General features: G+C 42.7%; 1 protein-coding gene and 1 pseudogene across 1 annotated transcript; both read left to right on the top strand.

Annotated features, from left to right (window-relative positions):
* The first annotated feature begins 95,106 nt into the window (after window positions 1–95,106).
* On the top strand, window positions 95,107–274,300 carry LOC126298992 (melanopsin-like). Its single transcript, XM_049990619.1, has 4 exons — window positions 95,107–95,194; window positions 249,501–249,931; window positions 263,099–263,299; window positions 272,325–274,300. The coding sequence occupies exons 2-4, from the start codon at window positions 249,507–249,509 to the stop codon at window positions 272,764–272,766; spliced, it is 1,068 nt and encodes a 355-aa protein (XP_049846576.1). The 5' UTR covers window positions 95,107–95,194; window positions 249,501–249,506; the 3' UTR covers window positions 272,767–274,300.
* Window positions 265,699–265,816, top strand: LOC126299799 (5S ribosomal RNA; annotated as a pseudogene).
* Window positions 274,301–288,358: the final 14,058 nt, after the last annotated feature.

Genomic DNA, 288,358 nt, shown 5'->3' with positions numbered 1-288,358 from the left:
TTGGTTTCGATGGCCAAGTAATTAAATAAAATTTAAGTTGAATAACAGTGAAACAGTAGATTCCTACTTCACCTAATTAGTTATGAACAACAACACAGCTCGTGAGATATTATTTTATACCTCCCGCGACCACGAACAAACCGCTCCACACTCTCAAGTCCCTTTCACGACTGTCGCGTACAGCACTTCCCGTGTCCTGCGCCATACTCTTCCCAACTCCCTACCATTCACTTCGGTAATCGCCTCGCGCTGTGATTGGCTAGAGTGCTCCTTCCATGTGTCCAAACCAATGTACACTCACAAACGTATTGAAACACATTCGAAATACTGGATTTAGATTTGTTGTTGTTGTTGTGGTATTCAGTCCTGACACTGATTTGATGCTGCTCTCCATGCTACTCTATCCTGTGCAAGCTTCTTCATCTCCCAATACGTACTGCAGCCTACATCCTTCTGAATCTGTTTAGTGTATTCATCTCTTGGTATCCCTCTACGATTTTTACCCTCCACGCTGCCCTCCAGTACTAAATTGGTGATCCCTTGATGCCTCAGAACATGTACTACCAACCGATCCCTTCTTCTTGTCAAGTTGTGCCACAAACTTCTCTTCTCCCCAATCCTATTCAATACTTCCTCATTAGTTGCGAGATCTAAACATCTAATCTTCAGCATTCATCTGCAGCACCACATTTCAAAGGCTTCTATTCTCTTCTTCTCCAAATTATTTATCGTCCATGTTTCACTTCCAAATTGTGTGGAGTGTAGAGTCTGAGGGAGCACCGGGAAAGAGACAACACATCACAGACGGCAGAGAGAGCACCCAGCGCCCTCTGGGCATAAATACTGGACAAGAAGCGACTACTGGCACAGGAACCACCCGCGCCCCTCCTAAGGGCAAAAAGGCGAAACAGACCGATGTCGCCGTCGATGACGAAGGGGTTCAACTCGTCAAACGGTCTGCCAGGAAGGCTCAACACTCCTCAACGCCGCCGGTTCAGACGACAAACGCCTGTGACGAGCTCGCTGACGGTGTGGAGATGCCTGCTCAGAAGAGAGAACCCAGACCGCCGGCCATTGTGGTCCAACAAATGAAGGACTACGACGGCCTCTACAGGAAGCTACTTCGCCTTGTCGGCCAAGATAACGTCATTATCAAGCTGGCTGGCGCTAACCTATATAAGGTCACTTTAAAAACGGCAGAAGATTACAGAAAGGTTACGGCTACGTTCGGGGAACACGAGAAGCCGTTCTACACTTACCCATCTGGAACGGACAAGACACTCAAGATCGTCTTTCGGGGCCTCCCTCGAAACTACAACCTGGATCACGTCTGGCGACAACTGGAGGATATGGGCTATGGATTTGGTCTCCGGGCGATAACCCGCCTACCCTCTCGCCACACCCGAAAGGAGACTCTGCTGGTCCTCGTGGTCACCTGTGATATCCCACACAACCGCGCACTGTGGCAGGTCACGAAGATCGCGGCGACGCCTGTCTCCACGGAGAAACTGCGCTCGAAGAAGGGCGAACTGCAATGCTACAACTATCAAATGGTTGGGCATGTGGCACTGTTCAGCACGCTGCCCCCACGCTGTGTTAAGTGTGCGGTGGAGCTCACCAGTCGAGACTGCACACGGCAGTGGACAGATGGACCGCCCAAATGCGCTGGATATGGTGGGGCACATGTGGCCTCCTACTGCGGCTGTTCCAGCTTCCGACGGGCTGCGGCACGGAGCCGTGCTCAACGACCTGGCTCCATAAAGCGGCCTGCACCAGTCCGACCCGGCGTCAGTTTTGCTGCTGCTACTACCTGTGGCTCCTAACCGCAGGCCTCCGTATCTGCGCCGAAGCCGGCCACTGTTGCACCAGCTAGCAACACCGAGATGGACCGCCATCCACGGGCCGCAGCGCGACCATCAGCGCGGCGCTCTGCACAGCAGCAGGGCGAAAACCAGGGTCAAGACGACCACTCCCAACAGGGACGACAGGCTGATGTCGTGGCGACCCCGGCTCACCACTCACGAGCTGCTACTGTCCCTTCCCAGGCGGCCGATTCCAGCATGGCTGAAATGAAGCTCCTCTTGCAAGAACTTCGGGAGCTTCTCAAAGATATCCCGTGGCAACTCATTGCGACTGTCAGTGCAGCTGTTCAGGCAATCTCCACCGGACCACTGGCCTCCCAGCATGGCCCGTAGTCAACGAGGCGTCACTGTCTGCGTGGTGAATGCCCAGGGCATCCGTACACAAGATGGCGAATTTCGACAGCTGCTGCGGGATGAGGCCGTCGACATTTGCCTGGTTTCCGAGAATTTTCTCATGCCTGGTGCCCATGTCCGGGCTGCAAACTACGTGTGTTACCGGACAGACAGACCAACGCATGGCGGTGGCACCGCGGTCTACGTCCGGACTTCCCTGGTGCACCATCAAGTTCCTCTTCCGCAGCTACAAGCGATGGAGGCCACTGCTGTAGCTGTCGACACCTCGCAATGGCGCATCACGTTTGTTGCTGTCTACCGTCCGCCTGGCCGACAGTTACTCCTCCAGCACGTTGAAGCTTTGCTGGAATTACCTGGAAAGGACTTTGCTGGTGGTGACTTTAACGCTAAGCACACCGTGTCACCAACAACCACGGACACAAACTTCTCCGAGCGGCCCAGCGGTGGAACGCCGTCATCCTTGGACCTCACGAACCCACCCATCTTCCCGACAATGGTGGACCTCCGGACGTGCTCGACGTTGCGGTGGCCACGGGGGTGCTCTATGTTATATCCGCCAGCACCCGCACTGCCTTATCTTCAGACCACATCCCAGATATATTTGACATCAACGTCGATGCCCAGACAGTGACACGGAGAGGCATCCCTACCAGGGACACCAACTGGAACCGGCATCAGGAGCTGTTGGAAGAGGGTCTCCGTGACACACCTGATGCAGACGATGTTAGGGTTGATGGCTGTGCCCGATTCCTCCACGACCGTACTCTACAAGCGGTGCTCTGGGCCACACCGCGGCCGCGATCTAACACACCTGACCAATCCCGGCAACTACCACCGGATGTCATGGAGGCGATAACTGCCAAAAACCGCCTCTTTCGTGAATGGCAGCTGACGCGCAACGCAGCGACGAAGAGGGCGCTCAACAGGGGGACATAAAAGTTACTGTTGCAAACCACCGCCATTAGGAATGGTCCAACTGCCTGGCCACTCTTCGGGTACCGCCTGGAAAGCCACACAGCTCTTCCTCCGCCGGCGTCAGAAGATTCCGCCGTTACAAGATGGTCGAAACATCGTCAGCACCCCAGTGGACAAAACTAACGCTATTGCTGACGTTTTTGAACAAATTTCCAGCCCATCATGGACCCCATCGATCCGGATCACGTTCTCCTGTTTGCTAAACGTCTCCCAGTGTTCATCGCTGCCCCTACGGGTGACGAACGTATCGAAGAGGTGGATGCTGATGAAGTCTCCGATCAACTTCGACGGCTCAACAAACGCAAGGCAGGAGGCCCTGACCAGCTTACGAATGAAATGCTGCGACGGATGCCACCAACAAGTGCTGAACACCTGGCTCGCCTTTTCAACAGCATCCTCCGCACTGGCTACTATCCTCAGGAGTGGAAATACGCTGAGGTCGTCCCCATCCGAAAGCCTGGGAAGGACCCTCGTCTCCCGAGCAGCTACAGGTCCATCAGCTTGCTACCAGCAGTCAGCAAAGTCTTTGAAAGTCTGTATCTCTGCCGCCTCCTGCGTCACATCAGGGAAGAACGTCTCCTACCGGACGAACAATGTGGTTTTCGCCCTGGACACGCAACAGCGCACCAACTGCTTCAACTCGTTGAAGAGGCCCTTGATGCCATCGAAGGCCGGGAATCTTTCGGAGCCATCTTCCTGGATGTTTCACGGGCGTTTGATTCTGTATGGCATGAGGCGCTTCTCTTCAAGCTCCTGGACCTCGGTGTGCCCCTGCCGCATATCCGTCTCTTAAAATCTTACGTCGCCGACAGAAGCTTTCACGTACTCACGGAGGAGGACCTGTCGACGCGCCGCCGGGCCAGGGCTGGAGTTCCCCAAGTCTCCGTCCTCCTCCCCATACTGTACATCCTGTATACCGCAGACATGCCGCGAATGGACAGGGTCCACCTCGCCCTCTACGTGGATGATACGGCGATGTACACGCGCAGTATGAATGCAGCTCTGCTCCAACGACGCATGCAGGCAGCGGCTGACACACTTAGTCAGTGGGGCAGGGGGAGGCACCTCAGCTTCAATGGGGCTAAGACGCAAGCCCTCCTAATCACCAAGAAGCATATCCCAGCCGACATACTGCAGATCACCATCAGGGGAACCGCCGTACCTTCGGGCAATACCGCTAAGTACCTCAGTGTGACGCTGGATAGAGGGCTCACATGGAGATACCATATCGACGACATCGTCAAAAAGGTCAGGGTTAGAATGACTCAACTCTACCCCTTTCTAAATCCGACACCTGCGCTCCCGCCAGAGCTGGGTGTTGCGCTCTATCTTACACTCATACGCCCGCTTATCGACTACGCCGCTGTGGTTTGGGGCAATGCTGCAGCGACCCATGTCGACCGACTCCAGCGCCTTCAGAACCGGATTCTACGTCTGGCATTGCACCTCAGTCTGGACTTCCCGTCGGACGACCTTAACCGAATCTCCAACGTCCCTACAGTTCGAGACAGGTTTCGTTAGGCTGCACGGATCTTTTACGAGAAGAACGTGCAGTCCGAAAATCCGCTCCTTCGAGCACTGGGCCACCGGGTGCAGCGTCTTAACGCAACCAGATGGCCCCACCTGCTTCGCAACCACTGAGTTGCCAACACGTCCAGAACACCGTCCCAGCAGACTGACAGGACATCACACGCTCCGTCAGTTTGGAGGAATAGCCTTCTGGCTTAGACTCCACCGACTCACAGGTGCTCATCTGTCCCTGTCAGGCAGCAGCAGCAGTAATACGGCAGTCGTAGGTAGCACCTGAAGAGGGCAACGAGTTACGTGGCCGAAATATTGTGCCAGAGCAACACAAACGTCCGGCAGTAGACCCGATTATTCCGCATGTCAAGATGTCGCCGGGAAAGCCTGAAGAGTAACATGCCAATAATTTATACCAATTTAGGTTTACACTAATAGCTTTCTAAAGACATGTCAAACGGCGAAATCGGATGAAGCGTTAGGATTTTGGAAATTCGTTGCTGAGTGTTACTTGTATAATTTACCGTCTGATACTGAACTTTAAACTAATAAAGATATTGAAAATCTTATTACTCCGTCAGAATTGTCATGAAAATAAGTGTAATGTACATGTTTCTTTTTGAGATATCATGATTCATCTGGATACCATTAATTTCTGTGTGAACTGTGAAATATCTGCCATGATGGTTTCACAAAGTCTCCCATCTTTGGCACTCCTGGTATAGACATCTCCTTCATCGGCGAAAAGCACCGTCCTCGTCACAGTGTCAACATGGAATTCCCAGCCACGCGATCGGGCTGGACCCCTCTTGCTTTGGTCAAATTCCGGCACCACGTGGTCAACCTGCCGAGAGGCCCGCGCCAACCGAGCGGCCCGTGCGGCCACGCCAACCCCAAACTTTGAATATTTTCAGGGCGCCACAATTCACCCATCACCTCAGAAGATAAAGAAGAAAGAACTGTCTGTGACAGACTAGTATCCAAAAAAGGTTTTTTTTTAAATGTATTTAAAAATTTGTGAATCTGAAGATTTTTAGGTGTTAGCAATAGATTTTTATTAACGGTTTTATGTTGACATGTCAATAATATTTTCTTATATTGCCTATTTTTTCAACATGTTGAAGTTAAGAAAACATAACATTAACATTTCTGGACGATTAAGATTCTAGTGTAATGTTTCCATTAAAGTATGGGATGGATAAACATGAAGGGGTTTAGCTATTCCATGACGACAGTTTCGATTTTGTAAGGTAATTAGAATGATTAGAAATTTAATACGTCTGTAAAAGCCAAATTTGAAAATTTTGTAAACTCTTAATGTGTAGAGTTAAGACTTTTGGGGAATATAGCCATGTCAATGTATATGATTATGTCTGTAAAGTCATGGATATGGTTGAGTTATACATCATAAAGATGAATTGTTAGAAATGAACATATCTTCAGTTACGATTAATATGAGAGCTAGAGAACAGTAACGTTTATTATAAAAGGGAAGCATAATGCTAATGAAGTTTCCTTCAATTTCAATATACTCCATCATCATTTAACATAATTCAGGTAAACAAAATAAACCCTATCAGTCTCCCAAAAGGAGAATTAAAATTTGGAATTAAAGTTGAAATTAAAAATATAGTCAACTATGTTGAAAGAAAAAATTTCTTAGTGAAGTTAAATATTATTGTATAAAAAAAAATAAAATTAGAGTCAATGTTGAATTCTTAAAGAGAAAAATTAAAATCACTTAATAGATCTAATCCGTAGACATGAAATCAGGTATGATATAAAATAATGAGACTGAATTGAACCGCTGTTTAAGTTATACAAAATATTAAAACAGAAGTTGGTTCAGTAAATGTGTCAATTGCTGTAGTCAGTATCCCGGGTTCGATTCCCGGCGGGGACAGGGATTTTCTCTGCCTCGTGATGACTGGGTGTTGTGTGATGCCCTTAGGTTAGTTAGGTTTAAGTAGTTCTAAGTTCTAGGGGACTGATGACCATAGATGTTAAATCCCACAGTGCTCAGAGCCATTTGAACCATTTGTAGTCAGTAGTTGCAACCAATTTTGCACTGACTTCAATCAATTTCTCAACCATTGACTGACCCACCACAAAACTGAATGCGGAAGGAGGAGGATTGTAAAGTGGCAGAATAAATGAATGTCAAATTCGCACCTTGCATGAGAGCTTTATACATCGCAAAGGGAAGATGAATTGACGCCCCCAGGGGCTCAGCATTCACTTGCTGAGTACGGGCTTGGCGACCCCGGGGTCCTGAGCTGGGGACTGGTCAGCGCCGCCAGTCTCCTGTCACCGTAACCACCGGACATGCTTCAGCGACCACCGTATGTCGCGGCGGTGGAATGTTATGTGCTGCGGGGAATGGTTATCTTGGCTTGACCGCCTGGATTGCGAGGAAGGCCAACCTCTATAAAAACCCCTCAGTCTTTCGGTGTGCTCCGCGCCTAGAAGATACATGGCTGTTGGGGTGGAACAGTCGCAAGAGGGCAACCTCTGGGGCACCTGCCGCACCCCAGCTGTATAAGGCTTACTCAGGCACGCGGGGCTCTGTCTGAACGGACCTTTAGTTCCTTATCTGCTCGTGGGACCGCAATGGACCCTTCGACGTCTACATTTCCCCCTACCAGTGGCTTGGGTGGGCCACTGGTAGGAAAACACACCCCATCGAAAAGTGGCTACGCGCTGCGAGTCCTCCAGCGCCTGGTGTTGCTAGAGATTTACCAGACTGTCGTAACGGAGCACATGCTGATAATCAGAATGTGTTTTTGATCATTAAACGGAAAGAGGGTAGCTTTGAGAGGGTTTGTCCCTTTTACATCCACAAGGGTCTTGAGGGAATTGCAGGGACACTGAAATCTGTTAAGCGACTGCACAATGGGACTCTGTTAGTTGAGACTTCTAGTTCCCGTCAAGTCGCTTCCCTTCGGAAAGCAACCTGTCTAGGAGAGTACGCTATCGAGACCGAGCTCCACTCCACTTTGAATTATAGTAAGGCTGTTGTGACGTGTAGGGACTTGGTGGATCTGAGTGGGCTGACGAAGGTATTGTTAATGTGCAGCATATTATGAAACGAGTCGATTGGGACCTCGTCAAATGTGACTCGTTTATTCTCACGTTCAGTTGCCCGAGACTCCCAGAGCATGTTAAAGCGGGGTTCTTACATTTGCCAGTACGCCCATATTTCCTCAACCCAATGCGCTGTTTTAAATGTCAGCGCTTTGGGCATACTACGTTGGGTTGCAATGGGATAGCCACTTGTGGTAAATTTGGTCAGTCTGCCCTTGACGGAGCCGATTGTTCATCGCCTGTCAACTGCGTGAATTTCTCTGGGAGTCACCCTGTCTGGAGCCAGATCTGCCCCATCTATCTCGAAGAACGGAAGGTACAGGAGATTAAAACATCTAAGCGCATCCCCTATGGTGAGGCCAAGAAGCTTTTTAAGGCCATGCAACCTCCTGTGTTTTCAACATCTTTCGTTTCCGCTCTGAAAAAACTGGTACAAATGGCCACTGTTGCTATGCAAACGGAGGTTGCTAGTGTTGGCACTAATACCTGCGCTTGCCAGTGCACTTCTGCTGCTGCGGTGTTTTGCAATCTGCGGCTCTCCCCGCTACGTCGAACAAGGCCGTGGTGGCTGACATTGAGGTACTTCCTGCATCTCCCATATGGCGCCTTCTGCCCAGGCGAGTAAAGCTCCAACTCTTGACAAGGCTCTGCATTCAAAGCCCCACAAGACAAAGACGCATAAGGTGAAGGTTTTGCCACCTGAGGAGACTAGTCAGGGTTGGTCCGATGACGAGGTCATCGTACTGTCTGACATCTCCCGTGGGTCGTCATCGGAGCTGATGGACATTGATGTCGACCGGGGGCGATCTTCTCGCTCCAGGAATAAATCTCCCGCCAGTAAGGGCTCTCCTCCAAAGCACAGAGGCAGGGTGAAAGTTCAGCCACCCTGATCACTGGATCCCATATTACAGTGGAACCTGAATGGGTTCAGGACGCATGTGGCCGAATTACAACTCCTTGTACGAAAGTGCCCTTTGTGCTTATGTCTCCAAGAGACACATTTTCGGGCCACTGATGCTTCTTCTTTACGGGCTATACCGTATATCGATAAGATGACCTGACGGGGGAATGGGCAAAGGGTGGTGTTGCTGTTTTTGTCCGTGACATGCATCCCTCATCTGAGCTCACTCTCGTCACCGACTTGCAAGCAGTTGCAGTTGACATTATTGTGGGTCGGAGGCTCACAGTCTGTTCAGTTTATTTACCGCCTCAGGATGCAATAGACTCTGAGGTTCTCACAGACCTTATAAGCCAACTCCCCCGCCCATTTCTTCTTCTGGGGGACTTCAATGCCCATAATGTCTTATGGGGCTCTCCGACTACTTGCCCTAGGGGTCGCATTCTGGAAAGCCTCATGATGTCTGAAGAACTGTGCATCCTCAACTCTGGTGCTCCCACTCATTTCAGTACTATTTCCGGGTCGTCATCGGCTATTGACCTTTCCTTTTGCTCTCCAGCACTCGCGGATTCTGCTCTGTGGGAGGCTGCTGCTGACCTCCATTCTAGTGACCACTTCCCCATTTGGATTCGCCTCGTGGATGAGGCTGTGGCATTACCAGTGCCGCCCCGGTGGCACCTGTGCAGAGCTGACTGGACACTTTTCAGCCAACTGGCTGTTTTGGAACACCGTGCCAGCGTCCACGAATGGGTAGACCATGTTACAGCCGTGATCTCCCATGCTGCTGAATTGTCAATCCCACGGTCATCTGGTCATCCCAAGAGGCGTCCTGTCCCTTGGTGGACCACTGAGTGCCGCTCAGCCATCCGAGCCCGCCGTGCAGCTCTGCGCCGCTTCAAGTGCTGTCCCTCAGCTGACAATCTTGCGGCCTTTCGGGTGGCATGGGCCAAAGCGCGGCGAGTGATTAAAGAGAACAAACGACGGTCATGGCAATCGTTCTTGAGCTCCATCTCGCGCTCCACTAGTTCTACGAAAGTATGGGAAGCCATCAGGAGGATTTCCGGGAAACTCAGCCAACTACCTGTCACGACATTGCTGCATCAGGGATGTCTCCTCACGGCGTCGAGAGACATTGCCAGACACTGGCCATGCATTTTGCGGAATCTACCGCCACTATTAACTGTGATCCAGATTTCTGCCGCTACCGCACTGCCATCGAGAGGGGTCACTTGGACTTCCGATCTCCAAAATCTGAACCCTACAACTGCCCCTTCGCTATGTGGGAACTGGATTCGTCGCTGTCAGTGGCTCGTGATACTGCGCCTGGTCATGATCAAATCCGGTACAGCATGCTGCGGCACTTGTTGCTGCCATCCAAGGAAGTTTTCCTGAGCTGTTTTAATATGATATGATTATCCGGCACGTACCCTGACTCGTGGAGGGAGGCGATTTTAATTCCCCTCCTCAAACCAGGGAAAGAACGTACGCATCCCAGTATTTATCGCAGTATTGCTCTGACGAGCTGTGTTGGGAAGACGTTGGAAAGCATGGTCAACCGACGCCTGGTTTGGCTGCTCGAGACTAGGCAGCTCCTTAGCCCCTCTCAGTGTGGCTTTCGGAGATGTCGTTCCACTATAGACAACTTGACCCTGCATGAGGTGTCCATCCAGCAGGCCTTCCTACGTAACCAGCATTGTCTAGGTGTCTTCTTTGACATTAATAAGGCGTATGACACTACTTGGCGCCGCCTTAATCTCAATCAACTCCGTGAGTGGGGCTTTCGTGGCCGTCTCCCCATCTTCATTCGGTCCTTTCTTTCTCACCGCCTCTTTCGGTATCGGGTTGGTAATGTGCTATTTGATTTGTGCGTGCAGGAGAATGGTGTTCCTCAGGGCAGAGTTTTAACTGTCACCATCTTTGCCGTCGCTATTGACAGTATCACGTCCACTATCCGGAGTCCTGCCCAATGCTCCTTGTTCGTGGACGATTTTGCTGTTTTCTGTTCCTCCTCCAGTCTTGTCACTGGTAATCGGCAGTTGCAGCTTACGATAAAGCGCTTAGAGGCATGGACTGCAAAGACGGGTTTTACCTTTCCTGCACGGAAATCTGTGTGTGTTCATTTTAATCGTTCTCGGCGTCCTTTTACCTCCCCTGAATTGCGTCTGATGGACACCGTTCTTCCTTTTAGAGACACTGTGAGGTTCCTGGGCCTCACTTTTGATTCCAAGTTGTCGTGGTTGCCTCACCTTAAAGACCTCAAGGTTCGGGCCCTGAAGGCACTGAATATTTTGAAGTGTCTGAGCCATCGGTCCTGGGGAACAGATCGGCCGCGTCTGCTGCAGTTTTTATAGGGCTTTCGTCCGATCGCGTCTTGATCGTGTATGGGTCAGCAGGGCCTTCGTATCTGAAGATTCTTGACGCAGTACACCATGAGGGTATCAGGCTGGCCACTAGTGCCTTCCGTACCAGTCCCATCCCCAGCTTGTGTGCTGAGGCAGGGGAACCGCCGCTCGCCATACGGCGGAAACTCCTCATGTTGCGACAGGTGTGTCATTTCCTTGCCTGTCCTACCTCCCCTGCGTACCCTACCGTTGCCCGACCGCCTATGGAACGTCTCTTTTCCAGTCGTCCCAGGGCAACGAGACCATTTGGGATTCGTGCCAAGCATTTATTTGAGTCCCTTGGTGTGGAGCGTGTGGCCCCCCAACGGCAAGGTTTTACTCGCCTGCCTCCCTGGTTGCTCCAGAGGCCCAGCATCCTTCTAGACTTGTCGGAGTACCGGAGGAGCTGCACTCCAGTGTTTGTTTTTACCTCCTAATTTTACGATATTTTAAACCAGCATCCGGACCATGTACCTGTATTTACGGATGGCTCTTAACTGGGGGACACTGTTGGTTGTGCTTTTGTTTTCCCTGATCGAGGCGTCAAGTTATGGCTTCGTGCGGCGTTTACCATCTTTTATGCCGAATTGTTTGCAATCTTGCGGGCATTGGAGCAGATGAGATGTGTTCCCAGTCTTAAGTTCCTCATCTGTTCTGACTCCCTGAGTGCCCTTCAGACCATGCAACACTTGTACCCAGCGGATACGGTCGTCCAGAACATCCATGATGCCCTACTCCACCTGTAACGGCACGGGAAGGTGGTTTCTTTCTGCTGGGTGCCGGGGCACGTGGGTATTAAGGATAACGAACTGGCGGATGTGGCTGCCAAAGATGCATGTTCCCTCCCTCACGTTGTTGAATATGCCGTCCCCCTCCATCCTGTTACCTCCCTTTTGCGTTTTCGTGTTATGCGTCAGTGGGAAGAGGAGTGGCTGCCAGTTGGTGACAACAAGCTGCGTCTGGTAAAGGCCACTACGCGAACATGGCGTACGTCCTACCAGTCATGCAGGCGGGATGAGGTTCTCCTCACTCGTCTCCGCATCGGGCACAGTCCCTTAACGCATGGTTTTTTTACTCCGGCGGGAGGACCCCCCAATCTGCAGTGCTTGTGGCGTCCAGATTACTGTCCGCTACATTTTGCTTCACTGTCTTTTATTCTCTGACCAGAGGGCGGTGGTTTCTTTGCCACCGGATTTGCCCTCTATTTTGCAAGACGACGCAACGACTGTGGTTAAGGTCTCACGGTTTTGTGTCCTGTCCGATTTGTTGCCTCGGATTTTAGGGAGAGGGTTTTAATGTGCTGCTGGGTGACTGGCTCACCCAGGCTTTAGGTAAGACGTCAGCCAGTCACTATTACCTCCTTGTTTCCCTTCGGTTTCTGTTCTCTTTTCCTGGTGTTTCCTTTCCTTTTTTAGTGTGTTCCTTCTCCTCTTGTTTTGCCTCTGTATGTGGGGATTTGGAACTGCGTCAGGTCTGTTTCTCTTAGCTGTTCTCCTTGTTCGCTGTTCGTCTTAGTCCCTTCACTGCATGTGTTGCTGTTTTTATGCGTTTGGGCGCTGATGACCACGCTGTTTAGCGCCCGTAAACCTCAAACACACACACACACGTGAATTGACACCTAACTTAATTCGGTGGTAATTTTGCCTATCAGTATGTAATGCTAAAGGGAATGACACTCAATCGACGGAAATTCCCATGCCTTTCCTATAATGCATGTTTGAGCGGAAGGTGAAACAAGCAGCGAGAGGCGTTTCAGTTGGAATTCAGATGGACGAGGGCAGAGGAAAGGGCACCCTACAAGGGGTACCACAGAAACCATTTAAAGGGGTGTCCCAGGCGGAAAGTCAACGACCGACAAGGTGACTCAGCGGGGGAGAGCGAGTATAACGGCCCATCTGAGGGAGGACAGGAAAGAAAGCTTGTAGTAAACTGCGTTTTGGAATTCCAAATGGATACGAAACAAGACCTTTGATGCATTTTCGATCACGTGTCCAGCAAGTAGTACACACGGGAAAGAGTCAATGTACGCATTTAGGCATCTGGAACGGGCACAAAGCGTCCAATTGGCGGAAACGCGCTAGTAAGGAGAAAAGAGCCAAAGTTTCGACGCAGTTTAATGGTAGAGTCCTTGCGATTGGTAGAGAGAGTTTCCACAAAGTAAGAGGAACGCTCCTATTGATCGAAAAAGTCCATGACGTGAAGAACGAAAGTACCCAGGTGAGGAGACAGTTCAGCTATGAGTAAGACAAGACCTAAATTTTCGGGCACATTTCTCTGAACTGGCGTCAAGTGAAGAAAGGGGCGCATAACGCTCTGTACGACGCACAGCAGTAATTTGTGTGAACACTGCGTTCACAGCGGCTGATATCCAGTTAGAAATTAGCTGTACCATCGTTTTGCTGCAGCTCTGGAGAAACGAACCAGCCAATTAGTTAATTGCTCTTCTAACAACTGAGAGGGCATTGTAATATGTACGCTGCTCCAACCATGCACTTGTATATCACCATATTCTAAGACTAGGGATGACTACATATTCTCTCCCATAACGAGAAACATTGCGAAAGTTTTTGTTGGAAAATTCAGCAAAGGTGTAATCAGTTTTATAGGAATTTCAGTGGAAGAGAGCGGCCCATCAGACGACAGCTCATCGCAGCTTAGGGTAAATACGGTGTGCAGAAGCGTGAACTTGTTGGTTCACCAGCTTGCGTCCACTGTAAGCTCGAGCGAAATTGGGTAATTTTCTGCTCAATTTGTCACATAACTAACCATGCACCATAGACCTGATTGTAATACTAAAAATAGTAGCCAACTTTGAACGAGAATCGGGCGATTTTCGTACTACTGACCAACATCGTAACGTTAAGTGTAGGAACAATTTTGAAAAATATTTATAGTTAAACTTTAATATTGTCGTGCTTAGGATAATTTAACCTCCTGAGAATTAACATTTAATATTATTTTGTTTAAGATTGTTGTTGTTGTTGTCTTCAGTCCTGAGACTGGTTTGATGCAGCTCTCCATGCTACTCTATCCTGTGCAAGCCTCTTCATCTCCCAGTACCCACTGCAACCTACATCCTTCTGAATCTGCCTAGTGTAGTCATCTCTTGGTCTCCCTCTACGATTTTTACCCTCCACGCTGCCCTCCAGTACTAAATTGGTGATCCCTTGATGCCTCAGAAAATGTCCTAACAACCGAGCCCTTCTTCTGGTCAAGTTGTGCAACAAACTTCTCTTCTCCCCAATCCTATTCAATACTTCCTCATTAGTTATGTGATCTACCCATATAATCTTCAGCATTCTTCTGTAGCACCACATTTCGAAAGCTTCTATTCTCTTCTTGCCCTAACTATTTATCGTCCACGTTTCACTTCCATAAATGGCTACACTCCATACAAATACTTTAAGAAATGTCTTTCTGACGCTTAAATCTTTCTCTTCATCAGAAACGCTTTCCTTGCCATAGCCAGTCTACATTTTATATCCTCTCTACTTCGACCATCATCAGTTATTTTGCTCCCCAAATAGCAAAACTCCTTTACTACTTTAAGTGTCTCATTTCCTAATCTAATACCCTCAACATCATCCTGCTTAATTCGACTACATTCCATTATCCTCGTTTTGGTTTTGTTGATGTTCATCTTATATCCTCCTTTCAAGACACTATCCATTCCGTTCAACTGCTCTTTCAAAGTCCTTTGCTGTCCCTGACAGAATTACAATGTCATCGGCGAACCTCAAAGTTTTTATTTCTTCTCCATGGATTTTAATACCTACTCCGAACTTTTCTTTTGTTTCCTTCACTGCTTGCTCAATATACAGATTGAATAAAATCGGGGAGAGCCTACAACCCTGTCTCACTCCCTTCCCAACCACTGCCTCCCATTCATGTCCTTCGACTCTTGTAACTGCCATCTGGTTTCTGTACAAATTGTAAATAGCCTTTCGCTCCCTGTATTTTACCCCTGCCACCTTCAGAATTTGAAAGAGAGTATTCCAGTCTACATTGTCAAAAGCTTTCTCTAAGTCTACAAATGCTAGAAACGTAGGTTCGCCCTTCCTTAATCTAGCTTCTAAGATAAGTCGTAGGGTCAGTATTGCCTCACGTGTTCCAACATTTCTACGGAAGCCTAACTGATCTTCCCCGAGGTCGAGATTCTACTAGTTTTTCCATTCGTCTGTAAAGAATTCGCGTTAGTATTTTGCAGCTGTGACTTATTAAACTGATAGTTTAATCTCTCAACACATCTGTCAACACCTGCTTTCTTTGGGATTGGAATTATTATATTCTTCTTAAAGTCTGAGGGTATTTCACCTGTCTCATACATCTTGCTCACCAGATGGTAGAGTTTTGTCAGCACTGGCTCTCCCAAGGCCGTCAGTAGTTCCAATGGAATGTTGTCTACTCCGGGGGCTTTGTTTAGACTCAGGTCTTTCAGTGCTCTGTCAAACTTTTCACGCAGTATCGTATCTCCCATCTTCATCTACATCCTCTTCCATTTCGATAATTTTGTCCTCAAGTACATCGCCCTTGTATAGACGCTCTATATACTCCTTCCATCTTTCTGCTTTCCCTTCTTTGCTTAGAACTGGGTTTCCATCTGAGCTCTTGATGTTCATACAAGTGGTTCTCTTATCTCCAAAGGTCTCTTTAATTTTCCTATAGTCAGTATCTATCTTACCCCTAGTGAGATAAGCCTCTACATCATTACATTTGTCCTCTAGCCATCCCTGCTTAGCCATTTTGCACTTCCTGTCGATCTCATTTTTGAGACATCTGTATTCCTTTTTGCCTGCTTCTTTTACTGCATTTTTATATTTTCTCCTTTCATCAAATAAATTCAATATTTCTTCTGTTACCCAAGGATTTCTACTAGCCCTCGTCTTTTTACCTAGTTGATCCTCTGCTGCCTTCACTGCTTCATCCCTCAATGCTACCCATTCTTCTTCTACTGTATTTCTTTCGCCAATTCCTGTCAATTGCTCCCTTATGCTCTCCCTGAAACTCTGTACAACCTCTGGTTCTTTCAGTTTATCCAGGTCCCATCTCCTTAAATTTCCACCTTTTTGCAGTTTCTTCAGTTTTAATCTACAGGTCATAACCAATAGATTGTGGTCAGAGTCCACATCTGCCCCTGGAAATGTCTTACAATTTAAAACCTGGTTCCTAAATCTCTGTCTTACCATTATATTATCTACCTGAAACCTGTCAGTATCTCCAGGCTTCTTCCATGTATACAGCCTTCTTTTATGATTCTTGAACCAAGTGTTACCTATGATTAAGTTGTGCTCTGTGCAAAATCCTACCAGGCGGCTTCTTCTTTCATTTCTTGGCCCCAGTCCATATTCACCTACTATGTTTTCTTCTCTCCCTTTTCCTACTACCGAATTCCGGTCACCCATGACTATTAAATTTTCGTCTCCCTTCACTGTCTGGATAATTTCTTTGATTTGATCATACACTTCATCAATTTGTTCGTCATCTGCAGAGCTAGTTGGCATATAAACTTGTGTAAGTAGGCTGTTTAGGTTTTTTTATTGGTAACGCCGCCGCCACGTAGCGCTCTGTATAAAAATCACTGGCTGTGCCGTGTGCAGTCTGTGTTTAGTCTGCATTGTTGTCTGCCATTGTAGTGTTGGGCAGGGGCAGCTGGATGCTAACAGCGCGTAGCGTTGGGCAGTTGGAGGTGAGCCGCCAGCAGTGGTGGACGTGGGGAGAGAGATGGCGGAGTTTTAAAATTTGTAAGAATTGGTGTCACGAACTGATTTATATATTATGACTATTAAGGTAAATACATTGTCTGTTCTGTATTAAAATCTTTCATTTGCTAACTATGCCTGTCAGTAGTTAGTGCCTTCAGTAGTTTGAATATTTTATTTAGCTGGCAGTAGTGGTGCTCACTGTATTGCAGTAGCTCGAGTAACGAAGATTTTTGTGAGGTAAGTGATTTGTGAAAGGTATAGGTTAATGTTAGTCAGGGCCATTCTTTCGTAGGGATTTTTGAAAGTCAGATTGCGTTGCGCTAAAAATATTGTGTGTCAGTTTAAGCGCAGTCGTGTATAAATTTTTCCAAGGGGACGTTTCACTTGTACTACTTTAGTAGGTGTGGGCTTCGTATCTATCTTGGCCACAATAATGCATTCACTATGCGGTTTGTAGTAGCTTACCCGCATTCCTAATTTCCTATTCATTATTAAATCTACTCCTGCATTACCACTATTTGATTTTGTGTTTATAACCCTGTAGTCACCTGACCAGAAGTTTTGTTCCTCCTGCCACCGAACGTCACTAATTCCCACTATATCTAGCTCTAACCTATCCATTTCCCTTTTTAAATTTTCTAACCTACCTGACCGATTAAGGGATCTGACATTCCACGCTCCGATCCGTAGAATGCCAGTTTTCTTTCTCCTGATGACGACATTCTCTTGATTAGTCCCCGCCCGAATATCCGAATGGGGGACTATTTTACCTCCGGAATATTTTACCCAAGAGGACGCCATCATCATTTAATCATACAGTAAAGCTGCATGCCCTCGGAAAAATTACGGCCGGAGTTTCCCCTTGCTTTCAGCCGTTCGCAGTACCAGCACAGCAAGGCCGTTTTGGTTATTGTTACAAGGCCAGATCAGTCAATCATCCAGACTGTTGCCCCTTCAACTACTGAAAAGGCTGCTGCCCCTCTTCAGGAACCACACGTTTGTCTGGCCTCTCAACAGATACCCCTCCGTTGTGGTTGAACCTACGGTACGGCTATCTGTATCGCTAAGGCACGCAAGCCTCCCCACCAACGGCAAGGTCCATCGTTCATGGGGGGGGGGGGGGGGGGTTTAGGATTATTTCACTTTTTTATGTTGACGAGATGCATTATCCTGACAACTGTTTTCCGTTGTCACATTGAAAACTGTGGAAAAGCGTGTATTTTTGTGCTAATATTGTGACATTAAACATTTCCACTACACCATTGTCTTCAATCCTACAATAAGTACACAAAAAATATTGCACCTTACATAGGCAATAATCGAAAACATGCGGTTTTCATCCAGTTTGAAGTGGCAAATAAACCGATAACTTTTTAACCAAATACACTCTCGCAAACGAATAGCAGCCATAGGAGATAGCTCACAAAACACTTTCCAGAATACTGATGAACTGTGTGAGACCCATTCCAGATAGGACTAATATAGGGTACAGATTGCATACAAAAAGGACAGTACGAATAGTCACAAGCTTGTCTCACTCGTGGGACAGCGTTTCAGAGAAGCTGAAAAAATTTAAATAGCGAACGCTTGTGACAGACGCCAAGTACGCCGTATGCTTACGAAGTTTCCAGAGCCAGGTTTAGTGAAGTATCTACAAATACTCTACAACACCCTACTTACCGCTCCAATAGATTTCGCGAAGCAAGATTACACCAAATTAAGGGGCACACGGGTGTATAGGCCAATAAGCTTCCAGCGCTCCGTACGCCGATGGAACGCGAAGACGACCTAATCGCTGGTGCAACGGGAGGTAATCTATGACATGTGTTTCACAGTGGTTTGCAGAATACAGATGTAGCTGTAGGCCCGGAAATAGAAAGTCGATAATTACATAAGTTATTACACGTACTTCTAACGTTCATACGTATGCTATACGAGAATTTTGAGTAGAGGATTTTATATCGGAAACTTTAGAATAACAATTACGTTATTGTGGGATATCCTATTCGGTAAATTTAAATAGCCGATATTTGTAAAAGACTTCAAAAATTCTCGTGCCACCTTCATACATTGCGTGTATAGAATAAAAAAGTTTACAAAATGTGCTAAGGCACACAGACGTTGGTTACTTCCTCAATATGCAGAAGGAATAGGACAGAAAATCGCTAATACTGGTAGGAAGTACCCTTTGCCACACATTGCACGTTGGCTTGTGGTGTATGCATGTAGAAACAGAAAAATATTAAGCGTATCTGTAAATCCAAGGAACACCAACAATCGCATGTTGGTTTGATTCGTGGAAAAGTGTAAAATACAGAAATGAAATACCTGAATTAGCAGATACTCAAACAAAAAACATGTTATTTCGTAACTATCATCATTCAGAAACTTAATAAACAGTTACAGGACCACAGTTATCAGGACCACAGAACGTCCTACATACGCCTGCATAGCCGTTTCCTGCAACGTAAGCGATTACAGCTGTTCAGTCTTGCTTCACCTCCGCATATGCAACATCTTAGCAGACACACTTCGTGACTCGTGCTGTGTATTCCGGTCAGAGCACTACAGTGAGTAATAACTGACCAAACAGTTACGTGCGATGATTTCTTTCTCAGGCTCGTATTTCCCAAAGTAGCTTTCATTTGAAGCGCCTGTATAACTTTGGGACTAACCTTCTAGAAACCCAATATCCCAAAAATCTTTATTCATCAACTGAAACCAATGAATTCATTACATTAAACAGCTATTCAGCTTGATGATTTCTACTTTATCTTTCCTAATTCATGTCACTAAAAACATAAATAATCTCATTCATTTTTCATTTGCCACTCCTAGTACTGAGCATCCATTTCAGGATAATACACAGCCTGTAATTCTAAGAACGGATCGGTAGATGACAGTGCCACCTTTGCACAGCATACCGTTAGTTGAAGACTTTCTATTTTGCTGCCCGCATCTCGTGGTCGTGCTGTAGCATTCTCGTTTCCCACGCGCGGGTTCCCGGGTTCGATTCCCGGCGGGGTCAGGAATTTTCTCGGCCTCGTGATGGCTGGGTGTTTTGTGATGTCCTTAGGTTAGTTAGGTTTAAGTAGTTCTAAGTTCTAGGGGAGTGATGACCATAGATGTTAAGTCCCATAGTGCTCAGAGCCATTTTTTCTATTTTGCTAATGAAGAGATATAAGAACCAAGGGGGAAGCTAAAAACCATATACGAAATACTGTATTCAACTGAATGTACTTAAATCAAGCAAACGATTCCAGTAAATTTATATTTAACTGAGAACTATGAATGAAAAAAGTGAACTTAAATGTTTAAATGTAAATGACAGTGCATGATATGAGTTCCTGCAAATGGTCTATTTAATCAAATGTTTTACTCCGTTCAATTATTGGTTAAGTGGCCCTACTTAAAGTACACTTTATTGTAAACCATTTTATTAAATTGCATTTCACGATTTAGTGTAACCATTTAAGGGTTGATGATAGATTTTATAGTCACTCTTTGTATTCAGTAAGGTGCCACATAAACGAATGTAAATTCGCTTTTCTCTGAAATTGAAAGAGCTGTACCTTTACCGGGACCAAGAAGGAATTCCCGACTGGAGTAGCCACTGGGTTCTTATCAGTGCATCGTTTCCATACTCAGAAAAGGTCCATTGTATATATAGCAGCCCACTACAGCATTCATCATTATGTATCATTTGGTAACAGCGACTCACACGAAATCTTTGGATTCCAGTTTAGTTTAGAAAGCCATCAGATGGTTTCGCAGATATATACTTTATTAATTGTTAATATGTTTTTATCTTATGTTTAAAGGCACGAGATTAGTGACTGCGATAGACACCGACATCGTAATTCATTATAAATATCACCTGACAAAGAAGTTGACCCACTATCAACACTTCTTAAGTGTCGTAAACCTGAGGATGTACTTAGCACCAAGCACAATATATTGCTGCTTCGTCAAGTACTGTCGTCGTTCAGGACCTTGGGGCGCTTACATGTAATTTTCCACATAAAGCAGCATATGACACATATTGCTCAGTTCATCCTTCTTTTAGTCTGTATTTCATGCAGGATCATTTTTAGTACCATGCTGATGACTGGTTTCATCAGATTGAGAAGCTTTGCTTTTTTCCCTGTCATGTTCCTAGGCTCGTTTCAGGCTGCACTGTCGTTTACAGGCTCATTGTCGCAAACTGTAGTCACATGCTTTGCTTTACACTCCCTATCGACTTCTTCATGACCCACAACCAATTCTAGAGGAGGCGTATCCAAATAGTAAGTGTACAAGATTTTTATTTTTTTCAGAAAAAGTGCGTACAAAAAAATTATAGTGCTCGAAAAATAATTATAGGACATTGCTGACACACTAGTTGTGCCTGTTCAGTGCATGTGGTGAGTCGTGGCCTCTAATGCCTTCGTTGAAGAATCTCCCACCAGCTCCTTCCTCCACTTCAGCTCTTTCTGCACCTTCTCGTCGGCTGAAATTTTAATTCCCCTCGTCTATGCTTCCAGGAAGTTGAAAAGCTGATAATCTGAAGGCACCAGGTCATTGGAATGTGGAGGGTGGTTTAAAATATCCTCATCAAATGAGTCCAAGAGCGCGTTGGTGGATAAGGCGGTGTCAGGATGGGCGTTGTCGTACATCTCCCTCTTTTTCTAAAAATATTCCTTTTGAGTTTTTTAGGGTCTCACAATATCGTTGTACATTGATGCTCTCCTCCTGAGATAGAAATTAGACGAAAATGTGGCCTTTTCGGTCCCAAAACACTGAGGCCATGATTTATTTACCAGAAATTGCGGTTTTGTTCTCTTTTTTGTTGCGTAACTGGAACGACATCTCTGTGACGACTGTCGTTTTGTCTCATCCTTGTACCGAGCCATCCACGTTTCATCTACAGTCACCATAGAGCTAAAAGATCCTCACCTTCAAATTCCAATCTCTCAAGAAACTCGTCGTTGCTGTTGACCCTATTCATTCAGCACTGTCGCATACTTTCCGGTATCCCAGCGATTCAGGAGTTCTAGGGAGTTGTGGAAACATCGCAAATATATCCTTCACTCTGAATGGGCGATCTCCATGAACAGTTCCATCGATTTTTGCACCAGTTCTACAGTCAAAATGAAAGTTCTTCCACTCCTCTGCTCATCGTAAGTGTTTGTTCTACCTTCACTAAACTTCCTACATAACTTAAACCGACTCGCTTTGTTCATACTACCTTCGCAGTAAACCGTTTTGATGCATGAAAAAAATTTGATTGGTGTTATTCCTTCCGCCAGTAGAAAGTCGGTCACAGCACGTGGTTCGCATTTGGCGAGATTGCTTACCTACATCTTTCACGCAACTGGACACTACAACATGAGATTATGTAATACTTTGTTCTCGAGATTCTCTCTCTGCTCAGTCGATCCCTCATACCGCTTAGTGTTTCCATCCATCAAAAAGGAAAAATCCCCATTCTGTTATGGTCACAGCACACTTAATTGCTGAATATGCCTCGTGTATAACTAGAAATTCAGTCCCTGTAGTTGAACATGATAACTCCAGAAAATAGTTTAACACGAAGTAGAAACAAGAAACGCATAACAATTAACTATTAACGTCATCTGCGTACCCATGTTGTATCTCAAAGCTTGCCGTATCTAAGAAATTATACGGGACCTCGTTGCAAACACTTACGTATTTACTACGATGAACGAAATGGTTCAAATGGCTCTAATCACTATGGGACTTAACATCTGAGGACATCAGTCACCTAGACTTAGAACTTCTTAAACCTAACTAACCTAAGGGTAAGGTGTCAGGCAAATCTCACACCTTCCATGAAAACCCTGACATGATAAGCAAATCCAGTAGTATGTCACATAGCTCCGAATAAATCATGACATTAAATTAACCAAAGTAATACGAGTAACGAGTGAGCAAATGGAATACCACAGACTAACACAAGAATGCCTAAATGCATGTCATACCTTCCCACCGTGAGACAGACGCAGTTCCGAGGGGAGAAACGAGAACAGAACCCGAAAGCAGAACCTTGTTAAGCTGGAAGTCCCTACGATAAGGGACGGACTCCAACGTTTCCAGCTAACCGCTAGGACCACCCCAGCCGCAAGTTTCAGCGTGAGACTTTTTCGCGTCTCTGATACATTGCTCCACCACGAAAAGTATAACATTTCTCACTGGATAGACAGAATTTTTGTAGGTGGAGCTTAAGGTTAGCATTGAGACCCCGATTGGTCAGATGAAAACACAGCCAGATAGTTTTTTTTTAACCAACTTCGGTAAATTGTTGTAAGGAGAAGTCAGGAGAGAGTTGCTTCCGAGACGGCGAGGTGAGCGGAGATGTGCTGTCCGCCAGCCCCTGACGAACAATGACAAGGTAATGAACGCACGCGATGCCACATAACAGCGCATAAAGCTTCATTCAGAACTGCAGACGTCTCATCTGCTACACCCCCTTTCTGCGTAATACTAGTGTCGATCGTCAATTAAAGCTCATGGTGTTCACATTTGCCACTTGAAGTAAAAATCTGAAACGCGATGATTTTTCTGTTATATAGTTATTGAGAAGCTACATCAGCCACTGTAATTTACGACAAGTTAGATAAGTAATTAAAGATAATTGAGGGTCACTGTAGACCATTTTGATAGTTTTCTCTTTTGTGAAACTTAATTTAAACCTAGATTATATATGTGATATGGCACAGGTCATCCTTCGATCCATTGTAGAACTTGGAAACCCATTCAGGGAATATTCGTTCACATTTTCATTGATCGCAGTTGGTTTTTACCATCCTGTATTAAAACATTTCCTTTTATCAATAGCGAAATTTATAAACAATGTTTTGTGAGTAGAATAAAATTTCCATTGCTAAACTTAACTGCTTTTTCGAAGTTATTTAACCAGCTAACTAAAAATAGGAAAGCTTAGAACCCCTTCGACTAAATTTAGTTAGTATTAAGATTCTTTTATAGGGAGTGCAGTGGATCTGACTCTGAAATCATTAAGTATTTGGTTATATCATCGCTAGTCTCACTGAACTCTTCTGAACTCTACATGTCGTGTGTGGTCTGACGTCTCCTTACCAGCAACAGGTCCCATGTTCAAACTAGTCAATTCCCTAAAAAAACACGCTCAGAGCGTCGTTGCGCGGAAGTGGTAGGGAGACATGATATAGAACAACAGACACCACGCAGAATGTTAGAAAGGTCATCATACACATCCATGCCCGAGGCAGGATTCGAACCTGCGAGCGTAGCAGCAGCGCGATTCCGGACTGCAGCGCCTAGAACTGCTCGGCCACAGCGGGTGGCTACGTTGAACGGATGGATTATTCTTCCAGAGCGATACATAAAATTTCTCGTCATAGCAGTCTCAGAACCGTAATGAATGCTTAATTCTTGGATCAGAGAAAAAATCATATGACATTTAGTTTTCTGTGGCTTTCAAAGTATTGATAAAAAGGAAATGACACTTTGTCGTGGGAGAAATCCACCATTTCTTGTTGATGGCATGTCATGGTGCCTCATGTAGCAGTGTCTGTGAAGAAAGTTCCACAAATACTTTATCGGTGATACACCGGCTGAACGTGAAGTCTGAGTGGGGTCTTGATGACCTTGTGCATAATGTGACAGTCCAGGGGCCGTTTTCTTTCTGGAATATTGCACCCCGCCAGTAATGTAGTGAAGATTTACGTCATTCGGTTTAATGTTCAGCGTGCATTGTTGAATGATGAGACACGAAGCACTGTGGTTCATATTTGGAAGATAATGGAACACACAAAAGCTCGAACGATAATACTGGAGCATTTAGCTTGCGTAGCGCTTCCGGATGCACTCTTACTGTATAAGGATATTGAAATATAAATCGTAGAAGGAAATGACATGTTACTGTCACGCCTCTATTTACATCTGTTGATGCTACAATAGTGGGTGAGACGTAGAGAAGTATTCTTGTAGGAGAGATATTCAAGTTTGTTTATATATTTGTTCTGAGTTTATTAATGCTGCTGGACCACCTGTTACTACCTACTTCTATCCCTTTAATTTCCTCAATCTCTCACATAGTATTGACTGCTGCCAAGATATCCGAAATGGAGTCAATGAACGTGGGGAGGATTAATATAAAGAAATTATTTATTTCTGAATTTAAAGAATTTTCAGCAACCTCCAAGCGTTAAATTTTGTAGTATACAACAACTGCGCTACTTGTGAAGCTTATGTTTTCTATTGAACAAGTTCACATAGCTCTTAAGGCATGCATTTTGGAACCAATGGGTAATGGGTATTTTTACTCGTCCTGGTCCGTAGAAATTCTACCAAAATATGGAAAGCACAGTACAATGGATATACAGTATTTGACAGTATTTAAGATGAAAAAGTGCTCATAGATCTTAAGGTATGTATTTTAGAGACGACGTCTACTGACTCTTTTTCTTGTTTTGGTGTAAGGAACCTGTAAAGAGAAATTAGTTACATCCTGTATACTTGTTGTTACGTTCATTCCGAAGTGCGGTTTGATGTAGCTCTCCATATTTACCTATCCTGTACTAGTCTCTTCATCTCTTCGTAACTACTATAGCCTCTTAACGCTTTTGGAGGTGTCCTATGAAACGATTTCTTCTTTAAGTTAGTTTATACTTTAAATTTCTTTTCTCTCTGACTGCATTCAGTATCTATTCATTAGTATGTATCCATTTAATCTTCAGGATTTCTCTGGAGAGCCACATAGCGGAAGCTTGTATTTTCCTCTTTTGTGTAATGCTTATAGTCCAAGTTTTCCAGCCATGCAAGGCTACCCCCCTGACAGATATTTTTTAAAAGAATATTTTCTACACATAAATTTATATTCGATGTTAACTCATTTTGGAAGTGAGTGTTTCCCTAATGCTAGTCTGCTTTTTGTACCCTTTTCCTCTACCGTTACAGTTATTTTGCTGCCCATACAGTAAAACTCGTCCACTCCTTTCCGTGCCTCGTCACCTAATCTACTTCCCATACCATAACGGGATTTAATTCGACTTCATCTCAGGATCAATGTTTTACTTTTGTTGATGTTTATCCTAAAATTTATTTTCGAGGCGCTATAGATTTCGTTGTACTGTACTTAAAAGTATATTAATGTAAAAGGTAGAATTAGAATATCATCGGTAAACACTAAATTTTATATTTTATCTCCATGAACTTCAATTCCTTTTACAAATTTTTCCTTGATTCCTTTATTATTTGCTCGATGTATGGATTGAATGTCGTGATTAATGGGATACTAATCTGTCTCTGTCGTTCCCCACTCATCTAATGCATTTCTCTCATGTTCTTCGACTCTTACAACTGCCGTCCGGTTTCTGTTCAAGTTTTAGGTAATCTTTCACTCTCTGTATTTTATTTCTACCAACTTTATAATTTCAGAGAGTTCTAGATCTATCATCAAAACTTTCTCTATAGCGAATTCCAAAACAACGTATATATTTTTGGAAGCGAATATCTCTTTAATTAAAGAAGAAAAAACCAAAATATTTGTGGTGTCAAATACATTAACGTGTTATACGCTCGAAATGACCACCTTCCACCTCATTGCATCCTCGAAAAAGGAGTAGAACATAGCGACCTGCTAACTATACTGTTTATAATGGAATAGTATTGCAGACTTGTTCAATTTGCCCTCTTAGTTCATCCACTGTTTATGGTTTTAAGAAGTACACTGTGTTCTTCACATACCTCAATGATAGAAGTATAAATGAGTTAAATCTGCTGATGGAGCTGGATACTTTACTCCTTTTCGTCCTATCCATCTCGAAGACAATATGTCACTGACAAAATCCCCCATATCAACTTGAAAATGAGATGACGTTCCATCTTGTTGCAATGATTAATGTTCATTGCCGAAAACCTTGTTAATACAGGGTGATCTCTTTTGCAGCATTTCTAGGATCTCTTCAAAGAAGTACGGTCTCATTAATCCTCTTGACGCCAAACCAAGCTGATGCTCTTTGTCGAGTAGTACGTCTTTCTTCACTTACTTTTGCGTTTTCATGCACAAAATTATGGTGATTAATCTTCCGTTAATTATACAAGTCGCTATATTCGACTAAATATTTAGACCTTGCTAATGCTCATATTTGCTCGCATCTCGTGGTCGTGCGGTAGCGTTCTCGCTTCCAACGCCCGGGTTCCCGGGTTCGATACCCGGCGAGGTCAGGGATTTTCTCTGCCTCGTGATGGCTGGGTCTTGTCTGATGTCCTTAGGTTAGTTAGGTTTAAGTAGTTCTAAGTTCTAGGGGACTGATGATCATAGATGTTAAATGCCATAGTGCTCAGAGCCATTTGAGTCACTTTTTTTTTGTTTTTTTTTTTTTTTGCTCATATTCTTCAGGCATGTATCTGAACCACTCACAGATTTCAATTAACCTATCGAGCTCATCCTCAAGCAGGATATGAAGAAGTGTTGAAAAGTAAAGCTTGTACCTCTCTGCGTTCACAAAACTGTGTGAGTACTGATTCTGCTGATGCCAGTATCGAGAGCGTTGCCTGAATCACTGTATCAACACTTCCGTTATCGATTGAACGCCACCACCTTCCACTTCGTCCTTTCTTCACATTATGCGCCATTCCATCCACTTCAACCTTTTCTTGAAGTCTTTTATTTATTAACCATGAAGGTGGTGGTACTCTAAATGCAACTTTCCGACATCGTCGAAACTCAATCACAATCCTTGTTTTCCAGAAACCCTTTAGCGCCCACTTCAGTTCTTCGAACGATAATACCGTGTTTAATTCCAGTCCTGGAAGTGCTGATAAAATTTTCGCTGCCTTCTGAATTATTACTCAGAAAAAAAATACTTTTGTCTGTGTCAATTAAGGAGTGATTCAGCTTCGAAGAGTGTATACGTTATTTTGTGACACCTTGTATGTCTGCAGATGTTTTGATAATATGTTTGCCTACTGTCGGTCATCCTTTAAGATAAATTGTAGTATCAGTATCGCTCCGGATTTTATTACAGTTTTCCAACACACTAACTAATCGTCGCCATGCTCGGCTTCTACCATTCTCTCCATTCTTCTGTAAATAATTTGTGTAGGTACTTTGCAGTCATATACTTACAGATGCATAGACAACAGCATTGTTGCCTATTCTGTTACAACATACGTTCGTTTTCCTCTATTTTGTGCAACAATATTTTGTCCTAACCAATACATTATGAAATTTGGTTGCTTGAGTTAAAAAAATGTTGCTTCCTAATTAATATCTTACTGCCTTTCCAGTTCTTGCATTTTTTAACTTTCATCTAAAGTCACTGTATGTACCGCAACTTCCGAATACTGAATAACTATGCCAAGACTTAATAGCAAGGCTTCAGTCAGATTGTAGACGAATTTTTTTTGTCGAAAATGGAAAAGAATGAAAGGTGATCTGGCCCCGTGAGAAGTACCCCGCTCACTTAAGAGCGCTGCAAATCTTGCGCAAACTTGCCATGCCTGAAACCTGTTTTAAACAGCCAGTAATGAGGATCCCCATCCATCTTATCTGCATACGGCGAATGAGAGAGCTTACACACGCTGCCCTGATGCCGGTGACGGTTCGTCTCGTGCGGCTCAGGTCAAGTGTCTACTTGTAGTCCTTGGGAAGCGAGACGGATATCCCGAGGCGATACAGCCGAGCGTGTCTTTTCCTCACTCGGCATGTTTAACGCTCTTCTGTTATGCTCCCAGCCAGCAAATACTGTTCCTTACAGTTTATTATTATGCACGTGCTGGTAATCTGAAACAGATTTTGTTTCAATATAGGCGATGGGTTTGTGTTAAACAGTCGATCCACCAATGACCTTCAAGACAACAGACGAGCATTTGGGAGTATTGTCGTGTAAGTAACGAACAAACGTCTGGTATGTCAAGCTGTACACACTTTGATAAAGAGAAAAGGGAATAGAGACTTATAAAAACAGATATTTCACTTTTATTATTGTGTCGTAAATTCTGATAGTATTGAGATAATTATCAGGTTACCATTGTAGATGAATGACTGTCAAATTCTTTTCAAGATATTACTGTGCTTTCCTGTCAGGAAGGCTAGTTGACGGAAGGTCATCGAATAAAACAGAAGTAAGATATGGTGTTCCCGAAGGATATTTTATAGGCCCTCCACTGTTCCTAAACAATATAAAGGATTTAGGTGATAATCTGATCAGTGCTCTTAAACTGTTTGCAGATGATGCTATCATTTACAGTCTAGTGAAGACATCAGAAGATCAACACCAACTGGAAAATGATTTAGACAGCTATCTGTGCACTGCGAAAAGTCTGAATTAACCATAAACAATGAAGAATGTGAGGTGATCCACACGAGGCCTAAAAGGAATCCTTAAAATTTCGGTGTCAGTTCAACTAAATTATTAGGAATTAAAATTACGAATTTTATAAATTCTAACAATCACAAAGATAATATTGTGCGGAAGGCCTACCAAAGACAGTAATTTGTTGACAGAACATTCGTACTGCCTACACTACTCTTGTCCGTCCTCTGCTAGAGTACTGCTTTGCAATATGGGATTTTTACCAGATATAACTAACGGAGGACATCGAAAATGTTCAAAGGAGGGAAACTCGCTCTGAATTATCAAGAAATAGCGGAGAGCGTGTCACGGATATGAAACGCGAGTTAGTATGGCAAGCTTTAGAACGAAGGCGTTTCTCATTGTGTTGAGCAAGGAATTTCAGTTTCCAACGTTCTCCTCCGAATACGAAAATATTTTGTGAACACCCACCTAAGCAGAGAGAAATGATCACTGTAATAAAACAGAAATCAGAACTCGCATGGAAAGATTTAAGTTTTCTCACGGGCTGTTAGAAAAAGGAACGGCGGAGAAATAGTGTGAAAGTGTTTCGACGAACCCTCTGCCAGGAATTTACGTGTTAACTCCAGAATAGTCATCTACATGTAGGTGTAATTGTGTACACTGCAAATGAAGTGGAATTTGAATTCGGAAAAGCAAATAGCATGCAGCAGTGTATGAATGTTTAGGGACATTCGTTCTGTTTAAAGGTCCCCCACTATGTTGTTATTAAATTACTTACGATAATATATTTTAGTCCAGTTAATTTGTCGCATGTAGTATGGTTGACGTTTGGATTAGTCTCACCTACATTTTTATCTTATTAGAAGTGAATTGAAAATCTTTCATGGTGCGCAAATGTGCAGGCAGAGGACACTACCCCATGTAAATGGAAACGGGAGGATAATAATGTTACTGAACATGTTTTACATTGATAAAACGAAAAGTGCACAGTGATGTAAATATTAATTCTAGTTGTTACCAAAACAGTTCTTTGACACCCATAATAAAAATAAATTATGTAATCAGCGAAATTACATTGTCCAGTCACATTAATGTGGCCACCTACCTAGAATCTGAATAATCACCTTTGCAACGCGGATCGCTGCGTGCACCAAGAGAGTCAGGGAGGTTGTGGAGAGGGATTTGGAGCCATGCCGACTCCTGTACCGTCGCCTGCTTAATTAGATTTCCCGGTTGAGGATCCATGGCGCGAGAAACCCGATTGAGGTTGGTCTCACTGTTTCTCGACTGCGTTTTAATTCGAGTTTCGTGGCCAAGAGAGTATGGAGAACACATCCTGTGCTCTTCGGACCATGCACTTGCACTGCCGACAGTGTGACATATTGCATTGTACTGATGGTAGATGCCATAGTCTCAAGGAAAAACAAACTGCATGTTGAGTGGACCTGTCCCTCAAGGGGGGAATCAAAATTTTGTCGATCCACTATGGGTTCTAGAATGAAGATGTCACCCAGGAAATGCCACGAAAACGTTCACTAGTTGATAAAGGTCCTTCCTGCAGCGTGGACTCTTCAGGAGATTGTTTCAGGGTGCTTCCTTTCAAACGTTTCACGGCGTACACGGTCAAGACCAACCACTCGACGGCGAATAATAATGGAATTCATCCGAAAGGAGCATATTTCGTCACTAAGTTGACGTCCGGTTGCAGTACTGCCATGCTAATTTTAGCCTTCGTCGCCTGTGAACAGCAGTCATCCTGTGTGCAAGAACCAGGCGCCTCCTCTGGAAGCCAATACTCAGCAACGTTCCCTTGAAGCGGAACTGTTACTTCAGCTCCGCCGGCCTGGGTGGCCGAGCGGTTCTAGGCGCTACAGTCTGGAACCACGCGACCGCTACGGTTGCAGGTTCAAATCCTGCCTCGGGCATGGATGTGTGTGATGTCTTGAGGTTTGTTAGGTTTACGTAGTTCTAAAGTTGTAGGTGTCTGGTGACCTAAGAAGTTAAGTCCCATAATGCTCAATTTACTTCTTTCACATGATCCTAACCTGATATCGTTAAATAGTATCCTAATGATCATGATCGTTTTATATTAATACACTACACCTGTTGCATAGAAAGGAGAATAAGTTTGTGCTTATTTACTACGTCACACTCCTTTTCCTTGCATCCAGTTCCATCCCTGTGTGTTTGTGTATGTATGAAGGTGTGATGGTGAGAATGAGACAGGAAAACTTACAGGTAACCGTAGACAGTGCGAATATACTAAGGTAGCACGAACGTAGTGTAGGTGGGCAAATTCACGAAAGGAATATAAACAGAGTCGTCAGTTTAGGCGATGTCAGGTTGATCACAAACAATGAGAACCTCCCCCCTCCATCGAGTATGAATGAGGAACCGTTGTCACTGTGGTTCCGCCGTACTGCAGTAGTTGGAAAGGGTGGAGAAGTGTGTGGACGTGCCGTAGAGAAGCCTGAGGGAAAGATACAAATAATGTGCTGGTTATTGACAGTAAACGCTAGTAAGTTATCTTTCAGCAACAGTGAAAACAGGGAAAATGCAGTGGATTTCTTAATGGTTGTTATTTTCGTAGACAGGATGGTGAAAAGTTGCTTTAGTCGCACCCATCCAGATCCAGTGTGAACCATCAGATAGGGACCAAACTGCTGAGGTCATCGGTCCCTAGGCTTACACTTACTTTACTTAACTTAAACTAACTTACTCTAAGGACAACATGCACAGCCATGCCCGAGAGAGCACTCGAAGCTTTCGACGGGGGATCGAGATCGAGGGAGGGGGGGAGAGGGAGGGGGCGAAACGTGGCAAGACGACCCAGACCGCACAGCTACCCCACGGGGCGAAGATATCTGTCGTTGTAGGTGGTAGTGAAGCTATAGTAACCTCCACTGTTGTGAAAGTAATGGCACCGTCTGCAGTAGATGCTGATCTGATGCATATGATGGGTTTCCTGAGGATGCTGCCAGTAACACGCCTACAATAGAAATTTTCGTGGCTGTCGTCATTTACTCCTATGAAGTACTCAATAAGTCTCTGTATTGTCTGCAGTTCAGTTGCGTTTCTCGGTTAAGTGACGTACTTTCCTTCCGGTTTCCTTACCCGTGGTGTTGAATTAAGAAACTCATCTCCTCCACCAGGTTTCTGAAAAGGTGATGAGGAAGTGTCCCAACGGGTTTTACAGATTTTTCCCAGCTGTAGTTGATGATCCACGGCATTATATACTACTAAGACCTACATAATTAAATTTCCTGTCATCTGGTGACTTTCGAAACTCTCCTAGTTGTTTCAGGGGTTTTGAAATAAAACTCTCCTCTTATTTGAACCGGCTGTCCGCCCCTTGTAGCTGACTGGTCAGCACGACGGAATGTCATTGTTAACGGCCCGGGTTCGATTCCCGATTGGATCGGGGATTCTCTCCGCTTAGGAATTGGGTGTTGTGTTGTTTTTATCATCATCATGTCAACCTCATCGACACAAAAATCGCCTAAGTGGCGTCAGCTCGAAAGATTTGCACCGTCGAACGGTCTACCCGACGGGACGCCCTAGCCACACGGCATTTCCATTTGAACCCGCTTTGCTGTGTTATCACAAGTGAGTCTAATTCATACGCTAGCCTGTTCAGGCAGACTATTAAAAAAGTTGCCAGGGCATGAAGATAGCGCTGCAACTGTTACGGTATTTACAGTGTTCTCAGAGTAGCTATGACCATTCCCTTCTTCCACGTTTAAGAAATACGACTAGTTTTAACACAGTAGTTCATGAGCTACAATGTCTAGCAATTCAGTCTAGAACCATTTTAAATATTACAGAGTATCATAACTATTTTAAAGAAAAGAACTGATGATCACCACGTACTAACGGTAATGAAGTAAAGGATTTACTATAAAAATGTGATATTTTGTGAGATTCCAGGATGCGTTAACAACACTTCACGACGATGATGTACCTGCGAGAGTAATTACTGTGCACGTTTTCTTTGTCTTTCATTCCAATTCAATTGGCTGATTACATTCCTGAATTCGTTTTCAACATATTATGACCAGATATATACTGTCAGCACAAGGGTGTATTTAAGATACTGTTTATTTAGAAAAAGCACTATAGATTCACGAAGACATTAATCGTAGATTTTTGCTGTTAAATGGCGGTGAACGAAACACTTTTATGCAGAGAGTCTTCAAAGAATGGTCAAAGATACCACCCTTGTTAGGGGTTGCAGTTATCTACCGCGGTCCGTACTAGTATCCCTGCACCCGCGAATCGAGACTAGCGCCGCTAGCGCCGCACCGCGGCTTGCAACAAGTCTCTAGCGTGCGCTCGGCCACTCCTGCTAGGGACGTCACGTAGGAAAGTAGTATAGCCTTCAACTGATACAAAGCAACCTCTAACAAGGCGCTTAGTTAAAATATGGTCTATGTCATGCCTCTATAGCTCTCTGTCCGTAATTAGATTTCTCCAAACTATGAAGACTCCGGTACCACCAGTTAAGTACAATATATTGTTTTTTGCCAACGACTTCTAATTATTTTAGTCGTTACAGACCAAGACCATGCAGCCATCCCCACATCGACTTCACTGACAAACCACCTGTATATCCAAAGAAGAGATTTGTATGTTTCTATTTAGCAATGGCCACCAGTCATTCACATTAGTGACGATTCGTTCGTCGTCATCATAACACATATTTTAAGACATGTGAGCAGTTGTTCAGTAACCGGCCGCTGTGGCCGAGTGGTTCTAGGCGCTTCAGTCTGGAACTGCGCGACCGCTACGGCCGCAGGTTCGAATCCTGCCTCGGGCATGGATGTGTTGACGTCCTTAGGTTAGTTATGTTTAAGCAGTTCGAAGTTCTAGGGGACAGATCACCTGAACTGTTAAGTCCCATAGTGCTCAGAGCCAGTTGTTCAGTAGAAAAGATGTTTGACAACAACCAAACTAAACAATTACTAATAGCTATTAAGTTATGCGCTTTATATCCTATCCTTACTGGACTTTTTTCTTTCTTTTTGTCCATACTACCACCCCTCAAAATAAGGAAAGATATGAGGTTTCAGTTTGTTGCACAGTATCGAAGATAAAGAGCTCATAGCTCCTACTGTTATGTACTGAAGACACCATGTTTACTTGACATTTTTGCTTCGAAAGTTCGTTCCTGTCATATACCTGAATATTGGCTATTCCTCCTATGAAACCCTGTGTAGTTTGCCTAAGTAAGTTTAGACGAATGATGGCGACGATTACTTACAGGGTCGATCTTCAGCCGAGTTAGCGCTGAGTTCCTGATCACCTAAATGTCCACGACACACTAAACGCGACACTTGCATCTTTACCCATGGAGAACGCGAATTACGTGATGGCTAATTCGAGTGCTGCTGAGGAGCAGCTTAGTACGACTGTTGTCGTAACTTTATCTACTTAATTTTGTTGAGAAAATAAATCTGCATAACAATTGAATTTCATTGAGAGATCAAGCTCAGAAATCTGTTTGGATGCAGCAGCAGCAGCGGCTCCCTCACGAGCAAGAAAGAATGCCAGCATTGAAGAGTAACATCTCCTTCTAGGAAGCGCATCTCACTGTGTGGGGTAGCATTGTATCCCCGTTTATATAAACTACAATTTGAGGAAATCCTTGGCTACAGATAGGAAAAAAAACATATAATTAAATGTTAATTAAGGACAGTAATCTCTACGGTCGCAGGTTTGAATCCTACCTCGGGCATGGATGTGTGTGATGTCCTTAGGTTAGTTAGGTTTAAGTAGTTCTAACTTCTAGTGGACTGATGAGCACAGCAGTTAAGTCCCATAGTGCTCAGAGCCATTTTTTAAGGACAGTGATGGTTGATAATGAGGAATAAAGGACACGTTTACACGTAAATCGCCAATGTTAATGCAATGACATCTGGCATAAGCATTTTTTTTGGGAGTGACACCGCCAACCGGGGTCAATTGAAGGTTTCCTATGGCGTGTAATATTACGTTATTAATTTTGAGCACGTCAAATTGTCAATCGTTGCTAACACCTGCTTTAGGGCTTAACACTATGTGTAGCAGTACATCATTTCAAAATTAATTTCATTTCAAAATAAATAGTATCCAATGTCTGACTTTAGCTTGATTTACACTAGCACTGTTTTGCAAAAAATGAAGTAATGACAATAGTTCTCACAGAAAATGAAGGAAAGGACGTCCCCATTTAATACTTTTGTAGATTTTACAGCCCGCAACTTGTTGGAAACGCGCAGTTTCCAATCTAGTGCTACCTAATACAGTGTAAATAAAAAAAGAAATCAATCACAGCAGTGCGTGTCTCTCATCTAGCCTTAACTCTGTTATATCTACAGAGGTTCTCCAAAAGCCACCCTACTGTTGCCAATATCTCTGACTACCTCTCCTCGCCCCCTCCCCAGTCACTCCACTACGCATTCCTGCTACCTTCGAGAAAAATTCGCAGGATGAACGAGCGTCGGGTAGCCTTCGCATCAGCTTCAATTTCTCCTGCTTTCCCGCCAAGGTCTTTTCGCGAGAAGTGTGTAGGAGGATGTAATATGTTGTGTCACTCTTCTTCGAACGCACGCCCTCAGACTTTAACAGTAGACTTCTCCGAACTGCACAGCACCGCTCTTGCAACGTTGCCACCGAAATTGAATGATTACGTACTTGGCGCCTCGCCCTTAACAGCCGAACCATTGGCGAAGAGAGTTGATTTATTTGCATCTTCTTTATGTCTTCCATTGATCATAACTTCCAAGGGTCGCAAACTGACGAACAGGACTCAAGAATCAGTCAAAGAGGGTTCTGTGAGGTACCGCCTTCGTAGGCGAAATACACTTCCTACCGATTCCTCCACTGTGTCTCGGTGGCTATGTGGGGTTATGTTTTATGTTTAAGACAGTTGTATTACAACAAAGTGATTGTACACAATGCACAGCCTTAGCTAGTGAAATACTAAAATCTGAGTTGCTGGTACCTTTCGAGGTGAAACATTTTCAATCCTCTTTGGAAACAACCATATTGCCAACCCACTTATACTCATAATTCCTTTCCTCACAATCAAAACATGCCAACGGAAAGCTATTTTATGACCTGGGAGTCAATGCAGATTATCTGCCAATCAATGCAGACATGATACGTGACAATTTTAATTAAGTTCAATGGTATTATGTAGAATCAGGCTACTTTCAAACAGATGCAAAACTTAGGGTAATAGCCAGCCGCTGTGGCCGAGCGGTTCTGTGCGCTTCAGTCCGGAACAGCGCTGCTGCTACGGTCGCAGGTTCTAATCCTGCCTCGGGCATGGATGTGTGTGATGTCCTTAGGTTAGTTAAGTTTAAGTAGTTCTAAGTCTAGGGGACTGATAATTTCAGATGTTAAGTCCCATAGTGCTTAGAGCCACTTTTCAACTTAGGGTAATTGGGTGGAGGATTGGGGAGGTGGCACTTTTCTCATCCCTGGAATCCGATAAGGCACACGTGTCTGAGTGTATGGGTTCGCGTTTGGAGAAACTGGGATTCCCAACAATGGAACTCTGTTATATCTGCCAGTTCTGGACATACGTCAACATCCGCCGTGTGGCACAGCGACGGAACGCTTAATGACACAGGGAAAGGTGGATCTTGGAGTAGCCACTCATATAACGTAAATGGTACAAACCTATAAATATATGTAGTCGATAGCGGGGTATCTCAGCTGAAACTGCCATGAAATGAGCGTGAGAAGCTGCCTAAAACTACACTTAGGCTGGGCTGTGCACCAGGCATTGTCGCTAACACGTCGTGCAGATTCGATCCGGGTCTGCCTGCTTTCCTGTCTCACAAGCTAGGGCGCTATGTGTTCTACTAAACGAGCAGGTATTACTGGTATCTACAACATTCACAATTACAGCAAAGGCATTGTTTGCAGTAGTGACTTTATATATATGAATCCCATGGAAGTTCTAGAAAAAACGTCGGTGTAAACGAGGTGAAGAACGTACTTCAGCGGGTAAATCTGAATTAGAAATATTCTACCCTAATACACACATTTAAAAGATCGACAGTACGTGAATATATACACGCTGGCTTCTTCAAATATAGAATGGGTTAACATGTCGCAAACCCAATAGGTTGGCAATGAAAAAGATTTGGGAACACAGTCCCAGCATGCACGGAAAGGCAACCTGTGGTAGACGTGGTTTGGACAGTCTTCATCCTGACTCACCGTAGGCTATACCTCCATGTACGGTAAATTGCTTGGGATGACGTCTTGTGTTCGTGAAAGGAATGCGTTGTCTATTCACAGCAACATAAGATTCAGGAACGGCTACCACACACGGAGGCCAAAAACGCTTTTCAAGGCCACTCAGGTATGAGCGATCACAACCCCGATCTCTATCCTCGTGAAGTAACCAGTCACCATGTTAGGGGCCTCAACGCAAACGTCCTGTGCAGAAGCTTATAACGGTGCCTGTAAAGGTGCTGCTTCAGTCGTTATCATGACTTATAAACCAGCGTTGAGTAGCAAAGCATACCAGGTGTGTTCCACTCAGAAGAAGAAAGTCTGGAAATAAGACACTTCCATTCACTTTTCCGCCACCCTCCCCTTTGTAGGGGACAACAATGAGCAGAAAAACAGACCTAATAACCAAGATTAAAAATCCTCGAATCGGTGGAGTTACAGTAACGTCTAACGAAGAAGAGCGTCCGATGACATACAGATGTGTTTCGACGATCCACAAAGTCCATCAGGCCCTAGTCCAAACGTATTCAACTCCCCTCCAAGGCTTCAGGAATCGCCGTGGGTAAAAATAGCTTCAGTTCTTAATTGTAATGTTAATGGTTATAACGCACATTTAGAGGATTGAGAAATGCTATTAAAGAAAAAGTTTTTGCAAGCGTTTGTAGGCCGGTGATAATCCTGTGCCATATGGATTTAGTCCTCACTGGATGTATGACCTATGCAATGAACAGGGAAAGAGTAGTGTGACTGTGTGCATCAGACAAAAATACCACTCTTCGTCCAACACCCTCGTCTCTGAGGAACAAGCGGTTGTAGCAGCAGTACACGCTCCATCTGGACTGATAATATGCTACGTGTACATCCCTGCGCAGGAAACTCTTGTCAGCACAGCACGTTCAGATCTCCTGAGACAACTCACGAGCCCATTTCTTTTATTAGGTATCATCAATACACACAATGTGCTGGGTGGCTCTTCTGCGATCATCCCCAAGGGTGAGCCTGCTACTGTCAGATCACATGGGACTGACGCAGTTCTCCACAGCAATGGGGTCTTTCTCGGCCATAAGTGACACCCTATGCTCTTATACCCTCGTTGATACTGTTTAGCGGGAAGGGTCAATGTTCTACATGGAAGTGAGCACTTGTCTCATGTGGCTTCACCTAGCAGTGTCTAAAGCAGCCGAAAGAAGGCGGCCTAATTAGAAGATCAGCAGGGTGTATTCGATGTGCACAGCTAAATGGCTGCATTCAAGCACAATGTCAACATTCAAGACTGGGCGTATCACACGGCAAATACTAGCCACCATACTGATGATTCCTCAGTTCCTACATCATCTAGCCACCCCACAAGAAATGCTATCCCTTGGTGGAACGGGGAATATCAGTTAGCAACTAGAGACTGGTAACATGAATGGTATAGAGTACAGAATGGAAAATATTGCAACCATCCATAACATTTATGAAATGATTTTATTTTACCATTACTAGTTTCGCCCCGAGTCCATCGTCAGATCGTAACGTTGACTTCTTTGCATGTTTTACACTTGTGTCCTAAAAAATAATGAAGTTTTGGTGATTGAGAAGTCAATGCTACCATCTGACGATGGAATCAGGCCCGAAAATAGTTATAGTACAATAAAATCGTTTCCAAAACTTGTGGTTAGTTGCAGTATTTCCTACAGTGTATTTTATGAAAAAAGCTGATGTGTTCTCTAACCGAAATGGATAAAATAATGAATGATGTAGGCTTGGGAAAAGCACCCAGAGATATAATATAGGCTGAGGCACATATAAGAAGAGTTCTTGGGTCTCTCCTCATATTGCTGTGGTCCTTCCTCGCTGAACCGTACTTACGGTATCGAGCCGGAGAAAAGAACTCCGCCTAAATCGCTCAACAGAATGATGTTCCCCAAGGTAGCGCTCTGAGTGTTACACTTTTAACACAGCAAACAACAGCATCTTTTCCGCAATAAGGAGCTAAAATATTGTGGACAACTTTTAGGTATTTTGTTCTTTCTATAGTCTCAAAAATAAAACAAGTGAACTTCAATTCACCCTTTGGAGCCCAGAGGTTTGGGACACTACAACTGGTTTTAATTTCCCTACAGAATAAAACTGTTTCAGTGTGATTTACTTGTTGATTCTCACTCTAAACTTACCAGAACCGGCATTCTGCGTTTAATAAACTCAGGTAGCTTTTGGGCCTCACCTTCGATCAGACATTAATATGACTTCCACACCGTCATGATATGATGTGTAGTTCTATGAATACACTAAACACCAACGTATGAATGAGAAGAACTGCGCTGAAGATTGGTTCAGCTCGTTCACGTATTGTGAAACTTCTGTCCACACTCGACTTGACCGTGGTTGAATAGTGTACTTCCTGTTTAAAGATAATGAATGAAATCTGTCATGCGGGTATTTGATTGATCAAAGGTACCAACAGGACCAGTCACATATTCAGCGTCAGCGAGTACCTCGAGCATGTAGTGGTTTTTAGGGACAGATTGAAGTAGAAGTAAAATGTCTGGTACTCCACTATCTTCCCTCATTGCATCACGAGAAATCACCTACCAGGCCACTTTTCAGTGTAGTTGCAGAGCTGTGGGTTATCAAGAAAGCACTGCAACAGGTGAGATTTCTAGATGGAGGGAAATTCCTTGTCTGCTCAGACTCTCTTAATGCTCTGTAGACTATTTAGTAAGTTTACCCAGAAGGTAACATAGTTCAAGAGGTCAGGGACTTTATTCTTCCCCTAAAAAGGCCTAAAAAGGAGTGGAAATGTGCAGGGTACCTGGAAATATTTCGACTGAGCGAATCGTGGTAGCTGACGTAGCAGGGAAAGCATTCTGCCAGGTATACACGACAGTTCTCTAAAACGTTCATCAACAGGCTGTAGTGTCATGGGTAATAGAGATGATGATGTTTGAATGAGAGAGATACACTGGTAGTACATATAACAAGCTGTTGTCAGTCAAACCTACCATGACGCACTTCCATCCAGCCTCGAAGGTGAGACAAAGCCGTCCAGTCTTGCTTTCGTAGCTGACAATATCCAACGATACATGCCACCTTCTGCAGCGCTAAGATTCAAAGGGATGCAGTTTTTGTCGAGTGACAATCACAGTGCATCCTTTTTTAACACCTTTTGTTTTATGTGCTAATAAAGGGGAAACCTTTGGCCTACCTAGCGACTTATTCTCTTTTTTTTTTTTACAATGAAACGACGACACGTGAATTGTTGAATTTGGTGTGGTGTCAGAGGTCCTTCCCAGTTCGGTGGGTTTCAGTGTGTTTTTCGATGCTATAAACTGTTTCATAGTTATTTTTATTGAATTACAGTGTTGGCATACTGTCAAACGTATGTCTGGCATTACAATATTTGTAGTGTAGCTACGTGGTCTTTCTTTTAATTTTAACAATACTGCCTAGAGGCACTGTTATACAGGGGTAGGTCACTAATCGCCTCACATTTCAGCGACTAAAAGGAAAATAACAAAGTAACTAATAGTAACTGAAACGTCTGTAGAGAATTGAAAAAATAATTTTAATTTATGTGTTGAAAGTTTTCCTATGCGAGCTTTTCATACTGGCATATGAAGTCGAAGAGATGGAGACCACTGAACATCAGTAATCGCACACGTAAAACGGTCTACTGCCAAGGAAATCGAGACTACTGCTATGTGATCAATCAAAAAGAATGACAAAGATCACATATGATATTCTTTAACCCTGTAAAGATGAAGGAACTCATCCACGCACGAACGTGAAACACGCTGGCGGATCCCATAAAAGATAAGACATTTTTCGTGACCGCTGCATGTTACAGAATCGAAACCTGACTACTAAAATACCTTCCGGGACTATTTTAATTTGTTCTCGCTGGTAGACTCCCCTGCAATCATTATAACTGCATCACTGGCATCAGCAACCGATATATGAAATAAAGAGTAGTGCTGTCCTTACATGTTCGTACTGGGACGTGCAATGAACTTCATTTAGACATTGCCTCTAAATTAAGTCAATTTCTGACCTTGGACATTAAAATAAAAGAGACAAGCCATACAGTTAATTAAGACGCTTTAAACGAAATAAACGTTTCAGTTGAATGACAACTGGGGTTGTCAGAGAAACTAATGCATGTAACACTGACAGATTTTACATAATATTTACATATTCAGTAGTTCAGCTCTAATGTTTACACGGTGTGATTTAACTTAGTGATTAATGTGAACAAATGCAAACAATACATGAATGCGTCAACAACAAAATCTTAATGTCGCCAGAACACGTGGAGGACCATGAGGTATCATTCAGTCGCAGGTGGCGAACCACCGAAATTGCTCAACGATCGATTCACTATTCTGAAGTAACACACGTTTTCCTATAAACATTCGCTGTAAGAATGAAGTCCTCTTACGACTCAAACATGCAAATCTACTAGACAAAGACTGAGTGAAACAGTACTCATTTATCACGGGACGCATAAAATCCGCTTTCACAAGACCTCTAACTCTCTAAAATATTTAAAACCGGCATTGGATTCTATACACGAATTCACAACTAGTACGAATATGGAAAGCAGTACCCCTGGATTCAAGACAAAGACAACGTCAGTCCACACAGACAGCTCGGTAAAAGCTCTAAACCAGAATAACAGTGCAGGTTCTAGTGCAGATAGCAATCTTATGTCAAGGTTATACCTATTCTCCCAGGGTATTATTCCATACGGTACTTACACTGCGGGGTGACTTGATACCCTGCCCACCCCTCTGGGCCACTTGTGTCTGATACATTCAAGGTAAAGGTACAATCTGATACGCCGATTCTGCATCTAGGACAACTGTGAGGCATGAAAGTGGTGGGAAATAAAAGTCACCCATCCCCTGAGCCGGTTGTGGAATAGAAATCTTAGATGAGGTTAACCTCCCCCACTGGCTTAATCCAGTAGGATGGTTTGAAAAAGAAGGAAAATCCTCACCCCATCTACATTGATCTAGACCAATAGGAATACATAGAAAAGGATGGAAACCCGCTTGCCCCTTGTTATTATTATTTCAATTACGTGTGTTTCGTCCTTCGAGATTGGTGTTGACCAGCAGGTATGTTTCTTGGAGAGCCCAATTTCTCCATCACCAGCACAGCAGCTGATACTTTCATTATGGATCAGAAAAGACAGCTGGCGTATGTACCCAGGCAGCAGTGTTATAGTAACCGGCTGACTGATATACAACAGTTGTAACTGGACGCTGAGTTTCCATTACCAGCATCATCAGTACTACTCATCAGACGTCTACGATGATATACTTCACTTATTAAGGTGATGTTATACACTATAACATACCATCTAAATTTGAGCGGTAGTAAACGTTTGGGTATAGGTTTCTCTTCAAATTGTGGGCTCAGCACAGCGTTAACGATCTAAAATCTCCATTTAGTGGTATGACTGTAATGCTATGAATGGCGAATATTATGTCTGAACGTCTCAGATATACATGTCTGTCAATGGTCAGACACCTCCGGTGTTGCTAGATTACCAAACAGGATGTGCTGGCAACAACCTGAGAACAGGTTTACCATTCATAACGACTTGAATACTGAGGAGTGTACTTACATTTGGTTATCAATGTACAGAAAAAATTAATGCGTTGTAGCTCCACCATTCAAAGTGCTGTAATTCAGTGCCTCGTTTCTTGTATTCTGGAAATTTAGGAAATCTATGGCACACACACACACACACACACAAACACAACACGAACAGGATTTACCCGTCAGAACAATCTCAGAGGACGTTTCTGCAAAGATAAGCAGTACGTATGGTACATAATCGGTGCCTGTTTTAGTTAACAATTTGCTCACATATTTGTGTATAAATTTACTCCCTACAGTGTTCGTCTTAATTACCAAAAAGATAATAAATTATTGTCTCTAATCTGCAGTGTATTAATTTAACTGTCATATGAGGAACTTACACCTGTAATATTAATGTGTGATCTCATAGTGGGTTTAAAACTATTACATTCTCTGTAAGCACTCCAATGGATGAACATCTCTCATGTCAATTTACAAATAGTTGTGACTTTCGCTGATTTTCTCGTATTTTTCAATATGATTAGCCAAAGTCACATTTAAATATAGGACTAAGCAATTACCACTCTGCAACAAATGAAATACACCTACTCAATAATTCTACGCCTAACTTGTCCCAGGATTATTACACAGTGTCTTCAAAACGTGTTTCATGTAAGCGCTCCAATTTATAACCAAATCGCAATGCAATTTAGATTTCTTTTAGTTTTTATTTGGTTTCTCTCCACGGTATCCCAAAGACACATGTAAATCTAAACTTAATGTTGAACAATCATCCAACAGCATTACGTAACTACTGCTAGGTATCAAGTCTATTAACAACTCGTTCCAGCATTAATGTTAGTGTGCATCATCATAGCGTGTTAGAAACAATGACATTATCTGTAAGTACCCCACCATATGACCATCTGCCATGGTTATTTACAAGTTATTAGATTTTTGATTGATTTAGCTCCACAGTATTCCAAAGATGCACATGAAAATGACACTGCACAATTACCACAGTGCCACATCTGAACAAATACATAAATAGCCCACATTACACAATCAGCGCTGTGTAGTATTTCAACAAATACACTCATGTCCCATATTAACCAAATAACACATTTTGACAAATGCCGGTCGCGGTGGTCTCGCGGTTCTAGCCGCGCAGTCCGGGACCGTGCGACTGCTACGGTCGCAGGTTCGAATCCTGCCTCGGGCATGGATGTGTGTGATGTCCTTAGGTTACTTAGGTTTAGTAGTTCTAAGTTCTAGGGGACTTATGACCACAGCAGTTGAGTCCCATAGTGCTCAGAGCCATTTGAACCATTTGAACCAGTTTGACAAGTAGGCGAAGACGGGGCAAGATGGGGAAGCTAACTTTAAACCCTTACAAAACAGACAAAAATAAACAAATTCAAGTACGTTTGATTATCATTTGTTTACTTAACCATTGAATTACAATAGTATCCAAAGAAACCTGCAAACTTGTTACATTTAGTTCGAAATATCTCGATTTGAAACATAAACTACCAATTCCCCTTCTTGCCCCATATGCGGGGTAAGATGAGGAACTAGCATGAATTCATCTCTAAAGCTTAAATAAGGACTGGAATAACGAAATTACGTGACGATAAGGTTTAGAAACATGGTCCTGCCAATTGTAGGATTAGGTATTACGTTTTATTTAGGCCTCTTACTTTCACATAGTACACAAGTGCGGAGGCTTTCTATGCCTGCCCAAGTGTCGTGGGTCCAGCGTCCGCATCTAATACACAGTATCCAGCCTCCTTCACTCTCTTCCTCGTTGTAATTCGACCTCAGTTTATTATCCCTTGAGCATGAAGGGGTGGGTAAGACGTCAGTAACGATCGTCACTTTTTCGTTGTCATTACGTCCTTTTGGTGATGTCCCAGGTTTATTAAACGTCTTTGAGAAGAGTTTTAGTTTACATGCAGCACCTTTCGGGACTCCTTTTCGTTTAATTTCTTCAGATAGTTCACTCCTATATGGAGATTCGGTTAAAACAACGGGTTTTCCACAACTGTTAGATGGTATCTTTTTGGTTTTTCTATCCACCTTTGGAATAGCTAACACAATTACAGGGCTGGTAACGTGAAAGTTAGACGAAACAGAGGCTTGATCGTCAGTTGTTAATTGTTCAGGTGTTTTACGTCTTGACAACATCTCTGGTTTTTGGTCTTCCGTTTCTGTAACTTCAGATGTGTGAGCTTGATGAGTGTCTGTAGTTGAACAGGTAAGGTAATCACTTTCTTGAAACACTTTTCTGTTTGCAGGCGAAATGCCTGTTTTGCGAAGCCCGTTCACTGCCGTGGACATTGTAGCTGAATGAATGAAGGCTTTGCCGAATAAACTTGCGATGTCATGTAGCGTAAAAACTTTTCCAGCATTGGTGCGAAGCTACTATCTTACTTCATCTTCGTAAAATGTACTGAGAGGTTTTATAAATGCCACGTACAATGATTGAAGACGGTGTGAGCAGTGTGGTGGCAAACACAGCAAGACAACCCCATTTTTGCGGACCACATCTATCAGTCCTAAATTCTTGGTGTGCGTTTTGTGGCCATCCAATATGAGAAGTATTGGTCTTTCCTTTGACACTCCAGTAAATGCAATAAACTTTTTAAACGAAGTCAAAAATAGTTCATTCGTCATCCAGCCAGTTTCTTGGACTTCTGCACAGGCACCAGGGGGCAGGCCAGTCTCAAACTCTTGTTGCATTCATTTTCGAGGATAAATTAACATAGGTGGTATGTAGCACCCCGAGGCTGAAACACAGATTTCTGCAGTCACAATCTGGCCTCTTTCTGCTGAAGTAACTGCTGCCACCTGTCAGCACCCTTTCAGAGCAACCACCTATGTGTGACCTTTTGGAATGACTGTTAAACCAGTCTCATCGCAATTGAAGGACCCCATATGACCTTCTATAGCAGCATTTACAGCGCCTTCCTGCCTCGTGATGACTGGGTGTGGTGTGATGTCCTTAGGTTAGTTAGGTTTAAGTAGTTCTAAGTTCGTTCCTGTCATATACCTGAATATTGACTATTCCTCCTATGGAACCCTGTGTAGTTTGCCTAAGCAAGTTTATACGAATGATGGTGACGATTACTTACCCGGTCGATCTTCAGCCGAGTTAGCGCTCTGTTCCTGATCACCTAAATGTTCAAGACACACTAAACGCGACACTTGCACCTTTACCCATGGAGAACGCGAATTACGTGATGGCTAATTAGAGTGCTGCTGCGGAGCAGCTTACTGCGACTGAGCCGAGTTAGCGCTCAGTTCCTGATCACCTAAATGTTCACGACACACTAAACGCGACACTTGCACCTTTACCCATGGAGAACGCGAATTACGTGATGGCTAATTAGAGTGCTGCTTCGGAGCAGCTTACTGCGACTGTTGTCGTAACTTTATCTACTTCATTTTGTTGAGAAAATAAATCTGCATAACAATTGAATTTCATTGAGAGATCAAGCTAAGAAATCTGTTTGGATGCAGCAGCAGCAGCAGCGGCTCCCTCACGAGCTAGAAAGAATGCCAGCATTGAAGAGTAACATCTCCTTCTAGGAAGCGCATCTCACTGTGTGGGGTAGCATTGTATCCCCGTTTCTGTAAACTACAATTTGAGGAAATCCTTGGCTACAGATGGGAAAAAACATATAATTAAATGTTAATTAAGGACAGTGATCGCTACGGTCGCAGGTTCGAATCCTGCCTCGGGCGTGGATGTGTGTGATGTCGTTAGGTTAGTTAGGTTTAAGTAGTTCTAAGTTCTAGGGGACTGATGCCCTCAGAAGTTAAGTCCCATAGTGCTCAGAGCTATTTTTTGAGTTCATTGAAACCTTAGTACGCTGGAATGCACGGAGACGGTGCTGAAGATGTGGCTGGCTTTGTGTTTATTGTTATTGCAACAGAAGCTTGTGCGTTAATGAGCTGCTGGAGTGCTGTCATCAACTGCGACATCTGGTGGCTTATTTTTTCGTGAAAACTGTTAAAGACATGAAACATTAGTGGCACATCTTGGTCACTCCCCTGAAATATTACGAGTATGTCACCAACGTAACTAGCATAAAAACAAATAATATTACCCAACACAGGATTATCTTTGAAAAAATGTTCCTTCTAAAGCATTCACAAAGATGTCAGCTAAGATACCATCTAAGGGGCAACCCGTGGCTAATTCGAATGGTTGCTCGTACTTTTGCCTTCAAACTGAAAGTAATTATAATCGAATACAACCAGCAGTAGTGACATAAGTTTGGTCAGTTGCGACTTACTTAAAGTTTTGTGTTGTAGAATAATGTTTTCTATAATTTTAAGGGTGATACCTACCGTAACATTAGTTCAGAAACTTACAACGTCGAACACTAGTGAGATACTCCTTTCTTGTCTTGTTGGGATTTTACGTATTTTGATGATTGTTGTTGGCTGTTTTTAATGTGTATGTGTGGTTGAAATTATTCTCTTACGTTTTTTGTTCATGACGACAGATGGTTTCTATTTACTACAATAATTTGTTCATTTTCGCTATTATGTATCTTAGTGTTTAATTTGTGCGATATTCTTGCTTATAAAACTAGTGCCCTCTCTCGTTGGATATGTTCCTCAGCACAAGCTTCACCTGCTTGACACTAGGACACAGGCAAATTGGTGTTCATATTTTCTATTGTAGTCCGGTGTTTTAAAGGGTTCTCATATGTTTCATTTGTTAAGACAGAGGGTTTCATTTAGCACAACCTTTAAAATTTTATTTCGCGTGAGCATGTATCCCGGGTTTTATTGTGCGCTAGTGTCTCGCGCATACCGCAAGTGCCGTCTCTCAGTGAAACTGTCTGCTCTAGTGTTTCCACTCCATCTTCACGCTAGTCCACAGGCTCAGTACTGACAGTATGCCGTGTTCGCATCGACCGTTTCTTCATAAGTATGCTGTACGGATGGAGGTGATATTTTAATTTTAACTACTGACGACGCCTTTGGGCACGATTGCTTTATCCATCGCCACTGTAGGATGTGATTTTAGTAAGTGACTAAACGTTTTTGTGCTTGTAATATTTTGGTAAGTTTCATGGTTACTTATAGCTATAAGTGGTTTGTTTCTTTCTTCTATCTCAGTGATGTTGGTAAGTTTTCTTGTTAATGATGATGTCTTCCTGTTCACGTATATTTTTGCTTCTGATGAAGGTATCTTTATATAAACCAAAACCGTGGTCAAGGATTTCAATAAATCTATATCTTGCAACTGTTTGGCTGTTATCATTTACCGTGAATGTCTTAGATCTTTTGCCTTGTTCATTATCATGTGAAGAAAGTAGTGACCATCGATTACAGCAGCCATAACGCTTACTATTACAGCTTTCCAAAACGTAAGCGCTGATCACATATATGTTGAAATATTCAAGAACATACTTCCACTTGGAGAACTTTAAGGTTACCAGGGCTCCAACATTTTAACGACTATATTTACTTGAACTTGTCTTCTTAGTCAAAAATGTACACCACTTACAGAAGGTACTCTTTACGATAGTATACCAACCAAAAGTATTTCTGCATCCTTCTTAGGCTGAACTTACGAAATGGTAATTTTGCAAAGTGAGGAGGAATTTGTAATTCGTGTCGGGCGCAAAAATATTTTGAAAATGATGTAGCTTCATGTGGTCATCAACGTTTTCGATATTTGATAGCAAACAATCTCTTACGTCTTACAGCTTGGTGGTGGGTTGTCACAACTTGATGTATCAGTACAGATGATGATTTCGCTTCAGAACCCGACAAACATGATTTAGTATTAGCAACAATGCTTCCTTTGCACGAAAGCAGCAGCGGCGGCAACTATGGTGAATCAATCATTTCGCAGACCAGAGATGACGGAGTTCTTTCTAGTCTTGGTGTTTTGTTCAAACACTTCAAAATTTGTCCACGTTTTGTTGTCTGATGTGTTGACTAAGTTTTAAATATCAAGATTTCACTATACTAGTAGCTTCCACGACGCTGGTTTTCACAACACTGTCTATCAACACTTTCACAATCGGTGACGCAGAAAATCGTGTACGAAGCAAACTAGAACATTTCTTGGTCAACGTGTGCTCCGACGTGTGTCAACCAACTCTATATTGTTTATTGTTGCTGTATTCATTATTGTTCATTACGGTTACTCTAATGTACTCAGATTGAGCTTGTAAACTTTGTATTTAGTTCACTATTGATGTTAAAATGACTTGTGTTACTAAAAGAAAACTGAAACATATAATACTATCATGTAATAAAGCACATTCTTTAAATAAATAAGCTATAATGCTTTAAGAATATCTGTTTCTCGTTAACCAGTCACTAGGTACAACCACGCTAGCTATCATGAAATTGCAATTAAATCAATACCATTAGCTTCTAACAGGCGTTGCTAGACATCAACGGGGACAGTTGAAAATGTGTGCTCCGACCAGGACTCGAACCTGTGATCTTCTACTTACAAGGCAGACGCCCTATCCATATTTTTTTATCTCATTTTGTTCGATATTGTTCATTGCATTTGTTCGGTGCGGATATCCCATGACGCGCTCTCAAGTTCAGTGTTCAGCCATTGACTCAGTTTTTTTTTTATTATAGCTAACCTGACTGAACACGCTAAGCTACCGTGCCGGCATCCATATGAGCCACGCGAGGGCACAGAAGATAGTGCGACTGCAGGGACTTATCGCCGCCACGTTCCCCGTGACACACACATTCTCAACTTATAGTCCACACACTACATTCGTAGTACCCTGCCATTATACCCGTTACTTGCGGCAGACAATCCATAGATTCCCGTAAGAGTTCAGGCAATTCGTGTTCATCCGCACTGAAGAAAGTCATCAGCTTGTTAGCCTTAACGAAATGAAGATAGCATCTGTTCTTTCGGACATGCCCGAAAGAACAGATGCCATGTTCATACCGCTAGTTATCGGTGATTGTCCTTTGTGTGGAGATTCTTTCAGAATTAGTCTGTCACTGGCACCTTGTAGCATCTTACAATCTGCTTCTTCACATACGAAAGCAGAGGTGTTGTTAACCCATCTTTTCTATCCATAGTATTACGATATTGTGTGCAGGTGCCTAAGAAAAACATATCTATAATTTCGCATTTCGAGGGGGGCTAAAGCACTGAAGACCCGCTCCTCCTTAAATACGCCACAGGTTTCCACTTAAAACAGATGCTACGGAGTACAAGGATAAACTGAAAGTAAATATGTAAACATGCATACCTTCTTCATCACTATTCAGTAAATAATAATACGATGTACCATCATCTTCTGACTAGTAATATGAAACTACAGGTTGTGACAGATATTCCTCAGATGAAAACTACAGCGTCTTACCCTCAGATTAATGAGCCAAAATCCTATTTATGGCATTTACAATGTCCTGTTCTGTTCTTAGAGATTTAGACATAATACATGTGTATATTGCAAGTGCCATTTATGCTACTAACAGTGTATTTTATGGAACAAAAGCAGTAACTGCGTGAGATCTGTGTACACATTCGAACGTGTTTCAACTTCATCTCCATCCCCTCCACTGCTGGGGAACGGCAGCGTCATGAGGTAATAACGTAAATGTGAGTAATGGCATTGTTGACCAAACACAGTGCAAAAATAAATATGAAGTTATACGAGATATAAAATTACTATAAGTGCTGCAGCACTGGGGTCGTAACTCACCCGTTCATGGTTCTAAGTCAATCTGGATTTTTCGACAAAAAGTAAAATTAAGCGTGATAGTTAATTACAATATTTGATAAAAAATCATAGAAATTCACGAATCTAGGCAGTAATACAAATTAGTAACAAATGAAAGAATTAAGGGAGGGGTCATAAGTGACAATGTAGTAGTTCTAGGGCACACTCAGATATCACACATCAATAATGCCGGTAATAGTTTCTTGTAGACTTGGTACACACCCGCGTTTTATTTTTTGCGTTGCATTAATTTTTAGAGTATTATTTAGGCGCATCTTTGGTTAATGAGAGCGAAAAGTATGAGAAAATAGGTAAAAAATGCAGCAATTGTAAACCGCCATGGTAGCTGGGGGTACATTTAGGGTTACAGAAAATTATATTGTCTCCAACACACCATAATGTTACATGTTGTTCATGCAGATGTTAGTTCCTCATGTTGCAAGTTTAAATAATACACTGCAGACAATTTCAGCTAACATTGTAGGGAACCCATGTATATACAAATACGCGCGTAATTCCTTAGCTACATTCAGTAGCAATGATGCACCATACATTCTGCATACATGAGCGCAACGGTCGTTGAAATTTATAGCGAAAACGTCCTTTGAGATACTCTGGCCAAGTGTGCTCTTTGAGTGGGTGCCATAGATACCCTTTTGTGCCGTCTCTTTGTTACTGTAGGCTTTTACCATGGAAAGCAAGGAGAGGATGTTGTTTGGTGGCCGGTTTCCATTTTCTATAACACCACTGCACACATTTATTAACAGAACTCTTTATTACCTAGATCAAGAACTTACTTATCTGTAATCTAGTCGTTGTGGTACATGTGATATTCCATGTTAGCCTCACTGATGGTGAAGTACACATCCCGCTATGCGCAGTACTCTGGTCCCTATATGCTGCCTCAGACCGAGGCTTTGATTGTGACTGCAAGTGACTGGGCCGCAGCGGACGTAAAACAATGACTCGCCACACACCGTCAGGTGGCTTGCAGGGTTTGGCTGTAGATGTAGACTCTGTCACTGAGTGGGCCCTCCGGTCCGTGGGAGCGATCTAAATACTAGAAGTTGAGAGCACGCTGGCGGCGAGTTTCTTGCGAATTTGTGTTAGGACTCCTAACTCATAGTCTTGTTTGCTCCGGCGCCTACCATCGATCTTGTAGCAACCTCTTTGCTGGCCTGTGCGCTGGTGACAGCTTAGGCCAGCATACTAAAAATCCATATGCATACTCACGAAACCTGAATTCTCAGTCACAGCACACTGGATGGTTGAGCTAGCACACATTAAATTTCCTGATGATGATTCTTGAGTGCATGTGCACTACTCAGTATTCTACTTGTTATATTGTTATAAATTTCAACTGTCCTCAGGTTGCTGCCAGCATGACCTGTGTAGTAATCTCATAACAAATAAGGCATTTGATCATTGAACGTAGCATGTATAATACACGCCATTCATAGTGTGAAAGCATTACATTATTGCGGATTTTCAATAATTACCACTACGGTGAATCAACACTCTGAGGAGAAACCTACAGGTAAATGTTTACTGCCACTCGAATTTAAATTTATGATATAGTGATTAACATCACCTTAATGGGTGAGATATTTCATGTCAGCGGTCCCACGAGTATTTCTGACGATACTGAAAACGGGAACTGTTCAATTTCCAGGAACGATTGTTGTACATCAAATAGCCGCTCATTGTGATCCTGCTGCTGGGGTACGTACACCAGCAGTCTTTCCAGACCCCGTAATCAAGGTATCAGCTGCTGTGCCAGGGGTGCAGACAATAGAGCGACGAACACATGCATACGCCGACCAACATTGTAGCTAGTGCGGCATCAGTGGAGCGTTGAGCTGTAGGAAAAAGAAAATAAATATCCTAAGTAAAACCACGTGGTACATCAATAAATAAACGGTCATCTGTAGAATGAAAATCGTACTTCCAGAAACATATAGAATATTATTAAATGGATATTCCTTTGTACAAGGATAAAAAATCGTTATTATATTAAAAAAACACGTAGAATATTAATAACTGATTAATAATGAGAGATATGAATTGACTAAAGCTAGGTGTACACGTGAGATTTTATCACTCTCATAGAGCTTTTGCGAGTAACACGCGTCCTGTAAACAGCGGCAAAGGTCAGCTCGCCGCCAGTGTTCGAGAGTGGTGCAATATCTAGACAATCGCACCTGTGCATTGAGAGCTCTCGTGCACGCGGAAACCTCAAACTCTCGAGAACTACTAGACGTAGGTCTCAGATAAGAAAAAATACGCCGGCATTGTCGGTAGAGTTGAGAATACTCGCAGAGTGTTGAGTAGCCATATTGCAACGCTAGAATTGTGCCGTAGTTCACAGTCTGTACAATACCACATCTTGATAATACATTTTGTCGTACTAATGCACATATTAAGGAAAATTTCCCATGAAACTGCGTATTTGAGGCATAATATGTGACCGCGGCATATTTCTGAGTGAATAAATCGCCCGTTTTACCTTCTAAACGAACAGCACGAACAGTTAGCCTGTTTATAAAACTGAGGACTCAAACAATGATACATACCTAATAAATACATACCTAAATTTCAAAGATATATTATTCAACCTGAAGCACCAAAGAAACTGGTATAGGCAAGCGTATTTAGATACAGAGATGTGTAAAATGGCGCTACGTTCGGCACCCCCTGTATCAGACAAAAAGTTTCTGGCGCAGTTGTTCGATCATTTACTGCTGCTACAATGGCAGGTTATCAACACTTAAGTGAGTTTGAACGTGGTGTTACAGTCGGCGCGCGAACGATAGGACACAGCATCTCTGAGGTAGCGATGAAGTGGGGGTTTCCCGTACGACCATATCACGAGTGTACCATGAATGTCAGGAATCTGGAAAAAACATCAGATCACCGAATCGCTGTGGCCGGAAAAAGATCCTGCAAGAACGGGACCAACGACGGCTTAAGAGAATCGTTCAACGTGACAGAGGTGCAACACTTCCGCAAACTGCTGCAAATTTCAGTGTTGGGCCATCAACAAGTGTCAGCGAGTGAACCATTCAACGAAACGTCATCGATATGGGCCTTCTGAGCCGAAGGCCTACTCGTGTGCCCTTGATTATTGCACGACACAAAGCTTTACGCCTCGCGTGTGCTTGTTAACACCGACAATGGACTGTTGATGACTTAAAACATTTCGCCAGGTCGGTCGAGTGTCGTTTCAAATTGTATGGAGCCATGGATCCATGGACCCTACATGTCAGCGGGGGACTATTCAAGCTGGTGGAGGCCCTGAAATGTTGTGGGGTGTTTGCAGTTGGAATGATATGGAACCCGTGATACGTTGAGATACCACTCTGACAGGAGACACGTACGTAAGCATCCTGTCTGATCTTCTGCATCCATTCATGTTATTGTAAATTCCGACGGGCTTGTGTAATTCCAGCAGGACAATGCGAAACACCACATGTCCGGAATTGCCAGACATGAACATGATTGAGCATATCTTTGATGCCTTGCGACGTGCTGTTCAGAAGAGACCTTCACCCCATCGTACTCTTACGGATTTATGGACGGGCGTGCTGTAATCATGGTGTCAGTTCCCTGCAACACTACTTCAGACATTAGTCGAGTCCATGCCACATCGTGCTGCAGCACTTCTGCATGCTCGCGGGGCCACTGTTCGATATTGGGCTGGTGAACTAATTGTTTTGGTTCTTCAGTGTAGACTTAACACACAAAAATGAAAAAAAAAAATGTCACTTAAAACACCCGATCGCATGTTGATTTGAAAATGCACTACATCAACAAATCAATCACCGTCTGTCTAACCATGTACAGGAGCTGACGTGACAATATAGGCTACTGTCCCGGTGAATATGTACTATAAATTACTGTTGGCGATGTCTCGGCAAAAAAAGTAATTAGGGCAGCTGCCAGGAAGTGGACTTTGGTCGAAGTTGTGCATTCAGTTACTTTGTACAAGGAAAGGCTTGCGTTACCAAATGTAAAGTCATTAGACTACCAGAAAGGTGAAAAGAAATGGCTACAGATTTTAACACCTTCACAGAATCAATTTACCAGATACTTATAATTCAAGGTATCAGGCGAAGTATTTTTGTAACATAGATTAACTATCACATAGAGACAAGCGATGTTATGTTTGAAATTAAAGTTTTGGAACTCGGAAAACTGACATTTAGCTTCAATTAATACAGATGTATTTATATATTTATATGATGTGGTATATTTCTTTGTTATATTATTATAATGAGCGTTGAAGAGTAGACGTGCAGGAATATAGGGGCTTCCTAAATCAATACAATTAAAAACTTTCAGATAAATGTATTTATTGAAATGCTTCATCAGCCCCCTGGTATAGTAGGCTTTTAAACGACTATAACAATAAAGATGAAAATGTTATTGTATCAAAATAATTACTTTACCAAATGTTAAAGAGAACAAATGTAGTTGATGCTAGAAATATTAGTGTCATGAGTTGTTTGTCATTAACAGCCGGCCGCTGTGGCCGATCGGTTCTGGGCGCTTCAGTCTGGAACCGCGCGACCGTTACGATCGCAGGTTCGAATCCTGCCTCGGGTATGTATGTGTGTGTTGTCCTTAGGTTAGTTGGGTTTAAGTAGTTCTATGTTTTAAGGGCTTGATGCCCTCAGATGTTACGTCCCATAGTGCTCAGAACCATTTGAACCATTTGTCATTAACAGCTCCTAGATAGGCAATTTCGGATCCACTTATTAAGAGCCTCTCTTTTATCTCCACAGCTGTCATTCTCGTAAAATGTCGATGTTGTCGTGGATTTTCCATCACAAGCTCTACAATTAGATTCTTGCAAGCGCCAAAATAATACCGCTACTTGAACCTCTCTCTTATTAAGCACGAACACTGTCGTTTAGTTTTCTTGGCAACAAAAGTATTACAAATGCAGCCGCAACCAGCAAACACTTCCTTCACGCACAAAACTGCGACAGAAAAATCTTGCTAAGATTGATCATGCAGATCTCACAGACACTCTCACCCTACTGTGTGTAAACGCTTTCGATACCTGATCAGCGAATATTTACCGCTTGTGTTAACAGTGCTGCGACTAGCATCTGAAAGTACGAAACTGTTTGAGAGCAAAGTAAACTCTAACGTGCATACCAGCACTAAAACCATTTTATCGAATGTGACAGTCCTCTTCTTCTTTTTATTCTGACCAGCGTCAGCGGCTGACCTCTGCTGATGCTGTCCCTTCATAATACTCTTATTAAGGTGTACGGAACACGAGTGACGAAACCCATGTAACTACGTAACTGAAATAATAACAAAAATAGGCGAGGAGATTTCACGCCTTTTTAATGTTTTCCTGTAGATTTAAGTCAGTTTAGGTGAGTGGAAGGGGATTCACCCCTTTTTTAAGCCATGCTATTGACTTAAATAAGTTAGGGAACGGGACCTCGTCTAATCTGTTCCAGATCGTGCGTAGTGAATGGGTGACGTTCATTTTCCCGTACTTTTATGTCACGTAATTACCCAAGAACCAACTTTTGACTACAGTGCACACAACGGTGTCCAAAATTAAAGCAACAAACCATTGTTTTCCCTTCCTGTGCCTGAGTTTAGCCTTGACTCAGTGCTGTTACGACAGCTTGTCTGAAATCTACTGAATGTTCTTTAGCCTTAGACTTTACTGTAAGTAAAAGAAAATATTAGAATTAGATTCGCTTTATGTAGCTAGGTTTGTTGCAATCTCCCCGTTCCAAAAATTATTTATGAAACCCTTGAAACACTGTTTACGGCGTCCATGCTTACCTACACTCAGCAATAACTACAAGTAACCCAGGCTCGATCAGGTTTGTTTTTGCTTCGTGTATAGGTAAACATGACTACCAACCTACTAGTTCAACTACAAAATATTTTTGAGTGATACTCCAGCAGCTATGCAGAGCTGAGGAAGTTGCTCAGGGTCGGCTAGCGCGGATAGCTGCATTGAGCGAGACTTCGGACTGAAGACCATAACAGCAACAACAGTAACAGTACAATGCAATTGTTATACATTCTTTGTGGCAGGGCAAGTCACAAATCCTGAACGACGCCGTGACAGCTTTGGCATTACTCTCACGTACTTCGTGCGACAACATGTGATGATAGTGTTTAAAAATCACAGATGGGAACATGAGTTAATACGAATGATTGGCAGGATGCGTGCTCAGAGAGCATAAGGTTTACGGCGACTGCTCGTGAAGAACAGGAAATTTTCCTTTTGCTGTTGTCTAGCGTGAATTATCAGTAGTTAAAACCTATTCATTACCCTGAGTCGTTCGTTTAGCAGGAAACCGCAGACGCCAAAGACAACTTCCGTGAGCATAAACCTGTTGATGACAGTGGTGGCGTCGAATACAACGGATCATAACAGTAGATAGGCGGACCACATTGTAACAGATTGCTAAATGCTGGACAACCAGAACCTGTTGTCCACATTGCTGCGAGAGCATCTTACTTGCTCTGGGGCACGGGAGACGGCGTATCGTAATCGTACCTATGCTTTCCACATGTAAAAGGTCATCTTTACCAAACAGCCGCCACTGAATGCCTGAAGTTTCAAAAATGTCGCGTAGACTAGAAAGACAGTGTACTACAGTGTTCAGAAGCATTCGAACTACACGAATTGCGTTTCGCCTGATCTGCGTGCAACATACATAACGTATTCTTCTAGGAGGACTTCCACCCCTTTGCGATAGAGACGGCTGATAGTACAAAATGCTAACCACAAGTGACCAGTAGAGGAAACTCCTCTGTATGTTAATCAGATCAAAAGTAAGTTAACAGCACAATATTACACATATTAGAAGTAACTTTATTAAAGATGAGACATTACTTGACGCTTATAAACTCAGCTTTATTGCAGTAACCTGAATATAAAATGTATTACCAAATTCATTGAATCAAAACTAACTTTACTCATCTGGTAGGGACTACCGGCCAACAATGCCGTAGGATTATTTCATTTCACTAAATTTATCACATAAATCATTCTGTAATCTTTAGTCAAAAAGAAACAAGATAACTTCAGACAGCGTACCTGCAATTTCAACCTATTCGTGATTCATGATATGCTACTTGTAAACATTATATGACGTGACGAACTGTTTTTTCCAGGTTTTTATTCAAATTCAACACCTACAGTCACTGCTTACTAACAAAGCGTTCGTGTCAGGCCGAGACTCCATCACGATAACAATCGTGATTGATGACAACTCATAAAAAGTGGTGAATTATCATTTTTCAACTTGTCCTAATTAATAAACCTGAACATGAAAATAAATGAACATCTGTGTAGTGAACTGGGAATAATATCAAGAGCTTTATCTTCCCGTTAAATAGCCATCTATAATTTCACTCACCAGCAACAAAGTGTACACATATTGAAAACTGAAATGCCATGATATACCTTTCTGGGACGAGAATTCGAACCCAGCAGCTAAATGGATAGTTCAGTACAACCACATGTTAAGTATCGAATTTATCAACAGTAGCGACGGAACATGAAATGACGTCACAAAGTAATTTCTCCCGAGCAGGATTCGAACTCGGCACCTTCCGCCGTTGTTTTCTACCAATGAATAGACGCTAAATATCGATTGTTTGTTCAGCGGTAGGAGATATGCACATGCCTGACCAGAAAGTGCAACCAGCACCTAACGTTATTGCTGACAACACAAGAAGAGTCTTTAAGAATGAAAACAATCTTCCACCAGTACTTCGGTGTGCCTATGCTAGCCAGATCTTCAGTGAAACGATAAATATTTTTCTGCCGGCATAAGAATTCAGATACTGGCCTTTCGTGGAGAACTATATCAGTTTCCTATCTTGGAGAAAACAACGTAATGATAGAACGTTCCGAGACGGTTAAATATAGTGAGATCAGAACTGGAATACAATTTTAGCTCAAAAATTTCTCAAAGTCTCTAGTTCAAATAAAATAAGAGCTCTGTGGCCTTAAATGACTATTGGTTCATAAAATAAAATAAATTTTTTAGTGTAAGCGCGCTCATTGGAGACAGAGTTTCTGTTAGTCATGACTTCGATCTCTGTCATGGCCCAACCTAAACTGTCTTTCACCCAGCCGGCAGCAAATGGATGCGACTTTTGATGTTTATTCTGAACTACGATGCAACCTGACCATCTTTACTTGGCATCACCGTATGTGGAGAAGTTCCGTTCGTACTTGTAAGAATGGACGCTTGAAGGGTGAACTGAGCCCGTACCTTGCAGATATCAATCTAGAACCAATCCAATACACCATTCCAACACACATTTATATCCCTCATGACAGTGTTGTAACGGAAGATGCACAACAAAGTATGAAGGATCTGACCTCATGGAAGTGTATTCCTCACTGTTCAGTTCAAATGGTTCAAATGGCTCTGAGAACTAAGGCACTTAACATCTGAAGTCATCAGTCCCCTAGACTTAGAACTACTGAAATCTGACTAACCTACGGCCATCACATACATCCATGCCCGGCGGAGAATTCGAATCTGCGACCGTAGCAACAGCACGGTTCCGGACTGAAGAGCCTAGAACCGTTCGGTGCATTCCACCAGCTGCCCTACGAATGGCGATTATTGAGGAAACAACCGGTTTTCGGTTACACTGGGTTTTCCACTCCATTTCAAACTGACTGTTAAAACCCCTTAAAACTACTTATTTCTGAAATAAGCGATTTAATTTTTTTATTCCTATTGTTGCTTGCAATAAACATAGAAATCTAAGAAAGACTGGAAGGTGATAAGTGGTTTAGTACTAAAAAAAATCACCAGAATTCTCCTACAAATTCTAATTTTTTGAAACTTAGGTCAAAAATAATTTTGTCATCGGGTATCATAAAATTACTTGGGCATTACAAATAGTTCATGTTAAAGGGTGAAAACTGTATTGGAGATATCTTTTCTTCGAATTAGTTTGTCTATTTTCAAGGGCTACAAGTAGATAAATGCATTTATATATGCACATATAGCAGATTAGCTACTTTCTATTTTTATTATGTGCTACGAACGGGTTATTTTTAAGATTTTGTTTATTACTGTGACCATAATTTCCTTCCTTTTTTATTATTTCACAGAAATGACGGACAAACCCTTAAACTTTAAAGCAAATTAAGCATTGTACCTCACTGCTATCTCATTTCATAACAATACACACATCGAAAAACATTCTGCATCACCCTGCTTCCCTGAACTCCTGAAGGTAGACGTTGACTGTGGATATTCTATAAAAGAAAACAGTCAATTTGACTGTTCAGATATGCCCCTAAATCTGCCCCAAGATTTGAACAACCATGAACGAGCAGCGCCTATGAGACGGAGAGCGTCTTACAGCTGATCAGCTCCAGCCATTCCACCAGGAAGAAGGTGCACGGCTCGTGTTGCCTGTAGTTCAAAAAATGGTTCAAATGGGTCTGAGCACTAGAACTTAGAACTACTTAAACCTAACTAACCAAAGCATATCACACACATCCATGCCCGAGGCTAGATTCGAACCTGCGACCATTGCAGTCACGCGGTTCCGGACTGAAGTGCCTAGAACCGCACGGCCACCGAGGCTGGCTGCCTGTAGTTCAACCATGCTTAGACGGTCAACACCACGGTTCGATCGCGTCCGTATTGTTACCTTGTGCCAGGACGAGCTTTCAACAAGGGAATTGTCCAGGCATCTCGGAGTGAAGCAAAACGATGTTTTTTGGACATGGAGGAGATACAGAGAGACAGAAGCTGTAGATGACATGCCTTGCTTAGGCCACCCAAGGGCTAGTACTGCAATGGATAACCATCACCTACGGATTAGGCCTCGGAGGAACTATGAAAGAAACACCATCATGTGGAATAACGCTTTTCGTGCAGCTACAGGACGTCATTTTACAACTTAAACTGTGCGCAATAAGCTGCATGATGTGCAACTTCTCTCCCGACGTCCATGGCGAGGTCCATCTTTGCAACCACGACACCATGTAGCGCGGTAGAGATGGGCCCAGTAACATTGGCATCACGTTCTCTTCACCGATAAGTGTCGCACATGCCTTAATCCAGAAAAACATCGGAGACGTCTTTGGAGGCAACCTGGTCAGGCTGGACGCCTTAGACACACTGTCCAGTGAATGCACCAAGGTGGAGAATCCCTGCTGTTTCGGGGTGGCATTATGTGGGGCCGACAAGCACCACTGGTAGTCATTGAAGATGCCGTAACGGCTGTACGATACGTGAATCCCATCCTCAGACCGATAGTGCAACCATATCGGTAGCATACTGGCAGGGCATTCGACTTCACTGACAACAATTCGCGTCCCTATCGTGCACATCTTGTGAACGACTTCCTTCTGGATAATGACATCGCTCGACTAGAGTGGCCAGCATGTTCTCCAGACATGAACCCTATGGAACATGCCTTGGATAAACTGAAAAGGGCTGTTTATGGACGACGTGACCCACCAACCACTCTGAGGAATCCATGCCGAATCGCCGTTCAGGAGTGGGACAAGCTGGACCAACAGTGCCTTGATGAACTTGTGGATAGTATGCCACGATGAATACAGGCATGCATCAGTGCAAGAGAACGTGCCATTGGGTATTAGAGGTAGCGGTGCATACAGCAGTCTGGACCACCAACTCTGAAGGTCTCGCTGTATGGTGGTACAATATGCAATGTGTGGTTTTCAAGAGCAATAAAAAGGGCGGAAATCATCTTTATGTTGATCTTTATTCCAATTTTCTGTACAGGTTCCGTAACTCTCGGAACCGAGGTGACGTCAAACTTTTTTGATGTGTGTACATCTAGACCAGGATTAGTGCCATTGAACAATAAATGGCGACAACAGCGAGAAATTATCGTATGGATCAGGTGGGGGGAAATCTTGCATACCGCACGTTCACGCGTACTTTACGCCACGTCATACAGACACGGCAACTGGACATTACTGTTGTGGTGTCACCGCCAGACACCACACTTGCTAGGTGGTAGACTTTAAATCGGTAGTATACGTCGGACCCGCTTGCCGCCACTATCAGTGATTGCAGACCGAGCGCCGCCACACGGCAGGTCTAGAGAGACTTCCTAACACTCGCCCCAGTTGTACAGCCGACTTTACTAGCGATGGTTCACTGACTTCTACGCTCTCATTTGCCGAGACTATAGTTACCATAGCCTTCAGCTACGTTATTTGCTACGACCTAGCAAAGCGCCATTATCAGTACTATTGATATTGTAAACCATGTATCGTCAAGAGCGACGTTCGTCATTAATGGATTTAAGTTAAGTGTTCCATCAGCTACGTCCGTTTTTCTCAATTCTAATTCCCTTGTCATGTTCCAGACCTCACGCCAGCCTGTGTGAGCTAAAACGCGTGCATTTCGGCCTCCTTTAGTAACCCTGTGTTGGCTCTCCTGCCAACCACAACATTGGCGACGAGAGTAAAAGTGTTCTTATCGATATTGCCCTGATTTACTTGTGTAATGGCTTCGCCACAATCTCCAGATATACTGTCCGAATTTTATCGCTTACAGAATCAGTAGACGCAAGCCTTACTGGACGCCCTTGGACAGCTCGTCCAGGGTCAACGTGCGATGCTAAACGATGCGGCAACAGCCGCTTCACCGCTAACGCAGCCACAACACGCTGTTGCACCTACTTTTCGACCTTTCGGTGCTGCACTGGAAAGCTGGGCGGAGTGGTCACGCCAAATTGGATTCCATCTCGCCGCCTACTGAATTCAAGGTAACGAGCGGCAGCCTTTTTTGTTATCGTCAGTAGGGGTGACCACGTACCGTGTGATAGTCAAATTATTTCCCCGACGCGACGTAATAACTCTGTCCTACGAAGAAATTTTGTCTGCATTGGATGCATATTTCAAAGAATCAGTCAATGTAGTTGCCAAACGGTGTACCTTCTTTCGTACAAAACGTACGGCAGGTCAGACTAATCGGGAGAGGGTTGCAACCTTGCAAGGCCTTACTAGGGATTGTGCTTTTGAGTGTCAATGTGGACTCCCTTATTCAGATATTATGGTACGTGATGCAGTTGCACAGAACGTTTCTGATGTTCGTATAAGGGAACAGATTTTGAAACTAGTAAATCCCTCACTTCAACAAGTGATGGACATATTGGATCGGCAGGACACACTTGACTTTGCTCAGGAATCATTTGAAACTTCGCCAGCAGTGTGTCAGGTTAACGGACCCGCCGGGCGAGCTGCACGGAACAGTAAACAGTCCTCGCGCCCGGCCGCGCCGCTGCCGCCAGGGTCTCAGCCACGTGCGATGCGCCAGCAAGCAAATGCAGTGATCAAATCAAGCCCGCGGTGTGCTTCTAAACATTTGCGTGAGAATTGCCCGTCACGCCAAGCTATTTGATTTTATTGTAATAAAAAAGGACATGTTCAGAGTGTTTGCCACAAAAAGCTCAGATCGGAAGCTCGAACCTGTTCCAGGCCCTTTGCTTCGCCCCGGAATCGGAATCGAACCAAGGATATTCAGGCTCGCGAAACTTCGCCCATGGACATTCATGTAGTTCATTCCACTCCGTGCAGTGCCACTCTCTCTAACAGTGACTGTGTTCGTCCCAAAAATAGTGTGCGTCGACATCGCCGGAACTCCCGTCAAGTCGCAAGTGATTATGTGCCAGTGTCAGTTCACGTTGCACGAGACAGTCGCTCTTGTCGTCAGCAGGACAATAAACTTTTTGTGGACATGGACATTAACGGCCAAGTGATACCATTCCAGCTCGATACCGGTGCTGCAGTTTAACTGATCAATCGAGAAACTTACAAACTGCTGGGCACACCTCCGTTGCGTGCGGCAAATGTTAAATTAAGTAGTTATTCAGGACAAAAGATCCCTGTGTTAGGACAGTGCAGCCTTCTTGCAACATACAAAGGACAAACAAAACTTGTTTCATTTTACGTCCTTCGTTCTTCTTCTGCAGTGAACTTGTTTGGTTTCGATTTATTTCAGTTGTTTAACTTGTCTATAGTAAATCAGGTCCTATCAGTGAACCAGGCTGTGCCTTCAGACAGTGTTTCTCGTCTATGTGAGGAATTTGTAGACATTTTTGTACCGGGCCTCGGTTGCGCTAAGAACTATACAGCACATTTGGAACTGAAAGTAACCGCGCAACCGAAATTTTTCCGAGCGCGCAGTGTTCCCCACGCATTGCGTGATGAGGTCGCAAAAACCTTACACGATTTGGAACACAAGGTGTGATTGAACGTGTGCAGGCTTCTCTCTGAGCATCACCCTTAGTGATTTTGCCAAAATCTTCCGGTAAATTTATACTTTGTGTGGACTTCAAGACAACAGTAAATCCACAACTAGTGATTCCAACTTTTCCTTTACCCCGCCCGGAAGATCTTTTTGACAAACTGTGCCCGGGTAAATATTTTTCGAAGTTGGACCTAGCAGATGTGTACTTGCAAATACCGGTGGACGAAGAATCCGAGCGCGTTTTGGTGGTTAACACCCATCTTGGTTTGTATCTATTCAAACGACTGCCATTCGGGTGTGCATCCGCCCCTGCATTGTTTCAGCAATATCTACAAACTGTTCGTGCGTCGGTCCCAACTGCAGCAAATTATGTGGACGATATTGCGATCTCTGGAAAGACGGAAGAATATTTCGCCAGTTGACATCGGCGTTGCTTTCCCATATTTGCCTTACGCCATTCGATCCCCAGAAGCCATTTTTGCTGATGGTGGATGCATCGGATTTCGGGATCCGTGCTGTGCTTGCGCACAAAGATGGATCGCACGATCGCCCTATTGCCTTTGCGTCCAAATTGCTTTCGTCTGCGCAAAGAAATTATTCACAGATCGAGAAAGAAGCATTGGCTCTCGTATTTGGTGTTACAAAGTTTCATGATTTCTTGTATGGTCGTCACTTTACCATAATCATAGACCACAAACCTTTGACATCGCTTTTTCATCCGACCAAGCCTGTACCTGGTCTATTTTCCTCCCGCAGTACCACTACGATATTTTGTATCGGTCCACTGCTTATCACGGAAACGCCGATGCGTTTTCCCGCTTGCCTGTTGCTGGGGATAGGGCATTCGATTTCTCCGAACTTGCTTGCATGTTCATTGATGCGGAAACCTATGATGTGGTCGCATTGTTACCGATTGATTTTCGTCGCGTAGGTACAGCCACAGCTGCCGACCCTGTCCTTGCTCCAGTTCTGCGTTTTGTTGCTACGCAATGGCCCTTGTCAAACTCACGGATCGGGGACCCTTTGGTTCGCCGATTTTTTGCTCACAAAGAGAGACTTTTTTTTACGACGTGGTGTTTTGCTGATGCGTTCTGATAATGATCAGTACAGGGTCGTGGTACCACGTTCGTTACAGTCCTCTGTCCTACAGCTTCTCCACCAAGGACATTGGGGTATAGTGAGAACGAAACAACTTGCTCGTCAGCACTGTACTTGGCTCGGAATCTATGCCGCGATTACGAATATCTGCTCTTTTTGCATGGTGTGTGCCGAACAACAATCAGCACCACCGCGTAAATTCTTTGCATGGCCCAAAAGCCACTTCCCCTTGGCAACGCTTACACATCGATTTTGCTGGTCCATTCTGGAATGCTCGATGGTTGGTTGTGGTAGATTCATTCAGTAATTTTCCTTTTGTTATCCGGATGTCTACCACGACGTCATCTGCCACCATCCAAGCGTTATCTGCTATCTTTTGCATTGAAGGTCTTCCACAGACTATTGTTTCCGACAATGGCCCACAATTCATGTCCGCAGAATTTCAGTCATTCTGCAAGGCCAATGGTATTTAACATCTGACGTCCGCGACGTTTTCGCCACAGTCAAACGGTGCCGCTGAACGATTGGTCAGGACTTTTCACGTCACAGATGTTGAAATTGAAAGAGTCGCATTCCCGGGAGGACGCGTTATTGCTCTTTTTGTCCTCGTATTGCTCTCAGCCCCGAGATGGTCGCTCGCCGGCTGAGTTGCTCCACGGTCGTAATCATCGAACCTTGATGTCTTCACTACATCCGCCCCATCAGGTTCCTGTACAGCGGCAGACACCTGCTTTTGCTCCAGGCGACGTTGTCTACTATCACCACTACCGAGGTTCACGGCGTTGGCTCGAAGGGCGCATTCTTCGCTGCCTCGGAAGCGCTATATATCTGGTTTTGGGGGCCTCTGGTGAGGTGCGTCGGCATCTCAGTCAGCTGCGCCTCTGTCGTCGCACGGGATCTGCCGCTCGCCGTCTGCTTTCACCGACGGTGCTTTCCGGTCAGCGCCCCGGGGACCCATCTACTGGCTCGCTTCAGCTCCAGGTGTTACCGACGCTGCCTTCCATTTTGCCCCATGGCGACGCGCCGCCGCCTCCGCCTGTTCTTCCGCCGGCGACGCCCGCAGTGGATGAGTCGATGCAACCGCCGGGCGCCTCCCTGAGTCACGCGCCGCCGATCGCTTCCCGTGACCAGTTGTCCTCCGACATGGAGCTCTTGCCCGCTCCGGACCATATGTCGTCTTCGCCCGTCGGGTGCCCCGGCCCGATGGAGGTCGACCCTTCGGCCCCTCCTGTCTCTCTACGGGCGCATACACCGCATGTTGGCGTGCACCCAGGAGCAGGTTTTCAGGCGTTTCCTACCTCCCCGCGGTCCGAATGGCAGGGTGTGGGTGGCACAGCCTCGCCTGTTGCTAGGCTCCCCACCTCGTCGCATACGTCAACATGCGGTCCTCCCCACGGCGGGCGGAAGCCTTATGCCACAACCGTACGCCGATTTGCGGGGAAGGAATGTGGTGTCACCGCCAGACACCACACTTGCTAGGTGGTAGCCTTTAAATCGGCCGCAGTCCGGTAGTATACGTCGGACCCGCTTGTCGCCACTATCAGTGATTGCAGACCGAGCGCCGCCACACGGCAGGTTTAGAGAGACTTCCTAACACTCGCCCCAGTTGTACAGCCGACTTTGCTAGCAATGGTTCACTGACTTCTACGCTCTCATTTGCCGAGACTATAGTTACCATAGTCTTCAGCTACGTTATTTGCTACGACCTAGCAAGGCGCCATTATCAGCACTATTGATATTGTAAACCATGTATCGTCAAGAGCGACGTTCGTCATTAATGGATTTAAGTTAAGTATTCCACCAGCTACGTCCGTTTTTCTCAATTCTAATTCCCTTGTCATGTTCCAGACCTCACGCCAGCCTGCGTGAGCTAAAACGCTTACATTTCGGCCTCCTTTAGTAACCCTGTGTTGGCTCTCCTGCCAACCACAACAATTGTCTCAGCAATACTGTAACATTTCTTATGTCAAGTGCTCGTTGCTCGTTTCTGTAGGTGTTGTTATTAAAATAGCACCGATCACTTTTTCCATTTTCTACAATAAAGCTATATTTCAAAAAAGGCTTATATAAAAACTAAAAATTTTGGCACTGATGCTACGGGCAATTGATATTCTGTTTCTTTGTATGGTTACCAGAAAAAAATTAAAAAACACCTGTTATAACCGAGACGAAAGAAATACAGAAGAATACTGGTTACTCAGAACTAAAGTATCGGTATCGATTTTAACGGGGCGGTTTTTCCCATCCCTAAGCTCCATCCATGTTTGATATGCTCAATGCCTCCACAAATAATTCAATGGTATAATGTGCCACAGTGAAACCATCTCCAAAATCTTTATATGTACGGTTTTAACTGCTAATGAGTTACAGTTACCTTTTTACACTATGGTTAAATAGAGCTTGCAAATTAGACATGGTAAAGCAGCACAAGGTCTCTGTTAACTGGTTAATTACCAATAAGCATCCGACATGGAAGTTATCCAAGTCTCCTATCAGTGGTATGTAGAGATGCTTCTTGTCAACATAGACACTACTTGTAGGCTTTTGGAAATTTTCACTATTTCAAAGAACTTCTTTGTTCGATAAAAGCCACTGCAGTACTCATAGTTAAAAGGTAATTCGATTATGAATTTCATTATTACTGTTTTTTTCATTGAGCTGATGTTGTTACAGGTGTGGTTTCATAAATTATTTAGTGTTTTTTGTCTATTTAGGGTCTGTAGCCCGAAAACGGTTAGTTATGTAGTCCTTTATGTATATAGGGAATACTTTTCAGATGAATATCGGACATCACCAATTATTAACTGACTACACAAAAAGTAAAGAAACTGACGAAAACGTTGCTGGATTAGAGAAATCGTGATGTACTATTTTACTTGCTTGCAGTCAGCAATGACGCTTCTTAAACGCTAAAAGTGATGGTAATTGCCAGTTAAATACCCGATGATGTTAATGTTTTTCGTTAAATGTCATGGTCATTCTCTACAAATGATTTGGTTTAAGTAACCAATGTCAAGTAGTACAAGAAACAAAAGCAAAGTAGGTACCATTTTCGTTGCAATAAACTCAAAATATAGCTTTCGAAATGGTTCACATTTTCCAGGAAATAGTTTAAATTTAGTACCCACTTCCACAACCAAAAAACATATTACACTGTTATTAACTACACATCTGACACAGCGACCTTCTACGTAGTCGTCAATCAGAAATTCTAGCTCTGTGGAACACCAGTTTCAATTTCTGATTTAACGACAACTGTTTACAGTGCCCTCTCCAGCCGGGAAACAGGCGGTTCAAATGTATATGAATTTCTGAGGGACCAAACTGCTGAGGTCATCGTTCCGTAGACTTACACACTACTTAAACTAACTTATGCTAAGAACAACACACGCACACCCCTGCCCGAGGGAGGACTCGAGCCTGCGGCTGGAGGGGCCGCGCAATCTGTGACATCGCCCCTCTAACCGCGCGGACACTCACCGCAGCCAGGGAGTTCATACACTGGGTCCATACCTACAGTGTAACAGTCATTTAGAGATTTTGGATTGGAGACTTTAATAAATTCGGGGCTTCCAGCTCTGTATATCCCTGTCCTAAACATTCCCTGTGTTATTTCAGGCAGAGGTCAATGAAATATATTAACGCCAGTGGTATGTTCGCACTGCCGGCTTCATTGTTCACCCACTTAATTTTGAAACCACTGAGATAAAACCACATAACCTTTCAACGTGAAAGGTTTGATTTCGTCCTCCTTTCCTTTCAACGAGCGAAATGTGGGAAAATGCGGCCAGTAACCGATTCAAAAAAATGGTTCAAATGGCTCTAAGCACTATCGGACGTAACATCTGAGGTCATCAGCCCCCTAGACTTAGAACTACTTAAACTTAACTAACCTAAGGACATCACACACATCCACGCCCGAAGCAGGAATCGAACCTGCGACCGCAGCAGCAATGCACTTCCGGACTAAAGCGCCTAGAAACGCTCGGTCACAGCGGCCGGCCGTAACCGTCTTCTTAAGAATATCTGTTTTAACGTTCATTGTAGATGAAGGATATCAGTTTCTTGTAAAAATGGCTCAAGTAACAACTATCACCAATTTCCCGAACAAGAAAAATGTGTTGTCCAAACAGTAATGAGATTTAAAAACAAAGTCTCCACAGTCTGAGCGAGGTCGATCTTTTCATTTGATGGCACTGCCTAAGTATTTTACTAATACGTTTCTGCAGCTGTCTAAGTATTAGTTGAAGCAATAGCTAAGGGTACGGGCAGTTCAAACTATAAAATGCTTTCCAACAGAAAACTGAGTTCATCATCAAGCAAGACGTATTTATATCACGTAAATTTCTCGAGACTTTGCGTCCTTGGTTTCCTGCAGTATGCCATGGAAGTTATATACACCGATCACTAAAATATTCTGAATACTTTGAACGCCACGATTGATGTTCTTTCCCTAAAATGATTACACTTACAACGTATTAAAATTTATAGAAGCGATTAAATTCGAATACACTGCCTACAGACTCGTAATTTACCAATTTAACAACGACGCCATTGAAGCAGTCGATTTCACTGATATTTCTGAATGGCATGATATGGTCTGTGAGGCCATACCTTTGGTTAATCACATCCAATAGCCGGGGAAACATAACATGGATCACTATGTGAATCTCAAAGTCCCTTCTAAATATGTCTCTTCGTGATCATTTGAAACAGTATAGTCACATGCAAAAACACCGAGCCATCCGGCTGCCTCCACAGCCGATAAGACTCAACCGATTCCTTAAGTGGCCAACATGGCCGCTCCGTAGGATGCGAAAGTTGGTAGTGGGGATGTTATCATCTCCAAGAGCCATCGACTGTCGCGCCTGCTAGTAGTCAAGTGCTAATCGGAGCATAAAAGGACGACAAAGTCGACTAACTGTATGGCACTTTGCATGTATGTTAAAACAGTGTATGTAACGGAAGTCCAATCATAATTCCCCATTATGACTCCTCTAAAGTGGCAGTCCACTATAAAAACATTTTCGTGACAGATTTCTAGGCCGAGTGTCAATTTCTGAAAATTTTCGTGTTTGAGAGTCCTTCCGCAACGCAGCAGGCGTCCTCTGTATACAGAAGCAGTCGCAGCCTCCTCCTTATACACCGTAACCTCCAACAACCCCTCGACGAGATAGCACAGTAGTGTCATCGTTGGAAAATAAAGACCAATCCCACCGACTGCCAGGCGATGTATTTCGCCCCTAAGAGCTAGCTCCCTGATCGTCAACTCACCACAGAAGGCAGAGAATTAATTTGGAGGAAATCAGTATTTTACCTGAACCTCGAAATAGACCGACAGCTAACATAGAAAAGGAACCTCACGACCGCAGCAAACAAATGCTGCACAATCTTCTGTAGTTTATATCCCCTGCTGAAAGGGAACGGATTAACCACTGAATTCATCTTCTTCTCTGGCGCCAGTTCATACTTCAGGTCATCTTGTATGACTCGGTGGTGTGCTCTATGGCGTCAGACAGCACTAACCCGAGTACATCGTCTCCAGAGCAAAGTTTTCCGTATCATCTCAGGCCCTCGCAGATACGTCCCCAATACACACATAAGAGACTTTTTAGGCCAACCCACCATTTACACACTCGTTCAGGACAAATCCACAAAATTTTACGAAACACCACAAATTTCGCCTCACTTTCTCATTCAAAATTTAGGACACGAACCACCAGAAGCTTCTCACAAATGCCTAAAATTAATCCTTACACTACACGCCTCTTTAGGGACCAATAACACACACACATAAAACACCGAACACAAGCTTACACACTGAAACCACGCACACAACTCCAATCCCTCATCTTCACGAACACCCCTAGCGCATTTTGAAGTCAGATGGGCGCAGCCCAGTGGTACTTCATACGCTACAAAAACAACCAAAGCCTCGTCAGCGGGTGCGGGTGCTGCCGCTTTAGCCAGCCCCCCTAGCCGTCCATGTCTTCCCTCTGTGTTGCAGTGACTCATTCCGACCTCAACCTATGATACTGCTCTCGATTTGGCTATTATAAGACTCTTCATTGTAGCTGAGTGAGTTTGCGTGGTAAGAGACTGTCTAATACCGAATGAAAGCAACGCAGTGTTTCTTTGATGGAAACACAGACATGTTTCCTAACTGAATTCCATGAATGAAGTTACGAACAACGCAAGTTTATTGAAACTGACGCAACAGGTATTCTGCTAAAATACATCAGAACTACTTATTTAGGAGGTAACAAATTTGGGGGGATTCAGAACATGATTACTGCTCATGCAAATGTTTCAACATACTGCTGGAGAATTTGCTCTTGTAATACTAACATATGGCTTGAAAATGTTTTCTTCATTTAACCTACCGCCATGATTAAAATTTACCAGAAAAGAAAACTGGACTATACACTTACTATAACTATCTAACAACCAGAAGTTGTTATAGTGAAAGGTAAACGTAAACTGTGTGTCCCAGCTACAATTGAAAAATGAGGCAATTTGTCATTATTGTCTTCAGCCACTAGAGACCATATTCATATTTGTACAGTTTGGCTTCATTCGAATCAATCACATTTGCCACCTTGATGGCTGCCGTAACAATAAAATAGAAAAGGTCAATACATCTGCCGTTATAAAAAGAAATTAACAGAAAATCCAACTTACTCATACGTCAGGAAGCAATACTGTACTGTGCACTTTTGATATGAGCAATCAAATGCCGTATACAGGCAGCCTTTCAGGACACTCGTCATAATGGAAAATATGACGGTGGAAGTAGACACATGAAGCTACTTGAGAAACATTTCAGTCGACATCATATAATAATCAAATTTCCTATTCACAAACAAAATTTATCTTGCCTGGTGCAGAAACGAAACTGAAGATGTAAAGAAGCTTTCAACTCTGCAATTTAATAGGTTTTTCATCTCCAGATTTACCATAGTTAAATGCTATTGAGAGTGTTGATTGCTTCGATAACTACTGTTTGCGCTGATGATATCCCATATGACGAACAAAACACAAACGACGGTCATTAGTGATCCCTTACAGTCTTTATAAAAGCCTTCTTGTGAAATAACACAATATTTTAAAAGGAGACACGCTTGCAGCAACAAGGTAGTGAATCGAGGCTATGTGATGGCTTATTACGTAGAGCTCCTCTTAACATTTCATTACTGAATTTCGATCTGCCTATTTAAAAATAGCCAACGGCCTTGCCGCATTGGTAACACCGGTTCCCGTCAGATCATCGAAGGTAGGTGCTGTCGGCGTGGACTAGCACTGGATGAGTGCCCATCCGGTCTGTCGAGTGCTCTTGGAAAGCGGGGTGCAGTCAGCCCTTGTGGGGCAAACTGAGGAGCTACTTTATTGAGAAGTAGCGGCTCCGGAGAGCCGGGAGAGCGGTGTGCTGACCACATGGCCCTCCATATCCGCAGCCAGTGACGCCTGTGACGGGAGGATGACACAGCAGCCGATCGGTACCGTACAACTGGGGCGAGTGCTAGGGAGTCTCTCTAGACTGGACCTGCCGTGTGGCGGCGCTCCGTATGCAATCACTGATAGTGACGACAAGCGGGTCCGACGTATAATAACGGACCGCGGCAGATTTGAAGGCTACCACATAGCAAGTGTGGTGTCTGGCGGTGTCACCCCAGCCTGTTCGATACGAGAGTTTTTTTTCATTTGCAAATCGAGTAAAGAAAACAAAAAATCTTAAATACTAAAGCATTTCTGCAGAGAGACACTAGCCGACATCTAAAGTCTCAGAAGTATCAAAGGTCGATTGTGTTTCCTCTAATCCGCCACGACACAATTGCAGCATACATTCTCTCATTATTTCCATGTTGATCTTGGCTTCAACTACTGAATTTAACAGCTCAGTGTCGCATCTTAAATGGGGATCATTCAGAATATTTTATCAGGATGACATAAAGCATCAAATTAATGTAGACAGATACCTCAGCCCACATCCGGAATTAAGTGCAAGATTAGACTGTTGACAAACTTTTCATGCTGCACTGTCAATTCCATTCTCCACTAGTGTTCATTTTCCAACTGTACCACTGGCTCTGAGGCTCCCGCATATTGCTCAGCCCTAAATTAAGTTGATAGGTGGTCACGCGCCTGGAGACTGCAAAGTGTCTGCAAGAATTTCCCACGGTGCTTCAATGCCATTTCAGTAGTGGCTACAAGACTGAACTATAGACAGGAATAAAAATCTCGGTGACTACAGCGGCTGAAAGCTACATCAAAACTGAGGATAAAGAGAGTTTTTAGGCAGGCCTGACAGGCAGCGGTGGTTACAACCGTTGGATACAGTGTTGATCGTACTATAAATTGACATGCTCGTTCAAAAGCCGCGTTTCAAATTTTCCACTAATTATCTTCAGCTGTAGCGCCTGAAAGTCGCTATCTGAATTTGTCAGGGTATTCATACGGCAATAATCGACGTGAAACTACGATCTCTTTAAGGTACTGGTTGAAAAATTATGAAGATCACTATTTACCGTGGTACTGAAATGTGTGTAGACGTCGGTCTCGGGGAAGATCAGTTCTGGTTCCAGAGAAATGTAGGAGCAGCTAACTCTGAAGTGTATCATGAATAACAGACTGAAGAAAGGCAGTCTACATTTATAGCACTTGTAATTTTAGAGAGTGATTTTGACAATGTTGACTGGCACCCATTATATGAAACTGCGAAGATTGGAGGGGTAAATTACAGGAAATGAAATACACTCCTGGAAGTTGAAATAAGAACACCGTGAATTCATTGTCCCAGAAAGGGGAAACTTTATTGACACATTCCTGGGGTCAGATACATCACATGATCACACTGACAGAACCACAGGTACATAGACACAGGCAACAGAGCATGCACAATGTCGGCACTAGTACGGTGTATATCCACCTTTCGCAGCAATGCAGGCTGCTATTCTCCCATGGAGACGATCGTAGAGATGCTGGATGTAGTCTTGTGGAAAGGCTTGCCATGCCATTTCCACCTGGCGCCTCAGTTGGACCAGCGTTCGTGCTGGACGTGCAGACCGCGTGAGACGACGCTTCATCCAGTCCCAAACATACTCAATGGGGGACATATCCGGAGATCTTGCTGGCCAGGGTAGTTGACTTACACCTTCTAGAGCACGTTGGGTGGCACGGGATACATGCGGACGTGCATTGTCCTGTTGGAACAGCAAGTTCCCTTGCCGGTCTAGGAATGGTAGAACAATGGGTTCGATGACGGTTTGGATGTGCCGTGCACTATTCAGTGTCCCCTCGACGATCATCAGAGGTGTACAGCCAGTGTAGGAGATCGCTACCCACACCATGATGCCGGGTGTTGGCACTGTGTGCCTCGGTCGTATGCAGTCCTGATTGTGGCGCTCACCTGCACGGCGCCAAACACGCATAAGAACATCATTGGCACCAAGGCAGAAGCGACTCTCATCGCTGAAGACGACACGTGTCCATTCGTCCCTCCATTCACGCCTGTCCCGACACCACTGGAGGCGGGTTGCATGATGTTGGGACGTGAGCGGAAGACGGCCTAACGGTGTGCGGGACCGTAGCCCAGCTTCATGGAGACGGTTGCGAATGGTCCTCGCCGATACCCCAGGAGCAACAGTGTCCCTAATTTGCTGGGAAGTGGCGGTGCGGTCCCCTACGGCACTGCGTAGGATCCTACGGTCTTGGCGTGCATCCGTGCGTCGCTGCTGTCCGGTCCCAGGTCGACGGGCACGTGCACCTTCCGCCGACCACTGGCGACAACATCGATGTACTGTGGAGACCTCACGCCCCACGTGTTGAGCAATTCGGCGGTACGTCCACCCGGCCTCCCGCATGCCCACTATACGCCCTCGCTCAAAGTCCGTCAACTGCACATACGGTTCACGTCCACGCTGTCGCGGCATGCTACCAGTGTTGAAGACTGCGATGGAGCTCCGTATGCCACGGCAAACTGGCTGACACTGACGGCGGCGGTGCACAAATGCTGCGCAGCTAACGCCATTCGACGGCCATCACCGCGGTTCCTGGTGTGTCCGCTGTGCCGTGCGTGTGATCATTGCTTGTACAGCCCTCTCGCAGTGTCCGGAGCAAGTATGGTGGGTCTGACACACCGGTATCAATGTGTTCTTTTTTCCATTTCCAGGAGTGTATATCTACACCTTGTACAGAAACCAGATTGTGGTTATAAGAAACAAAGGGCATGAAATAGAAGGAGTAGCTGAGAAAGGACTAAGGCAAGGTTTCCTCTCCTCGATGTTATCCAATCTGTACAGTGGGCAAGCAGTAAATGTAAACAAGGAAAAATTTGCAAAGCGAGTTAAAGTTCAGGGAGAAGCTATAAAAACTTTGTGGTTTACCGCAGACACTGCGATTATGGCTGAGACTGCATAGCAGTAGTAACATTAGCTAAACGGAATGAATTGTGTCTTGAAAAGAGGTTATAAGACGAACATCAACAAAAATAAAATAATGGTAATGGAATGTAGTGGAATTAAATTAGGGAATAGTACGAGTATCACAGTAGGAAATGAGTCTCCAAATGTTGTAGAACAGTTTTACTATTTGGTAGCCCACATAACTGACGTTGATGGAAGTAGAGAGGATATAAAATGCAAATCGGCAATAGCAGAAAGAGTATTTCCGAAAAAGAGAAATTCCTTAATTTTGCATCTAAATTTAAGTGTTATGAATTCATTTCGGAATGTATTAGTCTGGAGAGCAGCCTTGTGTGGAAGTGAAATATAAACTATAAGAAGTTCATACAAAAGGAGAATAGAAGCTTTTGATATATGATGCTACAGAAGGACTTTTAAAATTAGATGTGTCAATTTCAGGAAAAAGTAATTTGTGGTTCAACGTGGTTAAAACATGGAAGCGGTTGACAGGACATCCAGAGTCATCAAGGAATAGCCAGTTTGGTAATGGAATGAAACGTGGGAGGTGAAAACCGTAGAAGGGTGCTATGGCTTGAGCAGAGTGAGCTGGTTCGAATGGATGTGGACTAGCGCCGAGATCCTCGTCAAACCATTCTTCAGATTGCAGATCAAGACAACAAGAAGAACAGCTCAAGATTAAAGATCTACGTGATCAGCGGAGCAGTGAAAGAATCTTAGAGTACAATGGTTCTTCGAGAAGCTATATCTTGTGAGAAATGAATGACTGAATATTGGAAAAAAATGAAATTATTAGATTACTGGTTTCTGCTATTGATATCTGCAGAAAAGATGTTACTTTACGAAGTCCGTCTCAAGATTTGGCTGCGTTGTCAACTCCAACATGTTAAGACAAGCTTCTCCACTGCCGCCGCAATTTATTCGCGCAGAGGTCCTTCACATTGACCAAATGTCTTACATCTACATCTACTTTTAAATATATGTGTCTACTCTGCAGTTCACATAAGTGTTTTCAGAGGGTTCATCGAAACATTTTCAGACTAAATCTCAACCGTACCACTGTCGAATAGCGTGCGCGAAAAGCAACAGTTAAACCTTCCCTTGCTGGCTATGATTTTTTTATAATTTTTTGCGATCATAATTTCTGCCTACGTAGGATGGCGCCAACAAAATATTTTCTCGTTCTGACAATTGCTACCCCGCACTTGGTGTAGTACTGAAGGCACGCACTCCCATGTTTCGCGATAATACAAAACGAGCTGTACTTCTTTGAACTTCTTCAAAGTCAGTCGTGTCTTGTAAGTATCTAACACGGCCCAGAAATACTCTAGTAAATAGTATCTCCAGCAGAACTATAGCACCTTCTGTTCTGCAAATAAAACCCAGTATTTTTATTTGCCTTCCTGACGAATTTATATATGTCACAATTCTAGTTTAAGCTGTTCGTAATTGTAATCCATAGGAATTTAGTTGAACTGGCAGCCCTTAGGTCTGTATGATTCATAGTGCAGCCGAAATTTAACGGATTTCTTTTAGTACTCATGTGGATGATCTTTCACTTTCCATTACCTGGAACCAACTACCACTTTTCACACCTTCCTGACTAAATCATTTCGTATTTGGTTTTGATCTCCTGATGACTTTACTTGGTGCTGAATAATAACATCATCTCAAATTGTCTACTAAATATTTTCTACAAATCAGGAAAGTTAGAGGGCCTATAACACATCACTGGAGAACCCCAGATGTCATTTCTCTTTTATTCGATTAATACGTCTTGTGACCATTGTGACACATAATCCTGAAGCCAGTCGTACATCAAGACGATTCTCCATCGGCACGCAATTTGATTAGAAGCCGCGTGTGGGAAACGATGTCAAAAACCTTCTGTAAATCTAGAAATATGGTATCAATGATCACATGTCTATAGTTCATAGTGCTTCGTGTGAATAGAGACCTAGTTGTGTTTCAAGAGAACGATATTATCTGAATTGGTGCTGCCTATATATCAGTATATCTTTTCCTTCGAGGTATTCACAGTGTTCTCACTCACACCAAACGACGACAGAAACACGTGTGAGGTAAAGTCTTCACCAAAATACACTACCAGAATATACTAATCGCCGCTCTTCCGATAGGCAGTCAAATGAACAGCGAATAAAGCATTTCTCCGATGGGGAGCTTTACTGCCTTTCGGTACACTTGGTGGTAGTGGTAAGCTCCTATGTGACCAAACAGCTGAGGCCATCGGTACCTGTAGTTAGCACTACTTAATTTAATTTAAACTAACTTAGGCTAAGGACAACACACATACCCATGCCCGAGGGAGGACTCGAACCTCCGAAGGGGGAGAGTCGCGAAAACCGTGGCAAGACGCCCAAGACCCCGCGGCTACCCCGCGCGGCTCGTTACGCTTCCCACGTTTCTAACCCTAAGAGGACTATATCCTCAAGCACAGTAAATAAGGAAGAGACTGGCATGTATGTTGTCCATGAGACGGGAGAATGCCACGTCTTTCACTGAAGACATGGCGTGGGTCATGCTCAGAATGATTCTTGGTTATTCAACTCACGACTGCTGTAGATGTTAACATTCAGATAAATACAGTCAGCCGCGCGGAATTGCAGTCGATTTGAGGCGTCCTGTCACGGTGCGCCCCCCCCCCCCCCCCCCCTCCCCGCCGGAGGTTCGAGTCCTCCCTCGGGCATGGGTGTGTGTGTGTTGTCCATAGCGTAAGTTAGTTTAAGTTAGATTAAGTAGTATGTAAGCTTAGGGACCGACGGCCTAAGCAGTTTCGTCCCGTAAGATCTTATCACAAATATACAAAAATACAGTTAATCCTCACGACTGTAAGAGTGAAGGACTTAGCTCAAAAAATGGTTCAACTGGCTCTGAGCACTATGGGACTTAACATCTGTGGTCATCAGTCCCCTAGAACTTAGAACTACTTAAACCTAAGAATAGCACACACATCCATGCCCGAGGCAGGATTCGAACCTGCGACCGTAGCGGTCACGCAGTTCCACACTGAAGCGCCTAGATCCGCACTAGATCCGTGGACTTAGTGCATTTCTGTATAAAGTTCCGGTTCTCACGCGACAAAACAGTTAGTGAATTTCATTGTTGTAGATATAAGGGAGAACACTTCCTAATTCACTAAGTATGCTTTTAGCATATAAATTGAAATTAGTGTTTATATCAAAATACTTCTTTCGTCACCTGCCTCGTAATTACACCTCGATTATTCCTATATGAAAATTATGATAGTTTTAAACGACGACTTTTAGGAGTAAAAACTGACGGCCTTTAGTCGAAAAGTCGAAAGGCGGCTCTTGAATGAGCATGTCAATTCGTAGTGCGCTCAACCCGGAAGGAAATGGCTGTAGCCACTGTGGCGTAACAGGCCTACCTAAATAAAACGCTCCCGCTCTTAATTGCAGGTAGCCATTTTCATATTCGTTGAGATCGATATCCCTGTCTAAAATTTAGCCTTGAAGTCTAGCTGCTCAAACGAGACTGACACTGCGTCGGAAAATGATGCAGATTCTTTGCACTCTCCTGGCGCGTGACTACTTATCAAATTAATTTCGGGCTGACCTGCACCTGCTCTCCAGTACGTGGGACTCCCAGAACCACTCGAGCATTTTGGGTACGGTAACTAATATAAAATGGAACTGACAACACTGCCAGGAAAGCTTAGCAACACCGTCATCTTCCACTTACTTCCCGATGTACACAACGCTATCCGTCTTCATGCACTTCATACCTCCTTGTCATTTTCATGACATATTCTGAATGACTTCTGTTTAAGACGTGACACTGACAAGTTAACTTTATTGTCTGAACCAAAGAGAGACGATCGCCGCTTAAGCTACGACTGCTCTCTCTCTTCGAGTGGTGAGCCGTACGAATTAGGCACCATGGAAGTATGTCAAAAGGAATGCTACAGCTGTGTCTCGTTGGGTTAGCGGTAACACAGTCTGCTAGTGCTGCTATGGAGGCTGTGGATGTAGGTTGGTATCTCACTGAAGAAAAGTTTTTAAGACATTTTTCGTTTCCTTTACTCGATTCGCAAGACGACAGAATGAAGTTTAGTGAAAATGTTTTATGTGAATATCTTAAGAGAAGCTATTCATCATAGGCCATCTCACGGCCTCGATTAAATGCCTTGCACTGCTGGTGCAAGTGTCTTCTTTGAAAACACCGATTTACTTAGTAAGAAAGTTTCTGAAAACACTTCAAGTGGCCATTAATGACTATGATTTGAGCTTCGTTCGTCATTTATGTACTCATCGTCCCAGGAAATAGTTGCAGAAGCCATCAACACACTGTGGTAAATCTGGTGATGAATAACGTATGAAACAGGAGAATTGACCAGTTGTTGGTATCAATATTTCTGTTTGTGTATCAGGAGAGATAATTTTCTTCGTTACTTCAAAATTGGATTACTGTGTGATTTCGAATGATTTACCAAATTTCCTTATGAGTTTGCAGTGAAGCGCCAGAGAAACTGGTGTAGGAATGCGTATTCAAATAGAGGCAGGTTATCAAGAGTTAAGTGGAGCCTGAACGATCCATCTCCTCCATGATAATTTTAGCAAATGGAAGGAACATTTTTTCTAAAACCATTAAACTTATTGCTCTGAAATTTGGAATTCATGTTCAGTGAATATTTCTCTACAAAGTTATAACGACATGTTAAGAAATATTTATTGTTTTTTGTTTTACAACTTTTTTAAACAGATACTTATTTTTTCCTCTAAAATTTAGCACTTTTTCTTCTATAACTGTTTAATTATATAGTATTTTTTACAATTTGTTATAAAAATGAAGGAAAAGGAGTAAATAATATTGTGTACAAATTTCACTGATATACTATTAGAAGTTTTGAGAAAATGCTCCTCAAAGATTAAAATTTTAAGATTAGGTAAAATGGCTTCCCAAGTTTTTGTAATACATTCCTGCTCCATATGATGGATTATTGGCATCCTCCTCTTTTTCCAGTGTTAGTTTCCTTTTCCTCCCCCCATGAACCATGGATCTTGCCGTTGGTGTGGAGTCTTGCGTGCCTCAGCGATACAGATAGCCGTACCGTAGGTTCAACCACAACGGAGGGGTATCTGTTGAGAGGCCAGACAAACGTGTGGTTCCTGAAGAGGGGCAGCAGCCTTTTCAGTAGTTGCAGGGGCAACAGTCTGGATGATTGACTGATCTGGCCTTGTAACAATAACCAAAACGGCCTTGCTGTGCTGGTACTGCGAACGACTGAAAGCAAGGGAAAACTAAGGCCGAAATTTTTCCCGAGGGCATGCAGCTTTACTGTATGATTAAATGATGATGGCGTCCTCTTGGGTAAAATATTCCGGAGGTAAAATAGTCCCCCATTCGGATCTCCGGGCGGGGACTACTCAAGAGGATGTCGTTACCAGGAGAAAGAAAACTGGCATTCTACGGATCGGAGCGTGGAATGTCAGATCCCTTAATCGGGCAAGTAGGTTAGAAAATTTAAAAAGGGAAATGGATTGGTTAAAGTTAGATATAGTGGGAATTAGTGAAGTTCGGTGGCAGGAGGAACAAGACTTCTGGTCAGGTGACTACAAGGTTATAAACACAAAATCAAATAGGGGTAATGCAGGGATAGGTTTAATAATGAATAGGAAATTAGGAATGCGGGTAAGCTACTACATACAGCATAGTGAACGCATTATTGTGGCCAAGATAGATACGAAGCCCACACCTACTACAGTAGTACACGTTTATATGCCAACTACCTCTGCAGATGACGAAAAAATTGATGAAATTTATGATCAAATCAAAGAAATTATTTACATAGTGAAGGGAGACGAAAATTTAATAGTCATGGGTGACTGGAATTCGGTAGTAGGAAAAGGGAGAGAAGAAAACATAGTAGGTGAATATGGACTGGGGCAAAGAAATGAAAGAAGAAGCCGCCTGGTAGAATTTTGCACAGAGCACAACTTAATCATAGGTAACACTTGGTTCAAGAATCATAAAAGGAGGCTGCATACATGGAAGAAGCTTGGAGATACTGACAGAAATTTAGGAACCAGGTTTTAAATTGTAAGACATTTCCAGGGGCAGATGTGGACTCTGACCACAATCTATTGGTTATGACCTGTAGATTAAAACTGAAGAAACTGCAAAAAGGTGAAAATTTAAGGAGATGGGACCTGGATAAACTGAAAGAACCAGAGGTTGTACAGAGTCTCAGGGAGAGCATAAGGGAGCAATTGACAGGAATGGGGGAAAGAAATACAGTAGAAGAAGAATGGGTAGCATTGAGTGTTGAAGTAGTGAAGGCATCAGAGGATCAAGTAGGTAAAAAGACGAGGGCTAGTAGAAATCCTTGGTTAAGAGAAGAAATATTGAATTTAATTGATGAAATTAGAAAATATAAAAATGCAGTAACACAAGCAGGCAAAAAGGAATACAGACGTCTCAAAAATGAGATCCACAGGAAGTGCAAAATGGCTAAGCAGGGATGATTAGAGGACAAATGTAAGGATGTAAAGGTTTATCTCACTAGGGGTAAGACAGATACTGCCTACAGGAAAATTAAAGAGACCTTTGGAGATAAGAGAACTACCTGTATGAACATCAAGAGCTCAAATGGAAACCCAGTTCTAAGCTAAGAAGGGAAAGCAGAAAGGTGGAAGGACTAAATAGAGCGTGTATACAAGGGCGATCTACTTGAGGACAATATTATGGAAATGTAAGAGGATGTAGAAGAAGATGAAATGGGATATACGATACTGCGTGAAGAGTTTGACAGAGCACTGAAAGACCTGAGTGGAAACAAGGCCCCCGGAGTAGACAACATTCCATTGGAACTACTGACAGCCTTGGGAGAGCCAGTCCTGACAAAACTCTACCATCTGGTGAGAAAGATGTATGAGACAGGTGAAATACCCTCAGACTTCAAGACGAATATAATAATCTCAATCCCAAAGAAAGCAGGTGTTGATAGGTGTGAAAATTACCGACCTATCAGTTTAATAAGTCACAGCTGCAAAATACTAACGCAAATACTTTACAGACGAATGGATAAACTAGTAGAATCCGACCTCGGGGAAGATCTGTTTGGGTTCCGTAGAAATGTTGGAACACGTGAGGCAATACTGGCCCTACGACTTATCTTAGGAGCTAGATTAACGAAGGGTAAACCTACGTTTCTAGCATTTGTAGACTTAGAGAAAGCTTTTGACAATTTTGACTGGAATACTCTCTTTCAAATTCTGAAGGTAGCAGGGGTGAAATACAGTGAGCGAAAGGCTATTTACAATTTGTACAGGAACCAGACGGCAGTTATTAGAGTCGAGGGACATGAAAGGGAAGCAGTGGTTGGGAAGGGAGTGAGACAGGGTTGTAGCCTCTCCCCGATGTTATTCAATCTGTATATTGAGCAAGCAGTGAAGGAAACAAAAGAAAAGCTCGGAGTAGGTATTAAAATCCATGGAGAAGAAATAAAAACTCTGAGGTTGGACGATGACATTGTAGTTCTGTCAGAGACAGCAAAGGACTTGGAAGAGCAGTTGAACGGAATGGATAGTGTCTTGAAAGGAGGATATAAAATGGACAACAAAAGCAAAACGAGGATAATGGAATGTAGTCGAATTAAGTCGGGTGATGTTGAAGGTATTAGATTAGGAAATGAGACACTTAAAGTAGTAAAGGAGTTTTGCTATTTGGGGAGCAAAATAACTGATGATGGTGGAAGTAGAGAGGATATAAAATGTAGACTGGCAATGGCAAGGAAAGCATTTCTGAAGAAGAGAAATTTGTTAACATCGAGTATAGATTTAAGTGTCAGGAGACATTTCTGAAAGTATTTGTATGGAGTGCAGCCATGTATGGAAGTGGAACATGGACGATAAATAGTTTGGACAAGAAGAGAATAGAAGCTTTCGAAATGTGGTGCTACAGAAGAATGCTGAAGGTTATATGGGTAGATCACATAACTAATGAGGAAGTATTGAATAGGATTGGGGAGAAGAGAAATTTGTGGCACAACTTGACCAGAAGAAGGGTTCGGTTGGTAGGACATGTTCTGAGACATCAAGGGATCACCAATTTAGTATTGGAGGGCAGCGTGGAGGGTAAAAATCGTAGAGGGACACCAAGAGATGACTACACTACGCAGATTCAGAAGGATGTAGGTTGCAGTGGGTACTGGGAGATGAAGAGGCTTGCACAGGATTGAGTAGCATGGAGAGCTGCATCAAACCAGTCTCAGGACTGAAGACCACAACAACAACAGCAACAGTTTCCTTTTCACCGGTCTTTTCTCCGATTTTGCTGCATGTTGTAGGCATTTGTCTCATCTTCCCGCACTTGTTAGTCTTTCTTCATCAAATAGGCGCATTGTGGAAATGGTGTTGTGTCCTGGTTGGAAACCTAAACGTTTCAGCGCATCACATTTAATAACGTTTCCTTCATTGTATGTTGCCACTACATCAAACACTCCAAAATGCAATATTTTTATCTGTACAAACACCGTTTTGGGAATCCTAATACAAATTAAATTATTTACACTTTCATTTAAATTTTGTGTTTTCCCATGTAAACACTTTTCCAATAAACTTGGCTGTGATAAATCTCTGAATATGAGCTTAATTACATCATTTACCGCATTTGGCAAACTGTTTTTATGGGAATATTCCTTTTCTGATTGGTACTTACACACCCATAATACCTCTGCAATGTATCAATTGCTTCATATGTCAGTATTCCTCTTCCTCCAAGGGTCTTAGCATTACTAAGCTTTTGGGATCCTAATGTCTGCTTTAGTTTGCGCAAGTGAGCCCCCATGCGCTTCAGCACATGTCCAGTGCACTCCTGTTTTTTAATGTGAATTTCATTGCCGTATTGTTTGAGTTCCTCTACAGCTTTATATCCCTTAGAATCACCATATCGTAGACAGTTAGTGACTGGTACATTATACCACTCTTGTGATCTGGAAAAACTGCTTTCATTCCCTCTGCTTCCATCGCTCCACACGCGCCGTGAAAATTTGCTTTACAACTTTCTCTATGTTCGTGCATGGTATTGCCCTTACATCTACAATGTTTTGAGAGAATAGTAACATCAGTTACTTTGCAACTGTCTCCACTGGTAGCTGTCACAACTCCATTTAGAGATTTATAACTTCAACGTTGCAATGACTCATTTAAAGCAACAGTTAAACCTCTACAGTTCCCATTATCTATCACAGATTCTTCAACTGCTTTCTTCATTGTTACTTGAGCAATATCATCAGCAGATAATCCCACCAATAATAAAATAAAATCCAAACTTTGTTGGTGGTTTTGGAAAGTTCATAATTCCACATAACATTGTCCCTGCAGCACTGCCCTTGCCAATGCAACGCAAGCCATACACTAGCCTAACATTTCTATCATACGTCTTCTTTCCACTATTACCACTACGAGGAATACTGTTAGAATTAGAAAACTAAACATCTACAGCACATTTGTTATACTTCAATAATGTTCTACATGCCAAACCAATTTGTGAAATTATTTTCAATTGCAGTCCTCTTTCTTTACAAACTTGGGATAATTCGTCATGTTTCAAAATATTAGAGAGCAAGGAAATGTTAATTATTTAATTCACATCATTACTGTCACTTTCATAGTTTTCAAATTTTTCTTGGCTGTCACGAAGTTTCTTGCTGGAAGAAGTTCTGTCACATTCATTTGGAGTAGTCAGTGAAGCAGTCTGAGCAGCGTCTGCCTTCGAAACAACAAAAGATTTCTTCTTCCACTTATTGTGCCTTTTCTTAAACACTCGGTTGTTGAACCGGGGCATATTGATATCCACAAACCAAATACGTAAAACAGGTACGAGCAAAATTCGTCAAATACGCAAAATTGAACAGCTAGACAACACAAAGCAAACTCCACGAGTCAGCACACACGGTATAGCGTTTATGTTTACCAATATGAACAGTCACTTGTCACAGAGCTACACAACGTTGGAAAACAAAACACTGTCATATTCCGCAAAGATACCATGCTTGGAGCCAGCGAGCGGCGCCGTCAGAGGTGACACACCAAGTCGCTACAACCGTTTACGCGAAGCTTCAACTTTGCAGCGATAAAAAACACACTTAGAATTCACTTAGAAGGGTGAAACTTGATTTGTTTTATTCAGAAAACTCCAAATAATATTATAATTAAAAAACTAAAAAATGTTAATTTTGTCTTTCTCATGGTCCCTTAACTGAGTTTGAACGTGGTGTTATAGTCGGCGCACGAGCAATAGGACACAGCATCTCCGAAGTAGCGTGAAGTGGGTATTTTTCCATACGATCATACCATGTGTGTACCGTGAATATCAGGAATCTGGTAAAACATCGCTGCGGCCGGAAAGAGATCCTGCAACAACGGGAGAACCGAGGACTGAAGATAATCATTCAACGTGACAGAAGTGCAACCCTTCCGCAAGCTGCTGCAAATTTCAATGCTGGGCCATCAAGAAGTGTCAGCGGGACAACTATTCAACGAGACATCATCGATCTAGGCTTTCGAAGCCGAAGGCCCACTCGAATACCCTTGATGAATGCACAACACAAAGCCTTACGGCTCGTCAGGGCTAGTCAACACCAACACTGGACTGTTGATGACTGGAAACATACTGCCTGGTCAGAGAGTCTCGTTTTAAATTGTATCGAGCGGATGGACGTGTACGGGTATGGAAACTACCTCAACAATTCATGGACCCTGAATGTCAGTAGGGGACTGTTCAGGCTGGTGGAGGCTCTGCAGTGGTGTGGGGCATGTGCAGTTGGAGTGATATGGGACCCCTGATACGTAAGCAAGCACCCTGCCTAACCTCCTGCACCCATTCATATCCATTGTACATTCCGACGGACTCGAACAATTCCAGTAGGACAATGTGATGTCCGGAATTGCTACCGAGTGGCTCCAAGAACATTCTTCAGAGTTTAAACACTTCCACTGGTCACTAAACACACCAGTCATGAACAATATTGATAATATGTTGAACACCTTGCAGCGTGCTGTGCATAAGTGATCTCCACCCCCTCGTACTGTTACGGATTTATGGATAGCCCTGCAGGATTCATGGTAGCAATTAACTCCAGCACCACTTCAGACCTTAGTGGAGTCCATGTCACGTCGTGTTGCGACACTTCTGCATGGTTGCATGAGCCCTACATAGCATTAGGCAGGTTTACCAGTTTCTTTGGCTCTTCAGTGTCACTTAAACCACCATGGTTTCACATTATGACGAGTTTCCTGAAATGCTACCTGTATATGACAGCTGACAATACGTATCTAATTGCACAGTATATTATTTCTTCCTGGCATTTGAGTAAATTGTTTTTTTTTTCAGTTACTTTTTATTTATGTATTGTCCTTTTCTATTTTAGTGATATTGGAGCCATCATGGCGATAAATATTACTGATTCTCTTGAAGTAAACTAGTATAGATATGAAGATGACCTCTAGCAGCCGAAAATGGTTATGACCACTTGTATCATTACTAACTATGACTGAAACAAGTAAATTACCTATACCTTTCATTACAACAAAATTCGTTTGCAAGGTATATGTCGTAAATGCACAATTCAATCATATTTTCTGGTGCATTTTAATGATGGCGGTACATGATATGAATCAAAGATTCTCAGGCTTTGCTGCATGAGCAATTGTTCCATAAGAAAGTTTGCCACTACTATGTCAAAACCTTATGACATTTGGATTAACAGCAATTCAGTTCTGAACTCCTCACAAAGAAGGCGTTTCCAAAGTAAGTAGCTCCGATAACGTTTAGTAGGATTCATATTGAGTCAGTTTCAATGGTCTTGTATTGTCCATAAATGTTTCATGTAATACAGTGAGACTGACTGATTACGTTTTCATCGAAGACGAACTGCATTGAGCCGGCAGCTGTGGCCGAGCGGTTCTAGGCGCTTCAGTCTGGAACCGCGCTGCTGCTCTGGTCGCTGGTTCGAATCCTGCCTCGGGTATGGATGTGTGTGATGTCCTTAGGTTAGTTATGTTTAAGTAGTTCTAAGTTTAGGAGACTGATGACTTCAGATGTTACGTCCCACAGTGCTTAAAGCCATTTGAACCATTTTTTGAACTGCATTGCATTCGCTTTCTATATGGTTAGTCTCTTTTCCATGGAAACTTACACAGCTACTATGAATGGCCTTATACCAGCCAAAACCTAAGCAGCAACATACGCAGCACATCTCAGTCAGGGAACATCTGGCCAGCAAGAGGACGTGTGGCCGCAACCAGTGGCTGCGCCCGCTGTACTGGGAGCGGACTTCGCCATTTTGGGGGTGCCAAAATATGGAATTATGATTGGACTTCCAATGCATATGAAGTTTTAGCATGCACGTGAAATGCAGTACAGAGAGTGGACTTTGACGAGTTCTTACGTGTCGTTTACCACACGATCACAAGCAGACTTGAGGGTCTATGGTTTCAGCAGATGATAACACCTTCGCTACCAACTTCCGTATCATATGGGGTGGCCAATTTGTGCTGAATGAGAGAAAAAAATTTGTAAATTGTAAATTTGTGGTAAGTTCCTATGGGACCAAACTGCTGTGGTCATCGGTCCCTTGGCTTACACACTACTTATTCTGACTTAAACTAATTTACACTAACGACAACACACACACCCATGCCCGAGGGACTACTCGAACCTCCGACGAGCCAGACACAGAGCTATGAGAATTGTTACGTTGGCCACTTACGGAATCGGTTCAGTCTTAATGGCTGTGGAGGCTGCCGGATGGCTTTGGTGTTTCTTTTCTTTTTTTTCAGTGACGGTATTATATGCAATGCAAAGGAAGAGGCTCACTTTAGAAATTTAGATTCACACAGTGGTTCATTTTCTGTTTCTCCGGCTATTTGACGTGATTAAACTAAGTTATGATCTCACAGACCGTATCATACCATTTCAAAATAACTGTGGAGCCGACTGCTAAAATGGCATAGTGTTTAAATTCGTAAATTTCTAGCTTGTAGGTAGTGTGTTCGAATTCTTTCACTGCTACAAAATTTTATACTTTGTAAGTTTTGTGTATACTGCTTCCAATGCTCGCTGGAGGAAGGCAAGAACAAATAGTCCCCGTTAACTTACGTGACTTAAATAGTTGAGGATGAACTCAGCCTTCGTTGATAATTATTTTGTAGTTTTAACAACTCTGTAGCCTTAGCTGTTGAACACACTGATTCAACTAATGCTTTCGACAGCTACAGAAACGCAAAGTGTGATGCCTCGTAGGTAAAGTACTTATGCAGTGGTATCAGACGAAAAGATCTACATGGCTCAGAGTTTGCAGCCTATATTTTTAAACCTCTTACTGTCTGGGCAATGACCTTTCCTTGTTCGGAAAATTTACGGTAGTTGTTGCTTAAGATTTTCTTGAAAGAAACTAAACTCCTTCAGCGTCAACGAACGTTAGAACATGTTCTCAACAGTACTAAACAGCAGTTTTTGAATCGGTTACTTGCTGGATTTTCCCACAATTCGCTGCAGAAAGAAAAAAAGTTGACTAACAAAAAAAAAGTCTGCGAGAAAGAAAGAAGGATTGTATCAAACTTTTCACGCTGCAAGGTTATGTAATTTTATTTCAGTGATTACAAAATCTAGGGAACGAACAATGTAGATGGCCGTGTGAATACACTGCTGGTTGTATATGATATTTCATTAATTTGGGCCTAATCTGACGTAGGGCCAGCTTAGACAATACATATACAGAGCTGGAACCTCGACAGGATTAAATTCGGAAATTAAAAAGTACGGAAGTACTTTAACGAAAGACATTAACATCGTCTGTCTTTTGAATTGGCATTTGCCATAATTTATAGCTGTTTAGAAGTAACATCGCAGAGCCCAAGTTAATAAAGTAGTGCAACGTGATTTCTCTTCTCAAGTAAAGTTTTCGTCTATTAATTTACTTTCGTGTAATCAATGAATAATTGGAGGTGTCAGATATTAACTTGAAAAGTATTCCCTACGTATGCAAAGAACTAAATAAGTGCCCGCTCCTTGGGAACAGATTCTAAAAATAACCGAAAATCATTACATGTTTTCTGCAAGCACACCTGTAACAGCAACAGCTGAATAAAAAAAGGCACAGTATTAATGATGGTAATAATTAAATAATATATTAACTACATAATGTACAGTGGGATTTATCGAACTAAGAAATTGTTTGAAACAGAGAAAATTTCCAAATGGCTCCGAACAGGGGCTATGATGGTAAGAAGCGTCTCTACATACCACTGATGTGAGACTTGAATAACTTCTATGCGGAACCTTACTGATAATTAACCAGTTAAAAGAGAACTTGTGTTTCATTACGGTGTAAGCTGGAACTCTTTCCAGTCTTAGTATCAGAAATTAACTGTAACCGACTAGCCGTTGAAACCACACACATACAGATTTTGGCGGCTATTTCATTATGGTGCAAATACAATTTTAATTGTGAGATTTGTGAAGAAACTGACCATTTGGAAAATGTGCAATGAATGGCCAAGGGAGATGGTGAATTTCGACCGATTCGAATAAATTTACAGGAGAACCAGAAAATGAAGGCACCGAACAGTCGGGAAATCACTTCCAGGGAATCAGTTATGTCACATTGTTGTGCATCTTCCGTTATAACACACTAACGTAGGTTACAAATGTGTGTTGCAGTGTTGTTTTTAGTTGGTTCCAGACTGATATCTTCAAGGTACAGGCTCAATTGTCCCTCCAGCCTTTCATTCTTAATAGGCACAAACGGAGGTCTTACACCTCTGGTAATGCCAGGAAAAGAAATTCGGCAGCATCGTAATTCAGAATCCGCATTAAATATCAAGTCAATTTGCTACCAACGGGAACAAAGGCAGTTTAGGTTGGACCAACACAGAGGCAGAAGTTGGGAGGATTGGAAAGTGTGTCTCCAGTAAGCTGTTCTACACCAGAAATTTTATTTTATTTTATTTTATGAGCCAGTTGTCATGTAAGGTTACCAATCTCTTAGTTTCATTTAACTTGTGACGTTGAACATATTGTTGATGCTTTGCTGGAATTTGGGTCTCCTCTTTCACGTTATTTGACCCTCTCAGGGCGGCAGAGTTACATCAATTCGTTGTTTTCATCAAGATTTATAGTTGCTCTATGTCTCCGTGAGAGGCATGTATCTTTGTTCGAATCCCGTTCCAGCACAAACATATTCACCATTTAATTTCAAGCACTAACTTGCTCACGCCGAACTACTGATGAAAAATAATTTTCAGTTTTAACTTCTCATTTTTTTAATCAGAACTAACGATACATGCTGGTTTCAAGTCACAGGCAGAGAATGAACTTCTAATTACAGTATTTCGAGTTCAGATTTTCATCATGCCATTTCAAGTACCAACATTCTACTCGAAGTTCCCGGTGAAAAACAATTATATCGCAAGCGTCTCTTCGGTTGTGCCCAACAACAGCGGCATGAGATGGTTTCGATGCCTAGTCAGTTGAGAAATTTCAATCAAGTGATAACAAGTTGAAATGTGCTACTGCTTGGTGCTGGAGAAAAAGTAATTTGTTTATTAACATATCTTCGTTACGATGTTTGTACTGTTGGAGTTACATTTGCACAAATATTTCGTCACTTTATTTCAAATCAAGCATGCGTACATATCGCTAATAGTGAAGAAACAAACATCTATTCATGGGTGTTCAACGACGGAGGAAAGTGACGAACTGGAATCCCGATTAAGCAAAGGATAGTTGTATTGTCATTTCAGCCTCTAACGTCTCGCTACTGGTGGAAAAATTCGGTATCTAACATTTGATATTATTCAGTTAATAATCCTATTATGCCCTGGGTTCGTATCCCCGTCACAAAACTTTACATCAAGGCTTTTAAAATTGAAACAAGTGGACAGTTCGTTACTTGTGAATGAAACTATATTAAAGGTCTTCCGAGTGTCTTGATAGCATTCCTGTTTCAGTAAAGTTTTAATTTACTGTAATGTTCAGATCTGGTAACTGATATTGATTGAACCACTGATATTCCACGTCTTATTATGCCCAGTCAGCAATGAAAATCATTGCCGTGAACGTGGCTCTTTCAGAAATGAAAGGTTTTCTTAGTTACCAATGTCTACAGGTGTTGGTTATGAATTCAGATCCAGTACTAATAAATGTTCTCATTGCATTTAAAGTTCGAACAGGTCTAAAAATTACACATAAGGCACCATGAGTAGATGGAAATTATGATGATCGCTTTTTCCCGGTTTTTATATGTCATTTCAGTAACCAGATAATGCAAAACTACCCGCCATAGGAACGACGTTCAGCAAGTGGCAGAAAACGTTTTAGACAGCAAAAATTCCTCTTTCTGTCATATAATTTCGAAAGTCCGGATATTCTCTCAAGATAGTTTATTTCATTTTGATTATAGATCACAGAACGATTTGTGTGATTAAGTAAGTTTCATATCCAAATGAGTATGGCAACAATTCTGAAGCAATAAAGCTGAGTTCACAAGCGTCAATGACTGTCTCACCTCTAACAACGAATCTCTAATAACGTGTTTTCTAATGTTTGTAACACTGTGGTATTAATTTACATCTAGACTGATTACGATAAAGAGCAGTTTTCTTTACTGGTTGCCTGTGGGAACCATTTTGTGTAGTCAAAAGACTATACCGACAAGAGATCTGAAGGCCTGCAAGAAGGATACAGTGTGTAGGCTGCATGCAAATCTGGCGAAACGCAATTCCGGTCGTTTGGATAGCTCTGAACATAAGGTGGTGACCGCACACACGCCGTGCGATGGGGACCCAAATATCTGCTGTCCGATGGCGAGTATCTATTTGTTCGCCCACACATGGCCACTATTTTTATCAGAACAGTGCAGCACCGAGCTGTCAGAATTGTGTTAGCGGCACTCTACAAACATCGCGGAACTTTCATTAAGTGATTTGGGGACATAAAATAAATCCTCCATGTGAATACACGGAAGAGAATTGGAACCCCCTACTTCCACAGTACGAATTCAGTGTCTTATTAGTGAACCCTCCCGATCAATACACAAAGCTGATAAATGTCACCAGTTTAACTGCTCATGACTGTATGTACACGGTCAGAATATTTCTGATTATTTGCCTCGGCCACTGTTGTCAATCATACGTCTTGCGATTCAGTTTTACCCAATCCTGCAACTTTCCCTATGAACCGTACATGAAGTAACCTCTCAGTTGATGGTTACTCTTACGAGAACACGCCAAGTGCCGTAACCTGATTTATCAGAAACTTTACTCAGCGGAAGATACGCGACCATTTCTTAGAAAATAACCAGCACAAATTTCGATGTAATTTAGATACGTCTTAGTGCGCTATACGCTCATACCTTGCAGTGGGCTACTGACTAGCGGCACGTTTTTTTTTTTCACTTTTGGGTCCAGTGTTTGAGACCTGATAACTGTTTTTATTTTATTTTTTTTCTATTATCTACCCAGGTCTGTGGAAGTCTACTACATTAATGTTTCTTACAAATTTAAGGAATACAAGACGCTACATTAACTGCTAAATTACTGCTGGGTATCACAATGAGTGTTACATACACTACTGGCCATTAAAATTGCTACACCAAGAATAAATGCAGATGATAAACGGGTATTCATTGGACAAATATATTATACTAGAACTGACATGTGATTACATTTTGCTGCAATTTGGGTGCATAGATCCTGAGAAATCAGTGCCCAGAACAACCACTTCTGGCCGTAATAATGGCCCTGATACGCCTGGGCATTGGGTCAAACAGAGCTTGGATGCGTTGGGTACAAGTACAGCTGCCCATGCAGCACGATACCACAGTTGATCAACAGTAGTGACTCCGTATTGTGAAGAGCCAGTTGCTGGCCACCATTGACCAGACGTTTTCAATTGGTGAGGGATCTGGAGAATGGTCTGACCAGGGCAGCAGTCGAACATTTCCTGTATCCAGAAAGGCCCGTACAGGACCTGCAACATGCGGTCGTGCATTATCCTGCTGAAATGTAGGGTTTCGGAGGGATCGAATGAAGGGTAGAGCACGGGATTTAACGTCCACTGTTCAAAGTGCCGTCAATGCGAACAAGAGACGAATGAGACGTGTAACCAATGGCACCCCATACCATCAGGCCGCGTGATACGCCAGTATGGCGATGACGAATACACGCTTCCAATGTGCCTTCACCGCGATGTCGTCAAACACGGATGCGACCGTTATCAAAGTCGGAAACGTGATGGTACGCATTTCTCCTCTTTATACGAGGCATCACAACAACGTTTCATCCGGCAACGCCGGTCAACTGCTGTTTGTGTATGAGAAATCGGTTCGAAACTTTCCTCATGTCAGCACGTTGTAGGTGTCGCCACCGGCGCCAACCTTTTGTGAATGCTCTGAAAAGCTTATCATTTGCATATCACAGCATCTTCTTCCTGTTGGTTAAATTTCGCGTCTCTAGCAGGTCATCTTCGTGGTGTAGCAATTTTAATGGCCAATAGTGTAATTTTTAAATAAAATATGTGTGTATAAGGTATTTCTAGGGCTTACAGACTTTGTAAATTCTCCTATTCTCTTATTTATTCCTATATCAGTTCTTAATTCTTATACTTTATTGTTACGTTTATGCTTCAGGGAGATTTGCTGCATTCCTTTGGCTGATACCTATCGTAGAAATATTGGAAACAGGAATTCCGAACACGAACATGATACGAAGGTATGTTTGCCACAGTTACACTTCGTCGTAAGAATCTCACTCGGAGAAGAACCGTTGTCAACATTGCTGAAGGTTTCACGCGTGTTGGAAATAATTTCGTGGCAAACCACACATAAAGGATCATTTTTCCAAAAACTGGTACCTGCAGTTGATTATATATCAAGATACACTAAAGGAATTCCACCGAGAACAATTTCCAACTACTTTTTCATTCATTTTTTAAATTCATTCGCCAGACTTGCAATTAATTGACGAATATACGTTGCTAAGCATTCTTGTAGTAATCTTCTCCGGACATGGGTAGATAAATGAAAAAAGATGAAAATAATAATCGTGTTTTGAGCACGGGGCGCAGAAGTGTGAAACCGTGACGGTAGCCCAGGCGCAACCGCTTAGGTTGAACTACCTGTTCGCTTAAAGGCACATAATCTACCTCAAAAGCTTTGATCGTCGTTTTATCAAACACCGTCCAATATCTATTGGTAAACTGAGACACTTGTTTGCTTATTTTGACGTCTCTTCCAGTGAACGGAGTTTCTGGGATATCGGGTTATGGCACTTGGAGTGTTCTCACCTCAGAGTACAGATATGCCTCACTGACTTTACGGACAACTTGTCGGAGAAGGCTAAACTGAGGTGAAGAAGGCCGCTCGAAGGTCTCATTAAAATGAGGGTCACGAAACGGGCACAAAATGTGACAGTCGACCCAGAAGTTGGAATGAAGGAGTGAATACCGTTGTTGAGATTAGTACATCGGTCGGAAGCCAGTGAACTTTGTGTGACAGTACACGTGGTCGGGTATTTCAATGCTTGTAGCTGGCTCGTTTGTAGGAGATGAGGACGCATAGTGAGTGCAGCGGCGGCGGCGAGTGCTGACCTTGTGCGGCGGCGCCCCCCCCCCCCCCCCCCCCCCCCACCTCCGCAGCCGGCAGGCGCTCGTTGCCGCCTAGGCCAGTGCTCCGCCGCTGGCGCCGACGTTCGCAGCCGCAGCGCGGAGCCACCATGCGCCTCCCACCAGCCACTGCGCGCTCCCTGAACGTCGGCCGGTACGTATCAGCTGTCACTGCCACACGGCTCAACGCAAAGCGCACTTACCGGCGTTACTAGGCTAGATACCTAATCGTGAGACTAGACGCCACTGCTTATGCGGAAATGTGCCAAAAGGGTAGAGAGCAATATGAGGTAAAAAGAACGAACATGTATATTTCTTGAAGATGCATAGCAGAAGTATCGTGATACAAGTTTACTATTACTATGAGGAGAGGGAGAAGAATGAGGAAAGTTGGCAATTAATTGGGCATGATGTAAATTTGAGTTATACATTATCTTTCTACTGTGAAATGGGCGAAACTGTATCCTCTGATATATGGAAAAAGCTGCAGCAGAAAATGGGCTCGGAAGTAGCTCGCCAATGTGTCTGACGTACAGCCGAGCCAATGAGATAATAAATATTGTCACTGTGGACTGCGGACCTGGCAGCTATGTCGACTTACAGTAATCTGTTTCTAAACAATAATCATAATGGAGACTGTGTCAGACAGTTCTATTTTCATATCATCATCTTGCATTTTTCCCAGATCAGGTTGAACATATCTCAATAGACGCGTCTGCGAAAAACTTCGGGTATCAATACCAAACCTCCTAAAAATATTCGTTCCTGGTCCCAGGAGGTTTAGAACGTACTAAATTGTCAATTTGAGATACATGTGGAAAGGTCATTTTTCCATTACACATTTACTGAAATTGCTAGTGTTAAACATTCAGCACACTTTTCATGAAAAACCTGGGAATAAATGCACAGAATACTGAATAAAAATTGGTTCCATACGTCACTTTATAATGGTTGTGTAACAAACAATAAATTCGATTACTAGTAGGAGAAAAAACATTACATATTCACTAACCTACCAAACAGAAACACACATCAGCGAGTAGTTGAATCAGAAACACCCACCCAGTTGTCCTCCTTGTTGACTTGAAGACAACAGATCCAAGTTGTGGCACGACTTAACGATATACGGTAGTCGTTGATGAGTCACGTCCTCAAAGATCTTTCCATAAAATTTTTGTCAGGTGACTTTGGGGTCCAACCACGGGTCCTCATATCCATGGAGCATTCTTCATACTCTTCTAACATAATTCGAGAGTGATGGAGCTATGCATCGCTTCGCTGGAGATACAGATCACCTATAGGGTGCTGGATGCACAGGATCCTACACCAGATTCGAACATAGTTTCCCGGTGAAAGACGATTAAAGGGCTTTGTTTGACCACTCGCTGATGGACCACTCGCTCAAGAGGCATTCGACGTACTCTTTACAACCCACAAGGCGACTCCATTCCATGTGCCTTGACGTACGGTAACCACACGTACAAATGTGGGCAGTTCTATACTTCGCAAGTGGAGTATAGAGTGGCTTTGTATGTTTCGGCTGCTCACTTATTCTGTCGCCTAGCACTGAACACTTATCTTCCGTGATGTGGCCCCCGGCTATACTTGTCGGCGACCTCTGTCTTGAACACACTGCCTGCCTAAGGCACTGCAACTGTCTTTTAATCAAGTACTCCGGATACACACATTCAGTATTGGTGTGTCGAAATTCCGCTGCATGCTTGACCTAGAGACAAGATATTCGATGTGCGGATGTGACTGCGCTGACATGGTACATCATGCTTATCCTGTACTTGAATGTCAGGCCGACGGCCAGAAGAAGTTGTGACGACATCAGGGACACGTGGCGCACCGAACTATTCCATTAGCTGCGGCAATACGAGCGCTCTCACAGCAGTGGTTACGTCTAGTTCTACTGCTCACCAGTGGATTCGTCAGTGCCACATAATTTCATATTAAATATCAACATTACATTAAATGTGAAACCCTAGTTTCGTGCAAAAGTTTCAACTGAGAAAATAATGTTTTGAATGTGATCAAAGACAATTTTGAACACTAATTGCTTGTAGTAAATCAGTCGAGACGACAGATCACTGATGTTACCATGATTCAAACTACACACCAAATTTAGCAGCACACGTGACTATACGTTTGAATAGTGGAAACGTCTCTATCGAACGTTACGTATGATCAGCTGAACTTGTTGCGAATAGACGAATATCAATCCCTTGTTTGATGAGATCACGGGTTGAAATTGAACTGTAACAGAATCCCTGAGGAATTCTGGGAGTTGTCAACTGGAGTTTATAACTTTACGTACCATCGACTTGCATAAATAGACTGTGGAAGTTCGCAGAAGAAAATAAACCAACTCAATTCATATTCTGGAAAATTTTCCGTAATAAATGGGTTACAGCAACAATGCAAGAAAAGTGACGGCACAGATAGGAAACCTGTGGCGATTGTTAATGAAAGGAACCAGAAACAAAACTAGTACTTATTCCCACACTACTTCTTTCAAAAATCACCTCCATAACTATGTCATAGTGATCACTGTGCTGTCTAGGCCTACCACAAACACTCCAGTATCCCAGGAAACTCACTCACACACTTAGAGGCTGCATGTTGGCAACTCTTTTGGAGTGCTGTTTTCTTAACTCTTGAGATCACTGCAGAGAATACCTTACTGAAGTATTTTCTTTTGACCGACATTACATGTTAATGCCCTTTGTGATCTCACTCGCTTCTTAACTTTGATTGGCAGGGCTACTTTTAGGAAGGCGAGTGTACAACAGAATCGAAATTAATGTGCCTCAACGAAGCGTTACGGGATCTCTATTGTTTTCATATACGAAACGACTTATCAGATGGGGTCATGATTATCCTCAAATTGTTCAAAAATGTTCAAATGTGTGTGAAATCCTATGGGACTTAACTGATAAGGTTATCAGTCCCTAAGCTTACACACTACTTAACCTAAATTATTCTAACGCCAAACACACACACCCATGCCCGAGGGAGGACTCGAACCTCCGCCGGGACCAGCCGCACAGTCCATGACTGCAGCGCCTGAGACCGCTCAGCTAATCCCGTGTGGCCTAAAATTCTTCGTTGACGAAACTATTTTTTATGAAGCAGTTTCCTCTCAAGATGTTTGTAAGTAAGTGCATAACGACTTTGAAAAAATTATCAGTTGGCGCAACGAATGTCGACCCCCTTTAAATGTTGATAAACACAAGATAGTGGCCGCAACAAAGGGAGAAAAGTTGGCTGGACTCGATTAGGGGCTCAGTAGCAAGCATCCGAATTTACAGAAAGGCGCTGCTAGAGTCGTACATGTCAGTACAGCCTGAACGGAAGTGCAGCGGGGGACATGATCAGGAAAGTTAAATGGATATCTTTGAGGTAAAAGCTGCGCTGTTTCAACAAAACCCACCTGTATGTCTGTAGTAACCTCGTATACAAGGTAAACACAGCAACTATTCTGTAGTAATTAGTGTGCGTACCGAGGGATATAGGATGCTATTTTTCTCTCGCATCGTACGCAAATGGAACAGAATGAAAAGTTGCTAGAATCGATTCTAAGTACCAGCCACCATGCTCAGTACACTGATTGCCAAGTACATATATGAATTCAATTGTAGATGAGGATACTCTATGCGAAATTAAAATTAATAAATACTGATGAGCCTTAACTGTATGAACAGCCTTTTTTCTTAGGAAGGAGATCGCCTGGTTCACGTAGAGGGGTGGGTATCCCAGTGCGAAATGTTTTCGGAATGCGGTAGGGTAAAACAGTATCATCAGTTGACCCAGTTTCGAAGGACTTTGAAAAGCTGCTGAATTAAGGTACTTTGAGGCACAGCAGGTCAGGATGTCTGGGCTCTGGCAACAAGCGTTATGGAAACGGCGAAGCTCTTGGGCTGTTTACGTCCTGCTAGCATTAGTATCTACTGGAAGTGTACAAATGACAGTTAAAGCTGCAAGTTTGACCATGGTCGGCGATGGCGTGTTAGCACGGTAAAACAATTTCGACGACAAACTTCAAGAAAACTTTCAAATGTGTAAAGCGAGGTGATCTTCAGTGTTTCTACCGGTTTGTATACTTTTAAGTCCAAACGATGTCGTAAGTTACCATTGCAGTGGACACTAGAATGTTGTGAGGATACAGTGGGAAAATGAAACCCAGTGGAGCAATTTTTTTTAATGTATTGGAGTGAGTGACCGGTTTCGACTCTTTCTTAGAATCATCTTCAGACTCTGTAAAGATATATTGCCAAAGTAGTGTAGCCGTTATAAAAGCATATAAAAGATATATATAAATAAGATAAATAATAATAAATTATACCCACAGCGGAGGATGGACACTGCCAGACGAGTTTTGTCGGCCCTCGACGATTGTGTAACTGCTGACTGCATTTTTTCCCCTTTATTGTATTTCGATTCCCCCCAAAGAGGGGGGACGCAGCAGCTTATTACGCTGCTTTGCAGCCTACATACTTTTTAAAACGTAAGAAGAAGTTAAAAAACCATAAAAACAGGCGATAAAACGGGGACTTAAAGTGTAAAACGGCGGAAAATTATGGAACGCTAAAACATAAGGAAACGGTCGGCAAATCTAATAAAAGACACAGGATGCAGACAGGTAACATAGTAGATAGACAATTAAAAACATGGCGACAGTCTGGATTCTGTTCGCAAGAGTTATAAAATCACACCCAGCGACAGTTTGATGGCCGTTTGCAACACTTCGAAAAAGACTATACACTGAACACAGTCCACTAAAATGTTGGCACAAAGGACACACCATAGCCTATGGCAGATGGGGGTGGGGGGGGGGGGGGATGGACCTGGACAGATGAGGGGGAAAACAAGGAGGGAGGAGAGGAGAAACAAAATGTAGGGACCAAAGGAGGGAAAGGACTCATAAGGGGGGGGGGAGGGAGGTCAGACGTGAGAGGGAATGGTAAAATGCAGAGGAGGGAAATGCAAAAGGACTCAGAGGAGAGAAGGGGGACAGAGACAGGGTTGTTGTTGTTGTGGTCTTCAGTCCTGAGACTGGTTTGATGCAGCTCTCCATGCTACCCTATCCTGAGCAAGACTCTTTATCTCCCAGTACCTTCTGCAACCTACATCCTTCTGAATCTGCTTAGTGTATTCATCTCTTGGTCACCCTCTACGATTTTTACCCTCCACACTGCATTCCAATACTAAATTGGTGATCCTTTGATGCCTCAGAACATGTCCTACCAACCGATCCCTTCTTCTGGTCAAGCTGTAACACAAACTTCTTTTCTCCCCAATCCTATTCAATACTTCCTCATTAGTTATGTGATCTACCCATATAATCTTCAGCATTCTTGTGTAGCACCACATTTCGAAAGCTTCTATTCTCTTCTTGTCCAAACTATTTACCGTCCATGTTTCACTTCCATACATGGCTACACTCCATACTAATACTTTCAGAAATGACTTCCTGACACTTAAATCTATACTCGATGTTAACAAATTTCTCTTCTTCAGAAACGCTTTCCTTCCCATTGCCAGTCTACAATTTATATCCTCTCTACTTGGACCATCATCAGTTATTTTGCTCCCCAAATAGCAAAACTCCTTTACTACTTTAAGTGATTATTCGGTAATTTTCACAGAGACAGGGTAGGTGGGAAATAAAGAGTATGGAAGGGGGGGGGGGGAGAGGGAGCCCAAAAAAAGGATGGAGGAAAGTAGGGGGGTGAGGATCATAATTGATAGGAGGGATAAATGGAGGGAGAGAGGGCATCATCCGGGAGAGGGGAGTTGATGGAAGCTACCTTGGGGAAAGGAGATGAAGGGTGTAGAGATGGAGGGTTGGGGGAACACAACAGTGAATACGTGGCAGGCGGCGGGGATGGGAGAGGAGAGGAGCAACCAAGGGGTGAGGGGGATCAAGGCAGCGGGAGGTGTAGAGTATGCGGATATGATCGAAGAATAGGAGCTGATGGGGTAAAGGAATGAGGTCATAGATGATCCTCGTGGGGGACGGGAGGCATATATGGAAGGCGAGGTGGAGTGCATGACGCTCAAGAATCTGAAGGGAGTTATAGAATTTGGGGGGGGGGGGGCAGATATCCAGGTCGGACTGGCATAACAGGGGATGGGACGGAGAAAGGATTTGTAGGTATGGAGGATGGTAGAGGGGTGCAACCCCCATGTCCAGGGAGAGAGGAGTTTGAAGAGTTGGAGGCAGTTGTGGGCTTAGGATTAGATAATGCGGAGATGAGAGATCCAGGTGAGGTGACGGTCAATGGTGAGGCCAAGGTAGGTTAGGGTGGGGTGGGGGGTGTGGCGGATAGGACGGGCGCAGACGGTAAGGGAGATATCCAGTAGCCGGAAAGAGCAGATTGTACGACCTACAATGATTACCTGGGTCTTCGAAGGATTGATTTTCAGGAGCCACTGGTTACACCATGCAGCAAAAAGGTCAAGGTGATTCTGGAGAAGGCGTTGGGACCGTTGGAGGGTAGGAGCGAGGGCGAGGAATACGTTGTCATCGGCAGATTGCAAGAGGTACACTGGAGGGGGAGGGTTGGGGCATATCTGCCGTGTATAGGAGGTAGACCTGACTGCATAGAGGGAACAGATATTAATACGGCTGGACATACCCACTGTTCTGAGTATGACATCACATGAAGCTCATCAGAAAACACCATCATGATTAGACAACTTAATACATAACTGAAGGAACAGTTAAAGTTATAATACCTCATAATGTCAATTATTGATTATTATTCGTCAGTGAATTTTATTTATACTATTAAAATGGTTCATTAGTATGAAATAGAGTATACTGCCCTCTAAACTCAGAACTACAAATCTGCACCAAAGATTGTCGTTGCCCCAGCGCTGACGTGAATATTCGGGGGTTACCATGGAAATGGCGTCCTGTTCCACTGCGGATATGCTGTCAAAGACTGTACTAGCGGGAGTTACGCCGTATGTTACAGTTATGTGCCGTAGAAAAAGGGTTAATTTTGCTTTCTTCTGATGTCAGCGCCATGAAAATAACCGTACTATGGTGGAACCATACAAATATTTCTATAATAACAGTGGAACAATGTTACTAAAGTACGTAAATAGTTGCCGTAGAAACGGCGTCCTAGCCCGGTGAGGCAGGCATCAGATGATCAGAGATTATAGTGTACTGCGAAAGATATCGCAACGGTTGACATTTCGACCACGAAAACAGTGTTTCCATAGATAAATCGGCAGTTGTTATAGAAATAGCGTCTTATTTTCACTGTGACAATATATGGTGCTGTAACAAAGTTATAATTGGCGGAATGTGACGCCTTTGTCAATATATCATAGTATTCGTCATTGTAACAAAATTATACGTCATAAAAGGATAAAATTAAAGGGTTATAATCAGCTTAAAAATCTCTTCACAAGAATTTCTCTATATGAGGTTATAGTATTGGCAATAGGATGCTGTAAAAGTGTATGGTGATTGGTGGGAACAGGTGCCTGATACCGCTATGGCAAAGTACAAAGCGTACATCAAAAAATGTTTATGGACGCTTTGTACTTTTCCATAGCGGTATCAGGCATCTGTTCCCACCAATCACGATACACTTTTACAGAATCCAGTTGCCAATATTATAACCTGACATAGAGAATTTCTTGTGAAGAGATTTTTAAGCAGTTTATAACCCTTTCATTTAATTCTTTTATGACGTATAATTTTGTTACAATGACGAATACTATGCTATGTTGACAAAGGCGTCAAATTCCGCCAATTATAACTTTGTTACAGCACTATATATTATCGCAGTGAAAATAAGACGATATTTCTATAACAAGTGCCGATTTATCTATGCAAACACTGTTTTCGTGCTCCAAATGTCAGCCGTTGTGATATCTTTCGCAGTACACAATAATTTCGCCCGTCCGGTCGGCCGTAGGGTCTAACGCACGGCTTTCCGGGCGGGAAAGAGCGCCTGGTCCACGGCACGAATCCGCCCGGCGGATTTTTGTCGAGTTCCGGTGTACCGGCCAGTCTGTGGATGGTTTTTAGGCGGTTTTCGATCTGCCTCGGCGAATGCGTGCTGGTTCCCCTTATTCCGCTTTAGTTATACTATGTCGGCGATTGCTGGGCAAACAAGTTCTGCACGTACGCGAACACCACCATTACTCTACCACGAAAAAACATAGGGATTACACTCGTCTGGTGTGGTACGTTGCCTGGGGGGGGGGGGGGGGGCACCGGGGACCGAACCGCACAATAACCCTGAATTCGGTGAGGGGTGGCGGATGGGTGAAGTGGACAGCGGTAGTCGTCTTGGGGTTGTGGACCACTGCGGCTGCGGCTGGGACGGAGCCTCTCAGTCGTTTTTAGGTCCCCGGTTAACATACGATACAATACAATACAATACACAATAATCTCTGATCATCTGATGCCTGCCTCACCGAGCTAGGACGCCGTTTCTACGGCAACTATCGATGCACTGTAGTACAACGGTTCCGCTGTTATTATAGAAATATTAGTGTGGTTCCGCCATAGTACAGTTATTTTCATGACGCTGACATCAGAAGAGAGCAAAATTAACTGTTTTTCTATGGCACATAACCGTAACATACTACGTAACTCCCCATAGCACAGTCTTCGACAGCACGTCCACAGCGGAACAGGACGCCATTTCCATTGTAACTCTCGATTATCCACGTCAACGCTGGGGCAACGACAATCGTTGGTGCAGATTTTTAGTTCTGCCTTTACAGGGCAGCATACTCTATCTCATACCAATACACCATTTTAATAGCATAATTGATATTAACTGACGAATAATGATCAATATTTGACATTATGATGTATTATAACTGTAAATGTTCGTTAATAGTTATGTATTAAGTTATCTAATCATGAACGTGTTGTCTGATGGGTTTCATATGATGTCATACTCGGCACGGTGGGTGTGTCCAGCCCTATTAATACCTGTTCCCTCTATACAGTCAGCAGTTACACAAGCGTCGAGGGTCGACGAAACTCATTTGGCAGTATACATCCCCCGCTCTGGGTATAATTTATTACTCTTTATCTCATTTTTATATATTTTTATATATATTTTTATATGCTTATGATAACGTCTACACTACTTTGGTAATATATATTTACAGAGTCTGAAGATGACTATATGAAAGACTCGAAACAGATCTCTCACTCCAATAAATGAATAAAAAATTGCGATCAAGACTATTTTGATTTTAACAAATTTTAAGATCGCTGATATGTTTGCAAACATTCCAAAAACTTAACATCACAGTCATGTTGTTTCCGCACACAGCGTTTTCTACAAGAACGTCTACGTGAAAGATGCACAGACAGACTTAATAAGAGTGTGATGATCGCAATATTACGTTACGAGGCACGGAAATCTGAACATCTCTGGAACCCGCTGTTGTTGCCGAAGACAATCTAAATGTTGTTTATACATCCATTACTGCTCACAGTTTGCTTAACTATCGGAAATTGTCCTAAAAGGCAGTTATAGCTTTCATCATATAAAATATATTAATTAAAATAATTTGAACATAATGAACGGAGATGATATCCGTCCAGAAACACTGGACGTCCATTGTAATGGTTACGTCGTGACAAATGAAAATGTGTGTCGGATCTCCTGCGTATCACAAGCAGTCGTTATAACCGTTCACGTGACAAGAGTGCCCTGCAGTTATTGCCGAAAATGACAACCAGAGGTCGTTGCACGGCGTCTGTGACAGTAGGACCACTAGCGGAACGTACTTGATGGAGCGACCCGGGTGTATCACGGACCAAGGGATGGGATACTAACTATAATGAAAAACTAAAACCAGTAAATGACTACTTGCTCAGGTATAGGTGGCTGTAGCGTTCGAAAATAATAGTTGAGAAAAATCCTTGATATTTAAGTTCTGAGTCGATCCTGGAAGATTAATATTGTCAAAGTGACTTTTTGCGACAACCACTGACTCGAATTTCGTTTTTTAAAAAATTTTCATTTGTTACAATTCATTAATTACAACTGAATCTTTCTACAGTGATTCGAGTAACATAAAGATAAGTTCCATTTGATATGAACACTATAGAATATGCCTGGGCTGCCATTAAAAACCATTTCTAAATTGACAAGCGATATTAATATCATCTGCTTTAATCATGCATGATTATATGGTTCCATCCTCTTCTTGCCACATATCAATGACTTTGCCAGGGAAGATATTAAACCGTAGCTATTTTTTGTGTCGACCAAAATGTCGTCTACACTTTTCATTTATTTTACACAAAAATCAGTAACTTACTTTAGACATATCCTTTATGAATATGACTGTTGCGTGGCCGGGAAAGGTCACGACTGAAAGTGGGTTTCTGTGTTAGTGTCCTAAAGAGATAAAAGAGAATTGTTTAATAAATATCAGTTACTTTCCTCTACGGACAGACTGATGTTTCCAGCAAGTTAGCAGAAGGAAGTAACTATTTTCGGGATAATCACCGTATGTCTACATTAACTGTTAAAAATTTCCATTGCGTACGACAGTTTACTGCTGCGAATACTGGTTGATCATTGTTTTGAAATGAACTTTTTCTCGAGGTGAGTGCTGTCCGGGTAATGCTAATGGCATTCGACGCCTACCCCGTCGTTGGCAACGCTGTGAGTCGGCATTGGTGGTCTATTTTGAAGCACAGTAGTTAATTTTTATTCATTTTTGTTCCATTGGTATTCGCGTGCAATAAATGTACAAAGATGTCCAATTCATGTATTTCATTTCACCCTTTACCGTGGCTTCCTGTAGTGTATTTTGTGTTGGCATTGAGATATACGCAGCCGCATCAGTTCAATATACATTGTGGAATTCTTGTGATGTCGCGTTATTGCAAGATACACCGTAATTACCATGACTTATGGAATAACCCTCGTACAACAGACGGCTAATGGGTAGGTCTGAGAGATAAAATACACAATAATATAAGTCCCAGTAGAAATCCTTGAACAGACAGTAGGTACTGAATGTAATTGACGATCGGATAGAATATAAAAATGTAACAAATGAAACTGGCTAAAGGTACACAAATATCTGAGAATGAGATTGACTGGATGTGCAAAACTGCTAGCTGGAGCAGTAATGCAAAGTAGTTGAAACATCCATGAATAGCGGAAAGATAGGTGAAACATACAAAATTATTGAACTGACCTTTAGAGAAAGGGGAAGCACATGTAGGATTATTAGGAAATCAGATAGCAAGTCAGTAGTAGGCAACGAAAGAAAGTTGAAATGCGAAGCGAGTATATAGGAGAGCTGTAGAATCTCAACCAATTTTACATCATTGTAGAAGAGGAAGACAAAGTAGCTGAGGATGAAATGGGGGATGCGACATTGCGAGAAGAATTCGACAAAGCACTAAAAGATCTAAGTGAAAACAAACCCTTCACTGTACATGCCCTTCAGAATTATTGTGGCATTTGGGAGAGTAGGACATGATAAAAAATGCTCGATTTGATGATCAAGTTATAATATCTTATCAAAACAATCTGGAGACCCATCAGTGGAAACTAATATAGTATTTGTGGAAACTAATATAGGATTTGTCCATCCTCCACCATTTTGACGGCTTGGCCTTTGCTGCAGGCGCTTTCAACGAGGTTTGTCAATGTCTGCGAAGACGTGTTAGCCCGTTCTTCCACAACAGCCGAAATCGGAGAAGGTAGCAACGTGAGACTCAAGTGTCCGGAGGGAAGCCGACGTTCTAACTCATCCCATAGGTCTTCTACTGTGTCCAGATCGGGACTCAGGGCACACCGTTAATTTCAGAAATGTTATTATCCACAAATTATTACCTCACAGATTCTGCATTGGCATGCTGATATAAACAGTAATCGTCTCCGAAATGTTCTTCAGTTCTACAGAATACACATTGCTGTACTATGTGTTGGTATCCTTGAGCATTTAGCGTTTTATTAAGCACAGTAATGGGACAATACGTAACCACGAATAACATCACATGCCGTGATGTCTATACCTCTACTGCATCGTTGACACTATACATGTTGATAAGCAAATTTTTCAGGAATTCGCGAATCCCAAAGCCTTCCGTCAGATTGTCACAGGGTAAAACGTGTTTCATCACACAAAATAATTCGTTGCCAATAATCTACTGTCTAATAGTGTCGCTCTTTATACCCCCTGAAATGTCACTTAGTGTTCACTACAGAAAAGTGTGACTTACGAGGAACTGCTCGACCACTGAAATCAATTCTTTTAGTGCCCTACGCACAGAACGTGTGATAAGTGAACTGCTGATAGTACTTTGGAAATCTCTTTCTCTCTCTCCTTCTCTCTCCTTCGCACACACACATGCACTCACACACACGAGAAAAATCACGTAAGATGACAGACTGAAAACGTACAGTAAAAGGAAAAATCAGGCGAAAGGAGTAAAAGAATAGAAGAGGTAACTGTTGGCTGAACGATCGCTCAGCCAAGAAGAATTAGCGAGCCACTTCGTAAACACCGAAATTCGTTTCTGGTCTCTCATCTCAGTACAACATGCAATCAGAAAAAGTGTGGCTACAGTGGTTTGCTCAGCACAGACAGCACTGAGTGGGTTATCATTTCTCCGGAGTAGGAAGAGATTGTCAGAGACGGGCCATGATATGCGTATAAAAGGCAGGTCGTTCATGATATGGCATGCACAAGTTATGAATAGGATGGCAGGTAAGTAACATGAATGGCTAACTGTAGAGGTGGGGAGAGAATCAAGAACTGTGGATGTAATTTTTTCTTAACTTCTTTAACAGCTCATGGAGTTTACTAGTATAAAGCAAAAATGAACATCTAACAGCATGTGACATATGAACACCATATCAGGAGCGAGCAGTGATACACGACAGTAAAGGCAATGAATCAAAGAAAATTCGCATTCTTGATCACAACTTAATATTGTTGAAAACATTATCGGTTTGGATCTCACAGCAATCATTAGATGAAATTGAAACAAAGCAAAAGTTTCTCGGAATTCTTGAAACAAAAACCAAACTTGCATTACACATACACAGAAAACGTGTCATGAAAAAACTGCGGCGCTGAGGATGCGTGGTCTTAAGGTGAACAGTAGACCAGAATTCGTGATACTTCAGTAATGGATAAAAACTACAAATATTGGTGCTTGTTTCGCTGGTGGAATGATCTGTAACAGAATCTATCATGCAAATATTTTCTGGGAGCAATTTAATTGCCGGAAAGGGCAATCAAACAAAAAATTCCTTTGTTTGTCACGAACACAAAAACGTCAGTTTAGCAAAATGTCGCTGCAGGCGGTACAAATAAATACAAGCCGCTGTCCTTGCAACAACAGCAGGAGGCCCCAGTATGGCATACTTTCCGATCAGCGAAATACAGGGATCAGTGGTGTATTCGTGAATGTTTAATTTTCAGAAACTGAGGAGTACATACAGCAATGCTCTAAGTGGCGTGGTTTATCTCATAAAAAAGCTGAAAATTGTATCATTAATGTAAAATGTATCGTAATGTACAAAAGATAAGAAATAAAATGTCTGAAAGAGAAATACAAATAGTTTGAAGGTGACTTCTGTGCAAGGTGACGTCAGAAGTTGCCTCACTACACGGGGAGACCATCAGCAGGATTGTGCAGACAGTGCCGTAGCCGTCGAAGTGGCAGAGGCGCAAACATTCCCCAGAGAGTACCGGTGATAGCCGTCCAGTTTGATATCAGTGGGCGGTATGGATGTCATCGTGACCGCCAGCTACCACTCCAACTTATGGTTCACGAACGACCGGTAGCCCTTGGAATTTTTGCAGGGGCATCTGTCTGGATTATTGACCACACAACATTAGTCAACAAAGTTTTGGTGTGACGCTGCTATGAACATATGAAAGCAATCCAAAACAACGCCATTTCTTTTAACGAGAGCCTGCAGTTCTATTATACACCGATCAACCAGAACATTATAGCCACCGGCATACTATTGATATAAACCCGTCCTGGCGATAGCAGCGTCACGTGTCGAGGAATGACTCCTAGTGAGACACACGCACGGTACATGTAGTATCAGTGAGTTTACTGTCCGTATGTAGAATGCGGAAGGTGCGAAGTCTATCTGAGTTTGATCGAGAGAAAATTGTGACGGCCCAGAGGCTCTGTACGTGCATTTCGGAAACCGCACGACTTGTCGGGTGTTCGGGGAGTGCTTTGTGTCTTCAACACATGAGGAAACTAATGTGAAACCATGTCTAGACGTCGTAGAATTGGGCAGCCATCCCTCATTACAGACGTCGGACCTCACAGGATGGGAAGACTGGTAAAACATAACAGGCGGCGATTTGTGGGGGAACTAACATCAGACGTTAATGCTGGGCAGAGTACAAGTGTGTCTGACACATAGTGCAGCGAACACTTCTAACGTGGACCTCTGTGGCCGACATCCCATGAATATGCCAATATTACCACCACGACATCGGCAACCACGACTGAAATTTGTGGCACGTAACCACAAGCACTGGACGTTGGCTCAGTGGCAGAGCATCGCATGGTATGATGGAGCCCTTTACCTTTTTCATCAAACCGATGGGAGGGCACGAATCAGTGGCCTTCCAGGGGAACCACCTCTTAACACCTGTAACGGGATGGAGACAAGCTGGCTGCGGCTCCATTATGCCCACGTGGGCATCCATGGGTACAGTGGAGCAGAAGCAAGGGACCATGTCGGCGCAGTGGTTTCGTACACTGGTTGCAGACCACGTACACCCCTTCATGTCTATCATGGTTGCCAATGGCAGTGGTATACTCGAGCAAGATAATGCCCCATTTCACAATATCAGGAGTGTGATGGAATGGTTCGAGGAACAGAGTGAAGAGTTTCGATTGATGTGCTGGACCCCCAACTCACCGGATCTGAACCCGGTCGAACATATCTGGGATGTGGTTGAACGTGGCGTCAGAGCTCATCGCTCCCCTCCCTCCCTCCTCCCTCCGGACTTCACGGGAATTAGGCGACCCGTGTGTGCAGATATGGTGCCAACTCCCTCCAGCGACCTACCAAGGACTCATACCTTCCATGCCACGAAGCGTCGCTCCTGTTAACCGTACCAAAGGTACACCTACCGGAGATTACACTCCTGGAAATGGAAAAAAGAACACATTGACACCGGTGTGTCAGACCCACCATACTTGCTCCGGACACTGCGAGAGGGCTGTACAAGCAATGATCACACGCACGGCACAGCGGACACACCAGGAACTGCGGTGTTGGCCGTCGAATGGCGCTAGCTGCGCAGCATTTGTGCACCGCCGCCGTCAGTGTCAGCCAGTTTGCCGTGGCATACTGAGCTCCATCGCAGTCTTTAACACTGGTAGCATGCCGCGACAGCGTGGACGTGAACCGTATGTGCAGTTGACGGACTTTGAGCGAGGGCGTGTAGTGGGCATGCGGGAGGCCGGGTGGACGTACCGCCGAATTGCTCAACACGTGGGGCGTGAGGTCTCCACAGTACATCGATGTTGTCGCCAGTGGTCGGCGCAAGGTGCACGTACCCGTCGACCTGGGACCGGACCGCAGCGACACACGGATCCCCGCCAAGACCGTTGGATCCTACGCAGTGCCGTAGGGGACCGCACCGCCACTTCCCAGCAAATTAGGGACACTGTTGCTCCTGGGGTATCAGCGAGGACCATTCGCAACCGTCTCCATGAAGCTGGGCTACGGTCCCGCACACTGTTAGGCCGTCTTCCGCTCACGCCCCAACATCGTGCAGCCCGCCTCCAGTGGTGTCGCGATAGGCGTGAATAGAGGGACGAATGGAGACGTGTCGTCTTCAGCAATGAGAGTCGCTTCTGCCTTGGTGCTAATGATGGTCGTATGCGTTTGGCGCCGTGCAGGTGAGCGCCACAATCAGGACTGCATACGACCGAGGCACACAGGGCCAACACCCAGCATCATGGCGTGGGGAGCGATCTCCTACACTGGCCGTACACCTCTGGTGATCGTCGAGGAGACACTGAATAGTGCACGGTACATCCAAACCGTCATCGAACCCATCGTTCTACCATTCCTAGGCCGGCAAGGGAACTTGCTGTTCCAACAGGACAATGCACGTCCGTATGTATCCCGTGCCATCCAACGTGCTCTAGAAGGTGTAAGTCAATTACCCTGGCCAGCAATATATCCGGATCTGTCCCCAATTGAGCATGTTTGGGACTGGATGAAGCGTCGTCTCACGCGGTCTGCACGTCCAGCACGAACGCTGGTCGAACTGAGGCGCCAGGTGGAAATGGCATGGCAAGCCGTTCCACAGGACTACATCCAGCATCTCTACGATCGTCTCCATGGGAGAATAGCAGCCTGCATTGCTGCGAAAGGTGGATATACACTGTACTAGTGCCGACATTGTGCATGCTCTGTTGCCTGTGTCTATGTGCCTGTGGTTCTGTCAGTGTGATCATGTGATGTATCTGACCCCAGGAATGTGTCAATAAAGTTTCCCCTTCCTGGGGCAATGAATTCACGGTGTTCTTATTTCAATTTCCAGGAGTGTATATATGTGGTTATAATGTTCTGGCTGATTAGTGTATGGTTAAAACATGATGGCATCTTATGTGTAAAATAATCAGTGGGATTAAGAAGTCCCGCGCTGGTGCATTTGGATCTCCTAGTGGAGCCTACTGAGGAGGATGTTGTCACTAGGAAAAACGAAATTGACATTCTACGGGACGAAATGTGGACTGTTTCCTTCCTTAAGCGTTTAGGTATACTAGAGAATTTAAAAGAAAAGGAACTGAATAGGTTGAAAGTAGTTTTAGTAGGAAACACTGCAGCACAGTGGCAGGAAGAAAAGGCCATCTGGCAAGGTAAGTACGAAGTTGTTAATACAAAACTGAATAGCAGTAATGCAAGAAAAGATCATGAAGGGCGTACTGAATGTATTATCGTAGCCAAGGTAGATACGAAAGGAAATCTTACCACGGTGATAAAGTTTTATACGTCAGCTAGCTCCGCTGGCGATGAAGGGAATAAAAAAAAATGAGATGTTGCTATGAAATAACGTGACATTTGCTGTAAAACATTTTATTTCAAAAATGTACATGTTTAGTTACCGTCACTCTCTATATACTCCCCTCCTATGTCATTACAACGCTTCATGTTAATTTTCCACTTATGGAAACAGTGCTGGAAGTATTTCACTTTGAGCTCCTTGATGACACGTGCCGCATTTCCTTTCAGTGCTTCAGTAGACTGAAATATTTTTCGTTTTAAGGCAGATCTGAATTTGGGAAATAGGTGAAAGTGACACGGTTCTATTTCAAGCGAATAATGTGAGTGGTCTGAAATGGTATGCTGAATTTCGTTATAAACGTCTAAACACACAATGCGCTATGAGCCGATGCGTTGTCTTGATGCAGAACCCATGACTTGTTCTTGCACAATTCAGATTTGTTTTTTCATATTTTCCCACGGAGTTGAGCAAAAGCCTCAAGATGACGATGATGACTAATAGTTTGACTTTCTGGAACCCAGTGAAAACGCAAAATTAGATGCAATCGAAACAAACTACCATGATGGCTTTAAATCCTGATTTGCTCATTCGAGCTTTCTCCGCTCTCGGAAAAGTTGGGCCCTTTCTATGCGTGGATGGGGACTTAGTTTCTGGATCATAACTGAAAACCAATGATTCGTCGTATGTTATCACTCTTTTCAAGAAATTTTTATCATTTTCAATAGTATTCAAAGTGTCAGTGCAAACAAGTTCACGAGTTTCTTTTTATTCGATAGTGAGAATTTTAGGCACCACTTTCGCACAAATTCTTCTAGTGTTATACTGGTTATGTAAAATTTTCCGTATGAATTCTCTATGAATTCCTACAGTTTCAGTAATCGATAGAATTCCCAATCGACGATCCGATCGAATCAGATTACCTACTTTTTCTATATTTTCATCCATTTCGATGTTGAAGGGCATCCGGAGCGTGAGTCTTCTTCAGCGTCTTCTCAGCCATCTTGGGAACGCTTGAACCACTCAAAAACCGAAGTACGTGATAAAACGTTTTCGCCACTCACTTCTTTAGTAAAAGATAATGTTCAGTAGCAGTTCTTCTAAATTTCATGTTAACCTTCACGACAATTCCTTGTTCTATTACTATACTTATTTTTTTGCGCCAAAACAAGAACTTTACAGTTCTTACACAAATGAAGGGCAGGGCAACACTGATTTTTCTACAGGCATCAAAGGTGCGGTATTGAACTGAGAAGGTCTAACGGTTCACTGCTGTTGCTCTTTCATCTTTGGCACGTGCGTACTATCTCTGTCACAGCATCAGTCGCGTTATTTTCTAGCCACCCATAGTATACACTCCTGGAAATTGAAATAAGAACACCATGAATTCATTGTCCCAGGAAGGGGAAACTTTATTGTCACATTCCTGGGGTCAGATACATCACATGATCACACTGATAGAACCACAGGCACATAGACACAGGCAACAGAGCATGCACAATGTCGGCACTAGTACAGTGTATATCCACCTTTCGCAGCAATGCAGGCTGCTATTCTCCCATGGAGACGATCGTAGAGATGCTGGATGTAGTCCTGTGGAACGGCTTGCCAGGCCATTTCCACCTGGCGCCTCAGTTGGACCAGCGTTCGTGCTGGACGTGCAGACCGCGTGAGACGACGCTTCATCCAGTCCCAAACATGCTCAATGGGGGACAGATCTGGAGATCTTGCTGGCCAGGGTAGTTGACTTACACCTTCTAGAGCACGTTGGGTGGCACGGGATACATGCGGACGTGCATTGTCCTGTTGGAACAACAAGTTCCCTTGCCGGTCTAGGAATGGTAGAACGATGGGTTCGATGACGGTTTGGATGTACCATGCACTATTCAGTGTCCCCTCGACGATCACCAGAGGTGTACGGCCAGTGTAGGAGATCGCTCCCCACACCATGATGCCGGGTGTTGGCCCTGTGTACCTCGGTCGTATGCAGTCCTGATTGTGGCGCTCACCTGCACGGCGCCAAACACGCATACGACCATCATTGGCACCAAGGCTGAAGCGACTCTCATCGCTGAAGACGACACGTCTCCATTCGTCCCTCCATTCACGCCTGTCGCGACACCACTGGAGGCGGGCTGCACGACGTTGGGGCGTGAGCGGAAGACGGCCTAACGGTGTGCGGGACCGTAGCCCAGCTTCATGGAGACAGTTGCGAATGGTCCTCGCCGATACCCCAGGAGCAACAGTGTCCCTAATTTGCTGGGAAGTGGCGGTGCGGTCCCCTACGGCACTGCGTAGGATCCTACGGTCTTGGGGTGCATCCATGCGTCGCTGCGGTCCGGTCCCAGGTCGACGGGCACGTGCACCTTCCGCCGACCACTGGCGACAACATCGATGTACTGTGGAGACCTCACGCCCCACGTGTTGAGCAATTCGGCGGTACGTCTACCCGGCCTCCCGCATGCCCACTATACGCCCTCGCTCAAAGTCCGTCAACTGCACATACGGTTCACGTCCACGGTGTCGCGGTATGCTACCAGTGTTAAAGACTGCGAAGGAGCTCCGTATGCCACGGCAAACTGGCTGACACTGACGGCGGCGGTGCACAAATGCTGCGCAGCTAGCGCCATTCGACGGCCAACACCGCGGTTCCTGGTGTGTCCGCTGTGCCGTGCGTGTGATCATTGCTTGTACAGCCCTCTCGCAGTGTCCGGAGCAAGTATGGTGGGTCTGACACACCGGTGTCAATGTGTTCTTTTTTCCATTTCCAGGAGTGTATATTGAGATAGAGAAACTTTGCACAGTGTTAAGGAAGACGAAAATTTACTTACGTTGTGGATCTTGAATTGGAAATTATAAAAACTAAAAATAATGAAAAATAGAGGGAGAACGGGAGAGCACGGGCTGGGGGAAAGGAATGAAAGAGGTAAAATAGCTGATAGAATTTTTCGCGTAGTATAATTTAATCATCGCTATTACTTGGTTTCAGAATAATGTAAAAAGGATGAATACGTAGAAGAGACTTAGAGACGCTGAAAGGTGTCAGATGGAGTGTATAGTGGTTTGATAGAGATTTTTAAAAAAGATTTTAAACTGTGAGATATTCCCGGGAGCATATGTTGTTTCTGACCATAATTTACTAACTGCAGTTAAGGAGAATGAAGTTTAGATAGGCAGAAAATGAAGTAAATCGAACGCGTATAAATTCAAAGAGCTGGATGTTGTTGGGAGTTTTAGAGGGAACGCACGGCAACGATTGATTGAAACAGGAGGAAGGAATACAATGCAAATATAATGGGAAATTTATTGAGATGAAATAGACAAGGTAACAGAGAATGAAACTGTAAAAAGACAAGACCTGTATGGAGACCTACGATAGTACAGGAAATATTGAATTTAACTGACGACTGAATAAAATGCAGAAATTTAGCAAACGAAGGAGACGAAAGCGAATGAAGGCGTCTAAAATTAGATTAGTAGAAGGGCAAAATGGATAAACAGGAATTACTAGACGACAAATGCAGCGCTGTAGAAGGGTGAAACTGTAGATACGTTACTGCAAGAAGAAACTGACAAAGAACTGAAAGACCTGGGACTGACGTCACTGACTCAGATTTATTGAGACCCCTGAAAGAGTCAGTCATGACGCAAATATTCAGTCTTATGTAAGAGGTACAATCCTAAGAAACAAGCGAAGTAAACTTCAGAATTGGTCAAGAGTGTAATGAATCCAGTTGCAAACAAAGCAGGTGTTGACTGGTGGGTGGTATTACAGACTATCAGTTCATTAAGTTATGACTGCTAAATAGAGACAGAAATTATTCAGAGGACAATGGGAAAACTTATTGAAGACGCCCTCGGGGAAGTGAGTTTGGGTTCCGCAACAATGTAGGAACACACGAGAAAATACTGACCCTATGACCTATCTTAGAACGTAAGTCAAAGAAAGGCAAAAATTTGTAGATTCAGAGAAAACTTTCGACAATATTGTCTAGAATATACCCCTTGAAAATTGAATCTACCAGTGATAAAATACACGGAGCGAAATTTTTGTACAGCTAGTTTAGACATAGAACTACAATTGTAACAGTCGAAGGACATGGAAGATAAGTAGCTATCGAGAATGGCGTGACACAGAGCTCTAGCCTATCCCCGATGTTATGGAATCTTTACAATGAGCAAACAATAAAGGAAACGGAAGATAAACTTGGAGAGACATTCAAAGTTAAGGGAGAAGAATTCAAAACTTTGAGGTGAACTAATGACATCGCATTTTTTTCAGAGACGGCAAAGGACTTGAGAGAGTAGCTGAACCCAATAAATACTGTCTTGAAACCATATTATTAAGTGATCATAAACAAAAGGAAAACAAGGATAACAAATTGCTGTTGAAATGTATCAGGCAATGCACAGTGAATTAAATTAGTAAATGAGTAAATATAAGTAGCAGATGAGTTTTACTATTTAGGAAGTAGATTAACTGATGAGGTCTGAAGTAAGGAGGAAATATAATGCAGGCTGACTATAAGTAGAAATACATTTCTGAATAAGAGCAAAATGTTAACGTTCAATATGAATTTAAATGCTTGGAAACCTTTTCTGAAAATGATGGTCTGGATTGTATCCTTATACATAAGTGAATCGTGCATCATAAACAGTTCATACAACAAGAGGGTGAAATGAAATGAAATGTCGTGTGACGAGGGCCTCCCGTCGTGTAGATCGTTCGCCTGGTGCAAGTCTTTCGATTTGACGCCACTTCGGCGACTTGCGCGTCGATGGGGATGAAATGATGATGATTAGGACAACACAACACCCAGTCCCTGAGCGGAGAAAATCTCCGACCCAGCAGGGAATCGAACCCGGGCACTTTGGATTGACAGTCTGTCGTGCACGCCACTCAGCAACCGGGGACGGACAAGAAGAGGGTAGAAACCTTTGAAATGTGATTTATAAAAGAATGCTGAAGATTAGGTAGATGGATCTGATAACTATTAACGTGATAGTGACTCGAATTGGGGACAAAAGAAATTTGTGTCACAAGCTGACTAAAAGAAATGGTCGGTTCATGGGACACATCCTGAGGCAAAAGGGGAGTTTGGTATTAGAGGGTAGTAGAGGGATGTGGAGGATAAAAATTGTAGAGAGAGGCCAGAGGATCAATAGGTAAGCAAGTTCTAGTGGGTGTAGGTTGCAGTTATGATTCAGAGATTAAGGGGCTTTGATAGGTAGAGCAGAGTGGAGTGCTGTATGCAACCAATCTTCGAAATGAAGCCCATGGCAACAACAAAAGCAACAGTACCAACAAACGACAAAGTGACTTCGTTTTATTAAAAGAGTCAAAGCGATTTGCTGTGGATGGACTCGGAACCATGTGCACAAGGTTAACATGAACTACACAGACTAAACAAGGATGTAGTTCAGGAATATTTTCTGAGTATTTTAGCGTAAGGAACCAAAGGTCTCACTTGGCTGGTTGAAAAATCATAATGTAGATACGAATTATTCTCTTTGTAACAACAGTTGCTTTTGTTTCTGCGAGAACACACTTACAAAAAATGGAGATGTCAATTATATGAATTCACTAAAATGTACTACACAAATTACTGAATAATGCGATCATCGTCAGATGAAATAAGAACATCTTTTTAAATTGTGTGTTTAATATGTACTGTCAGGTTGATGTACAATATTTAAGAAATTAAAAACTTTTCTCACGGATGTGTTGTTCTAAATGTTCACCACTTTGATGACAGCAGAGTATACAGCAACGTTTCATCACCTGTCTGCCGTGCTGCTGAGTCTCAAGAGGGAAAATCCTACCAACCGGAGTCTCGTGAACCAGGCTCCTCTAACGCCCCAGAAACAAGTCCGTTGTTGTCGTGTGTGATGACCGAGGTGACCATGAATCAGGACTAACACGATGGTTGTCGAAACTGATTTGTATGTGGATTCTAATATCGAGCGCACATTGTGCCGACAATTTGTTACGTTTAAATCACGTAGGCTGACGAATTCTCAGCAGCACGTTTTCTAGGAACTGCTGGAGGACATTTTAAACAACGTTTTGTAAACGACTCCCTTCAGTTTATCTGGGAGTACGTAACATTAATTACATAATCGTAACAATACCACTCTATAACCTTACAGCGTTCTTGTTTTACAAGATATACTCCAATGCGATTGTTATATCGCCCTATACCAAGCCATTCCTACAGTTCAGTTTGCTGTCTTTTGTAAACGCTGCAATTGACTGCAAACAACACGAAAACAAGAAAATTTTGGTTTTCTGTACATTGGTGTAGGAACTATTATGCCAACTGCTACTTGACATGGGACTGCCACTGACGTGGGTGTCATTGTTGTTCACTGAAGACTGTCGAAACAGTTTTAACCTGGTGATCAGACCATGTATTATACTAAAGACACGATAGTGACCAATCATGTATAACACATCCTCTTCCAGGTCGAGTGCTCTGGCATACGCTACGCGGCCAATATCAATCTTCCTATCACTGAATGAGTCAGTATATGTTAAACGGCTATGTACAGGTGCAGAAGTAATGTGATGTGGTTGCCGTCGTTTCGGAAACAGCTAACAACAGCGTCCCTGTGCCATACGTCCGTTACGTTCAGTGAACGCCGCACATGATTTGCACTTCAGTCAACATCTCATTTCTGTACAATTAACACTGCCGAAATAACAAACCTGAGACTGGACCGAGCAGTAGTAAGTGGAAGCTTGAGGGCGAAGAGTGAAGTGGGTGTTTCTATTTTGTAAACCAAGTATGGTAAGTGATGGAACAAGCTTCTCTCCAAACAAAACACACAGTGCATACCGTCCCAATTTGTACTCTTGAGCAGATAATTTTAGTGCAATAGAGGCACGAAAAGTCATGGGGTAAGAAATCAAACGTAATACAATTGCCCTGTAATAAGAGGTAGTGTATATCAGCCCCTTTAAGCGCAATTTAAATTCCATCTATGTCTGTGTCTTGAAGGTCAAAGACTTCTATTCGCCGCCGATACCACAATAAATACACCGAAATTTCCCGCTTACCACTTCCTTCATGAGGTCACTAAAAATTATTTTAAAAGAAAAATGTTATTGAACAATTACTGAGAATTATTTTTCTGGGAAGATCTCGAGTGAATAGTGCTAGTGTGGAAGTGTTTAATTCCTCCATCGCGAAGTTGATCATCATGGCGATTAAAGACTTGTACCCTATACTGAAAATTAATGTGACGTCACACATGTGGAGCATCATCGATACCACTTTTCAGACATGTCGCTATAATAGTCAGCCACAAGAGTCCATGAGGCAGCATATCGCTTACCTTTTGCCTGCTCTAAAGTGTCTTCCGATTCCATGTAGTATACATAAACTTTGGTTTCACACCGACAAATCCCCCAATCTACGATCAATTCGTCTCGTCTTTTATCAAGCCGATGATATTATCGTTGCTCAGTTATACATTAAACAAGCATCCAAGTGACACGAATGTTTCAGGATGGCACCTTATCACTTTATATGGATGGAACTTCTTCACACAGTAAATCGGATGTCGATATCCATATAGTGCAACTTTGGTTCTTCAAAATGAGATTTCGCGAATTTATAATAAAAACAGTACTTGTGAAGCTTTGACAGGTGCACTGTACACATAACAACGCGAACAGAAGTTGTCGGAGGATACTTCGTACCAGTATTTGTCAATTTCTCTCCTGCTCCGTTCGCCTATTGTGTGAAGCGAAAATTATTGTCTTTATGGGTCTAAATGCACTCTGGCTTCTCTTATCTTATTTCCTTAATCATTGCGAGATATTTTTACATCAGAATTTCCTCTATTATTGTTTGCCTAAATATATCCATTTGCTTTCCGCGAGAATAGCGTCGCCTGTTTCCTATGATATCTACGAGGATTGGAACTTTAACTGTGGCAGCTATTTATTTACAGCCCATACGAAATAGATACGTGTTTCAAAGTTTTACAGACCTTCACAGTAGTCACTAGCATTGTATATTACCCGTTGCCAGCGATGTGGAAGTCGTAGGATACTCTTAGCAGTGCCACTTGTGTTGACAGTTCGAGCGGCGCGGTCTACTGCCCGACGAATTTGTTGCAGTTCTGGAGCGAATACCGTCAAGTGTTTCCTTCAGTTTAGAAATCGAATTGAACATACGAGGTCTTAAGTCAGGGGAGTGCAGTAGATGGTATAGCACTTAGCAGCCGCATCAGTCAAACAAATCAGTAACAGATGGCACTGTACGTGCTTGAGCATTGTCCTGCAAAATGATTGTCGGGTCGTGCAGAAAGTGTCATCACTTCTGTCACTATGCTGTTCATTTTTGGAACACAGCCTACGACCTGCTTAGAGACAGAAGTGATGAAACTTTCTGCAGGACCTGACCATCATTTTGCAAGACAATGCTCATGCACGTACAGTGGAATCTGTTACTGATTTGCTTCACTGATGGGGCTGCTAAGTGCTATACCATCTACTGCACTCCCATGAATTAAGCCCTCGTAAGCTCAACTTGATTTCTAAACTGGAGGAAATACTTCACGACATTCGCTTCAGAGCTGCTAAAAATTCGTCGGGAAATAGACCGCGCCGCTCGAACTGTCAACACACCTGGCACTGCTAAGAGTATCTTACGACTTCCACATCGCTGGCAACGGGTTACACACAATGCTGGTGACTACTTTAAAGGTCAGTAGAACTTTGAAACACTTATCTGTTTTGTACGAGCTGTAAATAAATAATTGATACTATTAAAGTTCCAGCCCTCGTATTTATATCCTTCGGGCCTTTAGGTTACACATTTATATAGGCTATACCGACCTACAGGGACAGCAAAAACACGTTTCTGAAATCGTAGGATGCACGCTGCTATGAGTACTAGGAACGGACATGATAGCTAGTACTTTATCATAAGTCGCACTAGCGAATTTCTTAGTATATGTACTGCACTTTCGAGATCCCTTCCAACTAATCTAAGTATTCCAACCGTCTTGCCAGTTACATATTCTCGTGTTTACCCTATCTGACGGTGCACATCTTTGTTACTCAGAAATATTTAAAAGAAGTGACAAACACGAGAAGATATTCACGGTCTTTGCTATGGGAATAGTGACAAACGTTTGAGTCAAGATTTTTTAACGGCATTCGAATCAGTCCCATTATCAAAGATCTGTACGTGTGAACACAGTAAAACAATAATTACTGCCATACGAAAGCCATTTGTAACTTTGAGCTATATGCTACAGGAACAATATCAGTCAATTTATTTATGTAATAACGGGACTCGTGTGCTGACACTGTGCTGACAATAGTTAGGGGCCAAACTCGTCTTAGGAAGGCACAGTGCCACTGTATATAGGGTTAGCAACATGCTATTCAGATATGTTAGGTCAAGTCGGCTGTTTTTCTTTTATTCATTACCAGGCTGACTGACCTCAGCGGTCAAAGTTTGGTAGTCTACTCAGGTAATCAGTTTGAGGTTAGTGTGAAGAACATTGTATGACTCATGCATGTACGAGTATATACATGTACAGGGTGATTGAACTGCCTCCACGTATGGGTTTTATGGAACCCGCAACGCCTTCAAGTATCACGTCCAAAAATATTATATTCCATAGCTCGCTACCCTCGACGTATTAGTCCTACAAAATAAATAAATAAACTAGACATTTTTGAAGGGAATTTAATGTAGCTAAATTTTTTACTGGGATACGTTTTTGTTCGAGGCCGTACTTTTTAAATTATTGAATAAAAACATACAAAACGTGACGTACAAACACATTTATCTTGAATAACTTGAAAACCTTGGCCTTCGGCGAAATCATATCCCAGTACGCCATTTAACTACGTTAAACGTCCTACAAAAAGTGCTGTTCATTTTTTACGTGGGAAGTATAGTTTTCACAAAACGAGCGAAAGAATATAAAAATATGACGTGTGATTTTTAAGGTGCTGTGAGTTGCATAAAACCTAGCGGTAGGAGCCGCTGAACCACACTGTGTATGTAAACAAAAACTGAAAGAAAATGAGTAAAGAAACTTTGACATTTGTTCACCCGTAACTGTAAGCTGAATGTAGGACAGTTTCGACGCTACACGTGGCGGTCGTTCGCATCATTATCTTCAGATGTTTTTTAACTAAACAGATCGTGTAAGTGAAGGCTACAGACGCTTTCCGACAACAGCAGACTTAGAGCAAGACACGTTATGTTGCGACTTTTGCTGATGACAAAATTGTGTTTTTAGAAAAGGCACTGTTAAAGTCAGAAAAACATGAATTCGTGAGAATAAAGTGTACTTATAACGGAAGTAGAGTCTAAGAAAGGCTGTGTACTGCTACTTGCGCCATGTGATCTCCACTGTGCGTTAATTTTACACTCTCACTTCCAAGATGTTACACATGTTACAGATATTTTTGCTTACATTAAGTATGTACAAAGATGACTCAAAAGTGCAATTGCTGGACCTTGGCTATTAGTTATCATACATCACAATTCAGTTATCATATTACGTGGTTATATACATAAATAAGTTTTTTCTTATTTTAAAAAATACGAATGTGCTGCAACAGAATACGAACTTGTGTACAATTCAGTTATTATATTAGACGGTTATATATTCTTCTCATACCTTGTGAATCTGACCACCTATGGGCCACATGAAATTTAAGGTTTCATGACATTTCTTTTCTTCTCTTCTCAGAACCTTTTGATCCTTTCACTTCTTTTCTTTGCCTCCTCTTCTGAAATGTAATGTCTGGACCTCCTCGTTAGTGGTTTCTCTTCATATTATTTTATGCTGTTGATCTTGCTTCTGAATTACTTTCTGTTTTGGATCATCTCTAGTGCAATACCAGTTTCTTGTGCATCTCTTTCGACTTCTTCTGGAGTCCTAGAAGTGGACTCTGATGATGTGATGTAATTGAAGAGCGTTTACCTCAGTCACTGTTCGTCTTTTCTTGCTAGGTTCCACAAAATGTCAACCGTAGTTTCCGCATTGTGTACGTTAACTTTCCGGTGGTCTTACACAGCTTCCGATTTTTGTGATTCTTCCAAGTCCCATCGTGGGCTTCTGAGGTCCTACAGTTTTCCTGAGAACTTTCCTTCCCTTCATTTTAAGTTCTTCCAAAGATCCCTTTTTATTTAGAATAACACTGCGAATCATAGACTCCTTCTGGTTTTGTAACTAAATTATAATGCTTCATTTTGGTCTTCTAGGACCTCGTTCGATTGTTGTCCCTGCCTGCGTCAGTTCGTAAGCAACCTCTAATTTTCTATCTCTTCCATTTTTCAATTGCTTTTGTACTTAATATAAGCAAGAATATCTCTTAAACGATTAACATCTTTCAAGTGACAGTGTAAATACAATGTACACTGGAGAGAATATTAAGCTCGTAGCAGTAGCAGCCTTTTTTCAATTCTACTTACCTTTAAGTACACTTTACTTTCATAAAATCATGTTTTTATAACTTTAACAGCGCCTTTTCTAAAATCATATTTTTATTATCAGCAAAAGAAACATAAAATGCTTGCACTTAAGCGTCTGTGCTCTTCACTAACACCAACTATGTAACTAAAAAATCTTAACCTGAAGATGATGGTGTGAACCATCGAAAGTGACTGACGTAGAAACCTGTTTTATTTTTATCTTTGAACAGTCTCACCCCTCACGATGCCGTCATTTATGGACGAAATATTCATTCAAGATGAAAAAGTTTATGCCGATGCAATACTCTCGTGGCTCAGCTATATCAAATGTAAAAGAATACACTAATCTACGAATATGTTCGAAGGTGTAAAATATCTCTATAAGTTATGCAGTCTACTGCAATATGCGAGTCAGTGCAAGCAATGCAAGCAATAAGGCTCTCGAAAGAAATCTGAACATGTGGCTCGAACTCAGGACTTAAAGCATTGCTATTTACACTTTTAAGTCTACGTTTGTGATCTGTTGAGCCATTGTGAAGTTACATCTGGCAGATTTTATTAGAAGCTACAAGTTCCATTAATAATTTACGCTTATATGACGTGGATGGAGCATCCCTAGGGTAATAGTTATTTGTATCGGATTTTTGTGGTCTTATGCTTAAGAGCTGTCTGGTTTTGGTGCATATTTGATACTTATTTCAGCTGTATAGACGTGCAGTTATTATTGATGATTAGATAATAAACAGTGGTCCAAAGACTTCAGTCTATGTCTCCGATTTATCATCATATATTCGTCAATCTCTTTTACAGGAAATAAACACGTACGAAAAATAATAGAACGTCAATATTTTGAAATGAATGTAAATTATACTGAAAAGTTCATTGGATAGTACTTTGATGTTATGACGTAATGATGTTTTCCTGCCACTGTGTTAGAAATTAGCAAATTGCATTTAAGTCACAGTGCTGAAGAATTTAATCTCTGTGCAGCTCCTAAGATGTCGTTTACTATATATTTGGCAGCCTGAGAGAAGGTTATATTCAAGTAAGGGAACCACTTGACGTTTGTTTTTGCTTGTTTGTACGACGCACAGCACGACCCATCAGCAATTAGGACAGACTATGAACTGCCATTATCATACACATTGCACCACTTAGCAAGGCATAGGCAAACAATCCTTAAACCGTGTGCCACTCAGTTCACACTGTGTTCCTTCTAGTTAAAATACTAGGTTCAACTGTGATCTACACAACGTGTGACAGGAAGCAATGTGGCACTGCGTTAACATCAGTTGTGGCCAACACATAAATATGAAGACGGGCATTTATTAAAATCATAAACAGCCAGTATCAGATTCGAACCTAACCTTTTACCTCTGGTTACTTTATGATCTTTTTTATGAATAGAAATTTCGGTAAAATCCGAGATACTTTGAACGAACTCACTGGTTATGAAACAGGACTGTGATGTTAGATCACAGAACTAGCGAATACTTTTATTAAGTTCAGTATTGCGAGGTATTATACGTCCTGATTTTATGTTATGGAAAATTTAACTGCACCTACTCTATCAAATACACCCTTTTCAGCCGGCCGGGGTGACCGAGCGGAAAAGAATTATCCAGGGAAGAAACTTCTGTTCTCTCGAAAGAAGGAAATTTTACAATTACTTCACTGAAGATTCCCACGGAGGATATTGTAGCTAATATAGAGGCGGGGATTCGGCTGTTACCATCACACACTGCTGATGAAGTGGAAACAGCTAGGATACTGCGTAAAGCTAAGCCACCTAGCAGTAATCTGTCTCAAGGAGAAAAGAAAGCATTACGGGTGATTAATGCGGACAAGAGTATTATTGTACTTTCTGCTGACAAGGGAATTGCTACCGTGGTGATGAAGAGTGAAGACTACCACAAGAAGATCAGTGACCTTTTGGATCTTACCACTTATAAGACGTTGAAAAATGATCCTACAACGAAAGTGCTGACAGTTACCAATCAATTAATAAAGAAGTCTTCAATTCCTTCAGAGAATAAAAAAGATCTTTGCAAAACGGAAGCTTATCCTCCTAGATTATATGGGCTACCTAAGGTGCATAAACCTAATGTCCCACTGAGACTGATAGTAAGTGCTATTGGATCCCCTACTCAAGAGCTGGCTAGACATCTCGCCACCTTGTTACAACCGTTTATTGGAAAAACTGATCATCATATTAAAAACTCTATGCACTGAAGGAGATTACCGTCAGCCCCAGTGATATTCTTGTCAGCTTTGATGTGGTGTCTCTGTTCACCATGGTTCCTGTCAACGAAGTTCTTGCTTGCATATCTGACATATTTTCTACTGATGTAGTAGCTTTGTTTAGACATTGCCTTTCCACGACTTATTTTCAGTACAATAATGAGTTATATGAACAAATTAATGGAGTGGCAATGGGTAGCCCTCATAGTCCAGCCGTTGCTAATACTTTTATGGAATTTTTTGAACAGCAAGCACTGTAGTCAGCCAGAAGAAGGCCTTTGAAGTGGTATCGGTATGTGGACGACACTTTTGTCATATGGAATCACGGTAAAGAAGAACTGAACCGTTTTTTGAAGCAATTGAATAGCATCAATTCAAAAATACAATTTACAATGGAGACAGAGAGTAATGGACAGATTAATTTTTTGGACGTCTCAGTAATTAAAGGAGCAGATGGGACTCTGGGTCACAAAGTCTACAGAAAAGATACGCATACCGATCATTATTTTCATAAGGATTTGAACCATCGTCCCAGGCAGAAGAGAGGTATTATCAAGACATTGGTGGACAGGGCTAATAAAATCTGTGAGCCAGATTATTTGCAAGAGGAAATAAACCACTTACGAACCGCTTTCCAGAAAAATGGGTACGCTGGCAAGGAGATAGATCGAGCACTCCATTCCAGAAGAAAAATGTCCGAAAACGTGCAACAACAACAACCATCGGTGGGGAAAGTTTTTCATCCATTCATCCACAATATTACGGACCGTATCGGGAAAGTGCTGGCCAAGTTCAGAGTTGAAACTATCTTCAGACCTACCAAGAAGATTAGTGAATGCTTAAGATGGGCGACAGATGCACGACACCCTTTAGCTACTCCTGGTGTGTATAAAATTCCGTGTAGTTGTGGGGAGGTTTACATTGGAACCACAAAAAGAAATATCAATACTGGCCTAACTGAACACAAAAGGAACTCTCGACTGGGACACACGGACAAATCGGCTGTAGCAGAACATGTTTTTGAAACGGGTGACCATGAAATAAAATTTAGTGAGACGAGCGTGCTAGCTAAGACATCGCATAATTATGCACCACAATAATTTTAACAGGAAAGAAGAAGGCTTGAAGTTAGATAAGATATGGCGATCGACTTTGTACCAAAGATGTGACAATCGATTACCTTCGATCGAGAGTAATGAGGCCAGCCAGAGATAGTTTTACTGTTGACAACACGTGACGAGTGGGGGCGCCCTCTACGCGCTCTATATAAACAGCACCTCCAGGGCCTAACAGCTAGTCGTGGACTCACCTCAGATGATGTTGCCCGCAGCTGGCAACGAAACATCAGGGAGAAGTATTTCTACTGTTGGGCCACGGCCTTTTAACCCGGTAGTTTTAATTACTGAAGACGCCGGCCGTGAAAGCCTACAGGCTATGATTTGTAGTGCATTATTTACGTCAAACTTCATGAGAGAATAAACAGTAGTCGAAATGACCAACTCATTAAACATATATCTACAAGATGTTCGTGGATGAGCACCACATATTATTCTTAAAGCACGTTTTTTAGTAACGACGACTTTGTCTCTTAAAGATGAGTTACCCCCAAACGTAATTCCATACGTCATTATATAATGAAAATACGCAAAATATGTCAGCTTACTGATCTGTCTCGCCTCAAGATTTTCAATGAATCCAAGAGCGAATGTAGCTCAGCTACGTTGCTTTGGGACTTCCATAGTGTGCTTTTTCCGGTTTAAATTCTCATATTTATGGACACCTAACAATTTTGATCTTTCCGTCCTATTTACTATTTCCCCACCACGTGTTACTCTTATCAGTGGTGCAGTACATCTAGATATGATATTTTATTGTGGTTATAGATCTTTTCACCCTCGTGCATTCTTAATGTGTCCTGATAGTTCTGGTAATCTTGCAAAATGGTGTAGGGTTGTAGACGAAGAATAGAACAGGTACCCCCACAATGTATGTGTGTTTCTTTTTCTGGGAGTGGGGCGGGTTGGGGGGAGGGAGGATAGAGGAAGGGGCAAGAATGGCGTCGACCCTTCCCGTCTACCTATCCGTTGAACTTCAAGTTTTAGTGAAGGTAAAAGACTTAACCCATGTGAAAATATCACACTACTACAATGAAAACCACTGATTTCAGTCAGTACACAACGGATCAAAGTACGTCACCGATGAGAGTTACATGAAATTTCAGTTGGTGTATCATCCATCTCACCGCAAGAATATCACATAAATCCATGGTAGCACAAAACACCGAGATCCCTTTTAATGTTGTTTTAGTCCACTTCAATTTTATGAAAATTACGAATGAAAATAGCCTTTGTCGTCAAAACTACGCTGGAACCTTCTGTATTTTGCGACTTGGGAAATATTGAAGCGGAAAGGAGTATGCTTTAAGAAGAAACAAGGAAAATTACGGAAGATTTAAATAACCTCGTTTCGGAAAGTACATTTTTTCCCTCGATTAAGAAGAACTTTCTGAATTATATAAGAATTCCACCAACAACGTGTGCCGTTGAAAGGTCAGTTAGAACCGTCAGGCGAGTGAGGTCCTAGCTGCGGGGCACAACTAATCAAGAGCATCTTTCGAGCATGTTTTTCTGAAGTTGTAATAAAGAAAGAATAGAAAGAGATAAATTTGGAGGACTCAGCCACAAATAAGATTTATAAGCACACGCAAAATCTTCAGTTTATGAGCTTACGTTCTGTGAAAAGTACAGATACAGGAGTGTCATTTTAGTTTCCCATGACAGTGTTCTCCACAACTTGATTAAATACTAATGTTACAGCCCAGCTATAGCTTTCGCACACTGAAGAAAATTGGCACAAAGTTGTAATTAAGTCCAAATGTAGTTGTTACGTACTTTGTGACACGTAATACTACATTTCAATGTCACTGTATGTTATCATCTACAATATTTGATATTTATTGCATGTTTGTGAATGACTGTGTTGAATGAGTTCAAAAGTTACGTTAGTCCCCGCCTCATCCCCCTATTTCACGTGAAAGTAAAAATATGGATTCACATCAATATGAGTTAACATTGGCTTCCTTTACCTTTCGCCATTTCGAGACGTACCAGAGACCTCATTTCATCCCATCCAATTATTAAGATTTTGCAGCGCCTGTGTTATTGTGAATTTCTATGTAAGTTCCTTTGACCATGCAGGTAGACCCAAAGGTACAGGCACTGCGGCAGCTACTGCAGTTTTTAAAATACATTAAATGTATTCGCAAATGGTGAAATGGCCAACAATCGGCTGTAGAATGTAATGACGAAACCGAACATATGTGCCACACCGGGACTCGAATCTAGATTTCCTGCTCATTGTCAGCGGTCCCCTTACCATTTCCTTTGTTTGCACTTCTTGTTTTTTTTTAAATTTTTTTGTTTAAATAAAATATATAGACGTCTTACACTTCAGGCGTTGATCCCTATCACCCATACTACCCCCAAAAACATATCTCAACTAAAAACAAAAACAAAGCTAGTGCGACAGCCATTTTCATCCTAAAGCTAACTAGGACGGTCGTGCGCCACCACTTCAGCCTCCGCCAACGAACAAAGATTAAATATGCCTCTGAACATTTTATTAAAAAAGAAGAGGATAAAGGAAGGGGTACAAGACTTTATTACATTTTATTTGTTGTTCATTTTGGTCTTATGTTTTTGTTTGTAATTCTTTATTTGTTCTATCATTTTTCCGGGGGTGTCCACAGCAGCCAGACGGTGCGATGGCCTGGTAGTTCTCTGGTTCAGCGAGGGTGAAACACGCTATAATTACCGTTGATGTCTCTCATCAGTCCATAATGTGCAATATCTCGGTACACCCCAAGGGTCTGGTGAGCGCTTAAACAACGACCCCAAGTAATTCGCAAAGAGCGTACCATACGACGCTTGGCGCCGTAAAATGGTTCAAATGGCTCTGAGCACTATGGGACTCCACTTCTGAGGTCATTAGTCCCCTAGAACTTAGAACTAGTTAAACCTAACTAACGTAAGGACACCACACACATCCATGCCTGAGGCAGGACACGAACCTGCGACCGTAGCGGTCTTGCGGTTCCAAACTGCAGCGCCTAGAACCGCACGGACACTTCGGCAAGCTGGCGCCGTAAAATCGTGTAGTTGCACGATAAATAATGCCTGAAATCTAACAACCCTGCAAAACTCTCATTAAAAAAGTACGAAAATGCCATACCCTTATGCCATACCTAGGCGTTATGGCGAGTAGCAGGGAAGTAAGTGACGTCGAGATGGATCAGTTCGGTGGGCTCTACGGACTGAGGCGTCCGTCTCAGCAACAATGCCAACATACGCCGTGTGAGGAGCCAGGTCGGTATCCGTATCACAAATGAAACGGTGCATGTCGGTGTCGACAGTGGTGCATCTGGGGCAGAGAGTATCCTCGGCAAGATGTATCATGTGGTGGGGAATTCTTCGAGTGGGGAATTCTTCAGTCGTTATCTCATACCAAGGCGCCCTGACTGTGGTGGGCAGGAAAGGCGAGTATGTTATTCCACACCCGCCTCCAGCCAACTGCCGGATGTTGGCGTTCAACCATATTAGCAAGCAGCATCCGTTGAAAGTAGCGGTACAAGTCCTTGGTTCTAGGATCCCGCGTGGTCAGCAAGACATTCAACAATTAACTCATGTCGACCTGATAGGTGCAAATGTGACACAATGCTGGCATCATATGTCCAACAGGAATCGGCGGAAGAAGAGACTGAGGCACCACCTCCTGAATCAGTGTACCAGGGAGAGTGTCCTTGTCCGACGTACGTAGGCGATGCATCGTCAGCAGGAAGAGAGCGTGGGCGGTGTTATGCATGTTTATCATTCCAATACCGCCTGCATGTGTGGGCAACGTCAGCGTCTTGTAAAGGTTCTTGAACACTCTACCCTCCCTCACGAAATGACCGAAGGCCGCCTGGAATTTGGCAGCTACCGTATCTGCCATCGGGAGAACGTGTGTGTAATGATTAAGTTTCGAAGCGAGGTAGACGTTGACAGAATGTACACGCATGATCAAGTAAAGTGTTCGAAACTTATGGAGACGAACTTGCGTGCAGATCACATTAAGTAGCGTGTGATACGTATATGCTGCAGGGTGCTGCACGTTCCCATGGAAGGTCACTCCCAAACACTTCATCACCGGCACTTTGGTAATGGGCACTGGCGCACTCATATGCAATCCTCTGCCTACATCCGTATAATGCGACTTTCACAGGTTGATATTGCTCCCGGCCACCTCTTCGTATTGCTGAAGCCACGTGATCGCCGAACATGTATCTTCTGCCGACCTCGCCAAGAATACTACATCGTCCGCATAAGCACTACATTTAAAATGCACATCGCGGAGGCGAATGCCCCCCAAAAGCTATCATAAATCATGAAGTGCAGGCTAGAGGACGACGGCGAAGAGAAAGGCTGACAGGGGACATCCTTGACGCACTGAGTGCTCAATAATGAACGGCGGCGAGAAGTAGCCATTGACCAGAACTGTGGAAGGGGTCCCATGAATGAGACGGAGAACCACACCTGCCGATAGTGGGGGAGTCCCATCTTTTCTAAGACAGCCTGCAAGAAATGGTGCTCAACTCGGTCCAGCACATAGTCTAGGTCAACTGACAAGAGGGCGCCTTGTAAGCAGCATGCCGACATGAGCGCCACCACATCTCTATAAGAGCTTACCGCGGTATGTACATTGCTGCCACCGCCCAGACATGTTTGCTTGGCATGAATGGTATCTTTGACAATAACGAGGAGGCGAGCACGAAGATGGTTCAAATGGCTCTGAGCACTATGCGACTTAACTTCTAAGGTCATCAGTCGCGTAGAACTTAGAACTAATTAAACCTAACTAACCTAAGGACACCACACACATCCATGCCCGAGGCAAGATTCGAACCTGCGACCGTAGCGGTCGCTCGGTTCCAGACTGTAGCGCCCAGAAACGCACTGCCACTCCGCCGGTGAGCACGAAGATTGCGGGCGAACAGCTTGTCGAATCATTTCCTGCAGACAGCCTCCACTTCTTTCGTCGCTTGGGCGACTTCTGCTTGCGGGAATGCGTGTCCGCGTCCTGTGGGTCACGGAAAGAGTAGGCATCTCCCGCATCTCCGTGTCCGAGCTCGATTCGATATGCTGATGCTCTCCTTCCTGACAAGTTTGGGGTGCAGACGTGGTTGCTGCTGTTGAGCTCAGCGACAGTTTCGATGAAGGCTGCGTCGTGGTGGCTGTGGAAACCGGCCCGCGGGGCTCGCCAACTGGAACGGAACCTCGTCCGCGTCCGACATGTTCATCGCTGCCTCGACGTATGTAATAGACAGCATTGTCGGTTGTGATGTAGGGGTCGTGTCTGCACGTGGTATATGAACGAAGCGTCGCTGCAGGCATTCAGAGCCTACATGTTCTTCCTGACCGCACCCTGAACAAGTGGGCGGTTGACTGTCATAAATGACGATCGCTCGACAGCCACCAATGGTCACGTACGATGGGATGTGTTTACTCAGTTCGATTCGCACCTGACGCACTCCATTCAGTACAAGATACATCTTTAACGTATGCCACTTTTCTTCCACGTGACTTAGTACTTCCCCGTAAGGTCGCAGCACGTTCACGACAACCGTTCCCGAAACTTTAAAAGACAGCTCGAAGATTCGTATGTTCTGAACGCCGAGTCCTGCATGGTCGACAGTCACTACACCCACGTTGCCGTCTGAGTGGTGGAAACGGTATCTGTCGGTGGAACGGTGAAGAAGTCGTTCGCACACTGCTTCATCGACAAGTTTCAGGTAAACTGTACTAGAGATGATCAAAAGATGTATACCTATAAGTTCCTGTGGATCGGCGTGCATTGCTTCACACAGGAAACGCTCTACTTCGTATGCCTCAGGTCGTGCATACAGGGCATCGAACGTTACTTTCATCCTGGCCTTTCTATAAGGAAGCGTCCATGTCGTTCGAGTTGATCTGTTTAGACTGTAATACCACTACCGGCGCAAATTAAGAATGGCCTGCTTGCGGAGCGCCGCACAGAGCATAGCTCACGTCCGCATCACAACACGGCCGAGAGCTGGCTGTCCATTTGGCTATCCGTGCACGACTCACGGCCAGACCAGCACTTCCATATGTCGTACATCCATTATGTATATTCACGTACAGGTGAGACATTTTACTTGAAAGTCGCCTGCCCGATATCGGCGGATAAATACGATATTGCAGTGCCTGTGTTATTCTAAATTACGACTCAAGTTCCTCTGGAAACCCTCGCAATAAGCGAGAAAACCGGGTTCGAGTGTCCGTCTGGCACAAATTTTCATTGTTTTCTTCCCATTCTTCAGCTGACGGTTGTCCACATTCGCGGTTGTGAATATATTTAAAGTATTTCAAAAATGGCTGTAGTCGCCACAGTGCCTGTTCCTTTGGACATGAATGCATGTCTAAAGGGACTGGCATCGTAATTCAGAATAACACAGGTATTGGGATTAATCTGAACGTGTTGTTCAAGTATTACTTCGAACAGGTAAAATGGTTCAAATGGCTCTAAGCACTATGGGACTTAACATCTGAGGTCATCAGTCCCCTAGAGGTAGAACTACTTACACCTAACTAACCTGAGGACATCACACACACCCATGACCGAGGCAGGATTCGAACCTGCGTCCATAGCAGCAGCACGGTTCCGGACTGAAGTGCCTAGAACCACTCGGCCACAACGGCCGGCCAACAGGTAATTAAAGACCGAAATCGTGGACGTAACGTCTTATACATCCTAACAACAAAGAGACATGTACTTATCAAAACAGTTAACGTAGAGAAATTTATCAGAGACCAACGATCTGTAACGCTATGTCGACGGGTATTATTAGGAGTGTTAAAAAAAGGTAAGAAAATGTTTTTACTTAGCAAAAGCGACAGGATACGTACTGTAGAGTATCTAAGTAGTCAATATCAAATATTCTGTGTTTCAGACGAAGATGTGGTGTTCAAATGGAAAAAGGTTCAAAAGCATCATTAAATATGCCTTAGACAAGTACTTCCCGAACAAGGTCATAAGGGATGGGGGTCACGTGGTCTTAGGCACCTTGCAACGGTTCGCGGGCTGCCCCCGTCGGGCATGGGTGTGTGTGTGTGTGTGTGTGTGTGTGTGTGTGTGTGTGTGTGTTGTTCTTAGCGTAAGTTAGTTTAAGTTAGATTGAGTAGTGTATAAGCCTAGTGACTGGTGACCTCAGCAGTCTGGAATTAAAAAAAAAAAGGATGAGTAAGACGCTCTATGGTTGGATTCCCGTGTTGGTACACTACTAATTAAACAAAAATAGCTTCATTACAGGTTCAAGAGAAGCCATAAGACCGATGACAAGCAAAAGACGAACTAAGCGAAAATTAGCATTAGGGGAGCAACGAGACAGTCGTTCATTGACTTTGAAAGCAAAATATTGTCAGTCGATCTGATTCATAGCCCTAAGAGGTATTGGTCTCACGTAAAATCAATAAGTGGTTAAAAATCATCTTGTCAGTCACTCAAAGACCCTGCTGGTGACGGTACGGAAGATAACAATGACAAGGCCGAAATATTGAATTCGGTCCATAATACGGCCCCTCCTTCCAGTCATCGTAACAACGGAATGGCAGATGTTGAAATAACTTGTAGCGGAACAGAAAATCTACTACAATCGCTTAGTAGTAAGATTCTAGAAAGATTATGCAAATGAACTTACTTCTCTTCTAGTAGTAGTTTATCGTAGTTCGATGGAGCAACGAAGGGTACCTAGCGCCCTGGAAAAATGCTTAGGTCATTCCCGTTTTCAAGAAATCTGGTTAGTGAAAACAATACGACCTTACCGAGTATCGGATAGTTTTTGCGACTGCAGTCAAGAATTCTTTGCAGAAAAAACTCAACACGGATCTCTTAAAGGCACGAAATTAACAGATGTAATGGTAAATTTCGGAATACTAAGAGGAAGTGTGATAGGACAGTTCCTGTTCACATAGTATATAAATGATCAAGTAGAAAGTTTCTAAAGCTCTTTAAGACTGTTCACAGATGATTCAATTGTCTCCAGGATAGTTTAGACGCCAGAAGGAGCGTGGTGGCGCAGTGGTTATAAACTGGACGCGCATTCGGGAGGACGACGGTTCAATCCCGCGTCCGGCCATCCTGATTTAGCTTTTCCGTGATTTCCCTAAATCTCTCCAGGCAAATGCCGGGATGGTTCCTCTGAAAGGGCACGGCCGACTTCCTTCCCCATCCTTCCCTAATCCGATGAGACCGATGTCCACGCTGTCTGGTCTCCTTCCCCAAACAACCAACCAACCAACGCCAGAAGACAGTATTAATTTGCAGAATGTCCAACAAAGAATTGATGAATTATGCAGGCTGTGACAGTTGACCCTGAAATACTGCACGCACGAAGGAAAAGACATCAACTACTGTAGCCACGCGCGTTAGAAGCGAGGTCTAAGGCGCCTTGTCACGCCCCGCGCGGCTCCTCCCCGTCGGAGGTTCGAGTCCTCCGTTGGGCATGGGTGTGTGTTGTCCTTAGCATTAGTTACTTTAAGTTAGAGTAAGTAGTGCGTAAACTTAGAGACCGATGACCTCGGCAGTTTGGTCCCCTAAGACCTTACCACAAATTTCCAAACTGTGCAAATGTACTACCGATGACAAATTGCTGGAAACAATGTGTATGGTACCATAAAATATCTGAGAGTAACTATCCAGAGCGACCTTAAGGACAATGTCAACTTAAACACCTTTCAGCCGTCCAGTTTCCAAACTTATTTTATTTGGCTACCAGTTTCAGTGTTTTACTAAGCCATCTTCAGGCCCCTGACTGACGTGTCGGAAGATTTACCTCATTTGTGATCAAAACAGGGGCCAGCAGTACTGGTATTTGTAGATCTTTACTATAGCAATCACAATCACTTCGACCAACACGATGATTGTGATAGTCATTATGTGAACACTTGGTCACAGGCTCGTCTTAGCTTGTAAGGAGATAAACTGGTAAGGTCTCCTAGTACGGAGAATCGCACCGAGAACGGACAATTAGTGATTGGGAGCGATTTGAGGACAACGACGTACACGCTATTCCAGCGAAACAGCCAATTAATATATCTAGGGAACAAGTAGGATTTTCGGTTTCACTGAAGACGTATTAAATGTATCAGACTGACATTTAACAATCGACAGGGATTGAGAATGTATTCTCAGCCGCCACTGTCACTGCCGATGAGAATGAAACTCGTGCGCTGGCGCTACGCCAGCAAGTAATATTCAATTGACACTCAGAACTGCTGTTGTCTCCGTTCTCCAATTTTTTTGTACAAATCAACCATGACCTGTAGTTAAACATATTCATTCTTGTTGAGCTTCATTGAATGGAAAATATGCGATATATCCGATGTAACGAAAAGGATTGACCAGCCACTGTAAAGTGCTTTATAATCTAACGTTACTGAATTGTTGTAATTGTGTACTTCTTTTTGAGTGCTATTTACCGACCCTATTCAATTTTGGGAATTTTCATTGTGCATTTTAGCTTAATTGATATCTCTGGCCCCAATTGTATTTCGTTTGACTTTACATTATCGACCCTCAGAGAAGATAATCAACCATCTTACTATTAAAGAACCTTAAAATAGTTAGCGATTTCGCTTCACAGCTGTGAACACCCAATATCAATATTTTACCATCCTGTACGTATTTTTGCTAACATTGCTATGCCATAAAGTCAAGCTCCAAGTAAAAACAAACCTTAATAACGGAAATCTAAGATTTTAATTTTTTGTTAACATGTAGTTACGCCTGAACCAGTACACTAATTTCTGGAAATTGGAAATTTGTCGTAAGGTCTTATGGGATCAAACTGCTAAGGTCATCGGTCCCTAAGCCGCCACACTACTTAATCTAACTCAGACTAACTTACGCTATGGACAACACCCACACACACACGCACACACATGCCCGGGGGAGGACTCGAACCTTCGACGTTGTGAGTCTCACGGACCGTGACAATGCCCCCTAAACCGCGCTGCTACCCCGCGCGATGCTAATTTCTGTTAGAGATAACCTTTCCAGTATAGGGACTGTAAAGGACTGATTTAGATTTCAGTGTCTGATTACATCACTGCCCGTACTACTCCACTCTCCTGGACTGTGCATGCGTGAGATGGTATCTTCCTACCTTGCAGGCTGTAGGTTCGACACCAAATACCTAAGACATTCGTCTCGCGGTTCTAGGCGCGCAGTCCGGAACCGTGCGACTGCTACGGTCGCAGGTTCGAATCCTGCCTCGGGCATGGATGTGTGTGATGTCCTTAGGTTAGTTAGGTTTAAGTAGTTCTAAGTTCTAGGGGACTAATAACCACAGCAGTTGAGTCCCATAGTGCTCAGAGCCATTTGAACCTAAGACATTCACAGAACCCCCTTGCGCAAATGTGGCAGGAAGATAGATCAGGACCAGTCTCACACATGTTAGAATGCATGACTGAAATAATCACCTCATAAATTACCTGCCAATTTCTGTTACGGAATCAGAATATGTAAATGTATTTAAACAATGACATGAAATATTCAGTCACTCTCATTTTCACATTATAACAATATACCTATTTTTCTAATGTTCTTTTCTCTGATAGGCAGTCATCACCAACACAGTCTTGGCGAGCCTTCTGCAGTACATTCGAAGCAGAACAAAAAAACTCACCTGTACACCTGCAGCATTCATTGTCTTTAACTATGTCTCCACATTTCCAAAGTAATTCATTAAGTTTGCTACTACGAGTCGGTAAAGAGCCTGTAAACTGTTTATCGTAATATCGTAATCATCGTCGTCGTCGTCAGCATCACAAATGCTAGAAACGTCCGATGACGCTGGCGTTACCTGAGTAGTTCCGGTTTTTTTTCCCCTGGATGCTCAGTGAAGCAATCACATACGATTTCCCCATTCTTGTTGTTCAGTACAGTTTTTCATGTCTTTTCATCCCTTACTTTCTTCTTCATTCAGCTTATTTCACCTTTTTTATGGGGATGCCCCATAGCTCAAGTCGTCAGCTTGTAATTGCTATCGGGAAAACCCGAGTTCGATTCCTGGGTCTGGTATCGGGCTGCGCAGAAGCTGAATGGCCGCTGGAGCAAATGGACCTCGATAGACGATAGAGGACGGAGGCTCGCAGCGCTGCACTCACCTAGTGAGTGCGCCACAATGTCGCCAAGTGAGTGCACCGACCAGTAATGCCCTTCGGAGCCGACGTAAATACCGCTTCACCTAGACTGCTCTGTCAGTCGTGTACTTCGTTTAATCGCGTTCGTTACTATCTCCACCGTAGTACCGACTATTCGTCGACGACTTCGCTTAGGTATCGGTTTTCCTCTTCGATCTCGTTTTGGATTCTGGCTCGTTCTTGACATATTGACGGCTTTGTATCCAATCTTCGTTGTTGCATGCGTTGCTACTGACTTACTGTGGTTGTGTCGGGTCTGCCGTCGAATCAGCCCTGTTGCTCGACTCCGGCGTGGGTTTGAGTACCGTCTGCAAGCAGTCTTCCGTCCTTGCTTCGTCATAGTTTCGCTCCGGGTTTTCTGATGTGTGTACTGGTCTCTGGTTACCCGCGGATACACCGCGATGACGACGGAAAAGGAACCTGAAAATCTTAAAGGAGCAACTGTGTGAATCTGAAGAGGTTGAGAAAAATCAGCCAACTAGTGGCTAAACAAAGTTTTATTAGCCATTGAACTACGTTTCGATATTTCTAAACATATCTACATCAGAATGAGTGGGCCTCGGTACGACACATTATGTAACGAGCAGTTCTTGTCGTATATGAAACTGGTTCAAAATGGTCCAAATGGCTCCAAACACTATGGGACTTAACTTCTGAGGTCATCAGTCCCCTAGACTTAGAACTAATTAAACGTAACTAACCTAAGGACATCACACACACCCATGCCGGAGGAAGGATTCGAACCTGCGACCATAGCAGCAGCACGGTTCCGGACTGAAGCACCAAGAACCGCTCGGTCACAACGCCGGCCTATACAACTGGTAAAACAAGAATTATCCCAAGCCACGACTTTAGATAAAAGCCACTTTACGTTTAGCGTATTTCATAATGAATGCCCACTAGTAACTGCCCACAGGTAGAGGCTCTTGTCAACATAAAATTGTAACAGGAGTCATAGGATATAATATTTGCATAAGTTACGCGTACATTATGACAAAGACTAAGGCCAACTGTTGGAGACGTTCTAAAAAACGATAATAAATAACCACCGGTGTGTTGTCCGCGGGTAAGGTCTACATTCCAGTCTTGACCAAGATCTTCGTGTTGTTTCCAGCGGCTCCATTCCTTGCATAAAACATACAAATTCGTCTATAATGAGAGGCAAAAACCGGTGTAAACACTAAATACTGTCGAAAAGGTGCAAGACGCCGCGATTGGAAGCCACTGCCTGCTTTACGTGGTATATGGGCTATTTTAAAGTTTCCGTCGCCACTAGGAAAACTTTCTATTGGAATGTGGTATGATAAAATTGTTGAGTAGTGCACCAACCAAACATCAGTCAGGATGAGTACTCAGGATCATAACGAAACATTATGTAGCCGGAGTATACTATGCTGAGCGAAAACCTTACGACCACCTACTTAAAAGCTCATTGCTCCTCATTTGGAACGCTATGCGGCATTGGACTACAAAAAACTTGAGTATATTGCTGAAGGGGTAGAGCATCAGGTGTCTACGCACAGGTCACGTAATTCCTCCAAATTACGAGCTTTTGTTTTGTGGTCTACGTGTTGGCGTCCGTTAGTGTACAAGACGTGGTCCTCCGCGTTGATGTCAGGCGAATCTGATAGCTCAAACGACTATAGCACTATTATCGCTTTGTGCCATGGGCATTTACCCTGATGGAAGATGTCATCGCTGTCAGAGAAGACGTCAAGCATGAAGGGATGTAGGTGGTGCGCATTAATGTTCATGTCATACACAGCTGTCATTGTGCCTATTATTACTACTACAGAGACCATGGATGTCCGGTGAATGTCTCCCATAGCACAAATTGTGCACAATGGCATGCGTCCGTGGCGTTGTCCATGTTTCGGGTAACCGTTGGACTTGATGACGGTGTACCGGGACACGACCTTCCTTCTGTTGCAGCAAGAAACCTGATCTGTTCGACAAAGCGACATGTTCTCGTCGATCAGATGTCCAATGCCGATAATTCAGTACGCACTGCAATCATGCTTAATAACGTGCGGTCAACGGAGTGACCCGAAACTCTTGGGACTCCGAGAGCATTGTACACTGTCGTCATACCTGCGAAAGCTCGCCGCCTATTCTATTTTACAGAGCGGACAAGACTCCGATCTCTACGTTATGTATGAGGCATGAACCCCCGAAACCTTTTCGCGTACTCGTGGTTTCACAATCTTCCAGTCCCTTCCATAGATGCTCGCGACAGCAGTAAAAGTCAGTGGATTTCGCTGTTTGTGGCTTATGTGGTCGCTAGAAGGATCCCGATTCGATTCTAATCCTCTTGCACACCTTACGGTGTCACATGCTCGCGACGCCACGAGGCTGCATTCAGTCGCGCGTTGGGCAGTGGTCGTATTGCTGTGTCTCATCACTAAGTATGTTCTGTTTGGCCTATGGCCTCACTCTTCGTGCACTGCTTTCATGTTCTAGTCTGCATCATTATCTATCTCTGCACCTACCGTACTACTCCACAAGACAGTTACTGCGTTTTCGATGGTGCCGCAGTAGTTTAGTCCCTGTCCTCTTCCGTTCGCGGTTAGTCTCTGGGACTACGGCCATTGTTAAACCGACCTATTGGTTAGAATTTGTCGAAGTATTTTCGCAGAATACATGCGAGAGGGAGTAATAGGTTGATTGAGTCCCAGTAGAGCATACGCCGCTGGAATTTTAGCAGCAAAATTGCGACTGATGCACATCACTCTTACAGCGTCTCTCATTTGAATTTAATGGGCATCAGCATATCGCTGTTGCCGTTACTAATGGAAACGATGACGAAACGTTCCTCTCTTCTTTTTAATCTTTTCCGTCTCCACTTCGAAAAATGGCTCTAAGCACTACGGGACTTAACATCTGAGGTCATCAGTCCCTTAGACTTAGAACTACTTAAGCCTAACTAACGTAAGGGCATGACACACATCCATGCCCGAGGCAGGATTCGAACCTGCGAGAGTAGCAGCAGTGAGGTTCCGGACTGAAGCGCCTAGAACCGCTCGGTCACAGCGGCCGGCACTGTCTCCACTATTTACTCTACCTGATACTGGTTTCCAGATTGCGGAGAGAGCTGTACTCAAAATATCTGTCGAACGAGGGATTCATAATGTGCTTTCTTTGGTGGCGAATGCGTAGAATCAACTACACCTAAATGTCACTGGGCAGTTTGATGGAAGGGTATCTATTACTTCACCACATCTTACTATTGCACGCCACAGCGGACAGCCTTCCCCATCTCTTCAGTTTTCTTGTTAATAGGTATACGTACATTGTCGTTTTCTCAACCTCCTTACGCATCCTTTTTAATGTATGTTACCTCCGAAAGCACTATATGGCTGTGCAAGAATAATCCAAAAATAGACTGTTTAGTGTTATTGCTAAGTGATGTATCTGAACAGCATAAACACTCATTCACCGTGCTACTCAATTTTTATAGAGTGAAGTCCCTTAAAAAAACCGTAGAATTGACGAATTTTTCAGAATTCAAATGAGACACCAGAATATCTGTTATCAGTTACACACAACACAGTGAGTTAAGGTTTAGCATATTTTACTACGTGAATTAGTTTTCGCTAATTTCATCACCTATGTCACGTTTCTTTTAAGACATACTCTGTACAACTTAGAATATTACAATATTAAAATATTGTTATTTGTGGAAATCAACATTTCTTTTAAAGATGCAATTGGAATGCACTTTTTCTGAGAGAGTTGTATGTGTCACGTATTTGGCTTTGAGGTTTAGTGTAGACGACTGTTACGAGTGCAAGTCAATGGTCGTGTCCTCACTTCGATTTTTTAAGTAACCATTTTACACTATCGTTTTTTGGAAACAAGGATTACAAAATGTATGAATACTTTATACGGTTCTCTTATTAAGTCCTTCTTACCTGTCACCGGATGAGTGTTTTGGGAAGACTTGGTAAACTAAATTTATTTTTCTTAATTAGAAGTTCAAACTGTGTTACTCGTTAAAAGAACTTACCATATACCAGAGAAAACAATATTAATAAAAATGGAAAGTCAGGAGGAAAGGAACTGGGAGTAGAAAAAAGAACAAAACAATAAAGACGCCCCGTCGTCGTTAGAGATGAAGCACAGTTTGGGATTGGGGCAGAAAGAGGGAAGGAATTCAGCAGTTCCTTTCCAGAACAACCGTACTGACCTTTCTTTTAACTGATCTAGAGAATCCCTGATAAAGTGAGCTCAGGATTGTCGGACAGGAATTTGAACAACTGGGCTCCGTACCTACAGGTATTTTTAGAAAGGTCGAGAATTATGTCTCAGGACGTGTTCTAAATGGAATCAAATAACTGTGTACAAAAATTATTGGGTACATCCATTATAATGGACTTAGGATTTAGCGGTATCCCTCAAACAGTAGCGTAGTGTTACGTTTGCGTTGTTAGTGGCTGAGGTTGTAAGTGAAACTCAATGGTAGCCAATTGCCTACCGACTTCAAATAACATCACACGGTCGACAAGCTTAATGTCATTACTGGACAAATAGGTTGCCGTTAACACTGTTATCTGCTGTCACACTGTAACACCCATGGGGGTAGGATGGTTTGGTTAACCTGTTTCTTACCAGTTAACCCTAAACTGTACCACATCATGTCTCAAACCAAATACCACTTCTCTCACCCCACCTGTCGTCTCCGCACCCGAACCGGCTCACTGTGGGTTGAGTGACACTGGGTTACCATGTGTTAGCGTCAGATATCAGTTTAGAACAAAGTATGAGCATATAATGTACATAAAATCATAGCAAAGAACTATGCCATCATCACAATGGCAGCTGCAAATCTACTTACCAGCTACAGAGTTTCCCATACTGTCAGTGTAAGTAATACATCTCGCCGTGCAACTATTACTTACGATGATACATTAAACCTTCATCTGGCTTCTTGTCACAGAGCCTGTATAAGCATCATGGTGTGGAAATAAACATGGAACTTTGATGTCCGCCGTCTGAAGATGGGCCTAAAGGGTTCCAAAACTAATTACTGGAATAAACGAATATTTCCCAAAAGTGAATAGCTGCAGTTTTCTGTATTAGTATTCAAAATACAGTCACGGTTACTATAACATCAGCAATGCATAAGAGTCACGCCTGTTAGAGTCTTCGTGACAATTTGGAAAGATATGTAACGAGTCCCCGGAAATACTTCCCAGCCCGGGTTTCCGGGTTCGATTCCCGGCTGGGTCAGGATGTTGTGTGATGTCCTTAGGTTAGTTAGGTTTAAGTAGTTCTAAGCTCTAGGGGACTGATGACCATAGATGTTAAGTCCCACAGTGCTCATAGCCATTTGAACCATTTGAAATACTCCCATTATTGTACTTTACTGTTGAACTTAACTGTGTTTCTGCTATTGGGTTCATGAATAGTTGCTTAATCACAGGCTAAGACGTATTGCATTAGAATTGTTTTAGTTCTTTTAATTGTATTATTTCCTGCTCTTCTACTCTGACGGAAAATCAAAAAGTAATATGTTTCAAAACAAACAAGACAGTGCAGACTTCAAATGACAGAAATGTGACTACAGATAACGAATATGTTAACTGAGATCTAGTCAATTATCAGTATGAATTCCGAGTGTGCACTGCACTTCCGTATTGGCTTCATATATGATTCCATGTACAGGAACTCTCTGGTTCTGTGTTGTAATTACCGCAAGGCATCTATTAAACTTGACTGAGAAGCACGCCAGGGAATTCTTGTTTTAATTGCCACGCTGGTGTTTACTCTGCGAGCACTGCTGCGGAGAGAGTTCCAGCCAAGTTGGCCGTGTCGTAATATCCGGCAATTTCGCCAACTCCCGCGCAGAGCTCACTGCACACGTGCGACTGAAGAATACAGAAGGCACTAGTGTTTGCTATTACGGCTCCTGCCTAATTTTATGAACTTCAGTATCTTTCAGTGCACAGAGTAACAGTATTAAAGTTTTTATAGAGAAAGGTAAAAGCACCATTCAAACACCATTTGTTATAAAATGTAGTAACCGACGAGAAGTTGAATCCTAAACGACTGAGGTGAAGTTCTAGTGTCACTTTTATTAACAACCTGAAAAAAGTTACAGCATTTACTTGAGAAGATATAGCATCAAACAAATTAAGCTCCTGTATAAGTCTAAAGTCGGCAAGACATTAAATAATCCACGTTATTTGGTTTCCAAAAAGTTGGTACTTAGGATGCAGAGTATTATATTATTGGCGAGATTCTTTTATAATGTAGCGGAAATGTTGTTTCTTTAAAAAATAGTTTTTCTCATTCAGTGTAATTTTGTAGACCACGATAAATCATGGGATTTAAATAACCGCCGGCCGGGGTGGCCGAGTGGTTCTAGGCGCTACAGTATGGAACGGCGCGACCGCTATAGTCGCAGGTTTCGAATCCTACCTCGGGCATGGATGTGTGTGATGTCCTCAGGATAGTTAGGTTTAAGTAGTTATAAGTTCTAGGGGACTGATGACCTCAGAATTTAAGTCCCATAGTGCTCAGAGCCATTTGAACCATTTTTGAATTTAAATAAACAAATGAAATGGTAGCTTTAGGAATGAATGTAGTGCAACGGACTATTTGCAAGCTTTGCAAGGTGTGATCTAAATTGATGATAAGGTCTCATACTCCGAAGAGCGTAGGGAACGGTGCGGGAGACCCGCACCGCCTACTAGGCAAGTTCCTAGCGGAGGTGGTTTGCCATTGCGTTCCTCCGACCTTAATGGGGATGAATAAAGACAACACCCAGTCAGCTCGAGACAGGGAAAATTCCTGACCCCGCCGGGAATCGAACCCGGGAGCACAGGCACGGGAAGCGAGAACGCTACCGCAAGCCCACGAGCTGCGGACAGATCTAAATTATCATTTCCTTATTCAGAAACAATTACCATTTCTCGGAGAATACAGACATCGTGTCTAGGGCTTTTTGAAATTGTTTTTGATCTTCTAATGGCTTTAGCAGATGGTAAATGACACGATCATCTGCAGACAATTTGAGAGGGTAGTTCTAATTATCTCCTAAATCGTATGTAAGGATTTGGAACAGAAAAGGACCTATGACACATGTTTGGTGTACGCTAGACATCACTTCTGTTTCACTCGGTAATGTTCCGTCGATTACTACGTATTGTGTGTGACCTTCCTGACAGGAAATCTCGAATCCAGCAGCACAACTGAAGGAGTTCTCCATAGACATGGAATTTGATCACAAGCCTCTTGCAAGGCATGGTGTTAAAGACCTTCTGGAAATTTAGAAGTGTTTAATCAAGTTGAGAGTCCCTGTCGGTTGCACTCATTACTTCGTGTGTGTAAAGAGCTAGTTGCGGTTCAAAATGACGATTTTTCTGAATCAGTGTCGATTCTGTGTCAATCGGCTGACTATGTGTCATTTAGCTTCGAGGTAAATGATAATGATCGAATACAGTATATGTTTCAAAATCCAGTATATGTTCCACAATCCTACTTCAAAACAACGTAAGGAATAAGGAAAGAAATAGATTTAGGAAGCAGTTGCAGAGGATGACGTAAATATGTCTAATGAAAACGAAACGAAAGAAGACGGGTCATGTAGCTAGATGAAAGGTGGTAAATGGACAAAGGAAGTATTTGCTGGATTTCACGATATACTAGGGCGAATCAAAAAGTAAGTCACTCTAGCTCGCCACGAGAGCACGCTGTGTGTCGTGAATGTGGCTGGTATGTGGCAGGAGACAATAGTTGCTCACACGTCCGACAGGACGTGTGGTGTGACATCCCGTTTTGTTGTGTGTGAAGAACAGGCTAGGCTCAAATGAATGTTCACTCCAAGTTGACGGTGCGTGCAACCATAAAACGATCAGATTTCTGTCGATTGAACGGCTACATTGCGTGGACATTCATCGTGAAATCACTGCTGTATATGTTGAGCGTGCACTCTCACGCAGGTATGGTAATGCTGTGTAAGCAATTTTATGAAGGACACACGTATCTCACTGACGAATACAGCAAAAACAGGCCAGTAACGTCCAGTACAGTTGCAAATGTTGACAGTGTGAACGTGATCATTGGAGAGGATCGACGCACAGCATTGCAGGAAATCGCCAGCGCCCTTAACATTTCGGATGGCAGGGTGTCCTCCACTGTTCACCATCACCTTTGATATCGTACACTGTGTGCCATGTGGGTTCCACAGCTGCTCACCGATGTTCACCAAGGACAGCGATTCCAATAATCACTCGTACTTTTGGAACGGTGTTCTGTGGAGCACAGCGAGTTTCTGCAACGAATCATCCCAAGGGATAAAACGTGACTGGACCACGTTATTCCCGAAACAAAGAAAACCTCGATGTGATGGGTGCACAACACATCACCACGACGAAAGAAGACCAAGGTATAGCATTCAGCAGAAAAGATGACGGCGACAACGTTAACATGTGGGGAAGGAAGGGGTTCATATGGAATTTATGCAAAAAGGCACGACAGTCAACTCTGCTCCGTATTGTCAAACATCACACCGGTTGCGTAAAGCAAATGAAGAAAGCGGCGGGGAAAATTGAGCACTGGTGTGATTTTATTGCATGATGACACAACAACGCACTTGGCCCTCGAAACGTCAGAACTGCTGCAGCGATTGAAGTAGGAGGTACGACAGCATCCCCCATACAGTCCAGATCTGGCGCCATGCGATTGTCATGTGTTAGGTAAGATGTAAGGGGATCTCGGTGGACGACGGTTCCAAAACGATGGTAGGTGAAAGCACCTGTCTGCAGATGGTTACATAGGTAATTCCTACACATCCGTAATCGAAAAATTTATTACCTCTTCCGGGAAATGTTTACAGTCGCTTGGAGACTATGTGAAAAAGTGAACTTACATTGTATGTTGTTATAGCTATGTTGCCTATGTTTATGTGGTTTAATGAATGGCCATCACTTGGAAGTGTAACTTACTTCTTGATTTGACCTCGCACGTAATACTGAGACGACAAACTAATTCGATGGGAGTAGATGACAGAAAATATTCAGAATTTCCGTTGATGTGTGTAGAATAAGACTGTAACGCATGGAAATGTCTATAAGAAGCTTTATCGTGCAGTAGATGTCCCATAGTTGATATTGATGATGTCGTTGATGGTTATTATGATGATGCACACAATAAAGCCTAAATTTTTGACGCTTTTCTGTTTCAGCATATCAAAAAACTGAGTATGTTGCCCCCAGATATTTGGTCAGATTCTCATTCTTTTAACTTGCTGTAAAGTTTAGGCTCCGGACGTACAACCAGAAAATCAACACACAGTGATAACAATTCCACTGCGTCTGATGTTTTACGTATGTTCCCACATCTTATGCCACATAAATAATTAATTACCATTTGAAGCGAAAGGCATTCGTAGTGCTTCTTTTACAGATGTTCTTTATCATCCAAGAGACCTTAGTGATGTGGAGACTGTTATTTGGCAGCATCTCCTCAGATGGGTTTGTAGGTCACGTGCTTCACTGCCTTCGAAGTGTAACCTTTGCTGGTTGTGTTCAAACAGGAGTTAATAATCGTAATGAACTATCTACAGTATCTGGACTCTTGTCACACTAAGGAATGACAGTCGCCATAATAATTTAATACTGAATAATATTAATTAGTACATTATTCTCGGGCCGAGGTAAAGCACAGACGAAAAGTGCAAAAGTGTCACATGGAGAGGAAGAGACAGCAGTTCGCTTCTTATATTCGTTCAAAGAAATTCCAGTTGAAACCCGTTTCGTGAGGAAGAGTGCTCAGACGGCTTGAAGCAGACCACGTAAAGAATGCATCACTTCACGGCCTTAGCGCCACGGTCCTAATACACAAAATGTTCATCGCCTTTACGAGGTCCGCCATTCCACAACAGGACTAATGTCTGGCCTTACCCATAACACGTAATGAACGGGTGACTCTAGATAATTACGTATATAGGTTACAGATTCCTTGAAATTTCACATTTAACAATGCTTCGGAGACTCACAGCAGGTGGACTGTATAGCACACTTAGGACAGTTTCTGTTCCATTTGGGACTATATTAAAACATATCTCTTTTAATGAGCAGTTGGCAACACCGACATTCGACTATGGAGGAATGGAGGTGCTTTCCGTGGATGAAGCACTCTTCTCTTTTCGCAATCAGTCTAGTAACTCACTCTCCTGGAGGGGAAGTGGTAGCCACTACAGACGCAGGAACGTTCTACAATGCGACCAGTTTGGTGAACCTGAAATCCTGACGAAGGGAGTAATTGTAATGAACCAACTTACTGAGTCATGCGTAGACGCTGGTCTTTCGATGAGTTGCACCAAACTCAATAATATGCATGTTCACTGCTGACCTGGACTTTGGCTTCATTGACGATGACTCATGTCCGCAATGAGCTTTTACAGAGGATGAATATCTTGCAAGTTAAAATCCTACGCATGAATAGGCCGACGAGATCTCTGGACAGAATGCGATAGAGGACGTCTGGGACGCATCGATAAGACGAGCGACAGGTCTGTAGCAGCCACCAAGGGCTCCGACAGACCTCTCCGCATAGCTCTTTCTTACGAACGATACCGACGACCACTATATAGCTCATCAACTACGGCATGGGAAGGATGTCCAATCACAGCTAAGTATATGAGGTATTTGGAGTGACCATATGCCTATTATATGTTTTGATATTACAGTGGTAATTCGTTTAACTGTAGTAAAACTGTATAACGTACGGAGTGTCACTAAACTCGATTTACAGACTTTGAAGACAGCTTCCTTACACAAAAACAGGATAAATATCTAGTAAATATTACCTCTAAATGACATACCGAAAGAGCAATGAGCACTTGTTCACCTTAGATTCTGTGAAACACGTTTCTTCTAGTGAAGCTGTTTTGTTTTCCTCATTTCGTGACGAGTTAGTGTGGACCAAAAAAAAAGAAAATAATAGCCAGTAAACGTGCGCTCTTAAATACGCACCTGAAGACCTATGATCACTTGCTCAGTAGACCAGACGTGTTCCACAGTAGCGATGACGAGCAAGTGCTCATTGCTCATAAGGGATGCATTTTAGTGCCCATGTGTACTAGACGTTTCTTCTTGTTTTGCTGTATAGAACCTGTCCTCAACGTCTGTGAAGGGAATTACACCCTGTATTACGAGTTATTTAGTGTCACTGGAGGGAGTTGAAGTGAGTCGCTGCCATAAACAGGTCGTTTCCACTTTCCGGTTTGTGTCAGTTCCTTTGCTCTTGACACCCAAGCTATTCACTAAAAATAAACAAATGAATGGCTTTAGCTGTTCGGGTGGATAACTACCATACGAATGATGCAATATGCTTAGTGAAAACTGAATTTATCAGACACCGCAACCTGTGAGACTGTAGGGGTCTATGTAATAGTTCGGTCACTGGCGACTGTATTCCTCGTACGACCCGTTATTTTCTGAAGCATTATTAATTAAACGAACAAGGAAACTTGACGCTGATATGTCAACTATTTTTAAACGGCGTATTAATCGTAACTACTGCGACGAGGAACGCTATTACTAAAAGCTACACCAGATACGGATCAGTTGTCGGTGTCAGGGTGGAGTAACGACTGTTCGTTTCTCTTAATCTTGCAAGTACTTCAGATATTGAATAACAGTTCATACCTGTGTACGTTCGGGATGATATTTTCCTTTAACACTAGTCCTTTTCGTTATGAGTAGTACATAAATGTTTGCATATTATTGTGGCATGGCAAAAATAAAGTTTCCCTCCGATCCGTATATTTAACAGTTATTGGCTTTCATAAATAAACTCGAGTCCAAAATAAGAGAAAGAAACAGAAAATTTGCTGAGTTGCGTTTATTTTGCCACAAACAGTATAAATAGGTGCCAATAAAGTAGGAACGTTGTATAGAATACAGAAAGTAAACAAGTGCAACATGCATAATGGTAGACAAATATGTTCTTCGTATTTTCTAACTTAACGGATTTATACACACATTCCTACAACTGGTTTATACGCTCAGTATGGGGTGTGAGCACTTCTCGCAGCAGTACAGGTCTGAGAACGATGGGGCATGCTGTAAATGATGTCATCAACCTCATGTTGAGGCAATAACGCTCATTCTTCCTGCACAGCAGCTCCTGGAGAGTGGTTGGTGGACGCTAACGTAATGCAACGAGTGTCTCTAGTGCATCCTAGAGCTGCTGTATGGGTATCAAATCGGGAGAGCGAGCAGGTTACTCCATGCGTACAATTGCTTCCGTTCCCAAGGAAATATCAACCAACCATACTCTATGAGGTCGAGCATTATCGTCCATGAATACGAAGTCTGGGCCCACAGCACCTCGCAACAAGCCGACAGGAGGTTGCTATATTTCGCCACGATACCTGTAACAGTTAAACCTTGCCGATTCAACCGTACAAGTTCATGAAGAGGTGTTCGAATGTCAATATAATCCCTGCTCGCACCATTAGGGTCCCTCCACGATATATATCTCTCTCCACAATGTTTGGGCCTCAAAATCGTGCTCCACGTTCTCTCCAGAAGCGAATCCGTCGAGAATCACTTTCCAGATTCAGAAGTCACGATTCATCTGCGAAAAGAACATTGGTCAAATGTTGCACCGTCCAGGTGGCATGTTGACGCGTCAGAGGTACTCATACAGCAGGTCTCCGGCAATAGAGGCCTCTCTGCCGAAGTCTTCTATACACAGTTTGCTTTTATACAACACGTCCAGTGGATGGTGCGAAGTCAGATATCAGTTGGCGTGCTGTAATAAGGCAGTACTGTCGTCCCCTTACAGCCAAATAACGGTCCTCTCTTTCTGACGTCACTCGTGGTCGGCCGTCCTTCGGTCTCTGGGCTACTGTTCCGGTCTCTATGAAACGTGGCCACGCTCGAAAAACAACAACATGAATCGCATTAAGCCATCGGGCCACAACAGTTTGCGACTGTGCTGCTTCCGTTATTCCTATGTCTTTCCACCGCGGAGAGCCTGGTGGGTGTCTTCACTGTTTCATACAGCACGGTATGGTCAATGTACACAGCGATTGTGAATTTGGATTACACGTCAAACACTACCGCGATTGACATGTGCACTGACGTCATCTTTGCCGTGGTGTTCGTTGACCTGAATGCTGTCTTCCATGCAGAACACGATCGTGCGGTCATCTTTGGCTGTGTGTAGGATTACATCGTGAATTAGATACAGGACCAGGAAACAGTGGTTTGTTGGTTTAACTTAGGACACCAGTGTAATAGTCTATTCCGACGCAGTGTCGTCAGCTTTCCTCTTCTTTGTGGCCTTCTGACGTGATCTTCTAATCCAGATTCCGATTCATGACATGCTGCGAATTATGGTGAGAAAACTTATTCTAGTAAAAAAAAGTCACATTTCCATTGGCACCGTATACGTGTATCGAGAGATACTTACAGGTATGTAACGTTTCGCAGTTTAAGTAATACCACTTCGTAGGCGCAATTTAAGTTTCTCAGGTAAGTCCCTGTATCTAATGACCGTGCTGTCGACGGGACGTTATGCTTTGATGTTCCCTCCTACTATAGGTCGGGCCAGTGATGTTGTGCTCTGGCATATGCAGCGTTTCGGGATCATAAGATTAGTATAAAACTATTGTATTTAAATGGCGATACCACTATTGGCGTTGTACATTCAGTGAAAGAAATTATTGAACACAAACAAATTGTGTATATGCCATTTTGTTCGTGCACACACATACACACACACACACACACACACACACACACACACACACACACACACACACACACACACACACACACACACACGAACCGCATTCCAAGCAGATGATAAAATATTTACATTGGTTGTAAAAAAATTGTATAATTCTTCTTTTAAAGAAGTGACACGTATATTTATATTGTGACACATCATTCGTTGTAAGTAGTGTGTCTATTCTGTTGGGAATTAGTTGTCCACAAAGCCCTAAGCACAGTAGTAAATTGATTGTCGCCTGTCAGGGAAGCGGGTAGTCGAAAATGATGTGGTCAATGTCTTCCTCCATACTACAACCGTATCAGCTTTGGTCTGTAGAGGTGCTGTCCGAACCGTGCGTAGTTAAAGCAGAAGCGGAATATCGTTGTCAGAAATTTTCTCTAGTATGTACCAAGGGAGTACCATTGTAGTGCAAGCATGTTTGGCAGCGTAGCTGCATAATGTCTTCCCCCGTGGTATTACCGTAAGATGCCAGTTACCGTTCCACAGAATACCGAACTGCCACCGCACGGATTGCAGAGGGCCTATGTGATGAACATAACATATCTTTGTCCCATCGCGGATGGTAACCTCAGCTGGAGCGCAAACAATTTCATTTGGCAATGTAGCATGGTATCTGTTTATTCATAGCACAGTTGATTTTCATGTTTCGGCACTGTAGGTATCAATGCAGTCAATAATCTGGTACACCAGGCAATTATTTTCTTGTTCACGCCCCCTTCCGACCGGCAACTAGCTACTATCACTCCAAGGTATTATATTCGTCCCTGTTGTATGTGAACGAAAGGAGTAATGCTGCTAACAAGCCGTTCCTCCATAACGTTACATGTAATGCGGTTAGCGGACCTCCATTCGATTTATGATTAAATACACTGAAAGAAAAGGTATCATTCTTACAATGGAGATATGACAACGTATATACCTTTGGCCTACTATGACACGTCGTATATGTTGACAACCGGAAATATTTCCAGTGAAAACCATGATTGGTAGCTTCAGCTACGAATACAATAACTTTTTTTGAACGTCTAGGTAATAAATTTTGTTATTCGCCAGTCTGATAAGGCAGAAACGATCAGTCTTCCGTCACTATCGTGAGCAGACAGATTCGAAAATCGGTGGAGTATACTTAGAATTTACTGTAGGTTTTTCCATGACGTATGACTGTCTCTTTCTTTTTTCATCCACTGTAGTGCTTGTGTCAGGAGCACGTAGTTATGTGCGACAAACACTATCCCACAAGATGACTGAAGCTCTTGAAATGAAAGGAGTGTGAAGGTGTGATCTCATGGGAAGGACGTGACAAGGCAAAACTGGAAGGCCTTGAGCGCACACCTCTTGTTCCGTGATACCTGGAGGCGTACGTGTACTCCCCTGCTTTACTGTCACGCGGTCCGCTACACAAAAAGTGCAGTTCACATACCGGAAAGTGTTAAGTGAGAAACAGTTGGTGCAAAGCTCTTGAAACAGCAAAAACTGCTTGCTGTACGGGACAAATTCGCTTGCATAAAACGACTTGAACACTAAATCGAAATGTTTATGTGGACTCGACCCTTTCAAAAACAGACTAGTTTAAAATAGAGATTGAGACCTAAGATTATAGAACAAGATAGTTTTCATAAGATGTTTCCTTCAGTAACAGTAGATTTTCTGACGAGCCAATCAAGTTATGATCACCTGCTTACTAGCGAATACCATTTGGGACGCCATACAGTTGCGATCGTGCGTGGCAAGGACGACGATATGGGGACGAATATAGGGAAATCCGCTGATATAAGTAACTCTGACGAAGTGCGGAGTGTTATGCATGGGTGCCTGAGATCGGACATTTCAGAAACGGCAGAATTGGTCAACTGTTCACGGTCCCTGCCGTGAGCACTTGAGCATCGATGGAAGTGTCTGAAAGACGGTGAAACCACGGTAAGCCGCTGGACGTCGACAGCTCGTCACACAACATGGAGGTAGGAGTTCTGCCAGCTTCGTAAAGGAAGACAGGAGGCGCTCTTTGGCAGATCTGACGACAGAATATCATGCCGTTGCAGGCACGAGTATCCTTGGAGATCAGTATTAAGCGCATATTGTTGAATATGAGACTGCGCAGCGGACAACTCAACGTGTTTCCTTCATGACACAGTGACATCGTCATTTACGATTCAATCGGGGTCAATACCATCGAGGTTGGACCCTCGGTCAAAGCAAACGTGTAGTCTAGTCAGATGAATCATTGTTATTATTACATCAAATTGATGGCCGTATGCAAATACCGCATCATCCGGGAGGACGATTGCTCACTGTCACAGGCCGGTGGAGGCAGTATCACACTATGGAGCTGCAGCACAGGCTGAGATTTCTAAGTTCAGCGCCGGCTCTAAAGCAAAGACATCTCCCTCAGCAGTACCACAGCGTCCTCTGTGTGCAGTCACAAGTCGAAGTCTTCACCCAGAGAGATCCGAGGTGAAGTATCTTTCTCCTTTTCTCCACAACCTCTAGCTGGTCTACCCAGCGCCAGAATTTCAGTAGCCAAGAGCAGTTTACGTGCCTTTCAAGTTCCTGTCGGTGTATATTTTCCGGGTATACAGTTCAACAGTTTTCCTTCTGGTAACGAAACTGCCGTGGTTAACCATTAACGCTCCGTCCTCTCTTACAGTGGAGTAAAATACTGAAATATCTCTCGCACTGTATGTGTGTTTTCACAGTTCATCCGACAGACATGGCTACACGTCCGTCCTCGCAAGTCTCCGGCACTTCCACAAAATTAATTGTATTGAGCCAATAATAGGCCTCGTTACAAAATTTAAACATCTAAATTTGATGATCCCTCTATTCCCCAATGGTTATATCCCATGCTAGTTGCGTTGTGTTTTTCTCCTTACTCCACAGATCGCATCTTTTTTAAATACCATTGTTTAGGTTCCTTGCACACTGAAAATTTATAATACGCCTGGTACTCTCGGTCTGCAACCTCCATGGCCACCGCCTGAGGTATTTACATCTGCGGAAAACAGCGCTCAGTTCTCACTACAAGGAGCCCTTATCGTACAGAAATAAAGGAAACAATTGTTGTGTATCTGGAATCACTGGTATTACATTTAATTGTGTGCATCCTTTCATGTAGTGTTAAGAACTTAAATGGATTGAGTATCCTTACCTGGCTAATGGTATATTTATAAGGTTACAGATCTTGCATCCATTCCATTTTTGCTTGACAGTCGTAGGATCCTGGTCAAAGCGAGCAACAATACTACTGAACAATAAACCACAGTCTCAGTATGCTAAGATCCTGCTGCTGTCTAATTACGACCTGTTCCGTTAAATGTTTCTTCTTTCTAAACGAGACATAAAATAATCTTTTCACGAACAAACGAAAATTCCAACGTAATTTCTGAATGAGAACCCCATTGGAGATGACTTTACTCCTATCTACAGTTGCGCCCACGGCTTTGGGCGATGAACCGTCCCTGCAGCAATCAGCGGAACGGCGTCATAAAAGGAGAAGCTCCAGTCGGCCTGAGAGCCAGACGCTTTTGAGTGAGAAAGCATATTCAGGTCGAAAGACCTCTCATTCAGTAAGCTGACACTGCAGGAAACGCTAGCCAGCGTGTCTGAGAACCAAAGTTGCGACATTCTGCAGCTCTGGCATAGCTTCTAGAGAAGCTGAGTAGACAGGAAAATCAGTGCAAATGAAGTCATCGCTGCCCAATGGCAATGTCAACATACAACAGACTGTATTTTTCAAGAATAAATAAATAATGTATGTTACGACTGGTAAGTCAGAGTCTATGATTCCTTTATTTCCACGACTCATCATTCTCTCCTCTTTGACGACGGAGCAGTGACCACACGTACAATTAAATTAGATAGAACTTCGGTGTGGACTAGCGATATTCCCTGTCAGCACTCAAAACGGTAGGCGTACCGACAGGCATTCGACTGTACTGGCCATCAGTGTGACAGTTGAGCTCGGACAGACATTGGGTGACCATCAATCCATCTGTAAGGAGCTATCAAAAAGTTCCCGTCTGAAGGCCGCACAGTCCAGAATTAGCATGCCAATCAGGCAAAATTGCCTTGAGAAACGAAGCAATCATCCCACCGATACACCAGGTTGAAGATACCCGTTTGGTAAAACACTGTGTCCTGCTATGTGAAGAAGTCCTCATCCGACAGGAATCGTCGATCCTTAAAGGCCTTTGTAACAAATCCAATTCATTATAATCGCGTGGGGCAAGATCGTGTCTATAGGGTGCGCGCTCGAGTATCTCCAACTTGAGTTGATGTAACTCCTTTTTACGACATTTACGACATGGGGACGTTCGTCTTGTGTCGAATCATGAGCAGCACTGAACTTGGAGCACCATTCCACGTCAATGGCTTTCGACAGACATGCTGCCCCCTACACATTCTTCATTCTCCGATGAATGTCTACCGGTGTTTGTTGTACTGCTGCCAATAAAACAATAACAGTACATTGATCTTCTTTGGATGCATTTTGTAATATCATCACCATAGTGCACGTTTCTGCATTTACCGCACACGCGTCGGAAAGTTGCGAATGCCACAGTAATTCCTTGCCTACATGTCGGTACTCATATACCCGCATCGGAGTCGCACTACGATGTGTATACAAAGCAGCAATGCCCTCAAACGGAATCTTTCTTGTTCGTCCCTAATACGCGATTATGGTTTTAAACTTGCCACTGTATAGGCTGTACCTCTGCTTAAGCAAAGCTAACGCCACCACAGCCAAATGTCGTTGCTAAAGGACAATGGGCAATGGACAAAATCTGGGGTTGGCTGGCAGCAGCAAAGGCGCTGCTCTTCAGCTGAGAGACATTACAAATGTACAAGACGACATTTAAATCAATATCAAGGAGAAAATATGGGGAACATAGGTATGAAAAGGGGGAACATAATGGAGGAAAGCATACAAAATGGGTGGCTGTAAAACAGAGATACAAATCAAAAAATGTATTTTACACAAAAAAAACACACACTGTGAGGATTAAAAGACACAATGCAAAGTCTGACCAGAGCATAAAAAGTCGCAAAACGATTAAAGCAGCCATGCAATGGGCGGGGCAGCATAGCACAGGAACAATCATGGACAGCAAAACTATTTACAAGTCGAGCACACGACTAAAACCACATCACTTGATCACACTGTAGAAGAGCCCTAACACAACAGTGACACAGCACACTGAATGATGAATAAAAACTGGGAAGATTTGCCAGGGGTGGGGTTACAAGAGAGAAGTGAAAAGGGGGCATGGGCGGTGCTATAAGAGGAGGGATAGAATGGGGGATCAGGTCGGAGGCACGCCGAAGGGAGGCAGGGAGGGAATAATGGGAAAGGAATGAAGCCAAGGTGGTAGTGCAGAGTCTTGGGGTGGGGGGGGGGGGGGGGGAGTAGAAGGAAGAAAAACCGCTCAGTAGGAAGGAGGGGATGGGAAAGGTGGGCTCTGGGAGGTGGGGGGGGGGGGGGGAACAAGGTGGGGCCACAGTTGGTGAGAAGGGTATACGTCACGACAAAGTTCATCATCCGGGAGGGGGAGGTGCTGGAAATAGCCCTGATGAAGCAAAGGGAGGGTGCGAAGGAGAAGACAATGTTGGAGACAGTGACAGAGGTGTGGCAATGGGCGGGGGTGGAGAGGAAGTAGGACTCCAGTGGGCTGGAAGTGGGGGGCGGGGGGACAAGCCTGTGGACACTGTAAAGGATGCAGATATGTTGGAGGCAAAGGAGGAGGTGTGGGAAGGGGATGAGTTTGTACATGAGCCATGTGGGGGATGGAAGGCAGATACAGAAGACAAGGCAAAGCATGTGACATTGAAGGTTTTGGATGGCCTTATTAAAGAGGGGGAGTATCTCTTATTTTGTTTATTGTAATTTCATTCTCCTAGCCTCCACATGGGCAGGGAAGGGTGACAGCGCCACAATCCTCCACTCTTCAGGCGAGTGACATACTAATAATAAAAGACGAAACTTATACATAAAAAGGGCGAAAAAAGTGGATATAAAAACACAGTAAATGGAGATAATGGAAGTTAAAATATACACTAACAGGGGGACGTTCATTGGGGGACAGCTACAAAAGGGAAGTAGCTCTTGCCATTTTGCCAATATGTAGCACCCATTAACATGAAAACTTTACGAGTTACGATGGTTATAACAATAAACCTACAGAACTTTGCCCATGGAACGTTAGTTTAGATGCATGTACATTGTTAACAACAGTAATTCAATATATTAGTTTTATTGTATTTATAATTAAAATCTGTTTGAAGTGATACATAGACTGTTACTCTCTACATCTGTAACGAAGTCACACCAAGTATCCAGCTCTCTGACATTTGTCGCCATCTATGAACTACTCAGTAAATAAGAGGGACAACATACCTCCCATGATGATTAAACAAAGAGAAATATAGTACAAAAGATAAAATCATTTAAATCAAATCTGTTCTAATAGTGGCAGCACATAGTACGTTGCTCCTTGTATCTTGCAAACATTTCTTAAAAAGGTTTTACCAATCTGATTTTTCATATATGTTTTAAGGAATAACAAAAAATTGAGTTACAAGGAGCGAGTCTGGATTTTTTTTTTTGTATTTTCAGTGTTTACAGATAAAGTGGAAGTAAGTTGGGCTGCAACATAAATAATTTTACTTGTATTTTATTTTATGTTATTCTCATGCAAATCTGAAGTTTTTACAAGAGACTGTAACTCGTTTCCTTTAAGTTTTATATATCATGTAATTCATATAGAGGGCGCCATGCAGCCAATCAGTGTCTTCTCCATGAAGCCTACCTTTATTATACAGTAGTCTTGAATGAACTGTGACAGACGCCCGAACAACAGGGAACTGACACGAACTAATACTATGAAATAGTGGAGTGTAATCTAATGTATAAGCCATATAGATTATGCCATGAGTTATAAATTCTTATAGCATCGACTGATCACATACTTCTTCTATTTCTTAGCATTATTAATGGCTAGGCACTAGCCAGAATCTAGATTTGCCAAATAAAACAGGCAAAAAAGAACAACTGACTGCTGTGCTCAATCATTTGTAAAGTTTACAAAGGATGTAACTAAGATCCTGGTGCGTTTGACTTCATCTCTCACCAGTGAAAGTTGTAAAAAACTATGTCCTGTCATCTGAATCCTGTTTTTATCATTCTCAGAACACCCTGCCAACCTTTCCCCAGAGAAGGCCAGTACGTTGTATAAGACACTGGTTCCTCAAATGTATCTCATTTAGGTGGAAACACTCCACCGATATGAGGTTGTTTGTGTGCCACCCGTATCGCCTTACCTCGATCGTACTGAGAACTTGTGGGAGGACATATAATCAGTTATGCACCCCTTGGACCCTTATCTGACCGTTATCCGTGAGTAGGGTGCGGTGGTCGGGACAGTATGGCTCCCAATCGGGTCACTAGCGAGGAGGTATTGCTACGCGGTACTATGCAGGTGTGTTTAATGAAATTTCCCAACACTTTCAACAAATCTGGATGTTTGTGAGTGCCGGTGCAATTTGAATGTAAAACTCATCACATAAAGAACTAATATATCATCTACATGCTACTGACAATTCGTGGTCTAGTGGCCACGCTTGAAGCCTCGAGACCAAAAGGACCCGGGCTCAGTTCGTGGCTGGGTCCGTGATTTTCTCGTCTTGGAACAATGTGTGTGTGTTATCCTTATGCTTCATCTGATCTTCACTCGACGTGCAAGTCGACGGAGTGGCGTCAAAAAATAACACTTCTATTTCGTCTGGGTCCTGTTCCCTTTCTTCTTTCTTACAGTGGATCTTTTAAACCCGTACCTTCACTAACATATCTGTGAAAACGGGATCATGGAGATAATTGGTGAAGAACAGCAGAGTGAGCGTTTTGAGGAGATACTTTCTGTATTGTGGTGACGTATTCACGGTCATCAAGAAAATAGTTGGAGTTAAGCTACTGTAATCGCTAAGCACTTTTCAAGATGTTATTTGGCAAAACCGTGAAAAACATGTTATTTATTAACTGGTCAGGAAAAACACAGAGAATATAAATTGGATTGTATTTTTTGCCTGAATCTGCTTGCTGCAGCTGTAGACAATTTAAATCAGGACGGTAGTCCCCTAGAAATTAATGTTAATATTAGTTTCAAACATGTTAATGTTTCCCATTTATAAACTTAATACTTGTTCTTGTACACAGAGTGATTTAACTAAGCAGTTAATTTCATGTTCCTCCTGACCCATTTAAGACTACTTACTTCTGTTTTCACCCAAATGAATTGCTAAAATGTCCTCACTAAATGACGTACAGTATTTTTTCCAAACTATTTTATTTACAGTGACATCGGTATCAACTGCGCTTTTTGAAATAGAACTACAGAAATGTTTGCTTCAAGACCTCAAAGAGATGGACGCCACGACGTCTGTAGTTTCGTAGAAATTATGATGTTTAGAACTTTTTAGATTTATCTGTTTCGAAAATGAAACCGATAGCTGTCTTATTCTGAAGCTAGTCTTGTTCAAATGGTTCTGAACGCTTTGGGACTTAATATCTGAAGTTATCAGTCCCCTAGAAAGTAGAACTACTTAAACCTAACTAACCAAAGGACATCACACACATCCATGACCAAGGCAGGACTCGAACCTGCGGCCGTAGCGGTCACGCGGTTCCAGACTGAATCGTTCGGCCACACCGACCGGCGCTAGTGCTATACGAAACTGTCGCATCAGGATGATGGTGCGTTCCAGCTTCACGTAGCTAAGAGAGACTACTTACAAAAGCGAAATAATAAAGAAAAGTTTCAGTTCAAAGTAATAATAATCACAAATGGCTACATGAGGTTCACCGACACACCAACTCGTAGGGAAACGTCGAGACATCTAAGGATGATTCACCACGTATCTACGGTAACAGCTCTGCTCTTGTCTCTTGCCAAAGGGTTGAAAGAAATCAGCACGTCAGAAACCGAACAGGGACAGGGAATTTACATCAAAACATTACACAGCGCTATCAACAGAAAGGGGATCATAAGGAATTATGTTCATATACACTTTCTTAACCTTCCGTTTATACGCGTCTGCAGTCGTTTGTGCAAGGACTCCTGGACAAACCGAAGAGATTCCTTCGGCATCATTAGACATGCTTCAGTAGTATGATGCTGATTCTTCTTGGGTCATCAGAAGTTGTGCGTAGACTTCATACACGAGTTTATTCCGGAGAAGAAAGTCCAGTGGCAACAAATCTGGTGAACGTGCAAGCCAACTGCTAACACCTGCACCTCCTATCCAGTGACCAGTGAAGAGTTGCTCGAGCAACCCTCAGCCTAAAGCGAGGAATAAACTTGGGACTCATCGTACTCGTACGACATACATCTACGTATCTCTAGCGGTACTTCCGCTAGGAAAGCCGGTAGCACTTCGGTAAGAAATTGTGCTCATGTTTTACTAGTTAGGGAGCAATCACTTTATCTCCAACAATCCCGCTCTAAACATTCACACTCCAGTTCAGCCTGCCTCGACCAGTGTGGATTGTCAGCGGACCAAAATGCATACTTCTTACATGCAACTTTCCATGGTTTGTAAAGGGAGTTTTATCGATAAATGAGGAGTCTGAAGAAGAAATCTGTTTTCCAGAGGTCGCATCAGAGCCGAGAGACAGAATTACATGCATGTTCTGCAATCCCGCTGGTTGATCTGGACACCGACTGTCGGGATACTTCTGTGAATAAAACTCAACCTTTCTCTTTGTGTTCTTCCTGCATTCGCCTTAAAGAAGTAGAACAACTAGTTTATCCTTGTGACATGCAACTCAATTGTTCAAACTAACAAGCATCGCCACACTTGAACGAGACAAATGAAACGAAAGCCGGCTTTCCTCTGCGTTTCTTTCACATCTGTATCCCCGTGATGCAACACTGTTTCTGCTTATTGAACATGAGGTATTTTATTACTTGGGTATGAAATCAGAAACTTGTACTTGAGACAACAATCGGTTTCAAGTGCAAAAATGATATGTCATCGATACTGAATATAGTGATTACTGCGAAACTAGTAATCGGATACTGAAATATGAAAAGACATTGAACTCTTCTCTTTTATAACCACGATACGAGCAGGAGAAATAAATGCTGTTTCAGAAGAAGAAGCAAAGTTGCTACCGATATTTCCATAGTTAATATAACTATGAAAAGAGGCTATACGTCGAGGTATGAGAATTTTCTCACAGTTTATGTGGTTGAAAACAGAATTACGGTAATGTGAAAGGATGTGGAAGAATTTTAGGTGAATAGCTTAACGGAACTACTCTGTATTGGTCCATCCTTTGTAGTGATGGTTACGTTACTGTTTGTAACAGACAATAAATAAAATTACAGGATTGCATTAGGTCCGTTAAATATTTTCGAAATTTACCGACTTGTTTTTACTCATATTTTTGTTATACATAATATGGAGACCATCATTTTTATGTTCTGCAAAACTACTTTAAACTATCACCAAGGTTTTCACCTGCCCCCGTGGCCGAGAGCGGTATCTCACGCCTGTGCGACGGCCCTCTGCTCGGAGGTAAGCTGGCATGAATTCCGGTGGTGGGTGAAATTTTCGCTGTAGTTGTTTGGCCGGCATGTGGAGGAAAAGTGGTGTCCTAAAGTTTCTTATCGCCAGTCTTTGAGCAAATGTCGTTGGTTAAATCCCAAACCCCTCGGCAATGTCTTATAAACTGAGGGCATGTGACACTGTTGAGAGTGATCTGTCCGTAGTATGTGAATGCTACCCCATTGGTGCTTTTTGAGCGGTGTATGCCATGTGCCGACACCCTGTTTAACGTTCTCTCTTCTCTTTCATCTCCAACACTACGATGGAACTATACATCCCACGCGCGCGACCACACACACACACACACACACACATACACACACACACACACGCACACACAATCATGCACAAATACACACACACTTTACTGCAACTTACACTTAACCCCTGCACTTTCTCGCACAGCTCTCATACTTCGCAATGGAAAGATGCCTGCCGGGAACGAAAAACCTTTCCAGTTATGCGGCTGACCCTTTCTCTGCGGTCCCACAGCCATTAATGCTTTACGACTTTACTTACTGACATTTACTAGTTATTATTTCTCATTTGTCATGTGAAGAAGAAACAAAATTATGTCATTAATGACACGGACCCAGTTTATAAATCACTGATATGTAGATATGAAAAAAAGTGAGAACAATTATAACTACTGAATATGACTTTAATATTGTATTAATCCCCAAAGTTCCTATGAGTTTACTATGGCTGCCATCCCCACATGGTTCACTATATAGCACTAGAGCTACTTGGTCAAGTGTTCTTAAATAGCCCGAAACGCTCGGAGAAAGGTGACAATTGATGGCAATGAGGTTGCGTTCTGTAGGAACACTTCGGACACCAGAAAGCGTCTCGGCTGTCTGTCCTTCACACGCGTGACCGCAGAGGCTGCTGAGTGCGGCCGCGAGGGCGGATCACATAACGAAGTGCAACTTCCCCAGCAGCTGCTGTCTGTACACGAGGAATGCTTCTGTGTCTTTATGAATGTTTATGGACTTATTATTACGCATTTCTAATACGTGTCATGAAGTTAAGAAATGTTGTTCAACAGAAACGAGCAGTCATCTTACGAGCAAGATTTTAACTAGGCCCATGGCAGTGAGAAAAACATTTTAGAACATTACAGCTCAATTTACACGAATATTTGCTTAGCTATAGAGATGGTGAAGGACGATTCTTCCTTGATGTGCTGCTCGAGAGGAAATATGAAGGTGCCTTACGATATGGCATTAACGTTAAGTCAACTCACACTATTTGTACCTTCAGGCTGATAAACGTCAACATCCACTCAGCATTAAGTGATGTATTGTACCTTGGTTGTAAAAGCTATGTAACCTCACAAGGAGACCACATCCCCACCAGATGCTTTTAATTTCTCATATATATGGTACGCGAAGTTCTGAACTTTGATATCAATATCCCAAAGAAAGCGGACGCTCCTCTCAAAAATTTACGAGATAATCTACTTTGAAGTTTCCCGATAGTCTTCAATATCCAAAAGTAAGGTCCATTTCTTGACAGGCGGTGTGGACGTTAGGTAGAATACTCAGTTGCAACAGTGTGGGGTGTTGGTTCCATTTCCGCCCCATTTAAATTTTTAAAGAAAGGTGCATGTGTTATAAGCTCGTTCCTAAAGATTAAAATGTTGTGGTTGCAGGAGAGCCAACACCGTGTTACTAGAGGAGGCCGAAAGGCACGCGATTTAGCTCACGCAGGCTGGCGTGAGCTGGAACAGGACAAGGAAATTAGACTTCAGAAAAACGGACGTAGCTGGTGGAATACTTAACTTTAATCCATTAATTATGAACGTCGGTTTTGGACGGTACATACACTCCTGGAAATGGAAAAAAGAACACATTGACACCGGTGTGTCAGACCCACCATACTTGCTCCAGACACTGCGAGAGGGCTGTACAAGCAATGATCACACGCACAGCACAGCGGACACACCAGGAACCGCGGTGTTGGCCGTCGAATGGCGCTAGCTGCGCAGCACTTGTGCACCGCCGCCGTCAGTGTCAGCCAGTATGCTGTGGCATACGGAGCTCCATCGCAGTCTTTAACACAGGTAGCATGCCGCGACAGCGTGGACGTGAACCGTATGTGCAGATGACGGACTTTGAGCGAGGGCGTATAGTGGGCATGCGGGAGGCCGGGTGGACGTACCGCCGAATTGCTCAACACGTGGGGCGTGAGGTCTCCACAGTACATCGATGTTGTCGCCAGTGGTCGGCGGAAGGTGCACGTGCCCGTCGACCTAAGACCGGACCGCAGCAACGCACGGATGCACGCCAAGACCGTAGGATCCTACGCAGTGCCGTAGGGGACCGCACCGCCATTTCCCAACAAATTAGGGACACTGTTGCTCCTGGGGTATCGGCGAGAGCCATTCGCAACCGTCTCCATGAAGCTGGGCTACGGTCCCGCACACCGTTAGGCCGTCTTCCGCTCACGCCCCAACATCGTGCAGCCCGCCTCCAGTGGTGTCGCTACAGGCGTCAATGGAGGGACGAATGGAGACGTGTCGTCTTTAGAGATGAGAGTCGCTTCTGCCTTGGTGCCAATGATGGTCGTATGCGTGTTTGGCGCCGTGCAGGTGAGCGCAACAATCAGGACTGCATACGACCGAGGCACACAGGGCCAACACCCGGCATCATGGTGTGGGGAGCGATCTCCTACACTGGCCGTACACCTCTGGTGATCGTCGAGGGGACACTGAATAGTGCACGGTACATCCAAACCGTCATCGAACCCATCGTTCTACCATTCCTAGACCGGCAAGGGAACTTGCTGTTCCAACAGGACAATGCACGTTCTCATGTATCCCGTGCCAACCAACGTGCTCTAGAAGGTGTAAGTCAACTACCCTGGCCAGCAAGATCTCCGGATCTGTCCCCCATTGAGCAAGTTTGGGACTGGATGAAGCGTCGTCTCACGCGGTCTACACGTCCAGCACGAACGCTGGTCCAACTGAGGCGCCAGGTGGAAATGGCATGGCAAGACGTTCCACAGGACTACATCCAGCATCTCTACGATCGTCTCCATGGGTGAATAGCAGCCTGCATTGCTGCGAAAGGTGGATATACACTGTACTAGTGCCGACATTGTGCATGCTCTGTTGCCTGTGTCTATGTGCCTGTGGTTCTGTCAGTGTGATCATGTGATGTATCTGACCCCAGGAATGTGTTAATAAAGTTTCCCCTTCCTGGGACAATGAATTCACGGTGTTCTTATTTCAATTTCCAGGAGTGTATTTCACAATATCAATAATAACTGATAATGGCGCCTTGCTAGATCGTAGCAAATAACGTAGCTGAAGGCTATGCTAACTATCGTCTCGGCAAATGAGAGCGTAGAAGTCAGTTAGCCATCGCTAGCAAAGTCGGCTGTACAACTGGGCGAGTGCTAGGAAGTCTCTCTAGGCCTGCCGTGTGGCGTCTCTCGGTCTGCAATCACTGATAGTGGCGACACGCGGGTCCGGCGTATACTACCGGACCGCGGTCGGTTTAAAGGCTACCACCTAGCAAGTGTGGTGTCTGGCAGTGACACCACATAAAATATATAAAGATGGAGAAACACTCGATAGTACTCGTGACTGGTATTCGCTGGATCGCTTGTTCCAATCCCGTTTCGGTTATGTTTGTTTGTTTTTGTTTTTCGGTGAGATCGAGTACCGACACCACTTAAATATGAAATTCATCAACTATATTCCAGTTGCTATACATGTAATTGTTGTTTTTATGAAAATAAACGTCTGCTTATTTATAATTACATAGAATATACAAAAATCGAATTTTCATTTCAAATATAAATTCTTAGTAAATACTTTTTGTCTTGATCTAGTTTACGTTTAATGGAAATCCTCGTAGATCCTGCGTCTTATTTTAAAAATCTAACATGGCTATGGATCCAACCCTGGCACCAGTGTGTTTTTCGACTACTATCAAATATTAGGTCGATCTTGGTTTACGTAAGGTGAGTGTCTACAGTATCCTTTGCAACCATGTCTTACAATACATTGGTAAAATCATCGGGATTGCGGAGAATGTATATTCAGAGCATTAACATTAAACACACATTCAATACCCGAGCAAATGTGCAACGCTAGATTACTGCCTTTGTACAGGTCATGCGGTGAAATGCTGGCCGCGGTGGCCGATCGGTTCTAGGCAGTCAGTCCGGAACCGCGCTACTGCTACGGTCGCAGGTTCGAATCCTGCCTCGGGCATGGATGTGTGTGATGTCCTTAGGTTAGTTAGGTTTAAGTAGTTCTAAGTTCTAGGGGACTGATGACCACAGGTGGTAAGTCCCATAGTGCTCTGAGCTAATTACTGCGGTGAAATATAAAAACCACTGACATCGAGGGGTGCAGTTCTTGTTACTGCTATATTATTGTGAAGGAAGCTGTTGAGATTAAACTAGCAAGTGACGTAACTTAAATTCTTCCAGAAAAACTGCTCTGTCGCTGGGCGAGCATCAGAGAGCCAGAGCTGACGCCAATAATTCACCTGTTGTTAATTAATATTTGACTACGTCTATCGTTGGATATCTTTGGTTTTGTCGTGGCACTAGTTATTTAACGTGTGTGTTGTCTTTTTGCATACGCTGTCTTCTGTCTTGCGGTTGACGTTGCCCCGCCCTTCGAGGGTGATGCTGTCAATCACAGAGATCGCTCGTTTCGTTTGTGCTTGGAAAGTGACCAGATGCTGACATGTAGAAATATCTATGGTTGTCGTGGAGTCGCTAGAACATTGTATACTCCGGTGGAAGCTCATACTGTTTGGTACTGATCCTTACGCTACTGTAAAATGTAACGTACATATCCTAATGCAGAATTTCTGATGAGTGTGAAGTGTGAGTGAGGAGGCTCGATGTCTGTACTGTGGCATTGTTCTGATGAAAAAAATCACCAGTCCGACATATTACAAACGGCAACAGAATAGAATACTCAATGTACCAAATAATATCCTGCACTTTACAGTGTTTCAGCAACAATAACAAGACATTTACTGTCATTGTATGCTATGTCTACCCACTCTATGAGGCCTAGTACCGGCTTTAAGTGTCGCTTCTTTATAAACATTGGCCGTTGTCGTTCAATAAGTTGTCTTCGATTCGCAGACGAATATTGCTAACTCTGAGGCAGAATCTTCTCTCAACAGTAACAAAAGCTCTGTGCTGTTCATCCTTCCCTTTGCGTGCTGCCCTAAACTATAGGAGAAGAGTTACACCTCGATTATTTGTGCTGAAATTCAGTTAATTTCTCCATTTTACGGGTCCATTATGTCACCAGATACAAATATTTAATATTTTATAAAGCAAAATTTGGTTTTTATGGTCTCAGTCTTTTCAAGCTCACCTCGTAGTCGTATATAATATTTTCCATTTTTTAAAAGAAGTTATTAAATCAATGTTTCTCTTGTATTGCAAGACGGATCGAAATAAATTGTGCTGATAATAGTAGAGTACAAATGCGGGACATCACACTGTTGATAGGATCATCATGGTAATGGAAGTACCAGCAAATGGTGAAACCCAGTCGATGATATGGCCCGTAAAGAATGACTATGTTGACTCAATGATTTCACTGCAGTGAACATGGAATCACCATCACAGTGTCATTTTATTGCGTGAATGAAATGTCAGTTAGAGTCAAATGTGACATGTCACCTAATAAACTGTCGATAGTGATAGTTACCATTAGTCGTGTCTCGACTATCAAAAGAACGCAATGAGACATAAGGTCTATATGATACTGATAAGTTTCTCTGAACTCTGAAGATTTTGCAAATTTTAGTAGAAAATACTCTCTGTATAACCATTAATTGAACTTATTCCAAGGGGTCTTTGTTATTGTGTACAGCAAAAGGAAACGCTGTTAGGTTACGTTGCCGGAAGGTGGGTACGATGCCTGCATGACCTTCTATGAGATTTAACGTCTTTCTGACCTCGAATTCGTAACCGAAGTGCCATTTTCTCACACCCACCAGCGACCTTGTAAGACGCTCGCCTTGGCTTTGTATGAGGAACCATAGTCTAATGCGGCTGCAGTGTTTTACGTAAATAATAGGACTTCTAATACAAGATGACGAGAGAGGAATTAAAACTACAGTCAGGTCAGTAACGAATGCAAGATACTTCAGTTGGCTTCGTGTCTGCGCGTACGAAAAAAGCTAATGATCTATCCATCGGTCAGTAACGTTATGCCTGGCCGCTGTACTGATGCTGTAAGAGAGAAAACGGACGGAGATAAGGTTGAGGCTTTACTTTGATAAATCATTTCCCCTAAAATTCAGTTTTTGGCATCTCTTAAATATCGGTCTCATATAGTCGTCGTACCTGCTCGGAATAGCGCAGGGGTAGGGGAAACCGGAGCGCTGACCATACTCCGTTGTGCTAGCGGCGTGCGAGCGCACTCCGGAAGCTCGAATCGTGGCCTGGCATGTGTTAGAATAATGAAAAAAAATCGTCTGGACCGCTCACTACATTTATTATTTTAAATATTAGTATTTACCTGAAGAGATGATCATATTCCGATTAAAAACTGGTACTTAATATTGCTGTTTCTCGTGAAGGATGGAGACGCGGTACTTGCTGCTACATTTTCACACTTCTAGACAAATTATGCATTTCAGTACCATTGGAAAAGAAGATCTTAGTAAAGGATTAGCTGCTTTTGGACGATCTGTATCTACTATATCTACATGGATACTCTGCAAATTCTTTTATCTTGGTGATCGTTGCTCCCTTTGTAGGTGGGTGTCAACAAAATATTTTCGCATTCGGAGGAGAAAGTTGATGATTGGAATTTCGTGAGAAGATTCCGTCGCAACGAAAAACGCCTTTCTTTTAATGATGTCCAGCCCAAATCCTGTATAATTTCTGTGACACTCTCTCCCACTTTTCGCTATAATACAATTCAATACAGTACAGATACGACATATTCCCTCTCGTTATGTTGCTCAACAGCAATACAATCAATCATGATCAGTGATGCGTGTGAAATCCAAGTTGTTATATTCGTTTCTTATTCAGTACTTTATCATCTAAATATATTACAATCACAAACCTTTTCGCGACAAACTTGCTTTGTTTAAAATGTTAGGAATGAACTTTTTGTGTGGAAATGATATTAGACTCCAAGCTGTAGATAATATGTTCCAGTGTTTTCTTCAGGGTAGAAACTAACTGTTAAAGGGACAAGGGCAATTCACAGACGACGTAGTGATTCGTATCTACACGAAATAAGAACTGAGTCAATAACGCCACTATCCGTAGTGATTTGGTTCACGTTCGAGTTAAGAGATATAAGTAAACTTGTGTAAGGAATATGACTCAAAGCTGTGTTCCCCGTTTTTCATGAACAGTCTTCTTACGCGTTCAGCTATCCAAGCACGGCTTCTGAGTCAGCTCATTCTTCCCCCCCCCCCCCCCCCATTTCAATATTCAATATAGACTCTTACTCGTAAAATTCCTCTACCATGTGGTAGCAACGTTGCTATGAATGCTGAAACAAGCTTAGTACTCTCTGTGAAACCAGACACATTCCGCTAATTCAGCACAACATCATATCACGGTATTCTTTCATTTCTAAGGAGCGACAGTCAATGAACTAACACAAATTTTAAACAGAAAAGGACAAAAATCGTTTACCGGCTACCTAAGAAAATCTAACAATTATCTTGTACAGCATTTTACTGTCCTCCGTCCATTTTCTCTCTTAAAGCACCAATACAACAGTGCTGCTTAATGTTATAATAAGATGGGAAGATCATCATCACAAGGCCCTTGCGACGTATAATCTGTTGTTGTTAGAGCAGACACCAGGCCAGCTCTGCTGAAGTGTCCTGCATTCGCTACTATGTTGACAGTAATTTTAGTTCTTCTTCGAGTTCTTGGTGTGTTCAAGATTCAATGTGAATAATATGTGTCAAGAAATCGTCATATTTAATCTGGAAAGAAGGTGTCACACGATGGTTCTGATGTCGTCTTTGATGTCGTTGATACCGGCACGAGACGGAGTTGGTCCCACACATATTATACTGAGGACATGTCTGGGATATCACTGGTCACGACAGCACCTCGGCATCATACACACAGTTCACAGAGGCAAGCACTATCTGTGGGCGAGCATTTTCCTGCTGAAAATGCCACCATGATACCTTCGCATGAGAGGAAACACATGAGAACACAGGATGTCGGTGACGTGTCATTGTGGCATCCGAGTTCCTCAATTAGTACCAGTTGTGACTTGAAGTCGAAACAGATTGCTCCCCACTCCAAGAAGCCAGGGATAATACCGCTTTTCAGCTACAAAACTGCTGTAGGGTAATACCTCTCATCAGGTTCCAGACATGTTCAGCGACGTTTGTCATCCGGGATAATGCAGAACACAGATTCATCGCAGAACAGAATGGTTCAAATGGCTCTAAGCACTATGGAACTTAACATCTGAGGTCATCAGTCCCCTAGTCTTAGAACTACTTAAACATAACTAACTTGCAAGAAAATCCAAAAAAAATTTAGTTTTATGTCAAAGCGATAGGTGGATCAAACCAAAATGTCCAGACACTCTGTAACCAAAATGGTACTGAATCAGAGGATGACAGACTAAGGGCCGAAATCCTAAATGTATTTTTCCATAGCTGTTTCACAGAGGAAGACTGCACTGTAGTTCCTTCTCTAGATTGTCGCACAGATGACAAAATGGTAGGTATCGAAATAGACGACAGAGGGATAGAGAAACAATTAAAATCGCTCAAAAGAAGAAAGGCCGCTGGACCTGATGGTATACCAGCTCGATTTTACACAGAGTACGCGAAGGAACTTGCCCCCTTCTTGCAGCGGTGTATCTTAGGTCTCTAGAAGAGCGTAGCGTTCCAAAGAATTGGAAAAGGGCACAGGTCATCCACGTTTTCAAGAAGGGACGTCGAACAGATGTGCAGAACTGTAGACCTATATCTCTAACGTCTATCAGTTGTAGAATTTTGAAACACGTATTATGTTCGAATATAATGACTTTTCCGGAGACTAGAAATCTACTCTGTAGGAATCAGCACGGGTTTCGAAAGAGACGGTCGTGTGAAACACAGCTAGCGCTATTCGTCTACGAGACTCAGAGGGCCATAGACACAGGTTCACAGGTAGATGCCATGTTTCTTGACTTCCGCAAGGCGTTCGATACAGTTCCCCACAGTCGTTTAATGAACAAAGTAAGAGCGTATGAACTATCAGACCAATTGTGTGATTGGATTGAAAAGATCCTAGATAACAGAACGCAGCATGTCATTCTCAATGGAGAGAAGTCTTCCGAAGTAAGAGTGATTTCAGGTGTGCCGCAGGGGAGTGTCATAGGACGGTTGCTATTCACAATATACATAAATGACTTTCTGGATGACATCGGAAGTTCACTGAGGCTTTTTACAGGTGATTCTGTGGTGTATCGAGAGGTTGTAACAATGGAAAATTGTACTGAAATACAGGAGGATCTGCAGCGAATTGACGATGGTGCAGAGAATGGCAATTGAATGTCAATGTAGACAAGTGTAATGTGCTGCGAATACATAGAAAGATAGATCCCTTATCATTTAGCTACAAAATAGCAGGTCAGCAACTGGAGGCAGTTAATTCCGTAAATTATCTGGGTGTACGCATTAGGAGTGATTTAAAATGGAATGATCATATAAAGTTGATCATCGGTAAAGCAGATGCCAGACTGAGATTCATAGGAAGAATCCTAAGGAAATGCAATCCGAAAACTGAGGAAGTAGGTTACAGTACGCTTGTTCGCCCACTGCTTCAATATTGCTCAGCAGTGTGGGATCCGTACCAGACAGGGTTGATAGAAGAGATAGAGAAGATCAAACGGAGAGCAGCGCGCTTCATTACAGGATAATTTAGTAATCGCGAAAGCGTTACGGAGATGATAGATAAACTCCAGTGGAAGACTCTGTAGGAGAGACGCTTAGTAGCTCGGTACGGGCATTTGTTAAAGTTTCGAGAACATACCTTCACCGAGGAGTCAAGCAGTATATTGCTTCCTCCTACGTATATCTCGCGAAGAGACCATGAGGATAAAATCAGAGAGATTAGAGCCCACACAGAAACATACCGACAATCCTTCTTTCCACGAACAATACGAGACTGGAATAGAAGGGAGAACCGATAGAGGTACTAAGGGTACCCTCCGTCACACACCGTCAGGTGGCTTGCGGAGTATGGATGTAGATGTAGATGTAGATGTAAGGACATCACACACATCCATGCCCGAGGCGGGATTGGAACTTGCGACTGTAGCTGCATCGCGGTTCCGGACTGAAGCGTCTAGAACCGCTCCGCCACAGCGGCTGGCCATCGCAGAACACAGTACGACGCTAATCATCAGCAGTCGATGGTTACCGGTCAACACACCGCTCCAAACGCAGTCGTCTGTGTTGTGGTGTTAACGGCTGCTTACTCAAGGGACGGTAATTTCCTAGTCTGCCTGCTGATAGTCTCCTACCATTGGTGCAGGATGACGCAGAAGGTTGCAATAAGTCACTATCTTACACCATCGTATAGAAAACCTTGTATTCCAATTACTGTAGGCTGCATATTTGTATATACAGGATAAAACTGTCAGTGATGATAAAATTTGTCAATTAAAATTACCAAATAAAAATATTTTTTTCCTGAATTCATTTGGTTACAGTAGTAAGATAAAAGTCGTCCAAAACGATGAAGTACTTTTTTGGTCTGCACCGGTCATCATACAACAGCGATCAGGACTCAGGATATGCCGCAAGAGAGGCCATATCACAATGACAGCCCGTGCACTTTTAGAAAACGTTACATTTCTCTTCGTCTCTTTCATAATTAAAGTTGGCAGCTGATTATTAATGTATCAGTATGAATCGGTACCATAATTCATCCACCTTAAATCGGTAATGCCAACGAAATAGCACTGTATAACAAGAATAGTGAACCACCCGTATGGAAAGAGGAAGCGAAATGTAGCTTCAAGCATTGAGAGGATATTTGATTTTATTTCAGTTGTTCCGTAATCGACTGCAATGTACAATGATTTGACGGTGTGGCGTTGCACCCTCTCTGACGTTGATTTATGCTCTGATTCGGTTAGGAAGGTTGTCATAAAGCCATCATATTCGCTCCTGAGACAGCTGTTGTAACTGGTCCTTGATATCCTCAGTACTGACAACGGGACGGATTTGACATCCGAACTTGTCGCACGCATGTCCTACCGGGGGCCGATCTGCGTTCTTGCTGACCACGGGAGATATTTCATAGAGGCACATGCTAGGTGTGGACGAACATTCTTCTGTTTACGGTCTCATGAGACAGAACACATGAGGCCATGACCTTGAGCAAAACATAGGAAGAATGGGACTTGAGTACGCGTCGAGGCCATACTCCCTGACGATGGGGTACTGCAGAACCATGATTCGTCGCTGAACACAGTGCGACGCCATTCGTCAGCAGTCCATGCTTCCTATGCACCACAGCACTTCACACGCAGCCGCTAATGTTGTAATTATGTCCTAGTTGGGTGCAGCTTATCTCCGACCAGCGCTGCAGGATGACACAAAAGGGTGCGAAGTTCTCGGTTTGCAGGCGCAGATGTGAAGGAGTTGAAATAAAGTTGGTACACAATACGGCGATCCTCCCTTGTGTTGGTCAGACGTCGTCAAACGATATCTTGACGATTGGTAGAGGTGTAAAAATTCTCCCTCCAGGCTTTCTTCCCCTTGTCTCCACCGCAACCATTAAGGCAGCTCAACTTGTCCACAAGGAAACGCAACAGTACATTTATTGAAATACGGCTATTAAAGCAGGCTAAATTGGATTTATGCAATAGCGGCAAGTTTCATTTGACAACATGTTGCGCTATCAGTCCAGTGTGACTACAGAATAACCAGTTACATCTAGGGTATTCCAAAAAAAGTGTTCACTACTTTGAGTAGTGTTGGTACTCATTGAAACAAGATAAATAAGACCAATAAACGCGAGTCCGGCAACTCATACTTTCCGAGATGAACACGTGTTTACAGGAAGGGCTGTGCGACGCTTGGTCGCGGATATTAGCACAGTCGTTGCACTCCGTCAAATGTGTTGGCAGGTTATTATGAAGTCTTACTCACCATATTATACCTATCATTAAGTGGCAGGATACGTTCATTTTCATCGTGTTTTATGCCTTATTGTACAATACTGTAAAACCTCAATTTGTATCATGATGTTTTACTTTCTCCTAAAAGTGGATTCACTTGTGTGTTTACGGTTATTGAGCTGTTTCTGCGTACAAATGTTGTAGTACATTTACATTTTCTCTCTTCCAGCACTTGTTAGCAATGGAAGCGTAATACTCGAAAATTGAAATGGCGGATAGGATATTCTGCTATGGTTTAGCAAGTGGATGTAGCCTGTGAGCCCGAGCACCCTAGGCTGAAAAATATTTACAGGGCAGAGTGCCCTCTGATAAACAGTTCGGCAGACTTCTCCAACGTCTGAGGGACACAGATACCCTGGCACCTCGGAAGACTCTCAGTGGAGGGCCCTCCGAAGTCCTCACGCCTGACATCAAAGAGAGTGTGCTACGTTTGGTGGAACCAGTATCCGACGATTATCAGCAGCCAGATCGGGGTGTCTCACTCTCTCATCTGGAAGGGGCCTCATGGAAAATTGCTGTGTCCGTATCATCTACAGCTCGTTCAGGCCCTAAGGCCACAGGATTTTCATGGCTTCAGTCTGGAACCACGCGACGGTTACGGCCGCAGGTTCGAATCCTGCCTCGGCCATGGATGTGTGTGATGTCCTTAGGTTGGTTAGGTTTAAGTAGCTCTAAGATCTAGCGGACTGATGACCTCACATGTTAAGTCGCATAGTTCTCAGAGCCATTTGAACCATTTTTTCTGTCAATGGCTGTAGCACTAGTGTGCCGCTGATGTATTGTTCACATACAGGATTTTATTTACCGGTGAGGCAGGTTTAATAAGGTGTTTTGAATTTCCATAACCAGCATGTGTGGGACTATGCAAATCTCCTATATATTCAGGAAAGATGGCATCAACACCGATTCTCAATCAATGTATGGGCAGGCGTACTTGACAATAGATTAATATGACCATAGGTGCTACCACAATGTTAACTGGGCCTCATTATCTGGACTTTCTCAGTAATACACTCCTGGAAATGGAAAAAAGAACACATTGACACCGGTGTGTCAGACCCACCATACTTGGTCCGGACACTGCGAGAGGGCTGTACAAGCAATGATCACACGCACGGCACAGCGGACACACCAGGAACCGCGGTGTTGGCCGTCGAATGGCGCTAGTTGCGCAGTTGCGCAGCATTTGTGCACCGCCGCCGTCAGTGTCAGCCAGTTTGCCGTGGCATCCGGAGCTCCATCGCAGTCTTTAACACTGGTAGCATGCCGCGACAGCGTGGACGTGAACCGTATGTGCAGTTGACGGACTTTGAGCGAGGGCGTATAGTGGGCATGCGGGAGGCCGGGGAGACGTACCGCCGCATTGCTCAACACGTGGGGCGTGAGGTCTCCACAGTACATCGATGTTGCCGCCAGTGGTCGGCGGAAGGTGCACGTGCCCGTCGACCTGGGACCGGACCGCAGCGACGCACGGATGCACGCCAAGACCGTAGGATCCTACGCAGTGCCGTAGGGGACCGCACCGCCACTTCCCAGCAAATTAGGGACACTGTTGCTCCTGGGGTATCGGCGAGGACCATTTGCAACCGTCTCCATAAAGCTGGGCTACGGTCCCGCACACCGTTAGGCCGTCTTCCGCTCACGCCCTAACATCGTGCAGCCCGCCTCCAGTGGTGTCGCGACAGGCGTGAATGGAGGGACGAATGGAGACGTGACGTCTTCAGCGATGAGAGTCGCTTCTGCCTTGGTGCCAATGATGGTCGTTTGCGTGTTTGGCGCCGTGCAGGTGAGCGCCACAATCAGGACTGCATACGACCGAGGCACACAGGGCCAACACCCGGCATCATGGTGTGGGGAGCGATCTCCTACACTGGCCGGACACCTCTGGTGATCGTCGAGGGGACACTGAATAGTGCACGGTACATCCAAACCGTCATCGAACCCATCGTTCTACCATTCCTAGACCGGCAAGGGAACTTGCTGTTCCAACAGGACAATGCACGTCCGCATGTATCCCGTGCCACCCAACGTGCTCTAGAAGGTGTAAGTCAACTACCCTGGCCAGCAAGATCTCCGGATCTGTCCCCGATTGAGCATGTTTGGGGCTGGATGAAGCGTCGTCTCACGCGGTCTGCACGTCCAGCACGAACGCTGGTCCAACTGAGGCGCCAGGTGAAAATGGCATGGCAAGCCGTTCCACAGGACTACATCCAGCATCTCTACGATCGTCTCCATGGGAGAATAGCAGCCTGCATTGCTGCGAAAGGTGGATATACACTGTACTAGTGCCGACATTGTGCATGCTCTGTTGACTGTGTCTATGTGCCTGTGGTTCTGTCAGTGTGATCATGTGATGTATCTGACCCCAGGAATGTGTCAATAAAGTTTCCCCTTCCTGGGACAATGAATTCACGGTGTTCTTATTTCAATTTCCAGGAGTGTATATTGCCTACCCGGCTGGAGGCTGAGCCACTGCAACAACGAATAAAACTGAAGTTCATGCATGCTGGCGCACCAACACACTTTCGTCACAATCTGACCGACCATCTGACGTAGTAATTTCAGGACCTCTCGATTGGTCATGGGGCCCCACACCTTAGGCTGCTCGTTGCCCAGACCTCAATCCCCAAGACTTTTGGTTATGCGGACACTTGAGGGAATTGGTCTACGCCAAGCCAATCACTTGACCCTACATGGTCGTGTCTTCAGTACGTGTCAGCGGATGAAAGAACAACTGGGTGTACTTCAAGGAATGTGTAATTCCTTACACCAGAGGGAGAGAGGTGCATTGTCATCAATCGACGCCACGTTGAACACCTTCTGTAAACACCTGTTTATCACAGAAAGTGACCATAACTGCACCCATGTTTATTGCAATTATCCCAGGAAACATGCATTCCCGGACCCGTATTTACTGGGCTTATTATGCTTGTTTCTATGAGTACTACCACCTCTCAAAGTACTCGACACTGTTTTTGGACGCCCTGTGTCTACGCAGGTACTTCGGCTGCAGCTCAGTTATCGTAACGGAGGGAGCAGCAAAATCAACAAACCAAACTTAACAGAGATTGAGGAGAAATTAAGAATTGAAGACTATATAGTAGTCACGACATAGAGCCTAAGTTCAGAATGTGAGAAAAATACCTGTGTTTATGAAGCAGCTTCAAATATTTCGGTAGATGTCTCGCAATGTAAGTTGTACAACAAGTTAGTAAGCTCTCATTCGAGAATCTCTATTATGTTACGAATTGTTTACCAATTTGACCAGCGGCATGCTCACTTCATAAATATTTTTAAAAAGGACAAAGCCTACAAAATGTCTCTTTGGTGGTCAGGTATGTGGACACCTCTAAGTAACATCTACTTCTCAGTATCTCTTAGTCACAGAACTTTCCCTTCAGTGACACTACGGTGTAAACGATACGCATCGGACTTTAAATGCGAATCACAAGAAATGTACTCCTTTGTTGTGAAACTGTTCTTTTTATTTCAAGAATATTCATATTATGCCCACGTGGGTAACTATTTTGATAAAGGTGATCAAGGGATCTTTTCTACTTGAACAACGGATAGAATTCAATATCATAACACATTAATTTTTTAGAGTCATGTATTAAATGGAACGTAGGTCAGCATAACACATCGATTATATTCTTCCTTGTCTTTATAGAGTGACAAGTTTTGTGTAACAGTTAACAAAGTTGAAGAAAATGTGGTGACTTGACGGTAACTCTGACGTCAAAAATATGGATAACGCAATCTGACTGTGATGAATAATAATGGCAGTGATTGTGAACTGTACCCTGAAACAAACTACCACGCTTCGCTTTAATCGGCCAGCGACTAGTGCTGCTGTGAGCACGCAGTGCATTAAAAGAAATTCACTCTTAAAGATCGCTAGTGCTGATGCTGTGAAATGCTCACCATGCCGGTGTAGAAATCTCGAGATGTAGTGGCCAGTGCGCCTCTGCATCAGGCCAACCGGTGGACCTACGTCTCCTCTTCTGGTTCTGATTCAGCTTTGCGCCCACTATCCGGGTCCAGAAACAAATCTCTTCTCGAATACCAAATCGACTGCTCGCCACCAAGGTCCGCGGTTGAGTTTAAGGTACCACACAGTACATTGAAGTCCGCCAAAAGCTCTATGTGGAGTTTGCTCCAAAAAGCTAAAGCCACCAACTGAAAGCTGGTAAAGAAGTCCTGCACCAGTCACATATCAAGCTGTGATACAACCTCCCTCCATAAGACGTGTTAACTGTCTTTCCATTTCCTACATATCTCAAAGCATTGAACAGGCGTCCTCTGTTACATTCTCTGGCGTCACTGTCCACATCCCAGTTAACACACTGTTACTTTACGCGCTGTGGAAGTAGCATGGTTCATGCATCTACACGACCCCAAAAAAGCCCGCATCTTCTCGGCCACCTAGTGTCTAACTCCTGCAGTGTCACTCTATGTCACCCGTTATGGAGAAATGTCTTACCGACCTAGCACATAGCGAACTTACACGAAGTTCCCCTGAAAACCACGTGAGTGCGCCTTTCGAAACGGCAGAGTGAGCGTTGCCTCGTCTGCGAACAATTGCCACTCCCTCAGTCCATCGCAACTCGGCGAAAACAGTCATAAAAAGTTTGGCCACTGGCCTCAGGGACAATAACTGTGGCCTCGTTCCATGCTCTCCACCTCTAACGATCACTGGCCCCCCATGGCTTAGGCCGAGTCTTCTGCAGTAGCTTCCTCTGTGCGAAAGCGCCCGTCTAGGTCTCGCTTCGCTCTCTCTATACCTGCGACTAGCCGCGTTTTGCTAGCATGAAATTCAGCATTAGGACGACTATCAACTCTGTCCAATGCTCTCACTGACTCTGGAGCCTGTAAGTGTAGGTTCGATTGAATAAGTAAACTCGAAGAAAGGTGGGTCGAAAAGACCTACCATCTTTCAAGATTTATTAGCTGACAAGTGTGTGGAAATTTGAGGTAAGGACTTGAGGCCATTTAGCAGTTTAGAGGCAGAAAGCAGTCTAAATATATGGCAAACATTTACTGAAATAAGATACAAATATGGCTCTGTTGATATAAAAAAAATTATGTCTTCTTAAGTGAACTAACTAGAAAAGTCAAAACCTCAGCTCATAAAGCGTGCAGCAAAATGCTCCCAGACACAGCAAATGCAATTCTTTCTGGTAAGTGTGCAGAAACTATTGGGTTATCGACAGAGAATTACAAAGGTATATATTGCATTCATAAATTCATATTGGCATTTGAATGGATATGTATTAATGTGCTCGCCGTTTCCCGATAATAACTGAAACAAACATTCAAAGTGAGGTGGAAGATCATATATGAACTATAGGTGTGTCTTGTGATGACATTACCAAAGTTACGTTTGTCACAGACTAGGGAAATAACATCGTTAAGACACTCAGCATATAGAAACGTCTTCCATGCATGGTTTCTTGTGTAATAACAGTCATGAGGCATACTCTGAGTGAACACCTTTTGAAAGAAAATTTTCCAGATCTGTTAGCCGTTCTTTTATCACTTAGGAATATGGTCTCCTGATTCAACAGAAGAGGTCTCAGCACGAGATATAATTCATCTTTAAATCACCGTGTTCCAAATTTTTGGAAATGTTATTTTGACATACTTAAATCAGTACATTCTCAGACTGAGTCACTAATGGCTGTTATGAAATGCCGGGTTATAACCACCAGTGAATTCCAAAGTGGTCGTTATCGACTCCCAGAGTTCGACTCCAACCTGCAAGAGGTCCGTGTCAGTAAAGTATAAAGTTTTCGGTGCACTGGATGTAAATGAGGGCCCGTGATGTAGATTCTATTTAGGCAGCTCGAGACTAAGTGTTACGCAATAATGCTATGAAACCATCCAAGCTGGAGGATAATCTGAGGAAGTTTTACCCTGATAAAACATTCAGAGATTTGAAGTACTTTCTAATACCTAAAGAAAAACTTCAAAAGAGACCCACGGAGGAGAGTATTTTCGCTTCGTCTTCGTAAAGGGAGAATGACGCTTTGTAGGTGCCTTACAATATCTCGCTTCGTATTGCAAATCTGGAACACAGCGTACTATAGGAAAACAATTAACTGTGTCGGCCATGGGAAAGATTTTGGAAACTGTTCTACACTAATCTGCTAATGACATACTCAACAGAATTCCAGTGAGCAACAACACAGTTCTAAAATATATTGATGAAATGCATCTGAAAGCACGTTGTGTTATAAACTGAAAGCGGCTCGTTTCTGCATACAGCTGGAAGAGTCATCTTTACCTTGCAGTGAAGCATTATTATTGACGTATAATCATTTTCTTATAGGCCAAGTAAGCCATAATAACTACTCTGTTTTTAAAGATTAATTCGTGGACAAAGCGATGTCCTTATCAAATATAGTATCAGGGGTAGCAGATGGAGCATGTATCAAGTATTTGGCTGTATCGTGGATTTGTAAGCCACGTTTGGGGGTTATCATGTATTTAAATGCCAATTAAAACGAAACTGTACCTGCAGTGTTTGCAGTACAGAGCGTAATTCTCCACAACATTTAGTTGCTAAATATGTGAGAGGTAGAGTGCAACAATCTCCTCAATTTTTCTTTAACGCGGCAAACAAAATTTAAAACAACGCGCTCATATCTAGGTTAACTGCGCAGCTATGCGAAGAAAAACTACGTAACTCCACAGTGACGTACGCTAACTGTCAGAATGCTTATGAATAACACGATTTCTCTCTAATTTTGAGACCTTTTTAGAGTTTTTGGATACTAAAGATCCAGTTTTAAAGGAAAATATAATCCATACATTGTTTATTTAACAGAACTCTTTATTTAATTTAATGAAAGATACATAGACTGAAAATCACAAACCGATTGGATCTAAGGCCAAACGCAATTACACTTAAGCAATATATTGAAAATTTCCTAACAAATCCTATGGCTCATTCCCCACATTGAAAGCATTTATATATTAATTTTACTGTAGTTGCATTCCGTATCATTTAAATTAACAAATGTATGAAACTCAGCTAATACAGTGGCACTTACTTTGTCAGGTTTGATTGTAGAGGCGTAGAATAAAACATGTTGTCAACAAAACATTTAATGTCGATGAATTTCTGAAAATTCATCGGTGGTCTAAAGAAATTGGAAAAATACGTACTAAACCTACGACACAAGAAACCTCTGTCTTAAGCGATTTAAGGAATCCGTAATTGATCTAGAAAGTGACGAGAAACCAACCATTCTTTTAGTTCTCCCATAGATTTACGTCTTAAAAGCATTTTGTACTCTACAGGATAGCGACCAAGAGGTATGCAATTTTATTTAATCTGAATGTTGTAGCAACTCTTGTGAAGTTTAAGTGTTGATATAAATGTATTTTCAGTACGTAAAACCTTTGAAGCAAGCCGCCAGTCCCTTTATTGAGCAGAAAATGGCCGTCAGTATGAAGCATAAAATTTCAACGTTTGTGGTGGCCTAAATACCGCGCAGTAAAAAAGCTAGCCGACGATGAGAAAACGTGTGCCTACCAAAGCTCCTCGACAGATGTTTGCTGAATTTAAGTTTATATGCGACTGCTACGGTCCCAGGTTCGAAACCTGCCTCGGACATGGATGTGTGTGATGTCTTCAGGTTAGTTAGGTTTAAGTAGTTCTAAATTCTAGGGGACTGATGACCACAGCAGTTGAGTCCCATAGTGCTCAGAGCCATTTGAACCATTTTTTAAGTTTATAAGCTTATGTGTACATTATTTTACTGAGGGTTAACTAAAGGTAGGATCCCAAAATTCCACTGGAAATTTTCATTTGAGCATATATACACTCCTGGAAATGGAAAAAAGAACAATTGACACCGGTGTGTCAGACCCACCATACTTGCTCTGGACACTGCGAGAGGGCTGTACAAGCAATGATCACACGCACGGCACAGCGGACACACCAGGAACCGCGGTGTTGGCAGCCGAATGGCGCTAGCTGCGCAGCATTTGTGCACCGCCGCCGTCAGTGTCAGCCAGTTTGCCGTGGCATACGGAGCTCCATCGCAGTCTTTAACACTGGTAGCATGCTGCGACAGCGTGGACGTGAACCGTATGTGCAGTTGACGGACTTTGAGCGAGGGCGTATAGTGGGCATGCGGGAGGCCGGGTGGACGTACCGCCGAATTGCTCAACACGTGGGGCGTGAGGTCTCCACAGTACATCGATGTTGTCGCCAGTGGTCGGCGGAAGGTGCACGTGCCCGTCGACCTGGGACCGGACCGCAGCGACGCACGGATGCACGCCAAGACCGTAGGATCCTACGCAGTGCCGTAGGGGACCGCACCGCCACTTCCCAGCAAATTAGGGACACTGTTGTTCCTGGGGTATCGGCGAGGACCATTCGCAACCGTCTCCATAAAGCTGGGCTACGGTCCCGCACACCGTTAGGCCGTCTTCCGCTCACGCCCTAACATCGTGCAGCCCGCCTCCAGTGGTGTCGCGACAGGCGTGAATGGAGGGACGAATGGAGACATGACGTCTTCAGCGATGAGAGTCGCTTCTGCCTTGGTGCCAATGATGGTCGTATGCGTGTTTGGCGCCGTGCAGGTGAGCGCCACAATCAGGACTGCATACGACCGAGGCACACAGGGCCAACACCCGGCATCATGGTGTGGGGAGCGATCTCCTACACTGGCCGTACACCTCTGGTGATCGTCGAGGGGACACTGAATAGTGCACGGTACATCCAAACCGTCATCGAACCCATCGTTCTACCATTCCTAGACCGGCAAGGGAACTTGCTGTTCCAACAGGGCAACGCTCGTCCGCATGTATCCCGTGCCACCCAACGTTCTCTAGAACGTGTAAGTCAGCTACCCTGGCCAGCAAGATCTCCGGATCTGTCCCCGATTGAGCATGTTTGGGACTGGATGAAGCGTCGTCTCACGCGGTCTGCACGTCCAGCACGAACGCTGGTCCAACTGAGGCGCCAGGTGGAAATGGCATGACAAGCCGTTCCACAGGACTACATCCAGCATCTCTACGATCGTCTCCATGGGAGAATAGCAGCCTACATTGCTGCGAAAGGTACTGTACTAGTGCCGACATTGTGCATGCTCTGTTGCCTGTGTCTATGTGCCTGTGGTTCTGTCAGTGTGATAATGTGATGTATCTGACCCCAGGAATGCGTCAATAAAGTTTCCCCTTCCTGGGACAATGAATTCACCGTGTTCTTGTTTCAATATCCAGGAGTGTATTTTCAGTGCAACTGCAAGTGCCCAATGTGCGCTGTGTCCGTTTCTCAAAGTAGGAACTATTAAAACTCATAAAAAAATTAAATTCCGGAACCCCTGTTCTTTCACCAGCCACGACGTGTAATATAGTTCATTATTCGCAGAAATACAAACGCCCAAGTGAACCACGCTTAAGAATTATCGTAAACTGCAGAAAAATATTTCTAATTCACTGCTGAGTTTATTCTCACAGTTGCAAAATTTGTAAGGAATACTGCTATCCTTGGAGCTGTGACGTACTGATACTGTAGTCTTTACTTATCGCTGGCTTCTGGAACTCTCGAAGCTGCGCGCGCCTTTTCTGTGGAGGGAGCACTGTATTGCTGTATAATGCGGAAATACCCTAGTGCTAGTGATCACACGTCGTCTTGGTGTGTTCAAGGAGTCGTTGTTGAGCACGTTATAGAGCATCACAAGGAGCGGTCACGCACAGCCGCGTCACAGATAAACGATACAAGAAATTGGTATAATTTACAGTTAAGATTTGGAAGTGTTACGTCCATTCGTAGACGAAAAGTGCTTGAGTAATTCATTTACTTCTCGGAAAGGCGCAGGGGATAAATTACGAGATTTAGGCTTCATATAGTGTCATGTCTGTAAATTAGTACTTTTCTTGAAGGAACAAATTGACAGTAAATGCAAATGAAAAAGTATCCATGATCAGTGATTACCTATTCAAATAATATGGGAAAAATTTAGCAATGGTTATTTAAGACTGAGTGGGGAAAGAGCTTAACTGCAAACACTGGATGAGTTTAGGCATTGTTAGGGAAGTGTGTTACGTACTGCCATTATTTCAGAGTGATATTTTCCAATTTTCAACTGAAGAACTTTAATATTTGTATAGTATAAGAGGTACTTACCCATGTCATGCACCTGGTCAGGTTCACTTCGTAACATTGAGTGTTCTTTGCGTAAACCTCCCAAACTCTAGTACAACACTCCGATAACTCCAAAAAAATGGTCAGATTAATCGAGATGACATCTGGGGTTTCACATATGGCAAAAGGGGAAAGGAAACTTGCTCTTTGGAGAAAAGTAGTAATTTGGTACACAGATTTGCAACTGGCGTACGTGCGCGGACTGGTGGTTTTTGGTGAAGAATAGCAAGTCGAGACACAATAATTGGGAATGAACAATAGAGCTACAAGTCTGTGTACGGACACAGTAAATAAAAGTGCCTCATCGCAAACAGAATTGTGTGTTAAACGAAAGTCTACAGCAACTTGGACTACAGTGATTCTAGACCGTCTCAGCAATACGGAAAGAAACAATCTGCATCATTACGCCACAACACAGCAATCAACAGTCCCAAAAACAAACGCTGGTGTTGCAATAAAGCCAGTTTCGCGTAATTTGAAATTGATAATGTAGACAAAACTTTTGAGTTATTTGGCATGTGGGGAATTTCAAGTGGAGGAAGTTAGTTGGGCTTGTGTTTTGTATTTTTGACTTTTAAGTGTAAATATGTCGTCAGGAAGGGTGAATCACCCCCTTCAGAAATTAATGAATGGCTGTGCTGGTTAACCTCTTACGTTATTTGATTTTCTAACAGCTGAGCTGAACTGGACGTACTCAGACATTTCTCTATCCTTATTCTGATCAACACTAAACTGAAACATAATGTTTTTAGCGCAACGCAATCTGACTTTCAATAATCGCTACAAAAGAATGGCCTTGACTAACAATAACCTATACCTTTCATGAATCACTTACCTCACAAAAATATCCGTTACTGGAACTACTGCAATACATCGAGCGCCAGTACTGCCAGCTAAATAAAAGATTCTAACTACTGAAGGCACTAAATACTGATAGGCATAGTTATCAAATGAAAGATTTTGATAGAGAACAAACAATATATTTACCTTAATAATATTCAAAAGCCATCATACATATATCAGTTCATGATATACAGTATTACAAATTTACTCTTTGTGATGGACACACGTCCAAATGGTCCGCTCTCAAAATTCTGCCATCTCTCTCCCCACATCCAAAACTGCTCTCGGCTCACCTCCAACTGCACAACGCTACGTGCTGTCCACATCCAACTGCCCAACACTACAATAGCAAAAAATCCAACAACGCAAACCAGCCACAGACTGCACACAGCACATTCAGTGGTTTTCATACAGAGCCCTACGTGGCGTTACCAACATAAAAACCTAAACACCCTACTTACCTACTTACAAAGGAATCAGGAGTCAGTAATAAGATATGTCAGCTCGATAAAGAGAAAGAATCCGATAATGCAGGGCTCAAAGAATACGGGTTCGAAGACATGACTAAGAAAGACTCTACAGACATAGAATTGACGGCGGAATTAAGTGCAACTGAAACCTCGGGCCCATTGACCCATAAACGGGACGACCTGGAGGCGACCCACTTGACAGTAAAACCGAATATCAGTCCCCTACGAGTAGCAATCAATACGATATGATCTCACTACTCAACACGATGAGCGAAGGTCAAAAGAGAATTGGAAAAAAAGTTAAAAAGAATCCACAAAGGAAGTAAAAGGAATGGTGAAGAAGAGAAGTCTTTTAGGTGATCTAGACTGTGTTTTGAAGTACAATTGGGAAAATCGATCGCTTTTTTCCCAAAATATTTTCTAAAATATGGGAACTAACAAAGGGCTTTAAGGAAGAATATTAAAATTGTCTGAAAAAAGTCAAGTGAGATTAAATACAGACTTTGAAGAGAAGGGAGAAAAGGTAGTCGATAAGGTCAAACAGAAGCACAATAAGGCGATGGCGAAGATATTTGAAGAAGACAAGAAGAGAAACATGAAGACATATGTGAAAATACGCTAAATGCGACTAATACAACAGTCTGTGCATTACCTGGGGAATCAGGTTTTGAAACAACTTTAGACACCGACTTATTAATTTAAACATATAGTTCTGAACTTAAGCGTGTGAAGCAGAGTGCCAGCTACCGAGATCTTAGATGCCAAAACAACTATCAAATGCACAGATGTCGATAGTACTGAAATGGATACTAATATTTTTGGTACGGATTTATAAGTATTGCCAGTGGATGAAGAAGGCAATCTTAAACGGAATATTCAGGGACACGGTAAAGAAGATTATTTTTTAGAGAAGTTGAATCATACTGTCATGGAACAAAAATAAGATTTAGAAGAGGAATATCAGATATCATTAGACAGAGAGGAGAAACTTGACGATATGTTGTCTTTGGCCCAGGAAGTACAAAACCTGCCGTTTTCTGAATTTTAGAAGATGTTTCTGAAGAAATGCTAATTTAAAACACGAATGATGGGAGCTTAAATTTCCTTGTCAGCCATCCATATTACCAGAAACGCGATAAACAGCATTTATAATTAGGAAGGAATCAGTATTTACAAGTGCGGTGTAAAGAAAATAACGTTGTATGCAGGACGATCCAATAGCTACCACGCAAATTTGGTAGTTTTCTGCCTAGCGCAATAATTGGGATGGTGAAGCGGGGATGGCAAAGATTCGAGCAAAACGGAACAGGGAAGCAACAGCGGGAGTCAAGAGGAAACACAAAAAAAGTATGATTACCACCGCAAACAAACTCATGTTGAGAAAAAACTCCGGAACGACTAGACATAGGATCACGGACAGCATTTTCAGCAAGACAATGCACTTCTATATGGGACTGGATGAACACGTGCCTTCTTGGAGTCTCAGTATATCAGCCTTTTGCCCTGGCCGCAAACCGAAAACATGACGGATATGGTGAAACGACGGGTGCAGTGCTTTGACCCAATGCCAGCCACTGCAGGTAACCTTTGGAACCTGGTGAATGCAGCATAGACAGGTAAATCGCAGGACGCCAATCGCGCACTGTAGGCCTATGCGTCGATACATTTACACGTGGAACAAGTTACCATGTCCCATGACGGGCACTGTGCCTACAAGGGAACATGATACATATTGAACCGAAGTGACGGAAATGCTAATCATTTCTGTAGAACATACTAATTTACATGTCCTGTGAATGCGAGCGTCCTATCTCTAGTCGTTCAAGGTGTGCTGTTTCTGAAAGTGAGTGTATATGCAAGAAGGTTATGGCCTGCCGACTTACGAACAGAAACACAGCAAGACGTGCAATGAGAAAGGAGCGAACGGCCAAGGTCAAACATAGGTGTGCGGTCTGACGCGAAGGAGGATAGGTAGAAATTAAGTGACTTACTGTTGTTTGAACGTTCACAAAGGAGGATAGGTAGAAATTAAGTGACTTACTGTTGTTTGAACGTTAACAAAGTTCTAAATATTATGCAGTGGAAGATGAGATGCAACGAGTTGGCAAGGACGTTGAGACGATGCGTTTATGCATGTTGTACGGCCTCAAGAAAACTAGGTTGCTCTAACGAATAAGAGAACTGTCAAATTTTAACGAAGAGTGACTTTCTTTTAGTAATTTCGTGTTGGTATGCGTCAGTATACTATATACGTGGTAAGCCAGCAGCAACGTAGACTGTCGTTATAGTGAAAAGAGAAATGTTCTTTCTTTTTGCATTTCGTAGTTGCAACATTTACAAATGCAGCAATTTTAGGCACTGCGCGTGCTTTCATTCCTTTCCCGGCATGCTCATTACGTTTACATGTAGCACACCTTCCAAAAGATGAAAACGGAATGTCGGAAATCGTTTTTCACTGTCGTGTTTACATGTTAAGGGCTGAAGCGGATTTTCTGCCCTTGTCGAATTTAATTATAATTGAAATTCTAATTGAATCAGAACAATCGCTATTTCTGTTCACTTACGTATTAGAAGTAGACAGTTTCATTCTCAGTCCAATATTTCTGCATCTCATTCACGACGCAGTTGCATATTTTGAAAACAAGACGTAACCCAACGATCCAAGCACGTTTCAAAACCGTTTTTGTGTTTATATGGGAACTAAAATCGATTGTAGAAGTTGAAAACCAGCAGCTAGAAACGCACTTCCTGAATCGACATTGAAGTTTTTACATGCCCAAAGAGAAACCGTATTGTGGAATCTGCTTACTAGATCCGGTTTTTGGTGGCCCACGCAAATATAGTGACTGTCAGTGAGCCATGCTATTTGCAACTACGTTCGTTGTGTTACCCGCCTTAGCGTTCTCGCTTTCAGAGCACGGGGTCCCGGGTTCGATTCCCGGCGGGGTCAGGGATTTTCACCTGCCTCGAGATGACTGGGTGTTGTTGTGTCGTCTCCATCATCGTCATTCATCCTCATTTTGGTCAGAGGAAGGGAGCGGGAAATCACCTCCATTAGGACCTTGGCTAGTACGGCGGTGCGGGTCTCCCGCATCGTTCCCCTACGCTCTGTCAACAAGCATCGGACTTCATTTCCATCCCAATCATCAACTTGTATTTGTTTGTGGTAAAATATTTTTTTTCATCTTTAAAGACATGATTCTTAGCCTGTCTTGCATTTCACAAACACATAAACAACGTTGGATCTGTTTCTTTATGTTATTGTAGTTAACGTACACTGACGGAAAAAATCGCGATTCCAAAAATTAATTGATGTGGGTACATTTGTCTATGTAACAAAAAATAAATGATGTGGGTACATTTGTTTATGTAACATAATTAAGTGGTTAGCACAGGGACACCACAAGTCAATCTATCCGCGAGGTAACTCACCGCAAATGTGAAATATTGGTACACTAATAACCGATATAACCACCAGAATATTGAAAACAATTCTGCATTAGTGCGTGTGTTGCCAAGTTTCTGTTTCTGAGAATAATTTCCATGCCTGTTGTACTTGGTCTGTCAATACAGGGACGCCTGCTGCTGTTTGTGGGTGATGCTGAGAAGTTGTCCGAGACCTCCCATATGACCTCGATCGGGGACAGATCTAATGATACAGCAGGCCAGGTCAGCATGTCGACTCTCTGTAGAACATGCTGAGTTACAGCAACAACATGTGGGCGAACTTTATGCTGTTCGAAAACACCCCCTGAAATACTTTTCATGAATGTCAGCCCAACGGGTCGAATTACCAGACTGAGGCACAAATGTACAGTCAGAGTGCACGGAATAACCACTTGATCGCGCCAGTTGTGAAACGCAGTCGCACCTTCACCGATAATTCCAGATGTAGGTTGTAAGAAATGGCGTTACGAACCCTCGTACGCACGCCATGTGCAGTGACGGGCACGTGGGCGACCGCCCAAGGCCGGAAACAAAGGATGAGTCGAGAAGTAATTAATGAATATCTATCTCTATCCATAATTTGCACATAAATTTTATTGCAAAGTATCTAAGATCCAACTTCGAATTAAAGCAGCTTAATAATTAGAGAAACGAAAAAACCTTTTCATAATAGTTCCCCACATACAAAAGAACAGAAACATGTAAACAGATTTCGGCATCATTCTGAGAGGAATTAATAAATGATTCAAAATGGCGGCGACCGCTACAAATATTCAGGTTTAAATGGAGCGTCTTCTTCGTGCTGAGTCCTCAGGGGCTCAGCGTTCACTTTTCGGATACGTGCTTGGCGAGCTCAGGATTCCTGAGCTGGGGACTGGTAAGCGCCACCAATCTCCTGTCACCATAAGCTCTGGGCATGCTTCAGAGACCACTGTTTGGCGCGGTGGTGGAAAGTTGTGTCTCATAGGGGGTGGGGATCTTGGCTTGACTGCCCGGATCTTGAGGATGGTACAAACCTCTACAGAAAAAATCTCAATATGAAGGTTTGCTGCGTGCTGGTGAAATACATAACTGTTGAGGTGGAACATTTGTTAGCGGTCTACCTCTGAGAAACCTCCCACACCTCACTTGTAGAAGGCTTACCCAGGCATATGACGTTCTGTATGAGTGGGCTTTCTTCCCTATCTGCTCGTGGGAACACCATGAAGGTTAAATCTGATTTTTCTACTCCCAGCAATTTGGGTGTTCCACTGGGTAGCATTACCAACCAAAGCCCTATGCGGCTAGTCCACCTAGGTCACCTCTGAGAGTCAACAACAGTAATCAAAGTAACAGACCACATCATGAGGTGGGTAATGTTTCTGTCGTTATGAAACGTGTGGACGGTTCTTTTGAAAAACTGTAGAGGTTTTATATCCCTAAAGCACTGAAGGTACTGTTTTGGTGGAGACTAGGAAGGCTCCCCAAGTACAGAAGCTGTTGAATGCCAAGCTACTTGGGGAATATCCCATCGCCAGTGAGCTGCACGCTGGCCAGAACATATGGATATGGATATAAAACAACTACAGTGGGAATGGGAAAATGGATGGATGGCTGACCTCCAAGATGTTTCAAAGTTGCGTGGCTATATTGCTGCAGGATTTCTCTGCCTTAAGATAAGACTGTATGTAACAAATCCAATTTCGGTCACACCGCTATGGGTTGTAATGGTTGGGCTACATGTGGCCAATTTGGTAGCATGGAATACGATCAGGGTTTCCAGTGCACTGCACCACTCAGGTGTGTTAACTGCTCTGAGGCCCATCCGGTTTCTAGCAGGAATTGTCCTGTCTACACTGAAGAAAAGAAGATTCAGAAAATTAAAGTCTCCCACTTTATCCCATACTCTGAAGCAAAGAAGGAATTTAAGGCCATTCAACCTGCGCTGCTGGTCCCTATAGTTGAAACATTGAATGTTGCTGAACTTAATGTCAATGTAGACAGGAAACTCTCATGGCCGCCAGCAGAAGAGATTCACCAGAGTGTTTCTTTTCCATCAGCCTTGCCAGTCGCCCCAAAATCCTATCTGGGGACGAAGGCCAAATGACGAAAGCGGTCCGCTCCAAAGACAGCAGAATATGCGCCCTTGCTGTTGTCTAATGGATCCTAAGAAGATCATGCCCTTGCTGGTATTGACTTCGAAGTTTTCCTGAGGGTAGCAGCCTGTCTCTCAAGTGACACCTCCCGCTCTGTTTCCAGCGAGAATGGGAAAGACAGAGTAAAACCTCATCGCTATAATGGGTTCCATACTGTAGTGGAACTTCAGTGTTTTCAGGATTGATGTGGAGGAACTGGAAATGATAGCACAGGCCCGGCGCTTGTGCTTGTGTTTACAAGAAACACATTTTAAAGATACAGACGTCCCTATGCTGCACAGTTATACAGTGTACCGCAAGGGGAAAAGAGAAAAGGGAGGAGTCAAGGTGTTTGCCAATAATGTTAACAACTCCTCTGCTCTGCCCTTGGCTACTGACCTGCAAGCAGCTGTATTTGAAATTCATGGGCATCACAGGATTACAGTTTGCTTGCTGTGTTTACTCTGCTAGATGTGATACACTCTGAGGCTCTCACACCTCTTGTGAAATCACTCCCCTGATCATTTCTCGTCCTGGGAGACTTCAGTGTCCATCTTGTCTTGTAGGGCTCGACCTCTACTTGCCCTAGGGGTCGGGTTTTAGAGGGCTCATGATGTCTGCCAGCTGGCAGTTTTAAAACACTGCAATGGTGACCTCTAATTGATGGACCACATCACACGAGTGATCCATAATGCTGCTGATCTGTTTGTCCTGAAGTCCTCAGGTCTACTTAGGAGGTGACCTATTCCGTGGTGGACAGATGAGTGCTGTTGAACAATCCCAGACATTTTTGTGTCACTTAGACATTTTAAGTGCCGACGAACAGCAGACAACCTAAATCCTTTTAAGTCGCGTGGGCCACGGTTCAATACGTCGTTAGGGAGAGTAAGAAAAGGTCATCGCAAGTGTTCCCGGATTTCATCAATAGTTCCACTTCTTCTACAGTTTTATGGGAGGCCATACAGAGGATTTCTGGTAAACACAGTCGTTTATCAATAGCAGCAGTGCTGAAACAGGGGTTTCTACAAACAACATCTGGAGACATTGCTCAGATGCTGGCCAAACATTTTGCAAAATCTACAGCACTCTACACCAGAATCTGGCGTTTCGTCTCTATCATGCAGCTACAGAGAGTTGAAAGTAGGGACTCAGATCCAATAGTTCTGAGGCCTACAACTCCCCTTTCTCCATGTGGGATCTTAAATCGGCGTTGACTGAGACTCGTGACACCTGGTCACGACCAAATCCGGTACTACATGTTTCTGAATTTGCCAGCGGCGTCGAAGGAAATCCTCCTACAATGTCTTAATCTCATATGGCGGACAGGTATCTTCCGCAACCCGGGGATACAGACCATTCTCAAACCTCTTCTCAAACCAGGAAAGGACTTAATACTTCCCAGTAGTTATTGGAGTATTGCCTCAACAGGTTGTGTAAAAAGACCATGGAGCGAATAGTTAACCGTCGTCTAGTCTGGTCATTAGAGACCAGGAAACTCCTTAGCCACTCTCAGTGTGGATTCTGGAGCTTTCAGTCCACAGTCGACGACCTGACTCTGCAAGAGGCGGGTATTGGGCAGACTTTGTTATGTAAACATCACTGTAATAGCATATTCTTCAATATCACTCAGGCGTATGATACTGCTGGGAGACACTGTACTCTCGCACAACTGCATCAATGGGGCTTTCGTGGTCACCTCTCCATCTTTATATGTCTTTCCTGTTCAGCGATTTTTAGGACCCGAGTTGGTCACACAGAGTCAGATCGATTTGAGCAGGAGAATGGTGTTCCTCATCGCAGTGTTTGAAGTGTTACCCTCTTTGCCTTGCATATGGGGGAAACGAAAGTGCGGTTCTAGCAGCCAACGAGGCGTGACTTGATCCTGAGATATTTCAGTGTGCCACCCCTGTGTGCTATGACGTTGCTGTTGAGCTCCAGATTCTTGCGTCGGTGGAAGGATGAGTGGCTGGAGATGACTGACAGCAAGCTCCGTGTCGTAAAGTCCACAACTGGGCCGTGGCGTACCTCCTTCGAGTCATGTCAACGGGACGAAGTCCTCCTCACTCGCCTTCGCCTAGGCCACATCTCTATGAAGCATGTCATCTTGCTCTGGCAAGGAGGCCAAGGAGGCGTTTGTGGCATGCAGAACATTATGTGCCACATTTTGTCAGACTGCATTTTATTTTCCGACCAGCGGGCCACGGCTGATTTCCCAATGGATTTGCATTCTATTTTAGATAATAATGCAACGAATGTGAGTAGAGTTTGAAAGCTTTGTGAGTTGATCAACGTTTTTACGAAGATTTTTGGTGAAAACTGAAATATAGTCACAGGGTGACTGTCTTTCCCATATATTATGCAAGTAGTTGGTCGGTGACATTTTCCTGTGCCTTCCCTTTAGCTCCTTTGTCGTTTTCCTTTTATAGTATGTTTTATTATTTCCTGCTGTCTTAACGTGTATGATCGCGTTTTAATAATTTTTTCCTGATTCGTTTCTTTTAATATGTGCAAGGGCGCTGATGACATCACGGTTGAGCACTGGTGAGCACCACACACACACCGTTGTCTTGAGGCATGAAGGACCACAGAACGTCCCGCCGTCTCAGCGGCCGAGGCTGCCCCCGGTTAGGAAACTTCTGGGTCAAACAGAAAGCGGCCAGTTGTATGGCCCAGCATGTGACAGCTAACCGCTTGACCACCCAGTATGTTGGCAATGGAATTATTTTTTCAGTTGCAGGCACAGTAATGTTAGCTGCCGACCAGCTAACAGAACCCCTAAGCAACACCACTCCAGCCCATTCTGGAATGTTTTCTTGGGAGGTCCACTAACTGCCGTTCCGCGTATGACGGCCTATTCTCCATACGTACGCCAGGCCATGCGACGGAAAAGCTTGACGGTTCGTCAATACGTGCACAGTCTAATGATGATCGGATTAGATCGCCATTTCGGTCGTTTGGTAATCGCAAATATTCAGCGATATTGAGGGAGAGGAGAAGCTCCAGCCATGCGCTACAGCTCATCGAATTGTGCCACCACCTCTTTTGCTGACGAACCCTAGCGCTCAGGGTCAGTTTGATCCCTCCGAAGTGTTCACAATTAAATTTGTGTGTCTGTCGGTAAATTCTATTTCTATATTTCATTTTGTGGATGTCTCTATACCAGTGTAGGCTGCCCACGGTTAGGATTGCGTTTTTCTGTCCTGATTTAAGAATTTATCTCTCAGTGTTAATTTCAAAATGTTTTATTTGTGTAGCAATTTCTTCCACCTCCACGTAATATCCATTCAGTGGCTACCTGCATGCAGGATCGTAGTCCATGCCTGACACCGAGTTGAATAATGAGACGCCAATGGCCAGCCTATATTTGTCTCATATGCTAAAAGCTCTATTCATTCAGGCCGTCTAGGATATGAAAGCTGTGGCAGTCAGCGTAGGTGAGGTAGCGCAAGGTTCACGGTGGACACATGCAGACAGGTTGTTTGCAGGCACTCAGCTGGCCTCCTCATAACCAACATATTGTCGTAACTGTCAACAAATCAGAACCAGCTCTCATCAGAAAACACAACATGCCTCCACCCTGTATTTCAGTGAACTCTCGGATTGACAACACGGAAGTCACAAGTGGTGATGATATGGGGTCGGTGGAATGCACACGACACGGCGTCTGGCAGGGAGCTGTCCTTGAAGTAAACGATTTCTAACATTCGATTGTGTTACTGTGGTGTCTGCTGCTGCTCAAATTGCTGCTGCAGATGGAGTACGAGGCGGCAGAGCCACACGCCGTACACGATGATCTTGCCCCTCGGTAGTGGCACGTGCCCGTCCTAACCCTGGTCTCCTTGCGATCGTACATTCTTCTGACCACCGCTGCCAGCAGTCATGTACGGTGACTAGGTCCCTGCCAAGCCTGCCTGCAATATCGCAGAGAGACATCCAGCTTCTATTAGCCCTATAACACGACCTCGTTCGAACTCTGAGAGATGCTGGCTCATAGGGGCGTCTTTGCAGTGTTAAAGGCATTCTTGAATAACATCAACACACCACGTCCAATCTCAAAGATAACGAACGCTCACGACCATTACAGCGTGTATTTAGAAAGCACACATGATTTGGATCCCCATAGCAGCGTGACTAGCACTACTCCTATGCGACAAGTACGAAATTTGAGATGACATCATCTTTCAGATGTACAAACGCGACTACCAACTTTTATGTCGTACGACTCTTTCTTGGTGTTGCGGTTTTTTCCCGTTAGTGTGCTTCAGATCTGATGGCATGTGTTTCCAGGTAATTTTATTATCACATGAGATGTACAATTTGATGTACAGATGTAAGTTCAAATGGCTCTGAGCACTATGGGACTCAACTGCTGTGGTCATTAGTCCCCTAGAACTTAGAACTACTTAAACCTAACTAACCTAAGGACATCACACACATCCATGCCCGAGGCAGGATTCGAACCTGCGACCGTAGCAGTCGCACGGTTCCGGACTGCGCGCCTAGAACCGCGAGACCACCGCGGCCGGCACAGATGTAAGTGGTCACCATATTAGATAATCAGCTGGTAAGTTATTAGGTTCTAGTTTAATAGAGGTCTAAAGCTTTTTTTATTCCTTATACAGTGTGGTCCATCTGAGGTTTCTTATGAGCTTACCTCGAAAACTATACATTGGGTAAAATATTGGGTAAGGCAAGTTCGTAAGCTCAAAGGGGGGCGAAGCTACTTTTCAATCTTAAATGGAAACACCCATTTTTTATTGCAGATACGGATTCTCCATAAAAAAGTAATCTTGTTTTGTCTGAAATATTTTTATACCATTGACAGATGGCGCTGAAATCGAGAAAAATTTGAATTGGTGAAGAACTCCGATTTATTTAGAATGATCCGTAAGGACGCATCAAATCGATACAAAATGAGCACCAGTTCTTTCATTACTCTAAATTAAGCCTTTTTTTTTTACAAAATGTATCCTACCCGCCATAGTTTTTGATGAAGGGATGGTATTAAAATCTCGTTAGGGAACTCTTCACAATTGCATTACTCACCCAACTGTGGCGATACTGAGGCCAAACTGCGAACTATGGCTCAGTATAAAGGTCGGTGCAGTTCGATCAGACTTCACTTTCAGATTGTGACCCGTAAACATCAACTGACGAAAGTAAATTATTCTCTAGCGAAACATGGCTCACTATCCTCCTACAGAGAAAATTCATAAGGTGTTAATTTTAAGTGAATGCCATGGCAATTACTCTGCAGCTGCGCAATTGTATGCGGATGGTTTCCCAAACAGACGACATCCAAGTGAAAACATTATTCGAAATTGTACTCAACGAGCTCGAAGTGGATACATGCACGTCAACCTCGTCGTCTCGAATACAATGAAAATGACGCTCCTACCCTTACCGTTCTCGCCTGTGGTCAATTACATCCCGAAATTGGTAGTCGTGCAATTCAGATATTAACTGGAACACCGAAATCAATTGTTTTGAGGATTTTGAAGGCACATAAATGTCATGCGTATCATATCACACTGACATAGTCATGTACGCCGACAGATATGCAAATACGCTTGCACTTCTGCCAATGGGTTTCGGAAATGTTAAGAGGTGACAATGATTTCTTTAGATACGTTGTGTTCACTGATGAAGCCACATTAAAAAACAATGGTGAATGAAATAGACATTATTGGTCCCCTGTCATTCCATACTAGTACAGACCCGTTGACAATCAACGCAAATGGTCTTTAATGGCCTGGTGTGGACCGTAGTTTTTTGACCGACATGTTGCTGGGGAATCTTATTTACAACGTCTCGACGATGATTTGTTGGAGCTAATGGAAGATGTTGATTGAGAAACTAGGCAACGAATGGGGTTCCAACAGGACGGAGCAGCTCACCATTATGATAAAAATGTGCGGAGCGTTTTAAATTTACGGCACACTGCTCGGTGGATAGGGCTTGGCGGACCAGTTCAATGGCCTCCACGTTCACCAGACCTAACGTCTCCGGATTTTTTCTTGTGGGGTTATTTAAAATTATTGTTTATGATAGGCAGCCCACAACCCGAAACGATATGGAGCAACGCATTCGAAGAGCGTGTGCGGCCACACCACTGGATGTGCTGCTCAAAACTGTGCACAACTTTAGCAGACGATTGACTTTGTGTATTGAAGCAAATGGTGATAATTTTGAACAATTTCTTCGTGGCCAGTTTCATTAATTAAGCATCCCATATTCTGATAGGCAAAGGGACTAGCACTAATGAAGCACCCCAAAATGTGAGAGACAAGGGGACGGACACTAATGAAGCACCCCATGGGAACATCATTCTACTACGTTCATGTAGTTGTTCCTGGGTAACGCTAAACTTAGGATACAATACATTTTGTACAAAAAAGCCTAATTTGGTGTAACGAAACAATTGGTGCGCATTTTTTATCGATGTGATGCATCTTTCTCTGATAATTCTAAATAAAACAGAGTTCTTCCCAAATTTTACTATTTTCTCGATTTCAGCGCCATCTGTCAATGGTTTAAAAAATATTCCAGGCAAAACTTGATTACTATGCTATGGAGAATCCGAATCTGCAATAAAAATGGGTGTTTACATTTAAGATCAGTATCATTTGATGTTCCCCTTTCAGCTTACGAACTTGGCTCACCCACTATTTTTACCCGATGTATAGTTTTCGAGATAATCTCAGCTGAAACTTCAGATGGACCACCCTGTATGTACTGAGCAGACGTTATACATATATTTACATTTCCTTTGTGTAGGCTGATCAATGTATGTAAACAAAGGAGAGTTCAGATATCATAACGTCTTGAGTTCATGGAAATATGATTGAGGGAGGTGAAAACTCATTCATGATGACGGTCAAAAGGTATTTTCAGTGATTCTGAGCTGAAGAGAAAGAAATGTATGCTGCTTAATACGAAACATTAACGACTGGATTACGTTGCATGCTATTGAGGTTTCATTGATGTAGAAGCGATTTTGATTTTCTTTTTTGTTCTATAAATTTAATTTCTATATCTGTTGACTGCTTACTTGTTACGTATATTAACTGAAATGTAATCGGCTGTAAATTTTCGGTGTAGGGACAAGAGAATGTGAAGTATGGCTGTTACTTTTACTCTATTGTTTGTATAATAACTCATGTGGGAACAACTGGTTAGTGGTTTGTTGGTATGCGATTATATGTTTGATGTTATTACGTGTCGATACTGTACTCTTTACTTATCGCTGGCTTCTGGAAATTTCTAAACTAAGCGCCTTTTCGATGGAGACATAATTGTCTTGATGTACAATGGCTTCAGTGACCCAGCGATAGTCGTCATGCGCCGTCTTGGTGTGGGGAAGAGAGTCATTGTTGACCGCCTGCAAGGGCAGCGGTTATGCGCAGACGCTTCGCGGTTTAAAAGTGTGATGAAGGTGGTAGAAGGTATAATAAAGAGTTGAAAGTATTACGTCGGTTCGTAGGAGAAACGTCCTTGTGTGATTCAGTTATTTCGTGGGAAGGTGCGCTGGATTAATTATAAGATTTATGGTTGGAATAGTGTCGTGTTTTAGCTGTTAATACTGGATGAGTTTAGACATTGTTAGGGAAGTGTGTGACGTGCTAAAGGCAGAATAAAGCAAAGTCATTTGGCTTGTACTGTTAACATTTAAGCTTGCTTTTCAGCTGAGTAACTTTAATATTTGTAAAGTATAAGAAAATAGTGTTCCTATTGGTCACTTGGTCAAGTCTGCTTCGTAACGATTCCACATTTTACAAGGTACAGCACATATAAACATTCCACAATCAGTCTCTGAAACGGCTTTCCGAATATTATGTGTTCTTGAGAACGTTAAAGTAATAGTCTGAACTCCGTCGAATTACGCTAAGTTCAAGGTTATGCACTCGGCAAAAGGGAAAATGTTAAGTGGCGCAGCCTTCTCACCGCTCATGTACAGTACTGATTCGCCAGAGTGACTGCCGCTAAAGGGAGACCATTGTCAAAAGAAGATACGTGCACTGACTCGCGCCCTTATATTTTCTATGTAACGTCAAATACCATTTATCGAAGTTTAATAATAATCATCTTTCAAGATTTATGATTTGTCCATCTCTCAAGAGGTAAATAATATAAAATGAGAGAAGGTGTTAGTGGACTACAAATCACACTCACAAGTGCGTTTTGTTACGCAAGAGAACTACGTTAAATAAACTTTGAAGATTAAAAGTGAAAATAATTTTCTTCCGACCTCTGTTCATTTGTGACTTAAGATGTTTCATGGTGTATGCCTTTTATTAATTAAATAGAATTCCACTGATGGGGATATGTAGGATTAATAAACAAACTAATAAATAAACTTCAGCCTAAGAGACTTATCATCGGGGATGATTAATAAAAGAGGAGTGTATCCCATGTTGCCTTTACATTCTGTGTAGCTGCGTAGAACTCAGAGCTAAGGTGCTTTTGCGTCCTGACAACGTTATAAAACTTGATGTAACTTTTGACAGAAGTAAGGTTTTTAAGATGAGAGTTTTGTGGTGCTTACTGATTTCTTCAACTTTCTTTTGATACTTCATATGATGTGATAGTTCTGTGTCTTTTAGTTTACTTTTTCGTTTTCCCTAATCATAAACATTGTTAACTTCCGTAATAAAATAAATTATGATCAATGTTGCAATGAATCTGTCTCATCGCCGCCGTCTGTATCATGTGTTCAGTTTTGTTGTAACGTTTTGTTAAAACGTGGAAGCTGTTTTTCCTGAATCTGCAACAAGTGTGCACTATTGGATCAGCACTTAGTCGCCACCATCACATGCCTTCCAAGTCACCTAAGGCCATCGTTTCTCCCTTCACACCATGGGAGTTACTCCCAGGCTGAACTTCCTTAGCGTCGCCTTGTAAGTGCTACTGATATATTTTCCAAAATGTCATCATCTCTGTCAGACGCACATATAAAAATATTTACTAAAGGAGTAATGGTTTCAGCGAAAAAATATCCCCTTTCTTGTACATAGGTGAACCTTTCATGTTTGCTGCCATATGTCCTAATAACAACAGTATTTCCATTACTTCATCATTCCGATTAGCGAACGTATGTGTGCAGCAATGCTTCATTGACTACAGCTTTTAGTTCATCCATTTTGCTCTACCCACCGGCATTCAGTGTTCAGTGGTTTGCAAAGTATATACGTAGATGTAAATTTAGATTATATATTCTATGTTCAACAAAAGCTCTTCTTGTGACAGAAAGACCATCTCGTCACTTTTTACGGAAGTTGGGTCATTTATCAAAGTAAGTAAATTTATAAACGCATTGAGTATATAGTGTCTTGCAGCTCTCAGGTACTGATATTTAACACCAAAGCTGCTATTTATTTATAGGTGAACTAGTTTCGAGATTTGTCCATTTTCCCAAGTCACATATTAAGGAGAACAAAATTTGGTATCTGCATCTACGTGATTACTCTGCTATTCACAATTAAGAGCCTGGCAGAGGTTTCAATGAACCACCTTCAAGTTGTCTCCCTACCCTTCAACTCTCGAACGGCGCGCGAGAAAAACGAGCAGTTAAATTTTTCTGTGCGAGCCCTGATTTCTCCTATTTTATCGTGATGATCATTTCTCCCTTTGTAGGTGGGTGCCAACAGAAAATTTTCGCAGTGAGAGGGGAAAACTGGTGATTGAAATTTCATGAGAAGATTCCGAAGCAACGAAAAACGTCTTTGTTTTAATGATTGCCACTCCAATTCACGTATCATGTCTGTGGCACTATCTCCCCTATTTCACGATAATACGAAACGTGTGGTAGTGTCGAATTTGGATAATAAATATATCTCGTATGTGTGTTAAATGATGTCACACTAGCTTACAGCATTATGTCAATGTATATGCATAATATAGTTTTCTTATGTGCGGGATGTTGTCCAAGTGACAACGACATTTTATATACAACGGGGAATATTTTCTGACTCGACTACACTTTTTGACACGGTGTTTTATTTATCCTTGGCGTTATCGTAATTTTGATAGACGAAGCCACAGATAATTTTATTATGAGATCCTATATAATCTCCGATATATTCCATAAACTTCGCGATTGTACGAATGGATGTGTGTACGAGTGGCGAGTTGCAGTCTCAATCTATCTACTTGCTGGTCCTCCAGCATCTCCTGTACCTCGCGCTTCGTTATTTGATGCTTTTTCAGGGGATCCAGCCGGTCTTAAATGAATTTGCTATAATGGTTTGCTTTTAGATCCTTAAAGATATCAGCAGAACTGTTACCGTCACATACGTATGCAGCCAGCTGCATATGAACCATATCTCGAAGCTCATTAGACTGCGTCCATTATCTCTACAGAGTGTTCAACCTTCGCTGCCATACAGACTAGAGTGTTGTGCAGCTTCACTCTCGTGTGACGATGGACAGCTAATACGCTAAGGATGTTATTTATTAGTCCTGTAACTTTTGTGAGGTTTGTGATTTTGTACTGCATTTCGTTTTCTCGAATGTAGATGAGGTTGTACTCTAGGTAATTGCATGTTGATAGTTTGCTCAAGAATTATGTTGTCTATCGAAATTTTGGTACTGATGTGGTCTTTTCCGATGAAGTCCATATCTTTGTTTTTATTATTCACTGACCTCTGTAGATCGTCCACGGATTCTGCAAAACGTATCTCGTAGTCTCCAAACAGTAGTGTGTATACGTCAGTTTCGCTCTCTATCTTGAGTCTGCTACGCAGATTTCTTCCCCAGTCACTGTCGATTTTGTTTATATACATGCTGAATAAAAATGATTAGAGACAACATCCCTATCTAATCCCATTGCCAATGTTTTCCGTTCAGACACCTGTTGTCCGATTCTGACTGCAAACTTGAACATGCTTATCTTAAATTTTCATAACAATTAAAGAATGATGGACTTTATTTTGGTATGAGAAGTACGCTCCGAAAGACTATAAATTTGTTTCTGAAACACCCGTGGGGTGAAATCAATGCTAAATGAACTGTTTTAAAGTTTAATTCCTGCTTTCCACTTTTGAGGAGCTCAACAGGACTTCGTGATGAGTTATGGTTATTGAGTTACTTCAGGATTTTCTCTATTATTCTTATTTTTCTGTTTTTAATTTTCTTCTCCATTGTCTACTTAATAAGTGAATGTAAATGAATATTTCCCAGCTATATTTCCTAATTCGTTTTATCTTAGACTAGCTAATTTTAATCATATTGCACTAAAAGAAAAGTTTGGACTCAATAGTGCAATTAGTACTGCATAATTACTATATTTTACACATAATAACAAAATCATTTGTCCTTTTTACATACCATAGTAATCCACTTACAAATAATATTGGATCAATTGATATCAGTGTTTGGAGACGTAATAGGTTTTGCGCTTATGAGAACGCCCACACGCATGAGCAGTGTAAACTGTAGGAAATTCTGCACTCCAGGATTAATCTACAAATATGAACTCTGTGCTCAAATTCATTTAGTAGCATTGCTTACACATGTTGTTTGTGACAACGATGTAATAGCTGCACCAACAGTATTTTCCACACTGTATTCTCCAAAGTGTATATTTCACGGGCAGCCGGTCGGGCAATTACTGTTTAATCTTCACCCACACTACCCATCACCATGTTCTGTAATTTTACTGTGCAAACAGTCTTTTTCTATAACCAACAATCTGTTGCTTGAACGACGCAAATTCTTGTGCGTCTCAGTTAACAACGTTAAGTTTTTTTTGTTTTTTTTCACGTTAAGGCGCCTTCTATTGCGAAACTCCTGCCTCCACTTGATATTGGCTTTCCGGGCACATCTTGCTGGTGTGTATAAGTTCATGTAACGAATAATGCTCTGTCTTCGACAACAGTGATCAACTATGAACAGTGCAAAGATCCATAGCAGAGACAATTGTACTTGTTTCCTAAGATAGCGCACGCTCACCGATACGGATGGTAGTTGTTCGTTAAGCTGTTTTCAGACACATGCCTTGCTGCTTTTGCTCATTAAAAACATAATTTCATCTGTGATATGAGATTGCACCCTAGATGTTTGAATGTTGATACCTGCTCGAGGGTAGTGTTGTCTATTGAAATTTTAGTTCTGCTGTGGTCTTTTCCGATGAAGGCCATTGGTTCCACTCCTTAAACTACCCAGTTTATAGCCTACATCCACCTGTATAATTTCTGTACTAAAAGTAGGCGACACGTTTTTGAAGAGATAAAGGCTTCTCAAATGAATCGGTTAAGAGCTTGGTTTAGGCTCCATGCAGCACACCTCTGGAGGGTTGCAGATATACTGATAAGTCAGGAACTTCACGGTGAACTGTATTTCTCTGCGATGTTTCGTCAAGAGCTCTTCATCAACTTTTTCCCAAGAAATTTTTAATTTCGTTTCTGTGAAGTACTGACACAGCAGTCGCATAAACAGGCTGTTTATAGAGTGATTCAGACGATGCCTTTCAGTTTCTGGGTTAAAATTAAATCGTTCGGTTTCAAACGCATAAGCAATTATTTTATTGCGTTAGTATTACTTCTTCTGATTAGATAAAACGAATCGCAACATGCTTGAAAATCCCTGATGATCGTCGACATAACACTCTAAAATCTGAGACGCTCTGTGTTATCTATTCCACGTAATACTCTGTCCGTCATTTCAATGAATTGCAGAGAAATAGCGGGGCATCACATTAATTACCACATCGGTCGTCGAGGATGACGGTCGGCCGCATAGAATCGGAGTGGCGTTGCAGTATAAATAGTATAAATGGGAAATTATACGATAATTGGAGTCAATGATATGACCACATAGCGCCAAACTGGCATATTCGTCTTCACGCCAAGGCTCTTCTTTTACCTTCACCAATCTACTAAGATGCAGTAATTGTTACTGGCGAATTTGTGACTGTATTATTCTCACAGATTCTGTGAGTCACTGACCAATAACACTTCGTTATGCTCCTTGCAGGAGATAAAGTTCGTGTAGACTACGTAACCGAGAAAAATTAAATTTTAGTCGACCTCGCAAACCGATGAGTATGAAATGTGTGTGTGTCTGTAAGGAGAGGAGTGAGTTTATATATTAAGTTCCTATGTTGCTGGTCACTCTGAATTATGTAATAATTTGTGTACTAGTGAAAAGTTCAATGGTAGCTTTATCTGTGACCCGGTTATAGTGAGAATCAATAGATAGTTTCATTATCTGATGGGCGTATCCCAAGACTAACAGACCGGACCATTTTGGAAGGGCGTCGGTGTCCTGATGGCCGCAAATGGATTAGGTAAGTGATACATGACAGTTACACACTGTACGGCAGTCAGCCACCTCTGCCATGGACTTAGCAGAGAAACGGATGCTTAAGTTGATAAACGAAATGTAAGTTGCTGTCCGAGAAAATTAAATTTTAGTCAACCACGCTAACCGATGAATATTAAGTTGTTAGGCTGTCTCAAGAAAAGGGAGAAAAAATATTTTGTTCTATATTCCAAACAGATTTTTACCTCAGGTCGAATGTTAAGATTTCCGTGAAAACAGGAAATATGCACAGATTCAATTTGAAAATTCTTTTCTGTGTATGAATTCCTTATTGATTAGCTACTTCGTGTTTGAGATCACTCACAGATATGTCATTCCCTTTCTTACATTAAAGTTAAAACCGCCTTACGTGCTGAAAGTTTATCTTACGTTTCCTCTAACATTTCTCCCTTGGGCAGAATGTGTTTTGACGTTTCAACAGTCACAGCACGATACGACGTACGTAACTTTCACCGAAAAGTCTTAAGTAATGTTAGTGAATGAGTAGCTTCTACTTTCCTCGAGTTATTACTATATACACACAAGTAATGAAAGTGATTAATGGGTCGGTGGGAAATTTCGTCATAAGAATTCAGAATTTTTCTTTTTCTTTCATAACGATTACCTCGAGTCTGGCAGTCAATATTTTTTTTTCTTTCCTAGATAGTTCTTCAGCATACACACTTTATTATTCCAAAAAATTTTTAACATGTACGGAAACTCTTTTAAATTAGTTATAAAATGCACAATTTTAAAAAAAATGAAAAGATATATATGAATATTTCTATAACACTGTCCATAGCTCAGAAAGAGGAGGCAGAAATCAGTGTCCATTTGGCAAGCCTTAGTCCGCAAATTGAAATACAGTGTTGTGCTTTCACGCTTAAGCCTGCAGCAGGAGAAATTTTCTGAAGGAAAGTTAATTTACGAGAAAAGATGTCTGTCGGGAAGCGGTTTTCTGCATTTCGTCACAGGTCTATCCATTTTGAATGTGAAAATACAATTAATAGGATTAAACAATAAATTTCGTACATTTCGATGAGATGGTGCCACTTTGAGCTTGCTGTAAAATGCTGACATTACTATTTTGTCATTAGGAACAACGTCGATAGCTTGTACTGATTTCCAAACGCTATTTTAGAACACAAATTAGGAATCAGCAACGTGTTTATAAGGAAAACCTGACATCACGTATCTGAATATATTAGCCGACGAAAGGATGATTACTGTTACCCATGTCATTTAATAATCTATACAAATGACAAGACAGCTACCTGTAGACTCAATATTGCCGAAGGACTGATTTCAAGGCCTGTGGTGGAATGAAAATCTTCACTCACTGGTTGACCTTGGTGAAGGCGAACGAGAACTCAGTCCCTAGGCACGGCACCTGTGTTTTAGTTAACAGTCGATAAATTAAATAACTCTCAAGAAACCCCTAACTCAGTTCCCTTCTACTGTAGATATGTTGAGCAAATATTCCGATTGTCAATAAGTCATGGGACGGTGCCTACCTGGATTATCCATTAAGACTTCGGAGTCTCGATGATCAAAGTCTTGTAGAATAAATGTACGAATAACTTGATTTCTAGGAACTATGAATATGATGTATTCTACCCAGAATCTCAAGTAACGTGGTTTTCATCCCGATTTATTACCACCTCAAACATAACAATGGCCAAAACCAGTTACGCATTACATATTTTTATGCTAGCAGTTACCTCCATATATTCACTACACTATATCCAGTCGTAGCATTAATAACATAATCACTGCAGAAAGTCACAGGTTTCTGTACACACAATGATAGCAGAACAAAGTGACTGTATAAAGTGAGCACACAGGAAAGAAGTTATGCAGGAAGGAAGACTAGGATTTATCATCCCGTTCGAATGAATGTTGGACTGTGTGTTAATTCCTAAGGGAACAAACTACTTAAGTCATTAGTCCCTAGACTTCCACACTACATAAATTAACTTATGCTAAGAATAACACACACACCTATGCCCGAGGGAGGACGCGAACCTCTGGCGGGACGGCCCCGCCGTATGCGACATGGCGCCTCAAACAGTGCGGCCACTGCGCGAGGCCATCCCGTCGATATGCAGGTCATTAAGGATGGAGCAAAAGCTTATTCAATGGTGGTGAAGGTAATCGGCTATGCCCTTGCAAGGGAACCAACTCGTAATTGGCATGGAATGATTTAGGGAGATCACGGAAAACCCAAATCTTGATGACCAGACTCCGATTTGAACCGACCTCCTCTTGAATGCGAGTTCCGGACGCTAACCACTGCGCCACCTTGCTCGGTCAGGCACTGTAGTTACTGAGAGTCACCGAGTTTATTAAACATCATAAGCATAACACGACACCTTTCCGAGGCAAATGACGTTTACCAGTTCGGAGGAATTAACACAGTCACAGCTTTATAAAGTTACATCAGATAAACGGCATATACTTGCTGCTCATATATCCATAGTCAAAAGAGTTCCATAGAAATGCTGGATATGATTTTCATGAACATTTTATAGTTGAATGTGTGGCAATACCATAATCGTCAGCATTGTAGATGTAGGCCGCGATCTATTAATAGAACTCAGAGTGGCCGCGGCTTGTCGAGATGCCACATAGATGTTGAGCGAATGCGAGCTGGTCCCAGACTTTATAACATTGTTACGGATACTGACAGAGGTGTTTCTCGTTTGATGGCTCTCCTGAGACTGATTGTTTTGAGGGTGATGTGAGCTTTATAAAGTCTGGCATTTGAACATATTGCGATCTCGGAAACTACACTACTGCCCATTAAAATTACTACACCACGAAGATGACGTGCTACAGTCGCGAAATTTAACCGACAGCAAGAAGATGCTGTGATATCAAATGATTAGCTTTTCAGAGCATTCACACAATGTTGGCGCCGGTGGCGACACCTTCTACGTGCTGACATGAGGAAAGTTTCCAATCGATTTGTCATACACAAACAGCAGTTTTCCATCTCATACAAATGCTGTTACTATGTAGTAGATTAATTGAAATACCGTAATTCGGAAAAAAATATCGATATTATTTTCGATCAGCATTGTAAGTTGGTGACTTCATCTAAATATGAAACTGAAGTACATGGAGGAAACGAACCAAGGACTTAACCATCAGTTAGTAACATATAGGATGTCCGAGAAGGAATGGTCAGTGTTCCGAAATGTGACATGCACGAAACAAAAAACAAAAACAAAAAAGTCTAGTGAACATGAGATATAAAATGCATACCCGAAGAGCTATGATCACTTTTGCAGTATGAGAAGTGTGTTCCACAGGACTGAAGACCAACAAGCGCTCATAGCTCTTAACATATGCACTTTAAGAGTCCACGTTTACTACAGTTTTTTCGCAAAAGATGGAAAACAGAGAGCTTACTCTAGGAGAGTTTTTTTCTCAGTCTAGAAGATGAACAAGGGGTCATAGCTCTTGAGATACGAGTCTTAGAGCCCAAATTACCGGACGTTTTTGCTTCGAATGATCGTTCAGCTTACGTTCCTGAATATTGACCACATCGGTTACAGATGTTAAGCAGGATTTACAGTAGGCGTGAAGTTTAGTATACCTACTAACCTGTTTTGTACATAAATAGAATATTTGTGAGTCCACTATGTTTATTTTCACATTCTTATGTGCCTGTCTGAGAGTGATTTGTGTGTGGGAGAGAAGAAAGTTGTAAAGTGGTATTCCTCTTTGAAAAATCTGTGAGAGTTGTAAGTTTCTCTCAGCGTGTTCCTCTGTGTATCGTGTGTGCCCGCATTTGATTTGAGACATGCATAACGATAATATACGATGGCTGTGAGCCTACATGAATGTTAAAAAGTTTTGTACTTTTCTTTCGAAACGTCGTCTTCTTTAAGTTGTGTTGTGTTTTCCAGGTGCTTTGATTCTGCTGAAATCTCCTTAACTGAGTTGTCTCTGTTGTTGTTCAGTAAAATAAAAATACCTTTTTACTGGGAGACATTTCAATTTATCACCTGATAGCATATCCACTACCCAGCTTGTACACTGCAACACACGTGCTAGTATTGAGCAGTATTGTTACAGAGCAAAGTTCAAAAACGTCTGACCTCAAGTACGTCCACGTTACAAGTACATTTTGCTTCAGAAATGCTTGGGGTCTTTGGAATTAATCCAACGTCAACTGGTTGCTTACAATATTAGTTTCGGTTACAGATGTTAAGCAGGATTTACAGTAGGCGTGAAGTTTAGTATACCTACTAACCTGTTTTGTACATGAATCGAATATTAGAGTATTGATGCTTAAAAACGCAGATATGGTTTTCCAAACTGTTTGGTAAGCAGTGCACGTATTTTGACTAGAGCATTGTGTTCTGGGTGTTGTTGTCAACATAAATATTTTATAACATGTTCCTGAAACCTCTGCTGAATTTCGTGTTATCTAATTAACTTGTCAGTATAAAAGCATAAATGAAATTCCGAATACGTCAAAAGTGTTAATCAGTTATTTACGAGGCAATAAAATTTGCAGTTATGTCGAATAATCCTCAGTTTAGCAAATTTGGAGAAGTGAGAGTTTTCACCGGTTCTCCGCCGCCTGAGCTTTATGTTGTTGTTGTGGTCTTCAGTCCTGACACTGGTTTGATGCAGCTCTCCATGCTACTCTATCCTGTGCAAGCTTCTTCATCTCCCAGTACCTACTGCAACCTACATCCTTCTGAATCTGCTTAGTGTATTAATCTCTTGGTCTCCGTCTACTATTTTTACCCTCCACACTGCCCTCCAATACTAAATTGGTGATCCCTTGATGCCTCAGAACATGTCCTACCAACCGATCCCTTCTTCTGGTCAAGTTGTGTCACAAACTTCTCTTCTCCCCAATCCTATTCAATACTTCCTCATTAGTTATGCGATCTACCCATCTAATCTTCAGCATTCTCCTGTAGCACCACATTTCGAAAACTTCTATTCTCTTCTTGTCCAAACTATTTATCTTCCATGTTTCACTTCCATACTAGGCTACACTCCATACAAATACTTTCAGAAAAGACTTCCTGACACTTAAATCTATACTCGATGCCAACAAATTTCTCTTCTTCAGAAACGCCTTCCTTGCCATTGCCAGTCTACATTTTATATCCTCTCTACTTCGACCATCATCAGTTATTTTGCTCCCCAAATAGGAAAACTCCTTTACTACTTTAAGTGTATCATTTCCTAATCTAATTCCCTCAGCATCACCCGACTAAATTCGACTACATTCCATTATCCTCGTTTTGCTTTTGTTGATGTTCATCTTATATACACCTCTCAAGACACTGTCCATTCCATTCAACTGCTCTTCCAAGTCCTTTGCTGTCTCTGACAGAATTACAATGTCATCGGCAAACTTCACAGTTTTTATTTCTTCTCCATGGATTTTAATACCTACTCCGAATTTTTCTTTTGTTTCCTTCACTGCTTGCTCAATATGCAGATTGAATAACATCGGTGAGAGGCTACAACCCTTTCTTACTCCCTTCCCAACCACTGCTTCCCTTTCATGTTCCTCGACTCTTATAACTGTCATCTGGTTTCTGTACAAATTGCAAATAGCCTTTCGCTCCCTGTATTTTACCCCTGCCACCTTTAGAATTTGAAAGAGAGTATTCCAATCAACATTGTCAAAAGCTTTCTCTAAGTCTACAAATGCTAGAAACGTAGGTTTGCCTTTCCTTAATCTTTCTTCTAAGATAAGTCGTAAGGTCAGTATTGCCTCACGTGTTCCAGTATTTCTACGGAATCCAAACTGATCTTCCCCGAGGTCAGCTTCTACTAGTTTTTCCATTCGTCTGTAAAGAATTCGTGTTATTATTTGCAGCTGTGGCTTATTAAACTGATTGTTCGGTAATTTTCACATCTGTCAACACCTGCTTTCTTAGGGATTGAAATTGTTATATTCTTCTTGAAGTCTCAGGGTATTTCGCGTGTTTCATACATCTTGCTCACCAGATGGTAGAGTTTTGTCAGGACTGGCTCTCCCAAGGCCGTCAGTAGTTCCAATGGAATGTTGTCTACTCCGGGGGCCTTGTTTCGACTCAGGTCTTTCAGTGCCCTGTCAAACTCTTTACGCAGTACCGTATCTCCCATTTCATCTTCATCTACATCCTCTTCCATTTCCATAATGTTGTCCTCAAGTACATCGCCCTTGTATAGACCGTCTATATACTCTTTCCACCTTTCTTCTTTCCCCTCTGATCTCTTGATGTTCATACAAGTGGTTCTCTTATCTCCAAAGGTCTCTTTAATTTACCTGTAGGCAGTATCTATCTTACCCCTAGTGAGATAAGCCTCTACATCCTTACATTTGTTCTCTAGCCATCTCTGCTTAGCCATTTTGCACTTCCTGTTGATCTCATTTTTGAGACGTTTGTATTCCTTTTTGCCTGCTTCAGTTATTGCATCTTTATATTTTCTCCTTTCATCAATTAAATTCAATATTTCTTCTGTTACCCAAGGATTTCTACTAGCTCTCGTCTTTTTACCTACTTGATCCTCTGCTGCCTTCACTACTTCATCCCTCAAAGCTACCCATTCTTCTTCTACTGTATTTCTTTCCCCCATTCCTGTCAATTGTTCCCTTATGCTCTCCCTGAAACTCCGTACAACCTCTGGTTCTTTTAGTTTATCCAGGTCCCATCTCTTTAAATTCCCACCTTTTTGCAGTTTCTTCAGTTTTAATCTACAGGTCATAACCAACAGATTGTGGTCAGAGTCCACATCTGCCCCTGGAAATGTCTTACAATTTAAAACCTGGTTCCAAAATCTCTGTCGTACCATTATATAATCTATCTGAAACCTGTCAGTATCTCCAGGGTTCTTCCATGTGTACAACCTTCTTTCATGATTCTTAAACCAAGTGTTAGCTATGATTAAGTTGTGCTCTATGCAAAATTCTACAAAGCGGCTTCCTCTTTCTTTTCTTAGCCCCTATCCATATCCACCTACTACGTTTCCTTCTCTCCATTTTCCTACACTCCAATTCCAGTCACCCATGACTATTAAATTTTCACCTCCCTTCACTATCTGAATAATTTCTTTTATTTCATCATACATTTCTTCAATTTCTTCGTCATCTGCAGAGCTAGTTGGCATATAAACTTGTACTAATGTACTAGGTGTGGGCTTCGTATCTATCTTGGCCACAATAATGCGTTCACTATGCTGTCTGTAGTAGCTTACCCGCTACTGCAGAAAACTGTCGGAAAAGTAAATACACTCCTGGAAATGGAAAAAAGAACACATTGACACCGGTGTGTCAGACCCACCATACTTGCTCCGGACACTGCGAGAGGGCTGTACAAGCAATGATCACACGCACGGCACAGCGGACACACCAGGAACCGCGGTGTTGGACGTCGAATGGCGCTAGCTGCGCAGCATTTGTGCACCGCCGCCGTCAGTGTCAGCCAGTTTGCCGTGGCATACGGAGCTCCATCGCAGTCTTTAACACTGGTAGCATGCCGCGACAGCGTGGACGTGAACCGTATGTGCAGTTGACGGACTTTGAGCGAGGGCGTATAGTGGGCATGCGGGAGGCCGGGTGGACGTACCGCCGAATTGCTCAACACGTGGGGCGTGAGGTCTCCATAGTACATAGATGTTGTCGCCAGTGGTCGGCGGAAGGTGCACGTGCCCGTCGACCTGGACCGGACCGCAGCGACGCACGGATGCACGCCAAGACCGTAGGATCCTACGCAGTGCCGTAGGGGACCGCACCGCCACTTCCCAGCAAATTAGGGACACTGTTGCTCCTGGGGTATCAGCGAGGACCATTCGCAACCGTCTCCATGAAGCTGGGCTACGGTCCCGCACACCGTTAGGCCGTCTTCCGCTCACGCCCCGACATCGTGCAGCCCGCCTCCAGTGGTGTCGCGACAGGCGTGAATGGAGGGACGAATGGAGACGTGTCGTCTTCAGCGATGAGAGTCGCTTCTGCCTTGGTGCCAATGACGGTCGTATGCGTGTTTGGCGCCGTGCAGGTGAGCGCCACAATCAGGACTGCATACGACCGAGGCACACTGGGCCAACACCCGGCATCATGGTGTGGAGAGCCATCTCCTACACTGACCGTACACCTCTGGTGATCGTCGAGGGGACACTGAATAGTGCACGGTACATCCAAACCGTCATCGAAACCATCGTTCTACCATTCCTAGACCGGCAAGGGAACTTGCTGTTCCAACAGGACAATGCACGTCCGCATGTATCCCGTGCCACCCAACGTGCTCTAGAAGGTGTAAGTCAACTACCCTGGCTAGCAAGATCTCCGGATCTGTCCCCCATTGAGCATGTTTGGGACTGGATGAAGCGTCGTCTCACGCGGTCTGCACGTCCAGCACGAACGCTGGTCCAACTGAGGCGCCAGGTGGAAATGGCATGTTAAGCCATTCCACAGGACTACATCCAGCATCTCTATGATCGTCTCCATGGGAGAATAGCAGCCTGCATTGCTGCGAAAGGTGGATATACACTGTACTAGTGCCGACATTGTGCATGCTCTGTTGTCTGTGTCTATGTGCCTGTGGTTCTGTCAGTGTGATCATGTGATGTATCTGACCCCAGAAATGTGTCAATAAAGTTTCCCCTTCCTGGGACAATGAATTCACGGTGTTCATATTTCAGTTTCCAGGAGTGTAGTTTATGATTTACGACTTTTTTAAAGTTTTTATCACTTGAAATTGAATGTTGCTCATATGTTATAGTGGCTGTGAAGATTGCTTACAAGTCTGGTATAACAGAGACCAGGATGGACATCGTTACATTTTGCTATCAGTTTGTATTGTTTTATTACGTAATTTCAATCATGGCAGGAGTTTTGAATTGTCACTAAAATAATGTCATTATACCAAAAAGATTACCTCATGTGGCGATTTCCGAACAATATTGAGAATATTATTATTGAAGTTACGTAAGTTTTCTTTCTTAAATAGCCCATACTTGTTGATACCACTTCTAACAAGATTAGTTGTTCAGTTACAGGGTTGAGTATAAAGTGCAGGGATTTATACCATACGATATGCGTTACAAGATCCGGCGAGTAGTTTCTTAGGTCAGAGTTAAGTTCACACCACTTCCAGTAAGACCGTTCATTGTGGATGCTCGATTTACGTGTGCTTATCATATTAGTCTTAGAAAAGCAGAGTTTCATTATAGTGTGAACACATTACTTAGATACAAAGAATCATGATGACTTTGACAATTTAGTTTCTCATTACCAGAAGGAAACAGTGCCTCTTCGTGGTATCAGCCGATATTATGCTGTAATTTGATCCTTTCAGACTGTCCTTCCTCAAAGCTGTTATTTTCGAAGGTAATAGCAACAACGGTCGTAAATTATAGATGATTATCCGCTATCGATATTACGATAAGCAACGCAGCAACAGCTTTCGATGAGCCAAGTTCTCCCACAATCTCAACCGTCAGGCTGTTTATGGTGGCACAAAAATTTCATATTTTCCCGTCATATTTCATTGACAGTTCATTACCCAACTGCATACCTTCAGCGTGTAACTAAACTTCCTCATAACTGTACGGCCATAATCTATGTTATAAAATACGTAGTGAGCTGTAGGGCACTACGATCTATAACAAGATTTCTAACATAGGAACATGGAGACTACTTGAACATTGCTTCATCATATTTCAAATTTACTTGCGTTTGATGTCACCAAATATCTAGATCAAACAATAGTAGCAACTAGAAAAAATGATTGCATTACGCCAGAAAAGATGTAGAGTTCCACGTACTGTAGACATGTCGGACATTACAGATGGTGTATTACCACTATTGGATAAAGCCGTGGATGTTATCATCACGTTTATGTGTAAGAGCAGCTAAGGTTCACAGGTTCATAGCTGACAGGGTTGATAGAAAACAGAATTTTACAAATGAAGCTAAAAAATTACAAAATCATTCCAGAATCTGTCATGATCTCTGACCATAGTTTGTTCACTGTGAACTGAAGAATTAAAACTGAAACACGTAAATCTAAACAAGGCAACTACAGCAGACGATATCCCCCCGAAGTTATTAAAATCTGTGGGGGTATAGATACCATGAAAAAACTATTCCATCTGGTATGAAAAATACATAAGAGAGGTAAAATACACCCAGGCAGAGTTAAGGGAGAATGTAATAATTTGAATTCGGAAGAAACAACGGCAGATAATGTGACTATAGGTGAAACAACAATTTCATAAGTTATAGTTGCAAAATACTGGCGCAGAAGGTTTATAGAAGAATGAAGAAACATCGCCAAAGTTTGGTTTGTATTCGAGATAAACCTAGGAAAACGAAAGGCGACACTGACTCTATGACTTACCTTAAAGAAAGGAAGACCTATTGTTACACTACTGGTAAATTTAAATATAACTTTAACAATGTTGACTGCAATACACTCTTTATAAATCCTAAGGCAGCTGGACCAAAACATTGGAAGCGAAAGATTTTCTAGTACTTTACAGAAATCACATCGCAGTTAGGAAAGTGGAGGGTCATGAAAAAGACATGGCAGTAGAGAAGTAAGTGAAAAGTATTTTCACCTATTCCTGATATTCTATCGATACGCTACACAAGCAGTAAGGGAAATTTAGAATTTAGAAATATAATTAAAGCTCAGCGAAAATAAATAAAATCTCTTAGGTTCATCGATGACACTGCAATTTGAACGGAGACGGCTAATGCCTTGTAATATTAGTTGAACCCATTGGACAGTGTCCTGAAAAGAGAATATAATTTGAATACCAGCATCAGTAAAGAGAAGGATAATTTAATTTAGTCGAATTAAATCAGAAATTCTGAGGAAATTAGAGTAGAATTTGAGACTGAGAATTTGAAAAACTAGTAGACGAGTTTTCTATTTTTTGAGTAAAAGAGCTGATGATGGAAGATGTGGAGAGCCCCTAGGAATAGCAAGAAAAGTAATTCTGAAGAAGAGAAAATTGTCAACACTGAATATAAATTTAAATGACAGATTTTTTAAAGGGAATGGTCGGGAGTATAGCTTTGTAAGGATGCAAAACGTCTACATTAAACAGATCAGACAAGACACTTTTGAAATGTGATGCTACAGCAGGGTGATGAAGGTCAGATGAGGAGACGGAATATATATGCTAATAAGGAGGTACAAACTCGAAGTGAGGATAACCAAATTAATGACACAACATGACAAAAAAGTGATGGTGTGATACGATACATAATGATGCTTTAAGGTCTCGACTATTTTGTAATGGTGGGAAGTTCGTTGGTTTGTTGATCTGGGGGAGGGTATCAAGCAGCAAGGTCATCGGTCTCGTCGGATTAGGGAAGGATGGAGAAGGAAATGGGCGGTGCTCTTTCAGAGCAATAGTTTCCTGAAGCAATTTAGGGAAATTACGGGAAACGTAACTCAGGATAGCTTAAAATTGGAGAAGGAGACCAACGCTTGATCACAGTAAGTAGAACAAAATGGAAATACACTTTGTGTTCAAAAGTATCCGGATCTTTGTCAGTATGGCCTGAAATTGGAGGAGACCAACGCTTGATCACAGTAAGTAGGTCAAAATGGATATACATTATGTGATCAAAAGTATCCGAACATAGTCAGCTCCAAGCATTCACCGCATGCCACAAAGATATTCAACATCTTTGGTCGGAATTAAAACGTATTGTCCACCACGTGCTACAGAAATATGTGCCTAGCAAAAACATAGGGGAGGGAAAGGATCCACCTTGGTTCAAGAAACATATTATGAAGCTGAGGAGAAAGCAGAGAATTTTGCACAGTCGTTATAAACGTAGTCACTGCCCCACTGACAAATACAAATTATGCGAAATGAAACCAGCTGCCGAAAGGCCAATGAGAGATTCTTTCAACGAATTTTAAAGCAAAATTTTATCTGCAGATTCTAATAAATACCCCCCAAAATTTTGTACGTTCGTAAAATCTATAAACGCTACAAATAAGTCAGTACCTTCTCTTGCTGACAGTACGGGTAATGCATCGAATGATGATAAACAAAAGGCCGAAATTCTAAATCTAGTTTTCAAAAACTCGTTTATGGAAGAGGACTGCTGCACCATTCCCCCTTTCAATTATCGAACAAATTCAAGGATGGCTGACATAGTGTTTGTTGTATCTGGGATTGTAAAGTAGGTAAGATTCTTAGACGCCAGAAAGGCATCTGGCCCAGACGGTATCCCCGTAAGATTTTATGTTGACTATGCTACAGATATAGCACCATTCTTATCCATCATCTATCAGAGATAATTTGAACAGCGGAAAGTTCCACAGGACTGTAAGAAGGCCCAGGTCATAGCAATCTATAAAAAGGATAGAAAACCGGATTCACATAATTACCGGCCAATTTCACTGACATCGATTGGTTGTAGAATCATGGAACATTTTTTTTTTTAAAGACGGAATGACCTTTATAGATTTTGAGAAGCTTTTTTGAAGAAACCATCACGGTTTTAAGGACACAGCGGTCGTACGAGACACAACTGGCCCTGTTAGTGCATGATATACAACAGGCGCTAGATACAGGCTCCCAGGTTGAAGGCCTATTCCCCGACTTTCTAAAGGCGTTCGTCTCAGTTCCGCACTTTCGCTTTCGCCAGAAAGTGCTCGTTTACTGTCTGTCCCATGACATATTCGGTTGAATGGAAAGTTTTCTAACAGATAGAGAGCAGTATTTCGTCTTGAATGGGGACACTTCAAGACAAACAATTGTAACATCAGGTGTGCCCCAGGACTGCGTAACAGGTCCGCTGCTTTTTACGATTTACATAAACGATCTGGTTGATGGTTTGACAGTGGCATTAGACTGTTTGCCGATGATGCTGTAGTGTTCAGGAAACTGTTATCACATGGAAGTTGTGAACAAATCAATGAGGATTTCCAGAAAATAAATGCGCGGTGTAATGACTGGCAGTTACCACTCAACATTAGTAAGTGTAACGTACTGCGTATAACAAAGAGAAAATCCCCATTAATGTACGAGTGCAAAATAAATGCCCAGTCTTTGTAAGCGATAACATGTGTCAAGAGAAAGTTTGATGTGGGAAACACTTGCAGATAGACGACACAATAAACGGAAGGTGCTGCTCACTAAATTCCAAACTCCGATCTTCACCAAGGATGTAGAACATACATTATTACAATCAAGTTTCATACCGCGCAATGATCACCATTCAAAGATAAGGGAAATTAGAGCTCGTACTGAGGTGTACAGATAGTCGCTTCTCCCTTGCGCGATCCGCGAGTGGAACAGAGGGGCAGGGGAGGGGGTGGGGGTGGTGGAAATAGGACTTTTGCGCGAATAGTGGCCTCCGCCACACGTCGCTTGGTGGCTAGAGGGGTATACATGTAGATATGTAGATGTAGACACCCAGTTGAAAATCACTTACAGGTTCGTGGCGCCCTCCATCGGTAATGCTGGAATTCAATATGGTGTTAGCTTCCCCTTAGCCTTGATGACAGCTTCCACTCTCTCAGGCATACGTTCAATCAGATGCTGGAAAGGTTCTTGGGGAATGGCAGCCCATTCTTCACGGAATGCTGCACTGAGGACAGGTATCGATGTCGGTCAGTGAGGCCTGGCACGAAGTCGGAGTTGCAAAATATCCCAAAGGTGTTCTATATGGTTCAGGTCTGGACTCTGTTCAGGTCAGTCCATTAGAGGGGTGTTATTGTCTTGTAACCGCTCCACCACAGGCCGCGCATTATGAACAGGTGCTATCACCATCTCTGAATTGCTGTTCAACAGTGGGAAGCAAGAAGGTGCTTAAAACATCACTGTAGGCCTCTGCTGTGGTAGTTCCACGCAAAACGACAAAGGGTTAGCCCTCCATGGCACAACCACACCATAACACCACTACATCCGAATCTTACTGTTGGCACTACACACGCTGGCACATAACGTTCACTGGGCATTCGCCATACCCACAGCCACCTATCGGATCGCCATATTGTTTACCGTGATACGCCATTCCCAAAATTGTTTCTCCACTGTTCAATCGTCCAGTGTTTACTCTCCTAGCACCAGGCGAGGCGTCGTTTGGCATTTACCGCTGTTGGGTGTGGCTTATGAGCAGCCGCTCGGCCATGAAATCCAAGTTTTCTCACCTCCCGCCTAACTGTCATAGTACCTGCAGTGAATACTGATACAGTTTATAATTCCTGTGTGATGGTCTGGATAGATGTCTCCGTATTACACATTACGACCCGCTTCAACTGTCAGCGGTCTCTGTTAGTCAATAAACGAGGTCGGCCTGTATGCTTTTGTGCTGCACGTGTCCCTTCACGTTTCCACTTCGCTATCACATCGGAAACCGTGGACCTAGTGATGTTTAGGAGTGTGGATATCTCGCATACAGACGTATGACACAAGTGTCACCCAATCATCTGACCAAATACGATGTCTGTGAGTTCCGCGGATAGCCCCAATCTGCTCTCTCATGATGTCTAATGACTACTGAGGTCGCTGACGCTGATATGGAGTACCTGGCAGTAGGTGGCAGCACAATGCACCTAATATGAAAACCTATATTTTGTGGGGATGTCCAGTTACTTTTGATCACGTAGTATATGTTACAGAAGTTACACAGGGCGATGCGAAACTCGCTCGCTCGGACTTCGCGGTGCGACTCCTCAAATGGCAGCGATAAAAAATGTCTCCCACCATATTTCTTTCCGATACTACATTCGTCAGGAAAAGGACGTTAAAGAGTAGCATTCTGGTAACACAGTAACCACATGTATGGTGACTCCTTTTAGCAGTAACCACATGTATGGTAACCACCTCTGTTGGCACATATCAGTCGTACAATACATTTGGTGCAGTGGATAGAGTTTTGGGTTAGCATGCAGGAGGTCGAGTGTTCGCTAATGGCTTGGGGCGCATTTTTTTAAATTGCTAATTTCATTCTGACATTTCATACTGTAATATTAACCGTTTCTTCGGTCACATGTATCCTAAATGTACAAAATTTTGTAATGCTGGAAATAATAAACACGTTGTTAGACAAATAAGAAGTAGACAGTTAAAACAAATGATCTGTCATAGGACAGAATAACTACAAAAACAATATCAATTTCGAGATGCTAAAGATGATAGCACACTACAATAACACATCGTCTACTTGTCATCTAAAGTACATATAATATGAGCGCTCAGATGCCGCACATTAGCAATCAGTGAAAATAATACTGCCCATATTGATGGCCGCGTGACCTTCACAATAGAATACGATGTCCTCAGAACAAAAAGTGCTCAAAGCGACCTTCCTGCAAGTCCGAAGATTGCGCAACCCGCCTGATCATACAGCCCTGGACCTTGCAGCAAAGTTCTGCCCACAGTAACACGAGCAGCATGAACATGCGCTACTAATTCTTCCACATTCGTTAGCGCAGTAGGGTACCTGTGCTCCTTCAGGTGCCCCCACAGGAAGAAATCCAGTGGATATAGGTCAGGTGCCACGTCCGGGACATTTCCCTGGATATGTTCTGTCCAAATACTGTCGCACATTAATTCTAGAGTGTGGAGATGCACCTTCTTGTTGGAACCATATCCACTGCTGAACATGTAGTGAACATCTTACAGCGCATTAGGCAGATAGTTTGAGCGGAATGCATGATACCTTCGTGCATGCAACCGGTCAGGCATTATGTAGGAGCCCAAACACCTGTCGCCCAATACCCTGGCCGAAACGTTGATACCAAAGTGAACTTCATATGCACGTTTGCAGGTGCCACGCGGGTTAACCTCACACTAATGGCGGGCATTGTTCATGTTGAAGACTCCTTCACAAGTTCAAAAATGGCTCTGAGCACTATGGGACTCAACTGCTGAGGTCATTAGTGCCCTAGAACTTAGAACTAGTTACACCTAACTAACCTAAGGACATCACACACATCTATGCCCGAGGCAGGTTTCGAACCTGCGACCATAGCGGTCCCTTCACAAGTGAACGCTGCCTCATCCGACAAAATTATGGATTTCACGAAGTCATCGTTGGCTTCCTGTTGTTGTTGGAACCATTCACAGAATTGTATCTGCTGATGGCAATGTGCAGGATGCCGATGTTCCATAAAAGCAAATGATAGGGGTGCAGACCATGCTCGTGCAGCACGTTAACGACCGTGCGTTGCGAGACACGCAGCTGCCTCGCTACTCTACCTGTAGTTCGGTGAGGTTCTTCGTGTATGACCTCCAGAATAGCTTCCTCAGTAGTTTGAGTACGGCGATTCAATGGACATCCTCTGTCCTCTATCACGTGGTGGTGGAAGGAGAGAACTTGACTCCTGGTGGCGCAGCTCCAGACGATGAAACACATTTTTATCTGGATGGCGTCAACTACGATATCTGGCAGCATATTCACGAGTGGCAGTACCAGCGCGGTGATCAGATTCACCGAGGACCAAAAGCATACACACACATTCATCGTTTGTGTATGCCACACGGCAGCCACACTGGTTTAGAGGTTTGCAATGAGAAAATTCGATACTTGTACGCATGCACATTGGAGTCTGTCATGGGGCCGTTACTCTGTTTGCAACGAGTTCCTGTCTGGTGAACAGCGAGTACTGTATAAACACGCATTCAGTCCTGCGCGCTCTTCCACCTAAAGCGCTTTACCCCTCTGACAGATATAGTTTTGCACGATTCATTCCGGCGCCGCTAAATGCCAAATGTTCGGTTTCGGATTACACTGTTTCCTTAACGGTAACAGACGTGATGTTTCCATAATCCCATCGATAGAATAATAATAATAATAAATTCAGACACGTACTAAACAGCATACAGCATGCTATTACCAGACCCAATGTTGAAAGGCATATTTAGTGGTACCACGGTGATAACACATACAAATAGAAATCGAGTTAGGACATTATTCGGAAAGCAGGTTGCTAGTCGTACTTGTAAGACCGTAACGAAATTTAATGGACCTGACCCAGGCAAGAACAATAGTTTCTACTAATCTATGGGACTATTGGAGAAGGGTGCAAAGAAAACATGTTTCACATCTAGTAGATGAACTGGTGTGAATAAATTTACGCCCACAACGTGGAAAGGGGTACTTTCAGATCTGACAAATCTTCCATTTCTACGACTGTAGTATGTAAATGCAAGTGTTTTCTAGAGGACCCGCTGCAATCGCTGTTGACAATTGAAATGCCAGATACCGTATCACTTCGACTACATTTCCCAAATAAGAAGCATATGCCTGAACCCAGCATCGAACCATCAACCTCCTGCATGCTAACCCAAAACTCTATCCACTTCACCAACTGTGCAGGACGAGTACTATGTATTGACAGAGGTAGCTACCAAACATGTGGTTACAGTATTGCCAGTTTGCCACTCTTTAGCGTCCTCTGTCTGCCGGATGCACTCGCTGGGCGAAATTTTGAGCGAGACATTTTCTTATTGCTGGTTTGTGAGGAGTATCACTGCGAAGCTCGAGTGCACGAATTTCGCTTCTGCCTGTATAGAGATGAAAAGGACTACAATAATGTGGAGGGCTATATCAAATGAATCTGCGAGCTGAAGGTCACATCAGCAGTGTTGGCAGTTCTGCATTAAAAGTACAGTAAAAAAACGTTATTTTATTATTCACTTTATGACGCATGAACATTGCACCAACTATAAATTATCTGTTAGCATTACATTAATGCTGCTTTTTATGTGATGTCATATGACTTCCGTACTCCTCAACTAAGATAATGAATTTCGCTCCTAAAGATTACAGAATAATGCCCTGAGACATTCTGTCGTAAATGTCATTGGTGATTTGATAGAGGACTAGTGGATCAAAGAAGCCACGATATCAAAAGCCTTATGTTACCTTGAACAGCACAGCTTTACTGGTTTTAATACAGCACAATGTGCAAGGAGACGATGTGCTACCGACGTAATTATTGTCCACAGGCATTATAAAAAACTATCCAAGCATTTTAAGTCTGCTGTATTTAATGTGGAATACTATATTGCTGCTGATTAATTTAGCTCTTGTGTTAATCTGCTGTGGTAATAAACTAACGAAAAACGCTGTTTAGTACCTTCTATACTAATGAAAATGAATTTAAACTTATCTTAGTAACGTTACGAAAGGGTAATGTTTAATATAACAAAGTATCCCAAACAGTCACGAATTAGCTGGATAATTTCCTGTTTCGCCACCGATATTATCTGTATCTACATTCATTCCAGAGTCAGTAATGTAAGGACTACCATGGGAGTATGCAAATAGCTGTAGGCGTAGATACATAACAAAACCCAGTTAACTAATCATTCAGTACCACAACTAAGACAATACAATGTACTGAAGCAGAAAAAGCAGACATGATGTCTGTATGGTGCAGAATCAGGGTAACAATAACGACAAAACTTGTGGGTTGAAGATTCATTAAGATTTCTTTGCTGATTGTTGACCTGCCTGCTATTTGCTCTCTCACAGAAGAGGTAAAATTCTTGTCTTCAGCGAGGTTAGAACTGAAAAATTAAGCAGTCTTCTCCTTGAGTGGTGAACATTTTAACCCAAAGGTATCATACAACAATAGAAGACATCGCTCTCATGTAGTCCCAATAATCAGTAAGACGGAGGATTTAGAGCGTGTATGCCAAAGTAAGCTTCAGTTTCTGCTGGAACAGGCTTCTTGCACTCATAAACGTAAGTTTCCTACCTCTGTGTCACACTTTAAGTGACAAACATTCAGAATATTTAATGCAAATGACAATAAAGTATCGACTGAATATAGCAGAATGATTCTGAACCACGCCAGGGAACAAATTGATGGTCACATAGTAGCCAAAGTTATTCTCTTATTTAGCTGTTTCTCCACTAGAGTAAAGACAGCCAGAATACTTTTACTCAGCTGCTGTATTTCTTCAGCAACTCTGTAACTAGGATTCAGATCTCAAGTGTAGTCACGAGTGTTATCCAGATACCCGGCTGCCGCCTTGAACAACATAAGTAAAGAGCAGGGGAATTATTTGGGCTGCTCTCCCATCCAGCAGCCGTTGTAGCTATTTTTATCTTTATGCCTTAAGTGAACTCCTAACTAAAATACCGAAAGTTATTCGGTGAATGAATAGTATCATCAGATGCTATTAACATTATGAATAAATGAACTTTTTTCATTTTATCTACTTTAAAACAGAATTCCTTGTGAATATCGGCACCACCTGTAATACATAATAATACAAATGAACTGATAATATAACGCTGATTACAAAACACGAAAATTAACGCAGAAATGTCATAAGTTACGAATAACATACAGTTTACAATCAGAAAAGAAAACAATGCGAGGAAATCTTCTCACTGACTATGAAATAGAACGCAAAAGCCGCAAAGAGAATATAACAAGTGAATGATTGCAGTGCAGATTCTATTCCAGCTTAGGATAACATGAAAGGAGATGCAGTTGTGGTGAGGATTTGAAACAAGGAACAGCAAGAGCCAACAGTAATGTCTATAATATACAATTCTCAAGGAAAACTGACATTCGATCTGTAAAAATCAAAGGGATGAAAAGTATCTATACTCGTGATGACTTCAGTATAACTATTGGTGATACTTTGTCAGTAAAAGCAGAAAGCTCCCGATAAATGACCTTTCCAATTTTCAGACAACATAAGACGGAGCGGAACTAAAGTAACAAGAAGAGGTTTGGCAGCATTTTGGCAGTAGTTTAGTTCCCAGGTGTTTCACACTACCGCGACCTCTTGGTTATAGCAACATCCGTACGAGAATTATGGACATGTAACTGCAGAAACGTACTCCTCCGTAGCCGAGTGGCCAACGGGACAGATTCTACTACGGGGGAATGGTTTCGATTCCCAGTACTGCAAGGCAATGCTTCTTGATGGGAGGACTGGACTAAGGTACACTCAGCTTTATGATGTCCAGTGAGAAATTTTCTGACTGAGAGGTAGCGACTCCAAGGCTGAAACACTCACATGGACTGGGAGGCCAGTGTGCACACCCCATGGTTTTCCACTCCGTATCCGATGATGAATAACTGAGTAGGAAACTGCAGTTGGTCGGCTGACCTGTGGTCTTCAGAGTCTCACTGCGGAATTTAGTTTTTAATTGTAAAAATTGACTGCCACATTAAATATTATGGTACTTGCAGTCGAATCTGACACACTGGACAATGCTAATAGCAATTTGAGCTCGTCTTTGAGACTGTTGGAGAGGCTTAGTAACACTTTCAAGACAGAGTCTGCGTACACCACATCAGCATGTCTCCAGATACAATTTCTCATCTTGCTTAACTGAAAGTTAAGGTTCTCGTAAGTAGGCAAAACCAAGTCAAATATACATGGAGACGAGACACCTCACACTTTACATCACCATGGAATAACCTGAAACGTCAAAGATGAGAACCGCCTGTGTAAGTGTTCCCGTTTTTTAAATCCCCCCTACAAAGCCAACAAATGACTGAAGATGTTTTAAAGTTGTTTTAGTCACTTACCTCGATAACTTGTGGTCACAGCAGTGAGTTTTCCCACCTGGTGCTATTATCATCTGAGTCCCGATGTGATGCAGCAGGCGATTTAAGTGAAACAATTATACAGTTATTGCAAAAATTTGTAATCGGACACAGATCAGTGGCGTCCGACTTGGTGCTAACGAAATAATTTAGATAAGTCACACCAGTCTCGCTACGATTCTGAGTTAAGGATAAACAAGTCATCAGTTATATACCACCTTCATGTCGATAGCTGCCGAATTAGTTCCATATACGTTCCAAATTCCAGTTACTGAACTGGGAACATGCACCACTTCCAGTCTCCACGTGAAGACCGACTATAGCATCCCCAGTTTCATTAAAATGTGTGATGAACCAGGGAAACGCCCTAAAGGTCGCTCTCTGACACAGTGTAAACTTCCCTTGGTGAAAGAAGGATGAAAATTAAGATAAACCTATTTTTAATCAGGTCTTTTAGGTGCCAATACTCAGTAGATTCTGAGAAAAATGACAGTTAAAGTTTTCATGCTACTCCATCTGTTCGTGCAAGCGGCATTAAACCAAACCTGTTGGTAGCGTAGTGGCTAAGAGCACAGGTTCAAACTTTTACACTTCGTGTTCAAATAGAATAGCATGCTCCTCCTTTTTTCTTTTGCTGTCCCGGCATGTAACACCAGTGACATCACTATTTTTTTTCATATCGGGAAGTGCAACGGGATTATTGATAAAAGAAACAAGCATGTCAAAGTTTATGAAAAATAGATTTTAGCGTCAGTAATATTAAATAACCTTACATAATTAACAGTATTTTAAAAGGAAACCATATAAATCCTTGTATTTCGTTGTTTGCTTAGGTGTTTTTGCTGCTATACCTTAAGAGAACCAGTGCACTCTCGGGTGTGTTCACATATGTCATAGAAACAAGCAACATACAAAAATTCAAAGCACCATGAGTAACGTGTGAAGACACCATTCCACAGTCAAATTTTCATCGTGAACATCATGAGAAAAATCAGCCCCACTAACTGTGCTTAATGCCTTAATGAGATCACATGCTGCATCGCTTCAGGGCCGCGGCGAAGGTAGTATCGGATGGAAGACACTCCTCACCGCGACCTCGAGTAATCAGTTCGGCCCCAAGTGCCTTAACATTTAACATAGCAGTCTGTTTTAATAATTGCTCTTCGATAATTCTGATAAACGCATAGAAATTCCGTCCTATGCTCGTCTTGGTTAACCTCTTATTATTAGAAATTAAATGTATTTGCAGTTACAAATACGGCTACACTTTCGTTGCACAATGGATTAGTGACAACGAAAATTTGTGGCGGTCTCGGACTCTAACCCGCACTTGCCGATGTTCTGAGCGGTCGCCTTAACAACTAAGACTACACGAGCACGCCTCCAGGACTCACCGAGACTTCCATACGTCACTGTGTACCTGTGTCCTGCACTCTTAAAACAACTTCCTCCACCCGCCATCCGCCTTCCCCCGCTTCCCTCCCCCCCCCCCCCCTCCCTCTCCCTCCCAAAACGTACTGTCGCTACCTTGATTCTGTAACCTATATATCTAAAGATCACTAGTTGTACTATTGCTATTTCCTGTTTTGTCTATTTCTGTCAATTTAGTTGACTTAATTGTGGCACTGAATGATCTGTTAAATGGATTTCGTTATGCATCTAACGCTACTAATGCATTTTCATATATTCGTGGTAGTCGTTCCTGATACGACACTTCAGTAAGCTTGTGTACCGAACACAGAAAGAGAGCGTTTCGAAGGGGAAAGAGCTTGCTAGTCTGCTAATTCGTGACAATTTGGTACAACGCATTTTATGAAAATAGATTTTTTCGAAATGGTATTATGATAAGCTGTAATTCATTTCTGTTACAACAGTGTACAATAAATAGCGTTGTTTCATTAGTTTATTAACACAACAGTCAAACATAAGAGATAAATTATTCGTCAGCAGTATTATCTCCCGCATTGTTTAAAAATTGTATGACAGTGTTCGGACAGTTTCTTGACTCCACGTCTGCAGACAGTATGTTGGTAGCACTATTACTCTTTGTACGTTACGGTGTATCAGGGACAGTAAAACTGTGAAGAACAGAATCATGCAGTAGTTGCTCCATCGCATCGTTGTACAAACGTTATAATAACAGATAAAGCGATAAGTGGCCAAAGGCTGGAAAATCGGTTGAAATGCCTCGACCGCGGAAAGACCACTGGACCTGGTGAGATATCAGTTCGATCCTACACTGTGTACGCAAAAGAACTTGCCCCTCTTCTGACAGCAGAGTACAGTAGATATCTAGAGGGACGACGTGTTTCAGATGATTTAAAGAAAAGCACAGCTCTTTCACATTTTCAAGATCAGATACAGAAAACAGTGGCCAAAGGATGCAACATCAGCTGAAATCGTTCGACCGTGTAAATGTCACGAGACCTGGTGAGATACCGGTTCGGTCCTACAGAGTGGATGCGAAGGAATGTGTCCCTTTTCTGACAACAGTGTGCATTAGATCACTAGAGGCACGATCCGTTCCTGGAGATTGGAAGAAAAGCACAGGTATCCACAGTTTCAAGAAAGGTGACGAACATACACACAAAGCTATTTTCCTCTACCTCTAATGTCGGTCTGTTGTACAATTTTGGAACATATTTTACGCTCGAGTATTGTGATATTTCAGGAGACCGACTTGTGCTTCGAAAAGAACGATCCTATGAAACCCAACTCGTTCTGTTCTTGCTCGAAATCCGGGCAGATGCCACATTTCTTGACGTCTATAATGTATGTTATAGAGTTTCACACGGCCTCCTACTGAAATAAAATTAACGTATGAAATAGCATGCACTACTAATGTCATGACAACGCTGGGACACTTTTTGTACATTCGCGCCGTCATATGACCAAGATCATTGACCTAGTGATGTCATCACCCTATCAGTGGTGTTACCAGCGATTTCATCACTGCTTTCCATGACAAAATCATCCTTACCAGGTTGAAGCCCTGTGCTTAGGTGTGCTTGCTCGCTCGTCTTGCTTTTTACACGGCCGATGTATAACTGGCTCAGTATGTAATATTTTCAGTTCTTCTGCGGATGTGAATACGATTTCTCGCCATCTGTTCCCATAACCTAACGCATGCTGTTAGATACCAATCAATGAATATATGGACTGTTTCCTAAACTGTGAAATGATTTGTTTTGCGGATACCTCTCAACTGATGGAATGTACTGATATTCAGTCTCCCACTCTAGAGTTTTCGACAGCCATCGTGAAAAGACGATAATCAAAATTCGTCAGCTCGGTTTCTATTTATTTCTACCCATTAAAGTCATCTGCAGAGGTATGTTAAAAATTTCAGCTGTCTTATTAATCAATAAACCTGTGGCAACAACCTGTTTCGCTTATTCCACATCCCCTTCAGTTCATTTCCTACCCATCTGAAATATAAAAAGTAAATAGGAAGATTAGTTTTTTTACATGATGTCAGACATATGGTTTTATTCAACAACTATGTGATCCAAAAGTAGAGCACTTTCGGATCTCATTCATTCCCACTCTTCAGTCTGTGTCACAGCATGTTAACAGATATTTTGAATTTCGCAGTAGCTTTTGTCTTCAATAAAGGTGCAGCAACAGCCTGTTATGTCTTTCGAAAATCACATTCTCTGCATTTTCTACTAATCTGAAACATACAGAAAATATGATGAGTGCCTGGTTTCGTTCAGCAACAACAACTAAATGTGAAAAAGTAATGCCTTCCGATAACTTCTGTGCAATCAGTGGTATGACACAATTCATCAGTGCTAGCACTGTTACTTGCTCAGTGACCAAACAAAAACTATCTTCCCTTAAAATGCTGGCTCTGATTCACAAGAAATTTCTTGGGAAATCCCCTCCAGATTTCTTTTTCTGATTACGCCTTGCCATTCACGTGATAATACAAATAAATAATGATGTTTTAAAAAACTGTTTTGAGCAGTTAATTTAAAAAATTATGCAGAACGCTTCCCCTGCTTCGTGAGAGCGAGCGAGAGAGAGAGAGAGAGAGAAGCTGGAGGCTTCTGCAGTCGGAAGGTAATTCCTAGCAAAAACCTGTGGGTATAGGACCCAGTTTCCTGTTTCTTGTCTCAGCTGCCTTAGGTCTATGTATTTCGTCACGCTTGGTGTTCGTGGGAAGCCGGCGTTACCTGTAATGTGGTTGTGCAATCCCTGATTCCGCATACGAGATAAGAAGTGTCTTCTGAATTGAGATGTTTGCTTGTAATCAGTTCAGTTGTGATTGATCCCTACAGCTGTCAACATATCTCTCAAATACTGACTGGATAGAAGAGTATTCTTAAGATAAGACCATTCTTCTGCTAGATGCCCACCATTCGCCTTAGGTGCTCACCATTGCCCCAAGTTTCCATCCAGTAACGTCTGACACGTAACACATTACGCCACCAGGCAACAACATAATAAAATGTTACATAGGTGGTATAGCTTAATGCATAATTCCTCCAGGAAGTAACGACATTACTGTAAGTTTTAGAAGGATAGAGTTAGAAGGATACAGTTTTTCCTTCTAGTAGCTACCATTCATCAAGTGGTAGAATACTGTTTAAGTCCTAGTAAGGTCTAACGCGGTGTGCAGTGGCATAGCCTGAGACGTTTAATTGTTGTGATTGAACACTGAAGATTAAAACATCTCTCTACTACATCGGTTGGACGGAAGATTTATCTGAAGTGTCAGCTGTTGAAATATTCGCAGGCAAACTGGTTTGAAAAAAAAAAAAATGAAACTACCAACTCTGTAATAGGAAGGGGATTTAATTTAGACCAATTTCTCAACCGGTGGAGATATTAGGAGAACTATTCAGATAGGAGAATAAGTTATACCTAGACGAGGGAGATGGTTCTAAAGTATTTAAGGAAGCACAAGAAGATGAAGATGGTGATGGAGATGAAGCAGAGCCACGAGAGGAAGTATCGCCTGAAGCCTGAGGTAGACTGTCAACATCATTTTCAGTAAACTAATACACGTAACGTGTGATACTGTAAACGGCATTAGATTGGAATCAATAGCAAGAGTGAGAGTGATTGGTGATTCGCTGGTGAACATGATTTAGTAATTCACAATGTAAGATACCCGAGAATGAGAGGATTTTATAATCTGTTGTTTAAAATTACGCCTCCTACAACGAGCTACACAGCAAATCTTCAAAATTCTGAAGGCTAACAATGCTCATAAGCAAAGCTGCTTCGCCTACAGACAAGTAAATTTCACCAGAGGTTATCAATACACTCATATCATTAAGGGTATATTGGTAACATTGGTCATTCGTTATTGAGAAATGATGTTGACATCACATGAGCGTGGGAGAAATCGAAATTCCAGCTGTGGCTAAAGGATCTCGCCAGGCTTTTCCAGAGAATAAGACGAAGATCCTGTTCAACAAGCAGAGTCTGACGTAGCTATGTCGAAAGGAGACACATGAATATGGTAAAAGCGATGTATTTATGAGAGCAGAAGGTGGAGAAGAAACCGAAGAAGAAGAAGAAGACGATGAGGATGATAATGATGAGAAATATGAATATTGTAACGAAGAAGAGGAAGAGCCTGATGACATTCACGACTGCAAGATGACCTACAACAAATCGCCAGCACATTTCGATCAAAATAAATTGGTGGAACCATTATTTCTGCTGTTGGATCCGAAAGTGGTAAGCAATAATTCACACGATAATGGGACAATATCTATTGAGGAAGATGCTCGTGGAGCACAGATTATTTCCTAGAAGCTTACTATGACTGTCCACAAAATCTGGAGTGAAAGAGAGGATAGCACAACAATCCACGTAAGTACTGATTTTAGGATCAAAGAGCAAGCACGGCATTATGGGCTTCTGCGAAACAATTAAAATATTAGGGTAAGTACTACTGAGTATGTGGATTGAGCCAAAGAAATAAACACACTCGAGATGGCACTTTGAATGATAATAGACGTGCGTGATCCTTTCACTAGGGAGAACTCCACAATGGCTGCTGCCATTGCTGCAACAAGAGCTCCTGTGTTGAATCATTACATGGAGGAGAATTCTCGCCTGATGATATAAGTAAATACTGATGAGGTTAGTGCACCTATTATTTCTTAATGCAAAACGTCTCCTACGGTTATCTAGAGCCTGCAGTTGCGAAAAGAGGAAGCCTTTGCAAGTTTTAGCTGGCTTTTTCGTGTCTCCGTCGGAAAGGAAAAAGGTCTCTCATTTTGCTGAAATTTATCGACTTTGTGGTAAACACGTGTTTCTAGCAATGTATCTTACGAAATCCCTGATTCAGAACATGAGATCAGAAATTACTGCTAACTGAGTTGGGATGCATACTATCAAAGGTGGAAGAAAACTCGCTTAGAAGCTATTAGTTGATGATGAAACTTTAGAGACTCAGTATCAAGATGTAAGCACAATAGACAATACTACTAATACGAATATTTTCATTTTTCCTGTCAATTTCTGGCTATAATATATGAAAACAGAGATTACACGTTACAGAACTTGCGGAGTGTGGAGACCGTAATAGACGCCACCACCAAATTTGGAACAACTGTGCTGTTTCATGCGAAGAAATGCAAGATATCTCTTCTATCCAGATTATCGACCATCAGTCCGCCGGACTCAACTTCCTCAACGGAGTTAAAATGTGCATAATATATCGTGGAAAGCCGACCGGTGTGGCCGAGCGGTTCTAGGCGCTTCAGTCTGGAACCGCGCGTCCGCTACCGTCGCCGGTTCGAATCCTGCCTTGGGCATGGATGTGTGTGCTGTCCTTAGGTCAGTTAGGTTTAAGCAGTTCTAAGTTCTAGGGGACTGACGACCTCAGATGTTAAGTCACATAGTGCCCAGAGCCATTTCAACCATATCGTGGAAGAGAGAATAACAAAGACACACACGAAATTGAAACTACTGGTACATGATTGATTGTATGTATAAAAATGTCAGTTTCTGTTCCAAAAGTGCCACACAGTGGAAATAGTTAATGTTAAATCCCTGAAAGAAGACTCTTGTTTCATTTGCAATAGTACTTACGGTAGCTGTCACACAGGAAGTCATTGGTGATAAGCAAGCTCTTACAGAAGTCAGTGACCGAATAACACACTCACTTCAGAGAGAGTGCTACACCTTTTACGAACGATATGATGCTTTTGAAGAGTACGGTAGGTATGACTGTATTTATTTCACGGTTTCTCTTCCATTACAAAAAGTTGGTTGATAGCTATGTTATTCGTAACGTACACAGTTTGCTGGCAAATGGTATTAAGTGCCGTTGCGATTTCAATTATGAAGATACAGCACTGAAGTCTTCATTGTCTAATGAAGTTGTTCCGAATATCTACTCAAACGGCAAGAATTTATTGTTTGGAATAGTTGATGATGTATAAAGTGTAGATGACAATGTATAATGTGCTTTATATTCTTATATTTTCACAGTATAAATTTTGAAAGTCCCCTTGAAAATATTTTTTGTTTGTTTAGCCTTTCTTTCCTCAGTAATACATTAAAATAATAAGTTAATTTTGATACAGTTACAAGTGAGACATTACTGGACAACACAGATTTGTACCATATTTTTTGTGTAAGAAATACAGAGGTATATGTGTATGTTAATGATGCGTAACATTTGGACCTTGGAATCATTTTTAATGTTATCCACAGGTATGCTTACGTACACAAACGCTTTTGACTTTAGCATTCAGCGTCTACCATTTTACATTTATTGTTTACGTTAAGCGTTTAGCTTTTACTGGTTAGCATTTACTTTTTACTCGTTTACTATTTAGCGTTTCCCATCAGGCGCTTATCGTCTACACTTTAGCGTTTGGCATTAGTGTTTACCGTTTACCGTTTCAGAATTTAGCATATAACGTCTGCCATTTATCGTTTAGCGTCCAGCATTTACCATTATGCATGTAGTGCTTATAGTTTACTGGGAAGGGAAAGGGGTATGAAACACACAATTGTCCTATTTCCATCAACTTGGATTATGTAGAACTGCTTTAGAAAAAGGAGGGGAACTGCAAAAATACTGTACACGGTTGGTCGGTACACAAATAATGTAACTATCTTACACACTATTTTTGAACCAGAAATAATGAAGATAGTTGAGATTCAAGGAAGTAATGTATATCTTTATCTTTTAATGGGAGGTTACGTAATATGTTACTATATACCAGGAACATCATATAAATTCTATATTCTGATGGTCAGAAAGAGGACGTCGCGGATGTATAAAGCACTCAGTTTGTCTTTTTACATATGACGAAGAGAGCGATTTCTATTATCACAATTTTGCTGTTTCAACCACTTTGGATATTTAATAATACGCTATCATTTGGCTGAGATAAGAGCCGGGAGGGGACATGACTTGGTGAGTCCATAAAAAGTAACGTAATTTGACTTATTAGTACTACGATCTGATTGGTTGTAAAGAGGAGGAAGTATAAAGCACACAATTAGTTTCTGTTTCCATGTAGAAAGGGGAAGAGTATTTTAAATTTTTCATTAACTCAAATGTGATGTTTTCTCTACTTTCGATTTTTAATACTGTACTGTAAGTTGCTGGAGATAAGGAGGGGAAGGGATGGGGAAAGTGTCCTAGCTACAAACAGGTATGGATGATGATGTCACTGGTGACAGCGATGACGTCACCAATATGGATGATGCAATCACTAGGCCAATTACCTACGTCACATGACGCAACAGAGCGTAGAGTTCATAGGAGACAAGGACTTTCTAGACAACGGCTAGCTTTCCCACTGGTGATCGAGGCAATCAGTCACCATCATTGAATAACAAGCAACAATGCCCACGTTCTGCCTACGGTCCGTCAGCGCACAGAATTATGTTGGCTGTCAGAGGGTTTGGCCTAGTGTTACGTGCCAGCGTCTATAACTTCGACGCCGTATAGCGTCGTCGGATAACACATCTGGACACGGCTTCCTATCCTTGATTTGTTCCTCAAGACACCCTCTACAAGTCCTCGAAGCTTGTCACAACATTTCTGGGACACCCTGTGTATAATGACCTAGTAGATAACGTCTGAAGTTCCATGAGGCTTTTGCCGGATAATTCTGTTGTGTACAGAGATGCCTCAGTGCTACAAAACTATAGTGAAATACAGGTATAACTACACAGGAACGATGCGTAATACAGGGAGTGGCAGTTGACCCTCAACGTTAACAAATATGAAGTACTGCAAATACATAAACGGAAAGACCCTTTAATGTATGGATACAAAATAGCAGAAACATCACTGAAAGCAGTTAATTTCACAACCTTAAAGAGTGTGTACGGACCGATTTGAAGTGGAACGATTATATAAAATTTTGTTGTGAATAAGGCACGTGCGATGCTGAGATTCATTGAAAGATTCCTCAGGAAACGTAGTCCATCAACAAAGGAAATAGCTTACAAAACACTCGTTCAACCAATGCTTGAATACTGCTCGTCATTACAGGATTCATACCAGATCGGACTTATAGAGGAAATAGAGAAGATTCAAGAAGAGCAGCGCATTCGTTGCAGGTTCGGTTAGTAAACGGAAAGAGACCCAGAGATGCTCAGAAACTCCTGTGGCAGACGCTGCAGCGAAAACGTTCGGGTTCACTGCACGGTTTGCTGTCAAATTACCGAGAACCTACATTCCTAGAAAAGTCAATCAATGTATTTCTAAGTATACCTTGCTATAAGACCAAGAAGATAAAATTATGAGCGATTAAAGCCCACACGTAAGCTTACCAGCAATCGGTTTCCCCGCGAATCATACCTGGCTGGGACAGGAAAATGGGGGAGTGATACTGGTAAATAAAGTACCCTCCACCACACACCGTAAGGTTGTTTGCAGAGCATATATGTTGGACTTGGCAACGCAGATCGATCACCATCCTATGGCATATGATGCCATTCGGATGCTTCGTTACGGACATAGCTGTCAGCACACAGCTCTCTGACCGTTGTCTAGTTCCCAGACATTGGAGCTGCTACTTCTCATTCAAGCAGCTCCTCAGATGGCATCTCCAGTCCTCGCACGAAGGAAATGAACCCGGGTTTTCCGCATGAGCATCATTCGCGCTAACCACTCCGCTACGAAAGCGGACTATCAATAACTGTAGCGTGTCACAAAATATTGTATTCAAAATGAAGGAGACGCATCAAATTATGTATGGGATTCGGGGAAGAGATGCTAACATGAAACCCTGTTGTTTCTAATTACCTGAGTGTATATTCAACAGGAGGACGTTAGAGACTTGGAATGATATTTTGCGAAACCTCCGTCATCTGCAAAACCACACCGCGACCAACGTGAAACTGCAATACCGCTCACATACGCAGAACTTGAAATGGAAGCAAAACACTTAACATTTTCAAATTAGATACTATATTTTACAGGGAGTGTTATTTTCGCCGTTAGAAATATGAAGTGCATTTCTTTGACTTTTCGTTTAATAGTGTCAGCGCGTTGACCTTACCTGCCTCATTTCGCTAAAGATCTCTGTTACTACCGTATTCCCAGGTGACACGTCCGCTCAACAACACGAAATATGATGATGAGGTCACACGAGTGTGTCATCTTGGCCGGCAGATAGGTTTCTGTGTGTTCCACTTTACTCCGTCACGTGTTGGTACTGTGGTCTTCTCAAAATCAGGAAGATGTGGGCAGAAATCTTTTATGATGCAGTGGAGAACGAGGGAAGCACGAAATGAAGAAACAGATTTCGGACTACTGAAACGAATGTAGTTAACATCTTAGGATTCCTGAATTTATAGATACGTCATTATAATAAATGCAATTAAGTTTTTGCATTTTAAATTGGAGCCTTCTCATATTCTCTTTACATTAAGCGCCTATTCACACTCATGCCTAATGCCGATGCCGATGATATTCTCCATTAATTGCAGATTAAGTGCTAAGCTCTTGTAGGTCTAGACGAATAAAACGAAAAGAAATTGAAAACACACACACACACACACACACACACACACACACACACACACACAAATACGCAGCATACACATAAACAACACTAATGTTCATGTGTTTTGATTGGGTTGCGATAAATCGTTTACAGGTAATGTTCATTTGCACAGTAAGCTTGGTTTCTTACGGTTATGACTTGAACTGTTATCATTTACTTTTCTTTAGTTTATCTGGCCTGTTAAAGATAGTGTCATTGACATGTCTGTTTAATGATAAAAAACAAGCGTGTGTAATCCGCATCTGTATCGTAGTTGTTCAGATCAAGGACACTATTCTCGTATATGAAATGTTTTACATTCGTTGTGTTGCTATAGTGTTTTAACTTCATGATGTTGTGTATGCATGACTGAAGCAGGAAACTGTAACAAGTAGGGTATTCATACAATAATTAAGGAGTTAAAGTGAATGCAACTTCGCAGAAACTTCAAATAAAATTTGTTTTATTTGCCACTGGTGCAATTAAAATATTATTGGATGAGATAAAAACAGAGAATAAGTTTTGGATACCGCTTCAAAAATAAACACTGTTACGTCATGTGTGCTAAACACGAGTCACTCTTTGTCCAAGAATAATTGGAAATGAATGGATATCATGTTTTCGTACCTTGGTCATTTTCTTACTTGGTATGTAGCAACAAAAATTATTGATACAGCATGTTCGACAGTTGATTGTCAACATCAGCTGCTCAGCAAAAGAGCTGATCATTTTGCACAACACCAGTGTGGCAATACAGTGGGTTCAGACCCTAAAAAGAAATACTTGTAGTTAGGGCAAATGGCTGGAAAAAGACAGAATTAGAGCGACACCATTCTTCATTAGTAGCCCGGGAGAGGATGGAAAACCGCTATATTGCATCAGTAGGGACATCTTAAAAGTCACTGGCAGGAGAGAGCTCCAGAGAGAAAGAAATCGCACAGACCTCAAACAACCTTCTGTCCAACTGAACAAATTACTGTACAGTGCAGAGTGTAGTGCCGTGTAGGGTAGTGGACCTACTGTAACTATGTATAAGGTAAGGAAATAATGACTTTCTGTATGCTTTTGTATACGTTCTAGTACATCTCACCCCGTCTCGAACACCTGGTCTTTAACTTTACCAAACTGAATTTCAAGGAAAAAATGTCTATTTTTTCCATAGATCATCATTTCCACACCTTGATCGTGCGACTCTCAATGTTTTTCTACAGTGGGTGGACGAAATAATGGAAACACCGCGAGAAACGCATTCTTGAACCTAAATTAAGATTACAGCCAACCTACGGGCTGAACTGTTGTATTTGACCACTAAACGCACTTGTGTAATGCTCTTAATACCTTGTAACTGTCAGTTGTGATCAGAACAGTGTTCTGTGTCGTTTGAGTACATTATGTCGTGGCTAAGTAAATCCGATCGTGGGTGCTCGTCGACATCAGTGCTTCTGTTCACACAGCGTGCGTCGTTCAGGATAGTTTTTCTCAGTACATGGATCTATTGTCACATTTTCCCTGTCGGCTACAGTCGCCAGATCTCACTAGTATTGAGCCTTTGTGGTCTACTTAGGAGAGAAGTGCGTGACTAGTGTCAACTTCATCGTTATGTGAAGTTTCCACTACTTTGCATGCAGAATGGTACAAGATTGCTTTGAAAAGCATTCAGGACATATAGTCATCCCCTCCGGGACCCCTGGAAGCTCTTTTGAATGCCAAACGGTTCTCTATAACGTATTAAGTATGATACTGTGTTGTGTGTTTGGTGTTTCTATATTTTTGGCCAAGCCTTATATGTTTACTGCCTGGGCAGCCTGACAAGGATTACAAACAGTGGAGCAGTGTCCTAGAACACTGAGCTGGTGTGGTAGTTGAGACGCCTTCAGGAAGAGCAACCTAGCTATTCCAGTGCAGCCACCCAGATTTAGGTTGATCTCTAAGTTATTTAAAACAAATGCTGTGAGTGTTCCTCTGCGAAAGACACCGCTGATATCGTCACACATCTTTGTGAAATCCCTGGTTAAGCTACGTCTCTTGTGACTTGGTTGTTGACGGAAAGTTAAAATATAATGTGGTAGCACTAGCGTCTTGCCGCTGTTTCATTAACTGTTGCAATGCACTTACCGACCCAAAAAATATGTCATCCATTTGTATTCCCGCCAGACTTCAGAGGTAAGCTTTTAGTGTTTTATTTTGACATAATTCTGCGTTTATGCACATTTAAAAATGGAAGAAAGGAAGGAAAATTAAAGTTTAACTTAGCGTTAAAGATATTTGGGAAGAGCTGTCATACTGAGAACAAAATATTAGGTTGATGCATAAGTTCGTAGCGTTTTTCCATTCGCTTAACAAACACGTCACATATATATAACAGAGAATTTAGTCATCATTATTAGATTCTCTTTCACTATTTACAACATTCTGCCAATGCTGGGGTAACTTTTCCATTCCGAGTCTGTAGAAACCAAGTGGTTTCGAGGTGAAGAACTCGTAGAGCCACGTTCGGAGCTCGTGTTCAGCCGAAAAGCAATTTCCTTGAAGGCTGTTCGACAGATAGTGGAAAAGGTGAAAATCTGAGGGGCTAGATCAGGTGAATAAGGTGGGTGCGGAATGAGAAGCATCATTTCACACAGTCTTCAAGGATGCTGTTATTGTCGGACTCCATGTGCAATACGTCTCTGTTGTTGGCCTTCAATGTCAGCAGTGATGGTTACACCACAGGAAGCAGTTCATAGTACATCACACGATGGCTGTTCCACCAGATGCATAACATTATCTGTGTGGATGCGCGCAGGTCTTTGTACGGGGAACTGCTGCTCTGTCTGGGCTGACCCATTCCTTTCTCTCCCCTATGTTAGCATAAAGACACCATTTATCGCCACCAGTAACGGTACAGGATAGGAATTGTCGATGCTGTTCACGATACAATTGATGAGGAGCAAGCAGAGATGCACATATGGCCGCCCACAGATTTTGGTTCAAAACATGCGCTGTCCATACACCCGATTTTTGAACCTTCCCTGTTGCATGCAAATGTCCCATAATAATAGAATGATCACAAGTCGTAACATCTGCCAGTTCTCGAGTTCACTGACACCGATAATTGTGGATTAATGCGTTTAAACGATATTCATCAAATCCCGAAGTTTTTCCAGAACGTGGAGAGTCACTAATGTCAAAACGATTCTCCTCAAAACGAGAAAACCAATTTCTTGTCGTGCTCTGTCCATATAATCCTGCAGACAATACCAGCATCAGTGAACATTCTGGAAATACTGTTGCCCATACACGACAACTGCTTATCTACAGTCTCAATATTTCGGAACTGGATTAATAAAAAGTAGAGAACTGTCTAGACTGTGGTTTTAAGACTTCAAGCGCTCTACAAGTCTCCTCCCCCGCTGCCCCCATCTGAGTACATACAGAACGTCTTCATAACAATATTAAAATATCAGGAAAGTCCATTTTTGTGATGTTGTACAACTAGCGCCTCAGATTCTCACCTTCTTCTGTCTTGGAGAATTCAACCTGCGCCTCTCGTTCCCACCTTTTTCTGTTCTTGAGAACTGTGAGACATCCACTCCACACGTTACAGTTTTGTGCTAGTTTCGTATTGACAACGCCAAATCTCCTCACCAGTGACAATGTTTTTTCAGGAAAGAATTTTCCGCGTGTTTCATTGCAGTCAGGCCGCGGCGTTCGTCCACGCGTCGTTGTCCCTGTTCGGGAGTCAAGGTGTGTGGACATATTTTGCATAAATTTTTCTCTTGTTCAAAACGTTCTGAAGAATGTCGGGAATACTTGATTTAGTGGTGTTCAATTCGTCGCACCCTTGTGATGTGGTAATCAACGTTTACACACTATGGCCGCGCGTCCACTGCCTAACGCTCCCTTCTCACGACTGATAGCTGGGACGCATGACTGTTGTTTACGGTTTTAGTTGAAGCTGCCACCGTAGTTGCTGCACTGGCGTCGTCATCAATCAGAATGAAACCGGTCTTGTATGTTTTGGATGGAAGGTGTGTCTTGAGAACGTTTTCGGTCCTATTACGCTGACTTTCCGAACGCCACTTTTTCCTTTCGTTTCTGTTGAGAGCTCAGCTCTAGAGGAACCTACTGGGTTCTTGAAACAATCTAATATTTGTGAAGGTACTCTTTGTTCTCGTATTCAGGTTATCAAGTCGGCAATGCAGCTCTGTGTCTAACGCCTTCCAGTACTCTCGCCACACACGATAATACGGCTATCTTTGATGAGAACGTCACCGATCCAACTACTCTGCCTGTGGGCACATCCTATGTTCCTTTCGAATCTGCTGGCGATTCATAGTCTAGTGAAGCCTACTACAGAATCCTTAAACAGTCGTATCAATGTGAACATTCTCTGTATAACCGTATAAATGGCTCTAGCGCTATGGGACTTAACATCTGATTTCATCAGTCCCCTAGAACTTATAACTACTTAAACCTAAGTAACGTAAGGACATCACATTCGAACCTGCGACCATAGGGATCGCGCGGTTCATGACTGAAGCGCCTAAAACCGCTCGGCCACACCGGCTGGCGATATGACCGTATACTGGTCGTCAGTTGTCACTGTGATTCTGTGTCGAACGAAATACGTCATTCTACGATCACTGAATTTAATGAACGCAAGTGAGCATGTGTATGCCTGTTCACTTGCGTCTATTTGACTGAATGGCCAAAGGTCACAGGAACGATTGTCCCTAATGTAACCTACAGGAGTAAATAAATACATTTATATTTACAGTATACACTGGCCATCAGATATTATGAAAACTTTAACCACCGAATTCTTGCATCCGATGAAAACAGTCCACAAGTAAATGTACGAGGCCGAAGAAACAGGTACTTAAAGTTCCATATGTTCAGCGTCTATCAGAGTGTGCAGTCAGTTTCATTTGATAATAATGTGATCAAATTCAGATCGCTCCACCCAAGGTAGGTCACTTATATATGAATCCAGAGGAGATGTTTCCAAGAGCATCTACTGTAGTCAAACACAGCTGACAGAGACAAATTCCTGTGGCAGTACAGCAGAGTGAGATGATGATTACAGCTCAGTTCAGCGAAGTGGGGTGACGTCGTACCCATAGTTCAGAGACAGTGGAGGTGAGAAGACTGTGGCCTTGCGTAGTTGATGATGATCAGCATGAAATAGCTGCGACAAGAGAACTCACTTCCAGTTATATTGCCATCTTCATTGCTTCTCAGGTGCATGACCTGCTTGGCCGAATGTCCCACTAAACCTATATGTCGACAATCTCTGCCATCGATGCGTATTATTCCGTTGATGCTCAAGATGGTCGTGTGTGACACCCTAATGATGCCGCTAGTGGCGTTGTAATGTGCGCTGTAGACAATGTATCTGAGCAGTTTGTTACGGAAAGGTGAGCACTGAACATGGCATTACGTCTTGAGCTAACTGATACGAAAGTGAGATTGTAATCGGCGGAAGACGCATAGGTCACACAACTTCGTAGTATGTAAATTGGTGGTGGAGGGGGGAGAAGAGAAAGGAGAGGATCTGATTATATCAGCTGCACCGGGACATTACGCAGAATTGGCGGTGACGAGCGAAAATATGCGTCAGCCCTGGACTCGAACATGGGATCTCCTGCTTAGTAGGCAGCTGCGTTAACCATTGCGACATCAGGACACAGTGTTTACCCCAAATGCACGGACTGTGTAGTCACGCTCCCATACCAACCCGCACTCCCACCTAGCGCCACCCATTTGCAGGCCCCGATCGTGACCTCCATGCTCACTAATTTTACATTTCTGCCGGAGGTCAAAAGATATTGTGCATCCTCACTGAAGACTGTGAATTTATTGCTTATTCACACGAATCAGTTTTATGAATGTGTGGTGTCTGTTCTTTCGGACATCCACAACCTTCGGTGCGGACGCACAATATCGTTCGACCACCAGTGGGAATCTGAAACTAGCGATGATGATGATGATGTAGTTCGGTTTGTGGGGCACTCAACTGGACGGTCATCGGCGCCCGTACTAGGTCCCAATTTTTACACAGTCCAGGATTGCCACAGTCACGAATCATGATGATGATGATGATAATGATGAAATGAGGAGGACAACACAAACACTCAGTCCCCGGGCTGAGAAAATCCCCAACTCGGCCGGGAATCGAACTCGGGACCCTGTGATAAAGAGGCAGCAACGCTGGCCACTAGACCACGAGCTGCGGACTAAAAGTAGCGAGCATGGAGGACACGGACGAGGACTGCGGATAGATAACGCTAGAGGGGAATGCGGGTCGGCCGAGGAGCGTGCCGAGATAATCCGAGCATTTGCGATGAACGTATCCGAATGAAGCAGTGGTTAACAGAACTGCCTAGTAGGCAGGAGACCCAGGTGCAAGCCTAGGGCCCGTACACATTTTCACTTGTTGCCGGCGATTGCGCATAAAGTCCCGATGCCGCTCATATCATCAGATACTTTCCTTTCCTGTCTCCTCCCTCCACCTTCAGTTTGAACAATGCGTAGTACAGCTGCGGATTCCGTGTGATGGCTGTTCTTTCGGACATGGCCAGAAGCACAGACACCACTCGTTCGTATAATATTTCAGTAGTTCCTACAGCGGATCTCCATTATCGCGACACAATGTTTCACACGCATAAACTACCGCAGAGAACAAGCACAAATGTATGCCTAACGGATGTCACGTCACATGCGTAGAGATTGTCAGCTGTGAATTAGATCGCGGTCTATTTGAATGTGGTGTGTCAGCAAGCCATTTCTACCAGGACACTAGTGAGACAAACGTATCGCTTATGTTTTAATAGTGGAGTACCGATTCGTGTCACTGTTCTTTTTCACGTTTTTGGCTACTCAGTGTATTACGATCAGGTCAAAGAAAACGACGCAGATACCTAGTTCAACGAACAAAGATAATTAAAATGTACTTAGTAAACTGATCAGACACTGTACTCACATAACTCTGTTTTTGTTTACCCTGGAGCTAAGAATATTGTTTGCTTAAAGTGGACTTGTTTCGAACACGTCCTTTTAAGAGATCATGTCACCTATATACCTGCGTGACAGAGCTTACTTTGACTCAGGTACGACATTTAAGTGGCCAAAATCTCCATTAAGAGTGTCTACACTTATTGTTTATGAGCGTTAAAAGGAATACAAATTGAGTGATCTTCAACGTAATATTGTATTAACACAGAAGCTGAAGGTAGCCTACTGTAGCTGATGATAGGGCAAGAACTTTCCTTTTTGATATAGGAGAGATTTAGCTTTTTAATTATGTTGCCCAATCCCTGCTCACCTCCCCCCATTTTTTATCCAGCTGTTATCCTTTGTTCTTCAGCTTGAATTAACGAGCGGTTAGCTGCACTGTCACCCACCTACCCGCTATTACTATTCACAATAGTCAGTGGCAACCACGGCAACTGCATTTGCCAGCGGTGGTATTTCACACGTCGAGGTATTAGCAGTACACCCTTAATACAGTAGTACGTGTAAAACCCAGCTCCTGCATTTTCTGGTTCGACTCTTCAGTAATGAGTCAAAATTTCACCTAAGTTGAAATGTGAACAAACCCAATATCACATATGGGCTCATGAAAGCCCCACAAGAGGATACAGTAGCAACGAGAGTCTCCCTGAATTGATTGCTTTTTGTACTATATCACGCCGGAAAGTTTATGGGTCTCTCTTTTTTTGGTGAAGCAATTGTAACTGATGTTTCTTATCATGATACATTAGAACTGTGTCTCTTTCCTCAATTGGAAGAGTTTTTCTTTTTTTGTGGTGAAATTGAAGTCCTATTGACTTAGTTACTGGACTTCTATGTAACAATATCTTTAGTTATATCTTACAAGGACTGTGGGCTCATAATTCTTATGATATGTAGGCTACTGGTGCAGAAGTTATTGAGGCGTGACAGAGTGCGTGTCTTCCAGGTAGCTCGAGTACAGACAAAGGAGTTCGACCTTATCCAGCAAATTCTGTGTGGTACGTATGATCGACTCCTGAACAGTCGGTTGGTTCAGCTCAGCGTGAAGATCCAATCCTCGTGCACATCTCAGTGTCTCCAGGGTGGGACACAAGCACAGGGCCGCGCGGGATTAGCCGAGCGGTCTCAGACGCTGCAGTCGTGGACTGTGCGGCTGGTCCCGGTGGAGGTTCGAGTCCTCCCTCGGGCATGGGTGTGTGTGTTTGTCTTTAGGATAATTTACGTTAAGTAGTATGTACGCGTAGGGACTGATGACCTTAGTAGGTAAGTCCCATAACGTTTAAAAAAATAAAAATAAAAACAAGTACAGGTTCTGAAGTCCCTGAATGACTCGAAGATTGGAAAGAAGGACATGTTGTTCCCCACGAAAACAGCTGTACAAGATCGCTGGTAGGACTGTTACGCGGAAGAGGCGAAGTTTCATGTGAACTTGCATACCAGTGTTGGCAAGTGGAGGGTACAGTTATATGATGAGGCGACAAATCTGCACCCTCTTCTCCTGGAAGTGTTGTTTAAAGACGAGTTTGCTGTCCATGATGACTCCCAAATGTTTGCCGAGGTCAGTCCATTCTAGTTCTCTATGGTGAAGGGTGAGCCTGTCGCGCAAGTCAGGGCGCCGACGTGTAAACGTTACAGCACGAGTGTTGCCAGCGTTAAAGGTGATGGCATTGTCCGCAGCCCACTGTTTGGTGGCAATGAGCTGTAGCTGAAGACGCATAATAACTGCAGTCATTTGACGGCTGCTCGACAGTAGTACGGTATCATCAGCCAATTGGGCCAATACCACCCACGGCAGAGTTGAGAAATCGTCTACGTAGATGACGAATCCCTGGGCACGCCGCCCATAAGATGTTTCAAGCACGAACGATGCCCATCGATCTTAACTAAGAGTAGCCGAGGCTGGAAGAAGCTGTCAATGAGACAGAGACAGGAGAGCGGAATTAATCACAGGTTATGAATTTTGATCAGTAATTTTTCCTTCCATACACGATCATAAGCCTTCTTCACATCACGAAAAACATCAGCTGTGTAGTTTGACACATTAAGGTTGTAAGCGATGTATTCTGTCACTCGTAGATGCTGGAATTTGGAAAATGGTTTCTTCTGGAAGGGAAACTGATCGGGTCTCATGATGTCATTGTCCAGAATTGGCTGTTACAGTCTGACAAGGATGAGCCGTTCCAGAAATTTTGATAACGCCCATAGCTAGCTTACAGGTCTATTGTTGGTTAATTGTTTCAAATCTCTGCCAGGCTTTGGTAGCAGGACTGCGGGGGCGTTCCTCCACAGAGAGGGGAAATATTCAGGGAGCAGGCACTAGTATGAGATCTCGATGAGAAATACCAACGGATTTCTTGATAGGTGTTCTGCACGTTAGTTACCCCACCTGGGCCAGGAGTTGAATGGTTTCCCAACCCACAAATCAGCATCTTGATTTCAGCTGGTGTTGTCAGTTCTGGCAGCGTCAGATCAGTTGTGTCCCTAATCTCCTGTGCCAGTTGTCGCATCTGTACTACGTTTTCATTGCCACCATTACGATATATAGCATTTTGGGCTTCGAATGTTGTAGCGAAGAGTTCTGCTTTGCTCAGAGGATCGTTAATTTGGCCTGTTGGGCTCTGAATAGCCAGTTGCGAAGATTGCGTTCGTCAAAGGGAGCGTACCAGTTTCCATTCACTCTAAGATCACAGGGACAGAGTAACCATCCTATCCTTCCTTACTTCTGACCGGAGTTCAATAGCTCCGACATGAGGCGCCTGTTGCAATCCCTTCATCTCCCTAACATCAACTGGGTTGCAGGACTGTTGCCATCGGTGTCTGGCCCGATTCTTGAGCTCTTGCAGTACGGGAGAAAAATCCTCATAGTGTCGAGTTCGGTGTGTGGCGTTAATTAACGCTTGTCGAAATGCTCGTTTGATTTTCGCTGTTAAAGCTGAGACGGCCTCATCAATTCTCTCAGAGCTGGAGCGTCCACTGTTGGGTGGACATTGTTGTTGAGCCATATAGTATACTGATCGTAGTTTGTGACCATAGATGTGGGCAACAGCATGTGGTCTACGTTGTAACAATGACTGGGTTGTGGCTTGAGATGAAGTCCACTATGGTGGTGAGTTGGAGATCGAGAAGGAGATTCTTTGGCATCGCCACATTGAGATTATCAGAGCAATGGGTCCTGATGTGCTTAACATGTGTCGGATCGTCAGGGCCGACGGTAATTGCTTAGGTGTTTTTCTCCCCTTTTGTTGCCGCAGTCAGATTTCCACCTGTTGCGCTTCACAATTAGATCTCCACATAGGAGGATCCGATGGAAATGGTCAACAATTGCGAAGTCTCGTTCGTTGAATTTTCTCTGTGGACTCAAGTAGTGTGACAGCATCATGAGCCACGTGGATGGTGAAAGCCATCGTCTTCAAGGTGGTATGTTGAGGAAGGGTGACAGGTGAATGTGTGATGTCTTTGTTAAGGAATAAGGCCGTGCCCCATGGCCACCAGCTCGATCAGTATGATCACCAGACGTATTTCTGAGCTTGAAGGACTGTGTTGGCTGGAGGATGGTCTCTGTCAAAAACAGAACATTTACTTTGTGGTGGAGGATAAACTCCTCGAGTTCCGGTTTCTTGAAAAGTACTCCATTGGCCTTGAAGATACAGAATGTGAAGTTTTGCACCCTTAGAGGTTTATGAGACAGTGTCTGGTGCGCTGCAGAACTTTTGAAAGGTTTCCCTAGGGACTACAATGATGTTATTCTAGTGGACTGTGGATATAAATTCCGAGTTGCTGGACAACATCTGATGCAGTTCACAAAAGTCAAAGGTAGTTTGGTCTGAAGCCGCTCCCGTTGGCGGTTGTCAATTCAAGCGGTTAGGTGGACTTCCTGTGGAAGTTAATGGCACTGCCTTTGGTTGCAATGACGAGAACTGGTTTTGGGTGTGCATCGGCGGTGCTGGTGGGTTTGAGGCTTGTTGCTGCTGGTAAACTGGTGCTACTTGGCGCTGTGCTGTGTAGCTTTTCAGTGCCTGCTGAAATCTAGGAAGTCTCGCCCCCTCCCCCCATGTAGTAGGATGCTCACCTTGGCAGCTGAAACACTTCGGTTTCTGAGTGGCAGTCGTGGTGCATTCCATGGATGGGTGATTTACAGTACACTTGACGCAGCTGAGTGGTAGTGAGCAGGAGTATACCATGTGGAAGAACTGTGGGGATCCTTCCTTTGGCCGACAAGTCTAAATTTTATCTTAGTGCCCAGAATGTGTCACACATCAACTGGTTGGACCTGCACGGAGCTTAACACAGTTTATTCGTCTGTTCATCGCTAGATTTTAACTGATGAATCGACGACTGTGGAAATCCCAGGGATCGAAGTTCTTTTTCAAGAGCATCTGCAGTGATCTCCACTGGCAGGTATTTAACTGCAACTTTCGGTGACTTATCAGCTAGTGGTTGAGCCGTAAAGAACAGAATTTTGGCATTCAGAAAGAAGCGAAGACAAAGTCGTTAGTCTGCGATCGATTCCAAATGATATTTGATGGCATCACTTTGTAGACGGCATTGATTGGTCCATGGACGTGCTTCTTCAGTTCTGCGTTTAGTGAGAGTTATCGTCCTGTATACTGAATTGTGGTAGATGGAATTTTGGTCATTGGCATCGGAGCTTTCGCAGACGGTCCCGGAGTAGGTTGAGTACCTGCTCCCGTAGTCGTCAGTTGTGCTGTGATGTCCATTTGTTTCGTCAGTCTGGAGAGAGACGAACTTATAGGATGTCGGAACAGGCAACTGAAGTTGGCTGATGTCTATGTTTTGTGAGTTTTTCCTTTTGCGTCCAGTCTCATTCCACCGGACAAATTGGAAATCTCCGTCCGCATCGACGTCAGTCGCGAGTGGTGGTCGATGTCGGAGTCGGAGGCGGGCTCATATGTGTAGGTCCTCGTCGGACTCAGTATTAGTGTCATTGTTTGGTATTAACTGAGCGCCCCTGGCAGCGCGGTTCCTGACTTGTTGCTCGCGCATTTCCTGTCGTCTTTGGTGATCGATTGGCTAATGTCGTCAGCTTGCGATCCGATAGGAATCGTGATGGGGTCCTATTTCCCAGAGCAACAATCCTGATCGTGGAGGTGTTTCTAATGCCAGAAAGCGAGCGTTGTCGAGGATGGTGGCTGACCGGCCGTGACCGGGGCCTGGGCCCACCGTTGTTGTCATCCGTGGTGCTGCCAGAGTGTACCGTTTCTGAAGCCGATGTCGTCATAAGCTGTAGCCTGTGTCGTAGTAAGCCGGGTGGCCGATGGGTCCGGCGGCGGCGCAGGCATCGCTGGACGGCGATCGTCCGGCTCCTGCGATGCCGAGGCTGCTACTTCGTCCGCGCGCTTGCATCTATCTTCTCGCTTTTGCATCGCGTACTCGACTGAACTGGAAGAAGATGAATTACAAACTTAATGTGGGAGCAAGATGGTGCGCTGAATCATAGGCAGAACTCAGTATGCGATTGGTTAAATAACGTTATACCTGACCGCTGTATTGAGTGCAAGGGGCCGGATGATAGAACCTGTTTTGTATGTCAGTTCACACACGGTCTAACGCCATTAGAGTTTTACCTTTGGGTATTCATAAAGGATCATGTGTATGTGCCCCTGCTACCTGGTGATCTAACCGACTGTAGAAACTGCACTGTTACAACAATTACTCCAGACACACAGATAAATGTTTTGGGAGAACTAGCCTATCGACTCGATGTATGACAAGTGATACTCACATTGAACACTTGTAAGAAAAACTGAGTTGCTCTTTCCTTTGATGGGCTATTTGTAATTGTAAGTGGGATGTAATATATGGAAAAGAGCCTTCATTTTGATACGCTCTGTATAGACAATTCGTTTCGGAAACTCTCGTATTTGTTATAGACATGTTGACTGCGATACACTGATGTTTCAAGCCTATCAAAGACTTCTTTTTCCAATTACCGTGTAGTAATATTAGACATTAATATTTGCTCACTTTTAGAAATACGACACTCCTTGCTTAAAATAACCGCATTATGCTACTACTAGTGAATCTGGGTGGTAACCATGTCCTCACCGAGCCCGGGTATAAACATTAAAAAAAAAGAAGGATGTGAGCTTGTTGTCATTGCGTGCTGTCGGCCTACAGCTGGTGATGTCGTCTTGCCTGGACCGTGGCGTCAGCGATGAGGTGGGTGGTGTACCCCTGTTGGCGGGCCAGGCAGCCATCGACTACACGGTGCTGGCTCTGATGGTGTTGGGAAACTCGTTCATCGTGGCGTCCGTATGCCGGTACCGGCGCCACTACCCGGTCCTCGGGACGGCCGCTTCGGCGCGCTTCGCCGCCAACCTCGCGCTGGCCGACACGTACGTCGGCGTCGCCACCGGCTACTTCCTCGTCTTCCGCTACTTCTGCTGGGCGCAGGACGTGCTCGGGTCCCGGAGGTTCAGCTGCGTGCTGCGCTTCTTCCTCGTGAGCAGCGCCCACATGACCTCAGCGTACAGTTTGGGAGCCATCGCCCTGGATCGCTATGTGGCTGTCGTGCATGCCCTGCAATACAGGAAGATAATGAACCTCAGGTACGCTTACGCATTGCTTAACAATTGTTTCATTCTAAAGAACTGCGAGAAAAAGATGGTGCATTTTCAAACTCTCATAACGAAGCTATGATCATTCAAATACAAATAACTCGTGGATAAATGAATTTTTATTTCTCGTGTGGCCAACATACGAAACACTGGAAAAAGTTTAAGGATCTGCATTGAATATGTCACCATAATAAATGAAGAGAACAACAAGTTCTTTCAATAACGCTCAAAAAATGTACGCTACTATATATCTGGGAACGTGATTGAGCTTATAATTAGGAAGAACAGGGAATGACTGCATAAGTCTTATGAAATTTAAAAGTAGCTTTACTGTGAGTTAAAAGGAAACAATAACCACAGTTAAGGCAGTCGATTCAATATTGTATATCGGTGTGAATCTATGCTACCAAAATTTGTTGCCGGATAACATTTAATACTGGTTTGCTTGATTCCGTGCATTGTAAAATGCTTGAGTCTTCCTTGGCAAATTAGCCAGAAGATCATCGACACGTTGCTGCTCTAGCCTATTTCAGCCTCCAAAGCGGCCGTCCCATGAACATTCAGGGTGTGGTGAAGTCGGCACCGACGACGACACAATTCTATTTTCAACAGGTCGGAAGCACTTTCAGATCGGTTGGTGTCAGCTGATAGCGGGGTCTTTCCATTCGGATGATTCTGCCTCCTGTGTTAACGAGGTGGGCCTGCGTTATCCGCTTGAAAGGCGAATCCATCGCCGAACTGTTGACAGTAGGGCTGAACAATATGTTAGAGAATACTGAAATGATATTATACAACCTTCAAATTATCATCGACAGCAAGGAGATGCGTCAGATGTTTTATATCGGCCAAAACAAGAGTGCCCCCCTCCCCCCCGACCATCTGTGGTACCGAATGCCGGAGACGTGCATTAATAGCTAACAACCTCTACATTCTTCTGCGACGACCATCAGACATCAGCTGAATCCTTGTACTCGTTGGTAAAGAGAACCCGACGCCAATGATCAAGATTCCCAAGATTCCGTTGTCAGAGTTCCCTTCCGTAACAGAGGTATGGGGGATTGTACTGTTCTTCGTAATAGACAACTGGAGTACAAATTGCCAGTGTGGACCGTGTAGCGTACAACTTGGGTTGATGCAGTCCTCCAAGGTGACTTAAGAATGGTAGCAAGCAGTCCTGTAGCATTTTACTCGCTGGTACCTACGATCTATATTTACTATGTAGCAGTTATCCGCTGTTATTGTTGACCGATGACGACCACTACGCGAACACAGATTCAAATGTACATTTATTTTTTCCATTTACAGTACAGAGTAACCCACCGCTTTGAAATGTAAGGTGGGTCTGAATCCAACAGCAAACACTTCTCAGTATTACAGTGTTAGTGGCACACAGTTGTTAATGCTTCCTTTAAAATATAAAGAACATAACATAAAAATTTCTCTAAGGTTGCAGCGAACTGAGTGTTTAACGTTTGTTAAAAGGATTCTATACAATTTCTTTCTGCGAGCTGATGAGAATATAATTTATACATGCAAATGTCAAATAAAAAAAAAGAAAAATGTAATACAGTGAATGTGGTGGAAATAATTTGTAATATGTAGAAGGAATTGATATACTGTATCTGGATGTGTAACATAACCTATGTGGCATGTTGGTTGCTAATGGCTTATTTCTACTTTCGACATTTCAGGTCTAGAGCGAATGATCCTTCGAGAAATGAAAAGTATACACAAGTGACATTGTTCCTTCCACAAACAGAGACACAGAACGCTCTACTGATACGTTGTAAAAATGCAGGCTTATTTGTACCTGAATTACCCAAGTGGTTGCACATAGCCATATCCTGTGATCAAATGAGCGTTTGGAATGAGGCGTAAAATAAGGCATGTGACGAGGATGGCGCTAAATATTTTTTGAAAAGTTTACAAAACGTTTGGAACGACCTATGCTGCTGTAGATGCAGTGATGTGCGCAGTTTATGACTCTGTCAGACAAGTGTAGCCACTCTGCAAGGGATGTCAAAACAGTCGATTCATTATTCAGCTCAGGCGCTTCCCATGTGTAAGGATTATCTGTGCAAGGATTATCTGAGTACGTCTTACGCTTCATCCTACCGCCGAGGTGTAAATCACAAGGAATGACATCATCTGATCTTCGACTGCAGGAAATTTTACTGCCTTCACTGACTGTGCTCCCTGCACCGAACGCCTCTTAAACTTCTGTCGAAGTTGCTCGTGTGGTGGGTGCGGTAGCTGCATCTTTCTGATAATATCGATATCGACTTTTATCTTACGTCAGGACCCATGAAACTCTATCGTCGTTTAGATTACGGTCTTACTAATTTAAGGAAACAGTTTTCGGGGCAGTTTTATTTGACCACCCTTCACAAACAATAGATGTTGCCATTTGGAATTCATTTTTTCGGACTCCATGGATACGATCACAGCATCCTCAAAGTTGGCTTTCTTGTTTTCATAAAACGAAAAGCACAATAGACTCATTTCGTTGAAGGTACATTGGGCAGTTGTGTCACAGATACACTCAAGAAGATGCCGAGCAAATTATCAGATATATTTCCATTGTTTTAAAGAAAAGCCGGCCTGAGTGGCCAAGCGCTTCTAGGCGCTACAGTCTGGAACTGCGCGACCGCTACAGTCGCAGGTTCGAATCCTACCTCGGGCATGGATGTGTGTGATGTCCTTAGGTTAGTTAGGTTTAAGTAGTTCTAAGTTCTAGGGGACTGATGACCAGAGCAGTTAAGTCCCATAGTGCTCAGTGCCATTTGAATCATTTTAAAGAAAAGAAAGTAGGTTTACGTAGCCTCGTTGTAGCAAAGTACTTTCCTGTCAAGTATATTAAATATGGTGTAGCCCGAGATCGTGATCAATGTTTCTGGGAGTGTTGTAATTGGTGTAAGGCAAATGGTGGGATGTTAACTAACCTCCTCAAGATTTTGTTTGGAGAAATACCCAGCGTTTAGCTGAACAGAACCGAAAGTAAGAGTAAATGCGAATAGCCAAACGGGAAACTAAAGTGAGAACCTAATCATCAGTCGTTTGGTTTGCTATCCAGATACTTTATCCACTATTCTAAAGTTAAAATTTTTTACTAATCTTCATGCTTACTTTGAATGATTCCTCTTCGGTCTCGCTGACACCGGCCGAGTGGCCGTGCGGTTCTAGGCGCTACAGTCTGGAGCCGAGCGACCGCTACGGTCGCAGGTTCGAATCCTGCCTCGGGCATGGATGTGTGTGATGTCCTTAGGTTATTTAGGTTAAATTAGTTCTACGTTCTAGGCGACTGATGACCTCAGAAGATAAGTCGCATAGTGCTCAGAGGCATTTCAACCATTTTTTCGCTGATGTTTTCTCCGTGTAAATTTGATAAAGTTCAACTCATTTGTTCTTTTACCTCAGCAAAAAATGAAAACGCCATTTTTCTGGTTACTTTCATTATGAACATGTATTCATCTTGCGTCCCGGACTCCAATCAGCATCGTGGAGCATATCAATTTGACTTTTCTCCAACGAATATATTTGTAGTAGACGATGAATTGTAAATCAGCGACAACAAACGAGTTACTCGAGGGAGTTGTTGTTGTTATAGATGCTACTGTTGTTGTTGTCATCAGTGTGGAGAATAGTTGGATGAAGCTCTGCATCCATGTCCACCCTGGTCAAGTTTCGTCACCTCTCGACAACTTTCACAACGTGTATCCGTTAGTAGTTGCTTAATATAGTCAAATGTTGTTCTCTCTCTAAAGTTTTTACTCCCATCGCTTTCCTCCATCACCAAACTAAAGGATTCCTCGATGCTTCACAATGTATTCTGTCAATCGATCCCTTCTTCTAATGTGGTTCTTGTATAAATTCCTTTTTTCCTTCAAATACGATTCAGTACCACTTCGTCCGTTAATCGACTTAACCATAAAATCTTCAGTATACTTTCGTAGCACCAGATTTAAACAGCGTCTAGTCTCTTCTTCTCAGTACTTCTTATCTTCCACATTTCAGTGCCATACAGGGCTCTACTCCAGACGAATATTTTCAGAAAGAGTTAACTAACAATGAAATTTATAAACTAAGTATCAGGTTATGTCTTTTGTCACTTATAACTTGCACACAAGGTTGATTAAGTTGTCTTGAGTGGCTCTCCCGTGGGCCTCAATAATTCAGTGCGAATTTCGCCTTTATAGCAGTATCAATACTTTCATCGCATCTTCAATTATCTTCACATCCCCTTAAATAACATTGTCTTCAAGTTTATTTCCCTTGTAAAGACTATCTTTAATATTATCTGATTGTCTATTATGGCCAGGGAACGTGGTCTAGTATGTACTTTTCAATTCAATAGACTTTATCAACAACCGTACACCTGAAGATATTTTATTTTATTTCGAAATCAACCAGTTTCGGCAATTAATTTTGTCATCTTCAGGCCCCATACGCTTTCTTCGAATCAACGAGCTTGTTGCATAGCGCCATAAAACTGGACATCGTGAATCCCCGTCGCTGTGCAGCTGATTAATTGTTGTCAAACCTTCGCATCAATCACTTGCACAGCGACTGGGATTCGCGATATCCAGTTTTGTGACGCTATACGCTAAGCTCGTTTATTCGAAAAAAATCGTATGGCCCCTAAATACGGCAAAATGAATTGCCGAAACTGATTGCTTTCGAAATAAAATAAAATATCTTAAAGTGTACGGCTCTTGGTAAAGTTTATTGAATTGAAATGTTTATAATTGTTTCCACCTTTCAGCTTTTCGTTATTTGTTATGAAGAGGGAGATACAACAACAGCAGACCTAGCCCTCTATTTCTAGCACCAAAACAGGTTTAATTGTGCAGTTTCACTCCCTGTGGTTCTATTAAAGCCAACCATTACCCTTAAGGAGTAGTAGGAGGCCCTTCGCTGGTCCTTCATTAGACATACTTCCTTCGGGGCACGATGACTCGAATATTCTGTGTTCTTTAATCTTCATCTCCTCGCACTGGAAGATTAACCCACAGACTACAAATAGTTGCTTCTTTCTCTACAGCCATCGTGTGTAGGTGCTCCTCAAAGTTTCCATGGCCTTTTATTGATCCTACCATGAGTTTATTCTGTCTCCTGTTCTACCCCAGGATTACAGAACTTCTTTTAATGCATAGCTCCGGTTAGGACCGTTTCTTGTCCCACAAATGGGGGCGTCCCACATCTCCAGTCAAGTTTATCAGCTTGTTAATTACCACTAATTTCTGAATGACCAGGAACCCGTAACCTGTTTACCCTGTCGCTTTCTCACAATCTAACAAAGTCTTTCAGGCATCCTCCAACGATCTTTGATCTCGTTGGATGGACTGATAGTGATGGCTTGGCTGTATGAATGAGTGGAGATCCTGCGGCCTCTGTAGCACCTACGCATATTCTCCTTTGGGATTACCTTCGTGCCAAATATTTTAGCCTGGAAATAGTGGCCGGTTTACCTAGAGAGACTGAGACCCCTGGTACACTCTGTCTTCTGCATAACAGCGCCCCGAGCCCCTTCGACTATTTTCGACCAAACCAAACTATGTCTCCTCCATATCGTGCTTCATTCTTCCACTGCTTCTTACTTCCGATAGTTACACGGAAAGGTTTATTAAAGCAGCGGGATGTTATTGTGCAGTCAGCTGGCATTTCCCCGACCATTCCTGTCTATCTCTATATCTACATAGATACTCTGCAAGCCACCGTACGGTGCATGGCGGAGGTACCCTGTACCACTACTGGTCATTTACTTCCCTGTGCCTCTCGCAAATACAGCGAGGGAAAAGTGACTGCCTATACGCCTCGATATGAGCTCTGGTTATTCGTATCTTATCTTCGTGGTTCTTTGGCTCAATATACGTTGGCACCAGTACAATCCTCCTGCAGTCTGCTTCAAATGACGGTTCTTTAAATTTTCACAATAGTGTTTCTCGAAAAGGACGTTGCCTTCCCTTCAGGGATTCCCATCTGAGTTCCCGGAGCATCTCCGTGACACGTATGTGTTGTTCGAACCTACCAGTAACAAATCTAGTAGCCCGCCGCTAAATTGCTTGGCTGTCTTCCTTCAATCAGACCTGGTGCTGATCAGAACACTCGAGCAGTACACAAGAATACGTCGCATCACTGTCGTACATGCGGTCTCTTTAACAAGTGAAGAACACTTTATAAAAATTCTCCCAATAAACCGAAGTCGACCATTCGCCTTCCCTACGACAGTTTTCACGTGATAGTTCCACTTCGTAATGCTTTTCAACGTTACGCCTAGATATTTATACGACATGACTATATCAAGCAAGACACTACTAATACTGTATCCGTACATCACAGGTTCGTTCTCCCTACTCAACCGCGGTAACTTACACTTTTCTACTTTTAGAGCTAGCTGCCATTCGTTGCACTAACCAGAAAATTTTATCTAAGTCGTCTTGTACTTTCCTACAGTCACTCAACTTCGACACCTTAGCGCACACCACAGCATTATCAGCAAGCAACGGGAGATTGCTGCCCATCCCGTCCGCCAAATCAAGAATGTATATACAGAGGACAACAGCGGTCCTATCACACTTCCCTGGGGCACTCCTGACGATACCCTTATCTCTAGTGAACTCTCGCCATCGAGGACAACATGCTGGGTTCCATTACTTAAGAAATCTTCGAGCCATGCAGACATTTGTGAACTTATTCCATATACTGATACCTTCGTTACCAGCTTGCAGTGTGACACCTCGCCCAATGATTTCCGGAAGACTAGAAATATGGAATTTATTATACTCCAACTGAGAATATGCTCTAGGATTCTGTAGCAAACCGAAATTGGGGATATTGGTTTGTAATGTTGCAGGTCCGTCCTTTTATGCTTCTTATATACTGTAGGCACCTGCGCTTTTCTCCTGTCTCTTGGGACTTCGTGCTGGGAGAGAGATTCGCGATAAATGCAGGCTGGGTAAGGGGCCAGTGCTTCAGAATACTCTTTATGAAACCGAATCAGAATTCCATCAGGACCTTGTGATTGATTTGCTTTCAAATTTTTCAGCAGTTGCTCTACGCCAGAGATGCTTCTTACTATGTCGTCCCTTCGGGAGACTGTTCCATGGTCAAATTGTGGTATGTTTGTACGATTATCTTGCTGAACGATTTCTTGAAAGCAAAATTTTAAATTTCCGCCTTCGTTTTGCGATCTTCACCTGCCACATCAGAATGGGCAACGTGGGACTGAATGGAAGTCTTAGGCCAGTTTAGCTTTTTTACATGGGACCACAGTCTCTGTAATGGTGTGGGATTCAGAATATCCTAAGGGTGTCTAGTTATTTCCAGCTTTTAGCCCGTATGCTCCTGCCGCTGCCTCTATTTTAGCCCACAGTTGTACTGGTGGCATGCCCAGCACCGTCTCCATTCCAGCAGTGGGTGTGCTGCTAATGAAGTGTCTTATTGCTAAGCAGGTGAGTCCGTACACATTGCCAACCTCTTCAGCAGCCACCTTCTTTTCTGATTTCTGCCACCATAGTGTCACCCCATAATTTGTCATGTTTTTTATTACGATGATGTATACCCAGTACATACTCTTGGAATTAGGACACTAGTTTCTTCCTCATACTTATCTAATGACCAAAACAGCACTTTTTGCCTTGAAGCGTGTATTGTTTATATGAGGGGTCCACGATGGTTTCACAATGAGTGTTACTCATAATTACTTCGCTAGAACCTCTACAGGTACAGTTCCATCGTGAATCGTAAGACTCCAGTATCTGTGCTGTATATGCTTGCTCGTAAATGGTACTGCGAGAGTTTCTTTGGGGATGAATCTTAGATGCTGTTTCCAGCACCAGTTTCGCACAATATTCAATGTACAGTTTTAAAGTACTACCAAACTTGCAAGATATTATTTTGACTAATTCGTCTGCGTACATTTGGCAAAAGTAGCCTCTAATATTTAACGCTTCAGTGAGTTCGGTCATAAGTAGGTTCCACAGTAGTGGGGACAAAACCCATCCTTGTGGACACCCCCTAATGGTGTTGGTCACCATTTTATCATTCATCGTGTTCGCTTCCACGTTTCCTCTGTTTAACACTGCCGTAATCCACCTACGTACCATTTTCTTCTATAGCCCTAACCACTGTTTCGAAGGTCGTATTCCTAAAAGCTCCCTCGATATCCAGGAGGTCGTGCGGTAGCGTTCTTTCTTCCCGCGCCCGGGTTCCCGGGTTCCATTGCCGGCGGCGTCAGGGATTTTCTCTGCCTCGTGATGACTGGGTGTTGTGTGATGGCCTTAGGGTAGTTAGGTTTAGGCATTTCTAAATTCTACGGGACTGATGACCATAGATGTTAAGTCCCATAGTGCTCAGAGCCATTTGAACCATTTTTGATATCCAGGAAGATGCATAGAGCAGTTTTCTGAAGATGTAGTACGTTCTCCACCTTCCCAATAAGCTGGAGAAAACTGTTTCAATTGATTTACCTGATGATATGTCTCTTGGTTTTCTTGTAGAGGAACCTTAGTTATTCTACCTTCCATAACGTGCTCAATAGCCAACTTCTTATTATGTCTTATAAAAAAAGATCGACAGAATGATCGGTGTTGTAACGTTGGCCTTGGTAGGTTCAGTTCTCCCTGGCCTGCAATGAAAGCAACCCTCATTGTCCTCCAAGTATTAGGAATGATTCCTTCTGCTAGGCTGACCCTAAACAGCCTGCATACAAATCTGCAAAAACTCAGCCCTGCTTCTTACAGTAGAAAGACAATGATTCCATCTTCTTTAGGTGACTTGAGTGGTTCAAATGTTCCCTCCGTCCACTGGATTTTTTAAAATCAACACATTCTTTGGCAGATTTACTGTTCTTCCTTTCATTATCTGTATAAAAGGGCTTCTCAGGTATTCAGTCTTAGTCTATGTTGTCTGCTAGAGTGTTTTGAGGGGAATGAGTCTTGAGGTGCACATCCAGAGTCTCATCCACTGTCTTAGTATATTCACCATCCCCCTTCCTTATAGAATCGCCTGAATTAGATGGTTTTCTGGTGGGGATTTTGTGAAGTCAACGAAAGTAGCTGTACCTTCTGCTTCCTCATACAGTGCCTTCCAGGACAATAGTTTTGCTTGCTTATTTGCCAGATTGTATTTGGAGAGGCCTTTCAATATTTTACAAATGGTTCTTTCCGTTTTGCTAGGTCGAACAGTCATCCTTTACAATTTCATGTTAACGTGCCACCAAGGTACATTCCTGTCTGTATATTTCTTGGTGGCTGGGAAGATTTATAAGTACTTGGTCATAATGGCAGATGTTACTGCGTCTGACATTTTCTCAAAGTATGCTGGATTCCTTGTCGTAGTTCTGACGTCAGATAGGAGTGATTTGAAGTGTTTTCTGTAAGAGTCTAATTCTGTTTCCCTATGGCTCCTATAGGCCATGATCTTTTTAACACCCTTATCACCCTCAAATTTATTACACATGTGATCAGATAACAATGGCTCCAACGCCACATGCCTTTCTTTGACATAGATACCCAATAGAATGGACCCAAAAGTTACGTCCATTTACTTCTCCCCTTTTGTTCCTGAATGGGTACTGCAGAGTAAAAATTCAAGAAATTAATCACCTCTGCTGTTGTTGTTGCTGCTTCCCCACGTAACCAACCATGAGTTGTTCATTCTGCTGTGAGCAGCTGTCTACCAGTCTCTTCACCTCCTGGAAAAGAGCAGTAAACTGAGACCAATACCGTTTCCTTCGTGCTGCCTCCTCACGCTGCTTAATCTTGAAGGTAGCTAACTTCCTGTAACAAGAGTCCTTCATCAGCATGAATGGAATTCTCTTCTTAACATAACTGCATGTCCAGAAGTTCTTTAGATTCAGGGCACAGATAAACTTACCTCCATTTCCTCCGTGCCTTGAAACACCCCATTTGTGCAGACAGGGTCCCTGGATCAGGGCCACGTCGACCTTCTGTCTTCCTAGCCGACGAATCAGGGCGACAGTTGCCCCTTTAGTGTGTTGCAGGCTTAACTGCAACACTTGCAGCCTCCAGCTTCTAGTCATGGTCGCATCCAATGTGTTTGATCATCCTAACAACCTACGAGAACCCTAAGTAAAGTTTCACGTAGGATTTCCGCATTACCGTCAGGGATTTATTGCACACAACTTGCAGCACAATCATTTCGCTGTCCGATTAACCTTTCGGTTGCTTACCCTCAAGTCTTCGGTCCTCTAGTTCTGTGCCTGTAATTTACCGAACAGTCTTAGGAGAATTTGTATCATATCTTCCATCACAGCTTCACGTACTTGCCTTTATATAATATTGATTTATATTAGCCTATTTGCCACTAGGTACGCTACTACATTCATATACTTGTGAGTGTGTGTGTGTGTGTGTGTGTGTGTGTGTGTGTCGTGTAGTGTTTGTATGATGATGCTGAGAAGGGAGACAGAGGAGGCCGCCAAGCTTAACGTCCCCATCCGACGGACGAATCATCGTCAATTGTGTCACCTGCGCTCACTTCAAGAGACATTGCTGAGAGGTTTGGTATTTAAACCAGGACACATAATCTGCTGCTCAGAAACCTTACGCCACCTCCTCTCCTCCCCTTGCCGGCCAAATACTGAAGGTGAAAATTGTTTCCACTACCAGGATTCGAACCGGCTTACCCCAGAGTTTTTTGTACCTAGCGAATAAAAACAAAATCAAACAAACAGTACTAACCGTACGGGACTCCGCCGCTTGTGACGCTACCAAAAACAAATAAACCGATTTCTCCTCATGTATTGCCATCCCAATGACACCTAAGACTTTACCCGCAAACCCCCCCCCCCCCCCCTCCTCCTAAGGAAACCAAACTAAGATAACTAAGAGTGACCATGAGGGAAAGGAGAGCCCAGTAAGAAGGAAACAAGTTCTTTATGTATTTATATACTTTTCCTTTTATTTATTTTTATTTTTCTTTACTTTTTCGGATTTTATCCGTTCGATGGTCTGTACGTGCTGGTGCACCGTACCGTAGGAGATCACGGATTCATCGTGAAATGTGGTGACGGAGCACACCCCAAGGGGAAGGGGGGGGGGGGGGGGGGGGAAGGCGCGGGTGAAGAAGGAAGCATCTCGGTCACGTAGGTCTTTCTATAATATTGTCTTCAAGTTGATTTCCCTTGTATAGGTCATTTGTACATTTCTTCCAGCTTTCAGCTTTCTATTCTCTGATTAGTAATGGCTGCCATCTGAACTCTTGATATTCGCATCATTGCCTGTCTTTCTCCTAAGGGTCTCGTTGATTTTCATATTGTCATCATCTATCTTTCCCCTAGTCGTCCATGTTTCTACAGTCTTCATTTCTACTCTGTAAACACCTGCTCAGGTATTTTGCAGTTCCTGCCAATCACATTTTTTTAGAATTTGTATTCCATTTTGCCTACTTGATTTGCTTCATTTTTCTATTTTCTTCTTTCTTCATTTACGCTCACTATCTCATGTGTTATCCAATGATTTCTACTACCTCTTTTCTTCTTGCATATTTCGTTCTCTGCTCTCCTTATTATTTTTTTTATGAAAGCTAGCTATTCGTCTTCTACTGTATTCCTTTCCTTCGTTTGAGTAAGTCGTTGCCTAATGGTCTCTTTCAAGTTCTCAGTAACCTCTTGTTCTTCAATTTAACTAGTTTTAATCTCCTCATTATCCTACCTCTTGGCAGTTTCTCCACTTTTAATCTGTAGTTCGTAAACATCTAGTCCTGGAAGTATTCTGCAGTTTAAAATGTGGTTTCGACCTTCCGAGTCTTCAGATCTCCTCTACGTATTTTACCTTCTTTCCTGATCCTTAAACCAAGTCTTTGCATGGATTAACGTAAGATTCACCCAAAATTCTGCCAGGTTGCTTCCCCTTTCATTCCTTTTTCCCACGTGATGTTCTTCCCGTCTCTTCTCTTTCCTTTTACCGAATTCCAGTCCCCACCAAATATAATTCTTCGTCTTCCTTAAATATCTAAATAATTTCCTTTATCTCACCATACATTCGTTTAACCTCTTTATCATGTGCGGAGCTAGGAGGCCAATGACTTGTACCTCTGTGGTTGTTGGCTTCATGTCTTTTTTGGCTACGACAGTGCGTTCAGTTTTCTGTTGATAATAACTTACCACATCCCTATTTTCGTATTGCTTTCTTGTCCTAATACTGCAAATCCTCTGTTTCGTCTTATATTTATAAGCCTCTACAAACCTGATCAGATGTCTTTTTCTTTCTACCAGAGCTCATCTGTAATAAGTTAAGTTCAATCTATCCATTCCCCCTTATAAACTGTAGAACGCCTACAAAATTAAGATACGTTACATTCCAAACTCAGTCTCGTAGAGTGCCAGTATTGTGTTTCCTTGCTTATAACACGCCCGAAGATCCAAATGGCGGCTATTGAATCTATCTGTCAATCACACACACGCGCGCACACACAGAGACACGCGCGCGCGCTCGGTTAGAGGCGCCATGCCCCTCCCGCCTGAGGTTCGAATCATTCCTCCGGCATGGGTTTGAGTTTCGTGCTAATCGTAAGTTAGTTTAATTAGTGTGTAAAGCTAGGGACCGATGACCGATGACCTCAGGAGTTTGGTCCCTTCGAAATGCGCACACACACACACACACACACACACATATATATATATATATATATATATATATATATATATATATATATATATATATATATATATTGTGTGTGTTTAAGTTAAAAGTTGATTGTAGTTAATCTGCGGAATAAGGGAACTCCCAAAGCGTTGAGAACTAGGTAAGCAGTGTAGATAGGGCGATTAAATTTTGCAACATCTGGACATATGTCCGGTTGTGTAACATTTATTTTGCACTCCTAGTCATCAAACGTTTCTTATAACAAACAATGTGTTAATAGTAGTGTACTGAAAGTGCTTGTACGACACAGCAGTTTCATCTGTTCATTACACTGACTGGGAAATCGCTTCAAATTTTTAAAAAGGAAATGCATTTCGAAATGACGATGTACGACTCTCTTAAAGATACAAAACAACTGTATTGTAATAATGAACAACAATAACGGGCACATAATTATATTCGTAATCTAATGTGAAACGTTTGCTAGAAAGTGACTCAGACGACCTTTGGTAAAGTTAAAATTAATGTGCGATGGTTTGCTTGATTCCAGGCGGTCTGCGACGCTGCTTATTACCGTGTGGGTGTGCCCATTGGCTACTTGTTCCCCACTTTTATATTGGAACAAGTGGACGGATGGTATCATCTGCGAGGTGGAGGCTGTTGTTCCTGTAGAGTTTGTGACGGCTATAGGCATGTTGACGCATGCCAGTATCATTATAACCGTCACCGTTATTCATTACCGTGTTCACAGGTTCGTCCCACACTTTTCATAATGGTCGTAATAAAGTGTCTGTGTAAGTGACAATAGTATCACTTCACAAGTATATTCACTATTTGGTTGGGTATTTTCGTGTAAGTTGTCCTTTTATTTCATTAAATACAAAGTGAGGAGAGAAAAGTGTAGATAAAATGTTCGAAGTGGAATCTGGTGCAGTATCGAAAGCTGATTCGATGTGTTATCATCGATTAAGTCTCACTGGTTTCAGTCATATTTCTAACATCCGACCTCGATGTCTTCGACTCTGTTCCGCTTCTCCGGGTCTCTTCGTTTATCCGTACATAGCTTGGACAAGTTGTGAACAACCAAGTATGTTTACCTCATTTCCAGAAACTGTTTCGTGAATTATCTGGTAGGCACTTAAGTTAGATTATCGTTACCGATTTTAGAAGATCTGTAGAAACGTTAGTAGTCGTTAGTGCGTTTGCGAACATCATGATGCTATGTTCGTCTTTCGGTATGTCGAACCTGACAGATTTCGAGCGTGGAAGGTTCACATGACTTGGCGCCCATTGAGCATTTCTGGGTTATGACTGCTTGGCAGCTTGTTCATTACGGCACCGTTGTCGATGCTTTGATAATTTGGGTGGAAACTGAATGGCGCTCTATTCACCAGAAGCATATGCAGATTCTCTTTGATTGCCTACCATTTCATTTAAAGCACATCGGAATTCGTAGCTTATCGAATTCTCATAATCAGACTATTTATTGTTTCGGCATCTCACTAATTTGGCTATTGTTATATACCTAAACAGTGCTATACAGTTCATTTCCGTTACAAGATTAATTCTTGCTGTTGGTAGGTTCACACACATTAGTACAATCTTTTAAATCAGTAAAGATTCGAGGACCACATATTCGAGAGACTTATTCAGAAGCAAAACGCCTGTTAATTTTTTCCTCTCCCTGAATATATTTCTTCATAAACTGCGAGGCAGATCAGATCCTCTGTGTCAAACTCGTCTTACGTGGTGCGAAGATAATTGAGTTTTGTTAAAAGAAACGCTACTGCGGAATTAAACTTCCTTTCTGGAAAGGACACTTCAGCTCTGGCTGAAACATTTGCCAACCATATGTTTGCTCTCAGTTCAGCAAGGCATGTTGTGAGTAGCTGTGTGGAGTTTGGAAAATGTGTGAGTGTTAGTGACTTGTGAAATTTGTGTGGATACTTTACGAAATTCGTCTCCTGTGAAAGGCCGTAGTTGCAGCTCGAGCTTTGCTCCAACAGTATTTTTCATTCACAGATATCTTCCTTTAAGTTGTCCGCAGATCATGCTTTGTGCTCTCTGTATTCGTTCTAATTTTGTGTCTTATATGAAGAGACGGAAATTTCAAATTATCGTTAACGGTTAACAAAAGTCAAAATCGTCACACAAGCTAGTGGCTTGTAGCAGACTAATGGTCGTCAATCCGGAACTTCAATCATACATTACTTTGTGTTTGTCTGTAGTAGCGAACTGTACTTTTAACCCCAACGAGTTATCACTGGGGAACTGGTTAGCTGATTATCCTCGCATCTGACGGGTGAAACAAGTATCTCAGGTGGCTGAGTTATTAACAATAATACATAGAACTGAAAACACGTTCTTTATAAAGTCAGTGGATTATTGTTCTTTCTCAGTAGATTAAATTTAATTATTTACGCACGACTTAGCGAAACTACTAAATTTCAAATATATTGTTGTCATAAAGATATAAGAAATTTACTTTTATTTTGTTGATGTATTTAACCTGGCAATATCAGGGCCAACAGGCCCTCTCTTACATCTAAATTCTGCTCATTTAACGTGACATTCATTATGAAAAGCATGTAATGATTTACTTCTAATACATAAGGAACAGTCGAATGAAAATGAGTAAGATGGAGAAAAAGTAAGCAAACTGCTTATTATTTCACAAGTGAGCGCCGTAACTGTCAATTAAGTTATCCCTATGTCGATGTCTTAATAGAAAAATATTTGCAGTAGTCTATGGGACCATGATCGTACCGAGGCATCTTACAATGCTACAACATTTTCGCTGGGAAGCCTTTACACATCCTCCATACAGTCCCGATCTCTCCCCATGCCATTTCAATTTTTTTGGAGCCCTGAAGAAAGACATTCGTGGCCGTCGATTTTCTTCGGACGAAGAGGTGCATGCCTGGCTGCAATCATGGTTCCGTTGGGAGCCGCAAACGTTCTTACACGGAGACAGTAACGGACGTGTCTCACATTGGCACCCTGGTGTTAGCAGTTATGCCACTAACTTTGGAAGTGATAAAGAGTAACTTATTTTTTCCAATCTGTTCCGTTTTCATTTGATGGCCCCTTATAATTATAACATTTAGAAATTCCTGTAGTGCAGAAATAAAGCGCTGTTTAGATTAGTTCGCCAACGGCCTCGCCGCAGTACTAACACCGGTTCCCATCAGATCACCGAAGTTAAGCGCTGTCGGGCTGGGCTAGCACTTGGATGGGTGACCATCCCGTCTGCCGAGCGCTGTTGGCAAGCGGGGTGCACTCCGCCATTGTGAGGCAAACTGAGGAGCTACTTTATTAAGAAGTAGCGGCTCCTGTCTCGGAAACTGACATACTGCCGTGAGAGCGGTGTGCTGACCACATGCCCCTCCCTATCTGCATCCGGTGAAGCCTGAGGGCCGAGGATGACCCGGCGGCAGGTCCTTACCGTTGCGCCTTCATGGCGTTTTCGGATGGAGTTTAGTTTTTTAGTTGTAGATTAGTTCAGCAACAATAAAGATATATAACTGGAAAGTCGAATTAAACTTCGGGTGCTAACAGCACTGAAAGTGTGAGAGGGAGTGAAAGACGGACACAGCATTAACGGAGTTGAAGGAGAAGAAAATTGTGTGGCTGATAAAAAATTACCAGAAAAATGAGTGTAACTGAGAGAGGATGGAATCATTTGCTTTACTGTTTGTGAGAGGGAAAGACCGCCCACGAAACGATATTAGGGTGAGATATGAAAATCTTCTGCTTATTCTTAAGAGTAACTTTGTATTTCATTTTGTGCAGAGCGCAGGGTAGTTTCTTCCAAAGACGGACGGCTGCCATAAAGAATGAGTTTGCAAATTTTTATGTATGGACGCAGCTAGCGTACTAAATACTGGAGACCTTGTGTCTCGATTTTAATGAGTTGACAGGTGCTTCCCCTCTTATGCTAGGTACTGGGATGCATAGACACTGAGATTCCACAGAAGCGTACGTAGCGTACGGTAGTCACGACCGAGTCTAACCGCAACCAACATAAATGGCCGTATGAAGCAAGGACATGGTCAAATATACGGACGTTGCAATTGTAATGAGCAGAAGCATTCCTGTTTAGTTACAAAAGTCCAGTGATCTCACTTCTCATGCAATGTTCATAGCTTTAGTGGAGGTTCCGTAAGACGAGTGATTGCTCAGTATCACGTTTCACATCCACTGGAAAGATATTCATAAGCCTTTTGAGATTATAGAGGAAAGCGTAAGTTCTGAAGGTGTGGCGATAATACCTCTTTATGAACAGTAAAATATCTTTCTCTCTTTCACGGTATTTGAAAAAGGTTAGCCATGACGACCACTTTTGAGCGATATCAGTTCTATAACATGGTAAAACATATGGTTTCGTTAGTGAGGGTTTTTATCGTGAAAAATTTCGAGCAAAATGTCGACTTCCCATGAACAGTCTCCTCTGCCTCAAGGTAGCAAGGTTATTTATGGTAGGTTATGAGGGCATAAGAACTCTAGATGAAAGGCCCTAAACTAAGGTACTTAGCATAGAGGGTACGTTAATGAAAATTTTGAAGTATGACACTAAAAATCTTTTTATACAATAATCTTTATTATTTCATTTTTGGGGTGCCGTACCTCAATCGGTAAAAACAGAACCCTTACAGTATCTCTTTGTTGTATGTCAGCCTGTCCATCTGTTAGGACTCCTTTTCCTTGGTTATGGTTAGAGATAGTGAGTTGAAATTAATGTCAAATACCAAGGTATACGACCACTTGGCAATTTAAAAATTTAACCTTCTAACTCAGTATACTGAAAGATACGGTTATTTATGGCATATATTTCTTTACTCGGAAATTCACTCTTCAAAGCCTATAGGAAACTATCTGTTGACCAACAATCATAAAAATTGACAAGAAGCCTGGTTACACAATGTAAGTAAAGCAAAAAAAGAAAACTTAATTTTCAATTATATCACATAATTTTTTTTCAATAGTTTGTCCGTCTGTCTCTCTGTCCGACTGTTAAGACCCCTTTCTCTCAGGAATGTATAACGGTTTGAAGTTGAAGTTTACTTCAAATATTAAATCCCACGATCCCTTAGCGGTATAAAACATTTAAGATTCGAAGACAATGGAACCAAAAGATACGGCCATTTACGACGCTTATCTGATACGCGCATACTAACTATTAAAACATACAGATGGACTATCTGTATAAATAATTAAGTTCGTATCGAATCCTCAGAGGGCGATTCCTACTCGCATTTGTCTGTTTTTTACGTCTCAAATTCAATCCACAGGTTTATCCAATTCATCATCAAAGAAGAGAAAATGGCTATTAACCGTTTTCTGATATCGCCGTAAGTCGCAAAGTGGAAGGATCGTTAAGACAGTAAACTTAGGCATACTGATTTGTATCTGCAGACTTCAAGCACCCTCCATACTTTCCAGATAATGGCCATCCTTGAAACTCTTGTGTCTGATGGGAACAGCTTTTCAAAAGATCTGCGATATCTAGAATATGTGTAAATTTGAAGCTGGTGTTCACCACCTGTGACGTACACGAGGTTATGTAGCTCTTCGACGGCAAAACGTAAATTTGGTCGTACCAAAATTCATTTGCTTATACTTAATTTTCCCTTTCTCACAACTGCTAGTGACGTAAGAGCTTCCATATCTGAGGCATAAGAAAACAAATTTTTTACGTGGGTGTACAAAAGTAGTTCAAGAAATGCAATATTTGGAACTGTGGAGCTGAGTCAGAAGTATAATTAGCAGCCATTCCGCGGTGACATCATCTTCATCACGGACGAGGACGTATTAGCCGTGTCATGCATCGATAGAGCTGAAAATTCAGGACACAAAAAACAGCTTTCATGAAGTTTATAACTCACCTTAGTGCACTGAAACTCGTTGTCAAGACACACCAGAGAAGCAACATGTTGGAAGGTTAGTTCCATCTGACATTTATCATGCGATCAGATGTGGTTAGTGGGTATACACATTCGAAGTCGTAGTATTGCTGCGCAATAAACGTTAAATATCTTGACTAAGAATGACACGAGTCTTAATGATTATTTGAGACTTATATGGATGGTGACACAACATAATCTAAAACTCAGACTTCGCCTTTCCCAGATTTTAAGATGTTGCTCTGCACATTTAATTTTTTTTAAATTTTTCTGTAGGCCGTATATGAGTTGCATTTTGCTCATGTTCAATGATAGCTCCTTAGTGCAGCAGCTTTGACGCTGAGTAATGTACAACCATACCATTTGTAATAAACATGATACTAATATCATGGGTATGTTGTATGAAGGCTATTCGGAAAGTAAGAAACGATAGGTCGCGAAATGGAAACCACAGTGAAAATCAAATCTGTTTTATCTGCAGCCGTTAGCTACTCCTTCTAGTTACTTCTCTACACTGCCGCTCAGACTTAGACACCTGTCGCAGCGTTGTACCAAGTTTTCAATTCCTTCGTTTTAGAAGACAGCCGCCAGTGCATTTCGACATTTTTCTACTCTGGACTGCAGCTCGCTGTCTTTGTCATTATATTGTCTTCATAGCCAGCGGTTCATTTGAGCAGAGATGAACCTCAGAGTAACCATTTACGGGCTGTATTGTGGATGATCAAACACGTCCCAATGAAAACGCGGCAGGAGTACCTTCATTGCCCCTGCAGAGTGCATCTGAGAATTGTCGTGTAGAACGAACCGCATGGCACTTTTGTTATGTGGATTGCATAGCTTCAGGCGAAAGACACTACTTACTAGCCATCTTTACGTTCTCACTGTGAACTCAGAACTGAAAAGAGTGACATGATGCAATCAACGGGCGTAAGGACACAGTGCCCAACGCGTGTTTGCCACGCTTCATCCGATTTTCACTGTGTTTTCCATTTCGCGACCGATCGTTCCTTACTTAACGAATAACCTTCGTATTTCAGGGAACATCAGTGTAAGGTCGTAAATTTTTACTTGCGTGTGAATGACTCGACTCAAAACTATAAAAGCTATTTTTGTAAAGTAAATGTGTAAACTCGAATACCGTTGACATCACTTGAGTAGTTAGAAATACCATGTCACTTGATCGTATATTAACCAAGGTCATCAGGCACACTTATATGTGGGAGAAGTAGCATCTTATGACGAATCTGTGGTGCAAGTCGTCTTTTAGAAAACAGATCACTTTTGATCAGCCTAAATGCCACAAGATATATTCCTTTATTTTGTATCAGTCATTGAAGCTCGAGTATCTGGAGACACTTATATTCAATCATTAGTAGAATCAAACAACAGCAACAGCTAACTTACATCTTCCTCACATAATAACAGATAGGTATGTTATAGATAACCCCACCAGTATGTTATTCTTTATTAACTGTAGATAACTTTCAATTTTCATTGGACTCATCCCCATATAATCCAGCTGTGAGACAATTTAGAAAAATACTGTCTTCCATTGCCGATACTAAGTTCCTCACCTTCATACGACGTTTTAGTTCTTAGGCAATATTTGCTGCCTAATGTATCGTTTGCTACTGCAGGCGCAATCATCAGAGACCATGTAAACAGATATATACTCTCATGGGCGGTAACTGTTTCCTTTGCGGTATACAAAAACTTAGAACATCTTAGTAGTATGAAAGACCAGACAACTAAAGTATCGAAAAGATTAATATAGTGTTAACTGGAATTCATCGCTGTAACTTTCGACATATGGAGATTAGTGAGACCCATATGCAATCCATGCGGCAGATTAATGCTATTTCTCTGATCACGGGGAAGTCCTACAAGTTTTTAGGTTGTTTTTCTTGCTAGTTTAGACAAATGAAGAGCTGGTCCCCAGTCTGCGGCTCAGACAAACCCAAACATTTAAAACACAACAATACAAAGTACGAAATTTACACGATTTACAAATGGCACACACCATTGCTCCCACTTAGGTTAAGTGATGACTGCTGCGGCAGAAAGATCACACAGTCTCAAAGTTAAGTCCAAAGTAATTTGTCTAAACATTAAAACACTGCATTGCACGTGACACGACAAACAGAAGGAAGGAAATATGATCACACTACCAGTTTCTACATGTCATTAAGATCGCGGCATAGTGTTCATCTGTACCGAACTAAATTCTAAGACAAAAAAGCGACCCACCACGAAGGGATCATCCACATGTGAAGGAAATCAACAGATGTGATGTACGTGTACGGACAAGCAAATGATTATGATTAGAGAAAAACTAGATGATTTATTCGAGGGAAAGAGCTTCACTAATTGAAAAAGTCAGTGTCGGGTTGCTCTCTCTCTGGCCCTTATGCAAGCAGTTATTTGGCTTCAAATGTATAGAAATAGTTTTTGGATGTCCTCTTCAGGAATACATCGTCCAAATTTGTCGCACTGGCGTGTTAAACTGTAAAAATCCCAGGATGGATGGATGGCACTGTCAGCAGTGCTCCAAACTTTCTCAGTTGCTGAGAGATCGGGAGACCCTGCTGCCCAAGGTAGGGTTTGCACGAAGAAAAACAGTAGAAAATCTGTCGGCCGGGCATTATCTTGCTGAAAAGTAAGTTCGGGATTGCTCGCCTTGAAGTGCCACAAAACGGTGTGTAGAATATCGTCGTCGCAACGCTGTGTTGTAACCAAAGAGGTCTTGCTGTGAAAAGAAATGGCACCCCAAACCACCTCTACTGTTTGTTGGGCCGTATGGTGGGTGACTGTCGAGTTGGTATCCCACTGATGACCGCAGTGTCTCCAGGAACATCTTCTGAATGAAATAACATTGACTGGAGTAGAACTGTCTTCGAAATGAGTCCCAATGTCCAGGGAAGTCGTGCCTGGAGACGCCCCAGACAGCGGTGGAATACCATCCTGAATGACGTCCGCCATACGTCCCGACAACCAGTAGTGACGGTGTTGGGCGGTACCCCTTAAGTTGTCATCCGCGACACCGTTACACACAGGAGTATGTCGAAAATATTCTGCGCCCCGTGTTGTTGCCCATGATGGCATGCTATCCTGTGCTAAGATTTCAGGAATCGCACATAGCGAAAGTTTCTACTGCTTGTCTTCGTGCTTGCCAAACCCAACCTTGGCTCTCCTCAGCTGAGGAAATTTAGAGCATTATGAGCAGGGCTCTTCAACTTGATCGGGATTTGGTAATATAAAGCGCCAAATGGACAGAGATTTGTCACGATATTCCTCAGGAGGACGTCCAAAAAACGCTATCAGTCAACGCCAAACAGAATAATTGCGTTCATAAGAGGCTAAGGTGGACCATAGAATTACTGACTTGTTGAATCTATGACCCTCTTTCACTTAAATGAATCATTAAATTTTTTTTGAAATTGGAATCATTTCTTTGTCCGCGCACGGGTATCATATCTAAAGATTTCGGTTCCGTCCGAGCCATTCCTTTTTGGAGCGTCTTTTTTTTGTCTTAGAGTGTGTTTTCATTAGCACCAAACGACAGTTTGTGTTGGTACACTTGTCAATATCCAATGATTTACGAAAGATAGTGGCGTGAGTATTTGAGTGATAATTACTGATCCTAACTAAATAAAGGTTTTTCGGGAAAATAGAGCCTTTATTCGTATACAGATTTGATATTATTCCAGAGTGGATCGAATTGTTTCATGCAGTTAGTTTGCAGGTGGATTTCGCTGTCTGTTGCTTTCCTTGTGGACAAACTATTTGCTTCATTTTACATCAAATCTTCCCAGTAATTTAAATTTAGAGTACTTTGCTAGATCATTCTTCGTAAGGGAATTTTGACTGTTTCAGGGAGGCAGTGGCTGTGAAAAAGAGGCGGCGCTGCGACGAATCGCAGCAGGTGATCTTCACAGTTCGCTGCCCGGATGGCAACCACCTTTCTGCTCCGAGAGCCATAAATACTAAGTCTGCTAGAATTGTTCTATACGTGACGGGGGTGTACCTCTTCTCCTGGGCTCCTTATACGGTCCTATATATAATTAAGTCATGTGGCTATTCTTCTCCAGAAATTAATGTCATTTATCGTCTCTGCTTCTCGTTTGCTAACATAAATTACCTTATCAACCCATTCTTGTATTCGTGGAATAATTCTGCCGTTAGAAAATCCATCATTAGTTCTCTTAAATGTTTGGGTGTACTGAATAAACAGAAAAATGACGTAGGTAGTAGAAGTTCTTCATCACGAATCAGTAGTGCCGTTCCAAGCGGTCCTTCGGTACACTGTATAAGATGAGTGATTTCTAATTTAGGCTATATATCACCACAGTCAGAGACAAAAAGTATTTATTATTCCTGAGTTAACTATGTGTTTTTTCGGAATGAATTATTTCTGATTCGTGTATGACACAATGAATATCACACAATATCGAATAATAAAACTGAAAGAGTGCCGAAATCTAGTTTCCCGAAAAAACGGTGCTTCCTCGAAAGCCTTCAGTGTATATTGCGTATATTGCGGGAGGAGTTTATCTTTTAATTAAATGTTTGTCATAACTATAGAACAATAAATGTTATGCAACATTTAAAACCTAAACCGAAGTTTCTTTTTTAGTATTAGACATTGCTGATACGTTTTATATCACGACGCATTTCACCTAATTGCTGTCATATAATGGGTCTGCCGGCTTTGTCGAACTGTATGTAATCTGCGAACATCTAAAGATAGCAAATAACTTTTATAGCGGTGAATATCTTGGGAACAGTGAAAGATTATTGGCTGAAGATAGTTAAATCATTTGCGTTTCAATGTATATTTTCCATTCGATGAGCAGAAAACAAGAAGTCTACTCGCCCCAATAATAGTACATCTTGAAACAGTATTTTAACAGTATTATGATTTTGTTACAACTTGAACACAATAATAAAGAAATATTTTTCTATTAAGTTTCTAAAGTACTCTTTCTTTCACTATATATATATATATATATATATATATATATATATATATATATATATATATATATATATATCCAGAGAGGGCATCTAAAAGCTCAATCAAATAAGTGTTTTATCCCCAATTCACTTTGGCGAATTCTTTCACTTTATCCTCTCCCTAAAAGGACTGTGATAATATGGTGGTTTGCAAGAACACAAACAACGCATTTATTCCGATGTATCAAATCTGATCCCAAGCGAATATTCACTACAGAGAAAGATAAATTTCCTGAACTTTACGTAAAAACAAAGACATATTTTAAAATCTGTATTAAGCTTTTACGACATTCAGACGAAACGAGGAACGATAATAAGTATGTCTAAGGTTAGAAAAGTCAATCAAATTACAAATGTTAATGTTACCAGTAAACGGTTACTGTAATGATACTTTCCTGAGGCACTTAACTACTATATACGCAAATCGTCTATGTTTCCTTCAGATAACCAGATATATTTCCTTCGATGTACGTGATACATCAGCTTCATATGACAGGGAAAATTAGTTCAAATTCAGTATATCCAAGTTACAATAACATGGGCTCTAAACACTGACAATATAAGTGAAGGGAATCTGGTCTATGGTCGCTTACATGAAGCACAATATTGTACAATGACTTTTTTGTACAAAGTAATTAACTGACTAATATTGGAAAAGGACTACGGAAAGCTATCTCAACGACGCTATGGGAAAAGCTAGTGTGATGAAGTATAAACACAAAGTTACAACAAAGTTTTTCCAAAGTGATTAAAGTGCTGGAAATGAAACTTAAATTAATTAATGCAATAAATTTTATTCCAAAATCGTCTGATTAGTTGTTCTTAAGAAGAGAATAAACGGCTTTTACATTTGATTTGTTGAAATATTTATAATATTGCGTAATTATTCTATCTGAATTTTTTTTAATATTTTGTTATTGGGTAATTATTCGATGTGGTATTTTCTGATTGTTATTAATGTGATTAAAATTAATATGACACGTAGCTCTGATAGGAGAACAATTTAACGTCCTGCCCCAGACAAGAACGATTTTGATTAAACAAGGTGAGTATAACAATAAAAGCTTAACCGACTGGTTATTATTATGACATTAAAACTGGAAGACTAGTGTGCCTTCTGCAAAACAAAATTTGCTTGAGTTGTTTCACACTTAGACGGGGAGATTTAAAAATGGTATCTGACGCCAGTGAGAAAAAACATCAGCTCCCACTTAATGAAGTTTTGTAGCTGAACATGGATTGTTTCTGGACCTGGATTGTTCTAAGGACTTGCCCATTTCACATTGCAGCAACATACCTTCTCACAGTACACAAATGTTATATTATTTGTTGACTGGATGCCTGTCTTACAGGCACATTGAAGCATTCAAACCCTCTCATAAAGACAAACACTTAGGAGAGTGAGATGGGACATCTTGTTCACATTATATATCTTCTAAAGGTATTAGAAATATAGTATACAGTGGCGATTTACGGAGATCCTTAGATATCTTATCTTGAGAGCAAAATGTTGTGGATGTTACACAAAATATAACAGAGATGGCAGACCATATAATTTATACTGTGAAATAATTATTAAATGTTAATTTAAATGTTAATAGCAATATAGACATAAGAATAATAAGTTTCCTCAGAGATATATTTTACAGAAACAGTTGTATACTGATTCCTCAACATCTGTCTTGCTCTTTTACAAGTTCCCAGTTTTTCATTTTTCTCATCCGCTATCATACATTCAAGGAGATATTTCAAAAAAGTGAAACAAGTGTTAGCCAAACCTGGAAATCTCCATATTGCTTCGGTATGAAAATTTATATCTTCATACTACATCCGAAAGCAAACCTATTTTGTTGTATATACAGAAGTGACATTTATGGTCTTAAATGTAGTTAAATGAGTTCTTACATGGTTACTAGTAATTCAGATACTTCATATATACTCAGATCTCAGAAACATGAGGAATTAAAACAGAGGTCAGCAATGTCTCCATTATTCAGTGTCCGTATCGGCACTCCTTATGATTTTTATCTGTCGGGTTACGTAAGAGACAGCGTTTTTATCCCATCTATACCTTACACTCTTGAAAGTCTGCGACACTGCATTGTGAAGCTTTGAATTCGATAACGAGAGACCAGCTGCTTCGTGTGTGGGAGGAAATGAGCCACCATTTTCATATTTGTCGTGTAACACATGGCGCTCACATTGATTACATAAAAATTTGAAACTTTCTCTTTCCAGTAGCGTTGGAATTGGGTTTCTATTTCTTATAGTCTGGAATGAATAAATGTTTGAAATTTATTTCTTCGTTTTTAATATCCCTGTATGAATGAACAGACACTGCCAATGATCTACAGGAGTATTAAATTAATGAAGTGTATTAACTGACAAAGAAAAATTTTGCTGAACTGCAACTCGAACCTGGATTTCCTCGGTTTGGATATAAGTGCACGTGATAGTATTTTTTACTAGTTTCAGTAGTTATCCTCATTTAGATCATGGCACAATTTTTTTATAAACATTCTTTTTATTATTTAGTCCTCACAACCTATCGGATCCTGAGCTACCTATACAACTTTCTCTGAGAGATTTATCAGTATGATCACATACGATAATAATAAGCAACAAGTTTTTCAGCTTCTTTCACACAACACACATCAAACTGTAGCATGAGTAACGACCCTATAGTTGATATTTCATGAAACAAACAACACCTTAAAAATTGTACAGTATTGTGGTCAACGTTACTTCAACATCCAGTCTCCAGAAATTTCACGTAAATTCCTTGATGCTGCATTAGAAAAGCAAAGTTTCAATTTCCTACTTTGTGAATATGTATTTGTACTCAGAGCAAATTCCTACTCGAAAATGTGACAGTCTCTCCTATTCTATAAAAAATATCAGGCTGATACAAAATCGCTATGCATGCAACAGCTTGTGTACCTAATATCTTCCGAAAGGGAAGGCTTAAAAACGGGATTTTCCGGTGCCCGTAGGTCGGGCTCTGATGGTGATAAAAAATATAGGGTCGGGATTTTGGATAGCCCTTCGTCTAGGGACCATTCGCATACCCAGCCCAAGGATCATCTTAGTGTCACTATCCTACAGTGCAGGGTCAAAGTATGAATATTACACACTTCCTCTGCTAAGGCAAATGAAGCAAATGCTTTGGTTCTTTTTGTATTTGATGTGGTCCACGGTGTAATTGATAGGACTTACAGAGGCGCCATTAGTTCATAGATGGTTCCGTAAGAAACCCTAAAACAAGGGTTTTATTGATATATTTTCGCCGCCAGCAGTGGATGAAAACACAGCTGAAGATTCCTAGACTGCTATGCACAAAAATGGTCAAAGTTTTGACTATATATTACTAGGCTCCCGATCTTGAAGAACATATAATTACTCGTTTCCCAGATAGAGCGGTTCAATACGGCCCTACTTCTACACGTAAAACCCGGTTAGGCGAAATATAAATTACAAATAACCACAGAGAGTTGATCAAATTTTAACGCTATATTCTGTAGGTGTTTATCGAAAAGAAACATCTTCCCGTTGTCAAAAAATTTTATCCGTTATCGAGAAACACACTTTTCTTTGTACGAAAACCCAGCCGCGGATTCAGAGACGGCTACGAAAATCAAACAACTGTAAATTTACGATGTAGTCCTAAGATCGCGATCTCGAAGAACCTTGAAAATATTCTTCATAATTTCATCCAACTCCGAGGCACTGAGGTTCGAAGTTACGATATTTGTACACGTAAAATCCGGTGTGACGTGAAAACGCCGTTTCTAAAGTGACGTATCCCTGAGAAATAGGTTGAAAAGTGTCTTCGTTACCATTTGCGAACCGCACGTTGTAGTACTTAAGGACCTGTCAAGTTTTTGTATGTAAGATGTTGTCTGATGTGTAAAATTAGTCAATTTCCCATAAGAAAACTATTTAAATTTTACTGACCAATACACTTCTTCTTATATGAGCTGCATGCCTTGCTGCAGCAGGGACACTTAAGGAGCCAGCGGGAAAATGCACTTATCGGAGCACAAAAAATGCGATTATGTTCCGTTTTATTTAGAAGAATCTCCCCGAAAAGTGGGGTACCAGCTGCTGCATTCTACCTTCATCAGCACCTCTAAAAATGTTCCTATAAATACTGGCATGCGAACATACTCACGCCATTTTATGCTGATAGGAAGCTAGTGGCAGTGGCAGTGTAACACAGGAGACAATGACAGAGAGATACAAAGAGGTAAGCGTAGGTGGATAGAAGCTCCCAGCACATGTAAGCAGACACACTATGGAAGAGGAAGGGTTGCCATGTCAGTTAAAACCTGTGACAGCGTGAAAAATTTAGAAACTAAAAAAAAAATGTGTAGAGGAACATACAGAAGCATGTGTGTGTGAGCTTAAACTGAACAATGGCACTTTTGTTATTGTTTCCGTGTATAGGTGTACTCCGGGAATTTTTCAGCTATTTTTGAAAAACCTGGGATTCTTTGTTGTGCTGTCAGTCAGACAGAGGAAAGAAAATTATTGTTTGTGGGAATTCCAATGTAGATTTTCTGAAAGAGTCCTCTAGAAAGCTTGACTTCGAAGTATCATTTGGTTCTTTCAATTTGACGTCAGTTATTGATTTTTCTACTCGGGTGGTACAGGAAAGGACACTGATACATGATGTTCCTATAGACCAAGATAAATTAAATCAAATAAAAACGTTTCCTGTTAAGATGGTCTGTCTGGTCATGATGTATAGCTAGTTGTAGTATATACATAGCTCCATACAGTAGTACAAAACAGTCCTCAAAAGTACTGCATTAAATTAACGATTTAACTAGAGAATGTTTTAGGGAAAGCTTACAACAGTTAGACTGGATGAGGTGAACAGGAAACCTTATGCTAATTTAAAATTTAGCCTTTGTCAAGATACCTTTGTGAGTATATCTGAAAACGCTTTCCCTAAGAAAACATTGAAATATAATTGTATGAAACCACCCAAAAAGTCATGGCTTCCTAAAGGGATGAAAATATCTTGTAAACAGAAAAGGGAATTATTTCTTAAAAGTAGGAGTATTGATCAGTGAAATTTTATAAAAAATACTGCACTGTCTCATGAAAAGTTATAAAAAAGTATGGACGTATGTGCATTATGAATGAATTAGAACATTGGATGGTGAAATTAAAGCAATTTGGAATACTGTTGAAAGAGAAACAGGGCAATCAAGAGCACAGGAAGACTGTATTTCTCTCAAACTCAATGAAAAGTTTGTTAACAAAAGACAGAAGAAGAAAATATTTTTTATAATCATTTTTAAGTGTTGTAGAGAGAATAGGATCCAGCTATTCATTAAAAAATGCAAGACAGTATATGGAAGAGGAAATACAACTGCAGTTTACAAAACTGAAATTCAACCCACATCTCTTGCTGAAATTAGGAACGTAAGAAATCCACTCAAAATTAAAAGCTAAAATGTAATTGATGGCACTTCCAATAGAGTACTAAAAGCTTCTTCCCAGCAGATAAGTAGGATTCTCAGTCACATATGTAGCAGCTCACTGATACAGGGCATTTTTACAGACAGACTAAAAATATGGTATTATTAAATCATTGCGTTAATAAGAGGACAGGTGTGATGCTAACACTTACTTCCCAATCTCACTTCTCAAAGCTTTATCCAAAATCCTTGAAAAAGGTATGTATTCAACAATAGAATCACATCTTGTAAAAATGAAACACTAACAAAATGTAACTTTGGTTTCCAGAAAGGCTCTGCAACAGAAGAAGCTACACTACTGGCCATTAAATTTGCTACACCACGAAGATGACGTGCTACAGACGCGAAATTTAACCGACAGGAAGAAGATGCTGTGACATGCAAATGATTAGCTTTTCACAGCATTCACACAAGGTTGCCGCCGGTGGTGAAACCTACAACGTACTGGCATGAGGAAAGTTTCCAACCGATTTCTCATACACAAACAGCAGTTGACCGGCGTTGCCTGAGAAACATTGTTGTGATACCTTCTGTAAGGAGGAGAAATGCGTACCATCAAGTTTGCGACTTTGATAAAGGTCGAATTGTAATCTATCGCGATTGCGGTTTATCGTATCGCGACATTGCTGCTCGCGTTGGTCGAAATCCAAAGACCGCTAGCAGAATTTGGAATCGGTGGGTTCAGGAGGGTAATACGGAAGGCAGTGCTGGATCCCAACGGCCTAGTATTACTAGCAGTCGAAATGAGAGGCATCTTATCCACATGGCTGTAACGGATCGTTCAGCCACGTCTCGAACCCTGAATCAACAGATGGGGACGTTTGCAAGACAACAATCATCTGCACGAACAGTTCGACGACGTTTACAGCAGCGTGGACTATCAGCTCGGAGACCATGGTTGCGGTAACCCTTGACGCTGCATCACAGACAGGAGCGGCTGCGATGGTGTACTCAACGACGAACCTGGGTGCACGAATTGCCAAACGTAATTTTTTTCGGATGAATCCAAGTTCTGTTTACAGCATCATGATGGTCGCATCCGTGTTTGGCGACATCGCGGTGAACTCACACTGGAAGCGTGTATTCGTCATCGCTATACTTGCGTATCACCCGTCGTGATGGTACGGGGTTGCACGTCTCGGTCACCTCTTGTACGCATTGACGGCACTGTGAACAGTGAACGTTACATTTCAGTTGTGTTAAGACCCGTGGCTCCACCCTTCATTCGATCCCTTCGAAACCCTACATTTGAGCAGGATAATGCACGAGCGCTCGTTGCAGGTCCTGTGCGCGCCTTTCTGGATGCAGAAAATGTTCAACTGCTGCCCTGGCCAGCACACTCACCAGACCTCTCACCAATTCAAAACGTCTGGTCAATGGCGGCCGAGCAACTGGCTCGTCACAATACGCCAGTCACTACTCCTGATCAACTGTGGTATCGTGTTGAAGCTGCATGGGCAGCTGTACCTTTACACGCCATCCAAGCTCTGTTTGACTCAATGCCCAGGCGTATCATGGTCGTTATTAAGGCCAGAGGTGGTTGTTCTGGGTACTGATTTCTCAGGATCTATGCTCCCAAATTCGTGAAAATGTAATCACATGTCAGTTCACGTATAATATATTTGTGTAATGAATACCCGTTTATCATCTGAATTTATTCTTGGTGTAGCAATTTTAATGGTCAGTAGTGTATATATGCTTTCAATTATCTAATATTAAATGCTGTGCATAAGTGACCATAACCCATTGATATTTTTTTGATCTCTCAAAAGCTTTTTGCTGTGTAAATCATGAAATGCTTCTAGATAAGCTAAAGTATTGTGGTATGAGTGGGAGAGTGCACATTTGGTTTACTTCCTACCTAACTGGAAGAATGCAGAAGGTTTAAATTAACAGTACGGAGTCCTCTAACAGGGGAGGTATGAAGAATGGTGTCCCACAAGGTTCAGTCTCGGGGCCCTTGTTCGTAATATGTATTAATGTCTTGGCACTCTATATTCATGAAGATAAATAACTAATCCTGTTTGCAGATAATACAAGAGTAGTAATCACACCAACAAACAAGAATCAGCTGAGGAAATTCTGAATAATGTCATTCAGGGAATTATTATGCGGTTCTCTGCAAATGAACTCTCATTAAATTTTGAGAAAACACACTATATACGATTCTGTACAGTAAATGGTATAACACGATTGATAAATATAGACTTTGAACAGCAGTCTGTCAGTAAGACAGAATATTCTAAATTTCTGGGTGTGTGTACTGATGAGACATTAAATTGGAAGAAACATGATGATGATCTGCTGAAATAGTTGGGTTCAGCTACTTATGCTATTAGGATTATTGCAAATTCTGGCGATAGACATATCAATAAATTAGCCTACTAGACCTATCATCATTCAATGCTTTTACATCGCATGATATTTTGCAATAATTCATTATTTCGAGAAAAATTATTCATTGCACAAAACTGTGTAGTCAGAATAATAGCAGGAGCCCACCTAAGATCACCTTTCAGAAATTTATTTAATGAATTTGAGATATTCACAGTACCTTCGCAATACATATATTGATGTACCAATTTTATTATTAACAACCCATCCCAATTCATAAATAATAGCGAAGTGCATAACTGCAGCACTAGAAGAAAGGGCCATCTTCAATATTTAAGGTTAAATCTGACTTTGACACAAAAAGGGGTGAATTATGCTGCCACATAAATCCTTACTCTTTTCCAAATAGTATTAAAATTCTCACAGATAGCCAACCGATATTTAAAAACAAATCAACAGGATCTCTGAATAAAAACTCTTCCTACTCAACAGATGAATTCTACATCTACATTCATACTCCGCAAGCCACCTGACGGTGTGTGGTGGAGGGTACCCTGAGTACCACTGTGGGTTCTCCCTTCTATTCCAGTCTCGCATTGTTCGTGGAAAGAAGGATTGTCGGTATGCTTCTGTGTGGGCTCTAATCTCTCTGATTTTATACTCATGGTCTCTTCGCGAGATATACTGCTTGACTCTTCGGTGAAGGTATGTTCTCGAAACTTTAACAAAAGCCCTTACCGAGCTACTGAGCGTCTCTCCTGCAGAGTCTTTCACTGGAGTTTATCTATCATCTCTGTAACCCCACCCCCCCTCCTGTTGAGCAGTATTCAAGCAGTGGCGAAAAAGCGTACTGCAACCTACTTCCTTTGTTTTCGGATTGCATTTCCTTAGCAGTCTTCCAATGAATCTCAGTCTGGCATCTGCTTCACCGACGATCAACTTTATATGATCATTCCATTTTGAATCACTCCTAATGCGTACTCCCAGATAATTTATGGAATTAACTGGTTCCAGTTGCTGACGTGCTATTTTGTAGCTAAATGATAACGGAACTATCTTTCTATGCATTCGCAGCACATTACACTTGTCTACATTGAGATTCAATTGCCATTCCCTGCACCATGTGGCAATTTGCTGCAGATCCTCCTGCAGTTCAGTACAATTTTTCATTGTTACAACCTCTCGATACACCACAGCATCATCTGCAAAAAGCCTCAGTGAACTTCCTACGTCATCCACAAGGTCATGTATGTATATTGTGAATAGCAACGGTCCTATGACACTGCCCTGCGACACACCTGAAATCATTCTTACTTCGGAAGACTTCTCTTCATTGAGAATGACATACGAAATACTAACTGTCTAAAATTAAACTGCCGCATTCCACAACGTCTCGAAATTTCACGTTCATGATGTATGGAACAAGTGTTAATGTAATTCAATGTAATGACAATTAGCTAGCATGAATGAGTGATGGAGAAACACCAACCGGGAGTAAAGAGCTGTACGTGACTTGCAGCAATGGACTAGTGCGTGTGAGTGAGTTACAGTTACGGGAGCTTGTAGGAGTTTGTGGTGAGGTGCGTCCTAAGAAAAGTGCGAATTTTTCCGCAAGGTAAAGTTCCTGGGAAAACTTTTACAGGTTCTGAGGAAAGTGGAATGAGGCAACTGGTACCCAACTCCTCTGAGTCTTTTAAATAAACTGGAATCTCTACTCATTTTTTTCACGGCAATTGTTATCTTTTCATACCTTTAAAAGTAGTCAGAATTTACCAACACTCTCAAAACCAAATCTTATTTTATCTGAAGGACCTTTTTTGTATTCTGATGTATGATGATATCATGATCCTAGCAACACCTCGAATTATTTGATAGTTGTAAACGGAGAGCAGTTCTCAACACCTTCTAGTCTCTAAGGTTCTTTGATTAATTTAGTCATAACTACATAGCAGAATTATTGCATCTCTCTTTCAAATGTTCAGAATTTCTTAAGTTTTTGAGAAAACAAAGCATTTTTCACAATGCAGAATAATTTACTTATTAATTATCAATCTCCTTAGAAATAAGACTTTGCAGTGAATGGCGTGGTGGTGATGTTACGACACTAGACTGACTCTGGGAATATATGTGATTTGGCTAAAGTTTTTGCTTTTCTGCATCATGATATCGAAATATAAGACTCCACGTGCTATGGAATAGTATTCACAGCAGATTCATGATCTTTATTTTAACTGAATGATAGGAAGCTAGGTGTATGAGTTCTAATCAATCAGATTTTGGAGCATTCACACATGGTGCACAGCAAGGTTTACAATCTGATCCTCCGTTCTTTCAGATATACATAAACTATCTTCCATTTACAATTTCTGGAAGTCCATTTTTTTTCTCTATCCAGATGATACAATTGTAGGAATAAAAAAGTAGGTCAATACCAAAACTGCAGCTGATGGTATATTTGTAAATGTGAAGAGATGATTCATGACAATTAAATTGTCATTGAATTCTGACACAACTCAGCACATACAGTTCAGTGATTCTCGCAGATTTCCTCAGGAGCAAGAGTAAATTTCTCAGACTGTGAAATACAAGAAGTTAAAATATATAAGTTTAAACAGTTCTATAATTCATAGCTTTAATTGTTGGAAAACACACTGGCTAGAGGTAATGAAGCACCTTAGTTCCTCTATATTTCAGTATTCGTAATCTGTGATTTGGCAATCTAAAAATGAAGAAAATAGTTTATTCTGCATATTCACATGCCATTACATTCTATAATTTATGGAGTCATCATGTGCCATGAAACCGGTTTAAGTCGGCCAGCGGATGGGCTCCAGCTTGAAGGTACCATTTCACCTGATGGCAGTATTACGACCAGCAGCAGCCCATATTCGAGCAGCTAAAACAGAACCATCTGAATATACAAGGTAGTACTGAAATATAGTGCGTCCGAAGTTTTTGTAAGAAGACTTTTGAAGCTTTTTAAATAAAACGAATGTTATTAACATCATGCAACTTTATTCTTCACTTCTGACGACGAACACGTTTTTCCCAGTAAGAGACCAGTTTGTTGATACCGTCACTGTAAAAGTTTTTGCCACACTGATGGAGCCACGGCCTTACCTCTATTTGCACCGCTTCATCACTACCAAAGTGAAGCCCACGAAGATGTTCTTTAAGTTGTGCAAACATAGGGAAGTCGGATGCGGCCAACCTGGGGCTGTATGGAGGAAGATCAATAACAGTGAAACCAAGGCGTCGGATTGTAGCAGATGTTGCAGCTCTCGTCTGTGGTCTGGCATCGTCATGCTATAGGAGGGGTTGCTCCATGTGTGGACGATACTTTAGAATTCGAAACACGAGAGCAGCACGCTATGTAGTTACATTACACACCGCCATGTTGAACACCATAATCCGGGTCCCTCTAGTGGTAGAGTGCTGCAATTTGTAGACATGATAAATTGAGATGTAGAATCTTAATAATGTTTGTTGTATTTAAAGTGTTTTAAGAGGTTTCACAAAAAAAAAATGTTCAGCATGCCCTCATGGTACTATTTATTTCGTAATCTTATCATATCTGGGAAAAGCGTGTGTGATGTACATGGGTGGGTCTGTTTTCTCCCCATTCCTCCTACCCCTCCTCCTGTTACAAGATTGTTGTTGTTATTGGTGACAACAGAATCTGGTGAACTTAAAGGACAGATACGACTGACGTGTATGGCAGTCCTATCTATTGGTAGTGCCAGTTCGACATTAACTGGAGAGATCATCTCAATAACCTGATAAGGAACTTGGCAGACATTGATGACTTAAATCTGGATGTTACGTAAGTGGAACACAACTTTAAGCACACTGCTCTACATTTCGAGTACGTATGCTGTACCATTAATTTTTTTCTGTTCTTCTACCTGTGGTTCTCCATCCTCCACCGAGCGAGATGGCGCAGTGGTTAGCACACTGGACTCGCATTCGGGAGGGCGATGGTTCAATCCCGCGTCCGGCCATCTTGACTTAGGTTTTCCGTGATTAGCTTCAGGCAAACGCCAGGATGGTTCCTTTGAAAGATTACTGCCGATTTCCTTCCCCATTCTTCCGTGTTACAATGAGACCGATGACCTCGCTGTTTGGTCTTCTCCCTCAAATCGACCTAACATCCTCCATGACCGATAACATGTGATCATATGATTGAATCAATGCTTCTTCTCACAGCGCACCAGCGAGCAGTACGTCAGGCCCAAGCCTTGTTGTCTTTCACAATGCACCATCACAAATAGTAAGCTTTAGTTGCATTGAAAATAGTTTGCAGCCCGCATCAGCAGCTTGTGTCCTTCTTTTTCTGATTACTCCCTCCACATTACTGTGTACCTCGCAAGATTTGTGAACTATCCGAATCAAACTCGCTCAATTTAAAAACCAATCATGGAGGTCTACTTGAGGGATCCTTTAATGTGAATAACTACTTCATCGCTGTACAGTAAATCAATAAATTAATTTTTGTCCATAACGCAGCAGCAGGAAAACGTCAAGCCGTTTATCACGTTTAAATACCCTTTTTGATGCTTTGCCTAACTACCATGATGCATAAGTATCAGTGTATTCTATACCCTTCATTTACTGTCTTACAACACAACCTGCCATATCACTGCTAGCAGCATATGTTAAACTGAATTTCTTGCATTCATCTAAAAAAAGCAGTAAAGGACGATTTGTCAATAATTCCGCTCAATTTCTCAAAAACACTTCTCGTCTTTCAGTAAGTGTGAGACTTGTAATGTTATATCTGTAAATCCTTTTACAAACGTATCTGTAGAGTGTAGAGTTAAGGGGTGACTTGACCTTCAAGGTTGCTGGAAGATGAATTTTTCAAAAAGTCTGAATGGTATTTGGCTCTCCACCCTAAGTTTCGTGATTATGAGGTTAAGTTAGGACAGAGGGAAAATCTTTAGATAAATCGTCCAATCATACAATTGCTCTTCAGGGTACATTTGTGCACTGTCGCTGGTGGTGACCAGAGTCAGACCTTGTCCCTATCAGCAGCAGGATTTTCCCAGTCATACAAGGCACAGTTAGCTATCAGTGAAAGCAGGCTGTGGTAAGGTGGCATTCTGCCATCAACAGTACAGCGGTGAGGAAGTGCCTAGCAAGAGATCCAGACCTGGCAGCATGTGGCAGTGGCGACTTCTGGGAAGTAAATGTACACTTGCTGGCACTGGCTCACGCCACAGTTTGGAGGCTTCAGAGCATGCTGAGTCAAACTGTGAATGGTAGGTGGCAATGACAGCAACTGGCTGTGTTAAATGGTGCCTGTACGGGGCAGCTAGGCAGTTGTAGAGTATGGCTGCATATTTCAGCTACGCAGACTCAGCCCTGAACCAAGGACCACCAAGTGGACGACCTGCAGTCTGCTGAAGTTAGCTTGTTGGTTGCTCTCTGGTTGTATAGTACTAGTTCAAGTTCCAGTTGAATTCAGGCTTGGGTGAGAAAGGAACAGTCTTGCAACTTGATGAAGCCACCGTTCAGCAGTGAGGTTGATGACTTGCCAAGATTTCCTTTCGTAGCTGCATATATGTGGTGACTGATACTGTCCAACTATAAAGGGCAAAATGTATACAGGGTTCACTCTCCACTGTTTTGTCAAGGCATGGTTTCCTATCGCTTAAGCCCTACAGAGATGGGGTGGAAGGGCGTGTGGCAGTGGCTTCTGTTATTGCACTGTGTCAGCGGCATTACACCTCTGGCTTCGTCATTGGGATCAAAATCTGTGGGAATCACATCAAGGCCTAGATGGCAGCACTAGCAGCATAAGTACAGTCTGTTTGGCTATGACTGCTTCCCCGTCCCCCATCTGAGATGCTTCCATGATGCTTCTGTTGTTGGCCGTGGGTGACATCTTCAATTTAACCATGCCATGTATAGGAGCTGCAGCACAAATGCCTTAACTGTTTAGAAGATCTGGTCCAACAGACCGCAGATTCTCAACAATTCAGGAAAAGTCATGCCAACATATCTTGCAGTTTAACATATATGTACACCACAGTAAGGTTGCATTATATTAATTCTGATCAAACCAGTATATTCACTGGCTGATTACCTAACTAATTCCTACTTCCTGATTTTGGACCAATCTACTGGCAACTGGTGAAGAGGGAGCTCATATGGGTCAGTAGGCTTTCGCCTCAAATAGGTAGTGTGTGCAAGAATCAGCAATTCAGTGGTACCTGAAACTGAAACCCTCATTACCAAGTCTCTGTGGTGTTGTCTGCTGTGATATTGCTGAGCTTGCTAGAGCATCTTCTCCGCCATAGAGCATCGTTCCTGAGATGCTATTAACTAGTCTAGTGGGTGGAGAAATCTGGGTTCCAACAGATCGTTACGATAGGTTAGATTCAGTCAATACAACAAAGGAGGTGTCACGTTCATTTTCTGTTTCGGTAGCTAGAAGGTGAAATATTGTTCTAACATCTCAGAAGTTCTAGTGATTGAAAGACCACTGAATTTTGCCTGTAGTTGCATGACGTTCTTAGGTTGAATTTGCTCGTAACAGGTTGCGGTAACCACAATGGAATTGTACATGGAAAAACTCCAGTGTACCACTTCTCTCTGAAAATATGGTTATTGTGGCAGGATGCGCTGTTAACATACTACCACTCTTGCTCTTCCTCGCTATAATTGCAGCTTGCATGCTCCTGCATAAGCGGAAATCACTTGTGTCAGGCGTTACGCAGTGGATTTATTCCAACTATACTCCTCGTGGTGCTATGATTACGATATGTCCATTCAAGAACACTATTCACAACCAGTTAAGAATCTTCTCAGCATACTGCCTACAAGCAAATCACCAACTACCTACACTAACGTGACGAATAACTTGTATTCGATGCAAAAATACACAAATGCAAAACAAAACTTTATTGTTCCAAATTATTTGTTGATTCCAAATGTCACAAGGTCAGCTGCAAGTGGTATATATACACACATCATAAAAAATTTTGCATCACCACGGTTCCCAGAACTGCTCAGGGTAGCGTTATTATGATGCAAAGAAAGAAAGATTTTGCTGTGGCTATCATTATC

Source organism: Schistocerca gregaria, chromosome X, assembly GCF_023897955.1.
Source record: "Schistocerca gregaria isolate iqSchGreg1 chromosome X, iqSchGreg1.2, whole genome shotgun sequence".
Lineage (NCBI taxonomy): Eukaryota > Metazoa > Arthropoda > Insecta > Orthoptera > Acrididae > Schistocerca > Schistocerca gregaria.
This window is presented reverse-complemented; position numbering and strand designations above follow the sequence as displayed.

Coding starts and splice junctions, on each gene's coding strand:
- LOC126298992 (XM_049990619.1), top strand. CDS start 249,507: ATGTCGTCTTGCCTGGACCGTGGCGTCAGCGATGAGGTGGGTGGTGTA. Junction 249,932..263,098: donor AGGAAGATAATGAACCTCAG/GTACGCTTACGC, acceptor GCTTGATTCCAG/GCGGTCTGCGACGCTGCTTA. Junction 263,300..272,324: donor ATTCATTACCGTGTTCACAG/GTTCGTCCCACA, acceptor TGACTGTTTCAG/GGAGGCAGTGGCTGTGAAAA.